The following is a 238,701-nucleotide window of genomic DNA, read 5'->3' as shown; positions in this document are numbered from 1 at the left end:
TCTGTTCTTGGCTGGAAGGTGGCCAAACTGAGTCAACACAAAAGTGCATCTTGAGATGGAAGCAGAGACAACGCTGCAGAGAGGCTTTGTGAGTGCTTCCCAGGCAGGGGGTGGTGCAGCCTGTCACTCTCTAGGGAGGGCTGACCCTTTTCAAAGGGAGCAGGCGGCACAAAAGAAGTCACTTGGCCTTATAGAGAAGGGTCTTAAAATACGTGAGAAGCCTGGGACAGTCCAGCCCCTGTAACTACTTCATAGTTGTCCCAGCCTAGGATGGACAGAGTCGGGGGGAGGGGCCTGGTTTGGAAGGACCTGAAATATTCTTCCCTGCTGGAACTGTCCAGAGCTTTTTTTTTTTTTTTTTTGGACAGGCAGAGTGGACAGTGAGAGAGCGAGAGAAAGGTCTTCCTTTTACCGTTGGTTCACCCCCCAGTGGCTGCTGCGGCTGGCGCGCTGCGGCCGGCATACCGCGCTGATCCGAAGCCAGGAGCCAGGTGCTTCTCCTGGTCTCCCATGCGGGTGCAGGGCCCAAGGACTTGCGCCATCCTCCACTGCACTCCCTGGCCACAGCAGAGAGCTGGACTGGAAGAGGCAACCAGGACTAGAACCCGGTGTGCCAGTGCCGCAGGCGGAGGATTAGCCTATTGAGCCACGGCGCCAGCCCAGAGCCTTTTTGCAAGTTATATCTGGGACATACCCCAGACTGAAATATTTTTTTTAAAAATATTTATTTGAAAGAATTAGAGAGGTAGAGATAGAGAGATGTCTTTCATCTAGTGGGTCACTCCCCAAATGGCCACAGCGACTGGAGCTGGGCTGATCTGAAGCCAGGAGCCAGGAGCTTCCTCTGGATCTCCCAAGTAGGTTACAGGGGCCCTGGCATTTGGGCCATCTTCCACTGCTTTCCCAGGCACAGTAGCTGGGAGCTGGATCAGAAGTGGAGCGGCCAGGACTTGAATCAGTATACATACAGGATGCTGGCACTGCAGGCTTTAACCCACTGTGCCACAGAGCCAGCCCCTGCAATACCTTTTTGTCCTAGAACCTGGCCTTTTAATCTCTCTTTTATTTGAAAGAACAACAGAGAACTTCTGTCTACTGTTTAACTAATAGCCAGTGCTGGGATAGACCAAAGCCAGGATCCTAGAACTCCAACCAGTCTCCCATGTGTGTGGCAGGAGCCCACTCACTTTTTTTTTTAAACTTTTTTTTTTTTTTTTTTTGACAGAGTGGACAGTGAGAGAGAGAGACAGAGAGAAAGGTCTTCCTTTGCCGTTGGTTCACCCACCAATGGCCACCGCGGCTGGCACACCGCGCTGATCCGATGGCAGGAGCCAGGTGCTTATCCTGGTCTCCCATGGGGTGCAGGGCCCAAGGACTTGGGCCATCTTCCACTGCACTCCCTGGCCACAGCAGAGAGCTGGCCTGGAAGAGGGGCAACCGGGACAGAATCCGGCGCCCCGACTGGGACTAGAACCCGGTGTGCCAGCACCGCCAAGGCGGAGGATTAGCCTAGTGAGCCGTGGCGCCGGCCAGGAGCCCACTCACTTTAACCATCATCTGCTGCCTCTTAGGATGTGCATTAGCAGGAATCCAGATCAGACGTAGAGTATCCAAGACGCCACCCAAGGCCTCCCATATGGTAGGCAGGTGTCCCAAGGAATGCATTAAGCACTGCACCACATATCCGCGCCCACCTGACTTAAGGGTTGCCCTCCAGTTCTCTAGTTCTCTCCCTTATTTTCTTCCCAGCTTCCCCTTTCCTAATTATTTTTTCACCAAATCCAAAAGACCCTTCTTATCTTAAGGTTGCTCTTGCTGGTCAGCAAAGCCTTATCCATGGGACCGGGACGGCCCAGAGCTGCCAGACTCCCATAGGAAAGCTATCTGTGTCTATTTTGCCCCAAGTCCGTCCTCTCCATGGGTCTTTCACTCTCATGAGAACAGGCACTAGACATCTATTTTGGGTCGAGACTTGAGCTAATCATGACTTCATGTGTAGTGTCCTATTTAATTATGACCAGCTGCCCTGGGTACATGTTGCCTTCATTCTCACCATGAAATGACTTGTCCGTGCTCACACGTCCCGCACTGCCCTCCCTGGGCTCGAGTCCAGTGCAGGGCTGGGGGCCTCCAAGGCTTTCCTTTTCACAGTAGCCTCAGGCTCAGCGGAGATGCCAGCTGGTGGTCTTACTGGGACATTCACTCACTTCAGGAGCACGAAGCAGCCAGAGTGGCACAGTAGTCAGGAAGTTGCTCTTGGTGTCTGACAGATCCGTCTGGGCCCTCATCCCATCCTGACAGCTCCATGAGCACCAACCCAGGGCTTGACTCACACCAAGACTCAGGGGTCCTCACCTACAACTGGGAATAACAATGGAACCCACGGACAGGCATTGTGGCACAGCCAGTAAAGCTACCGCCTGCAATGCTGGCCTCCCATCTGGCTGCTGGTTCCAGTCCTGGTTGCTCCTCTTCTGATCTGGTTCCCTGTTCATGCACCTGGGAAAGCAGCAGCAGATGCTTGGATTCCTGCTACTTAATGTGGGAGACCTGGATGGAGTTCTGGGCTCCTGGTTCAGCCTGGCTTGGACCTATCCCCAGCCCTGGCTGTTGTGGTCATCCGAGGAGTGAACCAGTGGATAGGAAGTCTCTCCTCTTTCTCTCTCTCTCTCAGCACTTCCTTTAAAATAAAATCTAAAAAAAAAAGAAAAAGAAAAAGAAAAAAACAACACTAGAACCCTCCTCACAGGGAACTAACCTCACATAATACACATTATCTGTGAACTTTCTGAAGACCCCTCATCTGTATACCCAAATAAGCTTATCTTGTAATTCCATTTTCCATTTATTTATATGAAAGAGATCCTCCATCTACTGGTTCACTCCTCAAATGCCTGCAACAGCCAGGAGCTGAACCAAGCCAAACCCAGGAGCCCAGAACTCGGTCTGCGTCTCCCACGTGGGTGGCAGGAACCCAAGGACTTGAGCCATCATTGGCATCCCAGGTGCATTGGTAGGAAGCTTGATCTGAAGCAGAGCAGCCGGGACTTGAGCCAGCACTCCTAAGGAATGCGGGCGTCTCGAGCAGTGGCTTACCCCACTGCACAACACCCACCCTCCGTGAACTCTTTGAAGTACTCTCGTATTAGTGCCCAGAATCTAGTACTACTCAGTAATGGGAAGAGATGCCTCCTTCTGACCCCCAGGTCAGAAGGAGCCATTTGCATGAGGAAGGGCTTCCCTGCCTGAGCCGTTTCCCTGCTGGAGGGCTCCAGGGCCTAGAAGCCCGGCTTGCGCTGGCCTGGTCCCTTCTTGCCATCACATGGCCTATATTAGGTTCCTATATACCTAAGACTTGATGAATTAAAACTATATATATATGTATACCACACTTGATGAATTAACACAAATTCGGGGAAGGTGTTTGGTGCAGCAGTTAAGATGGCTGGTTGGGACCTGAGCATCCCATATTGGAGTTTCTGAGTTCGTCCTAGCTCCTCTCCCAATTCTAGCTTCCTGCTGGCAGGCATAAATGAATTCAGAAGCACTGCACAAGATCCACACACAAAGAACAACTATATGTCTGCTCACCAGCAGTGAACGATTGAAAAGGAAATTAACGCACACCCTGGGCGACAACTCATTTATGTGCACCTGGTAGATGAAGATTCGAGTACTTGGGCTTCTGCCACCTACGTGGGAGATTTCAATTGAGTCCTGGCTCCTGGTTTTGGCCTGCCTGGCTCACTCTCTCTCTCTGCTCTCTGTCAGTCTGTCTTTCAAGTAAATAAATAAAACTTAAAATATGTTGTGCCTTTTTTTGGATTTTCTAGATCTTGTTATCTACAAATACGTATAGTTTTGCTTTTTCTTTCCAGTTTTTTTTTTTTTTTTTTTTTTTTTGACAGGCAGAGTGGAAAGTGAGAGAGAGACAGAGAGAAAGGTCTTCCTTTTTCTGTTGGTTCACCCCCCAATGGCTGCTGTGGCTGGCGCGCTGCGGCTGGCGCGCTGCAGCCGGCGCACCGCACTGATCCGATGGCAGGAGCCAGGTGCTTCTCTGGTCTCCCACGGGTGCAGGGCCCAAGGACCTGGGCCATCCTCCACTGCACTCCCGGGCCACAGCAAAGAGAGGGACTAGAAGAGGAGCAACCGGGACAGAATCTGGCGCCCCGACCGGGACTAGAACCCGGTGTGCCAGCGCCACAGGTGGAGGATTAGCCTATTGAGCCATGGCACTGGCCTCCTTTCCAGTTTTGATCCCGTTTATTTCCTTTTCATGTCTGATTGCTTTGGCGATGAAATTTATTTTGAGAGACAGAGAGCTCCCACCTGTTGATTCACTCCCAAATGCCTACCTTGGCCAGAAGTTGGAAACTCATTCTAGGTCCCCCTACCTGGGTGGCAGGGACCTGAGTAATTGAGCCATTACCTGTTGTCTCCCAGGTGGCAGGAAGCAGGCAGTCTGATAGGGGATGCAGGCGTCCCAACCTATGGCTGAAGCACTAGGCTGAACACTTTCCCTTGTTGAGAATTTTGGCATCTATATTCACAAGAAATATTAGTGTGTAGTCATCTTGGAAATATTTTTTTCTGATATTTCTTTGGCATTAGGGTAACAGACAGGCCTCATAGAAGAGGCCTTCCTCTCCTATTTTTTGGAAGAGTTTGAAAAGGACTGATATAAATCTCCTCTAAATACTTAGGGGAATTTACCAGCGAAGCCATCTGGGCCTGAGCTTTTCTTTGTGGGTGGTTTTGAATTACTAATGTGGGGCAGGCATTGTGGCACGAGGGTTGAGCCACTCTTGCGATGCCATCATGATATCCGAGTGCTGCTGTGCCCCACCTGCCAGGCCGCTGCACTTCCTGTCCAGCTTCCTGCTGACGCGCCTGGACGGCAGCAGGTGAAGGCTCAAGTAGCTGGGACACTGACACCCATGTTCCTGGCTCCTGGCTCCAGCCTGGTCCAGACCTGGCTGTTTGGGGGAGTAAACCAGCAGAGGAATGATGTATCTCGCTCTGCCTCTCCCTCACTCTCTGTCTTCAAGTAAATAAGTCTAAAAATAAATTACTGGTGTACTCTCTTCACGTTAGATCTGTTCAGATTTTCTTTTTCTTCTTGAGTCAGTTTTAGTAGTTTGTATCTTTTGGGGAATTTGCCCATTTAATCTGAATTACCTAATCTGTAGCCATAAAATTGTTCCCAATATTCTCCTATAATCCTTTTAATTTCTGTAAAGTTGCTGTTAATGCCTTCTCTCTCTCTCTCTTTTTTTTTTTTTTTTTTTTTTGGACAGGCAGAGTGGACAGTGAGAGAGAGAGACAGAGAGAAAGGTCTTCCTTTGCCGTTGGTTCACCCTCCAATGGCCGCCGCGGCTGGTGCGCTGCAGCCGGCGCACCGCGCTGATCCGATGGCAGGAGCCAGGTACTTCTCCTGGTCTCCCATGGGGTGCAGGGCCCAAGCACCTGGGCCATCCTCCACTGCACTCCCTGGCCACAGCAGAGAGCTGGCCTGGAAGAGGGGCAACCGGGACAGAATCCGGCGCCCCGACCGGGACTAGAACCCGGTGTGCCGGCGCCGCTAGGCGGAGGATTAGCCTAGTGAGCCGCGGCGCCGGCCCTTCTCTCTTTTTTTTAAGATTTATTTTTATCTATTTGAAAGAGTCAATGAGAGAGATAGAGACAGACAGAGAGAGAGAGGTCTTCCATCCTCTGGTTCACTCCCCAGATGGCTGCAGCAGCTGAGCTGAGCCGATCCAAAGTCAGGATCCAGGAGCCTCTTCCAGGTCTCCCACATGGGTGCAAGGGCCCAAGGACTTGGGCATCTTCTACTGCTTTCCCAGGCCGTAGCAAACAGCTGGATCAGAAGAGGAGCAGCCAGGACTCAAACTGGTGCCCATATGGGATGTCGGTGCTTCAGACCAGGGCTTTAACCTGCTACACCACAGCGCCGGCCCCATTCTCTTTCATTTTTGATTTTAGTAATTTGAGTCTTCTTGCCTTAGTTTTTAGTTAGCTGAAAGTTTGCTGGTTTTGTTGATCTTCCAAACAAACAACTCTTTGCTTCATTGATTTTCTCTATCATTTTTCTATTCTCTATTTTATTAACATGCTTAGGTTTAATTTTGCACTTCTTTTTTTAATATTTATTTATTTATTTGAAAGAGTTACACAGAGAGAGGAGGAGCAGAGAGAGAGGTAGAGACAGAGAGGTCTTCCATCCCATGGTTCACTTCCCAGTTGGCCACAACATCTGGGGCTGTGCTGATCTGAAGTCAGGAGCTTCTTCCCGGTCTCCCACACAGCTGTATGGAATGCTGGTGCTTCAGACCAGGGCATTAACCCACTGTGCCACAATGCCGGCCCCTGCACTTCTTTTTCCATTATCTTTTCAAAATGTATTTATTCATTTATTTAAAAGGCTGAGTGACAAAGAGAAGGAGATAGAGAGAGACATCTTCCATCCATTGGTTCACTCGCCAGATGCCTGCAGTGGCTAGGGCTGGGCAGGTCAAAGCCAGGAGGTAGAAACTCCAACTGATCTTCCCACGTGAGTGGCAGGAACAGAAGTACTTGTCCCATCATCTGCTGCCTCCCAGGTGCATTATCAGGAAGCAGAGGCAGAGCGGGGATGTGATTCCAGCCACTTTGATTAGGATGTGGGCATCTCAAGTGGCAGATTCACCTGCTGAGCCTCAATGCCCACTCCACAAGTGGGGTTTCTGTTTCTTGCTTTAAAAATGTAGGCATTTGCAGCTATAGATTTCCCTCTAAGCAATGCTTTATCTTCATAGCATAAGTTTTCATATGTTACAACTTCATTTTCACTTAAGAGATTTTCTTTTGGCCGGCACCGTGGCTCAATAGGCTAATCCTCCGCCTTGCGGCGCCGGCACACCGGGTTCTAGTCCCAGTCAGGGCGCCGGATTCTGTCCCGGTTGCCCCTCTTCCAGGCCAGCTCTCTGCTGTGGCCAGGGAGTGCAGTGGAGGATGGCCCAAGTGCTTGGGCCCTGCACCCCATGGGAGACCAGGAGAAGTACCTGGCTCCTGCCATCGGATCAGCGCAGTGCGTCGGCCGCAGCGGCCATTGGAGGGTGAACCAACGGCAAAGGAAGACCTTTCTTTCTGTCTCTCTCACTGTCCACTCTGCCTGTCAAAAAAAAAAAAAAAAGATATTTTCTTTTTTTTTAAGGATTTTTTTTTGAAAGAGTTACACAGAGAGATGAAGAGAGAGAGAGAGAGAGAGAGATACCATCCATCCACTGGTTTATGAAGCCAGGAGTCAGGAGCTTCCTCCTTGCACATGGGTGCAAGGGCCCAAGCAGTTGGGCCATCTTGCACTGCCTTTGCAGGTGCACTAGCAGGGATCTGGATCGGAAGCAGAGCAGCCGGGATTGAACCAGCACCCACATGGGATGCTGGCACTGCCGACAGCGGCTTAACCCTCTGCGCCACAGCGCTGGCCCCCAGGTGAGAATTTTCTGGAACATGGCTGTGGAGTTGTCAGTGCGCAGTTCCCGGGACTTTGCCCGCTCTGGGCATTTGGAGGAGGACGACTGCTCAGCCCACCCCCTCAGCTGTTAGTGTGACTGTGGATGACTTTGGCCAGATGTTGCCAGGAGAGACCTTCCTCGCCAGTCAGATGTTGCCAGGAGAGACCTTCCTCGCTTCCAGGTAGAAGTTTTAGGAACCCACACGTGGTTTGTCACATTCCCTCTGCCCTGCCTTAGTGAGTTTGCGATGGTCTGGATGGTCCTGATGAGTCTGGTTCTTGCGTGACCATGATGAGCAGGGAAAGATTGCTCACTTGGTGTGGGGCCGCTGGGATTGAGTTGTTTATTACTGCAGACCCATCTTCCCTCTTCTGAAACAGTTCCACTGGGGGTGGGGGGGTGAAGGATGTTTTTCATCAACTCAGCACTATCTGTGGAGCCAACAGCTGGCCAGCAGGAGGGGCACATTCCTAAAATAGCTGCTTTCCACAGTTGTCCGTGTCCCCCGGGCCTCTGGTGTCTGACAGACAAGTCCTTAGCAACCTGACTCTGGGTTTTTCCGAAAGTGTGTTCCCCCAGAGAGAGGACGGTTTTGTCTGAAGGTGGCTAAAGCCCCTCCTGGTCAGTAGCAGCCAGCTCTTTGGGAACACGCTCACTTAGGGCAAAAACGCAGAGGCAGCTGGGTCAGACCCTCCTGCCCTGCCTGTGCCACTTGGGACCACCGTGAGAATGAGAATGATCCCGTCGAGGGGGGCTGGGGCTCCTGGCACACGAACGCCGTCGGCGTCAGGTTTGGGGTGACCGTGTACTGTGTTCTCTTGGAGAACAGAAGCAGGAGGGCAGAGTAAGGACGAGCTGGGCTCTGGTCAGACAGGCCCAACTTCCTTTCTTTTTTCTCTTTTCTCCTCCAATTTATTTCAAAGAGTTACAGAGAGGGAGAGAGAGAGGGAGAGGTCTTCCATATGCCAGCTCATGCCCCCAAATGGCCACAACAGCCAGAGATGGGCTAGTCTGAAGCCAGGAACCAGGAGCTTCTCCCATGTGAGTGCAGGGGCCCAAGCACTTGGGTCATTGGCTGCTTTTGCCAAGGTGCATTAGCAGGGAGCTGGATCACAAGTGGAGCAGCAACCAGGACTAGAACCAATGCCCATATGTGATGCTGGTGTCGCAGGCAGCAGCTTTACCTACTACGTCAGCACTGGCCCCCTAGACAGCCCCAACTTTTAATCCAGGCTGTGGTGTGGGGCCTTGTCCGAGGTCCTCTATTCTGAGACATGCGGGTTCCAGAGTGCTCACGTTACTGAGCTACATGCTTAGCCAGGGTTGGGGTGATAGGAGTTCAGCATAGTGGTTAAGACAATGCCTGGGACACCTCACTTCCATATCAGATGTCTGGATTTGAGTCCCGGCTCTGCTCCTGAGTCCAGCTTCTTGATAATGCACACCTGGGAGGCAGCAGTGATGGTTCAAGTGCTTGGGTTCCTGCCACCCACATGGGAGACCCAGATGAAGCTCCTGGCTGCTGGCTTCAGCCAGGCCCAGCGCCAGCCATGGTGGGCATTTGAGGAGTGAACCAGTAGATGGAAGATCTCTTAACTCTCCTTTTAGAATATTTATGTATTTTTTCTAAATGCTTAAAATGCTTAGCCAAAGTGTAGTTTATTATTTTTTTTTACATAAGTCAGAAAGAGTTACAGATGAGAGAGGGAGAGACAGAATCATCAGAATACCTACCCTGGAAAACACTCATGTGGATGGAAGAGAATTCATATAAAAACGTGGTTATCTTAGAAAGGTACTTATTTATAATAAGTAAGGTGGTATAACCATCAGCTGTAACTTTTTTCAGATAAGATACATGGGGATTTCCTGAGTCCCAGATCCCAGCTTGATACTCAGATACTGTAGCTGGGACCTGTGTGTGTATTCGGTGTGGGGAAGGTCTGTCCAATTTCTCAGGGCAGAGTTCATTTCTCCAGGCAGAGATGCTCGGAAAATTACTGCTTATATTTCCCTGGAGTCCTTATGTGTGTTTGGTAATTTGGACGAAGAGCCAATGGCATTTAAAGATGTGTTTGTTTAAATGTGACCATCCTAACCCTCTTGGCACTCTTTTAAAAATTCAGACTGGGGTGGGCATTTGGGCTGGTGGTTAAGCCAGTGCTCGGGATGCTTGCATTCCACATTTTTTTTTTTAAGATTTATTTATTCAAAAGTCAGAGTTACACAGAGAGAGAGAGGTCTTCCATCTGCTGGTTCACTCCCCAGTTGGCCACAACAGCCGGAGCTGCACCAATCCCAAGCCAGGAGCCAGGAGCTTCTTCCAGGTCTCCCACACCGGTGCAGAGGCCCAAGGACTTGGGCCATCTTCTACTGTTTTCTCAGGCCATAGCAGAGAGCTGGATCGGAAGTGGAACAGCCGGGTCTTGAACCAGTGCCCATATGGGATGCTGGCTCTTCAGGCCAGGGCATTAACCCGCTGCGCCACAGCACCAGCCCCTCTATCCCACATTTGAGTGCCCCGGCTTGACTCCCAGATCCACTTCCTGATTCCAGCTCCCTGCTGAAGTGCACCCTGTGAGACACTGAGCGATGGCTCTCCACATGGGAGATCTGGATTGACTTCCCAGCTTCCAGCCTTGACCTGGCGCTGGCCATTGCAGGCATTTGGGGAGCTCTGTCTCTGTCTCTCTGAGTCTCCAAATAAACTAATTTAAAACATATGCAGAGGCAGATGTGGTAGTGCAGCAGGTTAAGCCACTGATTGGGACGCCCACATCCCATGTTGGAGTGCCTAGGTTAGTCCACCGTGGCTGCTGATCCAGCTTCCTGTTCGTGTGCACCCTGGGGGCCAGCAGATGATGGCTCCAGTTCTCGGGCCCCTGCCACCAACCCAGGAGACTTGGATTGAGTTCACGGTTCTTGGCATTGGCCCAGCCTCAGCTGTTCTGGCCATCTGGGGAGTGAACCAGTAGGTTCAAGATCCCACTCTTTTTGTATCTGTCTGCCTGTCACTTTGCCTTTCAAATAAATACAAATAAAAGTTTAAAAAATTCAGACCTTGTGACAAAGGGGAAACATTTGCCGAAGGCGAGATGTGGACCAGTTACAGAACAAGGTAGCCCCACTGCTCGGTGCTCACCATTGGAGTCTGCAGTGTCCGTCTCCGATAGGAGGCCGGCTGTTATTGCCGGTCAAGGGCAGAAGTGACCCCAGCCTGCCTCCTGACCGCCTGTCTTGGCGGGAGCTTTATGAATTAGGTAGGAGGGAGTTGGTGGGCAGAAACACTGGCAAGTTCTGATTGGAGGGGCTGGGAATGAGGCCAGCAGAGAGCTACACATGTATACATACAGTAACTGCTGAGACAGCAGGACCCTGAAGGGGCAGTCTGATACCCGATCCTATCCTGAGGAGTTGACCATGGCAGAACTTTGGGGAGGCACTTGCCCACTCCCCAGGACAGCACCACTTGGCCTGTAGCATGGTCACCAGCCCTTTCACCTTTTTTTTTTTTTTTAAGATTTATTTATTCAAAATTCAGAGTTACACAGAGAAGGAGAGGTCTTCCATCTGCTAGTTCACTCCCCAGATGGCTGCAATGGCCGGAGCTGCACTGATCCGAAGCCAGGAGCCAAGAGCTTCTTCCGGGTCTCCCACACAGGTGCAGGGGCCCAAGGACCTGGACCACCTTCTACTGCTTTCCCAGGCCATAGCAGAGAGCTGGATTGGAAGTGGAGCAGCCAGGTCTCAAACCAGCACCCATGTGGGATGCCGGCACCACAGGTGGCGGCTTTACCTGCTACGCCACAGCACCAGCCCCTCAGTTGCTTTTCTATTCAGAACTCTGGTTGCGATGGACAGCACCGTCACCCCCAAGGAGCTTTGGCAAAGAGGGGGATTGACTGCCGCAGGAATGGGCAACAAAGGATGAAGATACCTGAAATCTCCCATGGCTCTTGAGGTGTCCCACCTCTGGTCATACACCAAACCCAGGGTCAGGCTGGCTTCTCCACAAGGCTGAAGACGTGGCTGCCCACATCCTGCCTTCCACAGCCAGAGGATGGCCAGCTACTCTGGTCCCAAGTTGAAAATCCCAAGAGAGGGCTCTCATTGGTTCAGCTGGTGTCAAGTGGCTGTTCTTGGACCAATCACCACTGAACCAGAGGTACAGGGAAATTAGGGCTCCTTGAGAACCACCTCCTGGGGAGTTCCCCTGAGAGGTGCTAAGCAAACAGAACAAGGTATTGTGACAGTCCTCAGGTTGGAATCTGCACAGGGTCTCACAGCAAAGACCCCATGGAAACCTACATGACGACCCCAGCTTTCACAGTAGACTTCAGTGACGCACACTGCGGGTCAGCCCAGCAACCAGACTGTTCCCAGTCAAGTCTTCAGCACAGGTGAGTTAGCGGACGACGGCCCCTCACCCAGCAGGCCCCTCCCTCCTTACAGAAGTGGACATGCAGGATCCCATCAACAGACTGCAGAATCTCGGACCACACCTCTTCCCATACCTCAGTGTGTGCCACCATCTGCACAGAGCTGGGCAAGCCAACCTCAGATTGTGATTCAGTGGCCCAGGGTGGGGCCAAGCAGTGTGCAGGTTTCTAAGGCCGCCAGGTGATTGGTGATGATGAAGGCAGTCCATGGACCCCCACACGACTGGCCACCTGTCCGCAGATCCTAACATTAAAGCACCTGCCATTTTGTCTGGCACACGGTTTGGGTCCAGGAAACAGCACCAGAGAGGCCATGCATCTGGTCCCAGACCCACAAGCACACTCTGAAGGTCACTTAGTCCCTCGCCATCTTAGGTGCGACGTCTAGAGCCCTCTCCATCCCAGCCCCCAGTGCCCCCAAGGGAAGAGAATGAAAGATGGCAGCAGCACTTCCATGTTATAAGCACTTGGTTTTATTGCACAGAAGCAATTGAAAGTGAACTCCAGTGGAAAGTGCGCCCTGGCTTGGTTCGGTGGCCACAGCCCAGCCCCACCTGCTCCAGCTCTTCCAGGACAGAGAGCTCGGGGTGAGGGCTTGACCACTGTTTTGGAAAACAGAAGGCATTCGGGAGTAGGTTAAGACATCTCAAGCGTAATGCATGTCTAACTGCTCGTTCGTTACTGCGGTCATCAGTCAGTTGTACATACAGGAAATAAATGCACTTATTTGGAAAGGAGGTGGGGCAGTTTGTGTCAAGTGTTTACGTGTGGCATTCGGCGTACATCACATTCGGCTACATAAGCTATCATAACATAATTGTCCATCGCCTAGGGAGGGTTGGGATGTGGGTGTCGGCGCCCTCTCGCTAACATGTCGCTAACAGAAATTCCTGTTTGGCAAAGGAGGGCCCGTCGTCTAAGCAGAGTTTCTTCTTACATAAAGAAAAGGGAGGAGGGAAGGGAAATTCCTTACACCGGCCCTTGAGTTCCAGGACCACCCTCCCCCCGAGTCTTTGGCTGCTCTGGGACGTCCCTTCTTCCCGCTCTATTTCTCCCCCTTGGCGGCCTTGTCTTCTGTGGCTTTCTCCGGAGGCCTGCTATCTTTCTGGTCCGTGCTGGAGGATTTCTCTGCCTTCTCCGTCTTGGGTTTGCTGGGCTCTTTTGAGAGGGCCTTGTCATCCTCCTTGGCCTTGGCCTCCGTCTTGGGTTTCTCCTCGGGCTTCCTGGCCTCCTCCTTGGCTTCCTTCTTCACCGGGGCTGCGGGGGTCTCCTCCTTCTTTGGCTTCTCGGGCTCCTTCTCTGTGGGTTTGCTGGGTTCTTTGGCCTTGGCATCCTCCGGCTCCTTCTTGGCCACCTCCGTCTTCTCTTTGGGTTTAGCCTCCTCCTTCCCCTCCATCTTGGCAGGAGCTGCTTTTTTCTTATCTTCAGCCTCGTCCTTCTTGGCTTCAGCTGTAGATTCTTTGGGCTTTTCTACAGCAGGCTTTGGGGCCTCCTTCTTGGGTGCCTCGTCTTTCTTGCTGTCCTTCTCCACTTTCGGTGGGGCGGGGGCTGTCTCCTCCACCTTCTTTGGGGGCTCTTTGACTTTCACCTCCTCCTTCTTGGGGGTCTCCTTCTCTGGGGACTTGGCCTCCTCCTTCACTGGGGACTTGGCCTTCTCGGGGGACTTGGCCTCCTCCTTCACTGGGGACTTGGCCTTCTCGGGGGACTTGGCCTCCTCCTTCACTGGGGACTTGGCCTTCTCAGGGGACTTGGCCTTCTCGGGGGACTTGGCCTCCTCCTTCACTGGGGACTTGGCCTTCTCAGGGGACTTGGCCTCCTCCTTCACTGGGGACTTGGCCTTCTCGGGGGACTTGGCCTCCTCCTTCACTGGGGACTTGGCCTTCTCAGGGGACTTGGCCTCTTCCTTCACTGGAGACTTGGCCTTCTCGGGGGACTTGGCCTCCTCCTTCACTGGAGACTTGGCCTTCTCGGGGGACTTGGCCTCTTCTTTCACTGGGGACTTGGCCTTCTCGGGGGATTTGGCCTCGGCTGGAGATTTGACTTCAACTGGGGACTTGGCCTTCTCGGGGGACTTGGCCTTCTCAGGGGACTTGGCCTCGGCTGGAGACTTGGCCTCTTCCTTCTCTGGGGACTTGGCCTTCTCGGGGGACTTGGCCTCTTCTTTCACTGGGGACTTGGCCTCGGCTGGAGACTTGGCCTTCTCAGGGGACTTGGCCTCTTCTTTCACGGGGGACTTGGCCTTCTCGGGGGACTTGGCCTCGGCTGGAGACTTGGCCTCTTCCTTCACTGGGGACTTGGCCTTCTCGGGGGACTTGGCCTCCTCCTTCACTGGGGACTTGGCCTTCTCGGGGGATTTGGCTTCGGCTGGTGACTTGGCCTTCTCGGGGGACTTGGCCTCAGCTGGGGATTTGGCCTCGGCTGGAGATTTGACTTCAACTGGGGACTTGGCCTTCTCAGGGGACTTGGCCTCCTCCTTCACTGGGGACTTGGCCTTCTCGGGGGACTTGGCCTCGGCTGGGGACTTGGCTTTCTCGGGGGACTTGGCCTCGGCTGGAGATTTGGCCTCTTCTTTCACTGGGGACTTGGCCTTCTCGGGGGACTTGGCCTCTTCTTTCACTGGGGACTTGGCCTTCTCGGGGGACTTGGCCTCGGCTGGGGACTTGGCCTCGGCTGGGGATTTGGCCTCGGCTGGAGACTTGGCCTCTTCTTTCACTGGGGACTTGGCCTCGGCTGGGGACTTGGCCTCCTCTTCCGGGGATGCAGCCCCTCCTTCTGTGGGAGACTTGGCTTCTTCCTCCTCTCCCCCTTCTTCCTCTTTGGCCTCTTTCTCTTCCTCCTCAGTCACTTCCTCGGTGACCTGGATCTCCTCTGTCTGCTCCTCCACTATCACCGTCTCCTTCTCTGACTTTTCTACCATCTTGACTTTCTCTTCGCTCTTGACCTTTATGTGAGTGGACGTGGAAGGGATTTTGGGGAGTCCTTCTGGAAGGGAGAAAGGAATGGGGCCAAAGCCAATGCGACACTCTTCGCCTTCCAGGAGTTTTCTGCGGAATGAATAATGGGACACATCATTGTTAACTCAGGCAGATTCCCTGGCTTGGGGTCTGGATGACCCTGAAGCTCAGTGACAGAAGCAATGTGACTGAACAGTGGGCACTCTGAGAATGGAGAATGTCACTTAGCAAATCATCCCAGGGACCGCCCAGAACCATACCCCAGTGAGGCTGCTCCTGTTTAATACAGCAAGCCTGCAACTTATTAAATAAAACACTCCTCCTTCCCCAAGAAAAACAGCCCACAGGGGCCAGTTCTGTGGCATAGTAGGCTAAGCCTCCTCCTGGGGCTTCAGCATCCCATATAGGTGCCGGTTGGTGTCCCGGCTGCTCCACTTCTGATCCAGCTCTCTACCTATGGCCTAGGAAGGCCCAAGTGCTTGGGCCCTTGTACTCACATGGGAGACCCAGAAGAAGCTCCAGGTTCCTGGCTTCAGTTGGCCCTGCTCTGACCATTGCAGCCATTTGGGGAGTGAACCAGTGGATGGAAGGCTGTTCTCTCTCTCTCACTGTAACTCTGCCTCTCAGGTAAATAAATAAATAAATCTTAAAAACAAAAGGCCCACAGAAGTTACATTTATTGTCCTTCAACTAAATGTTATTCAGGAGATAGCTGGATCCTAAGCAAATAATTCTGCATTTATAAATTTGGGTTTAAGAGATCCTAGAGGGGGCCAACTAGCATTGTAGCACAGCAGGTTAATCCACTGCCTGCAACACTGGCATCCCATATGGGCATCAGTTCAAGTCCTGGCTGCTCCACTTCCAATCCAGCTCCCTGCTGTGAGCTGGGAAAGCAGAAGATGGCCCCAGTGCTTGGGCCCCTGCACCCATGTGGAAGACCCAGATGGAGTTCCAGTCTCCTGGCCTCAGCCTGGCCCAGCCATGGCCGTTTGAGGAATGAACTAGCAGATGGATGGTCTCTTCCTCTCTCTGTAACTCTGCCTTACCAAATACATAAATCTTTTTTTTAAGAGATCCTAGAATTTTTGCACTTGAATTTCAAGATCCTCCTTTGACCTTCTGTTGTCATTCTTTGTGTTTTAGGAATAGGATGATGGCAGCAGTTTCTTCTCCTGGCTTTGCTACTTGTTACATGAGTGACCTTGGCCAAGCCCCTCAAACTCTTTCAGCCTCAGTTTGCTCGCAGAGGCCCTGCCTCAGGGATTATTTCAGTGACCTAATGAATAGGAAGGACTGAAGCCCGTAGGTCAGCCCACGGACCAGCGCTTCCCGAGCTGAGTGGTGTACGAATCACCTGTGGCTCTCAACGCACAGGCCTGGGGGAGGGCCCTCATCCGCCTTTCTCCCAAGCTCCTACCTGACACCAGCGACTGGGGTGGCCAGATTACAGACCAGAGCCAAGGGGGGAAAGCCGACAGCCGGCAGTCAGCAAGAGGGACAGATCCTCGTGGGGTCAGCCCTGCTCAGCTGGGTCGACTCGGTCTTGGGGACTGGCTTCCGCAGAGCTCTCACGAACCGAGGGCTCTGGGACAGCCCCGGAGTCCCTGCATCGCCTGGGTCGGCTTGCAGACAGGTAGCTCGGCATCCCCAGCAGCCCGCGGCGGGGGCCTGTGGTCCCCACGTCTCTTGCTTCCCCAGAGCACAAATGTCCGGGGAGTGAGGAGACCTCCAAAAGCAGCCTTCTGGCTCGCTGGAGAGGGGAGGGGGGAGCTTGAACCTGCTAAGTCCCTGTCAGCGTGCCGCTGAGTCACTCCAGACTTTTTGTCTGCAGGAAGGCCACCAGGGCTGAGGGGAAGGGAGAAGGGAGAGGTACCGTTAACGGAGGTGGCGTCTGGGATCACGGAAACAGTTCTGGGGATGGATGGCAGAGCCGGCTGCACGACATCGTGAATGCCACTGAGTCATTAAAACGGTAATGTGGGCAATTTTATGTTATTTGTATCTGACCACAATTTTTTTTAAAAAGTGACTTCTCTCTAAGATAGACAGGCTGCCTGAATGGGGGCCTGAAAAACCCCAGCTTAGACCCTCTGTAGAACGCAAGGGCTCTCTCCCTCTGGGTGCCCTGGGAGCCCCTGGCCCCGCTCACCTGTAAGCAGCGATCTCGATGTCCAGGGCCATCTTGACGTTGAGCAGGTCTTGGTATTCCCGGAGCTGGGCTGCCATCTCCCACTTGGTGTTCCTCAGCTCATTGTCCAGCTGCTGAATGGCTTCCTGGGGGTGGGGGGAACAAGAAGTCACAACGTCACAGGCCAGCCGGCGCCTGGCCCTCAGCACTAGGGAAGCCAGGGCCAGCGATGCAAACCACAAGTGGCTCACTGGGGCCAACCTCTCCCCTGCTCAAAGCCATGGGGTCCCTCACTGGTGGGCCTGGAGAATCTGCAGCAAAAGCCCCTCTGTGTGTTACCATCCCAGCCTGGAGAAAGGTCTGGAATGAAACACACCAGACGTCCACCACGGTTAGGGCCAGTCTGGTCAGTGGGAAAATGAGTGAACTTTTAACAGATCTTGTAAGCTTAGCAAATGCTCAGTGAGAGCACGGCCTGTCTGCTGTGGCTCCCCCACCCACCACCACCACCACCAACACACAGGACTTCCCTGGTGCCCACCAGTCAGAGCTTGGTAATAACACACAGGTGCACGTTACACAGGACCTGAACTCCTCCCCTCACACCAGGCTCCCTGGGGCCAGTCTGGTTTGTATTTTTTCCTCCTCTTTTTTCTTTCCCCCTCTATTTCCTAGTTTTCTCTAATCGCCATGTATTATTTGCACCATTTGTCTTTCACAGGAGCAACCTGCCAAGGTCTCCCCCAGGTGCCCCACAGGTCGTGTTCACCCAGTGCCCCACTGAGACCACAGCGTGTTCACGCTCATCTCCCTTAAACTTTGCTGGCTCCTGGCCCTGCACAGCCCTGGAAAGCAGGCGCTGCAGAGAAGGAATTCAGCGTCAGAGAGGCAGGTGACCTTCCTGGGGTCACACAGCCAGGAAGTATGTCTGCCTGCACAGTCTTAACAGCTCCGCTCAGAGAGAGGCAGTGACTTGTTCAGGGTCACCCAACCAGCGGAGGGAGCGGCCTGCTCACCTGGTAGGAGGCAATGTCGGCCTGGTGACGGTCCTCCAGCTCCGAGCGCTGCCTCTCCAGCGACTCCTTGGTGCTTTTCAGAGCCTCCAGCTCTGTGGTCCTGGCCTGCAGCTGACGCCGGTACTCCGTTATCTCCTCCTGCGCGGTGCGCATGGCGTCTGTGTTGACCTTGGCTGCCTCCGACAGTCGGTCCAGCCTCACTGGGGCAGAAGGGGGCACAGCACAGAGTCAGACAGGCCTGGATTGGAGTTCCAGTGCCCAGACTGAGACGGTGACACACAAGGGTTGAAGACTTACTGGGTGCCAGATAGCATACTCGGTACTTAATTCAACCTATCCTTCGAGACAAGCAAATGACTGCTGCCCGAGGCTGGGGAGAAGCAGAGCAGGGTTGCAAACCTAGTGTCTCTCTGGTTTCAAGGGTCAGACTCTTCCTCCTCCTCCCAGCATGGGATTCATAATCCCCCAGGGACAGAGGAACCCCCAGCTCTGGTCCTTAGGCTTGGTCCAGCTCCCCAGCAAGAGGCTGGCGGTGCTAGGTGTTCCCAGGCGAGACCTGGCCCAGGGGCCTGAAATCTGAGCTCAAGGTTGGACGCTGTGGCTGAAGCCCGTGGCCTTTAGAAGTGGGAGGACTGGAGCTGGTGTTGTCGTGAGCAGGGGACAGCCACTGCCTGCAATACCAGCATCCCCTATAGGTGCTGGTTCAAGTCTCGACTGCTCTACTTACTATCCAGCTCCCTGCTAACGGCCTGGGAAGGGAGCAGAGGACAGTCTGGGTGCTTGGGCCCCTGCCACTCACATGGGAGACGCAGATGAAGCTTCTGGCTCTTGGCTTTGGCTCAGCCCAGCCCTGGCTGTTACAGCCATTTGGGGAGTGCGCCAGCAGATGGGAGCTCGCCCTCTCTAAGTCTGACTTCCAAATAAATAATAAATAAATAAATAAAAACCCTGAGCAGCGAGGTCAGCACGTAGCCAGGGTCCCTTCTGCAGAGCCCAAGGTCACTGCAGAGGCCGAGGCTCCTGGGCCAGCCTGCCATCCCGTCCTCCACCAGACGGCACAGCGGCCCCCTGAGCCCATGGTGGCCACACCCTGGCTCCTGCTTCCCAGACGACCCTGGGGTGGGTGGGGGTGGGCAGGAGGAGTCTGGAGACTGGTCTACACCTCCTGAATGCCCAGACAGGGGCGTTCAGGGCCCGAGTCTTGCTGGTGATGAGGAAGGAGGGAAGGCAGCTGGGTGGGCCAGGAGTCCTGGGACGGCCTGCCTGTGTGAAGGGCAAACCCAAGAGGGCAAAGAGGTTTGCTCGGGGAGTGGCCTTGCCGCAGAGACCGGGAGGGCACAGTTCTGCTGCTGCAGAGATACAAAGGGCACAGGAAGAGGCGTTCATCCCAATCCGGGCGCGCTGGGGCTCCCTGCTACGGACGGCCAAGCCCTCGGCACCGTCCGGGGGGCGAGGAGTCTCATCTACCATGGGCCACAGGTGCATCTGAGAACTGCCTAGCCTGTGCCCTCTCTCCACAGGACAATGCGGTTTTTCAGGACCCCACTCCATCCCCAAGGTGAAAGAAGCCCAGATGGGTTCCTTCAACCCAAAAAGAAATGGAAAGCAGGGAGGGCGAGTGTCGCTCAAGGTCACCCTGCAGCTGCTGGGCACAGCTTCAGTGCTGACTCAGGGCTGCGCTGAACTTGGGGGAGGAGGACGCGCTGGAGGGGCTCCCAGCGTCCCTGGAGGAGACAGGGGAGACCCACTAGCCCACAGGCCACCAGCCCAGCCCAGGGCAGCAAGTGCTGTGGCAACGGTCCCCCCCCCCCCCCCCCCCCCGGGAAGAAAGCCTGTAAAAACTGCCCCACCCCTTTCATCCCGCCCTGCAGATTAAGGAGAGGGTGTCAAGCGGTGAGTGGGTAGGGGTAGCCCAGGGGACCCGGCAGGCTGCAGGACAGAGGCGAGGGCAGCGCCGCTTCCCAGGGCAAAGGGCCCCCACTGCTCGCGGACCAGAAGCCCGCGCGGCTTTGGGGTTGCAGAGACGGACCTCGGAGAGAGGGGCTGCCTAAGCTCAGGTGCAGAGCAGAGGGCTCCGAAATTGACCGAGAATCTGGAGGACAAGCGAAAGGGAGCCCGGAGTCGGGGGTGTTCCACAAGAAACCCCGCGTGAACCCGCTATTCAGCTAGGGCGCATGCACTTTGCACAGGGAAGCAAGGAGCTGACCAACTCCACAGGGGCGCAGCTGCGCCCCGTGGTCCCTCCGCCCTGCCGCTCGCTGCTGAGTCAGCAGGGGGCGCCCCCGCCACCGCCCCCCCAACCCCACCGCGCGCATGCGCACCTCGGAACCACTCCTCGGACTGCAGCGTGCTCTGCACCGCGTGGCCTTCGAGTTGCGCGCGGATCTCGCGCAGAGCCGACGTCACGTCGCACTTGAGGGCGTCGCGCGCCTCGGCCTGCGCCTGCGCCTGCGCGGCGCCGCAGCCCTGGATCTGGCCGAGCAGCTCGCCCACCTCCTCCTGGTGGTGGCGCCGCAGGTAGCCGCACTCCTCCTGCAGCGCCTGCGCCTTCTTCTGCAGCTCCGCCCGCGCCGCCTCGGCCTCCTGCGCAAAGCGGGAGAGCGCGCGGGCCGCCGCCTCTGCCTCCTCGCGCTGCCGGGCCTCGTCGTCGAGGCGCTGGCGCACGTGCGCGATGTCCTCCAGCAGGTGCTCCTGCTCCAGGCGCAGCTGGCCGCGCGCCGCGCCCAGGCGCAGCACGGCGCCGCGCATCTCGCGCACCTCGCGCTCGTACAGCTCGCCCATGGCGGCGCGGCCGGCCTGCTGCTGCCGCAGCGCCGCCGCCTCGCCCTCCAGGCTGCGGTTGTGCGCCTCGAGCTGCCGCACCTTGTCGATGTAGCCGGCGAAGCGGTCGTTCAGCGCCTGCAGCTGCTCCTTCTCGCTGCGCGCAGCAGCCGCCGCCACCACGCAGCCCTCCGGCCCGTTGCTCAGCGTGTCGAGCGAGTCAGTGCTCGAGGCGGCGCCGGCGCCGCGGAAGCGGCTGGGTGAGGCGGACACGGAGCTCACGGAGGTCCGAGCCCATGAGTGGAAGCCGCTGGAGGAGCCGGTCGCCGAGCGCGTGCTGCCCTTGCGGGACAGCGCATAGTGCAGGCTGCCGCCCCCGTGCAGCGACGCGAACGGGGCGCCCAGCAGCGCGTCCGCGCCGCCGAAGCTCATCGTGGCCGGAGCAGGTGCGGGGCCGGGACGGGGCGGGAGGCACTGCGGCAGCACCGGGACGCCGGCCCTTTTATAGCGGCCGCGGCCCCGGTCCAGCCCCTAGGCAGTGGGGGTGGGGAGGCGGGCCCCGCCCTCTGCACCTCCTCCCCCGCGGCCCCGGGCCGACCGGCAGCGCCGCATTGAGAGGGGCGGGGCGGGGGCACCGCGGAGAGTAGGGGAGCCGACGCAGCGTCAGAGGGGCGCCCCACTGCGAGCCGGGGACTTCCGGAGTGGGGACCGGTGTGGACCTTTTTGAGTACGGGTCGGGCGACCCTGCAAGTGTGTTCGGAGTAAGAGAGGACCCGGTAGGGGGTCGGGGCAGGCTGTCCTTGGGATAGAGCGATGGAAGACTGGCGTGGTCAGGAAGGGGAGGGGACGCCGCCGGGCAGGGGACACAAGGTTTCCTGATAGTTAGAGACCCTCGGTGTACGGTGTGCAGAGACACTATAGCCGGCCTGGAACATGAGAGAGAGGCCATCCTGAATGGGAGCGTGGTGGCTACTATGGAGGATGGATAGCCCTCACTCTGCCCCCCATCAGAGGTACAGTGTTCCCCTAACAGCTAGTGTGGCCACCAGGAGAGCGCAAGAAACTCCCGCCAAAGGGGCACCTGGAGTTGGGAAGGAAGGTAAGACTACCTCGAAGGGAGTATGGGAGACACTGCAGAGGATGGTGGGGGGGTCCCAGTTGTGGGGGGGCACAGAGATCTGCACAGTCTGCAGTGGCCCCCAAGGTGGAAAATGGGGCACTTTGCAACCAGCCTCAGTGAAGGGCAGAGCAGGGGAACCAAGGCCCAGAACCTGGAGTGGGGGTGCTGTGGGGGACTGGGCCTGCAAGGTGGAGAGCTGGCCTCTGTGCCCTGTGGGGGCAGGTGCGGGTTCTGCACCCCTGAGGCCTCTCTGCAGTTTGTTAGCAGGGTGACCTTGGACAAGCTGTGCCCTACAGTGATGGGGTCTTGCCCCAGGGACAGGCTGCAGCCCTAGACCCCCAACTGTCCCACTTTAGGGAGGGGAGCCCACAAGTTGCCTGGAGACCTGGCAGCGGCTCCCCCACAACTAGTAAGACCGACTTCCTCTCTCCCCTCTCCACCTCAGCTTCTACTTGTCACCCTCTTCCCCCGCCCCCACCGACAGGGCACAAGCCAGCTCCCCAAAAGACATCCCCTCTAGTCCCTGGGGAAGCGGTGAGATGCTTCCGGGTGCCAGAGTCCCTCATCCCCCATGAGCCCTAATGGGAGATTGGGCAGCAAACGGGTCCCTGATAACTGGGGGTCCAGGTAACTGCTGTGTTACTTGGCTCTCTCTCTCTAGGTGCTGGCTCATGTCGGATGCCTGGGGTGTGGGGGCGGCGCTGCGGCTGGTGCTTCAGCACCGCGGACAGAGACTCCTCTTCTTGGCAAGAAAGGGGTTAACTTCTGCCTTTAGCTTGGGGGGAGGGGAGGGAAGCCTGCTGACTCTTCCTTGCAGGACCCCAGAGTTCTGCAGATGCGGAACTGCGGTGGGGGTGGGGTGGGGCTGAGTGACCCAGAAGGATCGCCCAGTGAGCCACCGACCCACCCAGGTCTTGCTGGTAGGGCTCCTCATTCTCTGTGAAGTTTTCCCCCGACTTGGGATGTCCGGTTCCTTTGAAAAGAACCCCATAAATACCAGAAGCCCTAAGACCCCAGGGAAGTCAGTGTAGACTCCCCTCCCAGATTTGAACCTCTCCCAGGCCATTATCATGACCTCTACTATGCCTCCCCCTCCACTTTACTCTGGTTTTCCTTCTGTGGGAGCCCCAGGAAAGCCCCCTGCCAGTTCCTCTCTGTTTGCCCTCTGCCCTGTTCCCAGCCCCTTGGTTCTGTGCAGACCCTCCTGGCTGGGGACTGAATGGTGCTGTCCCTTTAACCACGTTTTACTGGAAGGGGAGTGTGCTGGAGGGAGGGGGCAGGGGAAGGGAGTTTCTGGTTTTGCTTGAGGAAGCAGAGCATGATGAAGCATTTTCCTCGGCTTAAAGACCCAGTCATGCTCCAGGCGGCAGGGGCCCAGGGGCTGCTTTGCAGTAGTGCTGGGAGGGTGAGCTGAGTAGCTGATCGGAGGGCCCTGGGAGAGGCATTCAGGGGGCCTGGGCAGGACTTTCATTTATTTTTGAGAATAAATATCATCTTGAGAACAAACAGCTCCCATTTATTTTTCATGCTACTTGGAATTTTGCCACGAGAGCCTATTCCTTTGGGCACTTTCAGTCTGCAGAATGCAGATACTGTTCTCTGGGTGTGGGAAGGCTGACAGACAGCTGACAGCAGGGAGGGACAGTGGGAGGGGCAGCGGTAAAAGATGGGGACAAGGTGGATTCTGTTGGGGCCAGGGGGTCATAGCCATCCAACTGTAGCCTGTGGACTCCAAGAAGCCTGGCTCATGGGAGTAGAAAAATGGCAGGAGGGCTTGAGCCTTGAGGTCAGCCCCCAGAGCACCCTTCATTCTCACCTCCAGGAGCGATTCTTGGCCTCTTTCACCCCCCGCCCTCCATTTAGTTAATTATCCCCTCTTGGGTGTCTTCATGGTCCCCGGTGCTAATCTATGGCATTGCACTTTCAGTTGTGGTGTTTGTGATGAGTGAATGAATCCCATCGAGCTAAACTTGTGGTCCTAAGGGGACTAAGAATGGTTCTGCCCTGAGTCCTTGGACCGAGTCACTCTCTCCTTGTTCCCTGTGAGGAGAGCCACGTTGTCACTCACTCACTACCCACCAAATGCTTATGGAGCAGCTGTTAGTTGACAGGCATGCACTACACACTGAGGTTGTAGAACCTCGTACACCCCCAGAATTGTCTCCTCGCCGGGACAAGGATTCTCAAGTTCCTTCCGGATCCCGCCCAGCAGTTCCCAGAACACCTTCAGGGTGATAGTAAGTGTCCTCCAAAAGAGAGAAGAGCGAGTTTCAAGACCAGAGGGCTTAAACAGGGTTCTTGGAGCTGATCTTCCTGGAGCCGGTGCTGAGCACTGAGTATGCTGAGCTGCCCAAACCTACTTGTCCTCGGGGGCTTCTTGCTTCCAGTGTCTCCAGAATAAGGGTCCCGTGGCCTGAAGCGGAGGACCCACTTAGAATCTGGTCTCAGCTTCTGCTGTCCTGGAGCTGCCATCTGGGCTCCTCTGAACAAAAAAAGCTGGTGCTTTTGCAGGGAAAAAGATAAATCAGTGAAACTGTGAACATCTCCCAGGCGGTGCTGTCACTCCATTCATACGGCACCTGTGCTGAGTGCTGGGAACTCAAACGAGTGGGGCTCCTGTGAGAGCATCCCTCCCTCAGGTACAGCAGGGGGAATCCAGCCACCACCATCTCCTTGGGACCTCCACAAACCTTACTCACTAGGCAAGGGTCATTGTCCCTATTTTATAAACAAGTAAGAAGGCCAGAGTGAAGACATGGTCTGCCTGGTGTCTCAGGTCATCCAGTCCTAAGTTGGTTCTGGATGTAGACGATGGAAACTTGTTTATCTTGCTCAGTAGGGGCTCAGGTAATCTGAGGCTGGAGAGATGATAGGGAACCACAGAGGGGACCAGCAGCTCCCTGGGGCTGATAGTTTTGGGGTCTGGTCTCTGACAGGTTGCCCAGCCGAGAGTTCCCATGACCTATGAGCCAGCACTTCTTGGCTGGACACCCTACACCACAATGTCACCTCCGTGGGGACATCGTTTGGGGTGTGTCTTGGCTGAACTCATTCTTTTCCCACTTTCTTTTTTTCTCTGTAGAATTTTGCCTTCTCTAACACGCCACTGTGTGTCTTACTTATCCTGCCTTCTCCCATGCAGACGCAGGCTTCCTAAGGGCGTAGTGTTGTGTCTGAAGTGTTCTCTGATTTCCCTGGCACTTGCAATGCTGACTGGCCTGCAGTAGGTGCTTAACAAGGAGTTGTAGGAGGACTGAGAGGCTCTGCCTGAGAGGCTGTTGGTCGCCCGCACATTTCAGCACCGGGCATTTGGACAGCTCCCAGCCGGCTCTGCCTTGGAGGGAGGCGTGCTGGAGAAAGTGGGCTTGCAGATGTGGCCCCCACTCCCAGGCCTGGAGCCCCACAGCTCAGCTGTGTGGTCGGCCACCTTCACTGGGGCTCAACGCCTGCCCCCTCCATTGCCTGCAAACTCACGATGCTCCTAGTATGGCCTTTCCTTTTCGAGTTCAGCAAATTCTGTCTCCCAATTCTTGCCTCCCTTCCGCTCTGCATTCTTGTCTCTCCTCCCTCCACTTCAGGCCCCTTCCCCTCTCCCCTCCTCCTTCTGTCCTGTCCCTCCTTTCTCCAGTTTCTCTGTCCTTGTCCCCTCCACCTCCTCCTCCTCCCCCTCCGTAGAGACGCCCTCTTTCTGCCAAGCTTGGACCTGACTTAGAGTAAAGGGAAGGCGGCCTCCTCGCCCCATTGCCTGAACTACGTGCCGTTTTGCATAAGCCTCCCCCTCCCGGGTTCCACCCACAGTCTCAGCCTCCATGGGACTGCAGCAGCTGATGAAAGACTGCAGCAGGCCTGCCGCCCACCCATCTGCTGCCCTGGGACTGCATTCCGTGGGAGGCTGAATTCTGCCCTGAAGGCCTTGCGTGGGGAAGATGCACAGCCCTATCTCCCTGACTCCAGCTCCTGCTGTGGGCAGTTATGGATGAATGATTCTTGTGCTGTGCTTCCCAAGACTGAGAGGGATGATATTGTTACTGGTTAATGGCAGGGTTCTTGTCTTCATGCGAGAAATTCAGGTGTGAGACAGAGCAGTGGAAAGTAAAGTAGCAAAGTTTATTAGGGCAGGGACATCTGTAAGAACGGATGGGCACCTCTCCAGACAGGACCTGAGAGGGAGTGCCCAGTGGCTCAGACTGGGGGAGAGCGAGGTTACATGGTTGAGTGGAGAGAGTACACCTGGGCAGGCAGGCAGGCAGGTGGGCAACTCAGCATAGAGGCAGCGGGCTGAGCGCGCAGTCCCAGTCCGGTTGAGGCCGGGGGGGGGGGGGAGTTAAGAAGATGGGTCTTTGTCTTCACACATCTCCTGAAACAAAGGATTTTATGGATTTAAATATTAAGAAGCTCCTATCTGAGTTTTCCCCTGAAGGTATCAGACAGGAGGAGTCAGGATCCGGAGCAGGGTATTTGAAATGCAGACACTGGGCTGCATCTGGAAGATTTGTCAGGCAGAAGGGGTGGGGACCTCCACCTGGCAGCTTACCGGGTAGAAGGGGGCAGGGCAGGATGCGAATACTGGGCTGCCCCTGAAACGTTATCGGGATGACTTTGAGATGTCACGTACACATAAGCTCATATCTGACTTCCTACCTGACCATATCACTGGTCTTTCCAAGGGGGACCTTCTATCCAGATTGAGTGGGACTTGTAGATTCCAGGCACCCTTGTGCCCAGAGCGAGCCCTAAGTGACAATGGGAGTAAAGGCTCTGGGGCTAAGGAAGGGGAGAAACGCCTCTACTTTTGACCCTGACCCCTCTCATGCCTGTGACCCTATGAAGTAGATATGGTTACTATCCCCAGTTCATACTTTGAGAAATGAAAGCTCAGAGAGGTGGGGTAACTTTCTCCAGGTTGCACAGCTAGTAAGTGCTGGAGCTGGGATTCAAAGCCAGGTCTGATGGGCTCTGCAGAGGGTACACTCTAGCCGGACCCAGCACTTTCCCGACTCCATCCTGGTTGGCCAGGGGTTCCTTCTGGCACCTTGGTGAATGCAAGAGGGGTTGAGAATAATTGGCTCTAGGTTGTTTTTTCCAGGTTCTGGTGTTTTCTCTGGGTTGTCTTGGAAGGGGAAGGCTTCCCAAGCAGTATAGTCAGGAAGTTAAATTGATTGTGGGGTCAGCTTTCTGGATGACCCAGGCCAGCAGGGACAATAAGTAGAAGGGAATTGTGGGATGATGGTTGATACTCATGGTGAAAATTTTGAGTCATCAAGAAAACAGTTGTGGTGGGGCAGTTGTATGGTACAGTGGGTTAAGCCATCACTTGGGACACTCAGGTCCCATATCAGAGTGCCTGGTTTGAGATGTGGCTCCTCCGCTTCTGATCCAGTTCCCTGCTCATGTGCCTCAGAAGCAGTAAATGGTGAGCCAGTACTTGAATTCCTGCCACCCATGTAGGGGACCTGGATGGAGCTCCTGGCTCCTGGCTCCAGCCTGGCCCAGCCCTGGCTGTTGTGGTGATTTAGGGAGTGAACCAGCGAGTGGAAAAATCTCTGCCACTCTGCTTTTCAAATAAATTAAAAAAAAAATTGTGACAGCTTCCATGTGGTGAGCGCCCGCCTACTGTGTTCTGAGCACTTTCACAAGCGCTTTCCAGGTGTGCAGGGTCAGAGGAAGAAAGTGACCTGCCAAGGTCACAGGGCAAGCAGGTGCAAGGACAACAGGGAGGCAGATTGTCTGCCAGAGTGTAAATTGAGATGTGGGGAGAATTTGAAAGGCAGAGTGACAGAGAGGGAGAGAGAAACCTCTGTCCACTGGTTCACTCCCCAAGTGGCCACCATGGCTAGGGCTGGGCTAGGCCTAGAACTGCATCCGGGTCTCCCACATGGGGGGCAGGGGCCCAAGTGCCTGGACCACCCTCCACTGCTTTCCCACACGCATTAGCAGGGAGTTGGATGGAAACAGAGCAGCCAGGACTCCAGCTGGCATTGCAGCATGGGCTGCCAGCATGCTAGCAGCGTCTTAACCTGTCGTACACAGTGCCGGCCCCCCAACGCTTGGATTCTTGATGGTCAGTGTTGGAAGGTGATCGAGGTGTTACTGGGCCCCTGCAAGTGGGCACAGCCCACCCTGCTCAGGGGCAGCCGTTCGCTGGCCTGTCCTCTGCATTCTGTCCCAAGGCAGCAGATGCCAGCATGGAGGAGACCGGCCAAGAAGGTTTCTGAAAGCTCAGCTGCGGCCCTGAGCCAGGAGCTCAGTGCAGACAGAAGCCTGCAGGTGCCCAGAGTGGGCCTGGACTGGGACGCGGTCACCCGTACAGCGCGGGTTCTGCTGGGTGCCTCTGGTGACTTCTGATCTGGGGAGGTTAGTCAGGGAGGAAGGAGGAGGCAGAGCTGACGGAGATCTTGGCTGCGGTGAGGGGAGCTAGTGGAGATAATGTGCTATTACATGATTTACTTTTCTTTGAAGGTGAGAAAGAGGGGCCAGCGCTGTGGTGTAGTAGGTTAAGCCTCCGCCTGTGGCACCGGCATGCCACATGGATGCTGGTTTGAGTCCCAGCTGCTCCTCTTCTGATCCAGCTCTCTGCTGGTGGCCTGGGGAAGCAGTAGAAGATGGCCCAAGCGCTTGGACCCCTGCACTCACTTCGGGGAACCGGAAGAAGCTCCTGGCTTTTGGCTGTGGGTCAGCGCAGTTCCAGCCATTGTGGCCATGTGGGGGAGGGAACCAGCAGATGGAAGACCTCTCTCTGTCTGCAACTCTGCCTCAAATAAATAAAATTCTTTTAAAAAAGGTAGGAAAGGCACAGAGATCTCCCATCTACTGACTCACTTCCCAAACACCTGTAACACCCAGTGCTGGACCAGGCCAAAGCCAGGGGCTGGGAACTCATTGTAGGTCTCCCACCTGGGTAGCAGGGACCCAACTACCTGAGCCGTCACCTGCTGCCATGGGGGGCAAACATCATTTAGCAGGAAGCTGGAATCAGGAACGAGCCAGAACTTGAACTCGGCACTCTAAGAGGGGCTGCGGGCATCCCACGTGGCATCTTAACTGCTACACCAAATGCCCACCCTGTTAGTATGCTTTCTATTAGTTTTTCAAGATGCCATTTAGCCCAGTTAAGCTGCCAGTTAGGATGTCCCCATCCCATATCTGAGTGCCTGGGCTTAATATCTGGCTCTGGCTCCTTGCTAATGCAGACGCTGGGAGGCTGCCCTGGTGGCTCAAGTAGTTGGGTTTCCGTCACCCACGTGGGAGACCTGGGTGGAGCTCTGGGCTCCTGGTGTCAGCCTGGCCCAGCCCTGGCTGTTGCAGGCATTTGGGGAGTGAACTGGCAGACGGATACGCTCTCTCTCTACCTCTCAAATACATTTTTTAAAATATTTACAAATTCTGTTCGGCACTTCTCACCCAAATTTCTGGGCGCACTCAGATGATCGGAGCCGAGTCCCAGGGGGAGCGCCTGAGCTGGTGTCCCTGGAGCAGAAGAGCTGTCTCCGGATGTGGTTCAGGGACCCGCAGGCTCAATGAGTGCCTGCTGTCGAGTCTTCCATGTGCATTATCTCATTTAGATTCCACAACACTGCGAAGCTTTGGTGAGCAACCCGAGGCCTGAAGAGGTTAAGTCACTGGCCAGGCTCTGGTCTGGGATTCTGACGCTGATGGCTGGCGGAGAACCGCCACCTCTCTCCCAGAGCCGCCGTCTTCCTCCACGTTGTCTCGGGCGATGACGGGTGCTGCAGTCCCTGGTGCTTGTGTCTTCTGTCCCCTCCTAGACCGTAGGCCTGCGGGGACAGGGAGTGGTTCTTACACACGGGTGCTCAGGATTTATGTGATGGGTGAACAGACGCGCGAGGCACCCCCTGGACATAAGAATGTTCCCGGGTGGCATCCGAGGAGGGGGCGGGGTGGATGAAGAGCCATGCCTGCTTCTGCCCACCCTCATGAAATTCTTTTAAAATATTCCATTTCCATTTTAATTTGAAAGGCAGAGAGAGGCTGGCATCGTGGCACAGTGGGTTAAGCCTCTGCCTACAACAACAGCAATCCATGTGGGCGCCAGTTCAAGTCCCGGCTGCCCCACTTCTGATCCAGCTCCCTGCTAATGCGCCTGGGAAAGCAGCAGAAGATGGCCCAGGTGCTGGGCCCCTGCACCCACGTGGGAGGCCCGGATGGAGATCCAGTCTCCTGACTTCAGCCTGGCCCCAGCCCTGGCTGTTGCAGCCATTTGGGGAGTGAACCAGTGGATGGAGGATCTCTTTCTGTCTCTCTCTCTCCATCACTCTGCCTCTCAAGTAAGTAAATCTTTTTTAAAAAAAATTGCAGAGACACACAGAGCAATTTTCCATCCATTGGTTTGCTGCCAAATGCTTGCAACCGCCAGGGCTGGGCCAGGCTGAAGCCAGGAGACTGGACCTCCATCCGGGCCTCCCCACACACGTTGCAGGGCCCCAAGTACTGGAGGCAACTGCTGCCTCCCAGGGCACGTATGAGCAGAAAATGGGACTCGGAAGCAGAGCTGGGACTCGAACCACGGCACTCCAATGTGGGATGCGGGCTTCCCAGGCAACAGCTCACAAACCCGCCCCACGAAGTTCGGATTCTGCCTTCTCTTGCAGCCTGAGAGTCCTGTCTGAAATGCTTTCCTGCACCCCTCACCCTGCTAACCCTGCTGCAGGTATTCCAGGTTACGCCTCCCTGAGGGACCTCTCAGCGACCCCCCCAGGATTTGAAGGCTGCTTCCTCTGAGGTCCTAGCGCCCCCTACCTTTCCCTCACCTGAGTCCTGACACTTTAAAGGGTCATCTGTCCCCTGACTGGACTCTGAGCTCCACCAGAGTGGGCATCCGTACCAATGCTGTATCTCCAGGGCCTGGCGGCAAAAGTATTAGTAAAGTCTGTTCGTTGAGTGAATAAATGCCCAAGAACCGTGATGTCCCATAGACAGCATGTTCCGTCTTTGGGGCCAGCGCTGTGGCATAGCAGTTAAAGCTGCTGCCTGAGATGCTGGCATCCCATGTGGGCGCCGGTTCGAGTCCCGGCCACTCCACTTCTGATCCAGCTCTCTGGTAACGCACCTGGGAAAGCAGGAGAAGATGGCCCAAGATGGCTTGGTCCTCCGTACCCATGAAGGAGACCCAGAGGAAGCGCCTGACTCCTGGCCCAGCTGTGGCTGTTGCGGCTATTTGGGGAGCGAGCCCACGGATGGAAGATTTCTCTCTCCTCCCAATCTCTCTGTAACTCTTTCAAGTACATAAATAAATCTATCACAAGCCAGAGGTGGAGGGCGCCAGGCTCAGGGGGCTCAGCGATGAGGGAGCAGTGGCCCCCGGCTCAGCAGCAGGGCTGAATGGCAGGCTGCGCTTTTACGGCCCCTTGCAGCTGCCTCCCTTTCAGTTCAAAATGGAGCTCACTGGAGGCAGAAACCCAAGACTTGGACGTTGTTTCCTGGCTCGGCAGGGCCTTTTGCGCATTATCACAATCATTGCTGTTCACTGGGAGCCAGCCCTTTGTAAATTCTCCGCAGGTCTGCATAGCCGCAGGAAACTGTCCCCCTTTGCAGATGACTAAAGTGAGGTCTAGATGGGTTAAGTAACTTCTTTATTACTGCCCTCTGGCGCCTTCCACACAGCCTCGTCATCAAACGCACAAAGGGGGCTCCTGGACCAAGCCCACCTCTCTGCTCCCGAACGCTAGCCCTGCCCTCCGCGGAACATCGCATCGGCAACGGCGCCCCCTGCAGGCGGCGGCGCAGCAAGCCCCGCCCCTTCATGGCGGAAACGCCCGAACGCCCCCTCCGCTGTCCGAAAAGAGCCGAGTGATTCTCCAACAAAAGGCCCGGACTCCGACAAGCGGCCCGTGCCGTCCTCGGCCTGGACCCGACCTCCGAGGCGGCCTCGGTCGCCGGGGTGTCTAGTCAGGGGAGGCCCTGGCACCCCGGAAACTGCGCCCCGGGCCTTGACGACCGTGGGCCCCTGCGTCGTGAGGGACCCCGGACGGCGGCGGCGACACTCCGGAGGCGCGGGGGCGTGCGGTGGAAGGGCGGGGCCTGTTGGGGGCGTGACCGGCTGCCGTACGGGGCGTGGCCGGCTGGCGTAGTGGGGGCGTGGCTGGGCGCTGGGCCGTTCCCTAAGCAAGACCTCGGTGCTTCCGGCCTTGGGTCAGTGTCCTGAACTGATGTGTCGGGTGACCAGCGTCGTCCTCCTCGGCAGACGCCAGTTTGTGCACCTGTAAAATGGGGGCCCTTCCAGGACATTACTACGCCTGCCGTTAGAGCCGGGACGGGCGAGCTAGTGCTGACGCCCTGGGAGCGCCTTCGCTGGCGGCCTTAGCGCGGGAGACTGCAGAGCCCTGGGAGGAGGAGGAGGACCGGTGTCCGGCACGCTGAGGCGGTGACTGACAGGCGGTGTGGCCAATGGAAGTGGACGGCAGCGCCCGTGTACCTGGCTTTGCGGGAAGCCGCCGCAGGCGTTATTCCAGCCGCACCACAGCCGGTTTGGGGGACTGGGTTGGCCCTGTCCCGTCTGAGGCCCAGGGTCGCGGCTCAGTAGCCTGTCCGAGCCACCCTGCCAACGGGGGGCTGAGACAGTGACCCCAGGCTTCCTCTCCACACCGGACTGTCTGACCTGGAAGGCAGCGTCCGAGGAGAATGACAAGGCCTCACAGTGTGCCCGAAGCATCCCGTGAGTTGCGCACCTACTAAGTGCGGGGTACTGGAATGCATCACTTATTCTGGAAGGTGGTGTGGTTTTCTGTCCCACCAGTCAGGCGCAGGGAGCTCACCTCTTGTGCCTCGGGACGAGCCATGCGTCAACCCGGGAGCCCCCGAGGAGAGGCTGGGCCCCGAGGGCCCCGGGGGCCGGTTTCCTGAGCTGACCTTCGCATCTGGGCACCACAGTTTGAAGACCACGTTAGCTTCTCACTATCTGAGACTTGGCCGGACTCAGTTTCCCCAGTTAGTGAGATTGAGAGACTTGATGATACCCACGGCCACGGTGCCTTCTGGCTCGAATATTGCATGGCTGCAGATGGAGCTGTGACGCCAGGATCCGCGAACTGTGCTTCCTGGGAGGATTCCTGATGAGTGCAGATCTGCCGCCCTACTCACAACATCCCTGGCACCACACGGGAGAGGCGGCAGCCACCCGCAGCAGTCGGCAGGAAGGGGTGGGGTGGAGTGGGGGTGGGGAGGGTGCCCCCTCCTGATGCTCAGAGCCCCCAAGGCTTCCTAGCTGAGAAAGCATTTACCAAAACCCGACCCCTAACGGGCCTGGAAAGGAGGGTTTTCTACCTCGTTAAACACTAGTGTTATGAATGATGCCTACAGCCCTGTTCTAGGCCCTGGGGGGGACTCTGCAGTTTGGACCGTGCCCGCCCTCTGCTCCCTGGGAACAAGCTGGCATTGGGGCGGGGGAGGGAGGAGAAGCAGGGGCCTGCGGAGTCAGGAGAGAATCTGGAGGAGGGGCCTGGGCAGCCCCCATCCCCGAGGCTGCCGGCACTGGCTGCTGGGCATCCGGTGGCACAAACGGGGGTTCCAGCACCTTCCTGGGAGAGGCAGCGGCCGGGCGAGTGGGGTCAGGACTGCAGCTGGCGGGCCCTTGTGGCTTGAGAATGAGATCATTGGTGTGCGTGCTGGGCTTCAGGCTGTACGCAGTACTTTCGCCTCACTGTGTCCCCAGGGCACCAGTGACATGGTACAGCGGTCTCAGTCTGCGGCACAGACATGCGACTCCCGGGGGGGCCCAGAGCCCCCAAAACGGCGCAGGCGATTTGCAAGAGGCGCAAGACCCTGAAATGCCAAAGAGTTCTGGATTTAGGAGTCTGAAGAACTGCCCCCCCAACCCCCAGACCCCATTTTTCCCCCTCTTTTCCCTGCAGCCTCTTTCAGGCCCGGCCCTGCCCTGGGAGTACAGCCACAAACAAGACCAAAAAATACGGGACCCGTTCCCTATGAGCTGATAGAGGGGCCGTGTCAGGGCCACACGAGCTTCAGGCCAGGCTCCTGACTCCGATGGGCTGGGAGCGAGTTGGAAGTTGGCAGGTGAGTCCCGGCAGCCTCACCAAGCCTCAGTTTCCCCCTTTCCCATGGGCCTGGGTCCCCCTACTTCTCAGCATAGAGTGAAGGTGGAAGTGATGAGGGCCCCTTTCAGCTTGGCCCAGGGAGGGGCTGACCCAGGCATTGAGATTCGCAGCCCAGTGCTCCTTCTTGGAGCCAGACAGGCCCCTGTTGGAAGAGCACCGGCGTGGGAGATGGGCATCTGGCACCAGTCTCCACTCAGCCTGGCCTTACTGAGTGACCCCAGACTCCCTGGGGCCTTAGTTTCCTACCCACCCACAGAGGGAGCCAGGCTGCCTGATGCTCTGTGGACAAACGCAGTTATGGGCAGTGGGCGTGTCAAGAGAGTGGTCAGTCCAGGAGAGCTTCCCAAAGGAGGTGGCGTAGATTGAGAACAGGGGTCCCGAGAGAATGCGGTGGGCTTTTTGGGCCTGGGGTTGTCCTGCTAGAACCTCTGGGCGTGATGAAGGAAGTGGGCTCAGATAGGAGCCAGGGAAGAGCAGGGTGAGGGAGAGCTGTGCCCTTTGCTGTGGGCCTCACTGCCAGGCCCCTGGGGCAGGCAGGCCTGGCTTTCAGTCTCTCCCATCATTGCTTCATTGAGAGCCCTGGATGTCACCTGTCCAAGCCTCATTTCGCCCCTCTGGGAATGGGAGCGGGAATCAACGCCTTATTCAACAGATTGTTGGAGGTGATTTGCCTAAACTTCTGTGAGGTACCCAGGTCCGCCAGATCTCTCTAGTGTCAGAAAATGGAGTCGTGGATGCCCAGAGCCGGGGGCAGGAGGTGAGGGGACTGGAAGATGACAGCGAAAGAGTTTGTTCCTTTTTGGGGTGATGAGAATGTTCCAGAGTTGATCGTAGTGATGGTTGTGTACCTGCCAACATACTCACAACCACGGATTTGTATACAGGTAATTGGCTGAATTGTTTGGTGTGTGCATTATCTCAACAAAGCTGTTACCATAATATTTCTGGGAGAATCATTAAGGTGCTACGTGCTGGGTACGTCAGGTGTTAGCGACAAGGGGGCGTCAAGGTGTTTGTGGAGGGTGAGCAGCTGGCCTAGCGGTTAAGACGCCAGAGACCACGTTGGAAAACTTGGATTCAACACCCGGCTGCGTGCCTGACTCCCGCAGCCTGCTGATGCCTCCTCTGGGAGACACCTGATGGCCCAAGTATGTGGGTTCCTGCTATCCAGAGGGGAGCCCTGAATTGAGTTCTCTGCTGTAGCCAGTGGGAGCTTGCTCACTCCCTCTCTCTGTCTGCCTCTTAAATAAATAATTTTTTTAAAGTTCATGGAAAATTAGAATTTGAAAATCAGTTTATTTTGGAACAAAATTCTTTTGAAATTTATGCGTAGTTTTTTCATGATACAAATTGTCCTTTTTTTTTTTTTTAAGATTTATTTATTTGAAAGCCAGAGTCATAGAGAGGCAAAAGCAGAGAGAGAGAGAGAGAGAGAGAGAGAGAGAGAGGGAGGTCTTCCATCCGATGGTTCACTCCCCAAATGACTGCAACAGCTGGAGCTGAGCTGATCCGAATCCAGGAGCCTGGAGCTTCTTCTGAGTCTCCCAGGCTGGTGCAGGGGCCCAAGTGCTTGGGCCGTCTTTTACTGCTTTCCCAGGCCATAGCAGAGAGCTGGATTGGAAGTAGAGCAGCTGGAACTCGAACCAGTGCCCTGTAGGATGCCGGCACTGCAGAAGGTGGCTTTATCTGCTATGCCACAGCACAATGAACTTTTAAAAGACCCTGGGGCTGGTGTTGTGGTACTGCAGGTTAAGCTGCCACCTGCCACGCCCATATGAGGGCCAGGTCAAGATCCGGCTGCTCCACTTCCCATCCAGCTCCCTGCTAATGCGCCTGGGAAAGCAGCAGGTAATGGCCCAAGTGCTTGGGGACCTGCCACCCACGTGGGAGACTAGGCTGGAGTTCTAGGCTCCTTGCTTCAGCCTGGCCTAGCCCCAGCCACTTGAGGAGTGAACCAACGGTGGCCAATCTCTCTGTCTCTCTGTAACTCTGCCTTTCAAATAAATTAGTCAATAAATTAGTCAACTTGACATATGCGTGGATTTCCATTTTTTTGGACCAAAATAAACTTACCTTTAATTCCACAAGTCCCCTTGTGTTACTGACGTTGCTTATCCCTAGCAGCCAGCCATGCCTGTCATCAGAGAGGGCTGACCAGCTGCTCAAGGAGAGGAAGGCACCCGGCTGCCCCGGCCTGGCTGAGGACCCCAAGCGAGGCACAGAACCTTCCTGAACCTCAGTTTTCTCATCTGAGAAATGGGAGTGATTTTCTGGGCCTTGGCCACCTCTTGGGACACTGTGAAGCTCAGAAGAGACCATAGGCTTAGCCAGATACAGATATGAGCCTGGGGGTGAAGAGTCGGGGGCAGCTGTGGTGTCCCCTCTGTCCCCAGACCAGGCTGACTCCACACATCGACTCACTGGTACTGAGTGCTGATTGCGTTCAAGGCGCAGTGTGGCAGGCACCCAGGGATCACAGCGGAGAGTGCTCCCGCCCGCCGGGAACCCAGAGTCCAGGAGAAGGGGCGCAACCAGGTCCCCCAGGTGCTGGGAGGGAGGCCCCCGCCCCTTCCAGCTGTGCAGCCCGACCTGTCGTCGTCCTGGGCTCGTCCGTTACCTCGTCTGTAAGATGGGGCGTACACGGCGCCTCCCTCACAGGGCTGTGCCGAGGTCCAGGGGGGCTTGCAGGGCGTGTGCACTTCGTCCATCCAGACCAGTGTTCTCCATAGTGTCAGTTCCACGAGTCTCCTCAGCCCCCTGTCCCACAGTGAATGAGGTCAGAGCCCAGACTCCCCGTCCCCTCCTGGATCAGTCTATCAGCTCCCCCAAGGCAGGGCCGGGGTGCCTCTCCCAGCCCCCGCCTCTGACTCAGAGACTCTTGGCTCCTCGGGACAGGCAGGAGGCCCCGGGGCTGCAGGCCTGAGCAGGAAGGGACCGCAGGCTCCCCCCTGCCGCAGCCTCTTCCCCCTCATCGGCAGCGTGAGGGCGCCAGGCCACCCCCAGCGGGCCTGTCTGGGCCTTTTGCTCTCACTGCGGCGGCGGCAGCCGGCCGAGCCCGACTCAGCAACTCCTCTGCAGAGCTGCGGCGGGGCTGGGGACCCAGCCAGGACCACCGCAGCCTCTGCAGCATCCCGTGGCCTCGCGGGAAGAGGCTGGGGGTCTGCTTCCCCCGCTAGGCACCAGTCCCTGCTCCCAAGCCGCAGCCCAGCAGCCGCAGAGCCTGATTTATGGCTCCCCTGGGCTCCGTCCAGCAGGCCCATTCTTCCCCGGATCCCTGTTTGCAGACAGATTGTCTCGGGCTGCAGCCTGGAAGCCCCACCCCACCGTCCAGGCACCTGGGACCTCAGGGCAGGCAGTGCACTGAGCGAGAGGATGGAGTTCCAGCCCAGCACTGCCATGAATAGCTGGGCAGCCAGGCGTGGCTCGTGGAGCCCGTTTCGTGGGCAGGACTCTCTCCTCACCTCCCGGAGCCTCAGTCTTCTCATCCATAAAATGGGGAGAGAACGGCTCAGACCCGGGTCACTGGAGGCAGACCCTCGCGCTGGACACGGCCCCAGCAGGTGACAGTAGATACGGGTCTCCTTCCCCGTCAAGGCCCAGCCCAGTAGCCTCTTCTCTGGTTCCCAGGGTCTGCCTGGGCCCCCGTCACAGACAGAGGAAAGATGGGGGATGGGCTGAGGGTAGGAGTTTGGGGGCCAGTGTAGGGGTTGGGGTGGCAAGCGTCACTATGCCTCGAGGTGGTCCCAGCCCAGTGGTGAGCAGGAAGGAGGAGGGGGCAAAGCGGGCCTCAGTGCTGGTCGTCTACGAGGAGGGCATGGGACTGTCCAGAACACGGTGGCCTGTTGCCCACTTGTCCCCGTCTCAGCAGGTATTTGGTCACCGTCTTCTCCTTTCCTGCCTTTATACGTCTGGCCCTGGAACAGAGTTCCTTTTTATTAATTGTTCTACTTGAGGAGCGGGCACTGTGGCGCAGTGGGTTAAAGCCTCAGCCTGCAGCGCCAGCATCCCATAGGGGCGCTGGGTCAAGTCCAACTGTTGCACTTCCGATCTATCTCCTTGCTAATGCACCTGGGAAAGCAGCGGAAGGTGGCCCAAGTCCTTGGACCCCTGCAGTCATGTGGGAGATCCGGAAGAAGCTCCTGGCTCCTGGCTTCAGATTGGCCCAGCTCCGGCCATTGCAGCCATTTGTGGAGTGAACCAGAGGATGGGAGACCTCTCTCTCTCTCTCTCTCTCTCTCTCTCTTTCAAATAAACAAATAAAATCTTTTTAAAAATGCATGGATTGAAAAATTTTTTGCATCAAAACTTCGGTTTCAACTTCCCCTTGTATTAGTGCGTGACTGCCAGCATGCTACACTCTTCACTCTCAGGTTTCATTTGTGCCTCACCCTTCTGCTATGAAGTAGTAAGGGCTATAATTGACCCTGTTCAACAGCTGTGAAGACAGAGGCTCAGAGAGGTTACATGCCTTGCTCAACGTCACATAGCAATGAATTCCCAAAACAGGCTTTAATTTTTTTAAAAAAGATTTATTTATTATTTGAAAGTCAGAGTTACACAGAGAGAGGAGAGGCAGAGAGAGAGAGAGGTCTTCCATCTGATGGGTCACTCCCCAGTTGGCCGCAACAGCTGGAGCTGCGCCGATCCGAAGCCCGGAGCCAGGAGCCTCCTCCGGGTCTCCCATGTGGGTGCAGGGGCCCAAGCACTTGGGCCATCTCCTACTGCTTTCCCAGGCCATAGCAGAGAGCTGGATCAGAAGTGGAGCAGCCGGGTCTCAAACCAGCACCCAAATGGGATGCTGGCGCTTCAGGCCAGGGCATTAACCCACTGCACCACAGCACCGGCCCCATCCAGGCTTTAATTTTTAAAAAGTATTTATTCATGGGTCGGCGCCGCAGCTCACTAGGCTAATCCTCCGCCTTGCGGCGCCGGCACACCGGGTTCTAGTCCCGGTCGGGGCACCGGATTCTGTCCTGGTTGCCCCTCTTCCAGGCCAGCTCTCTGCTGTGGCCAGGGAGTGCAGTGGAGGATGGCCCAAGTGCTTGGGCCCTGCACCCCATGGGAGACCAGGAGAAGCACCTGGCTCCTGCCATCGGATCAGCGCGGTGCATCAGCCGCGGCGGCCATTGGAGGGTGAACCAACAGCAAAGGAAGACCTTTCTCTCTGTCTCTCTCTCTCTCACTGTCCACTCTGCCTGTCAAAAAAAAAAAAAAAAAAGTATTTATTCATGGCACAAAAGGCCAAAGTCCCAAAAAGCAGACAGGGAAGTCTCCCTGCTCCTCGTCAGCCCCCCTCTACCCAGGTCCTCCCCAAGAGGCAGTCTGGAGATCATCCCAGCAGGTTGATGTTTTCCCAGAGAAGTGCCGGGTGTGCATTTTTAGAGCCAACTTCAAACGCAGGCCTGTGAGACGCCCCGGCCACCAGAGCTGCTCGGGACTCGGGACAGAGTGCCCACCAGGGCCTGGCCGGGGTGTGCGGCCACCAGAGACCTCCACGCCCTTGCCCTGAGGCCCCCTCCTTGTCCTGGGTTCCCATCCCCGCTGCCCTTGTGCCTGCCTCGCAGCTGGGCCAGCTGCCTGCCCGGCTCTGCTCTGGAGGCTGCCGCAGAGGCTGGGCGCTGGGCCACGGTCTCGCCCGCCACTGCCATAGTAAAGGGCTGCGTCAGGCTGTGGGGTCTCCCTTCGGCCCAGTGCGATCCCTGTTTTCTTATCCCTCGCAGAGGCAGCTCAGCGTGGGGAAACAACCTGTGCAAGGGCAGGGGGCTGCAGGGCGGGGGTGATGGCAGGTGGGGAGTAGGGGGGCGTACCCCTGTGGGGCACTAGGCAGGCCTCTGATTCCCGGCTCCACTGCTTGCTGATGGGAACCCAGTGGGTGTGCCTCCCCGAGGACTCCCTATTGTCTCTGAGGATTAAGAGAGTACCCCAAATTGCCTTGGAAGCTGACACACGACCTGGACTGTCCCAGCCCTGCAGGCTTCCGTTGGAAGGGGCAGCTCGCAAGCCCCTGGGAGCTCTCACTTCGCTTCCCACCTGCAGAGGGGATGGACTGTTTGGTTCTTGGGCTTGCAGAGACCCAGGACCCCTGCCTCCCTGCTGCTCCCCAGGGCGGTCCTCTGGTCCAGAGGAGCCCATTGACAGGATTTGCCCTTGGCAGGGGGCAGGGCAGCAGGACAGGCACCCAGGCTGGGCGGGGGAGCCTGGGGGTACAGACGGAGCGCAGGGGTGGGAATCCCGAGCCTGGGAGCCCCTCTTACTCAGGAGCTCTGGGTCTTCCTGCGCCTCAGTTTCTCCCTCTGGGAAATGGGGCTGTCTTCTCTCTCCCACTCCATGCAGCCTCGTGGGATTTGAGATATGTGGGGAAGGAACTGCCTGAGAGGGTGTTTACCGCCTGCAAAGCAGCCCAGTTTGGTTCAGCCCCCAAAAGGGTGTTGTAAGGATTTCATTTGGAAATAGATATTAGAGATAGTAGCACAACATTTTTTTTAAAAAGATTTATTTATTTATTATTCAAAAGCCAGAGTTACAGAGAGGCAAAGGCAGAAAGAGAGAGGGAGAGGGGGAGAGAGAGAGAATCTTCTATGTGTCGGTTCACTCTCCAAATGGCCACAGAGCCAGGGCGGGGCCAGGCTGCAATGGGGAACCTGGAGCCAGGTCTCCCACGTGTGTGCAGGGCCCAAGCACTTGGCCATCCTCTGCTGCCTTCCCAAGCACGTTAGCAGGGAGTTAGATCAGAAGTTTGATCAGCAGCTGGGATTTGAAAGGATACCCATATGGGATGCTGGCATTGCAGGCTGTGGCTTAACACGCTGCGCCACACGTTAGCCACAACGTTAGTAATGAATACCACTGAACTGTACACTGAACAGTAAAAATGGAGCCAGCACTGTAGCTCAGTGGGTTAAACCACCACTTGCAACGCTGACATCCTGTATCAGAATGCCATATTCGAGTCCTGGGTTCTGATCCAGCTCCCTGCTAATGCACCTGGGAAGGCAGCAGATGATGGCCCAAGTGCTTGGGGCCCTGCCACCCATGTGGGAGATCCAGATGGAGTTCTGGGCCCCTGACTTCCATCTGACTCAGCCCTGGCTGTTGTGGCCATTTGGGGAGTGAACCAGCAGATGGAAGATCTATCTTTTTGACTCTCCCCCCTCCCTGTTACTCTGCCTTATGAATACATAAGTAAATCGTTTTTAATGGCAGATTTCATGTTCAATAAATTTTACACAATTTTTTAAAGTGTGCAGTGAAAAAAGATTTGAGGTAGTTGAAAGCCAAATAGGAGGCAGGAGGGCATGGGTACCTATACCTGCGGCCTGGAACCACAGAGCCCTGGGCTGCTCTGGGCAGGGGAATACCCAGACTTGTCCCACCCTCCAGTTTCCCTTCCCTGCCTCCCATGTGCTGGACCAGAGCCAGTTGGCAAAGAAGCTTGGGAAATGTAGTTCACAGGGGCCCGCTCCTGGGGTGCTGCGCAGAGCACAGAAAGGTTGGTAACTGTGTCTGAGATCACACCGCAAAGGACCTGTATAGTGATCAATGGTAAATGACTGTCAACTTAGCATAAAAGTCTGGGTTCAAAGCCAGACCTGAATGCTAAGGGTTCTGGCTCTCCTGGTGCGCCATCTTGGCACTCAATTGCAAAGACTAGGCAAGGAAAGCAGAAAAGGCAGGGGTGTTTACAAGGCCCCTTTCTGCCTTGTGCTGTGGATGTTGGTCCTGGGGGCCAGCAGGGTCCCAGTGTCCTGAACAGCACTCTGCCCGCAGAGCCCCCATGCCCTCCAGGGCAGGAGTCGGACAAGGAGAAGCCGTGGGGACCCTGAGCTCAGTAGGCCAAGCCGGCATGGCCAGAGGAGCCAGGGGGGCAGAACTGGCCCCGAGAAGACACACTGGGTACCTAGGGCTGTGGGGATCTTCCCACTGTATCCTGGGGAGACTGCCCGGCCTCGTGGGGTTGTGTTCCTTTGTGTCAGTTTTCTCTCTGCAGCTGACAGGCCCTGTGTTCAGACCAAATCGTCCAGAAAGGCCTGCGTCTGAACTCCAGAGGAAGTGGGGTGGCAGCCTGGAGTTTTCCTGTGAACACCCCTGGCATGGATGCTGAAGCCGTCAGCGGGGCACTCAGCGGGCCTGCCCATGGTCACATCCGGGGCTTCACCCCCAGGAAGCTGAACCACTGCATCTGGAGTGAGTCAGACTGGGGCAGATCCTGACTGTGGCTCAGGGACCCCCAGCCAAGCCTCTCACCTCCAGGAGCAGGTAAGCGGGGGCGGGGGGGGGCAGTACCTCTCTTGCAGGGTTGTGGGAAGGAGTGGAGGGTGCCCACATAGTGCCCAGGAGCTAGGGTTGCCATGGTTACCAAGAGGCCAGTCCCAGGACGGCTGTGATGACTGGGGCTGCCCCCTGACCCCCAGGAGGGGGAGAACCCCGTAGATTCCCTACTCGGCTCTCCCTGACCCCTCCCAGGTGACACAGTGGCAGGAATTTGTCCTCTGCAGGGGTGTGCAGGCAGAAAGTCTCCTTTTTTGATGAGACAGCGATGAGGTGATGTCTGGGTTTTTTATATCCCCATTGCTGAACTAATGCCAGACGCCAGCGTCCAGGCTGGCTCCCATGAGCCACGGTTGTCCTCTGGGCTCCTGGCCCCGTGGGGGACCTTCTGGGGTTCACCTCGAGACCCACCAGCAGCGAAGGAGTTGGTCAAGACACACGAGTGCATTTCTAAGACCCACCACCTCCCCTGGGCACCCGGACAGGGCCTTGAGAGCCTGCCCCACTGTCGTCTTTTCCTTAGAAACAAAACAGAACTTACTGTGGTTTTCTTCTTACCAAAGTAAGAAGCCCTGGAGGTGTGGGAACTACCATAAGCCTATTTTGGAGGGTAAACGGAGGCCGGACCAGATAAGCTGATTACCTGGTGTGTAAGACCCCAGCACTAAGTGTTGAGTCATAGCCCTCATCCTATAGATCGACTGTGGGTCAGAAGCCTGCATCCACTTTGCTATTCTGGGTCTCTGGTCGACCCAGTTTGCTGAACAGAAGGATCAATGGCCTGGAATTTGAGATTGTTGGTGATACTACTATAGGGTCATATCAGAAATGGGGGAAAAAAATCCCTAAAAATACCACACACATGTTAAAAAAAAACAACACTGAGTGACAACAGTGTCTGGGGTAGGCAGTGCTTGTTCCTGAGACCTCCGTGTCCCGCAGGAAAGCCCAGGAACCGTTTATTATACAGACGCAACCCTGGAGATGGATGGTGCGAGAGACGTCTCAGCCAGAGGGCCCTCCCATCCGATGCTGCATAGATCCCGCCAGATTTTACTAGCCACTCACGAGTATATGTTCACATTTTTGTTTTTAAATCCTGCTATCCATCCTGATTTGCAACTTGCTTTTTGCAAATAACAGTAGCTTGAAATGCAACAATTATTAGCCCGGCAGGTTCATGATGGGTCTGGTGGCAGAAGCAGCTGGTGAGGCTTGTGTGCAAAATTGTGTGTGTGTGTGTGTGTGTGTGTGTGTGTGGGAGAGAGAGAGAGAGAGAGAGAGAGAGAGAGAGAGAGAGCCTTTTTCAGTGGTAGTTCAGACAGCCCCCTTGTTTTTCAGTTGGGGAATCAGGCCGAGTGGAGAAGGGACTCGGGCGTGGCGATGGGGAGCCCATCCCTTGGCAATGGCCTTGAAGGATGAGGACAAGACTGCTGCAGTCGCCTGGCCCTGGGCGTGCTGCCCTGGCTTCTGAGAGGAGCTGCAGCCTGCAGAGCCAAAGGAGGACAAGGAAGGCAGCCTGCCCGGCTCCCGGGCTGAGCCTCTGCAGTCCCTGCCAGGAGAGATTTACAGCCTCCCGGAGCTCGCGAAGGTTACAGAGAAAAAGCTGGTGCAGCCGAGGGGAGCCTGCAGCGCCTGCTGGGGGCCTGGCTCCTCCAGGCTCAAGGAAGCCCTCCCAGGAGCGGGCTTAGAACGTGAGGGTGGGTGAGAGGCAGGGCACAGAGGGCACTCGGGGACCCGGATGCCTGCACACCTGGAGCTCGGAGCAGCACTGAGCACAGGGCCTGGCTCAGCTCTTGCTGCTGAGGCTGAGTGCTGTCAGTCAATGCAGTCGTGCAGGCTTTATGGAGCTCAGACTGCCCAGGACCTTCCCAGCTGCAGTGGGAGGGTCTCATGTCACCAATGGTGACAGCCACTATCCATGGAGCAAGGCCCCTGCGTGTGCACTGTGCTGAGCACTGTACCTGCACAGTTCAGCCTTTCTTTAAAAAATGTTTGCGGCCAGCATTGTGGCGTAGCAGGTAAAGCTGCCGCCCGTGACGCCGGCATCCATATGGGTGCCGATTTGAGCCCCAGCTGCTCCACTTCTGATCCAGCCCCCTGCTAATGCGCCTGGAAAAACAGCAGAAGATGGCCCAAGTGCTTGGGCCCTTCCTCCAACGTGGGAGACCTGGAAGAAGCTCCTGGCTTCTGGGTTTGGGCTGGCCCAGCTCCGGCCATTTTGGCCACTTGGAGAGTGAATCAATGGATGGAAGATCTCTCCCTCTCTCTTCTTCTCTTTGTGTAACTCTGCCTTTCAAATAAATAAATCTTTAAAAAGCAAATAATAATGTTTTATTTCTTTTTATTTACTTGAAAGGTGGAGAGAAAGAGATAGAGGCTTTACATCTGTTGCTTCACTCCACAAATGCCTACAACAGCCATGATGGGGCCAGACCAAAGCCAGGAGGCTGGAATTCCATCAGGGGCTCCCAAGTGGGTGCCAGTGAACCAAGTGTGTGAGCCATCACCTGCTTCTCTCAGGGTGCATGTTAACAGGAAGCTGGAATCCAGAGTGGAGCTAGGACTCGAACCCAGGCACCCCCAAATTGGAGTCCCAAGTTGCAGCTTAACCACTGCCCCAAATGCCCTCTCCCGTGAGCTCGTTCTGCTAACGTCTGGATACTTTCTCTGTGTACAAGAGGAATTCTAAAAGTGCACGGAAAATGGAGTGAAAAGATAAGCTTATTTTAGTGCAAAAATTTTCGATAGCCATGCATAATTTTCATGATATGCATTTTTTTTCTTTTTTGGAAGATTTATTTAGTTTTTCTGAAAGGTAGAGTCACAGAAATACAGAGGTCTTCCATCCACTGGTTCACACCCTAAATGACCACGATGGCTGGGGCTGGGCCAGTCTGAAGCCAGGAACTCCATCCGGGTGTCCCATATGGATGGCAGGGGCCTAAGCACTTGGGTCATCTGCTACTTTCCCAGGCACATTTGCAGGGATCAGAAGCGGAGCAGTCAGGACTTGAACCAGCACTCTGATATGGGATGCCGGCATCGCAGGCTGGCCCGTGTAGCTTGATGTTTTTCATTTTCCAATTCAACAACATGGGACAAGCCTCTCTCCATGGCAGTAAATCCTGATTACGTTCTCACCTATCAGACATGGACCAGTCTGCTGTGGGGCTGGGCCACGTGGATAAACTCTCCAGGGGGCCTGTGTGAGCTGAGGTGGGTGTCCCATCCCAGGCCCAGCAGGTCATACCTCCTTGGAGGACCTCTGTGGGCCCAGCTAGCCTTTGTGGCCCTGCACCTGCTCCTCCACCTGCAGACCCACGGATCATTCCCCTCCAAGCCATGATGCACAGCTTCCCGCTGTCTGCCTGAGGGGTGGCTGCGCGGCCAGTCTCAAAGGCGGCGCCCCACTGCCCACGCTGCAGGCATTTCCACCTGGATCCCCTCCTCTAGCCAGACACCCATCAAACATGTGCACAAGAAGCTGGATTCAGGTAGGAGCCCCCCACCCCACCCCGTCTGCCTGTGCCCTGAGGCCAGCCCGTGCTACCTCCCTGCTTGAGCCCAGCCTCTTCACGCCCTGCGTGTGTGCAGACAGCTGATACTGCGCCAGCTCGAAGCCAGGAGCCCAAAGTCAACCCAGGTCTCCTGCAGGAAGTGGCAGGGACCCAATTACTAGAGCCAGCACTGCTGCCTCCCAGAGTCTATGTCAGCAAGCAGCTGCAGTTGGGAGCTGGAGCTGGGAGTGGACCCCAGACGTTCTGACGTGAGACACAGGCGTCTTAACCACCAGGCTAAGTGCCTGCCCCAAAGACAGCTTTTGAAGGGGCAGCCCTGGGCAGCCCCGTGTGCCTCAGTACAGCCCTTTGGGGTTGAAATGCATCAGACAGAGCCTGGCACATAGTGGCAAGCGGTCAGGAAGAGCAGCCCAGCACAAGCAGGTACCGGGCAAATACTCACTGTGTGCTTAGCAGGCGTGGCGGGGGAGGGCGCATCTGAAAGGTGTACATTATTCCAGGAGAACACCTGCAGCTCCCCTCACCTCTGGGCCCCTGCTGGGGCTTGGGGGGCAGAGGCGGGTGGTCTCACCCCTTCCCGGACCCTCTGCCTCCAGGAGCCAGTCAAACCTGGGCCGTGTCTCTGCTGTGTGTCCTGGGAAGCTGCTTCGCCTCTCTGTGACTCGGTCTCCTGGTCTTTAGCATGGTGTGTTTTTTTTTTTCTTAAAGATTTTATTGATTCATTTGAGAGGTAGAGTTATAGACAGAGAAATGGAGAGAGAGAGAGAGAGAGAGAGAGAGAGAGAGAGAAAGTCTTCCATCTGCTGATTCACTCCCCAAATGGCTGCAATGGCCAGAGCTGGGACCATCTGAAGCTAGTAGGAGCCAGGAGCTTCTTCTGGGTCTCCCATGCAGGTGCAGGGCTCCAAGCACCACCTTCCACTGCTTTCCCGGGCCACGAGCAGAGAGCTGGATCAGAACGGGGGTCACCAGGACATGAACCGGTGCCCACCTGTGCTGGCACCGCAGGTGGAGACTTAACCTAGTATGCCACAGCGCCGGCCCCTGGCATGGGGGTTTATGCATTCGTTCAATGCACGCTTATTGAGTACCCCTGTGAGGCAGGGCCTTTGCTAGGAGCCGGGGATACCGTGGTGAGCTGAACAGACCCAGGCCAATTTGGATGGGGCGACAGAGACAGAAAAGGAACAAGTGCTTGAGACAATTTCCTAAGTGCTAGGGAGACGGCGAAAGCAGATAGCGTGTGGCTGTAGAGTATGGGGCAGGGGCTGCTCTAGAGAGCGGCCAGGGGAATCCTCCACAAAGCAGCTCCTTCTGCAGATAAGGAAGCTGTTGTGTACTGACGTCAGGAGCCAGCCCTGCAAAGGTCCTGGGAGAAGGCCCGTCAGGCAAGTGCACCTGGCAGGAAGTGCACCTGCTGCCAGAACGAGCCTGGCGTGTGGAAGGAGCAAGGCCCCTGTTGTTGGAGGGGAGTGAGCAGCGGGCAGCCAAGATGTGGGCGCCGGAGGGCTGAGGTCAGGTCAAACAGAGTAAAGATTTCTGGGCCAGTGTTGTAGCACAGTGGGTTAACCCACCGCTTGCAACGCTGGTATCCCATACTGGAGTGGCACTCAAGTCCTGGTTGCTCAACTTCTTCTTTTTCTTTTGACAGGCAGAGTGGACAGTGAGAGAGAGAGACAGAGAGAAAGGTCTTCCTTTGCCGTTGGTTCACCCTCCAATGGCCGCCGCGGCCAGCACGCTACGGCCGGCGCACCGCACTGATCCGATGGCAGGAGCCAGGTGCTTCTCCTGGTCTCCCATGGGGTGCAGGGCCCAAGCACCTGGGCCATCCTCCACTGCACTCCCTGGCCACAGCAGAGAGCTGGCCTGGAAGAGGGGCAACTGGGACAGAATCCGGCGCCCCGACTGGGACTAGAACCTGGTGTGCCGGCGCCGCAAGGCGGAGGATTAGCCTAGTGAGCCGCGGCACCGGCCCTCAACTTCTGATCTAGCTTCTTGCTAATGTGCCTGGGAAGGCAGCAGAGCATGGCCCAAGTTTTTGGGTCCCTGGCATCCATGTGGGAGACCCGGATGGAGTTCCTGGCTGCTGGCTTCAGCCTGGCCCAGCCGTGGCTGTTGCGTTATTTGGTGAGTGTCCCAGCAGATGGAAGCTCTCCCTCTCTCCTCTCTCTCCTCTCTCTCTCTCTGTCTGTCTCTCTCTCTCTGCCACTCTGTCTTTCAAATAAATCCCAGAGGCATCTGGCCTGGTCTATGTGAATAATGAGCATGACATGGTGACCCCAATGGAGAGCATTTGTTAAATTCACCTTGTGGGGTTCGCACAGTGGCGCAGCCGGTTAAAGCCCTGGCCTGTGGTGTCGGCTTCCATATGGGCGCTGATTTGAGTCTCAGCTGCTCCACTTCCAATCCAGCTCCCTGCTGATGTGCCTGGGGAAGCAGCTCAAGATGGCCCAAGTGCTTGGGCCCCTGCACCCCGGCTCCTGGCTTCGGATCAGCTCAGCTCCGGCCGTTGCAGCCATTTGGGGAGTGAACCAGCGGATGGAAGACCTCACTCCCTCTCTCTCTCTGTCTCTACCTCTTTCTGTGACTCTGTCTGTCAAATAAATAAAATAAATCTTTAAAAAAAAAAAAAAAAACCTCACCTCATATTGGGCACTGTTCTAAGCACTGAGATCCGTCATTTAAGCCTTCCAACCTCCCTTGTCAGGTGGGCCCTTGTATTGTTCTCATTTTCCAAATGATGATGGGAACACAGAGAGAAGCAGCTCCTCCAAGGCCACACACACACACAGTGGGTCAGCTGTGGATCCAAACAGGAATCCGAGACCAGAGCTGTGTTCCTACCTCCATCCTGTCTGCCTCGCTTGCTGAGTGGTAGCCATTTATTTCCAGGGTAAGAGCAGCACCAGCAAGCCGAGTCTGCAGAAGATGAGCTAGAAATTAAAAGGAGAAACATGGTAAGTGAGGCAGAACGATTCTGCAGAAGCAACACAGATCGTGGGGCTGCAGACGGCTGGCGGACTCTGCCCGGGGCCGATGGCTGGCCCTGGCTGGACGCTGGCAGCCCCAGGAACAGAGCAGCACAGTCTGGCTGCTCAGGGCATCCCTTCCGCACGGCGGCAGTGGCACCCCAGCCAGGAATGCTGTCATCTGTGCCCTCTGAGGGGCCCAGAGCAGGCTGGGCTGTACTGAACGGCAGCTTTAGAGAAGGGCAGCCCGGTTCTGCCTCTGCCAGCTGTGTGACCGGGGGTGGGGGTGGGTCTCTTTCCCTCTCTGAGCCTCAATTTCCCTTTATAATATGGGAAAATAGCAGTATTAAAGGAGAATCTTTTTTAAGTTTTATTGTATTTTATTTCTTTGAAAGGCAGAGTGACAGAGATCCTCCACCCACTGGTTCATTCTCCAAATGCCCACAACAACCGAGGCTGGGCCAGGCCAAAGCCAAGAACCAGGACCCAAGCACTTGAGCCCTCACCTGCTGCCTCCCAGGGTGCACAGCTGCAGGAAGTTGAATCAGAAGCAGAGCAGCTGGGATTCAAACCAGCTCCCAGCAGGAGATGGGGGCGTCCCAAAAAGTGGTCTCTCCCACGGTGCCACAATACCTGCCCCTGGAGGAAATCCCTGTAGAGAGCACAGCCCGGGGCGTGGCACACACAAAGCCTTGGGAAACGGTGGCTGTGACTCAGAGCCAGAGGGTGGGAAGGGCGTGTTGGTGTCGGGGCACCAGGCAGAGGCGGCAGACGGCAGCAGGGGCATGGTGCCAGGTGGGAGATCATATGGGTCATGGTTCCTAGGAGGGTCGGGCAGGGGCCAACTGTGTTCTGATGGATTTGAAGGCTCCCTCTGGCCGTTAGGTGGGTCAGAGTGGGAAGCAGGGGGCGGGAGGGTGGTGAAGAGGCAGCTGCTGGTGGCTGTGCCCCATGGCAGGTGCGGTGCACACAGAGCCAAATCCCGAACTGACCAGGAGGGGCGCTGCACCTCCGGCTCCTTGACCCAGGGCCTGAACCAGCTGGGCCAAGAGGTGCCTCGTCCCCAGGCTTCACACCGGCAGACTCAAGTGCAGCTCAGGACTACACCTGCACCTGCAACCTTCTCACCGCCACCACCTCTGGCACCCAGGTGGCGATGCCCAGCTGGCCCAGGAAGGTGGGGTTGACTGGCGATGGGTAACATAGCTGTACCAAGCTGTGCCTGATTCTGTCTCCGGTGTCTCCACACTGGCTCCAGGAAGTAGGTTCTGTTACTCTCCCTGGTTTGCAGAAGAGGGAAACTGAGGCTCGGGAGAGCACATGGAACTTGTGGCCCACAGAACCGTGAAGGCACTGATGGACGTGGTCTGAAGCCACTAAGTGTGTGGTGATCGTCTCTACGGAAAGAGAAATCAAACAGAGATTTGCCAGGAGGTTGCGATGTGTTGACTGTTTTAGTGGTACAGTCTGGCTTTCTGGGTGCAGTGGCTCAGAGAGGGACCACCCCCTTCTCGAGATCAGAGAGCCACTGAAGTACAGGACAGCCCCAAAGGCAGGTGTGAGGATGCCCAGGTAGGGCCCCTCGCTGCCCCCACTGGGATTTTCCTAAGAGTTGAGAAATAGCCGGGGTACCTGTTCCACAAAGCGACTGGGATGGGGCTTGCCCCTTCCTCTGTGACTCCCGGGAGGGCATGGCCCAGCCAGCCCCCTGTTCTCATCATCCGGGCATGGAAGGTGTCAGGGGCAGTCCCAGGGTGGCCCGGGGACACACCAGGGAGATGCTCTAAATGGAAATGGACAGCTTGATGTGTTAAGTGCTTTTTTTGTTTTATTTTGTTTTGTTTCGTTTCGTTTTCTTAGATAATGAGGTCAGCTGGTTAAACGCTTTACAGACTCACTTCTGTCCACTGAGAAGGCCCGGACAATGAAACCCCGCACGCCTGAGCACCCCCAGCACTCAGATTATGGTTTCCAAATACCATTCTCCAGTGAGACGGAGCAGGGCAGCCGTACGTGGACCGTGATTTGGCTTCCCGACTCATGCAGGTGTTCCAAGCACAAAGTCTTGTGTGAATGGTGCTGAGAGGGCGGAAACTTAATCCAATGAGGACGCCTGAAGGTGAGGCATTTGGGAAGTGACTGAAGAGGATCAGGTGGCTGGAGGGAGCCTGTGACCCAGTTGTGTGACCCACATAGACTTCCACGCTGCCCGGCTCGCCACAGGACCCTTCCTCTGCACGTGTCCCGCCACCTGCCATGCCCACTGGACACCACACCAGCGCGGGAGCCAGTCATGCATTGTGAGCGGGGAAGAGTGAGCTGAAACCTACCTCCTACCTCCATAAGTCGTTTCTCTCGAGTATTTTAGTTATAGCGGCGATTAATACAAGGGCTATTTGGAAAACCTGTTGATTCCAGTGCTGGGGCAGAGAAAATATGTGTTGAATATACGTTGAAGTACCAGGAAGTAAGGAGATAAAAGAAAATGGTTACAGGCATTTGGTTCAGTGGTTAAGGGCTGCCTTCCTCAGGGCCAGCGCTGTGGCATAGTAGGTTCAGCATCTGCGTGTGACACCGGCATCCCACTTGGGCACTGGTTCGTGTCCTGGCTGCTCCCCTTCTGATCCAGCCTGGGAAAGCAATGGAAGATGGCCCACGTGCTCGGGCCCCTGCACCCACGTGGGAGACCTGGAAGAATTGCAGCCATTTAGGGAGTGAACCAGAGGATCAAAGACCTCCCTCTCTGTCTCTCCTTCTCAGTATCTGTAATTCCACCTCTCGAGTAAATAAATCAATCTTTTGAAAAAATGTATAACTATTTATTTTTATTTTTCATAAATACAATTTTAGGAATATAGTGATTCTTCCCACCGTACCCACACTCCCACCCTTCTTCCTCCTCCCTCTCCTATTTCCATTCTTATTTTTTACTAAGATCTATTTTCAGTTAACTTTATACACATACAAATAACTCTATATTAAGTAAAGAGTTCCACAAATTGTATGAAAAATAATTGTTCCTCAACAGTCGAGCAGTCGAGACAAGGGCTGTTCAAAGTCATTGCGTCTCGAAGCGTTAATTTCAGTTCTGTAGATTATTTTTAGGTGCTCTCTTAGTTAGCACGGATCAGGGAGAACACATGGTATTTGTCCCTTGGGGACTGGCTTATTTCACTAAGTATGGTGTTGGCCGGTTTCATCCATTTTGTTGCAAATGACAGGATTTCTTTCTTTCTTTCTTTCTTTCTTTTTTTTTTTTTTTTTTTTTGACAGGCAGAGTGGACAGTGAGAGAGAGAGAGAGAGAGAGAGAAAGGTCTTCCTTTTGCCGTTGGTTCACCCTCCAATGGCCGCTGCGGACGGTGCACTGTGCTGATCCAAAGCCAGGAGCCAGGTGCTTCCTCCTGGTCTCCCATGGGGTGCAGGGCCCAAGCACTTGGGCCATCCTCCACTGCACTCCCTGGCCACAGCAGAGAGCTGGCCTGGAAAAGGGGCAACCGGGACTGAATCCGGCACCCTGACCGGGACTAGAACCTGGTGTGCCGGCGCTGCAAGGCGGAGGATTAGCCTAGTGAGCTGCAGCGCCGGCCAGCTATTCCAATTCTGAAGGTGTTATTTATGAGAAGTGGAATAAGCCAGATGGAAAAGAACAGATATTCTAGGATTCCGTGCATCTGCGGCACCTAGAAGAGAAATCTGCAGGACGAAAGGTAACGGACTGAAGGGAGGAGCAGTGCAGAGTCGGTGTCCCACGGGCCTAGGGTTTCAGGCTGGGAAGATGACCTGTGTTATGGCACAGCAGGTTAAGCCACCACCCACGACACTGGCATCCTGTATGAACACTGGGAGTCCTGGCTGCTGCGTTTCTGCTCCAGCTCCCTGCTAATGCACCTGGGAAGGCAGCAGATGGCCCAAGTGCTTCGGCCCCTGTCACCCGTGTGGGAGTCCCAGATGGAACTCCTGGCTTTGGACAGGCCCAGGATGGCTGTTAGGGCCATATGGGGAGTGAACCAGCGGATAGAAGATATCTGTCTTTCTGTCTCTGTCTCTCTCTCTTTCTTCTCTGTAATTCTGCCTTTCAAACAAATGAATACATCTTAAAAAAAAAAAAAGGCAAAGAAGTTGGGCCAACACTGTGATGTGGCGGGTAAAGCCACCACTTGCAGTGCCAGCATCCCATATGGTTGCCAGTTCAAGTCCTGGCTGCCCCAGTTCTGATCCAGCTCTCTGCTGTGGCCTGGGAAAGCAGTAGACGATGGCCCAAGTCTTTGGGCCCCTGCACTATGTGGGAAGACCAGGAGGAAGCTCTTGGCTCCTGGCTTTGGATGGGTGCAGCTCAGGCCATTTGGGCCATTTGGGGAGTGAACCATCAGATGAAAGACCTCTCTCTCTTTCTCTTTCTCTGTAACTCTGACTTTCAAATAAATAAATCTTAAAAAAAAAAAAAAAAGCAAAGAAGTTCTGGTGATGGGTAGTGGTGATGATTGCACAACACATAAAGGGAATTTATTTAATGCAACTGAACTGTGCTTAAAGGTGGTTAAAATTTTGAATTTTGTTTTATGCGTATTTTACCGTAAAAAAATCCCTCTCCTGTTCTGTTAGTAGAATTTCAGAAGGAAGAGGAAGTACAGGCCTTCGTTGCATTCACCACTTGCCCAGAAGTCTCAGAAGCTGTTTAAAGGAGAACCTTTTACTCGCCAAGGTTAGGGGTGGTCTTTGTTTTATTTTATTTTTTATTTATTTATTTATTTTTTTGACAGGCAGAGTGGACAGTGAGATAGAGAGACAGAGAGAAAAGTCTTCCTTTGCCGTTGGTTCACCCTCCAATGGCCGCCGCAGCCGGAGCCGGCGCGCTGTGGCCAGCGCACCGCGCTGATCCGATGGCAGGAGCCAGGAGCCAGGTGCTTCTCCTGGTCTCCCATGGGGTGCAGGGCCCAAGCACCTGGGCCATCCTCCACTGCACTCCCGGGCCACAGCAGAGAGCTGGCCTGGAAGAGGGGCAACCGGGACAGAATCTGGCGCCCCGACCGGGACTAGAACCTGGTGTGCCGGCGCCGCTAGGCGGAGGATTAGCCTAGTGAGCCGCGGCGCCGGCCAGGGGCGGTCTTTGATCACGTAACCGAGAAAGGGGCGAGAGAGGGCACAGGGGCGGGGGCAGGGAATCTGACGCAGTCTACCCATGGAGCTGGCTTTTCGGAGATGTTCCAGCCAGGCTTGCTTTGCAACGCTGTCCTCACAGGGGTCCCCACCATGTCCCCTAGCACGGCACTGGCGACAGCTGTGGCACCAGCAAGGAGAGCTGCAGGAGAGCAGCCTGGGTCAGAGCGGAGTGAAGGTGAGTGTGGCTCAGTGGGGAGCGCCCGCCCCCTTCTCTGTGTCGCGGGAGCTCCCGACCCCTGCTACAAAGCCCTGGTGAAGTGGGCATTTGATGCAGTGGTCAAGACACCGCGTGGGACACCTGCATCGCACGTTGGGATTTCTGATTCCACTCCCTGGCTCCCCGGCTTCCCAGCCAGCTTCCTGCTAAAAGGCACCACAGCAGGCTGCCGCCAATAACTCAAATACCTGGGTCCCTGCCACCCACGTGGGAGACCTGGATGGAGTTCCAGGCTCCTGGCTTCACCCTGGCCCAGCCCTGGCTGTTGTGGGCAACTAGGGAGTGAACTGGTGAATGGATGATCTCTCTCTGTCTCTGTGTGTGTCTCTCTTTCTGCTGTCCAAACAAAGTGAAAATAAAGACTTTTTTTTTTAAACAGATGCATGGATAAAAGTGCTGGAGAACTGTGTATCAAGGAGGCACTATCTGTAGGGAACTCAGTTTTGCCATTGGCTTCTAATTGCCATTGACAAGTAAAGAATTACTTGTCACAGGTAAATAAAGCTCTCCCCTGGGCAGCTCCAGCTTTTTTTTTTTTTTTTTTTTTGACAGGCAGAGTGGACAGTGAGAGAGAGAGACAGAGAGAAAGGTCTTCCTTTGCCGTTGGTTCACCCTCCAATGGCCGCTGCGGCCGGCGAGCTGCGGCCGGCGCACCGTGCTGATCCGATGGCAGGAGCCAGGTGCTTCTCCTGGTCTCCCATGGTGTGCAGGGCCCAAGTACTTGGGCCATCCTCCACTGCACTCCTGGGCCACAGCAGAGAGCTGGCCTGGAAGAGGGGCAACCAGGGCAGAATCCGGCGCCCCGACCAGGGCTAGAACCTGGTGTGCCGGCGCCGCAAGGCAGAGGATTAGCCTAGTGAGCCGCGGCGCCGGCCAGCTTGGGCTTATTATTTTGGCTTATTACCCTGAGCCCCTTGTGTCCACTAAGTTTTAGCATTGATTTCTAGGTTTCGAGATTATAATCAAAGAAGGCTGTGTGAGTGACTCCTCGCGTATTGGAGCCAATTGAGGTTTCCTTTGTGCCCTGGTTTATGGCCTGGGATGTCACAATCACTCCCGCGTAGTTAGGGCTTGCTGGGTGTCGCTCTAAGAACATTACTTACCCAGAAAACATCCAGCCTCCTTTGACAGCCATGTAAAGTAGGGTATGAATCCCATTTTCCAGATGGGGAAACTGAGGCTCAAAGAGGCTGAGTGATGTGCTTGCTGAGCTGACATTAATGCAGGCGGTAGCTCCCTTTTAAGGAGGGTGTGGGGGTGCAATGGCTTTTCTACCTTAACCTCTGTTAATAACTTTGCGAGGTGGCATAATCAGCCCATTTTCCAGATTGGAAGCTGAGGCCTCACAGTTGCTCCAGCCAAGTAGCACTTGAGAAAGCAGTCATTCCAGAAGCAGACTTTGGTAGTCGAGCCCGGGGCGGAATTCTGCCCCTGGGAAGACCAGGGACGCTGCCTGGGAACCTGTGTGGCAGCGAGGGCTGAGGGCACGGGAAGGGGTCCCCAGCACCCTCCAGTCCCCACGACCCTGGCCCGGCCTGGGTGCGGAGGATATGGGGCTCCCTGCTCACAACAGGCGGGAGGCTGCTGGGTCAGGTTGGCCAGATCTACAGAAAGGATCCGTGGCAGTGTTTAGAGACTGGCCGGATTAAAAAGCAACAGTAGCATTTGGGAGTGAACCAGTGGGTGGAAGAGCCCTCTCTCTCTCTGTGTCACCTACTTTTCAAATAAATAAATATTTAAAAAATACAGCAAGCAAATAGAACCCTGAGTAGGGGAAGGGTAATTACAAAGGAAGAAGCATCTAGAAATGTTGGGGGGCAGAACGGCACCCTACAGGCCTGTGCTCTGGTTACATGCAAAGGGACGGTGGTATTTAATGGCACTTGAGTGCCCTCTAGTGTCCACAGAAGGAAAGGCTTTAATTTGTCCCACATCTGCACAGTTGTGCCTTGGTATTGGGGGCCTGGTAAGGCACCCCAATCTGCAGATATTCAAGTTCCTTTATAATGTGACATAGTATTTGCACATTATCCATACACATCCTCCCATGCACTTTAAGGCATCTATAGACTAATACATAGTATGGGGTACATGCTACATAAATAATTATTGTATTGTTTGGGAATAATAAGAAAAAAGTCTATACATGGTCCATACAGATAGTATTATTTTTCTAACATTTTTGATCCACAGAATTGGAACCAGCACCAGGTCCTGGGCCATTCCAGGACACCACAGGTACCCCCAACCTTCCTCTGATCAGATAACCCCCACAAAGCAGGAGAGGGGGGAGCACGGGCCCCACCACGTCGGCCTTGGCCACGACTCCCAGCTCCATCCACTGGAGCCATGTGGAGGTGGGCAAGGTGGGTAATTCCCTCAGCTTCTCAGAACCTCAATGGGCATGTGTGTAAAGTGGGATTCCCCATGGCACCACCTCCTGAGAACTGTGAGGGTTGGGGAAGCAGTGGATGTCAAGGGCGTACGTTGGTGCTCAGCCTGTGGTGGGGACCCAGTTCTCAGGGAGGAGAAACCGAGGCCCAGAGAAGGTGCACGGCATCAGCCAGGGCAACAGGCCAGGGCAGGAAACCAGCAACGTTGGAGAAAGTTTTAAAAACCCTCATGAGCCCAACAGAACGGCGCAGCGGGTTAAGCCACCTCAGGCCTCCCATATCCAAGCAATGGTTCAAGTCCCTGCTGCTCCATCTCCGACCCGGCTCCCTGCTCAGGCATTTGAGAAAGCAGCGGAAGATGGGCCAGGCTCTTAGGTTCCTGCCACTCATGCGGGAGACCCAGAGGCAGTTCCTGGTTCCTGGCTTGAGCCCTTTGGGAAGTGAGTCTCCTGTGTATCCCTGCTCCCGCCAGTCACCCAGAGTTCCAACTGGCCTTTCTGTGACTTTCTCCAGCACTCAACCGTGAACCCCAAGGAGGGGCTGTGCCTCAGCTTCACTGCTGTAGCCCCGGGACGGCTGGCTCAGGTAGGGGTGACGAACATGCTCCAGGTGATTGAATGGGAGTAGTGAGGGCAGGGAGCAGCAGACCCCCTGGTGCACTCAGTAACAAGGAGCCCAAAGCCCCTCCCTCGCAGGGCTGGTGTCAGGTGCCCTGTGACTCCTGCACACCCCAGGTGCTCCACAAGCATTCCTGGGGGTTCTGCACTTCCAGATGAAATACTGCCCGCTCGCCCAGGGCCCTCGTGGGCTGCGTCTCCCCCGGGGCGCTTCAGTTCTCACTCTGGACTCCCAGAGCCCCCACTACCTCCTCTACCCGAGCACCGGGGGATCTTGTGCCTGCTGCTCTAGAACCCTCCCTGGACTGTTTGCCTAAGCCACCCGGCCACACAGCAGGGGCTGGCCAACGCGTTGGGAAGGGGTCAGGGGCCTGGCTGCCTCGCGGGGAGCTCCCTTGTTGAAGGCCCTCCCGCCTCTCCCTGGGGTCCATCCTGCCAGCCCAGCCCAAGCAACTCTGTTCTGGTTGGGCAGGACCTAGCGGGAATGCCGCTTTCCCAGGAAGCCCTTTCTGTGCAAGCGCGGACCTCTGTCTCCTTGGAAACCAGAAAGCTCTGACCGCTCCTACCAGCCTGCCACCTTCCCATCACTCTCCAGTTTAGCATCTGCAGATTGACGGGTTTACTTTGTTGGAGAATTCTCTTTCCATGTTACGTCACCAATGAAACTGCGTTAAAAAAAATCTTAGTCTTATTTTAATTGCATTTCTTTCTTAACTTTTCAAAAATGTATATAAAGGGAACAAATTTCATGCACTTCGTATATACAGTTTTAAGAGCATAATGAGGCCGGCGCCACGGCTCACTAGGCTAATCCTCCGCCTGCGGCGCCGGCACCCCGGGTTCTAGTCCCGGTCAGGGCGCCAGATTCAGTCCCGGTTGCCCCTCTTCCAGGCCAGCTCTCTGCTATGGCCTGGGAGTGCAGTGGAGGATGGCCCAAGTGCTTGGGCCCTTCACCCCATGGGAGACCAGGATAAGCACCTGGCTCCTGCCATCGGATCAGTGTGAAGCGCCGGCCACAGCAGGTAAAGCTGCATGTAGTGCTGGCTTCCCATATGGGTGCCGGTTCGAGTCCTGGCTGCTCCGCTTCTGATCCAGCTCTCTGCTATGGCCTGGGAAAGCAGTGGAAGATGGCCCAAGTCCTTGGGCCCCTGCACCCATGTGGGAGACCTGGAAGAAGCTCCTGGCTCCTGGTTCCGATCAGCGCAGCTCCGACCATTGCGGCCATCTGGAGAGTGAACCAGTGGATGGAAGACCTCTCTCTCTCTCTGCCTCTCTGTAACTTTGCCTTTCAAATAAATAGATAAATAAATAAATATTTTTTAAAAGAGCATAATGATATTTCCCACTCTGCATTTCTTTCTTCTTAAAAAATTTATGTAAGGGGACAGCGCTGTGGCTCAGCGGGTTAATGCCCTGGCTTGAAGCTCTGGCATCCCATATAGGTGCCAGTTCGAGACCCAGCCACTCCACTTTTTTTTTTTTTTTTTGACAGGCAGAGTGAACAGTGAGAGAGACAGAGAGAAAGGTCTTCCTTTGCCGTTGATTCACCCTCCAATGGCCGCCGCGGCTGGCACGCTGCAACCAGCGCACCGCACTAATCCGAAGGCAGGAGCCAGGGGCTTCTCCTGGTCTCCCATGGGGTGCAGGGCCCAAGCACTTGGGCCATCCTCCACTGCACTCCCAGGCCACAGCAGAGCTGGCCTGGAAGAGGGGCAACCGGGACAGAATCTGGTGCCCCGACAGGGACTAGAACCTGGTGTGCCAGCGCCACTAGGTGGAGGATTAGCCTAGTGAGGCGCAGCACCGGCCAGCTCCACTTCTGATCCAGCTCTGCTGTGGCCTGGGAAAGCAATGGAAGATGGCCCTAGTGCTTGGGCCCTGCACCCATGTGGGAGTCCCGGAAGAAACTCCTGGCTCCTGGCTTCGGATCGGCCCAGCTCTGGCCGTTGCGGCCAATTGGGGAGTGAACCATCAGATGGAAGACCTCTCTCTGTCTCTCTCTCTCTCTCTGTCTCTCCTCTCTCTGTGTAACTCTGACTTTTAAATAAATAAATAAATAAATCTTTTAAAAAATAAAAAATATATGTGAGGGGTCGGCGCCGCGGCTCCACCTAGCGGCACCGGGTTCTAGTCCCGGTCGGGGTGCCGGATTCTTTCCCGGTTGCCCCTCTTCCAGGCCAGCTCTCTGCTGTGGCCCGGGAAGGCAGTGGAGGATGGCCCAAGTGCTTGGGCCCTGCACCCCATGGGAGACCAGGAGAAGCCCCTGGCTCCTGCCTTCGGATCAGCGCGGTGCGCCGGCCGCAGCGCGCCAGCCGTGGCGGCCATTGGAGGGTGAACCAACGGCAAAGGAAGACCTTTCTCTCTGTCTCTCTCTCTCTCACTGTCCACTCTGCCTGTCTATATATGTGTGTGTGTGTGTGTGTGTGTGTGTGTGTGTGTGTGTGAGGGGCCAGTGTTGTGGTGCAGTGGATATGGCTGCCACCTGTGGCGCTGGCATCCCATATGGGCACTGGTTTGAATCCCAGCTGCTCCACTTCCAATCCAGCTCCCTGCTAACGGTTTGGGAAAAGCAGTGGAAGCTGCCCTGCACCCATGTGAGAGACCTGGAGGAAGCTCCTGGCTCCTGGCATCAGTCTGGCCCAGCCCTGGCCATTTTGGCCATTTGGGGAGTGAACCAGCAGATGAAAGGTCTCTGTTTCTCCTTCTCTCTGTAAGTCTGACTTAAAAAAAATTTATTTATTTATCTCAAAGTCAGACTTACACAGAGAGAGAAGGAGAAGCAGAGAGAAAGAGAGATCTTCCCTCTGCTGGTTCACTCCCCAATAGGCCAGAATGGCCGGAGCTGTGTCAATAGAAGCCAGGAGCCAGGAGCCTCTTCTGGGTCTCCTACATGGGTGCAGGGGCCCAAGGAGTTGGGCCATCTTCTGCCGCTTTCCTAGGCCATAGCAGAAAGCTGGACCAGAAGTGGAGCAGCCAGGACTTGAACTGGCGCCCATATGGGATGCCAGCACTGCAGACAGTAGCTATACCTGATATACCACAGCGCTGGCCCCAATAATATTTATTTGAAAGACAGAGTTACAGAGAGAGATAGAGACAGAGAGAGAGGTTTTCCATGCGCTGCTTGACTCCCCAGATGGCCACAACGGCCAGAGCTGTGCCGATCCGAAGCCAGGAGCCAGGAGCTTCTTTTGGGTCTCCCACGCAGGTGCAGGGGCCCAAGGACTTAAGCCATCTTCTACTGCTTTCCCAGGCCACAGCAGACAGCTAGATTGGAATAGGACCAGCCGGGACTAAAACCAGCACCCATATGGAATGCTGGCACTTCAGACCAGGGCTTTAACCCTCTGCCCCACAGCGCCGGCCCTTAAAAATTATTTTTAATTAAAATTTATTTGAGAGACAGACAACAGTAGTTCCATCCTCTGACTCACTCTCCACATGTCCGGAATAGCCAGCGCTGATCTGCGTTGACGCTTGTAGCCGGGAACTCAATCCAGGTCTCCCACATGAGCGGCAGGGACCTAATTCCTTGAACCATTGCTGGGTTCCGCACTTGCCGGAAGCTGGAATCAGGAGCTGGAGCCAGGGGTGGAACCCGGGCACTCTGATGGGGGGTGCAGCATCTTGACTGATATTTTCACCACGAGGCCAAACACCTGGCACTGAAGTTTTGCTTTTCTGGGAGGCCGATGGCATTTGCAATGCTTACCATCAGGTGTGCAGGGCACAGCAGCACATATACAATTATCATGGGCGTGTGGAGGAAGGACCACGTGAGGGCTCAGAGGCAGGCAGGCTCTATAAGCCTAGGAGAGGGGCCGCTGAGGCCATCAGCCCTGATCAGCCTTGATCCTGGTCCCCAGCCCCTAGAAATGGGAGAAAATAAACTTCCGTTGTTGAAGCCAAACAATTGTTATTTATTCCCTCCCTACTTCAAGAAAGTGATTTAGAAACAGCAAAGGTCTGTAGGTTAGAGATAATACTTTACCAATAGCAATAGTTTTTTTTTTTAATTTGACAGGTAGAGTTTTTTTTTATTATTATTATTTTTGACAGGCAGAGTTAGACAGTGAGAGAGAGAGAGAGACAGAGAGAAAGGTCTTCCTTTTTCCATTGGTTCACCCCCTAAATGGCCGCTAGGGTCGGATCCGAAGCCAGGTGCTTCCTCCTGGTCTCCCTTTGGGTGCAGGGCCCAAGCACTTGGGCCATCCTCCACTGCCTTCCCGGGCCACAGCAGAGAGCTGGACTGGAAGAGGAGCAACCGGGACTAGAACCTGGAGCCCATATGGCATGCCAGTACCGCAGGCAGAGGATTAACCAAGTGAGCCCCGGCACTGACCCTGACCAGTAGCGATAGTTTTGATATCCTACTACGGACAGGTAAAAGGTTGTCCTTGAGGGAAACTGAGTGTGGGGTACACGGGACTCTTTTTATATGGCTTCTGTAATCTCCTGTAAGTCTATAATTCTTTTTTTTTTAAAGAAAGATTTATTTATTTATTTGAAAGTCAGATTTACACACAGAGAGAAGGAGAGGCAGAGAGAGAGAGAGAGAGAGAGAGAGAGAGGTCTTCTATCCGCTGGTTCACTCCCCAGATGGCTGCAATGGCCAGAGCTGGCTGATCTGAAGCCAGGAGCCAGGAGCTTCTTCCGGGTCTCCCACGTGGGTGCAGGGGCCCAAGGACTTGGGTCATCTTCTACTGCTTTCCCAGGCCACAGCAGAGAGCTGGATCGGAAGTGGAACAGTTGGGACTCGAACCGGCACCCATACAGGATGCCAGCACCGCAGGTGGAGGCTTTACCTGCTACGCCACAGCACCAGCCCCTACAATTATTTCAAAACAAAAAATTTCAGAAACTGTTTAAGACCGTTGAAGCACAAATGTGTATTGAATATTGAATCAATTATATATGTATTAGATGGAACATACAGACTTGGCTTACAAGCTTATTTATTAAGTTTTTGTAATATTAAAAATATGGCCAGCGCTGCGGCTCACTAGACTAATCCTCCACCTTGCGGCGCCGGCACACCAGGTTCTAGTCCCGGTCGGGGCGCCGGATTCTGTCCCGGTTGCCCCTCTTCCAGTCCAGCTCTCTGCTGTGGCCCGGGAAGGCAGTGGAGGATGGCCCAAGTGCTTGGGCCCTGCACCCCATGGGAGACCAGGAGAAGCACCTGGCTCCTGGCATTGGATCAGTGCGATGCGCTGGCTGCAGCCCGCCGGCCGCGGCGGCCATTGGAGGGTGAACCAACGGCAAAAGGAAGACCTTTTTCTCTGTCTCTCTCTCTCACTGTCCATTCTGCCTGTCAAAAAAAAAAAAAAAATTAATACCAACCTGATGTACAACCTTAGGGGATCGCTTCAGAGAAGAGAGGTGCCATCCACACAAGGGCAGAAAACACCACGGAGAAAGAAATGTGCTCATTGTTTCAGGACTTTTTTTTAGCATAATCTTGGTGAGTGAGGGGCAGGCACCCGGGGCTGCGGGAAGACCACGTGATTGGCCTGCATCCACTGCTGGAGGGTCTGGGTTCAAGTCCTGCTCAGCTCCAGCCCCGGCTTCCTGCTGGCCGGCAGCCGTGATGGTGCCAAGAACCTGGTCCCTGCCACCCACCTGGGAGACCTGGATGGCGCTCCAGGCCCCCGGCCTCAGCCTGGAACAACCCTGGCTTTTGAGGGCATTGAGGGAGTGAACCAGCCAGTCTGTCCCTCTCTCTCTTGCTCTCTCTCACACTACCTTTCAAATAAATTTAAAAATTCAATTAAAAAAACTTTTTAAAGAAAATCAAACCATATCATCAAGCCTAAAAGAACCTTCCCCAAAATATTGGAAGTGATTATCTCAGGGAAGTGAGATTGAAGGTGAACTTTTATCTTCGCTTTGGTTACCAGTGGGTTTTCCCTGCTCTGCAATGCAATTTTTATTTTTTTTATTTGAAAGGCAGAGAGGCCTCCCATCTCCCTGGTTCTCTCCTGGGCTGCAGCCGGACCAGGCAGAAGCCAGGAGCCGGGCATCCAGGTGGGCGGCGGGGACCCGGTGCAGGACCACCCCCTGCGGCCTCCTGGGCGAGCGGCGTTTGAAAGCGGGATGAGCAGACAGTATCTAGCAGGAGCAGATGCACGGTGTGCCGCAGTCAGGAACGGGGTGGCCGCCGCCACTAGTACGCAGCTGCGTGGCTTTTCCAAGACCTCGGCGGAGACAGCGCCGCGGCCTCGCAGAAGTGCCTGCCCGCAGGCTCCGCCCCCTTCCCTGCACTCGCACCCGCCCCTCCCCGGGCCCCTCCCCTGCCCGCGTCGTACCCTTGATCCCGCCCCCCGGCCGTGCGTCCACCGGAAGTGCCCGCGCGCGGGCAGCTCACTTCCGCCCGGCAGGTGACAGCCGCGGGGCTCGGAGCAGCCGGCGGCACGGACGCACCGGCAGGGTGGGAGGAGGAGCAGGAGGCCGCGGACATTTTGCTGCCGAGCCGAACCGAGCCGTGGCTCCAGGAGCCGTTCGGACTTGCCGGTGAGGAAGCAGGGGGCGCCGCGAGGTAGCAGAAGGAGCGGCGTGGGGGCGTCGGGGGGTCTGAGGTGAGGGGTTTGTGGGGGTCAGAGGTCACGGGGAGGACGCGGCGCCGTGGGCGCGCGGCGGCGTCCCGGGGCCGGACGGGGCGGAAGGACTCGGGTTCATTCATTCGCGCCCGCTTGGCCGCCGGCCCGGACCGCGGGCGCCCCGTGTCCGTAGGCGCTCTCGGGGCGCCCGCCCGGAGACTCCCGGACCTTAGGCCCCGAGACTCCCGTCTCTGGCCGGGTGGGGGAAGCTCCTCTGCGGGCTCTGGTTTCCCTTTTCACCGTTACCCCCGTGGTCATCCCGAGGCCTCGTCGGCGTCCAGGGCCGAGGTTCAGAAAGGAAAAATTAAAGTTAGAAAAGAAAAAACCAGCCTTGTGCCGCCCGGGTGGACTTGGGCTTGGTCTGTCCGTTGGCGCTCCGGGGACGAGTGGACGGCATGGGGACGTCTGAAAACAATGCTAAGAGATACTGAGGACCCCCTGCTGAGTCTTGAGCTCCTACTGTGTGTGCGCAGCTGTGCCGAGCGCTTTACGTACAGTGCACATCGAGTCCTTTGCCAGGGCGCTGGTGTTTCGTCCCCCTTTTATCCAGGGAGGTCAGATCACGCATGGAAGGCCAGTTGGGCAGGAGGGGCAGAGCCAGGGTTCCTGCTTAGGCGTTCGGGGCCTCAAAGTACAGAGACCATGGAGAGAGGGGCGCCGTGATCGGGCGTGAGGGGCTGGTTCATATTTTTAGGGGCGTGGGTCAGGGTCAAGACGTGCCCTTATTGCCTGATCTTTCCTAAGGGGCATTTGGTTTGCTTTCTTCACCGTGAGGCAGCCGGGCAGGCTGTTGTAAGTGATCTTGCAGGGGCACGCGTTGAAGGTTTTCCTGACTGTTGGGAACTGTGAGACCCCGAACGGGTTATCCGTGAAGCCGATGGTTCGGATCTCTTGAGAAGTAGCTCAAGAACTGCTTTCCTTTTGGAATAAAGAGGGCACCCAGATGACCATCAGGGGGTCTTGGGTGTGGAAGCGTGTACCCAGAGGGAAGTCTTCGCCCCTCTGAGAAGTGTGCAGAGCCCACGTGGTCCTGCCTGGGAGAGGAGACGCTTGGTGGCCGAGGGTCAGGCTCTGTGTCTGAGCTTTCTTCCAGATAGTGACCACTGCACTTCCGCCTCAGTTTCCCAGACAGCAGCGTGAGAAAGACCTGCTGCCTTCCTACCCTCTCCTGGTGTCTTTTTTTTTTTTTTTTTAAGATTTATTTTAGGAGCTGACACTGTGGCGTACTGGGTAAAGCCGCTTCCTGTACTACCGGCATTCCATGTGAGTGCTAGTTTGAGTTTTGGCCGCACCATTTCTGATCCAGCTCTCTGCTATGGCCTGAGAAAGAAGTGGAAGATGGCCCAAGTCCTTGGACCCTTGCAACCTGTGTGGGAGACCCGGAAGAAGCTCCTGGCTGTTGTGGCCATTTGGGGAGAGAACCAGCGGATGGAAGACTTCTCACTTGCACTCTTTCTCTGCCTCTGCCTTTCAAATAAATAATTTGAAAGGCACAGTTACAGAGAGAGGGAGAAAGAGAGATCTTCCATCTACTAGCTCACTCCCCAGATGGCCACAGTGGTCAGGGTTGGGCCAGGCCGAAGCTAGGAGCCAGAGTCCTCTTCCGGGTTTCCCACGTGGGTGCAGAGGCCCAAGGACTTGGGCCATCCTCCGATGCTTTCCTAGGCACAAGAGCCGGGAGCTGGATCAGAAGTGGAGCAGCAGGGACTCGAACCAGCACTCATATGGAATACCAGCTTGCGGGCTGCAGCTTCACCCGCTACGCCACAGTGCTGGCCCCTCTTAGGTGTCTTAACCGTTAATCTCCCTGTGCGGTGTCCACCTGCTTTTGAAGAAAGCTCTGATAGAGGGCTGGCGCCGTGGTTCACTTGGTTAATCCTCCACCTGTGGCGCCGGCATCCCATATGGCGCTGGGTTCTAGTCCCGGTTGCTCCTCTTTCAGTCCAGCTCTCTGCTGTGGCCTGGGACGGCAGTGGAGGACGGCCCAAGTGCTTGGGCCCTGCACCCGCATGGGAGACTGGGAGGAAGCTACTGGCTTCGGATCGGCATAGCTCCGGCCGTAGTGGCCATTTTGGGGGTGAACCAACGGAAGGAAGACCTTTCTCTCTGTCTAACTCTGTCAAAAAAAAAAAAAAAAGCTCTGATAGAAATGTTAGGGTAGTACTGGTATTCTCTTTAACTCTATGATCTGTTCTCCTAGTGCCACTGACTTCACAGAAACTTAATATTGTCACCTTATCCTCCTCCTTCCAAGGGAAGAATCGGGATAAAGTGACTTGTCACAGAAGGCGGGAACATGAGAGAGCACAGGTCATCTGTGCCCTGAGTTGAGCTCTCACCGCTCAGATGGCGTGAGGACCGGCTCCACTGGGTCTCAGGGTTGCCGAGTGTGAGAGTTGGGCAGGGGCTCCTCCCTGAGCGGCTTGAAGGTCTCCCTCAGGTCTGATGGAAAGTGCCGTCCAACCCAGTGGGTCCTGGCTTCCAGCTCCTGTGACCTGGGTGATTTACCTGGGCTGGGGCTCCTTTAACTCCGCTCTGAACTAATACTGCCCCTCTCCCTCCACCCCTGCCTTGTGTTCGGGTTCAATGAGGAAATTTGTGCAGAGCCTGTGGGTACCTTGGTCGCAGCCAGTTAACTCGCACTGGGGCCTGTGACTGCGGACGTCTGGGCGTTACTTCCCTCTGCAGACAGAGGCCTCTCTGTCTTCAGAACGTCTCCCACCCTTTTTGTTTCATTTCCTAAAAGTGTTTCAGAACTGCTTGGTCTGTTGGTCCTGCTGGCCCTGGCCTTGGACTTTGATCGTTCTCCAGCTGTCCTCTGAAACTAGCGCTTGTCTTAACTGCTGGCTTCCCAGAAAACCCCCAGCTCAGCAGGCCTTCAGGGAGCTGGGGTGTGTTTCTCAAAGTTGAGCTGTCATCTGTTCCTTGAAGAATTTGCTTTTTCCGGGCGGGCCTAAGATAGGTCAGTGATGTTATCACAGTCCAGAAATGATTTTCCTGTTCTTTATCTCTTCACATAGAGAGGAACAAATACCCCAGAAAGAAAAATGTCACCCAAGCAATTGGAATCCTTTATAGAAAAAATTCTCTGGCCGGCGCTGTGGTTCACTAGGCTAATCCTCTGCCTGCAGCGCCGGCACTCCAGGTTCTAGTCCCGGTTGCTCCTCTTCCAGTCCAGCTCTGCTGTGGCCCGAAAAGGCAGTGGAGGATGGTCCAAGTCCTTGGGCCCTGCACCTGCATGGGAGACCAGGAGGAAGCTCCTGGCTCCTGGCTTTGGATCAGTGCAGTACGCCGGCCATAGCAGCCATCTGGGGGTGAACCAATGGAAAAGGAAGACCTTTCTCTCTCTCTCTCACTCTCTCACTGTCTAACTCTGCCTGTCAAATAAAAAAAAAAAAAAAATCTCACTTTGGAATCCATCATTGTTCTGAGACTAAAACTCGGGTTCCTCAGCACAGCATTCAAGGCGTTTTGGGCTCTGACCCTGCCTTCCCCGTCTCCCCCCACGCCTCCACCACTTCCCAAGCTCCGGTCCAGCTCAGCTTTGTGCCCCTTCTGTGAGCCCCAACTCTACACTTCGCTGTCTTCAGTTTGAGCTCTTCTTTTTTTTTTTTTTTTTCCTTAAAGATTTATTTATTTATTTGAAAGAGTTACACAGAAAGAGAAGGAGAGGCAGAGAAAGAGGGAGGTCTTCTATCCAATGCTTCACTCCCCAGATGGCCACAGTAGCCGGAACTGTGCTGATCCGGAGCCAGGAGCTTCTTCTGGGTCTCCCATGCGGTTCAGGGGCCCAAGGACTTGGGCCATCTTCTACTGCTTTCCCAGGCCGTAGCAGAGAGCTGGATTGGAAGTGGAGCAGCCGGGACTTGAACCGGCACCCATATAGGATGCTGGCGCTTCAGGCCAGGGCGTTAACCCGCTGCGCCACATAGCGGCCCCAGTTTGAGCTCTTCGTGATGCCTGACCGCCACGTCCTGCTCCTCCTGCTCCACTTGCTTCGCTGGGTCACTCTTGATGCTTCCTGCTTGACCATCACCCTCAGTTTGCAGGCCTGAACCAGGTGCCTCTCCTGAAATCACTGTTCATGGTAAGCCGTGATTGTCTGCTGGACTGCCTCCTAAGTGAGCAGCTTCTAATCCTTGGCAGGGATTGAGGTTAACTGTGTCTCCAGCATCCAGTTTGATGTCTGGCTTCAGGGGAGTACTTGGTGACTGTTTGCTGAATGAGCAAATGAATGAATAACATATTAGGTGGTTAGGTTACTCTGAAACTGGCAGAATTGAGAACACTGTCCAGGTGATCTCCTGTCCACCCTCATGTCATCCCAGAGGGAGAGTGAGAAATCTGACCCGTGGTGAAATTAACTACTCTCCAGCTACTGCTGCTACCGCAACCAGCAAGTGTTTTTAGGGTGTCCAGGGATCTGGGGGTTTGAAGGAGCCAGGAGGTGGTAAACACTGTGTAGTAGTGGCCAGCGTTTATCAAGTGACCTCATGGGCTGGGCACTGCTTGTTCTTGAATTGTCTCCTGTTAATGGAGCTCGGGGTGGGAGGCTTGGCTGCAGCTCTAGACCACCACGTGTCACACTCTGTATGTTTTTAGCCCTGAGGTTGGCCTCTGACACCCCCCTCCCCCCAAGGAGGACTCCCTGAAATCAGGAGGCCTCTCCTAATTAAGGTAGGAGTGTGGCTGTTTGACACCAGAATGCTCAAGATTCATCATCAGCCAGGCAGCCTTAGTCACTGACCCCCTCCACTGCTGTCACCCCGCCTCCTCCCGGGGACTGTGAGCTGGAAGATGCGGAAGATGGTAGATTTGGAAACCAGATCTCAAAAGGTTTAAAACCCAAACATTCAGTGTTCATTGCGTCACTTCAACAGCTGAGCTGTGTAGAGGAGTAGACTTGAGTGGCAGATACACCCTAAGTGCCCTGGGGGTCTTGAGCATTTTGAGAGTGGAATGACAGCCTTCTGCTTTCGCCAGTGGCGTGGTCTGCTTCGTGTTCTTCATCCTCTGGTCTTGAAGGTTGAGTGACTGGGTGTCAAGACCCTGGACAGAGACTTCAGAAGTCCAGCATTCATTCATTTATTTATTTTTTTTATTTTTTTTTTATTTTTGACAGGCAGAGTGGACAGTGAGAGAGAGAGACAGAGAGAGAAAGGTCTTCCTTTGCCGTTGGTTCACCCTCCAATGGCCGCCGCTGCAGCCGGCGCACCGCGCTGATCCGATGGCAGGAGCCAGGATCCAGGTGCTTTTCCTGGTCTCCCATGGGGTGCAGGGCCCAAGCACCTGGGCCATCCTCCACTGCACTCCCTGGCCATAGCAGAGAGCTGGCCTGGAAGAGGGGCAACCGGGACAGAATCCAGCGCCCCGACCGGGACTAGAACCCGGTGTGCCGGCGCCGCAAGGTGGAGGATTAGCCTATTGAGCCACGGCGCCGGCCCATTTAGTCATTCATTCATTCCTCATTGAGCCCTTGCTTGTGCCTGGCACTGGGCTATGCTGATTGGTAAACAGGCCAGGGCACTGGGCTGCTTACTGCATTCTGCTGGGGGAGAGAGATAAAGCAGAAATAGATATGTGAAACCTATGCAATGATTAGGAAACTGATAAGCCTGAGGAAAACAAAAAGGCATGGCAGCCAGCACCTGTCGGAATTAAGTCAGCTCTCGAGATGCAGCTCCCACCTCACTTAGAGCAGACCCAGAGCCCCCACCTGTCCTTAAGGCCCCTTCTCTGATCTCAGCCAATTGCCCCCCCACCCCCCCAGTTGCTTACTCAGTCACATTTACTCCCTGCTGGTCCTCAGATGCCCGGCACACTCCCACCTCTCCACTGGCTCTGCCATGTGCCTGGCAGGCTTTTTCCCGAACCATGCCACCTGTTACCTTCTCCGGGAGGCCTCCCTTGGCCACAGTGATTAAGTTTCAGTATCCCTCCCACCCCCCCAACGCTCCCTGACATCCTTCCTCACGCTTTTTCTCCCTAGTGGTTATTACGCTATATGTAAGATACAGTGTGTTTTAGTTATCTAACTCGCTTATGGTCTCTGTCCCTGTTAGGATGTAAGCTCCGTGAAGAGAAGTTTGTTTCACTCCCTGCTGTATCTCGGCACAGAGAAGGGCTTATGTACATGGAAGGTGACCAGTAAATGGATGAAAAGTGAGGGGACCGGTGTTGTGGCGTACCAGCATCCCATATGGGTGCTGGTTCAAGTCCAGGCTGCTCCACTTCCAATCAAGCTCCCTGCTGATGCACCTGGGAAAGCAGCAGAGGATTACCCAAGTAACTGGGCCCCTGCACCCACGTGGGAGACCTGAAAAAGCTTCTGGCTTCTGGCTTTGGATTGGCCCAGCTCTGACCAATTTGGGGAGTGAACCGGCAGATGGAAGATCTCTGTCTTTCTTTCTGTCTCTGTCTCTGCCTTTCAAATTAGAAAAAAAGAAAGAAAGAAATGAAAAATGAATAAGAATAGTGCAGGGCAGAGACAGAAATACCTACTTTTAAAAAAATACTGTTTTAAGCCGGCGCCGTGGCTCAATAGGCTAATCCTCCACCTTGCGGCGCCGGCACACCGGGTTCTAGCCCCGGTTGGGGCGCCGGATTCTGTCCCGGTTGCCCCTCTTCCAGGCCAGCTCTCTGCTATGGCCAGGGAGTGCAGTGGAGGATGGCCCAGGTGCTTGGGCCCTGCACCCCATGGGAGACCAGGAAAAAGCACCTGGCTCCTGGCTCCTGCCAGGATCAGCGCGGTGCGCCGGCTGCAGCGGCGGCCATTGGAGGGTGAACCAGCGGCAAAGGAAGACCTTTCTCTCTCTGTCTCTCTCTCTCACTATCCACTCTGCCTGTCAAAAAAAAAAAAAAAAAAAAAAAAAAAAAAAATACTGTTTTTTTTTTCTTAAGATTTATTTATTTACTTGAGAGGCAGAGTTAAAGACAGAGAGAGGGAGGGAGGACGGGAGAGAGAGAGGGAGAGGGAGGTCTTCATCTGCTGGTTCACTCTGCAAATGGCTACAACAGCTGGAGCTGAGCCGATTTAAAGCCAGGAACTAGGATGTTCTTCCGGGTCTCCCATGTGGGTCTGGGGGCCCAAACACTTTGGCCATCTTCTATTGCTTTCCCAGGCCATCAGCAGAGAGCTGGATCAGAAGTGGAGCAGCCAGGACTCAAACTGGCATCCATATGGATGCCGGTGCCAGCGCCAGCCCCAGAAATACCTACTTAAGAGAGTATATGCAAGGAAGGTATCTTTTTCTTTTTTTTAAAGATTTATTTATTGGGGCTGTTGCTGTGGCTCAGTAGGTTAATACTCTGCCTACGGCACCAGCATCCCTTATGAGCACTGGTTCTAGTCCTGGCTGCTCCTCTTCCGATCCAGCTCTCTGCTATGGCCTGGGAAAGCAGTAGAAGATGGCCCAAGTCCTTGGGCTCCTGTACCTGTGTGGGAGACCCGGAAGAAGCTCTTGGCTCCTGGCTTCGGATCGGTGCTGCTCTGGGTTGCAGCCACATGGGAGAGCCGGAAGAAACTCCCAGCTCCTGGCTTTGGATCAGCACAGCTCCTGCCATTGCGGCCATGTGGGGAGTGAACCAACGGAAGGAAGATCTTTCTCTTTGTCTCTCCCTATTACTGTCTGTAACTCTACCTCTCAAATAATTAAATCTTTTTTTAAAAAAGATTTTATTTATTTATTTGAAAGTCAGAGTTACACAGAGAAAGCCTGGTACTTAGCTGAACGCAGAAGGAAGGCCTGCAGGTGCTGGGCAGAGAAAAGGGCCTGGCCGCGCTCACACCGCAGCCTGCTCACACCACAGCCTGCGTCAGCACCCTACGCCTCCTGCCGAGCTCTGGCGCTTTGTGAGCTGAAGCCTGCGGCAGCCTGTGACACGCACCTGGCCTCGCAGCAGGGAGTGGCCTGGACATTTCTCCTGCTGGATATGTCGCCTCCTGGCTTCTGCCTTTTCCCTTCCTGCTGTGTCTTATATTTTCATTTCTTAGCTAAGGGATCTGGCATTTTCTTTCTTTTTTTCTTTTTAAAGATTTATCTTATTTATTTGAAAGAGAGAGAGGCAGAGGCTGAGGCAGAGAGAGAGAGAGAGAAGTCTTCCATCTACTGATTCACTCCCTAAAGGGCCACAATGGCTGGAGCTGGGCTGATCTGAAGCCAGGAGCCTCTTCTGGATCTCCCACATGGGTGTGGGGTTCCAAGGACTTGGGCCATCTTACGCTGCTTTCCTAGGCATATTAGCAGGGAGCTGGATTAGAATTGGAGCAGCTGGGACTCGAACCGGCGCCTGTGTGGGATGCCAGTGCTGCAGGCAGGGGCTTTAACCTGCTGCACCATAGCAGGGTTGTGGCATTTTCAATTTCAGTGTAGTCAAAATAATTTGACAACCAGAGCAGAACCCAGAGAGTGAAACATTGGAAAGTTTCTATGTAGCTGAGGTTCGTTGCCAAAACTTGAAATTTTCCCGAGACAAGTTGAGCACAAGTCCTTAAAATGTATTGAGCACATACTAGTGGCCTGATACCAGGCAAACAGGAGGTAGGAATATGATAGTGGACAAATGAGCAAAATCCTTGCCCTAATGGAATTTACATTACGGAGAGAAAAAATAGTATAATACATTGTGTAGTTATGTAGATGACAGGTACTTTGAATAAGAAAGGAGGAAGGAGAGTTTGGAGGTGGAAGGCGTTGCTTGCAGGAGCTACATGATTTAGATAGAGTGGTCAGAGAAGGCACAGTGGGTTAAGCCACTGCTTGTAATGCCATCATCCCTTACCAGGGCTGCTTCTGATCCTGGTTCCTGCTGATGCTCATGGGAGGGCAGCAGATGATGGCCTGAGCACTTGGGCCCCAGCCACCCATCCGGGAGACCTGGATGATGGAGTTCCTGCCCCAGGCTTGGCTGTTGTGGCCGTCCGGGGAGGGAGCCAGCAGATAGAAAATGTCTTTCTTGGTCTCTCTCCCCCTCTCTCTTCTCTGTTGCTCTGCCTTTCAAATAAGTAAGTGAATAAATCTTTTAAAAAGTGAACAGAGAAGGCCTCATGAGAAGGTGACATTTGAGCCAAGACTTAAAGGAGGTGAGGAACTGAGCCACAAGGCTGTCTGGAGAAAGTCTTCCAACAAAAGGAATGGTACATGCAAAGGCCCTGAGGTGGAGACATGCCTGTGGTGTTCAGGAATCAGCAAAAAGGCCTGCATGACTGGAGCTGGGGTGGGGTGGGTAGAAGAGTTCAAAATCTAATAGGGATTGAGGGTGTGTGTGAGGAGCATAGCAGTTAAGATGCCCGCATCCCACATCCGAGTGCCGGTTCAAGTCTTGGCTACTCTGCTTCCAATCCAGCTCCCTGCTAATGTACCCGGGCAGGCAACAGAAGATGGCCCAAGTGATTGGGCCCTTGCCATCCACATGGGAGACCCTGAGTGAGTTCCTGTCTCCTGGCTTCAATCTGGCCCACACCTGGTTGTTGTGGCCATTTGGGAAGTGAACCAGTGGATAGAAGATTGTGTGTGTGTGTGTCTCCCTTTGTCTTTTCCTGTCTGTTTCTCTGCCTTTCAAATTATTTAAAAAAAAAAAAAAAAGATAGGGAGAGTGCCTGTGTGTACCTCTAGGGGCCTTGGAAGCCGTGAGGCCGGGGCAGCAGTTTTGGCTTTTACTCTGAGTGGGCCAGGGACCCGTTAGGGGTTGTGGACCGGAGGGCTGCCACGGTCTGCCTTCAGTTCTAGAACGAGCGTTCTGGCCGTCGCCGAGAGGGGTTCTTGGGAGCCGCATGCGTGGAAGGAAGCAGCTTGGGTAGCAGCCTCAGTGGGAGGAGATGGTGGCCCAGGGCCAGGCGATAGTGACAGCTGGCGAGAAACAGTTTCCTAGATTCTGGGTTCTGAAGGTAGACAGATAGGATTTGCTGACGGGTTACATGCGGGGTCTGCCGCTGAGGTTTTTAGCCTGAGAACCTGTTAGAGGTGGTGTTGGCAGTAAGCAGACGATGAGCACTGCGGGGTGGGCGGCTGGGAGAGGGAAGGAAGCAGGGGGTCGGGTTCTCCGTTCAGACACACCAGTGGGGACGTCAGGAGGCTGGGATGTGGGAGCTGGAGTTGAGGGGAGAGGGTGGGCTGGGATAGGGCATTGTGCATTGTCAGCATCTGGACAACTCTTGAAGCTCTGACACTGGTGTGGTCACTAAAGAGGCCACGTCGCGTAGCTGGAGCAAAGGAGAGGGACGAGGCCTGAGCCTGGGGCGCTCCAGAGAGGAGCAGGACTGAGCAGAGCAAACTGAGACGGCGTGGACAGTGGGGCACAGGGAAACGGAGTGTGGCTTCTTGGAGTCCGAGGGAAGACAGTGTTCCGGGGAGTGACCAGCAGTGTCAAGTGCTTGTCCTTTGAGGAGACTGGCAGGGCCTGGCGCACCCTGGCCTGCAAGGCCATCTGAATCTCAGCCTCCTTCCCTGACCTCGTCTGCTCCTCTCCCTTCCAGATCCTTGCCCCAGGTCAAGCAGGGTGTCCCCCAGACTTCACAACACACATGCTTGTTTTGGCTTTGGCTATGGCATGCCTGTCTCTGCATCTCTAACTCCTCACCAGGAAAAACAAAATACTTATGTACTTGAGAGGCAGGGAGACAAAGAGATTGTTCCAGTTTGCTGGTTCATTCTCCAAATGCCTGCAGTGACTTGGATTTGGCTGGACTGACGTTGGGAGCCAGGAAGCCATTCCAGGTCTCCTGCGTGAGAGACAAGGGCCCAACCACTTGAGCCATCACTGCCGTCTCCCGGGGTCTCCGTTAGCAGGAACCTGAAATAGGAGCTGAGACCAGCACTTTGAACCCAGGCGCCCCGATGACTGCTAGGCCAGATGCCTACCCCTCACTCCTCATTTTTAAATGGATAGGGGGCCGGTGCTGTGGCATAGCAGGTAAAGCCACCACTGCAGTGCCGGCATCCCATATGGGCGCCGGTTCAAGTCCCAGCTGTTCCACTTCTGATCCAGCTCTCTGCTATGGCCTGGGATAGCAGTAGAAGATGGCCCAAGTCCTTGGGCCCCTGCACATGCGTGGGAGACCGGAGGAAGCTCCTGGTTCCTGGCTCCTGATTGGCGCAGCCCCAGATGTTGTGGCCAGTTAGGGAGTGAACCAGCAGAAGGACCACTCTCTCTCTCTGCCCCTCCTTCTCTCTCTGTGTAGCTCTCACTTTCAAATAGATAAATAAATCTTAAATAGTAATGATAATAAATGGATAACAGAAGTAAGTGATTGAATGACCAAGCACAGAACCTGCTCCCCAGCCGGTGCTGGCAGTGCCTTAGTTGTTCTGCGAGCCCTCCTTTGTTTCACTGGTGTCTTAGGGTCTTCTCCATGCCACCCCTGCCCCTCCCTCTCCAAATCTGTTGTGTCTTTTCACGTCCAGCCAAGCCTCTTTTCATCTAAGAGAGCTTCCCTGGATGTTCCCCTGGCTCAGGGCCCTCCTCCTCCGAGCTTTGGGTGCAGTTACCTGGAGGGCGTCACCACCCTGCTGTTCCCCTGCAGCCTTTACGTGGCCTGAGTCTGTAAGCAAGGGGGAGGACCATCCCTCCTCTCCTGGGTGCACAGTCCCAGGCGTGGAGTGGACAGTGCTGCACGTGGCTGTGTGTGCCGAAAGGACGGCGATGAGACCTGACAGATCTCCACAGTGTTCCCACTGTCTGGGCGGGAAACAGATTGCAGGGAGCCTTGTTCTGTAGTCTTCATTCAGCCCTTTCCCCTCATCTTGGTCAATAGTGTTCAGAAGAAGTCCTTATTAATTTTCTTTCCAGTCCAGAGGAGCTCTCCTTCGGCACTAGATCTTTCCACACCTGCTGTCCGTAGATCAGTTAAGAACTGGCGTCTGATCTAGAATGCGTTTTTAGAGACTTTGTGCTGATACAAGAACATTTGCCTACCTTTGGTTCCTTTCATTTTGCGACTTCTAATTGCTAGGGGCCCTGGGAGGCTGGTTTTTATTAATCAGTTTTCACCCACATCCTGGGAGGCCCATAACTTGCCAGGCTCATCCAGGCGAGCGTTCTCTGCACACGCTACTAAACTCGATGTTCCTGTTGTCCAAGCTGCATGGGCCGGCCCGACAATAACCTGTAATTCAACATCTGAGGGACTGCGGAGCTGTGTGGCAACCCATTTGACGCGCCCTTTAGCCTAGGGCGTACGTGTGTGCCAGGGCTTCATTTAGTGAGGAGCCCCTCGCTGGACACAGAGGAACATGTGGCCTCATTGCGGGGCAGTGGTGGAGAGTGCTGGCACTACTGCTTTCTGGCTGTGCGACTCAAACAAATGCCTTGACCTCTCTGGGCTGCACTTCCCTCATGTGATTGTGAAGACCAAATTAAGGGTGCTTTTTTTTTTTTTTTAAAGATAGATATATTTATTTGAAAGTCAGAGTTACATGGAGAGAGAAAGAGAGGCAGAGAGAGAGAGAGAGAGAGAGAGGTCTTCCAGCTGCTGGTTCACTCCCCAGTTGGCCACAATGGCTGGAGCTATGTCTATCCGAAGCCAGGAGCTTCTTCCTGGTCTCCCATGTGGGTATGGGGCCCAAGGACTTGGGCCATCTGCTTTCCCAGGCCACAGCAGGGAGCTGGATTGGAAGTGGAGCAGCTGGGACTCAAACTGGCGCCCATGTGGGATGCTGGCACTGCAGGCAGTGGGTTAACCTACTATGCCACAGCGCCGGCCCCTTGTTCTGAATTTTATGCTGAAATTGCCGAGCTCAGTGACCACATCATCTCAGGGAAAGTCCGAGCGGAGGTCTGATTTCCTTGCTGCTGACTCACCGTCCTCCCCTGGCCTCACCTGTATTCCTGTTTAGAAGGGGAACCGAGGCCTCTCGCTGTTTGTAAGGAGACTGTCAGATGAGGAGTGCCGAGTAGAGTCCTCTTCTCTTCTAAATTCTAAGCTTTGTGGGGGCAGGCGCGCCATCCAGGGCATTGCCAACAGGGGAGTCCTTGGAAAATGGGTCAGCCTCTGTCTGCCCTTGAGACAGAACTGGAAGAACAACACACAAAGAACGATCAAAGTTCTCCTGTCCCAAGTGACGGGAATTGGTGACACTGGCTTAGCCCCTTTTTTTCTCTTTCCCTAACCTGGTCTTGACTGTCCCTCAGGTAGCATGTGCCTTGGAGTGGTGCTTTCTCAGGGAAGGATTTCACAGTTGAAGCCACCAACACGGACCTTCAGACAGTTCTCTCACCCAGATAGCTTTTTAAAAAACATTTATTTTTATTTACTAGAAAGGCACAGTGGCATACAGAGAGAGAGGGAGAGAGAGAGATACTTGCCATCTGCTGGGTCACTCCCCAAATGGCTGTAACAGTCAGCAGTCAGGTCTGGACCAGGCCAAAGCCAGGAGCCAGGAACTCCATCCTGGTCCCACATGAGTGACAAGGCCCAAGTATTTGAGCCATCTCCACTCCCTTAGCAGGGAGCTGGGTCAGAAGCCAAGTAACCAGGACTCCCACTCCAATATGGGATGCCAGCATCACAGTTGGCAGCTTAACTCCTTGTGCCACAACACTGGCCTCTGTCCAGATACCCTTGAATTCCAGGAGGGGTCATGGCACATTGGATCGCACCCTGTCAGATGTCTCTCCCTTTTCCCCTTCCTGAAGCTGCTCCTCCAGTTGGTCTGAGCACCAGTCATCTCCCTCAGGAGTTTGCCGAGGGCTGGAGGTGTACAGTATGCTGTGCTAATGCTGCCAGCTACACACTTCCCATCTAATGGCAGAGCTGGGCTGCTTGGACAAGAAACTCCACTGAGCTACCAGGTCCTTGCCCTGGCCATTTGGGGAGTTAGGATACTTTTCCTGCCTCGCTTGTTACTGTTTGCCTTCTTACTAAGGTTAGCTGGCCCTGGCTGCCTTCATTCTCTTTGTCCTCTTGGTGGGAAGATGGGTCTCTCCTGGAGAAGAGGATGTGAAATGTGGGGGTTTTATCTGGCCTTTAGTAGATTGTAGACCATGGGTTGTCTGAAGGGCCTTTGGTGGAGGCAGAGAAACAGACACAGTCGAGTGAGCTGGACTCCAGGTCCTTTCCTTTTTTTTTTTTTTTTTTTTTTTTTTAAGATTTGTTGATTTATTTTGAAAGAATCACCAAAGAGAGGGAGGAAAGGGGGTGGGGAGTAGAACCAGGAGCTTCATCCAGGTCTCCCATGTTGGTGCAGGGGTCCAAACACTTTGGCCATCTTCCACTGCTTTTCCTGGGCCATTTGAAGGGAGCTGGATGGGAAGTGGAACAGTCAGGACATGAACCAGCACCCCTATGGAATGCCAACATTGCATACAGCAACTTTACCTGTTACACCACAATGCCGGCCCTGGACTGTAGATCCTATACCTTAACCTTAGCCAGAACAGCTCCACTTTTTTCTGTTTTTACCAATTTAAGAATGGGGGTGGGGGCTGGCACTGTGGCAAGGAAGGTTAAGCCTCTGCTTGCAGTGCCAGCATCCCATATGGGTGCTGGTTCGAGTCCCAGCTGCTCCATTTCCCATCCAGCTCTCTGCTGATGTACCTGGGAAAGCAGTGGAAAATGGCCCACGTCCTTGGCCCCTGCACCCACATGGGAGACACGGAAGAAGCTCCTGGCTCCTGGCTTTGAATCAGCCCAGCCCCTGCCATTGAGGCCATTTGGGGAGTGGACCAGTAGATGAATGATCTTTCTCTCTCTCTCTCTCTCTCTCTCTCTCTCTCTCCTTTTCTTTCTATATTTCTGCCTTTTAAACAAACAAAAAAAATTATTTAAAAAAAAAATGGGAATGGGCTTGAAAGTAATTGATTGAATTCTCTTTGTTTGACAGTTGGAGAAATAAGACCCAGAGATAGGGTGATTGACCTATGGTCACACAGCTGTTGACAACAAAGCCAAGTTTCCTGGCAGCCATCTTGGCACTGGATCAGCCTTGTCATGTTTGTTGAACATTAAAACTTAAGTCTTATATTCCCGGTCTGCCCAGTCCTCACTGTCTGGCATTTGTGACAGTGCTCTCGTGTCTTGATCTGTTACGTGCCCTTGGTTTTGTAGCTACTCTGGGAACCTGATGTCCCTTTTTTTTCTTTTTTTAAGTATTTTATTTGAGAGAGAGAATTATAGACAGAGAGAGGGGGAGACAGAAAGAAAAGTCTTCCATCCAGTAGTTCAGTCTCCAGATGGCCACAACAGCCGGAGCTGAGCCAATCAGGAGCTTCTTCTGGGTCTCCCACATGGGTGCAGGGGCCCAAGGACTTGGGCCATCTTCTATTGCTTTCCCAGGCCATAGCAGAGAGCTGGGTCAGAAGAGAAGCAGCCAGGACTCGAACCAGTGCCCATATGGGATTCTGGCACAGCAGGTGGAGGCTTAGCCTACTACGCCACAGCCCCCCTGTTCACTTTACTAGCCAACATCTGTTATCTAACAAGATGTGCCACACACAGTGCCAGTTACTGGGCTGGCTTCATTAGGAAAGGTCCCAAATGAGAGTTATGAGGACAGCTGTGGAAAACCTGGGACTATGCCGGCGCCGCGGCTCACTAGGCTAATCTTCCGCCTGCGGCGCCGGCACACCGGGTGCTAGTCCCTGTCGGGGCGCCGGATTCTGTCCCGGTTGCCCCTCTTCCAGGCCAGCTCTCTGCTGTGGCCCGGGAGTGCAGTGGAGGATGGCCCAGGTGCTTGGGCCCTGCACCCCATGGGAGACCAGGAGAAGCACCTGGCTCCTGCCATCGGATCAGCGCGGTGCGCCGGCTGCAACACGCCGGCCGTAGCGGCCACTTGTGGGGTAAACCAATGGAAAAAGGAAGACCTTTCTCTCTGTCTCTCTCTCTCTCACTGTCTAACTCTGCCTGTCAAAAAAAAATTTTTAAAAATCTGGGACTTGACTGAGTCTGATGCTGCTGGGATGTCTGTCCCTTGGGTCGGGAGGAGGCACCTCCTGGGCAGCCATGTCTGAGTCAGACTGAAGAGTGTTGGGGTACATCCTTCTTTCTAAACTGGTTTACGTTTGAATACATGCACAGGGGACAAAATTTCCAAGCTATAAAGAGGTAAATAATGAAAAGTCAATCTCTCACCCTATTCCGTAATCACCTAGCTGTATTTTTTAAAGAAATTTAAAAAAATTTTCTTTCATTCACTTCAAAGGCCGGGGTGGGATGGAGGGAATCAGGAGAACTCTTCCCTCCACGGGTTTATTCCACAAATGCCCTGCAACAGCCAGGGCAGGACCAGGTGCTGCAGCTCGGGGCTGGGTGGCAGGGGCCCAGGCACTTTGGCTGTCATCTGCTGCCTCCCATAATGTGTTAGTAGGAAGCTGTATTGGAAGTCAGGGGCCAGGACTCCAGTAGGGAAAGCACACGTTCCAGGCCATGTGCCACAGCGCTGGGCCCACCTGGCTTTTTCCCCAGAGGAAACCACTGCTGCCTTTTCGTATTATTTTTTCAGGGTCAACTGGTGCACTTGCAAATACTCAGATGTTCATGCTTTTGTTAATGTATCTGTAACAGAAATCGTACCACACTACATATTCTGTTGCATCTTGCTTTTTTCATTTAATACCTTGGAAAGTTTTGCTGAAAGCATATATAGAATTGCTTCATTCTTTTTCATGGTTGCTTGCTGTTCCATCTGTCTGTATACCATGCTGTCTTTTTTATAAATCAGTCCTGTTGATGGACATTCAAGGCAATCACAGTATTTTACCATTAGGAAGGATGCTGTATAAATAACCTTGTCTCTACACAACTTTGTACATACAAAGTCCTGGGAGCAGAGTTGCTGGGCCAAAGGGTAAATACATTTGCGACTTTAAATGCTTGGTTGCCAGACGGCACCGCGGCTCAATAGGCTAATCCTCTGCCTTGTGGCGCCGGCACACCGGGTTCTAGTCCCGGTCAGGGCGCTGGATTCTGTCCCAGTTGCCCCTCTTCCAGGCCAGCTCTCTGCTGTGGCCAGGGAGTGCAGTGGAGGATGGCCCAGGTACTTGGGCCCTGCACCCCATGGGAGACCAGGAGAAGCACCTGGCTCCTGCCATCGGATCAGCGCAGTGCGCTGGCTGCAGCGCGCCGGCCGCGGCGGCCATTGGAGGGTGAACCAACAGCAAAGGAAGACCTTTCTCTCTGTCTGTCTCTCTCACTGTCCACTCTGCCTGTCAAAAAAAAAAAAAAAAGCTTGGCTGCCAAATTGTTGCCCATGTTGTAGCAATTTAGATTTTATTAGCATCACATGAGGGTGCCTGTTTCCCCACATCAGTGCCAACATGGGGTCTTTATCAGTTTAGCAGCCAACAGGTGGTATTTCATTGTTGTTTCAATGTGTGCTTCTCTTATTGGGAGTAAGCTTGAACCATTATATTTCATTTTCTGTGAACTGTCTATATCCTCTGCCAGTCTCCTGTTTGTGGTCATTTTTTATACATTAAGGAAAATGGGCTTTGTCTACAATGTGATGCAGATTTTTATGTGTTGTGTTTATCATTTGTCTTTTTGGCTTTTTATTATGTTTGGGCCATACAAGAAAACTTGATCTGTATATAATTGAGTTCACAGATCCTTGTTGAGACTTGTTGATTTTATGTCACACTCAGAAGGGCTTTCTTTCCTCTGGATGATATAACGTTCCTGTCTCCCTTTTTTCTTTTCCAGCACTGGGCTGTATTTCATTATTATTATTATTTATTTGAAAGGCAGAATTACAGAGAGACAGAGATCTTCCAACCAATGGTTCATTCCTCAGATGGTCACAATGGCCAAGACTGGGCCAGGCAGAAGCCAGGAGCCTGGAACTCCATCTGGGTTTCCCACGTAGGTTAGGTAGCAGGGGCCCAAACACTTGGGACATCTTCCACTGCTTTCCCAGGTGCATTAGCAGGGGCTTGGTCAGAGTAGCCTGGAATTGAACCGGCATTTAAATGAGATCCAGCGTTGCACGTGGCAGCTTAACCTGAATGATTTTTTTTCAAGTGATTTGCACGTTCGCACAGTTGGTGCCAGCTGAAATGCTGAGCTCCTCAGTGAGCAGCGTGACCAGTCTGTGCCTCGGGATGAAGTTCATTTTCATCCCCAGAGCCCTCTTCCAGGCCCCCCTCTGGCTGTACCTACTGACTTTGTGTCACCCTCAATAGGGTTCTCTCCTCTGGATGATGCAACATTCCAGTCTCCCTTTTGTCTTTTCTAACACTGGGCTGTATTTCATAATTTTTTTTTTAAGATTTATTTATTTGAAAGGCAGAGTTAGAGAAAGGGAAGAGACAGAGGAAGATCTTCCATCAGCTGGTTATCACCATCACCATGGGTTGGTTTTGTCTTGTACTTCTTTTGACAACATGTAAATGAAACCCCATTATATTTATGGCATTTGCATTTATTCTGGTCAGTTATCCGCTGCCAGAAGAAGTATGAAATACACAGAGGAGCAAGGGAAAATTGAGTTACAGAGAGCATGACCTCAGTGCTCTTTCCTTTAGAAAGTGACTATTACTAGCAATTTTGAGCCTTTGGAGAAAAAATTGAAATCTACTCAATACTCATTTTCTTCATTTTTTAATATATCTTTAAATTAATATTATGAGCTTAAAACATAGAAAGATTAAGCATTTCTTGTACATAAAATTGTATTTAGATATTTGAAGGCAAAAAATTGAAAAGTGTTGAGGACATTTTTTCTTGAAACTAAACCTAACTTCTATGACTAAAATACAGTGGTTAGATGGGAATATTTCTATGCATGTTCCCCCCACACACCCTTTGTCCCCTAAGACCTGTTTCCTACTCCTAGACTACATTGCTGCTTTTTAAAAAAAAATATATATATATATATATATTTATTATTTATTTTACTTGAAAGGCAGAGTTACAGAGAGGCAGAGAGAGAGAGGTCTTCCATCTGCTGGTTCATTCCCCAGATGGCTGCAACAGCCAGAAGTGGGCTGATCCGAAGTCAGGAGCCAGGAGCTTCTTCTGGGTCTCCCACGCAGGTACAGGGGCCCAAAGACTCGGGCCATCTTCTACTGCTTTCCTAGGCCATAGTAGAGAGGTGGATAGGAAGTGGAGCAGCTGGGACTCGAACTGACATCCATATGGAATGCCAGTACTGCAGGTGGTAGGTTTACCTGCTATGCCGTGGTGCTGGCTCCTACATTGCTTGTTTGTCTCTGGCCTGTGATTCTCATGAGGGGCTTTCTTTTTTAAAAAAAGATTTTATTTATTTTATTTGAGAGTTAGAATTACAGACAGTGAAAGGGAGAGACAGAGAGAAAGGTCTTCCTTCCATTTGTTCACTCCCCAAATGGCTGCAACAGCTAGAGCTGCACCAATCTGAAGCCAGGAGCCAAGAGCTTCTTCCTGGTCTCCCACGTGGGTGCGGGGGCCCAAGGACTTGGGCCATCTTCTGCTTTCCCAGGCCATAGCAGAGAGCTGGACTGGAAGTGGAGCAGCTGGGACTAGAACCAGCCCATATGGGATACCGGTGCCGCAGGCTGAGGATTAACCTACTGCGCCACAGATCTGGCCCCGAGGGGCTTCTTTATAGTTCTAGAAAACAAAAGAAAGTTACTGTATTTCAGGCTGTGTTGCTTTTAGTTCCTCTTTGTTAAGTCTAAAAGTGTGGTTAGCAGGAACTAGTTCTTGGCTGTGACATCAAGGAAATGGTCTTCCACTTGTGGGTGTGGGAAGATTGACCTGAGCTGGCAACGGTGGCTCCTCATGGGCAAACCAGTTGTTCCAGCTGTGCCCCTTTTAATTTAGGCCAGACATCCCTGGAGGCATTCCTCACCCTGTAAAAGCCAGAACTGAGGACTGAGGGGGATCCCAGCCCAGAATGCTGCCTCCTTGGCAAAAGTGACTCATCACAGTGGCCAGAGCACTTAAATGATGGCCTTTTTAAAATTTATTTTTTATTTTTTAGTGTTCCCTGCCACATCCAAAGCTGGTTTCTGTCTTCCTGGCTGCCTGCTTTCACATGTGGCTCATGTACCCGATCAGATTCATCAGAGAGCAAGGTCTCAGTCCCTGTGGCCTCTGTGGGTAGGGATACGGTGTTAGTGTCCGCTCAGCAGTGCCAGGAAGAGCGTGTCTGTCTCTCTTGTGACACTGGAGGTCTGAGCTCCTCGAGGACTGAACCAGAGGGGTTTTCCATCCCAGCAGAAAGAACGAAAAATATCTCTTGTCCTGACTTCCAAGAGGCAACTGCAAGACCTGGTACTGGTGTGAGGACACTCATGAGAGAAAGGACACGGGGAGCCAGCCACCCGGAGTGGCTCCATAAGCTGTTAGCTGATTGCTCTCCGTGAAGTGAGGTGTTTTGTTTTGTTTTGTTTCTAATCTGTTTTGGGGTGGCTTTCCAGGAGCATTTTCACTTCTCTCTCCATCCCCTTCCTCCTCTGCTTTAGTTTCCTGTGTGTGAAACAACTTCAGAGCCAGCGATTTCTGCCTCGGAGTCCCCCAGGGCCCTCTGCGGAGGCTCAGAGAGATGCCGTGGGAGAAAGCAGCAGCCGCCACCAGCAGCGTGTGTGGGAGCAGTTAGCACCGTAAAAGAGAGTGTCCTCAAAAGCTCAGGTGGAGCAGCGTCAGGGCCGGTAGCCGTGGCCGTTCCGCGCTCTGCCCCTGCGTCTCTGTCCTGCCTGTAATCCCAAAAGGAGAGGCTGTCGCCCTCTTCCTCCTCCCGGCCAGTTTCATAGGACACAGATCTGTCGCCCGCGTGTTATGTCCTAGGAATTTCGGGCCCCCAGCTGTCGTGTGCCTGCATAGGAGGGGAACACCCCTGCCGGCCTCTTCTGCTGGAGAAGAAATTCTGCGCCGCTCTGACGTTCGATTGTCTACGGCAGGTTGATGTGTGTGTGTTTGTGGTTTATTTAATAATCTAGAAAGTTTTCAGCTCTCAGCAGTTCTGGTGTAGTTTGTTGTAGCAGGGAGTTCAGGAATGTTGGTGGAGCTGGTTGTAGGTAAATCAAATGCATGCTTTTGATAGTATGGTTGGAAGAGTCTATAAAACTGACCTTGTTGGTTTTGTTCTCAGCAAACCCACCCAGGCCACAAAAACTGGCTTTAATAGTGCCTGATATTAGCTCATGCTCTGTTTCTACAGTAAATTCAAGGCCATCTGATGATACCAGTTTGACGTAGCTGGCATCAGGCCCTTCACAGCCACCGTAGCTCTTCTCCTCCCCTTCTGTTAAATGTTTATGGAAGTCTGCTTTGCCACCCCAGGAGCTTGAGCAGTTTCTCGTCAGTCCAGCAGTCATGGCCAGGTCCCCGGGCACCACCACAGCCCCTGTTCCATGACTGCTCCGTTTGCTCACTTCTGTTTCCTTCTGTATTTAAGTGGGGAAGAGAGGTTTGTGTTTCCTTCCATGGTTCTTTGTGGGCTGTGAGCTGAGCCCCCTTTGCCTTCAGTTATCCCTCTCAGATGTAACTCCAGGAGACGGGGTGCTTTCCCATTCTGGACACTTTTCCCCTTGTCTGACTTTGAAGCCACGCAGCCCTTTGCTATTTTGTACAAACCCTCTCCTCCTACCTGTTCATTCTCAGAATGCTGGAGAGAACCTCCAAGATGGTGAGGTTTCTCTGAGAAAATAGATCTGTGCGTGTGCCAAAAAAACAAAACAAAACAAAACAACTTTTTAAAATCAGCTATATTTCTGCTGGGAACAAGTGCTCCCTCATTATATAACAGAGCTGTGAAAGAGCTGGCTGAGCCCAGTGGGATTTCAGTGGCCCCTTTTCATTTCTTTCAACAACTGCCAAATGAACACTTGCTCGATGCAGAGCCCGGGCCAGGCGTGAAGCGGGAGGGAGGCCAGGGCTGTGTCCACCGCCCTGACTCGGACTGGAGGGTGGCGAGTAAGAGGCCCTGCTGCAGAACCTCGCTCATCAGCCACGGGGGGCTCCTCTGCTCTTGCCTGCGGCTTCCATAGAACAGGACTGCCATCTCTTTTCAACTTTGTGAAGCGAAAGGAAAGTAGAAATTTTTTTTTTTTTTTTTTTTTTTGTAGACTAGTTTTTACAGTGTTTGTCAGTGAAGCTTTTATCCCTTTATTCTAATAGGATCCACCAAGGATGTAAGGCCACCCAAGATAGTGCATACTTGTTTATCACTGATGGCTGAAACAAATCTCAGTTAGGGGCTGTTCCCACTGCTGTCCTGCCATAAAAAGATGGTGCAAGTCCTTGGGCCCCTGCACCCACGTGGGAGACCCAGAAGAAGCTCCTGGCTTCAGATCGGCCCAGCCTGACTGTTGTGTCCATTTGAGGAGTGAACCAGCAGATGGAAGATTTTCTTTCTCTGTCTCTCCCTCTCTCTCTCTCTGTAACTCTGCCTTTCAAATAAGAAAATAAATAAATCTAAAAAAATAAATAAATAAAACAAGAAGAAGTGTAGAGTAAGCAGGACTTGAACCAGGCACTTTGATATGGGATGTTGGTGTCCCAGACAGCAACTTAGCCCTCTGAATCGCCATGCCCACGTCAAGCCCCTGGCTTTAACAGGAACAGTGCCAGAAACCGTTGCCACGTGTGCCCAGAGTGACTGGGCTCCTTGTAGCTACTTTTTCATCTGTTGACCAAGAGGGGCTATTGAGGACATAGTAGATGCTCAGTAGATACTTGGTGAGTGAATAAGAGGGCCTTGGTACTTTCTTTGTCCTGTTTACCTTAGTACTTAACACTGCATTTTGCACTGGGAGATGCTCTGAGAACAGCTGGCCACGTAAGTTTGGAGGGTGCTGTAGAGTGCAGCGTGTAGGTGCCGGAGACAAGCAGTGCACACCACTGTGTTAGAAGCGATGCTCAGGAACAGTTGTGGAGAATGAAAGCCTCCTTTGCTTTTTATTTATTTGAAAGACAGTTACTGGGAGCGGGGGGTCTTCCATCTACTGGTTCACTCCCTAAATGGCCACAATGGCCAGAACTGAGCCCATCTGAAGCCAGGAGCTAAGAGCTGCTTTTGGGTCTCCCACATGAGTGCAGGGGCCCAAGGACTTGGACCATCCTCCACTGCTTTCTGAGGCACGTTAGCAAGGAGTTGGATCAAAAGTGAGCAACTGGGACTCAAACCGGAGCCCATATGGGATACTGGCGCTGCACGCCAGGACTTTAACCCCTTGTACTGGCCCCTCCTTTGCGCCTTTTTTTTTTTTTTTTTTTAACAGGCAGAGTGGACAGAGAGAGACAGAGAGAAAGGTCTTCCTTTGCCCTTGGTTCACCCTCCAATGGCTGCCGCGGCCGGCGCGCTGCAACTGGCGCACCACGCTGATCCGATGGGAGGAGCCAGGTGCTTCTCCTGGTCTCCCATGGGGTGCAGGGCCCAAGCACCTGGGCCATCCTCCACTGCACTCCCTGGCCACAGCAGAGAGCTGGCCTGGAAGAGGGGCAACCGGGACAGAATCCGGCGCCCCAACCGCAAGGCGGAGGATTAGCCTAGTGAGCCGCGGCGCCGGCCCCCTCCTTTGCTTTTTGAAGTTGGCATTTTCCAGTCTCATTTGACTGTATAGTTGGCCTTCTGTATCCATGGTGGGGGCATTGGTGGATGCATCCAGCTGCTGATTAAAAATGTTCAGAAAAAAATTCATCAGTACTGAATATAACCAGACTTTATTTTCTTTTTCTGTAAGCAGTACAGTATAACAACTGTTTACATTGTATTGGGTCTTATAAATTTATCTAGTTAGCATGTGTGAAACATTTAAAACCGTGCAAGACGGAATGAACGCCATGATGGGGCTGTTGTAACTGTGATTGCTATGGGTTTTAATTTATTGATCTGAGTTGATGAACTTTTTTTTTTTTTAATATTTATTTATTTGAAAGTCAAAGTTACACAGAGAAGGAGAGGCAGAGGCAAAGGCACAGAGAGAGAGGTCTTCCATCTGCTGGTTCACTCCCTAATTGGCTACAACAGCCAGAGCTACGCCAATGTGAAGCCGGGAGCCAGGAGCTTCCTCCAGGTCTCCCACGTGGGTGCAGGGGCACAAGGACTTGGGCCATCTTCTACTGCTTTCCCAGGCCGCAGCAGAGAGCTGGATCGGAAATGGAGCAGCCGGGACTCGAATTGGCGCCTATATGGGATGCCGGCTCTGCAGGCGGCTGCTTTACCTGCTACGCCACAGCGCCGGATCCAATGAACATTTTTTTTTTTTTAAGACGTATTTATTTATTTGAAAGGCAGATTTAGAGAGGAGACAGAGAGAAAGAAAGATCTTTCTCTGCAGTAGTCAGGACTGGGTCAGGCTAAAGCCAGGAATCAGCAGCTTCATCTGGTTCTTCCACTTGGATACAGGGGCCCAAGCACTTGGGCCAGCTTCTCTGCTTTCCCAGGTGCATTAGCAGGGAGCTGGATCGGAAGTGGAGCAGCCAGGACTAGAACCGGTGCTCATAAGGGATGCCAGCTTTGCAGGTGGCAGCTTAACCTCCTCCGCCACAGTGCTGGCCCCTGGACTTTTTTTTTTTTTTTTTTTAATTTGAGAGGCAGAGACAAAGAGAGCTCTCATCTGCTGGTTCACCCCAAAAATGCCCCAGAACAATTGACGATGGGCCAGGGCCAAAATTAGGAGCTCAATCCAGATCTCCCATGTGGGTAGCAGGAACTTAATTACTTGAGCCATTACCAGTCCTAGGGTGTGCATTAGCAGGAAGCTGAAGTCAGGAGCAAGAGCCAGGAATCAAGGCCAGGTACTCCTGTGGGATGCATGTGTTTTCAACTCTAGGTTAAACAGCTGCCCATGTTAGGGGCTTTCTGACTCATGGACTCCTCCAGAGTGTTTATTATTCCCTATTGATAGACATTTAAGTTCTTCCCAGTGGGGTGTAATTAAGGGTAGTATCTCAATAAACCTTTTTGTATTTGTGCATGTATTTCTGTGGGAGAGATTCCTAGAAGCATGAGGAGAATTGCTGAGTCAAAAGATATGCACGTGGGGGCCGGCACTGTGGCATAGCGGGTAAGGCTGCCATCTGCAGTGCTGGCATCCCATATGGGCATTGGTTCAAGTCCTGGCTGTTCCACTTTTGATCCAGCTCTCTGCTATGGCCTGGGAAAGCAGAAGAAGATGGCCCAAGCACTTGGGCCCCTGCACCCACATGGAAGACCTCTCTCTCTAACTCTGCCTTTCAAAAAAGAAAGAAAAAAGATGTGCACACTCACAAATGACCAAATGTCATGAATCCCTCAGAATCACCTTTCCAGACTCATTAACCAAGATCTGACATCCGCTGGCTTGGTAAAGACTTCAGCAGTGCCTTCCATCCACATGTGTGCTGGATCCCCTCCTCCTCCTGCTCTCCCTCCCAGCTGGAAATGGAATGGAACCCAGCTGAAAGCTTCCCTTTCTTTGTCTTGCAGAGTCTGGCCGCAGATAAGGGACCAACATGACTGACTCAAAGTATTTCACCACGACCAAGAAAGGTACTCTTTCTGTTTCCTTATGATGCTTGATTTGCTCTTTCCTTGCCTGACCCTCTGCTTGCTTTCAGTGGGGTGGGCAGCAGGACCATTGTGGTCTGACGCCCACGATGGGAAACAACCAAGAGCTTCTTTGACTCGTAGATCTGGCAAGCTCAACCATGGCCGGCGCCGCAGCTCACTAGGCTAATCCTCTGCCTGCGGCGCCGGCACACTGGGTTCTAGTCTCGGTCGAGGCACCGGATTCTGTCCCGCTTGCCCCTCTTCCAGGCCAGCTCTCTGCTGTGGCCAGGAAGTGCAGTGGAGGATGGCCCAAGTGCTTGGGCCCTGCACCCCATGGGAGACCAGGAGAAGCACCTGGATCCTGGCTTCAAATCAGCACATTGCGCCGGCCGCAGCGACCATTGAAGGGTGAACCAATGGCCAAGGAAGACCTTTCTCTCTCTCTCTCTCTCTCTCTCACTGTACACCCTGCCTGTCAAAAAAAAAGAAAAAAAAAAAAAAAAAAAAAACGAAATCAACCATGGCTTTCAGGACCCAGCCAGAGCAATAGCTCCAAGTATGGGGAAAAGCCCTCTTTTTTTTTTTTTTTTTTTTTTTTTGGTTCCCCATGGCTTGTTTTATTAGTGAACCTAGTTCAAACTACTTTAATAGTGAAATAGGATGTGTATCTCCTGGGAGAAAATCCTATCAGTAACCCCACTGTGGAAGGTGTGTCTGGCCTTACTTATCATGTGGTGCACGCAGTTCTCATCCTGTTTTTCACTTGACGCTGTCAACATTTCCCGGCAGTTTCAGTGACTTGGTGCTCGGTCTGTTGAGTCCTGCACTGAAATTTGCTAAGTAAGCTTCTGTCGCTGGATATTCTGGTCCTTCCTATTTCTAAGGAAATGGAGGCTGTTGTCCTTGTCCGCAAATGCGCTTTAACCCTGTAAGCAGCTTTCTGACCGGCCCTGCCGGGTGAGAGTGACACACGCCAGCTGTCCAGATGACAAGTCTGCCCCCATCAGGCATTTACCGGGTGTAGGAGAGGAGGAGGGTAGTTATTGGACCTGGCTTGCCTGGAAATTGAACAGGAAAGACAGTCTATTAAGTCGTAGCCACACCAGAGGGCAGGGGTCCAGGGGCTATGGGAGCGCGGTGCTGGAGGGAACAGGCGCTCTACCCAGGATACGTGTTCAGGGAAGCAAGGCTGCTGGGCGTGGGTTACTGAGGAGCAGGGTGAAAGAAGAGGTTTGCACGCTCAGTGGTGAGGGCCTGGTGAGTCAGGCTGCCGTGTGAACTCAGCACTGCGTGTTGAAGTGTCAGTAGTGGGAGCTGCTGTTTTTGTTTTTTTCTTTTTAAGGTTTATTTATTTATTTTGAGAGTTACAGAGGGAGAGGGAGAGACAGATCTTCTACCTTCTGGTTCATTCCCCAGAGGGCCGTAACAGCCAGTGCCGGGCCAGGCCAAAGCCAGGAGCCAGGAGCTCCATCTGGGTGGCAGGGGCTGAAGCACTTGGGCCATCTTCTGCTGCTTCTCCCAGGCCATTAACAGGGAGCTGGTTAGGAAGTGGGGCAGCCGGGACAGGAACCGGTGCTCATGTAGGATGCCGGTGTTGCATGCAGCGGCTTTACCTGAGACTTCACAGTGCCTGCCACCAGGAGTGGGAGATTTTTGTGAATTTTCTTTTTTTAAAAGATTTATTTATTTATTTGAAAGAGTTACAGAGAGTCACAGGCAGAGAGAGGGGTCTTCCAACCGCTGGTTTACTTCCCAAATGGCCGCAGTAGCCGGAGCTGCGCTGATCAGGAGCCAGGAGCTTCCGGGTCTCCCATGCAGGTGCAGGTGCCCAAGGACTTGGGCCATCTTCTGCTGCTTTCCCAGGCCATAGCAGAGAGCTGGATGGAAAGAGGAGCAGCTGGGACTCACAATGGAGACCATATGGGATGCAGGCACTGCAAGCAGCACTAGGCCATAGTGCCAGCCCTTGTGGATTTTCTCTTAGGAAGATTATCTGGATAGAGGTGCCTGGGTGCCAGTCTTTTTTTTTTTTTTTTTTTTTTTTTTTTTGGACAGGCAGAGTGGACAGTGAGAGAGAGACAGAGAGAAAGGTCTTCCTTTACCATTGGTTCACCCTCCAATGGCCGCTGCGGCCGGCACACCGTGCTGATCCGAAGCCAGGAGCCAGGGGCTTCTCCTGGTCTCCCATGGGGTGCAGGCCCCAAGCACTTGGGCCATCCTCCACTGCCTTCCCGGGCCACAGCAGAGAGCTGGCCTGGAAGAGAGGCAACCGGGATAGAACCCGGTGTGCCCGCGCCGCAAGGCAGAGGATTAGCCTATTGAGCCGCGGCGCCAGCATGGGTTCCAGTCTTGAGTCGAATCAGTGATGGTTTTTACAAGGGAACGTTCGAGGCAGATTCTAATAAAGGATTTCAGGGAAGGGAGGTGAGGAGACCATGAGAGGTGATAGTGCTTGAGCCTGGAGCCAGAGATCGAGAGAAATTGGCTGTCTCATGTATAATTGATGGGGTGGGCTTGAGAACTGACTGGATCTGGGGGTCTTTCGGGAGCAGTCAGATTCCAGGTTCAGCCTCCCAGCTGCCTTGGGGCTGAGGGGACTCGGGCCTTGAGCCATTAGTTGACAGTGACAGTTACACTGGGCCTGACCAGGCGCTTGAGCAAAGCAGGGGCAGCCCTGCAGAGGGGTCCAGGGTCAAGGTCTTTATGGGCTGTTGGATCCCAGAGCGAGCAGACACAAGCCCCTCACCCTCTTGGCAGCAGAAGGGCTTGTGTTCTCTGAGTGAGCTTGAACTGCAAGATCTGCAGATTCTTCCTGGCTCCCTTGAGCAATGCCCTTGGTGTGGCCTGGCCCCAGACTGTGCTGGGTGACTGTTCTTCCTTGGCCGTGGGTGCTGTCTGTCTGCTGGAGTTCTTTGCTAAAAGAAAGAACGCTGTGAAAAGAAACCAGAGTTTGCCTTTTTCTCACTGTAGATCCATGTAGAACTTGCTCAGCACTTTCCTCACATCCTCCACTCCGAAGTAACTTGAGAGGGAAACCCAGGACTCCCATTCTACAAGAGGGATCCAAAGGCAGGGTCACGTGGCTGATTAGTAATAGCAGTGGTCACCCTTAATGCAGACCGCTGAGTGCCAGGCAGAGGTGAGCATTTCTCCATCCAGATGTAAAAAGAGGATTCATCACCCCAGCCAAGGGAGAGAGAGAGCGGGCAAGGCAGGAGGCAGAGAGGCCAAGTGAGGGTCCTGGGTATGCCCAGCCCAGGGGTGAAAGGCGTGGGCTCTGGGTCCGCAGACATATGTGTGTAAGCTGTCGGACGTCCTATAGCCTCCGTTTGCTCGCCTGTACAGTGTGGAGGCTGGGGGGATGCAGAGCTGTGAGGATGACATGAGAAAAAGTGTGGGAGAAGGTAGTGTGGTGCCAGCCTCGGAGAAAGGCTTGGAAGTCAGGTCTGCCCTCCTCACCTGTTATCAGACGCTGGCCAGCTCTGCGGCAAGGCCCTGAACAAACCCAACTTCCTCATTTGCTTTTCCCAGGTCATCAAGTTCTGAAGAGCAATTTATTATACACTGGGACCCTTGGGAGGCAGCTAATTCCTATTTTTGTGAGCAGAGCAACCACTTGCGGCTCAGGAAGTGAAACCCTGAGCAAGCGGTTTTGACCAGAGGTTCTAGAAAGGCAGGAAAAGCTTACGTGTGGGGTCCATCAAATTCCGCCCCCTCCCTGCAAACCCTGAGTGCCCGGATCTGTCGCTCTCAGCCCTGTAGGCCCCTTGCTGAACGAGGGCAGCTGTGAGAGCATGGCCTTCTGCCTGAGCAGCACTGGCCTCCCTGCTTTTTGTCTCCTCCCGAGCCTTTGTCGCCCCCTCAGTGCCTGCCTCTTCAGCGCGAGCTCCAAACCTGCTCTGTGACAATTCTCCTTCCAGTGTCCCTCACTGCCACCTGCCACACCTGAGGCCAGGGCCTGTAGCTTCCCTCAGAGGCAGCGCTCAGAGTGCCACACTCGTTTCCTTGCAGGGCCTTAGGAAGCTGGGGAGGGGAGTCAGCCCTGGCAGGGTGTGCAGGGGTGGCTCATGGCTGCCTCCTTTTCCTAGGGGAGATCTTCGAGCTGAAGGCGGAGCTCAACAGTGACAAGAAGGAGAAGAAGAAGGAGGCGGTGAAGAAAGTGATCGCGTCCATGACCGTGGGCAAGGACGTCAGGTGTGCAGGAGTCCACCGGGGAGCTAGAAGCTGGCGACAGGGGAGGGCTCTAACCTGGTCTGGTTCAGCACTCTCTTTAGGACATGTGGCGGCCTGAGACTCCCTCACACAGCTTCCTCCATGGCCCTTCTTTCCAAACAGAAGTCCACGCAGAAGTCAGGAGCTCCAACGGTCATGGTCAGGTGCAATGGGGTGAATGGTGTGAAGTAGATGGAACAGGTGTCAGAGGCTCCCGGAGAAAACTGCTGTCAGCTCCGGGAAAATGGCCCCTGTGTGGCCAGGTCATCTGTTCTGTCTTTGGTTTTCCTAAAAGAAAGGAACATCAGATTTTTTGTTTTAAATCTCCCTGCTTTAAGTTGCCAGGTGCTATCAGACCAATTTCTGTGTGGCCCAAGTCAGTCACACCTGCAGGTTGGAGCTCTCTGATCTGCCACCAGTTGCAGCCTGGGGTTCAGGCACGTGGAACACAGCTGCCACACCTTAACTGTTCCCTCCCCCCGGGAATGCCCGTGTGCCCAGCTTGTTTTCCCATCCTGTAAAACCCACCCAAGGTCGGCCTCCTCCCTGTTGCCTTCCTTCCTCACCCCAGCCCACTGCCCTGAACCCACAGAACTTGCTGTCTGCTGCCGTCACTCAGCACAAAATCTGGTCACGTCTCCTGTGTGTGTGCTTGTGCTGACCTGCCTATCAGATTGTCAAGTCCGCAGAGGCAGGGGCGGGTTTACAACAGCTTGATGTTTGCACAGCATCTGAGAGTTTGCAGACCGTGCTCAGCCATGTCCTCCCAGTAGTTCCTTACAGTGCCCATTGCAGCTAATGCCAGAGAAACAGGATGCCGGAGCACGGTGGCTCGGGGACAGTCACGTAGTTAATGGCAGAACTAGGACTCAACCCCAGCCCTTCTGAAATCAAACCCAGACTCCTTTTGCCCATGGCCTCTCCTCGGTGCCCTCACGGTGCCCAGCTCTGAGTGGAGGCCTGTGAGCTGATGTGGAGCAGCTTCCCCATCCAGGTCCTGTAACAGGACAGCACTGCCCCAGACTTACCCCCGTTGCCTTAGCCCATTGCCACCCTCAGGAAAGCCTCCTGCCAGTGACCTGGAGGAACAGAGTGGCAAAGGGGCCAAGTGTCTGCCAGAAAACTAGGCCTCCTTCCGAGTCCGGTTCCTTCCAGGGCAGAGCTGCTTTCCTTCAGTGAGCACACGGCTGTCTCCCCTCCCAGAGGAAGCCTCGCTGTGCATCCCTCTCAGAGGCAGCTTGTCCTGCTGATGGGACGGGCTCATCAGCAGTTCTTCCTCCTCCCCGCCCCCTTGCTCTCCCGTGTGTCATCTTCAAGGGGGTGCATGCACCTCCGCTCTGGCAGAACTTCGCATCTTGACCTCTTCAGTCTCGTGTTGCCGTGCCCTTGCTGGTAAAAGCGTGAGAGTTGAAAGGGAAGGCGACGCATGGTTCCCACATTACAGGGACCTGTGACTCTGGACCCCCTGGGTGCCTAGTTGGGAACCAGTAAAGCAGGACCATGAGCGCAGACTTGGGAGTCAGAGCTGGTTCCTCAGGCCGGTTATTTGACATGTGAACCTCAGAGCTGTCTTCCGTGAGTCGGGGTAATCCCTGAGCTTCTCGGGGCTGCTGAGTGAGATCAGACACAGAAAGCTCTTAGCACCAAGTCTGGTGTATAGCAGACGCTGTATGCCTCAGGTGCTGGCTCTTAGTGGGTTTCAGAACAAGCCCTGTGGTGAGAGCAGCCTGGCCCGCCCCTGCTTCCCTAGACCCCTGGAACCAGAAGCCTTGTATGAGGGCCACATTAGTATCAGGAAGGGGAAAGGGATCATTGTCATTGACTCAGCACATCCCAGACATCAAGGACCAGGCCCTGCAGTGTCGTCTCATTGGCCCACACAGGGCCCTGGGAACTGAGTTCCCACCGCAGCTTCTTGCAAATGAGAAAGCTGAGGTTTCCGGGATAGAGTAGTTTCCCAGTGACCCACAGCTACCAAGAGGCAGAGTTTGACGGGCTCCAGAGCGCATGTTTGAGCCCTGGTAAAGGAACACAGAAAATGTTTTTGCCTTTAATATCACCCTTTGGGATTCTGTGTCTCATAGCAGGTGTTTGTCTGTCTCCTTGCCCCTCCCCGCTGTCCCTGCTCCCCATTAACTGCCTAGACATCTTCCATGTCCTTTCTTCAGCCATCCCCCTGCTGACACCCTCTCCACCTTCCAGTGCTCTCTTCCCCGACGTGGTGAACTGCATGCAGACGGACAACCTGGAGTTGAAGAAGCTGGTGTACCTGTACTTGATGAACTACGCCAAGAGTCAGCCAGACATGGCCATCATGGCCGTCAACACCTTTGTGAAGGTGAGCCGGAGCGCTTTCCGCTCCATCTCCCCGCATTGCTTTGGGTTGGCTCCTTCCCAGCCCCCAGGCTACCCCCACCCACCTGGGCTGAGGGCCTCTTCCTCCAGCAGAGGGCTCCCCTCCCCATAGCACGAGATGCCAAAGGCTTTGCCTCACTCATTGCATGTCTGGTGGTTCCAGGCCTCAGGTTCCTTTGCCAGGGCAGGATGCAGCAATGTCTGAGAGCATCTGTGCTCCCTTTATTTATTTTTTTTTTTTAAGATTTATTTATTTGAAAGAGTTACCAAAGAGAGAAGGAGAGACAGAGAAATCTTCCATCTGCTGGCTCACTCCCCAACCGGCTGCAACAGCCAGAGCTGTGCTGATCTGAAGCCAGGAGCCAGGAGCTTCTTCCGGGTCTCCCACGCGGGTGCAGGGCCCAAGGACTTGGGCCATCTTCTACTGTTTTACCAGGCCTTAGCAGAGAGCCGGATCAGAAGTGGAGCAGCTGGGACTAGAACCCGCGCCCATATGGGATGCCGACAGTGCAGGTGGCAGCTTTACCCGCTGTGCCACAGTGCCGGCCGCTGGGTTCCCTTTCTAGACTGGTCCTTTCTGCTCTCCAGATTGAGGAGCAAGTGGGGACTTGAATTGTCAGTTCCATACACCTTAAGAAGCCAGACTCCCTCCGAGCACTCAGAAGGAATTAGGAAATGGAGGGGCTGTATGTACGTATGTGAAATTTGTACAGTACGTGAAAATGTACAATATTACATGTTAACTACAGATTTTTAAAAATAAATTTTTAAAGCTCTTAATTAAAAGAACCCAACTTTCCTAGCTCTGTTGAGCCTCAGAATCAGGGAAACGAGAGTTTCTGTGATGCAGTGGCAAGGTTGGGGTGCCCATGGACATGGGTGTGACTCTGGATCGCAGCTCTGCCCTGTGACGTTGGGTGAGCTCCCAGCCTTCCCAGGAGCCTCAGCCCCCACACCCGTAAAGCCAGGCCAGTGCTGTACATCCATGGTGAGGGTCAGAGGGGACCGTGTGCAGAGCCCCTCACACAGCTCTGACGAATGCTCGGTGCCGGCCACCTAGCATTGACTTCTGGTGCTGTTGGCTGCAGTCAGCGGTGACCCCATAGCAGCCATCTGAAGCCGCTCAGCCCAGCAGGGTCCAGAGCTGCAGGCCAGGGAGATCATGAAGGCACATGCGGCTCATCCCACCCTGGCCACTGGCTGGTTCCCCCTCAGGACTGTGAGGACCCCAACCCCCTCATCCGTGCCCTGGCCGTGCGGACCATGGGCTGCATCCGCGTCGACAAGATCACGGAGTATCTGTGTGAGCCTCTCCGCAAGTGCCTGAAGGACGAAGATCCCTACGTGCGCAAAACAGCGGCCGTGTGCGTGGCCAAGCTCCACGACATCAACGCCCAGCTGGTGGAGGACCAGGGCTTCTTGGACACCCTTAAAGACCTCATCTCTGACTCTAACCCCATGGTAAGTCCTGGCCACTCAATGCCCCACCTCCTCTACCTCCTGTTGCCTGCCACACCCTCGGCTTGACCCCTGCAAGGCCCCCATTCCTAGAAGTCCAGAGCCTTGCTGGGTCGGCTGGTCATCTTTGTGCCTTGTGGTTCAGGCACTGACCTGGCTTCTCTTCCCTGTACTCTCTAACCAAGCTGTGCCACTTTCCTCTTCACCAGTGAAGTGGGCCCATTCCCTGAGGCTGGCGTGAGTGCTGGGAAGGTAACGTGCCTGGCTGGGTCCACACTGGGTCCACACCAGTGCCGGTGCCCTCCCTTCCCTTCCAGTCGCTGTCCCGGTCACCATCTTCTAGTCAGGACCAGCTGATGCTCTGAATATGAGGTGCTTCTCCCTTGCTCTGCGTGCTTGCAGGCCTGGAGAGTCACCCTTGAGTAGCGCAGTCTGGAGGCCAGGACTGGCTGAGTGGGCGCCTGCGACCTCTCCCCGGTGGCAGCCGTCTGGAGAGCAGTTTAGGATCGTCCGCTTAAGACGAAATGCACAGGCCCCTGGACCCCGACATCCCCGCCGTGTGCCCCACAGGAACACTGGTCACCCACTGGCACTGGGCAGCCTGTTCAGGGACAGGCCATGGAGTGTTGTGTGGCCTAGGGAAGCATTGCAGCCAGTGCAGAACGCACCAAGCAGCCGCGCTCCTGGGAGGGAGCTGAGGGTGCAGAGCTGCACCTGGCAAGGCCCTGCGTGCCTCAGCCCCCATCCACTGCCTGCGGCGTGGAGGGGCTGTGCAGGGCTCCTCTGGCCCTGCAGCTGCTGCAGTTGGTAGAGAGGGGCTGTTAGGTCAGGTAGCTGGGAATGTGCTGTGTTGCCAGGCACTTACGGCTAGAGCACTTTTCCTGAATGATTTTAGTCCACCTGCAGAGCAGTCAGTGGGGCCACTGCTGGGAGTGGGTTTTCTTGAGGCTCCAGATCCTGCCCATCAGGTCATAGTCCTTTTAGAATGTCACTGGCCCAGCTGTCCCCTGGCCTGGCAGCAGTGCCCCTAGCCTCTGCCCCTTCCACACTCTCGACCAGGTGGTGGCCAATGCCGTGGCTGCCCTCTCAGAGATCGCTGAGTCCCACCCCAGCAGCGACCTGCTCGACCTGAACCCGCAGTCCATTAACAAGCTGCTGACAGCCCTGAACGAGTGCACCGAGTGGGGCCAGATCTTCATCCTGGACTGCCTGGCCAACTATACGCCCAAGGACGACCGCGAGGCCCAGAGGTGAGCCGGCCGCCCCTTGCTGGCCAGCCCAGCAGCCCCTGGTCCTCAGGGAGCTCCAACCAGGAGCTGCGCCGCAGGCTTGAGTGGGGTCCCTCTCAGGGCCTTGCCCCACAAACCATCCTCAGAGAGCCCTCAGCGGAGGACAGTCCTTCTCCCATCTGTCCAGAGTCACCAGTGTGGCTTCAGGCAGTCAGCCCACTGCTGACCTGGGATCTAATGGGGACCCCGGCCACATCGGCCAAGTCAGGGAGTTGACAGCACCAGACCCTTGCCTGTTGCATTCTGACCAGTGCCCGGGCTCAGCTGGTGCCTTCCCTATGTTAGATCATCTTTAATGCAGCTCTCCAAAGGAGGTCCCATTATTGCCCCCATTTTGCAGATGAGCAAATTCCAGTTTAGAGAGGTGGTGGGAATTGTGTCCCAGGTGGGACACACCTGTTCTTGATTTTTTTTTTAAGATTTATTTATTTATTATCTTTTATTTAATTGGCAAAGTTAGAGAGAGAGAGACAGAGAGAAAGGTCTTCCTGTACCGTTGGTTCACCCTCCAATGGCCGCTGTGGCTGGCGCACTGCGCTGATCCGAAACCGGGAGCCAGGTGCTTCTCCTGGTCTCCCATGCGGGTGCAGGGCCCAAGCACTTGGGCCATCCTCCACTGCCTTCCCAGGCCATAGCAGAGAGCTGGGCTGGAAGAGGGGCAACCGGGACTAGAACCCAGTGTGCCGGCGCCGCAGGCGGAGGATTAGCCTATTGAGCCGCGGCGCCGGCCATATTTATTTATTTTAAAGGCAAGGTTACAGATAAGCAAAGGCAGAGAGAGAGAGAGAGATCTTCCATCCCCCTGGTTCACTCCCCAGATGGCCGCAATGGCTGGAGCTGGGCTGATCCGAAGCCAAGGAGTTTCTTTTGGGTCTCCCACATGGGTGCAGGAGCCCAAGCACTTGGGTCATCTTCTGCTGTTTTCCCAGGCGCATTATCAGGGAGCTGGATCAGAAGTGGAGCAGCTGGGACTTGAACGAATACCCATATGGGCTGCCAGCACTGCAGGTGGCGGCTTTATCTGCTATGCCACAGTGCCGGCCCCCGACTCTTGATCTTAATCAGTTTGCTATCCTGACCCTTATATATGTATGTATGTATGTATGTATGTATGTATTTGAGAGACAGAGATGCAGAGTGCTTCTTTCCACTGGTCCACTCTCCAGATGCCTACGATGTCTGAGCCTCGTCCAGGCAGAAGCTGGGAACCAGGAACTAAATCCAGATCTCCTGTGTGGGTGGCAGGGACCCAGTCACTTCAGCCATCACCTAGTGCCAGGGTGGACATTAACAAGAAGTTGGAATTGAGAGTGGAATTCCTGGAATCCAGGAATTCTGATAGGGGATTTGGGTGTCCCCACCAACCGTTTAAGTAACTGCAAGGCCAAGTCCCCATCCCTCCTGTCCCTTCTGAATGCCCTGGCAGCCAGGGAAGGGAGGGAGCCGACAGGTGTGAGTGTTTACTTTCTGGCCACCAGCACTGTGCTCTTCCTTCTGTGCCCCCAGAACTTGTGCAGAGGCATGCTCCTCTCAGGTTTAGAGATCAGGAAACCGAGGCTCAGTGCTTTGAACCTGCCCGGGGTCAGAGAGCAGGCAGCAGAACCACGGTCGAGAGCTTCCTCCCACTGAAGACCTGCGGTATTGATGACTAAAAGCAGATTGTTTCCCCTTGTCTGTCTCTCTGCTTTGCCCTGTTGGATTGGATGGACCCCAGCATCTGTGAGCGGGTCACACCCAGGCTCTCCCACGCCAACTCTGCTGTGGTGCTGTCCGCTGTGAAGGTGTTGATGAAATTCATGGAGATGCTGTCCAAGGACCTGGACTACTACGGCACACTGCTCAAGAAGCTGGCCCCGCCCCTGGTCACGCTGCTCTCAGCCGAGCCCGAGCTGCAGTACGTGGCCCTGCGCAACATCAACCTTATTGTGCAGAAAAGGTATTGAGATGCACCCCAGGGCCCCCCGCCATGCAGCGCACACTCTGGGGGTGCCTCTTCTCCTGGGAACTGTCAAGGGAAGCTGACCTTTTACCATACAGGGAGTCTCCAAGAGTAGCTTCACCCTAGAGCGCTCCACCAGGGCACCTTTGGCAACGTCTGGGGATATGTTTGGTTGTTAGAACTACTGGCAGGCTGCTGGCATCCAGTGGGTAGAGGCAGAGCACAGTGCACAGGACAGCTGCCCAGAACAGGGAATTGTGCAGCTCAAAATGTCAGTGGGCCTGGGCTTGAGAAGGCCTGGCTGAACTTCACCAGGGAGCAGGCTAGGGAAAGGCTAACGTGAGGCTTCTTACCCGACACTGCATGGCTCCAAGTCCGTGGGGTCCTCCTGAAGTGGGATATCAGATATGTGTGCCTGTACGCATGTGTGTGCGCGTGCCTTGTATGTCCTGGGGACAGAGCCCGTGGCACTAGTCTAAGCCCCTGAGGTTGCAGGAGGACTCCGAGATCATGAGAACTTTGTGTCAGCTCAGAGCCTGGGAGAGGGTATAGCAGGGCCACTCAGAGTGCCCTGCAGCCCACGTCCCTCCTTGCCATGAGAACAACTCCCAAAAAAAGACCTGGGTTGGGCAGGGGCTGGCTTACATGGAACAGCATCCCCCAGGCTTCTCTGGGACAGGCCCCCCCTTCCTTTGAGGCAGCTCCTGCTGAGGGGGCCCTCCCGCTCTGGGGAGTGGGATTGGCCTCCCGAGTTCTCCCAGCCCTCTGGTTGAAAGGCTCAGCATTCAGGACTTGGCATCTGCATTTGTCTGTCAAGCAGCCCCATGGTTGGGAGTGGCGTACACGGAGAATAAGGGCCGTGTCTCGTCACTGTCCCTTGGCAGCTGGCAGCTGGTTCTTAGCACTCTCGGGGGGCCCAGAGATGGCTGTTGACCTGGGACATCCTTGAAGATTTGGGAGATAAGCATGGGAGAACTTTCTGACCGCCCCAATGCAGGGGTGACCACTGTTCACAGTTGCAGTGGGGCCTTTACACACCAGTGCCCTTGGGCCACTAGACTTAAGGTGTAATGACTGGTAGATCCAGATCAGCCCGAAAGGCTCCTGTGCTATATTTAACACAGCAAATCTCTTTAAGAGGTTGTCTTTGTTGCCAAGGCATTACCTTGGGCCTGATGTTGAGTCGGGCAGCTCTTGCCAAGTCCTCGTTGCTATCCACCCTGGGGTCTTGCCTCTCCCAGGGGCACAACAGAGACTCCTTGTTTGGCCAGGACCTCCCCACGGTGTGTACACAGCAGCAGTGAGTGCCAGCTTCCTTCTGTGTCTCTCTCCACCCCGTCTCCTGCCTTCTTAACTGTCTCCATTCCTGTTCCTTTTTCTGGAGAAAGGGGCAGAGGAGTAGGAATCGCATAGCGACTCTTGTCTTAAACTGCACTTAATAACATCAGACATGTGACCCAGGCCAAGCCTCTCAACCTCTCTGTTAAGAACATAGAGCTTGGTGGTGCCAGTGGAGGGCAGAGGGCGCTGCGTCCGAGGCAGGAGCGGTGATAACACGTGGAAGTGCCTGCTGGTGACAGTGCCTGCCCAGCAAGAGCCTTCTCAGAGGCAGGCGTCGGTCACGCTGGATGCTCCCTTTCCCTCCAACTCCCACAGTCAGCCTGTTGTGAAGGGGTCTGTGCAGGTCCCAAAAGACCACCCCCAAGTTCAGAGATCACCAGCAGGACTCAGGATAGCCTGTGGTTGTACTCCTGGCTGAGATTTGTTAGACTTCACAGGTAGCGTCTGGAGGGACTTCCTCCGCTCCCTCCCTTCTGTGGCGGGTCACACAGAGCACAGCCTCCCCCAGCCACGGAGTGTACAGGGTCTGCCCAGGGGCGCCCATTTAAGACCTAGCACCCAAGGTTTTCACTGGGCACTCACCACATTCCAGACTCCCAGAAGGCAAGTAGGTGTTCAGTGTAAACCGTAATGTTTGTGCGGAGTCTAGGCACAGTCGATCACTGTTATCATTCTGGCAACAGTAAGAACACTCCCAAAACCCGGGTTCTTATATGTAGGTATGTAGGACTGCCCTTTTTTTTTTTCCTGAACTTAGTATTATTTTAAGATTTATTTTAGTTATTTGAAAGGCAGAGTTACAGAGAGAATCTTCTATCCACAGGTTCACTCCTCAAATGGTCACAAAGGCCAGAGTTTGGCCAGGCCAAAGACAGGAGCCTGGAACTCCATCCAGGTCTCCCACATGGGTGGCAGGAGCCCAAGCAGTTGGGCCATCTTCCGCTGATTTCCCAGGCACATCAGAGGGAGCTGGGTCAGAACTGCAGCAGCCAGGACTTGAACTGGGGCTCATTTGGGATACCAGCATTGCAGGCAGTAGCCCACTATACCACCACGCCAGCCCTATGCCAGGCTTTGCTTTTCTTCTTTATTTATTTATTTATTTATTTATTTATTTATTTATTTTTTGACAGGCAGAGTGGACAGTGAGAGAGAGAGAGACAGAGAGAAAGGTCTTCCTTTGCCATTGGTTCACCCTCCATTGGCCGCCGCGGCCGGCGCACCGCGCTGATCCGATGGCAGGAGCCAGGAGCCAGGTGCTTATCTTGGTCTCCCATGGGGTGCAGGGCCCAAGCACCTGGGCCATCCTCCACTGCACTCCCTGGCCACAGCAGAGAGCTGGCCTGGAAGAGGGGCAACCGGGACAGAATCCAGCGCCCCAACCGGGACTAGAACCCGGTGTGCCGGCACCGCTAGGTGGAGGATTAGCCTAGTGAGCCGCGGCGCCGGCCCTTCTTTTTTTTTTAATAAAAAATTTATTTATTTATTTGAAAGAGCTACAGAGATGGGGAGAGAGAGGTTGATCTTCTGTCTGCTGGTCTACTCCCAAATGGCCCTGATGGCTGGGGTGGGGCCAGGCCAAATCCAGGAGCCTGGAACTCCATGCGTGTCATCCCCAGGCCATCTTCTGCTGCCTTCCCAGGTGTGTTAGAACAGCTGGGATTTCAGCTGACACTCATACGGGGTGCTGGTGTGGCAGGAGGTGGCTTAACCCACTGCGCCACAGTGACGGCCCTGTAGGTCTTTCTAAGGCGAGCAGACTCAAGCCTGTGATGGTGACGCTTTCTTGCACAGTGCCATTCCCATTTTATGGGCAAGGAAACAGGCCCGAGGTCACAGCTGGGATAGGAACTGAGATCTGGCTGATTCCCAAGCTTATCGCCTGGTGCTTGCCTCCCTTGACTGTGAACTTTCTCTTCCTCTCCCACAGGGTGAGGAGGTCAGGATTGCAGTCGCCAGGCAGAGTCTTTTTTTTTTTTTTTTTTTTTTTTTTTTTGACAGGCAGAGTGGACAGTGAGAGAGAGAGACAGAGAGAAAGGTCTTCCTTTGCCGTTGGTTCACCCTCCAATGGCCGCCGCGGCCGGCGCGCTGCGGCCGGCGCACCGCGCTGATCTGATGGCAGGAACCAGGAGCCAGGTGCTTTTCCTGGTCTCCCATGGGGTGCAGGGCCCAAGCACCTGGGCCATCCTCCACTGCACTCCCTGGCCACAGTAGAGGGCTGGCCTGGAAGAGGGGCAACCGGGACAGAATCAGGCGCCCCAACCGGGACTAGAACCCGGTGTGCCGGCGCCGCTAGGCGGAGGATTAGCCTAGTGAGCCGCGGCGCCGGCCCAGGCAGAGTCTTTATTTTTTTTTTCTATGATAACAACTTATTAAGATTTATTTGGAAGGGAGAGTTACACTCCCCAAATGGCTGCAATGGCCGGAGCTGGGCCAGGCTGAAGCCAGGAGCTTATTCCAGGTCTCCCACCTGGGCGCAGGAGTCCAAGCTCTTGGGTCATCCTCCAGTGCTTTCCCAGGTACATTAGCAGGGAGCTAGATCAGAAGTGGAGCAGCCAGGGCTCGAACCAACACCCAGGCAGGGTTTGCTGCAGCCGATCACTGGGCCCTTGCCAGTAGTCCTGACAGTGACGCTGCCTTCACGGACATCAGGCTCCATCTTGACCCTAGAAGTGCCCAGCAAACATGGAGGGGTTTCCCGGGGAGCTTATGGTGTGCTGTTTGCTCTCGGGGCATCCTGCCCCACCACCAGGCCTGAGATCCTGAAGCACGAGATGAAGGTCTTCTTCGTCAAGTACAACGACCCCATCTACGTGAAGCTGGAGAAGCTGGACATCATGATCCGCTTGGCCTCCCAGGCCAACATAGCCCAGGTCAGCGGTATGGGGGTTGGGCGGCTCTACTGCCACCAAGCTGTGGTCTCGGCCAGCTGATCAGTGTAGCTCCCAGGCACAGGCCCTATGAGCCAGGAAAAAAAAAAAAAACTGGAATTTTTGTTATAAAAGAACGTTCTTGTTACCCACCATCCATCCACCAAGAAGCTGTAGTTTATGTTAGCTGAGGCTGACCTAAAGCAGATTGTCCAGCTCTGCCAGGTAGTCCCTTCTCTGCTTCCCTACACCTGATCGCTCGCTCCCTCCCTGGGCCTTCCTGGAGCAGGAGGCAGAATCCCATCCTTGTAGGGGGCTGTGCATTCCCACTGCCCAGGAGCGTTGCCAGAACCTGGGCCCCAGTTCCCCAACCCCGACTTCTCTGGGCTGCAGGTGTTGGCAGAGCTGAAAGAATATGCGACAGAAGTGGATGTGGACTTTGTACGGAAGGCTGTGCGTGCCATCGGCCGCTGCGCCATCAAGGTGGAGGTGAGGCTCTGGGGCTCTGTGCTCATCCTGGGGAGAGGCAATGAGCTGAAAGCAGGAGACGACTCTTATTCCAGTAGAATCCGCCAGCTTGTACCCTAGGAAGGCCATGGTGCAGGTCTGGTTGGGCTCCTTCTCATCTGTCTTCTTGGGGCTTTTGAGTTGCTGCAGTTTAAATTTACTCATAATCATGGTTCTCCTGTAGTCTTAGCTAAAACAGTGGGATGGGTACAGGCTAGTGGAGGCCATGGTGGACTTAGCTTCTGCTCCATGGAGCTCTGGGGCAGGGTTCTGCCTGCTGAAGGCTCTGGCAAGAATCCTGACTCTGCTGCCCTTGGGCCTCTTTCTCCAAGCTCCCCAGGCCGTTACAAGCCTCTGTGTGCCGTCCTTCCTTTCCTTCTTGTTTGTTAACCTATGGAGATGTTTCTTGACTACTGAATCAGAGTCAGTGGGTCCCCCGGTGGCCAGAGGTGCCTGGGACATCCGATCACTCCCAGCCCAGACCCTGAGATGCTTACTCTTATAGTCCATTCTGAGACATCTCCCCTACAAGGCTTTTATTATTTCTTTTAAAAGATTTATTTATTTATTTTGAACATCAGAGAGGGAGAGGCCGAGAGAGACAGAATCTTCCATTTGCTGGCTCACTCCCCAGATGGCCTCAATGGCCAGAGCTGGGCCAGTCAGAAGCCAGGAGCTTCTTCTGGGTCTCCCATTTGGGTGGTAGGGGCCTGAACAGTTCCACTGCTTTTCCCAGGTCATTAACAGGGAGCTGATAGGAAGTGGAACAGCCAGACTCAAACCAGCACTCTGATATGGAATGCTGGCGTTGTAGGTGGTGACTTAACCCACTAGCTACAGCACCCGCCTCCCCACCAGGCCTTCAGTGCAGTGTGGGGGAACAAGGACTGAAAGGCTGGTCCACTAGGACTTTGTGAATGCCTTCGGTCATATGAGCATGCCCTCCCCACTGCCCTTTTTCATTTCTTTCTTTTGTTTTTTTTTTTTTATTTTTTTTTTTATTTTTTTTGTTTATTTGAAAGGCAGAATTACGGCGGTAGGGGAGGGGAGGCAGAGAGAGAAAGAGATCTTTATTTGCTGGTTCACTCCCTAAATGGCCACAACAGGTGGGTCTAGGACAGACTGAAGCCAGGAGCTAGGAATTCCATCCAGTCTCCCACATGAGGGCAGGGACATGAGCCCATTTTTAGGAAATGAGAGGTGGAGGTGCTGGCGTTACGGTGCTGTGGGTCAAGCCACTGCCTGTGATGCCAGCATCCCCTGTCGGAGCCCTTATTTGAGTCCCAGCTGCTACACTCCCAGTCCAGCTCCCTGTGACCGTGCCTGGAAAGGTATTGGGGGATGGCTCAAATCCTTGGGTTCCTGCCACCCCCAAGGAAGACCTGAATGGAGTTCCAGGCTCCTGGCTTCGACCTACCCCAGCCTAGACTGTTTTGGCCATTTGGGGAGTGAACCAGCAGTTGGAAGATTCTCTCTCTCTGTTTCTCCCTCTCTCTGTCACTCTTTCAAATATACAAAAATCTGAAGAGAGGTGGGATCAGACTGGGCCCTCCCCACTCTCAGCATCTCTGCCTCTGGCTTCCTAGTCTCATTCTGTCTCCCCATGTCCCTGCCATTGCAAGACCATCATCTGGCACTGGTTCTCCCCTCCCCTGTTATCTGGGAAGAGCGTTCTCCTGTTCTCACCATGAGGAGGAGGGTGGGCAAAGAGTGGCTTGGAGCCCTTGGCCCAGGCTCTGTGGAGGTGGGGCACTGGGACCTGCCCACACTCCACTCGTCTCCTGCACAGCAATCCGCGGAACGTTGTGTGAGCACACTGCTCGACCTCATCCAGACCAAGGTCAACTACGTGGTCCAGGAAGCCATCGTGGTCATTAAGGACATCTTCCGCAAGTACCCTAACAAGTACGTGCCCACCCCTCTCAGGGAGGGCGTAGCCTGGCTGTGCCTGGTGATGGGATGTTGGGGTGGAGGGGGAAGGAGCAGCCTCTCCCCTCTTCTTACTTTGCCGTAGCAGCATCCCCAAAGGAAGCCCTGGGTTCTCCTTACTTCCCCCGAGCGGCTCTTCTGCTCCCTAGGCCAAACTAAGAGCTAACATGGAACAGATACGTCTCAAACCTCGTTTACTCACCACCTCTCAGGGTCCTGTAGGGCTACCACCTGTCTTTCCTGGCTCCTGTGGGGCCCCCTTGGGTGCTCACATGCTGGCTGTGCCCTCGTCTCCCAGATACGAGAGCGTGATCGCCACGCTGTGCGAGAACCTGGACTCCCTGGATGAGCCTGAGGCCCGTGCTGCCATGATCTGGATCGTGGGCGAGTACGCCGAGCGGATTGACAACGCGGATGAGCTGCTGGAGAGCTTCCTCGAGGGCTTCCATGACGAGAGCACCCAGGTGGGCTGCCGGGCCAGGCCAGCTCGCCCCGCAGTGGCCTGGCCTGCCCTCACAGCCGCCCCACTCACACAGCGTTGCCCGTGTGGACAGACAGGGATGTGTGGGTGCCAAATGTGGCCCCTTTCCCCACACTGCAGTAGCTCTGGGGACATGTGAGACGGTCTTGGTACGTGGGAAGGGCAGGCGGAAGTTGCTGCTTGTTTGACTTTCATGTCTGCCTGTGGACAGACAGTACATCAACCTGGTTCAGGATTGATTTCTAGAGAAGTCGCCCGCTGCTTTCCTGGCTACACCAGCTCTTCTCCCAGAGGTCACCAGTGCTCCCAATTTCTTGAAGATGTTTCCATATATCATTTCAGAATACAAAGCAGCTGATGCACAGACACGTGCAGCCTGTTGTGATTAGTCACAGCACTTGTACAATCACCGCAGACACTGAGTTGGCAAGTACTGAACCTTCTCTCATGGGAGAACTGTGGAGTCAGGTTCTCAGTCTCTGGACACGTTTTTGCCAACTAGTACATGACCTTGTTTTATGTGTGTTGGTCTTTAAAGACAGCTTATTTAGTATATATCATCGATTCACTAATACTGGACTCAGGGCTAACCGCACTGCAGCTCCCGCCTGAATGAAGCATATTGGATGCACCTGTTGCTCCACAGGGCACTCAGTGTATGTAGGCTTCTCGTGTTAGGAACTTCCCACAGCACTCGGCCCTGGATTTGGGGGCTGTTGCCAACAAGAAGCTCAGAATGGCACCAAACAGGCTGGGCCGAGGACACCTGTTTGCAGCAAGAGAGCTGAAGCAGGAAGGTGGCGTGTGGCCTGGCTCGGCCTCCGCCTAGGACCTTCCACTGCGGCAGGTGTCTTCAGACCACCACAGAAGTGCCGGCAGGATGGATCTGGGGGCTACAAAGTGCATGTTGCCAGTTAGGCAGTCGCAGCTACAGACTCTGTTCCGAGGAGTGACTGTGTGTGTGTACGTGCACACACACACACACATATATATATTTCCTAATCATTTATTTTTAAACACTACTGGCAGCATAACTAGCATATTTAAATTATTCAGGACCTTGCTTTGTTCCCTTAAAAAATATACCAGGGCCCTGCCATGATGAATTTATACTTAACTGGCCTTTGACAGATATTAGCCCTTTAAGCAGAATGGCTGTGAGCAGTAGCCCGCGTGATGCACGTCTGGGCGCCTAGAAGCAGAACGCTTGGAGCGGCGGCTGTGTGTGCTGGAGGCCCTGCAGCTGTCGCCTGGGTTCCCTGGGTGTTGAGATGGTACTGCTTTCTCCTCCCATCTCGGGCTGAAGTTGCGTGTCCTTACTTCCTCTCCTGGCGGCGTCTTCACCACTTGTTGAGCGAGGAGTAGCTCGGTGTAATTTGCCTGCATTTCTGTTACATGTGGGGTTGAGGATCTCATTTGTGTCCTCTCTTCTGTGAACTGGGCAGTCTCTTCAGGCACGGAGGCTTTTAGAAAGTCTGTCACAGGCCGGCGCCACGGCTCAATAGGCTAATCCTCCGCCTGCGGCGCTGGCACACCAGGTTCTTGTCCCAGTCGGGGCGCCGGATTCTGTCCCGGTTGCCCCTCTTCCAGGCCAGCTCTCTGCTGTGGCCCGGGAAGGCAGTGGAGGATGGCCCAAGTGCTTGGGCCCTGCACCCGCATGGGAGACCAGGAGAAGCACCTGGCTCCTGGCTTCGGATCAGCGCGGTGCACCGGCCGCAGCGGCCATTGGGGGGTGAACCAATGGAAAAAAGGAAGACCTTTCTCTCTCTGTCTCTGTCTCTCTCACTGTCCACTCTGCCTGTCAAAAAAAAAAAAGAAAAAAAAGTCTGTCCCGAGCAGAGAAATCTTAGCTGCCCCATGGGGGCCGTCATCAGTGGGTCTGAGCAGAGGCCTTGGAGTCTGAATCCACATCTCTGGGCTGCCCCTCTGGCCCAGTGACTCTGTGCTTAGCCCTTTCCCTCGCAGCCTCACTTTGCTCATGTGTAAAATGAGGATCCTAACTGGAATGCTCCACATAACGTCCTTAATACATTTCTAGCCATTGTAATCGCTGGTGAATGTTACTATCGGTGTGGGTCAAAACTGGTTTCAGACGCAAACTAGTCCAGGCCAAAACCAGGACCACATGGTTCCTGTAGCTGGCACATCCAGTGTCCCTTTCCACTGTCCTGGCTGAGGGCCTCTGACAGTGGCCTGAGGTGGCTTCTGCCTTCGATACACTCCCTTTAATGGAGACTACAGCAGGTCAGTATTTCCAGGCCTTTGAGCTTAATAACTCCTGTCATAAGAGCATTATCTCTGGGCAGTGGCAGCACGAGTCCCAGGGCCTGTGGGTGCTACCCTAGCCGGTCGCTGACTGAGGAGCCAGGTCAGAGGCCCAGATCCCAGACCTCAGTCTCTGAAAGGAACAGATAAACACAATTCGCGGAAGGAAAGCCAGCATTTCTATTACCTCAAGATAGAATAGGAGTGGGGTCAGCAGAAGCAGACGTTCACCCCCAGATCGCAGTCGTAATTCCCGCTGCCCCTCCGCCGCTGCCGCGCGCCTCCAGGTTGCCTTCGCCCGCGGCTGTAGCCTCTTCTCCCAGTGTCTGAGGAGCAGAGCTGGGCCTGCGGTGGTCTCAGGGACTCCGGGGTTCCTGCCCCGCAGGGCCGTGTTAGAGTAGATCCCGAGCATCCTCCCCCGCTCAGCTGAGCGCTGAAGAGCCAGGGTCCGAGAAGTCAGAGAGGAAACAGCCAGGGGCCTGGTGCAGTTGAGAAGGAGCAGAGCTCTGAAGTTTGAACCCAGGCTCCTCCCCTCTTGCTTGCCACCCTGTCTCTGTGCCTGGTACAGGATTCCTGCAAAGGTGACTGGCTGCCGTGAGTGACGTGCCCACCCCAGTGCTTGGCAGATGGTCCGTTACTAACTGCCTGCCTGCTCCCTGTGCCAGCTGGGTCTACAGCAGTGTGACGGTCTTCTAAAGAGCCCTTGTCTGTGCTTTGCAGTTAGGGAGCTCGTGCTGGGTTGCCTCTTTGAACCTCATCCTTGGCTCCTACGCCTCTTTGGCCATGGCAGGGAGGTCCATCAGCCCCCTGCGACTCCCTGGTCCTGCTGTCCCATCCTGTGTGAGTCCAGGGGCCGTGGCGCCCTTATTGCAGGAGGGCTGCCTGGAATAGGCAGGCTCATGGGGCATCACGTATTGGGGGAAGCTGAGCCAGGGCCCTGGGCTCTTGGCCAGAGCGCCCTGTGGCAGCAGAGACTAAGGCAGGCCTGAGTGGAAAGCCCAGAGCCTGGCTGTGATGAGGGCTTCCAGCCAGCTGGTGGAGCTCCTGCATTGGGTAGTAGGATAAGGACAGCTGCTGTGTGGGGAGCAGAGTACCCAAGAGCTGCTCTCTGTTGACTCAGGACTCTTCCTGTCAACCCTGTAAGGTTCGACACCTGTTTCGTAGATGAGGAAACCAGCTCAGAGAAGTTAAGTGACTTGTCCAGGGTCACCTGGTGGTGCGACCAGAGTGTAGAGGAGATGTGAGCCGACTCTAGTCCCAAGCAAGCTGCCCCAAGTCACCGTTTGCAAAGCTCACAAGACCCCTGTGCGCTGCTCCCACCCATGCGCCCCGCCTCTCCTTCATAGGCAGAGGGTAAATGGCTTGCTGCGGACTGCCTGGCTGGCGGCTGGTGCTAGATCCTGCCTTGGAAACAGCCAGCCTGGGACTTCTCTGTCATTGGCCCGCATGCCTCCAAGTCGTGGGGACTCTGGACCCTTTAGTCCCAGACACCGCCTGTGCCCCTCCGATCTGACTTCCGCTGTGCGGCGGGGTATGGAGCCATTGTCTCACTGCGCTCCCTGGGCGGGCACTGCTGCTGCTGAGCTTCCCGCCGCCCCTCCAGACCTGTCCTCGGCGCAGCCGCGGGCTCCTGGCGCTGCCCTGGTTCCCCAGCCTCAGATGTCCTCTTCCACGGATGAGGCTGCGGTTGGGCAGGGACTAGGTGCAGAGAATCGTTCTTGCATAGATGTTTTCTCCATCAGCAGACACGAGTGTACTGTGAGAATGTGGGCAAACGCAGTGAAAATAGAAGTTTATTTTGGGGCGAAGTAATCTTGATTTCCATGTACAATTTTTTAAATATGCATTTTCCCATAAATCTTCTAAAACCACCCCCATATTTTTGTTCTAAGATTTATTTATTGAGGCCGGCACTGTGGTGTAGCAGGTGAAGCCACAGCCTGCAGTGCCAGCATCCTATATGGGCACTGGTTCTAGTCCTGGCTGCTCTACTTCCAATCCAGCTCTCTGCTGTGGCCTGGGAAAGTAGCAGAAGATGGCACAAGTCCTTGGGCCCCTGCACCTACATAGGAGGCCCAGAAGAAGCTCCTCACTTAAGATCAGTGCAGCTCTGGCCATTGTAGCCATCCGGGGAGTGGACCAGCAGATGGAGGACCTCTCTCTCTCTCTCTCTCTTTGTCTCTGTCTCTGTCTCTCCCTGTGCCTCTCTGTAACTATTTCAAATAAATAAATAAATCTTAAAAAAAAAAAAAAGATTTATTTATTTGTTTGAAAGAGTGTTGGGGACAGAGAAAGAGATGTTCTGTGTTCTGTCTACTGGTTCATCTCCCAAGTGTCCACCACGGCCAGGGCTAAGCCAGGCTGAAGCCAGGAGCCTGGAACTCCAGCTGGGTCTCCCATACGAGTGTCAGGGGCCCAAGAACCTGAGCCATTTTCCACTGCCTTCCCAGGTGCATTCGCAGGGAGCTGAATCAGAAGTGGAACGGCTGGAACTTGAACTAGCACTCTGATGTGGGATTGCCAGCATCACAAATGGTGCTTAACCCACTATACCACAATGCTTGCCCCAGCCCTGCTATTTCTTAATTCCCTACTATGCAGCAGGCACTAAACTGGAAAGTAACTAGGGACACAGTGGTGAGTGAGACAGACAGTAGCCCTGCCCACAAGGGCATTCACCGCCATAGGACTGCCTAGAAGCTGGTAGTCGTGGGGAGGGGTGTGGGTGCTGAGGGTGGCCTCAAAAGAGCCAGGGCATGAGGTGTTAGCCAGGCTGAGGAGGCAGAGAGAGGCACATCCAGGTGAAAGACTGGGGCGGCAGCAGAAGCTCCACCCTGTGGTGCCAGCACAGCTCCCCATGGTGGCCTGGCCCCGCGGGCCTGTCGGCAGAAGGAAACCAGCCCACAGCCTGTGAGGTTGCAAGCTTCTCCTGGTGTTCTGTGGCCTGGGCGACACACCACCTCGCAGCCTTTCTGGGTCTGCCAGGTGCAGTGCTCAGCTTCTTCCCGAGCAGAGGGTGTCAAGGCTGAGCTGCTTGGTCGCAGCCACACCCTGCAGGCATCCGCAGTGCTCCAGGGCCAACCCCAAACCTAGAAAAGCTCTTCTGACTCGCAGCATCTGTGAAGCTCCTCTCTCCCCTGGCCACTCTGCACGTGAAGCCGCGCGTCTGCCTCCTGCTCACCTCTGTCCTCCCCCGACACACAGGTGCAGCTGCAGCTGCTGACAGCCATCGTGAAGCTGTTTCTGAAGAAGCCAACAGAGACGCAGGAGCTCGTGCAGCAGGTCCTCAGCTTGGCCACCCAGGTGGGTGCTGTGCAGCTCTCGCTGCAGCAGAGTCCGCAGTTCCAGGAGCCAGATCTGTGAGCCGTTCCCTGCCCTGGCGTCTTTGGAGGGTTTGTTGCCAGCGTAATCCAGGACCCCGGCCCTGAGAGCTCAGAGTCACAGATGAGAATGGAGCAGGGTCAGTGGTGAGGCTGAGGTAGACTGCAGGAGGGGCGGGCGTCCCACTGTCACACCTAGACAGGGGGCTGCAGGAGGTCTTCTCGCCTCCCCTCACCCCGTTGCCCTGCTCCACGTTCATGGGCTTCTCTTCCCCCCAACCCCCAAGGATTCGGACAACCCAGATCTGCGGGACCGGGGCTACATCTACTGGCGCCTGCTTTCCACGGACCCCGTGGCCGCCAAGGAGGTTGTGTTGGCCGAGAAGCCGCTCATCTCGGAAGAGACAGACCTCATCGAGCCCACGCTGCTGGACGAACTCATCTGCTACATCGGCACGCTGGCCTCCGTCTACCACAAGCCGCCCAGTGCCTTCGTGGAGGGGGGCCGGGGCGTGGTGCACAAGAGCCTGCCGCCCCGCACCGCCTCGTGAGTGAGATCGGCAGCAGTGGGCAGCAGTCGAGGGAGACTGACTTGCAACCTTGTACCTAGTGCTCCCTACACACAGGATGTCACAGGTGGCCTCCTAGGACCCTTACAGTGGCTCTGGGAGAGAAGAGCGGTTGTAGGAAGCTTGCGTGGGTGGCCCAGGGCCCTGTTCTCACTGTTGCCCTGGGTGGCCCAGTCCTATGGGCATTGGGGACTGACATCTAGTTTTCTGCATTGCACAGGCCCAGGGCAGGAACACAGGGAACCTCCCCCTTCACTCATCCCCAGGGGGCCCTGAAAGATGCAGGAAGAAACCAGAGGCAGAAGGGCTGTAAAGACAGGGATGGGCTTGTGGGAGTTGGGGAGCCCCATGCCTGTTCTGGCGGGGATGCCTGAGGCAGGGTCTCTGACTTAGCTGAGACAGCTGACCCTCACCCTTCCGTGTCTGGCAGGAGTGAGAGTACTGAAAGCCCCGAGACAGCCCCTGCCGGAGCACCCCCTGGTGAGCAGCCAGATGTCATCCCCACGCAGGGCGACCTGCTAGGTGACCTCCTCAACCTGGACCTCGGCCCCCCGGTGAGCGGCCCACCCCTGGCCACCTCCTCAGTGCAGATGGGAGCCGTGGATCTTCTTGGCGGTGGCCTCGACAGCCTGGTATGTCCTGGGCCCCCTCTGGGAGATGTTTGATCCTGACCTGCAGAGGAGCAGTCCTTGAGCACCACCCCCTCTGGCCAGGCACCCACAAAATGCCTTGGGTGTTACAGGGTCCTTACCACCTGCCCTCCGTGGAGATCATTAGCTTCCTGCTTACGGATGAGAAAGCTGAGGCCTCGGAGATCAGGCAACCTTCCTCCCAGATAGCTGCACAGTGTAGACAGGATTCAACCCTCCCATTGGACCTGGGTCAGCGGTGGGGACGGGGCCTTCCTAGCCCCTTCCTTCAATTCTGGCTGCTCAGTTGCCTTTGCCCTGTAAGGCTGGGATGTTTCTGTCTTTGAGGATCCAGACCTGTGTCCACTCACCATTGGGCTGTACCAGCTGGTGACAGCAGCCCAGCCAGGCCCATCTGAGAGAAGCCCAGGAGAAGCAGAGACAGGGAGTGGTGAGACGGGGGCTTTTCTGAGCCCAAGGAGGGGGCAGCCAGTTTGTTCTGTTGGCCACAATAAGCTCAGGTCCCCAAAGCTGCAGCCCATGGGCAGCAGACCAGCAACCAGTGCTGTTAGGGAAGGGGTATGATGGAGGATGGGGGGGGTGAAGCCCCGGGGGCAGCGGCCTTCAGAGAGTCTGGCTTTGTACCAGACCCATCCCAGGTGGAGCTGCGGTTAACTAACTCTTTCCCTCTCTCTCATCTCTATGTCGTCTTCCCTGGCTTCTCTCTGCATGTCGCTGCCTGTTCTCTTCACCCTGCCTGCTTCTGCTTGGAGATGGGGGATGAGCCTGAAGGGGTATGGTTCAACCCCGTGTCGCCAAGTCTTCTCCCTGCTCCTCCTGAGAGTGCTGGCCCAGGGGCAGATGATGTCGGAGCAGCCACTCGCCTGGCCTTTGGTCTGGCGTCTGGGCAGCCTCTGCTTTGACCATCTGGCACCCAGCTGCCATGGAGCCCCCATACCCGTAGATTCGGTGCCCTCTCATAACAAGTTGCCACCGGCCCTCCCAGTCCCTGCAGCCCTGCTCTGACCTCCTGGAGTCAGAGCCCCATCTGCCCAGCACAGTGCCACCCAGTGGTGTGTCACACATCCCTCAGTTTCCTCCTTTGACCCTTGAGCTGTTAGCGGGGAGCATCCCCAGCCCTTCCACAGAGATCACCCTCAAGGCTCCAGGCTTGCAAGGGATGGGGTGCTCAGCCTGTCTCCTCCGCCTCCCTTACCCTATCTTGTTTCTTTGCCACTCGGAGTTGATGTCAGGGCTGTCCTGTCCCCAGCCCCACTCCCACTGTTCTCTCAAGAGCCGAGTGGCTCTGCTTCTCCTGGGACTTTGATGCCACTCCTCTGGTATCTGCCTCTGACCCTTCACCCCTCCTTTCCAGATTGGGGGCACCAACTTTGCAGCACCCCCCACCGCAGCAGCACCAGCCAGTCTCGGAGCTCCCATTGGCAGTGGCCTGAGTGATCTCTTTGACCTGACCAGTGGCGTGGGCAGCCTCTCAGGATCCTACGTGGCCCCCAAAGCAGTAAGAACCTCAGCTCCTCATCCTGGGAGCACAGAGACGTTCTGGACACAGACACGGGGCTCCCTAAGCGATCTGTGTGTGGATTTGGCTCAGACCAGTGCTCACGCGGGAAGTGGGTGATGGGAGTCCAGGGGAAGAGGAACTAAGTCAGGTGTTGGGGAGGCAGGGCTCCAGGCCCAGGGCACAGCTTAGCGGGGAGACCCGGAGGTGAGGGAGAGCCCGCCTTGAGAGAGGGACCGAGTTGCCAGTGCCATCAGCCCCCATCCTGGCTGCATGGTCCATTCACACACAGAATCCAGAGTAATGCTGTGCTGTTCTCCATCAAGACAGCATGAAAGGAAGAGAACCCAGCTCGGATTTCTGTGTTAGCACTGGGGCTGCAGCAGCTGGGTGCGGTGCAGAGCGCAGTGCCAGTAGTTTGACGTGGTGACTGACCTGTCAGTGAAGTTCTGAGCAAGACCAAGAGCAGGCTGCCCAGGACTTACGCTCTGCAAGATTTCAGGGCGCCTTGAAACCTCACGGAAGGTGCTCCAAGAGTGCAGGACAGTGCTTGTTGTGAGGGCCATTGTGCCCATGACAAAACCCAGCCTCCCTGACTCTCTGTCCCACAACCTGGTGCCCCTCCCATCACACCTCCTGAAAATGCCCCACACATGCCCACTGTACTACAGAGGCAGCACCACACCTGGGAGTCCTGGCCAGACGGCAGGTTAGCGAGGTGAATGCCGGGACAGTGGCCGGGGCGAGGCTAGCGCATTTGCTCTTGACCCTGCGTTGCTGGGAGACTGTAAGCAGAGCACTGGAACAGTGCAGTTTGTACTTGGACCTGGCTGTGGCTCTGGGCGAGTGTGGAGCTGGCAGGAGACCGTGGAGGAATGGATGGGTGCTGCTGGTGGCCGGGACCAAGGAGGGTCTCTGGGGGTGGAGTGGAGGCTGGGCTTGAACTCCTGGGAGAGAGGAGCAGCAGGACGGGGGTGGGGGGCCGGTGCGTGGGGGCTTCTGGTTTTCTGGTTTGAGCGGTAGGTGAGAAAAGGTGCTGAGATGGGACACAGGGTGTTCCGGGGCTGAGGAAGGGCAGTTGAGTTTGGAGTGCGAGACCCTGTGGGCCTGGCATCAGTGTGGATCACATGAGCATCAGGGAATCTGCCAGAGAGGCGGGTTTGGCCAGATTCCCTCTCTCTTCTGAGGGCCCCTCCCCGGGAAGAACACTGCGTAGCTTCAGGGACACAAGGAGATACGTCACGACTGGAGAGCCGTGAGCCAGCACCTGGCCTGCTCTGCCCTGACCTCAGCCATGATGTGCTGGTGCCACCTGCAGTGGCGCCCTGCCGGGACCTGGGTCCTGAGAAGCCACGGCAGACAGCAGCTCGAATGCTAGCCGCCGGCTGCTGTGCCAGCCCTACGCTCCGTCCCACTGACTGCTCCCAGCAGCTTTAAGTGCTGCTACTCCGTCTCGTGGTTGAGAAACCGGAGTGCTTTTTGCCTGGGGTAACTGCTGGTGACAGCCTGGAACTGTGTGCAGGGTGGTGGCACAGTGTCTGCTCCGAACCCTGTGTGTCTGTGCCCGAAGTGTTTGAGAGCCACCCATGCACTCACCCGAATGCCAGCGTTGTCGGGCAGCAGGATCTGAGAGCACTGATGTTGAGCAGGGGTGGGGAGTGTACGGCCCGCGGGCTGTATGAGGCCTGGGAAACCACTTGGTCTGGCTTTGCCTAGGCAACCACAGGTGGGACTCGAAATTCAATAAATCTACAGCAGACTAATTTTTAGGTTGATCATCGTCTGTGGCCCCAAGTGATGCTGCAGGTATCCAGATGGCCCTTGGCAGAAAACATGTCCCCCACCCTGATTTAGAAGGTGTGCGTCTGTCTTTCTACACGGGATTGGTGCTACCAAGTCATGAGGCTGACCCAGGACTGTTAAAAACCCAGGATGAGTGACAGAACAGCAGAGACTCCTGCAGCCCTGTGGGTGCTGGCCATCAGCTTGTGTGTTGGTTTGAAGAGATGTCATCTCCAGTTTTTCTTAGTAGAGAGCCATGTGGGTGAAGCAGCAGTGAGCACTGGGAGTGAGGCGGGGGGTTGTGAGTCAGGAGTGATGAGTGCGGGCTGCCTGGAAGAGGAGCCCTCGCAACAACGGAAGAACCTTTCTGACCACCGCAGTCAGAGGTTCTAGCACGTGGGTGCGCTCACCCTCAGGAGCCGCAGGTGTCAGCCGTTTGTCCCTCTCCTCGGGTAAACTCATTCTCCACTCGCCCCAGGCAAGAGGGGTGCAGCTCTGTGTGACCAAGAACATTGAGTTCCTCGGGCATTTAGGTCAACACCGAGGCTGTGCGGTGAGAGTTCATTGGTTCATCCAACAAACAGAACCTGTCCTAGACTCTAGGAGCTTCCAGGTTCCCACCCACAGCCAACAGAATCAGGCACTTGTGGCTGAGGCAGGAGCAAGTCTGCCGCAGGAAAAAGGAGGCCTGGTGGGGGCAGGGCTGGGGGAGCGGGGCGGGGCAGCCAAGGTTGTAGCCTGCAGCTGGGAACTGACAGTGGGGACCCCCACCCCCACTGGTTTTTCAGGATTAGCCAAGTAAGGAGGGGTGGGAGGCATTTTCCCAGCAGAGGAGACAGTGGGTCTCAGGGGAGATGGAGGGACCAAGCCTGTGGCAGCCATTGCAGTGCTGGGAGGGGTTTCCAGGCACCGTGGTCACATTCACATTTTATGAGCTGACTGTGGCTGCTGTGGGCAGGGGAGAGAGGCTACAGATGGAGGAGGGCAGAATTGAGGCCCTCAGGGCAGGTACAGGAGCCACAGTTGACAGGACTTGGGCTGTGACTGCTGTATGTGGGTTGTTGGCGCCAGGTGCACTTTGGGAAGCTGTCAGGAGAGACCAAAGCCCTTTGACATTGCGGGGCGGGGAGTCATTGAAGGGAGAGCAAGGCCTGCAAGGCATCTGCATGTTCAGAGTGACCCAGTGCTGCCCTTTGTGGGCAGGGCTGTAATTTCTGCTGTTTGCCCTGCAAACACTCCTCAAACACTGGCTCCCACCAGGCTCCAGGCCATGGATGTCAGGACAGTGGCAGAGCCTACCCTCTGGGCCATCTGGGTGCAGGGTGCTGACCCAGAGGATCGTGACTGGGGCATGAACACGGGGAAGTGCCCGGAGACAGGCTTCCCAGAGGAGGAGGCCCTTGAGACTCGAGTGACAAGGGCAGCCAAGCAGCAGAGGGCCTGCCACACGAGGGCTCCTCCTAGGTACTGTCCTTGCTCTGACCAGTTTCTGCGATTCTGGGCCAGCCCTGCCCCCTGCACAGTACAGGCTGTGACAGCTGGGGTGCCGCCGGGCACTTCGCTCTGTCCTTGGCTTGTGCGGAGACTGGCAGGGCACACTGTCTGGTCGTCTCCTCAGCCCACTTCCCCCATATCCTTTTCTGACCATTTTCCTCTCTGACCTCGACTCTCAGAGCAGCCCTTGAGCACGCCCAGCACCTTTGCAGCGCGAGCTGCTCAGTGCGAGGCCACGGGCTCATTCTCCTCCCCTGAGGTCAGTGGTCAACCCCTAGGAAGCAAAGCAGGGTGCTCAGTCTGGGAGGCCCCTCCAGGAGAGAAAGAAAAGGGACCCTGGGGTGGGCCCTTGTGTCTGGGCCAGGACCTGGCACATGCCAGCCACCCCCCTCCCCCTTCTTGCAGGTCTGGCTCCCGGCCATGAAGGCTAAGGGGCTGGAGATCTCGGGCACCTTCACACGCCAGGTGGGCGCCATCTCCATGGACCTGCAGCTCACCAACAAGGCCCTACAGGTCATGACCGACTTTGCAATCCAGTTCAACCGCAACAGGTAAGCTCCCGAGGCCAGCCACCTGCAGGCAGGGGCTGAGGGCCCCGGGGAGCTGGAGCGGGTGGCATTGCTCACCACCCTACAGGCCGGAACTCTCTTCCCTCCATGGCCACTTTCGTGGACTCTGCAGTCCCAGAAAGAGTGGGGAGAGTGTTTCCCCAGTGGCAGCCCAGGAGCTGGCCCTTGGCAAACACCCCACCTGTCAGGAGGGTCTGTCCCCCAGTGAGCCTGCCCCTGCAGGCAGGGCCTCAGGGGTGAGCCCTGCTCCAGGCCGTCAGCCCTGCCAGGTCCCCGCACAGCGAGTGACAGGAAGGCTACCTGTCTGTACCACCGTGGGTCAGGCCAGGGCTCTGGAGACCAAGCAGCCCCTCCTGATGATCCCTCTTCCTGAGCGGCTCCAGTGATGAGCAAACTGAGCCTCTAAGAAGTTGACTGAAGGGGCTGCTTCCTCGGGGAGCCGTGGCCAGGGACACCCCCACCCTCCGGCAGACAGGGAGGCTGGGGCAGCTCCTCCCCTTCCGCTCAACAGACCCTGTCGGCCACAGACATGCTCCAGGCTGGTCACTCAGAAAAACCTGCTGGCTGGAACACTGTGCCCAGGGCTCTGGGGGTATTGTCTCACTTGAAGCAGGTGACAGCCCGTCAAGTCAGGGCCATTACCTCTGGGCTCAGGGCAGGTAGGTTGCCCCAGGTCACGCAGCAGGCAGTGGCGGAGCTCCCAGGAAAGCCTGTAGTGCGGGGCCACTGCGCGGGCCTGGGTCGCCCGCTGCTTCTCCCGCTGTGTCCCAGGCAGGCAGCTCGAGCTCTGACTCAGCACTGTCACTCACCTGTAGAGCAGACGTGGACCTGGCCCTCCTTGAGGTACACCATCTTCACCTGGAAGATGAGGCGATGTGTGCCTGTCTCTGTTTCCTGAGCTTGGGAATTGGTATCAAGTCAAATGCCAGCCTGGGCGGATGGAGCCCCCAGTCCATGCTGTGTCTGACAAGGATCTGAGTCTCCCCATTTGCTTATGTGCTGCCGTAGAGAAGCAGGGCTTTCCTGAAACTGGCCATCATGTGACCTGGCCAGTGCTGCCCTAGACAGTAAATCCCAGTGCCCGATGGGGTTCACATCCTTCCTAGGGAGTGGGTGTGGGCAGCAGAGACTTGGGCAGCCACAGAGCTTTGCCACAGGCTGTTGGTAGGAGGAAGAGCTTGTGGAGGGAGGACAGGCAGGGCCTTGCTTGTCTGAGGCTGCCCAGTGCCCCCCAGGCCAGCGTCGGCCAGCGCTGGGCTGGGCTGGGCAGAGCCTGCAGCCTGGGGCCCTTTCCTCCTGTGCCACAGCCACTGAGGGGCCTGGGAGCTCGTGAGCCTGTCCTGCCCCAGGACTGCAGCTCGGCTGAGGCAGCTTGGGGAGGAGCCCACCTGTGCCCGGTCAGCACCTGCTGCCCAGCTGTGCCTGCGGGGGCTTCTCTCTCCCTAGCTTTGGCCTGGCCCCCGCCGCCCCCCTCCAGGTCCACGCACCACTGAGCCCCAACCAGACTGTGGAGATCTCGCTGCCTCTTAACACGGTGGGCTCGGTCATGAAGATGGAGCCCCTGAACAACCTCCAGGTGGGTCCCCCCCCCGCCGTGGCAAAGGGGCATGGGTGCCGGGAGGGACGTCCTGCCTGGGGCTGACGGGCGCCTCTGCCTAGGTGGCCGTGAAGAACAACATAGACGTCTTCTACTTCAGCACCTTGTACCCTCTGCACATCCTCTTTGTGGAGGACGGGAAAATGGGTGAGTCGTGAAGGCCCCAAGCAGGGGCCAGGGCTTAGGAACCTGGCCCAGCTGGCGCTTGCCCAAGGCCTGGATGGTTTCGCCTGCCCCTTGACTGGGTCCTTGCGAAGCCTGTCCCAAGGGGCATGCCTGGCCAGCAGGTGGGCTGTGCCACACAGGGTCATCTCACTTGCAGGCTCTCCTGCCTGCTCTCAGCCTTGTCCCAGGGGTGGCAGGGACCCCAGGTCATGTCCCGTGACTGGCACTCACTGCTTTTGTACCCAGAGGCCTTAGCCATGCCCTGGGCTGCCGGGATTGTCTCTCACTTGACCCAGGAGGAAGCCCCATGAGGCAGGTGTGACTGACAGGCTGCCCTGCCCGGGCAGGAGGCCGGCATGTGGTGGGGTGGAGGTGGGCGGCAGGAAGCCCAGGGTCCCTCGGGAGCAGCTCTCGGGCCTCCTCACAGAACTGAGGGTGTGCTCGGCTTGGGGCTGTGCGGGCGCTGGTGCCCGTCCTGAATTTCAGGCGGCACACTGGACACAGGCCCATGGCCTGTTCCAGGTGGTTGAGGGGCCACGGGTTTATGAGGGTCCCCCTCACCTTCCAGACCGGCAGATGTTCCTGGCCACATGGAAAGATATCCCCAATGAGAACGAAGCCCAGTTCCAGATCAGAGACTGCCCCCTCAATGCGGGTGAGAACCCCCCAGCCCGACCTTGAGCCCTGGCTGGGCCTTGGCTGGCCCTGGGCCACTGCCCTCTGACTGGGTCCTCTCGGGTCCTCCCGACCTCACAGAGGCCGTGAGCAGCAGGCTGCAGAGCAGCAACGTCTTCACCATCGCCAAGCGGAACGTGGAGGCCCAGGACATGCTCTACCAGTCCCTGAGGCTGACCAATGGCATCTGGGTGCTGGCCGAGCTGCGCATACAGCCCGGCAACCCCAACCTCACGGTGAGCGCCCCGTGCCTACCAGGCGCCCCAGCCGGGGGCGGCTCTGATGGGGATGCTGCGCCAGGGGTCCCCCTGAGCCTGCCGCGAGCAGGAAGGCACCTTTCTAGGGAGCTTCCAGCTCAGCCCTGCCAGGTCACCCACAAAAGCCTCCAAGTGGGTCTCGGGACAGACGGTTCTGCAGGGCTGGGCCCTGTCGGGTTGCGCAGTTGGCCGCCCCGGCCCTGCTCTGGGTGCCTGAGAGCCCAGCCAGGACAGTGCTTCCTTCCCAGCAACCCCTGCTTCCAGCCTTTGACCGGGCCGGAGATGGCTTCCGCAGGCACGGATTGTCCTGGGGGCCCCGCGGCAGCGCAGGCACGGTGGGCGGCTGGGGGCTGCGGCGGTGGCTTCCGTGGTGGTAATTTGCGTTTCCCTCTGTCTGGATGCTGCATGTCCACCTTCCCTGCTGGCGCCGTGGTGCAGGACTTGGAGGTTAGCAGACTGCTTTTCTCTCTTTCTCCTCTGTCCTCCCCAGCCGTGTCTCACATGCCCCATGTCCTGGCCTGGCCCCTGTGCACCCAGCTCTTCTGTCCACACCGTCTCTTGGCCTCTCCTCACCCTGCTGCTCCCAAGCTGGCTGACCCATGGACAGGCCGTCTCTGCCCCCACGCTGTCCAGCCATGTCACCCCCTCCTTCCACGCATTCCCAGAGTCCTCCCTTCCCAGGAGACGGGGAGCCCCACTCCCAGTCACTGCCTTCAGGCCAGTGACTTTGAGTGGAAGCAGTAGGCGGCTTCTCCCTCTTTCCTGCAGTCTTAGGACTCGGTCCTCAGGCGGAGCCTACTTCCTGAGCAGGAATTTTGGGACCTGCCCCCGGGACCCTCCCCGTCTGCCTGGGAGGGAGCTGCTCACTCCTGGCCCTCTGCCCCTTCGGATTTCCTGGTGGGCTTCTGTCCTGAGGACCCCAGACCTGCAGGGGCTATGGGGGGCCAGGCACTCCCTGGCAACTCCAGCCTGTGAGTCATGCTGCCTGCCAGTAGGCTGACAGCAGGTGTGTGGGCTGCAAGTATATTTGGTCCCTGCCTGGCTGGCAACACTGGCCGCCCCCTCTGCTTTACCTCACATCTGCCTCAGCCGCCACCAGGCCTCGTGTGCACACCCCTCACTGCCATCTGGTGCCCACAGTCGGCCTGCCTCGCGGTCCCCCCCAGAGAAGAGGCCCGACGATGAGCACACACCCCCTGCCCTCTCTCCTGCAGCTGTCCCTGAAGTGTCGAGCGCCAGAGGTGTCCCAGCACGTGTACCAGGCCTATGAGACCATCCTCAAGAACTGAGGCCCGGGCAGCGCCCGCCCAACCTCCTCCCAGCTCCACGGAGGAGTCCCTGGGGGTGGCAGCTCCTCCTCGTCCTCCTCCCGAAGGAGGGGCCAGGCGGAGCTCTTGGCCACCCAGGGGGCTCCTTGGCCTTGCCTGCAGTGCTCACCAAGGGTCCTTGGAACAGGGTAGTGCCCCCCCCCCAAGGTGAAATGTCAGTGCACTCCTGTGCGCCCGACGCCCCTCGTGTGGCTGCTGACCTTTGGGGTCAGGTGAGGCAGGGACCAAAGGACACAGAGCTGGAGCCGAAGGGTGAGCACAGGGTCCTATCCTTGGGCTCCTGGCCCACAGCCCTGTCCAGTCTCCCCAGGGGTGATGTGAGAGGCCCCTCCACTGCCGCCTGGTGGGAGTGAGCCCTGCCGGCCTTTCCTGGGAGTTGGGATGGTCCCATGGGTCCCAGGAGAGCCGCACTGTCAGGTTCCGGGGGCCAGAGGTGCTGACAGGCAGAGCTGAGCCAGGGAGCCTGGGGCCCACAACACTCCCCCACACGCCCTCCCTGCTGGTGCCTGGCAGGTGTGTCAGACCCCAGCCCCTACCCGTCAAGACCAGGCAGGAGGCCCCAGAGCCCCACCCCAGGCTTCTGACCCCCTGCGCCCGATGCCCCACTCCAGCCTGCCCGGGTCACTGCCTATCATATGTCCCTTAGTGTCCCCTCAGCAGGCCCAGGACACCTGGAACAGAGAGGACCGGGGTGGAGGCAAGCCGGTGGCAGTGTCTCCCGGTTGGGGCTTGGGGTCCTCTTCAGTGGCCGCTGCCCCCTTCCCGCCTCCACTGTGTGTGACAGCATCGGTTCTCCTTCTGCGGTTCAATAATAAAGAGCCATTCAGCCTTTGACAACCACGGACACTTTTTTCCCCTCCACCAGCGTCACAGTTGGAAGCTGCCTCTGAGTAGGTGGGAATGGTTCTTGGCCCTGCAGTAACTGTCTAATATATCTACATAGAAAAATATATATTATATGTTTACTCTTATTTTCAAAAGGAGAAAGTGAATAAAAATGATGACATCAAGTGTGTCCCTGGCCGCTGTGTCAGGCTCTTCTGGGAGGGGTCAAAGGCTGCAGGGACTCCAGGGTCATGAGCTTGAGCTGTGCCAGCCGCCACCCTGCCTCCGGCTCTCCCTGGGCCAGCGCTTCCCTCTCTGCTGGCCTTGGGACTGACCTTGATGCTGGCCAGGAGGACTGGAGTCCCCTTCGGGTTTTCCCAAGTCCTGGCCATCTGGGAGGCACACGGGAATGGCAGGACGTGCTCTGATCAGAGGGCAGCTGCAGGAGACCTGGGCCAGTGGCCACTGAGATCGGCTGGGGTGGCCCCAGCCTGGTGCTGGTCTGGCCCAGGGCAGGGCAGCCAGAGCCCTGGCAGCACTCTGCTGGCCCAGCTACCTCCTGCCTCGGGGGGCTTCAGCCTGCTTCTGTGGGTGGTCCTGATGCCCCTCAGCCCGTTCCAGCCCCAGCTGCTCCCCCGAGTTGTGTCTGTGCTCAGCCCCTGGCCCTTCTCACCGGAGACACTGCTGTCTTCCACCGGCGGCTGGGAGAAGACAACTGGCCTCTCCTGCCAGGCCATGTGCAGGGGCACCTGCGCCACCTCTTAACCCTGGGCTGTTGCTGTGCCGCCCTGGGGACCCCAGCGTCTCACACCCACCAAGGCTCTGGTCTTGACTCGGCTGAACATCCATTCTCAGAAGGTCCTGTGATCACAGCTGGAGTCCCCTGCCCTGCCAGGGCATGTGACGGGCAGGGTGAGCATTGTCACCCTGGCCTGTGCCACCTGCCTGCCCTCACCCACACACCCGGGGAGCAGCTGCCAGCTCAGTCACTGGGGGCCTGGCTCTTCTTGTCCCCACCCTCCACCACTGCAGCCAGAAGAGGAAATACGGGCAAGCCGGATGCCCAGGATAAGCTGTCTGAGGGAAGGGTAGGCGGCAGCGCTGGGGGTGTGGGAGAGCAGTGGAAGGTGGCCCAACTGTTGAGGCCTCTGCACCTGTGTGGAGAAGCTCCTGGCTCCAGCCTGGCTCAATCCCAGCCATTGTGGCCATCTGGGGAGTGGACCAGCAGATGGAAAACCTGTCTCCTTTCTCTGTAAGTCTGCCTTTCAGATAAATGTACTTAGGGGGAGGGGAATGAGGAAGTAGGCACCATACCCGGATCTTGCCATGTCCAAGGGTCAGGGAAGTGAGCACACGGCCTCCCTTGGGGGCCCAGCTCTGGTCCTCCAGCTTTCCTGTCGTGGGGCACTCCCTGGCCCTCCTGTCAGCTCAGGAGCTGCCCTGGCTTTGTTGGGCAGCTTCTCCAGCGTCCAGGCCTGAGGGTTGCCCCAGTGCAGGACGGCCGAGGCCTGTGGCCTGACCGCATTCACTTTTGTTGGTCTCCTGCGACCAACTTGTATTTGTGGAATGATGGGATCGCGGTGAGGTCCGCTGTGCACGAGACAGGGTCCTCACCCCTCCCTCCCTCCATTTCCCCCCCAAGAGGCCACGATTATTGCTAGATTTTGGGATCCTCCCAAGAATATTCTGTGCCTGTGTATAAGTGGATCCCTGTAGGTCCTTGGTGAACCACTATCACCAAAACAGAAACTTCAGAAAGGCAGAGTTGGAGGGAGGGACAGAGAGCTCTCTGCTGGTTCACTCCCCAAATGGCTGTAACAGCCAGGCCTGGGCCAGGCAGAAGCCAGAGGCCTGGAGCTGTATCCTGGTCTCCCACATGGCTGCCGGGCCCAAGCGCTTGGGCCATCTGCTGCTGCTTTCCCAGGTGCATTAGCAGGGAGATAATCAGAAATGGAGCAGCCAGGACATGAACCAGATTTATTTGAAAGAGGTCTTCCATCTGCTGGTTCACTCCCCCAAATGCTCGAAAGAGCTGAGGTTGGACAGGCTGGAGCCAGGAGGCGGGGACTCCATCCCCACCTCCCGTGTGGCAGGACGCAAATACCTAAGCTATCATCTGCCTCCCAGGCACCTTAACAGGAAACTGGTTCAAAAGTGGAGGAGCAGGGCCAGCGCTGTGGTGTAGTGGGTAAAGCCACCGCCTGCAGTACTGGCATCTCATATGGGCGCCGGTTCAAGTCCCCATGGCTCCACTTCTGATCTGGCTCTCTGTTATGGCCTGGGGAAGCAGAAGAAAATGGCCAAGTGCTTGGGCCCCTGCACCTGCGTGGGAGATCTGGAAGAAGCTCCGGGCTCCTGGCTTCAGACCGGCACAGCTCTGGCCGTTGCAGCCAGTTGGGGAGTGAACCAGCAGATGGAAGACCTCTCTGTCTCTCTGCCTCTCCTCTCTGTGTACCTCTGACTTTCAAATAAATAAATAAATAAATCTTAAAAAGAAAGTGGAGGAGCAAGAACTCAAAACGGGCACTGCGATCAGGGAAGCAGATGTCCCAAGCGTTGGCTTAGCCAGGTGTGGCACGGCACCTGCCCCAGCTGGGGACTTCTGAAGTCTGCTCCTGGGCGCAGACCAGCTGAAGTGTCATGCCCGAGAGCAGAGCGGCTCCAGAGCGCTCGTTTTTTGGTGGTAGTTCTTGCTTTAAAAAATAATGCATTCGCAGGGTTCAAAGTCCAAAAGGCAATAAAGGGTGGGCATGACATCCTATCCCTTTCCCTCATTCTCTGCCCCGCATCAAGGATTCCGATGCCATTGTCCAAAGAGACTGGTGTCTAACAGAATTCTGACCCCTTACTCATAAATGGTAGCATGGAATGCACACTGTTCTCACTGCACTTAGATCTCAGAGGTCTTCCCATTATTTTTAAAGATTTATTTGTTTGAAAGAGTTACAGAGAGAAGCAGAGGCAGAGAGAGATCTTCCATTTGATTCACTTCCCAAATGCCCGCAATGGCCAGAGCTGTGCTGATCCAAAGCCAGGAGCCAGGAGCTTCTTCTGGGTCAACAACATGGGTGCGGGGGTCCCAGGACTTGGGCCATCTTCAGCTGCTTTCCCAGGCCATAGCAGAGAGCCGGATCGGAAGTGGAGCAGCCGGGACTCGAACCGGCGCCCGTATTGGATGCCAACTCTGCAGGCAGTAGCTTTATCTGCTATGCCACAGTGCCAACCCCTTGCCATTATTTTTAATCCATTACAGAAAATGACCTCATATCTTTAAAAAAAAAAATTTTTTTTTTTTAATTTGAGAGGCAGGCAGGCAGAACTCCCTGTGCACTCATTCACCCCCAGATGTCTGCAGTGGCTGGGGCTGGGCCAGGTGGAAGCCAGACTCCATGCAGGTCTCCTGGGGGGTGGTAGCAACCCTGCTGCTTGAACAGACACGCAGGTGCAGGGGCCCAAGGACTTGGGCCACATTCCACTGCTTTCCCAGGCCATAGCAGAGAGCCAGATCGGAACCTGGAGTCTGGAATGGGGCAGAGTTGGGACTTGAAAGTATACAATCGGATGTAGGACATGGGCACCTGGACCACCAGGCCAAATGCCCACCCCGTCGTGCCTTTCTGCAACTGCTGTGTGGTGTTCCATCGAATGGCAGAGCCGTGGTGGACCAGTTGCCAGTGGTGTCCACTGAATTACTTCCAAGGCATCCCCAGTACAAGTGACACTGCAGGAATAGCCTTGGTGACGAGCTCTCCGTGGAGAGAAATGTCTCGGCTGGAAGTTCTGGGTCAGAGGCAGGCATTTGTCATTTTGACAGCTGCTGCCAAAGCCTTACACTCCCGGCCAGGCATGAGGGCTTTCCTGTGCGCTCACGCCCCCAGCACACATTGACACGGACAGGTGAGAAATCATATCTTAGTGTGTTTTCTTTAAAAGATTTATCTGGGGTCTGGCGCTGTGGCATTGTGGGTTGAGCCACCACCACCTGCCACACGCATCCCATGTCGGAGCGCCAGATTGAGTACTGCCAGCTCCACTTCAGTCCAGCTCCTTGCTGGACAGCAGTGATGGCTCACGGGCTCAGCCCCTGCCACCCATGTGAGAGGCCTGGGTGGAGCTCCCGGCTCCTGGCTTTGGCCTGGCCCAGCCCTGGCTGTTGTGGGCATTTGCGTAGTGAACCAGTGAGTGCAAGTTTTTTTTTTTTTTTTTTTCTCTCTCTCTCTTGCTCTCCCACTTCTTAAAAATAAATAAATCCTTGTGTAAAAAATGTATTTGAAAGGCAGAGTGACACAGAGAGGGAGGGAGAGACAAAGATCTTCATTTTGCTGGTTCACTCCACAACAGCCAGGCCTGGGCCAGACCAAAGCCAGGAGCCAGGAACTCCAGCCAGGTCTCCCACGCCAGTGGCAGGGGCCCGAGGACTTGGGACGTGCCCCGCGGCCTCTCAGGGTGCATTACCAGGAGGCTGAGCGGGAGGCAGAGGCGGCATAGGAACCCTGGCCCTCTAACGTGGGACGTGGCGTCCCGAGCAACAGCTTCACCTGCTGTGCCCCAAACGCCGCCCCCTCACTGTGCCCCAGAGGTGCCGGAGCCTCTTGCGAGCCCGTGCGCCGCCTGCCTGTGTCTGCGGGTTCGGTGCCTGGTCCCTGCTCCTTTGCTTCCTGCCTTGGTATCTCTGCCCATTTTGTGACCCCCTCTTCCACTCTGAAATTGTTGCCTTACATGTCCTAAGTGTGATTTTCTTCTCACCCCTCCTCGCTGGCGCTCGTCGGATCTTGCTTTCAGCATTCCATCCTGCTCCATCTGGCCTTTCGGTAGGGTGGAGGTTGGGATCCAGCCTCCCCTCTCCCCAGATGGTCCCCAGTTGTCTCCGCAGCACCTACTGAATAATTCATCTCTCCACGATCTGAAATGCCGCTTGTGTCACACACGCAGTTCCCACATGTATTTGGGTGCCTTTCGGAGTCTCTTCTGTACCCGAGAATCTGTTCAGTGCCTTCTGCCTCTAAAAAAGGCTTTTGTGTTTGGTGACTTGCAGTGGCTTCCTGTTCCCCCTCTTACTCCCTCTCTCTGTCCCTTTTTTTTTTTTTTTAGATGTATTTATTTATTTGAAAGGCAGAGTTACAAGGAGAGGAGAGAGAAAGAGACAGAGCTTCCATCCACTGGTTCTCTTCCAAATGGCCGCAACTGTCAGGGCTGAGCCAGGTCGAAGCCAGGGGCCAGGAGCTTCCTCCAGGTCTCGCATGTGAGTAACAGGGACCCAATCGCTTGGCCCATCTTCCACTGCTTTCCCAGGCACATTAGCAGGGAGCTGGATCAGAAGTGGAGCAGGGGCCAGCGCTGTGGCGTAGTGGGTAAAGCCGCCGCCTGCAGTGCCAGCATCCCACATGGGCGCCAGTTCGAGTCCTGGCTGGTCCACCTCCAATCCAGCTCTCTGCTATGGCCTGGGAAAGCAGTGGAAGATGGCCCAAGTCCCTTGGCCCCTGTACCTGTGTGAGAGACCCAAAAGAAGCTCCTGGCTCCGGATAAGCGCAGCTCCAGCCATGGCGGCGGTGTTTGGGGAGTGAACCAGCAAATAAAAAATCTCTCTTACCTCTCTCTCTCTTTGCCTCAGCCTCTCTGTACCTCTGCCTTTCAGATAAATAAATTAAAAAAAAAAAAAATAGAGGCTAATGTGGGCCTACTTGGTCCTTTCTCTTTAAAAAAAAAAAAAAAAAAAAATGGAGCAGCCAAGACTCAAACTGGCACCCATATGGGATACTGGAGCTTCAGGTGGCAGCTTAACCAGCTCCGCCAAAACGCTGACCCCTCTTGTCCCATTTGAACTTTAGAATTAATCTGTCTTTTTATGTTTCTTCTTAATTTTTGCTTATTTGTTTGAAAGGCAAAGAAAGAGATCTCCCATCCACTGGTTCACTCCCCAAATGCCCACAACAGCCAGGGCTGGGCCAGGCCAAAGCCAGGAACTGGGAGCTCCACCCAGGTCTCCCAGGTGGGTGCAGGGGCCTGAGCAGGGTGTGCATTAGAGGGGGCATCGGGAGTAGAGCTGGCACTCAGACCCAGGCACTCGGATATGGGATGCCGGTGTCTGTGGTGGCATCTGACCTGCTAGGCCAAAGACCTGGCCCTAGCTCATCTTAAAAAAATTGGCATTTTTATTTGGATCACATGTTTGAATTACAGAGACTTGACATCCTTATAGTTATGTCAATAGCCGGCGCCGCGGCTCACTAGGCTAATCCTTCGCCTTGCAGCGCCGGCACACCGGGTTCTAGTCCCGGTTAGGGCACCGGATTCTGTCCCGGTTGCCCCTCTTCCAGGCCAGCTCTCTGCTGTGGCCAGGGAGTGCAGTGGAGGATGGCCCAAGTGCCTGGGCCCTGCACCCCATGGGAGACCAGGAGAAGCACCTGGCTCCTGCCTTCGGATCAGCGCAGTGCGCCGGCCGTGGCGGCCACTGGAGGATGAACCAACGGCAAAAGGAAGACCTTTCTCTCTTTCTCTCACTGTCCACTCTGCCTGTCAAAAAAAAAAAAAAAAAAAAAAAAAAAAAGAGGAGGAGTTATGTCAGTAATAATATTGGGGGTGGGTACTGATGCATCCCTTCAGGTGTCGTGTCAGAGAGCCTGGGTTTGAGTCCGGCTCCATCCCAACTCCAGCTTCCTGCTCATGTGCACCCTGGGAGGCAGCAGATGAGGGCTCAAGTGCTCGGGCCCTTTGCCGTCCCCTGTGGGAGACCTGGACAGAGCTCCTGGCTCCTGGCTTTGGCCGGGCTCAGCTCTGGCTGTTGTGAACACTTAGGGAGTAAACCAGTGGATGGGAGATCTCTCTCTCTGCCTTTCAAATACATTTTACATGCAAATTAAAAATAACAATATTGGGTCTTTATACACAAACACAAGAATCAATGCCTTTTCTTTTTTAAAAGTTAATTTATTTGAAAGGTAGAGTTAGAGAGAGAGAGAGAGAGAGAGAGGTCTTCCATCCCCTGGTTCACTCCCCAAATAGCTGCAATGGCCAGAACTGGGCCCATCTGAAGCCAGGAGCTTTTTCCTTGTCTCCCACGCGGATGCAGGGTCCCAAGGACTTGGGCCATCTTCTACTGCTTTCCCAGGCCATAGCAAGGAACTGGATCGGAAGTGGAGCAGCTGGGATTTGAACTGGCACCCATATGGGATGCTGGCACTGCAGGCACTGCTTTACCCGCTAAGCCACAATGCCAGCCCCAAGAATCAATGCCTTTTCATCAGTTTTTCTTTTGCATCTCTGTAATATCATAAGTAATTTTCTTATATGCAGCCAGCATGGTGGCACAGCGAGTTAAGCTGCTGCTTTGAGACCCCCACAGCCCACATCCGAGTGCCTGGGACTTCCACCTCCCCATCACATCCAACCTCCTGCTGATGCCTCAGGGAGGCGACAGGTGATGTCCTGGGTACTGGGCTTCCTGCCACCCACAGGAGAGACCTGGCTATTGTAGGCATCTGGGGCGTGAGCCATCAGGGGGAAATTTCCCCCACCCCCACCCCGCCTCCTCTCCTCTCCCTATCACTGTGCCTTCCAAATAAAGTTCGTCAATGAGGGCGCTTGGCACGGCAGTTACGTCTCCACTTGAGACGCCCGCATCCCACCTCACAGTCCCTGTGTTCAGGACCCAGCTCTGCTTCCAACGCAGTTCCCCACTCTGCACGCCCTGGAGGCAGCAGTGAGGACTCCAGTACTCGGGTCCCTGCCACCCACCTGCAGAGCTGGATTGAGCTCCAAACTCCTGGTTTCCGCCTAGCCCAGCTCCAGTTGTTGTAAGTATTTGAGCGGCGAGCCAGTGGATGGAAAAATCTCTCTTCCTTTCAAAATAAAAATTGTTCTTAAGATGTATTTTATTTATTTGAAAGAATTACTGAGAAAGAGATCTTACATCCTCTGGTTCACTCCCTAAATGGCCGCAACAGATGGGCCTGCAACATGCTGAAGCCAGGAGTCAGGACCTCCTTCCAGGGTCTCCCACATGTGTGGCAGGAGCCCAAACCCTTGGGCCAACTTCCACTGCTTTTCCAAACGCATCAGTAGGGAGCTGGATCAGAAGTGGAACAGGAGGGACTCAAACGGCTGCAAATATGGGATGCTGACATCACAGGTGGCGGCTTAGCCCACTGCACCACAATGCACGATCAGGGGTGCATTTGTGGTACAGTCATTAAGATGTCACTTGGGAGTCCTGCTGTGCAGCTACGGAGTTAAGAGCTGGGCAGAGCCAGACTTGACGATGTCACCAGAGCCACAGGCCTCTCTTAACCATGCGGACCTCCTGATTCTGAGGCAAAGTTCAAGAGCTTGTCCTTCGCAGTTCTCCATAGTCTTCTACAAACACAAGCATTGGCTGTTGAACATGCAAGGGGCTGAAAATCTGGCATCATCAAGGAACCAGCAAAGGAACCGGCGTTATGGTTAAGCCACCTTTGGAAAAGCAGCAAGTGCTTGGGCCCCTGCCACCCACATGGAGACCCACACGGAATTCCAGGCTCCTGGCCCAGCCCTGGCTGTTGCAGCTATTTGGAGAGTGGATGGAAGATCTTTTCCTCTGTCACTCTGCATTTGAAGCAAATAAAGTAAATCTTTAATTAAAAAAAAAAAAAAAAAAAAAAAAAAAAGATGTCACTTGGGGGCCGGTGCTGCAGCGCAGCGGGTTAATGCCCTGGCCTGAAGCGCCGGCATCCCATATGGGTGCCGGTTCCAGACCTGGCTGCTCTACTTCCGATCCAGCTCTCTGCTGTGGCCTGGGAAAGCAGTAGAAGATGGCTCAAGTGTTTGGGCCCCTGCACCTGTGTGGGAGACCCGGAAGAAGCTCCTGGCTCCTGGCTTCAGATTGGCGCAGCTCTGGCCGTTGCAGCCATCTGGGGAGTGAATCAGAGGATGGAAGACATCTCTCTCTCCTCTCTCTGTGTAACTTTTTCAAATAAATAGATAAATCTTTAAAAAAAAAAAAAAAAAGATGCCACTTGGGACACCCACATCCCAAGTGCAGTGCCTGGGTTCCAGTGCTGGCTCTGCTTCCAATTCCGGCTTCCTGGTAATGTGCACCCTGGGAGGTAGCAGTGATGGTTCAAGTTCTTGGGTCTCTGCCACCCACATGGGAGACCCAGATTGAGTTCCTGGCTGTTGCTGGCATTTTGGGAGAATACCAGTAGATGGGAAAATCTCTTTGTCAATCTCTGTGTTTCTGCTTTTCAAATAAAATAAAAAGTTTTAAAACTTAGTTCTTGGGGCTGGCGCTGTGGTGTAGTGGGTAAAGCTGCTGCCTGAAGCGCCAGCACCAGCATCCCATGTGAGCACCGGTTCTAGTCCCGGCTGCTCTACTTCCGATCCAGCTCACTGCTGTGGCCTGGGAAAGCAGTAGAAGATGGCCCAAGTGCTTGGGCCCCTGCACCTGTGTGGGAGACCCGGAAGAAGCTCCTGGCTCCTGGCTTCGGATCGGCGCAGCTCTGGCCATTGTGGCCAATTGGGGAGTGAACCAGTGGATGGAAAATCTCCCCCCGCCACCTCTCCTTCTCTCTGTGTAGCTCTTTCAAATAAATATTTAAAAAAATTAGTTCTTATATGCATATTTATTATTACATGTATTCATAAATATTTTCCAAATGGGGCTTTAAAAAAAATAGCTACTTATTTGAAAGGCAGAATTACAGAGAGAGAGAGGCAGAGAAAGAGGTCTTTCATCCCCTGGTTCACTCCCCAAATGGCCGCAATAGCTGGCCAGGGCTGGGCCAGGCTGAAAAGAGGATCCAGAAGCTAGGAGCTTCTTCCAGATCTCCCACGTGGCAAGGACTTGGGCCATCTTCCCCTGCTTTCCCAGGCACATTAGCAGGGAGCTGGATCGGAAGTGGAGCAGCTGGGACTCTAACTGGGGCCCTTATGGGATGCCAGCACTGCAGGCAGCAGCTTTACCGGCTACTCCACAGCACCGGCCCTGTGGGGTTCCTGTTGTGAACGGGCCCTCTCCCATTCTTCCAATGTAAATACGTTCACAAATACACAGGAACCTGGGACTGCTAGATGTTGATAACTTAGGACTAGTAACATGGGATATGTGATTTTTACTATGCTCCAGACTTGAGATGTCACCAGTTTTGCCATTCATGTCCCCGCCACCCAGGACACACCAATTCCACGTCCTCTTCTGTCCCCTACGTCTGTGACACGTTGTCAGGGCTTGCTTTACCCGCATCTGGCCGTCTCCAGACGTCCTGGTCAGGTGAGGTGCTCGGTCTGGGTTTGTCTGGTGCTTCCCTCACGGCTGGGGGTCTGGGATTTTCAGAAGGTAACACAGCACTGCCCTTGCGGTCTCCTCACATCGCGGTCACGTGCTGTCCGCTCCACTGCTCGCTCCACTGCCCGGCCAAGGTCGCGTCTGCAGGTTTCTCGCCTGTGGAGTGACTTTCGCCCCTCTCTGCACGCTCTCTCCTCTGGAAGCAAATTGCTGAGCGCAGCCCTCGCGGGGAGGGCCACGGGGGAGTGAGGCGCTGCAGAGGGCGTCTGGAATTCTGCCGTGGGAGAGATCTGCTTCTCCCGTGGTTGTTATTCAACCGCCGACAGCAGGTGCGCTCGTGGGCATTTATTTCAGGACTTGGGTTTAATCCAGCACAACATTATTCCATTTGTTGCTTCCACTGTTCCAGCTCTGGCTGTTGGGAGCGCTGTCCGGCAGGCTCCGCGGTCCCTGTGACGTGTCACCGTCCTTGGATTTTTGGAGCACCTTTTGGGGGCACCTCTGTGGTGTGTCCTGGCGCCGCCAGATGCTCCAGGCTCATCTTTGTTCTCCCCAAACCCTAGAAGCAGTCATTTCTCTGAGGACGGCTCTGGTTCCTTGTGCTGGAGAGCGCTATTAGAAATGAGGGTTCAAGGGCTGGCACTGCGGCGTCGTGAGTAAAAGCTGCCGCCTGAGTTGCCAGCAACCTGTATAGGCACCGGTTCTGGTCCTGGCTGCTCCATTTCCGATCCAGCTCTCTACCATGGCCTGGGATAGCAGGGGAAGATGACCCAAGTCCTTGGGCCCCTGCACCCACGTGGGAGACCCGGAAGAAGCTCCTGCTCCTGGATCCTCTTTTCAGCCTGGCCCAGCCCTGGCTGTTGGGGCATTTGGGGAGTGAACCAGCAGATGGAAGACTCACTCTCTCTCCTGCTCTCTCTCCTGCTCTCTCTCTCTCTGCCTCTCCCTCCTTGTAACTTTGCCTTTCAAAAATAAATCTTAAAAAATAAAAAATCTGACTCGGGACACCTGCATCTCAAGAATGCCTGGGTTTCAGTCCCAGCTCTACTTCCAATACCAGCTTCCTGCCAGTGCACACCCTGGGAGGCAGCAGGTGGGAGACCCAGAGGGAGTTCTTGGCTCCTAACCTCCTAACCTTTTTTTTTTTTTTTTTTTTTTTTTTTTTTAAATTTGAAAGGCAGAGTTGCAGAGAGGGAGAGAGAGAAAAAGTCTTCCATCTGCTGGTTCACTCCCCAAATAGCCGCAATGGCCAGGAGCCAGGAGCTTCACCTGGGTCTTCCACGTGGGTGCAGGGGCCCAAGCACTTGAGCCATCCTCCAGCGCTTTCCCAGGTGCATTAGCAAGGAGCTGGATCAGAAGTGGAGCAGCCAGGACTCGAACCGGCACCCATAGGGGATGCCAGCACTGCAGGTGGAGCCTTAACCTACTGCGCCACTGGGCTGGCCCTCACTCCTAGCTTTGATCCTGCCTTGACAGTTGCAGGCATTTGGGGAACAAACCAGCAGGCAGGAGGTCTCCCTCTGCCTGTCTCTGTCTGCCTTTCAAATAATAAACAACATTTTCGGTGGAATTGTTTTGTATGTACAAACTGTCCCCTCGCCAGTCTCACTCATCGCGACTGGACCAGATGGTCAGGAACATGATTTCCCCCTGGACAGAGAGGGAAACTGAGGCTCAGCTCCCAGCCTGCACAGATGACATGGTGCTGGGAGGGGCTTCCAACCCACGAGGACCCCCTGCAGGGAGCTGCAAGCCCAGTCTGTGCTGCTTCCCACGTCCCAGTGGCTGCAAGAGCCAGCCGGCCTTTAGGGGCTCAGGGGCCACCGTGGACACCACTGAGTGGGAGCAGTGACCCCCACCCAGGGCGCAAGGAGGTGACTCACGGCTGGGACAAGAAGTTGTGGAGCCGTGGTGTGGCAGGGACCGACCGCGACTCGTGGGTGGCGTGGCCCGGACAGCTTGGCCAAGGGAGCCCAGAGCAAATGGCCTTTGGAGCTGGATGCAGCCTGGGGTGCTTGACCTCAGGGGAGGTAGGGAAGCCTGGGTGGAAGCCGGGAGGGTGGAGGCCGGGAGGGTGGAGGCCGGGAGGGATCTGTGCAGCTGGCAGTGTTGTGAGGCTGTGGCAGTGAGCAGGTGGAAGCAGAGCCCCGTGCCAGGCCCCTGCCCTTGCCCAGCCCCCTCCGCCACCTCGAGTCTGGCCCACATCCGTGGTTTGGTCCCTCAGGGCTTGGCTGGGAGTGTCATTGGGCCCTTCCAGGCCCCCTTACCTCTCCAGGCCCACATGGGCCCAGGGTTCCTGTCTCCCTCTGTCCGTAGCCGGCTGCATGGCTGCCTCCCCTATGAACCACAGAGGACTGGCAGTAACTGGCTTGGCCACTGTGCCCAGAGCCAGGTCCTGGCTCTTGTGTGTTGGTCTGGTGAGCAGTCCCCACAGCACTGGGTGGGGCATGCGAGAGGGCTGGGGGGCCCCCTGGGAAGAGGTATGGGGTGGGCCAGCACATAGCAACCCCACAGCTTCTCCGTGGAAAAGAAACATTCGGAGAAAAGCCGAAATCCCCGCACCAGGCTGCTAGGGACCCCATGTTGTCCGGCTTACTGGTCTCTGGGAAGCCTGGCTCAGCCCAGCTCCTACAGTGACTCCCCAAAGCCACCCATCTGCTGCAGGGCCACAGGCCCTCGGGCCCCTGGGGGCTTCTGAAGCCGTCAGGCTCAGAGCCAGGGTCCTGGGTGCCGGTCCCCATGCTGACATACGACTATGGCCAAACAGCCGCCTGCCTCAGCCTTCGGAGCAGGCGGCTAGGAGCCAGGGCTCCGTGCAGCGCAGGTCTCGCCAAGTGGGGGGCTGCTCTGGGGGCGCTGGTGCAGTCTCCTGGGGAAGGGGTCAGCCAGTGCAGTGAGCGGGACGCTGGGCAGCCATGGGACACTCCCGGTCCACAGTCCTCCTTCCTCCCCCAGACAAGTCGCGCTGAGAAGCCCCGCGGGGCCCAGGGACGTCCTGTAGGGACTACTCGGGACACCCTATCCCATGCTGGGTGCCTGGGTTCAAGCCCCTGCTCCACTTCCTGCTATCGCACTCCCGGGAGGCAGCAGGGGATGGCTCAAGTACTTGGGGCCCTGCCTCCTACGTGGGAGACTGGGTGGAGTTCCCCGCTCCTGGCTTCACCTGGCTGTTGTGGGCATTCGGGGAGTGAGCCGGCAGATGGGAGCTACCTCTGCCTTTCAAGTAAATAAAAATGAGTTTAAATAAATGCTGTAAAAAAAGAACGTGGAGCTGGGTCCATGATGGAGGGTGGGAATCCACTGTTGTGAGAGACACCTGCCAGCGGCCATCCACCGGCCTCCCTGGCTCCACTTCCGGTAGGCTGGGGTGGGTTGTTGTCCAAGACCCCCTATGTTCTAGAACCTTCCCTCTTAAGCCAGGACATTTTACCTTAGGAAAAAAAAAAAGTTCCTCTCACGCCCTGGCAAGCCGTAAGATGGGAAATATTGGTTGAAGAGATGAGCAAATAAGGCCAAAGATAAGCCGGCAATTGGAGACGGGGAAGCCCCCACTGGGAATTCCTCACGCAGCTCTGGGAGTGCGGGTTTGGGCTCTGGGGCTCTGGGGTTCTGGTTCGCACCCCTTTGAGGGAAGCCACAGGTGCAGGCTCCCGCAGGAACAAAGCCGATTTCTGGAACATTCTGTGCTTATTCACCTTCCAGGGACGGACTGGGGGCCAAGGCGCTGGCCCCTCCGGCCCTGCCTCCCCGCACCACGGAGGCTTGAAACCTTGTCCAGTGCGGGGCAACAGGGAGAGTGGGGGCGGCCAGGGGACCCTGCTGCCCTGCCCACGGTGGAGAGTCCCCTCCCCGGCCTCAGTTTCCTTCGGTCTCGAACTACCCGGCACGTAGTGGGCCTCGGCCATCCCGGGCAGGGGCCCGGCGCAGTGCGGCGGGCCACCCAAGGTCACGCGCCTGGGCCCGACGCGACCCCGGGCGGCTGGACTCCGGGAGCCCCGGGGCGGCGCGGGACGAGCGCGGGGCGGCGAGCGCGCGGGCAGGGAACCTGCATTCCGGCCCTGGCCGAGGGGTCCCGCCCCTGCCCCGGGTCCCCCGCCGGCCCCCCGCCCCACCCCGTCACCTCCCCGGGACCCGGGAGGGGCGGCGGGGGGAAGGGCGGCGGCGGTTACCTCATCGCCGCCTGCGGGAGGCCCCGCGCGCTCGCTCGCTCGCTCGCTCGCTCGCGCCGCGGCTGAGGCGGCGACTCCCGGCGCCGGAGCGGGAGGAGGACTTAGGGGGCGGGAGGACCGCGGCGCCGCGAGGAGGTCGCACCTCGATCGCGCCGCGGGGCGGATTGGAGGCGGTGTCTGCGCGCGGCGCGCCGGGTGCGTTCGCTCCCGGTCCTCGGCGCCCGCCGGAGCCGCTCGTGCGTCCGCCGCCGGCTCGGTCCTCGGGGGGGACGCCGGGGCGCGCCGGGGCGGGCGTCGGCCCATGAGGCTTCCCGGCGCGGGCCGGCCATGGGGGGCAGCCTGCGGGTGGCCGTTCTGGGCGCCCCGGGCGTGGGCAAGACGGCCATCATCCGCCAGTTCCTGTTCGGGGACTACCCGGAGCGCCACCGGCCCACGGACGGGCCCCACCTCTACCGGCCCGCGGTGCTGCTCGACGGCGCGGTCTACGACCTGAGCATCCGCGACGGCGACGTCGCCGGCCCCGGCCCCAGCCCCGGGGGTCTCGAGGTAGCGGTCCGAGGGGCGGGCAGGGGCGTGGGGACCGGAAGAGGCGCTTGTGCTCGGTGCGCACGTGCGGGGCCGCGCGGGGATCGAGGGAGGGGGTGGGGGTTCCGGTGTCCGTGCGCCCCAGGACGAAGGCGCGGGTGCCTGCCGCTACCCTCGCCGCCTGGGGCCTTGCGCACAGCCGTAGTGGGAGAGAGGTGGGGTCAGGCCCAGGGGCGTACCCTCGCGGGGTGTGCGGGGTGTGTGTGGGGAGGGAAGCGGTCCTTCTCTGCACCCTCACTCCCGTGGCCCGGAGCAGAGACTTCTTTAGTAATCTGTGCAAAGTCCAGGACGGACCCCCCACCCCCACCCCAGTCCTTGGAGCTGGATGCTGCTGAGAGGTGAAGAGGAAGGCAGCAGGTAGGATTGAGCAGGGCTTCCCTGAGGGGGTGGCGTTTGAGCTGAGCCTGGAGGGCCGAGTGAAGTTTTGTGCGAAAGAAGGGGCCAGAGCCTGGCAGGTGGACAAGCGCCGCAGGTGCACAAGCCGGAACTGGAGCGCGCACAGCTGCCCGCGCTCCGTGGTCTCGGGGGCGTGGCGCAGCCCGGGCGTTATAGGGAGGAGAGAGAGGCCCCACCCGGGTTGAGCTTGGGGAAAGCTGGGGGGAGGAAGGGGAAGATGGGAGTGCGGAGCAGAGAGGAGAGCCCCTCCCAAGGGGGCGGAGGCGAAGTCTGGGGGCCTCCAGGCTCCAGGCGACCGCAGGTAGGGCTCGAGTGGGGGGCGCAGATAGGGGACGAACCCTTGGCGGAGCCGCGTGTGGCTGTAACGGGCAGCCCGGGCCGGGGGCAGGGGGCGCCCGCCAACGCCGGCCTCCCGTCCCCAGGAGTGGCCGGACCCGAAGGACTGCAGCCTGCAGGACACGGACGCCTTCGTGCTGGTCTACGACATCTGCAGTCCGGACAGCTTCGACTACGTGAAGGCGCTACGGCAGCGGATCGCCGAGACCAGGTAGGGGCGGGGGCGCAGGGCGGGGGGCGAGGACGAGCTCCCCTCGTCGTGGGCCGCTGCCCGTGCGGTCTCAGCTGTGTGTGGTCCTTAGCCCACGCGGGCCTGGTGTTTGCTGGGGCGGGAATCTGCGGCCTTGGGAGAGGCTGCGCCTGCGTGCAGAGACCCTCCGGGTGGGCGGGGGCTCGCCGGCCGCGGGGTCCCGGTCCCGCGCCTCTCACTCGTGCCTGGGTCCCAGGCCGGCAGGGGCCCCCGAGGCGCCCATCCTCGTGGTCGGCAACAAGCGGGACCGGCAGCGGCTGCGCTTCGGGCCCCGGCGCGCGCTGGCCGCCCTGGTGCGCAGGGGCTGGCGCTGCGGCTACCTCGAGTGCTCGGCCAAGTACAACTGGCACGTGCTGCGCCTCTTCCGCGAGCTGCTGCGCTGCGCGCTCGTGCGCGCCCGCCCCGCGCACCCGGCCCTGCGCCTGCAGGGGGCGCTGCACCCGGCGCGCTGCAGCCTCATGTGACCGCGCGGGACACCGCCCCCCGGACCAGCCAGGGACGCGGATTGGACAAGCTTGCCCAGCTGGGCTCGGATTGGGCAGGGCGGACTCTCCTCTCTGACTGGATGAACAGAGCCCCGCCCCCCGCAGTTTCTTGGGCCGTGCGCCTTTGGGAACCTCACTGGACCTCGTCGGCCAGGCCTCCGGCCCCATTGGACAAAATCGGTCCTTTCTGGCCTCGGTCGGGTTGCGCCCCATTGGTTGGAGAGGACCGGGCGATGCCTCTGATTGGAAGCGCTCGGACTGCTCGGCGGACCTCCTCGTTAAGCCACACCTCTTGCGAGGTAATAAAAGTGCAGCCGATCCTGAGCACCTGGGGTCTGTCTGCTGGGCGGGACGCAGCCTTCAGCCTCGAGGCCAGGGCTGCCTGGTGTGGCCCCCAGTGGTGAACCCCAGCACCCCAGCTTGTATGGAAGAGCTCCCGCCCCGCCCCGGACCCCAGCCCCACCCCGCATCCCCGAGCGACAGACAGGTGGCTGGAGCAAAACTTTTACTGTCAGAGGCTCTGCCGGACCACAGGTCCTCAGAACACCGGGCAGGCCCGGCTCCTCTAAGGCATTCAATAATATTAGTAATTAAATAGCAACACTCATCCCTCAACCGGAATGTACAACAGAGGTCCCATCGTGCCGAGTGGTCCCAAGGGGTCTGGTCCCATGAGGTCTGTGCTCAAGAGGCCTAGGGGGGGGCTCCCTGATGCAGAGGGGGGTTAAGGCCACGGAGGAAGAGGACAAGGAACGGGGTCTGGGGGCGGCCGGACTGGTCCCTCGCGTTCAGGAACCGGGCTCAGCCCTGGGGGTGCCGGGGTGCAGGGCAGGCCAGGCCCCCACGTCGGGGGGTGCAGACGGGCGGCGGGGGCCCCGCGGCGTGGGGATGCGTGAAGGTTTGCGGTCTGGCTGTGTGTCCATGCGGCCCCGTGCCCAGGTCCTCGAGGGCTCTGGGGCAGCCAGGGGACTCCCCGGCGCGTCCGGAGGCCCCCCGGGGGCGGGGCAGGGGCTGCCTTCATCGGAGGAGCTGGACAGGGCCTGGCTGCGGGCCCCCGGCAGCCCGTTGGCCGTCCGCCCGGAGTCCCCAGGTTGGCCACACTTGCCGCCTAGGACGCTGAGGGAGGAGGAGGAGGAGCTGGAGGAGCAGTAGGCCGAGTCGGGAGCCGGGGCATCTGGGGCCCGAGCCGAGTCAGGGGCCGGGCCGGCGGGGGTCCGGCCCGCGGCGGCCTCCAGGGCACGGGCGTTGGCCAGGAACTCCTCTTCCAGGCGCCGGAACAGCTGCTGCTCCTGCTGCGGGTCCAGCTGCAGGGGTGTGCGGAAGACACTGGCGGGCGTGGTGCCCAGAGCTGGGCCGGGGCTGGAGGCGCGGGGCGTCTGCAGTGCCGCAGGGCTGCGGGCGCGCGGCGTCTGGGGGGTGCTCCTGCCCGAGCCCCCACTGACCCTGCCCCGGGGCACCCACGAGTGCTGCCCGTCCCGGTCCCGCTGCACCAGCAGTATAGCCTGCCCTTCCCGGCTCTGGCTCCGGGCCCGCCGGGCAGGGCCGGGGGCTGCCACCTGGGCGCCCCTGCCTCCTGGGGCCGCACGGGGCCGCCCCCGCTCCAGCCGGTCTCGGGACTGGCTGCGTGGGGCAGGGGGCCGCCGTGGGGAGGCCGGGGTGCCTGTGGTCAGCCGCCGGCTGGGCCGCTCCCTCCGGGGGCCGGCGCTTGTGTCGTCACCGCGGGCACTGCTCTGGGCCGAGGAGGCGGAGGAGTCGCTGTCCCCAGAGTAGCGGCGGGAGCGGGGGTTGGGGGGCAGCTGCTCGCGGGGCCTGGGGCAGGGGAACAAGAGAGAGAGGGGGCTGATGGGAGGGGCTGGGAGTGCGGGTGGTGGCCGTCAGGGTCGGCTGTCCTGGGGACTTCCAGGGAGAAGTGAGAGAGACTCTGAGCAGCTTCCTGCAGCTGCGCTGGGGGGGGGCCCAGGCGCGGGAGAGGGGGCCGGAGGGAAGCTGGGGTTGGACTGGCTCCTGCCCAAACCCCAGGGCCCGCCCGGCTGTGTTGTAGGTTTGGCTGGGTTGCCATGGAGACGGGAAGCCAGGCCCACCCCCACCCACGGGAACTTTTCCCAGGGAGTGAGTCACTCTGAGCCCCGCTCCGCTCGGGCGATTCCGTCATCGGGCGGATGTCCCCCCCACCTCACCCCACCCTCCTACCCTGCCCCCTCTGAGCCCCTCAGCCCTGTCCCCCCACTTCCCTAGCGGGGCCTTGCCCCACCCCCTCTGAACCCCTCAGCCCCGTCACCCAGTCCCCCTACCTTTCACCTGAGCAGGGTCTCACCTCTCCCCACTCCCTCTGAGCCCCTCAGCCCCATCCCCCTGGCCCCCCTGGCCTCACCTGAGTGGAGTCTCGCCCTGCTCCGCCCCCTCTGAACCCCTCAGCCCGTCCCCCTGACCCCCTGCGTCTCCCCTGAGCGGGGTCTCACCCCACCCCCTCTGAACCCTTCAGCCCCGTACCCCAGTCCCCCTGCATCTCACCTGAGCGGGGTCTTGCCCCACCCTGTCCCCTGGTTCCCCTGTCTCCCCTGAGCGGGGTCTCCCCCTGCCCCCTCAGCCTCGTCCCCCTGACCCCCCTGCACCTCACCTGAGCGGGGTCTCCCCCCCACCCCCTCTGACCCCTCAGCCCCGTCCCCCCGACACCCCTGCACCTCACCTGAGCGGGGTCTCTCCCCCACCCCCTCTGACCCCCCACCCCCGTCCCCCTGACCCCCTGCACCACACCTGAGCGGGGTCTCCCCTGCCCCCTCTGACCCCTCAGCCCCGTCCCCCTGACCCCCCTGCGCCTCACCTGAGCGGGGTCTCCCCCCCACCCCCGTCCCCCTGACGCCCCTGCGCCTCACCTGAGCGGGGTCTCCCCCCCACCCCCGTCCCCCTGACCCCCCTGCGCCTCACCTGAGTGGGGTGTCGGGCCCCTCCTTTGTGCTTCGCAGGTTAAGAGGCGTCACCTCGGGCCGGGAGCCCCGGCGTTCAGCCCCGAGGACTGGGCTTCCAGGGCGGGGGCTGGGGATGGGTGACACCCTCTGGGGGGAGAAGGTGCGGGCCCTCGGCTGCACGGGGCGGTGGGCTGCAGGGAGAGGGCGCGGGATGTGAGGGGCGGAGCCACAGCCGCTCGCCCCGCCCGCCCGCCCGCCGCTGGCCCAGGTACGCACCGGCGGAGGCGCAGCGGCAAGGGTCGTGCTTGTCCAGGTAGTGCTCCAGCGTGTCCCAGCCGCCCCCCACGCGCACCATCACGTGGCTCCTCAGCACCTGCGGGAGCCGGCGTGCGCGGGTCAGGGCTGTCCCCGGGGGCGGGCAGCCCACCCGCCCGGCCGCACCGTGCAGGGCAGCCCCCACTTACCCGCACGAAGATGAGCAAGCTGGAGTCGCCCACGCGGTACTTGCCCTCGGAGACCTTGATCATGGGGAACTGGTCTGGACAGGTGCATTGGCCCAGGATCTCCCTCACCTGAGGCCACAGGGGCAGGCGAGGTCAGGGGTCAGGAGGAAGTAATTCCTTCCGGGGACAGGGGGCGGAGACTGTGGCTTGTCCCAGGCGTGGGTGTGGCTTCCACAGGGCACCTTTCACTGGCCCCTCCCCCTGGCACGCAGGGTGGGGAGCTGAGCAAGACCCGATGATGGGGCTGTGGTCAGGCCCAAGGCCCAGGACCGGGATGAAGAGCCCCCGAGCCTGCAGGGACCCTGGAGCAGACAACGACACAGAGCTGCAGGCCCCAGGACACAGCTGCAGGCTGGGCATCTGTGTGTGTGTGTGGGGGGGGTGTGCCACAGACACGTGGGATACACACCCCAACAAGCACAAACAGGCCACCCGCCTGGGTTGCCCACAAGCGCACACGCGCTCCCGGCCCGGTGCTGCCAGGCTGGCTGTGTGGGCGGCCCTGCCCGCCTCCCTGCCCACAGAGGCGCCGGAGGAAATGAGCAGGTGGGGCCTTGGGTGACCCTGGCCCAGGCCGGGGGTGGGGCGGCCGCCTCTGCCCGCAGCCATCCGGCTCCCGCCTCCTGGGCAGGCACAGGGCAGCCCTGAGCGCAGATAAGAAAGAAACACTGCGCCCCGGCCGGGCCGCGGGGGCTGCAGGGACGCCTTGGTCCGGGGAGAGGAGGGAGCTGGTGGGCCCAACCCTGGGCAGGGGCAGCCCCTCCTGGCCGGGCCTCTCTGGGCAGGGGCGCAGGCCAGGCACTCTGCCCACGGCCCCCCACGGCTCCCCGCAGCCCGCAGATGAAGGCGGGCAGGCAGGCAGGCAAGCGCTTAGCAGGTGCACAGCTGGCACAGCCAGGGAGCCAGGACTCTGACCCCGAGGCCGGGTGCGCACTCACCAGCTCATCCAGGTTGCGCAGGTCGCTGGGCGTCATGCGGGGCGCGCGGGGCGGAGCCCCCGGCGGGGCGGCGGCCTCGACCCCGGCCCCGGCCCCGACCTCGGCGGCGGCGTCCGTCCCGGGCGCGGGCGCGGCGCGCAGCTCCCGCTCGATCTCCTGCTCGAACTGCACGAGGCGCGGGGCGAGCAGGCCGAGGCGGGCCCCGCGCCGCGCCACCTCCAGCAGGCACAGCACCACGCTCTTGCCGTTCTTGCGCAGCACCAGGTCCTCCGTCTCGAACATGAGCACCTCGGGCACGCCCAGCTCGCGGCGGCACCAGCCGATGAAGCTGGCCACGTTGTCGCGGGCCACGAAGGAGCCGGGCGCCACGCCGTGCGCCTGGAAGGCCACGCCGTGGGCCGGCCGGGCGGCGGCCAGGGCGCGCGCGGCCTCCGTGACGGCGTTGGCGTGGCGGCACAGGGTCGTGCCCGTGGCCAGGCCCATCAGGAAGCCGTCGCCCCCGCCGGGCAGGCCCAGGCCGTACAAGGCGTTCAGCCACTCGGCCAGGTCCTCCTTCATGGCCTCCACGTAGGCCTCGCTCGAGCTGAAGGGCCGCACGCTCTTGGCCGCAGAGCCGGCGATGCTCGCCACCGGGTCCGCCATGCCCAGGCCAGCCAAGTCGCTGCGGGCAGGGACACAAGGTCAGGAGTGCTGCGAGGCCGGGCCCAGCGCGGCCCAAGCCACCCACCCGCTGTCCGCACCAACCGGTCCCAGGAGGGGGGCCGGATGCCTGAGAAACCTCTTGTACCTCAGTTTCCTGGCCTGTGAAATGGGTACGGTAACATTACCTGCCTCACCGGCCTCGGCGGGATCGTTTCGATAATCGACTTAGTGTCCTAAGTGTCTTTTTTGGAGGGAGTTGGGGGTTGGGAACTGGCCGAGGCCTTCCCTCCAAGCAGGTGCACAGCTCAGACCTGGAGAGGTGAAGACAGGGGCCTGGGCCTGCGGCCCCCAGGGAGGGGGCGGGGGTCGGTGTCCGCCGCTCTTGCAGGAAGGCAGGCCCGGGTCCCTAAGGACGGGGCGTCGGGATGCGAACAGCGACGACCGACCGTGCCCAGCGCTGGGCCCGCGGCGCGGTCTCCATTTCACAGACGCGGAAACTGAGGCTCAGAGAGGCCAAGAGCCGGCCGAAGGGCGCAGAGCAGCGGCGGTGCCGGGGCGGGTGCGGGGGGCCCGGCGTCCCGCAGCCTGGCCGGTGGCGCACCAGGCACCAGGCACCAGGCCGCGCCGCCTCCGGGAAGCCGGTGCGCAGCGGCCCAGAGAGGGTGCGGGGCCGCCCAAGGTCACACAGCCCCCGGGGCACAGAGGCGGCTGGGCGGGGGCGCCGAGGGTCCCGCGCTCACCTGGCTCATCCCGCGGCCCCGGCGAGCATCGCCCCGGCGCGGGCCGGAGCCGGGCCGGGCCCGCCGCAGGGAGCCGCCGCCGCGTTCCGGATCCCGGTGCAGCTCCGGCGGCCGCGGCGCCCGCGTCTCCGCCCCGCCTCCCAGGAATTCGGATCCGGCCCGGAGGGGTGGGCGGGGCCGCGCGCTCTTAAAGGGGCCGCGCCTCGCCTGCGACGCGGGGAGGAGCCGGGGCCTCCCGCTCCCCGCAGGGGTCGGGCCAGGACGCTGCGGGCGCTTCGCAGTCGGTGCTCTGTATCCTGGGACGCCCCCTGCCCAGGCGTCGGTGCCCACCCCCACCGTAGCGGGTCCGGGGCCCCCCCTCCCCCGACGGCGGCCTCCCCGGACACAGCCAGGAAGCGATAGGGGCTGGGGGCTGCGCAGTCACCTCCGGCGCGGGCGGGCGTCCCCGCCAAGATAGCCGAGGCCGGCCGGGGTGGGGGCCGGCGGCCCAGGCACTGACGCCCACTGGGCGTCCGGCTCCCCCCCGCCCCGGGGAGGACACAGAGGCCCTGCCCGGACCGGCCGGCCGGCCGGGCGCGGGAGGGTTAACGCAGCCTGCAGAGGAGGGAGCTGGCCGGGAGCGGTGGGAAAGCCTGCCCTGCCGCCAGCGCGCCGGGCCGGGCCGCCGGGCCTGTCTGGGCGGCAGCCATGCTGCCGGGGTGGGGCCAGTGGGGCCAGCAGCTGGCCCGGAGCTCTAATAAAGCCCCTACTGTGTGCCAGGCCTGCCCTCGGCCCACGGGCGCCGTGAGGCTCCCCTGGCACGGACGCGCCCCTGGTTGGGGCTGGGACTTGGCTCCTGGCGGGGGTGCTCCTGCTCCTGGATCAGGGCCACTTTATTGAGCACCTGCGAGCCACGCCCCCGGCCCCTTCCCTCTGCCTCCGTCCTGCAGCCAGGAGGCCCAAACTGTTGCCGGTTCTTTTTTTTTTTTTTTTTTTTTTTTTTTTTTAATTATTTGAAAGGCAGAGGGGGGTGTCTTCCATCCGCTGGTTCACTCCCCAATTGGCTGTTAGGACCGGAGCTGCACCGATCCGAAGCCAGGAGCCAGGAGCTTCTCCTGGGTCTCCCATGCAGGTGCAGGGGCCCAAGGACCTGGGCCATCTTCTGCTGCTTTCCCAGGCCACAGCAGAGAGCTGGATGGGAAGAGGAGCAGCCGGGACTCCCCCTATGGGATTCCTGCCCTAGGCGGAGTCTTAGATGGCGCCTACTGAGGACCCACACAGAGCCAGCTCAGGGCTTGCGGTGGGGCAGGGGCAGTCCTGGGCTGGGCGCTGGGGCCCGGGTAAGAGGAGGCAGTGGTCAGCTGGAGGGAACTGGCTCGAGTGGAAGGAGCCCAGAGCATTCCAGGCTCCCGGGGCTGGAGCCGAGGCAGGAGGGGACGGCTGGGACAGATCAAATAGGGCCTCATGGCCCTGCCATTTACTTGAAAGGGACGACGGGAGGGCGGGGTCATTCCCCAGATGGCCGCAACCGCCAGGAGCCAGGGACTCCATCCGGGAATCCCACGTGGGTGGCAGGAATCCAAGCACTTGGGCCATCTTGTGCTGCCTCCCCAGGTGCATTAGCAGGGAGCTGGATCTAGCTAGCTGTGTGGACTCGCTGTGCCGCCATGCTGGCCCCGTGGGCCAGGCCTCTTCAGAGGAACCTGGGAGCCATGGAGGGGTTCAGACCAGGGGTCCACTCGGGTTGTACCGGCTCCCCTGGGGCTGCCTGTAGGAAGCCGGTTGGCGGTGGGGTGTTGGGAGGGGACTCGGGTAGAGGGGTGGGGCTCCTGGCTGCGTTTGAGGGGAGCGCCGATGGGATGTGCGGGTGATTGGGAGTGGGAGCAGAGCCGGGGATGACCCAGGGTCCGAGAGGCAAGGGCAGGGCTTGGGGTGTGATGAACTGTGACACTTCCGGGTGTCCTCATTCTAGTTTGGGGAACTTGAGACCCAGAGAAGGTGAGGGGTGTGTGCCGTCAGCAGCCGTGCAGGAGCTGCGACTTCTGCTTGGACCAACCTCACCGCGTGTCCAAGCTCTGCACACAGCAGAGATCAGACTGAACCCCGGCCCTGCCCTGCAATGGGGTGGGATTGTTACACTTCTTAGGCCTCAGTTGTACCATCTGTAAAATGGCACAGCAGACTTGTGACTAATGCCCAGTATCACTCAGCTCAGGGTGGCCCTGGCATGGGGTAGGTGGCCACTGCTGCTCTCAGGAGGAAGGGGTGACGGAGGGGCTCGTTGCTCCCTCTGTCCAGTCCCACGAGCTCTGGCCTGTGATCAGAGGCCCATTCCAGATGCTAAGCGTCCACCAGGATTCCAAGACCCATGGCGGCAGCTGTAGTGCTGACCTCACTGGCGTGGACAGACCCCCCTGGCCCAGGGCACGGAGGACCTCAGCTTTGACCTTGTCCGTTGTGTGGTGGCCCAGGGCCTGTGGGACCGCCTCTGGGAAAGCTTCATGAGAGGCCACAGAAAACTGCTGCGGGAGCAGGAGGTTCCAGCTTGGGAAGCCCTAGCTCATCTGCACAGACCCCGGGGGCCGCTGGGTGCAGAGCGTGACTTGAATGCTGGCTCCTGGCCCTTGGCCGTGGGCACAGCAGGCTCTTTGTGCCTACTGCTGAGTGCCAGCAAGCAGCCAGCTTGGCCTCACCCCAGCTAGAAGTCCGCTGATGGCCTTACGGGCAGGCTGGCCCTGAAGTGCCAGGAACCCAGGGTGAAGCCCGAGCCCGCTCTGCCCAGTCCGGTGCAGTGTGGCCCAGTGGGACCACGAGGCGGTCTTGGAGATCAGTATTCGGAGTGACCCACCAGGAGCTCTGGGGCGTGGAGCAAGGTGTGGAACTTAGGCGAGCCTTTCTCTCTGCCCTGGCTGCCCTGCTGATGGGCACGCCCTCAGCTTTGTGCAGAATTCACAGTCCCCGAGGCCCTCGGAGCCCGGGGCAGTCCCGACCTTTCTTTGGCTGGAATAGATCTGCCAGGTAAGCCCACGTCAGGGCTTCGAGCTAGTGAGTGTTCTCAGGGCAGGGACCTGCCTCCAGAGAAACCCTTGGTGCAGCCAGGGAGGTGGGCTGCTCAGGGACCTAACACAGTGCCTGGGCTGGGCCCTTAGCTTGGCCGCTAAGTCAGGCAAGCCTGGGCCCCTTGTCGATGCCTGGGTCCAGGATTGGGCTCTGCTCCTGACTTGTCTGCGGCTAATGGAGACCCTGAGAGGCGACGATGGCCTGATGAAAGTTCTGCTACCCCCGTGAGAGGCCTGGATTGACTTGAGCTCTTGACATTGGCCCTGGACTACTGTACCCAGGAGGGAACCAGTGGATGGAGCAGTCTCATGGCCATGACAGCCAGGACCCAAGTACTTGCACTGCCTTCCCAGGTGCACTAGCAGGGAGCTGGATTGGAAGTGGAGCAGCTGGGACTCGAACCAGGGTCCACACGGGATGCTGGCATTGCCACAGTGCTGGTGCCTGTTCTTAGTTCTTGAGAAGTGCTTGGGTCTGCGGAGCTCTGAGGGCAAGACCAAGGTGGGCTTCACCCCCATCAGACCCCCAAGGTGGGGTGGTGCCTGGGAGAGGGCAGTGAGGGGTCAGGAGTGGGAGAACTGAGGGATGAGCTGATAATGCAGAGGGGGCTGGGGGCTCACCATGGCTCAGGGGTGGGAGCACTGCTGGAGATGCCGCAGAGATGAGTGTGTGACACCCAGGGCGGGGGAGGGGGAGCATGGAGCCGCCCACCTGAGCAGGGAGGGGGGGCTTCCTCGGCCCTCACTGCAGGCCGGAAGTTTCAGTTCCTCCTGTGCTGCCTGCCCCCCGCCCTTGGATGCCCAGGTCCTTCTGCTCCCAGGGTGTGGGGAGCAGCCTCCCCTGAACAAGCTGCGCACCTGCTGGTCGGGCATCCTCCGAGGACACAGAGGCCGAGAAGGATGACTGTTTATAAACATTCGGAATTTTATTTAAAAAAAAAATCACAACCATGAACACTGTTACAGCTCGAGGCCCTCTTGGTTCTCCACAACGATACTGAGCATGCTCACAAGGGGTTCCCACTGTTAAGTCTTAAACAACCATCTTTAAAAGAAGGAAAAAGAAAACTCAGCACACTACCATTTAACTTGTTTAATGTTTCTTCACAAATGGTGAAAAATACTAAAGTACAGACAAGGAATAATCATAATGTTGTGGCCAACATTATAAATATGGAATTATAAATTTAAAACATTTTCTGGTTTAAAAAATAAATCTGGTAGTCAATGCGGCTCTGCGGGCGTCAGCGTCTAGTAGGGCCGGTCTCTGCGCTCCTGGCGGTGCTCCCCTCTGCAAGACAGGGGTGCTGGGGTCAGGGTGGGCAAGGGGCGCAGAGCCCCAGGCTACCCCCACCCCCTGCCAAAGGCCTGGTCTGCACTCACTCCTGCCAAGCCTGGGAAAGGCCTGTGCTCAGGCCGGGCCCCATCACATACTTATCCATTTTTCCAGGTCCTCCACGGCCACCTCTTCTTCCTCCCATCTGTTCCATCAAAGGTCCAGGTGGACCCCCTGGGCCACCTCGTCTTCCTCCTCCAAAGCCACCTCGGTCCATGCCCCGGCCACCACGGAAGCCACCTCTGTCTCCACCACGGCCCCCTCTGAACATTCCACCGGGCCCACCGCGGTCCATGAGGCCACCTCTTCCACCCCTCATGCCACCAGGGCCGCCTCTGCCACGATCGCCACCTAAGATGGGGGGGGGGGGAGAGGAGGTCAGGGGCCGGCAGAGGCTCCGGGAAGGCACACGGAAGGCGCGGAGGGCTGCCTCCCCTCGCAGAGCGGCCACTTCACTCCACCTCAACACCCAGGCGCCGAGGACACCACGGGCAGCTGTCCTCCACCCAGCCACGAAGTCAGAGGCTTTGCAGCAAGACAGTGGAGAAGGGTCCCAGAACTGGCACTCACCCGGGGGCGGGAAGGGTGGTGGCAGGAAGCCCTCGGGCTTCGGGGCCTTACACTGGTTGCATTCTGTTCTCCAGGCAAAGTTCTGGTTTCCACAGCCCCTGTGAATCACAGTGCAGCAATCAGCGAGTGGACTCGGGAGGCTGCCAACAGCAGGTCTGCGCCTCACTCCACCCCACTGCTAAGGAGCTGCCCGAGGACCACGGCCTTAGCGCCTCAGGAGGTGGAGGGTTCCCACCCAGTTCCCGGCAGGCAGCAGGTTCTCCACAGGGCGGGGTGAGGCCGGGGTGAGGAGTGAGGAGGGGCAGAATACCCACTTCCAGGAGAGGTACGTACGGGTTGGGACATTGCCAGTCTCCAGCTCGGTGCTGGACGTTCCCTCCTCCAGAAGGGTTCCCTCGGGAACCCCGGGGCCCTCTCGGGGGGAAGCCGCCTCGGTCTCCTCCACGGCCTCCCATGCGACCCATGGGCCCACCAGGACCTCCGGGGCCACCTGGACCTGGAACAAAAGCAAATCACCTCTTTCGCATCTCCAGATTTAAAAATCAAGTACAATCACAGATACCTGCCCACACTTTGCCTTGGGCCCAAAGGCCTAGCTCAGGGGTCAGCTCCTTCCAAACAACTCCTAGGACCCTTGCAGCCTCCGAGCTAATCAACCCACAGTCTCCTCCATCTCCTCCTCCTCCTCCACCACACTGACAGGGAGCCCTGGTGGCGCGGCAGTCTCTACACCCCTGCTTCTAACGGGGGCATCTCCACACTCTCACAGGGGCCCAGAGAAAGCAGCCAGCAGGTACCTCCGCGGAGGGGCGGCGGCATCCCTCGGCCCTCCCGGGGCGGCATGCCACCCCGCATGCTGTTCATTGGAGGCTTCTTCCGGGCCAGAGACACTTTCAGTTTGCTCCCTTGAAAATCTTTCCCTGGAACAAGCAAGAGAACATCAATTACCCCCAAACTCCAACTCTTCCTGCCTCAGGACGACATGGCAGGCATTCTGGTCGCTCATTCCACACTATCAAATGTAACCATCACTGGATGGGTGTGTCCAGCCTGCCCCTCACAGGTCCTCAGACCAGGTGCCTAGACCAGGAAAGGCCTTATTTAAACCTGTGTGCCTGCCCTAAGAGCAGCAGTGATGAGCCGCTGGCTTTCATGGAAGATGTGTCAAGGCCTTGTTTCTTTTTTTTTTTGACAGGCAGGAGTGGACAGTGAGAGAGAAAGACAGAGAGAAAGGTCTTCCTTTTGCCGTTGGTTCACCTTCCAATGGCCGCCGTGGCTGGTGCGCTGCTGCCGGCGCACCGCGCTGATCCGATGGCAGGAGCCAGGTACTTATCCTGGTCTCCCATGGGGTGCAGGGCCCAAGCACTTGGGCCATCCTCCACTGCACTCCCAGGCCACAGCAGAGAGCTGGCCTGGAAGAGGGGCAACCAGGACAGAATCCGGTGTCCCAACCAGGACTAGAACCTGGTGTGCCGGCGCCGCAAGGTGGAGGATTAGCTTAGTGAGCCGCGGCGCCGGCCAAAGGCCTTGTTTCAATACACACACAGTCAAGCGTGCACTGGCTGTCTCGAGGGTTTCCCACCTTCCGATAACGTGCTAAGGAGCATTAGCAAGACCACGGCCGAAATGGCTCCCCCAAGGAGCGGACAAGGTCCTTTCCTGCCCATGGCTCTCAAGTTCTCCCCTGTGGCCACACCTAAGTCACAGAGCAGTACCCCTGCCCCCTGTCCCTACAACCCCTTTGGAGGAACTGTGTTCTAACAGCGTCCAGCATTACCAAAACTCCGTCCTTACCTGCTAGTTAATGCATGCAACGTTTGCTCTGAGATTCTACGTGTGCTGGAATAAGGCTGGAGTTGGGGCACAATGGGACCAAGCCACCGGCTTCATTCTACTTTGGAGAACTGGTTCTCAGCCTGGCTACCCTACTTCCAATTCAGCTCCCTGCTAATGCAGCCGGGGAAAGCAGTGACGATGGCCCAAGGATTTGGACCCCCGCCACCCAACATGAAGACCAGAATGGCGTTCCTGGCATTGGCCTGGCGCAGCCCCAGCTGTCTGGCCATTTTGGGAGCGAACTAGTAGATGGCAGATCTGTCTTTCCCTCTTTTGTTTCCAAGTAAATAAATCTTAAAGATAAATAAATGCATGCCTGTGAGCACAGCCTACCATCAAACCATTCCACAGCAGCCTTGGCGGTTGGTGGGTCTTCATAGGACACTGTGGCATCACCTTTGGGCTTTCCTGTCTCCTTGTCCAGGTATACATGGATCATGGGTTGCCCAGTTCTCTTGTTCATCTAGACATAAAACAATACAGTTCAGCTATGTTTAGGATATACTAATTTGGAAAGAAATTCCATGTGAAACTGAGAAAAGCCCCTCATGCTCTCAAATACAGCCATTTTTCACAGGAGACACACAATCCTTAGCATGTTTATCTCTGGGAAGAATTATAGGCAACTTCCTAAATTTCTATGACAAACTATGAACAGGATCTTTCCCCTCTTAAATATGTTATCCTACAAACCAAAACGCATCTTAATTCCAAGTGTACAAGATGGACCCACTCCCTCCCTAGCTTCTTCCCGGTGCCTGTGTCCACACCTTGGCATATTCTACGGCCAGACTGGCACCCAGCAAGTACCATCACAGTAAGGCAGGATGACGAGAAAATGATGCTTGGGGCTGGTACTGTGGCACAGAGGACCAAGCTACTGCCCATGATGCCAGCATCCCGTACCAGGGATGGCTGGCGTCCCAGCTGCTTCACTGCCAATCCAGCTCTCTGCTAAAGTGCCTCAGAAAGCAGATGCCTGGGCCCCCAGATCCATGTGGGAGACCCAGATGAAGTTCCTGGCTTTGGCCTGGCCCAGCTATGGCTGTTGTGGCCATTTGGGGAGTGAACCAGGGGAAGGAAGAGCTCTGTCTCTGCTCTTTCAAACATGTACATACATCATGATGGGGGGCCTGGCTCATTTCACCTGTGTTGGAGGCTATGTTTTCTGTTTACTTCTTTTCAAGCTACCTTGGATTAACTAGAGTCCAGCACTCATTTTAACTGAGAACCAAACACCTAAGTCCTATAAACAAGAGGTACAGTGTAGACTGCTGTGAACCCACCACAAAAGCATAACCCAACCCTGACCCAGAGTCTCTCTGGATATCCATGGGAGAAAATTCTGAGGATTCAGAAATGCTAACAAAGGACCTTACTAAGTTGACGCTCAGCCCTACTCCCAAGTCCCTTCTCCTGGGCCAGAAGATCTGCTGTAACAGTCCGACAGAGGTGTCAAGGTGGTATTCCAGAGGCCCAGAAGGACACTGTCATCTAGGGGAGACAAAGACTGGCCAAGCTGAGACATCTCTTAATGTACAGACATTCTCAGCTTAAAAGAGAATGCAGAGACAGTGATTTTAAGAGTTCAGAGTGAATCAGGAAGTGAGCCATTCAGATGTTGCTGCAGGTGCTGCCCTGATCCTGGATGGGATCCGGTGGAGAATGCTAGGATAGAATGGATTATGACAGGGTCAATTCAGGCGTACTCCTTATTCTGGCTACTAATTTTATGTAGACAAAACTATTCTATGCTAAGATAGATTTATATACCAATAACTTTGATAACCTATATTAGCTGAGATCTTTCTCTTCCTACCTTGATACCAGCAATTTACATGGCACATGTAGTCTGAACATATTTCAATGACTTCCAACATACTTCAGTTCTTTTTGTTTGATTTCACCCAGAAGCACAAGTTCCAAGTATTCCCATGTGTTTAGGAAGACTAGAGTCAGTGAGATGAAACCCAGCACCAACACCTGTGCAAACTTGTGGGAAAGGAATGTGAGGAAAATATTGGATGTCGAGAGTATAATATAGGGCAGAATATTAGATATTCTGGTTTCCAAATGTCTGAATTGCAATAAAAGGAAATTTTAATGTGCTATTTCAATTTTCAGTAGATTAAATGCCTGGAAAAGCAACAGGAAATGCCCTAAGTGCTTGGGGCCCTGCACCCATGTGGGAGACCCAAATGAAGTTGCTGGCTTCGGACTGGCCCAGCTCTGGCCATTGTGGCCATTTAGGTGAATTAACCAGTGGGTGGAAGATTTTGCTTTTTTAAAAAAATTTATTTTTATTTATTTGAAAGAGTTTCAGAGAGAGGTATAGATAGAGGTCTTCCATCTCCTAGTTCACTACCCAAACGGCCATAATGGCCAGAGTTGAGCCAATCGGAAGCCAGGAGCTTCTTTTGAGTTTCCCACGTGGGTGCAGGGGCCCATGGACTTAAGCCAACCTCTACTGCTTTCCCAGGTGCATTAGCAGAGAGCTGGATCGAAGTGGAGCAACTGGGACTTGAACCGGCCCATATGGGATGCCGGTGCTGCAGGCCAGGGCTTTAACCTGCTGCACCAGAGTGCCGGCCCCGGAAGCTGTCTCTCCTTCTCTTTCTCTGTTGCTCTGCTTCTCAGATTAAAAAAAATACAAAAAAAAACAAATGCTATAAAGGCTCAGTCCAAGGCACCAGGCTGTGAGCGCACAGCTCCACCTGTGCCTCCTTCAGAGCAAGAGCAGATAGCTGGTTTGTCAGCTCAGCACCAGGTGTGGCTGGCTGGAATTCAGGAGTCACACTGTGAAATACTACTAAGAATGTAAAAATCTGACATTCTAGAGCGGACGCTGTAGTACGGTGAGTTGAGTCACTGCTCGGGCCATCCACATCCGTATTACAGGCTGCACTGACTCCTGGCACCTGTGCTCCTGGTACAGCTTTCTGTTAACGAATGACCAACCTGGGAGGCAGCTTATGTGCTAAGGACTCCGCGGCCCAAGTAGGAGAACCAGACAGGAATCCAGGTGCCACGGGGCTGGCGCTGTGGCACAGCAGGTTAAAGCCCCAGTCAGCAGGTGCCAGCATCCCATATGGGCGCCAATTTGAGTCCCGGCTGCTCCACTTCTGATCCAGCTCTCCGCTGATGGCCTGGGAAGCAGTAGAAGATGGCCCAAGTGCTTGGGCTCCTGAACCCACGTGGGAGACCCAGAAGCAGCTCCTGGCTTCGGATTAGCGCATCTCCAGCCATCGCAGCCATCTGGGGAGTGAACCAATGGATGGAAGACCTTTCTCTGCCTCTGCCTCTCTGTAACTCTGCCTTTCAAATAAATACACCTTTAAAAAAAAAAAAGGCAAAAGAAAAATAAAGAAATCTGGGTGCCTGGCTTTTGGTCTGGCCCAGCTCTGCCTGTTGCTGGCATTTGGAGAGTGAACCGGAAGGCAGAATCTCACTGCCTAGGTCACTCTGACTTTCAAATATTAAAAAATAAGTTTTTGAAACGTTTTTCACAATACATTTTCCACAAACTTTCTGAAGTACCCCAATATATGATGTGTGTTTTTTGCACTAAATATACACATGATCCTTTAATATCTAATCCAGATGTTTACATATCCAGCAATACTCACACCTATGCTTTTTAAAAAAGACATGCTATAGAAAACATGGCGGCATAGTAGTATGACTAATGGAGGGATGCATTTGTAAATCCATTCCCCAAAATTCTGAAGGTAAACACAGCTTCCTTAATCATGATAAACCCTATATAACTAAATAAACATAAATACACATTAAAAAGCAACATTTCATAAACATTGGTATCTTATAAACAACGTGCAAACAGGCATTCTTGGCTTTCATCTTTGCCAATAGGGAGAGCACGACCATCATTTATCTTTGGGGCTGTGGATGCCTGCATGCATACAAACAGAAGTGGAGAGAACTGTCTACAGTTTAAGATTTACCAAAATAAACTTTTTATACAGCTATAATCAGAAGATATTGGTTAGAAAGGACCATTAATCACAGCAGCTTGAAAATAAAGGAATAAAAAAATTTGTAAGAGCTTTAAAGACAGGGTCTTCAGAGGCGATATTATGGTACAGCAGGCTGAGCCACTGCTTGCAATGCCCTTCTCATTTAAGAGTGCCAATGAGTCCCTGCTGTTCCACTCCTGATCCAGCTCCCTGCTAATGTGCCTGGAAAAGCACTGGAAGTGTGAAGGCCCTGCCACCCATGTGGGAGAGCTGCATGGAATTCCTGGCTCCTGGCTTTGGCCTGGCCCAGCCCTGGCCATTGTAGTCATTTGGGGAGTGAACCAGTAGATGGAAGTTATTTTTCCTCTCGCTGCCACTCTTTCAAATAAATACATCTTTAAAAAGCCAAACATCTTGTAAACAGAAAAAAAGTAAAGACACATCAATAATGTAACGTTCATGACATTAAAACCAAGAACTTCTGTTCATCTGAACAAAAGAAATAAGACAAATTGGGAGAAGACACTTGGAATACAGTTAAGAATTATTATTCACAGGATATAAAGAACTTGTAAATCAACAAAAAGATAAACAATCCACAGGCATTTCTAAGAGGATATACAACAGAACCACCATTAGTAACACTCAAGGTAAATGGATTAAAACCATACTGCCATTCTCTTGAACCAGATCAGTCAAAGTGGGGGCAATCTCCAGTGGTGTTGAGGATGAGGTGCTGGGAGGAGTCTAAACTGGTCAGCCACACTGCAGTCTTTACAGAGATAGCCAGAGGGATCAGCATAGGACAGGCCAAGAAGCTCCAGCAATCGGGCCAACGGAACAGCATGAAAACTTACTGTACAAAGCTGCATCACAGGGGGAATTAAATACATCTTAATTTTTCATAATGTGACATAGCAGGTACAACCCACTGCCTGAAATGCTGGCATCCTATATGGATACTGGTTTGAGTCTTGGCTGCTCTAATTTTTTAAGATTTATTTATTTATTTGAAAGGAGGGTGGGGAGAGGGAGAGGGGTCTTCCATCCACTGGTTCACTAGCCAGATGGCCTCAAGGGCCGGAGCTGGTCCGATCTGAAGTCAGGAGCCAGAGGCTTCTTCTGGGTCTCCCACGCGAGTGCAGAGGCCCAAGGAGTTGGGCCATCTTTCACTCCTTCCCAGGCTATGCTGCTCCACTTCTGATCCAGCTCACTGCTAATGTGCCCAGGAAAGCAGTGGATGGCGGCCCAAGTGCATGGGGCCCCTTACCCACATGGGAAAAACTGGATGAAGCTCCTGGCTTCGGCCTGGCCCAATCCTGGTCATTTCCTTCTAACTCTGCCTTTCAAATAATCTTAAGAAGAATAACCTGTTATGTATGTAGGAGCCCAATGTGTCATTCTCTGTGCCGGTAATATTGTGATGTTTATGGGTAAGATACAAGATCCCCCAACCGTGAGCTATCGATCTAGCCCTCTCTAAAAAAATTCCTCTTCAGTCTTCCCCGACCCCCCACTTGTGTTCTAGAGGCTCAGAGCGTGTCTCCAGTCATGCCAGCTCCTGCAATCAAACTGCCCACGTTCCTGCTCCAGGGGCTCTGCCCTTCTGTTCCCTCCACTAGAAGGAATACTGCCCCACTCACAAGTGTATTATGGTTCCAGTCCTCATTTTATTCCTGTTCTTTATTTTCCCACATATATTTTATATGTAAATTCCAACTGTTACATTCAAGAAAAAGAAAAAAAAGTGGAATATTAAAAGATATGAGATCGCCAGAGTTCATGGAAATGTGCAACTACACATGGATTTCAAAATCTTTCTGCAATAAAATAAATTTGTCTTCACTTTCCCCGCAAACCTTCTGAGGCCCCTTCCCCTTGTACATCTTTATATAGAGATGGGAGAAGGGATCAGACTGGAAAGAAGCGTGCCAGGTGCTCTACTTCTTACAATGGTGGGTGGACGTGGAAACATTGTTTTTACACTGTTTGGCAGGTTACTTTATGCTTCAGAGAAAGCAGGCGTCCATAAGCCTTCACACAACTGACTGACAACTGTCAAGTGATCCTGAGTTATCAAGCGTGCTCAAACTATGCTGGGCATTTTGTTCCTATTGAAAAATGGCTGACATTTTTTCTATTTTAAGGAATAAATGGCAAGGTGTCCAGAAATAAGTCAGCTGACTTTCAGAAACAACTCTTAGCACCAATGCAGTCTCGTGCAGTCTCCGTGGCTGTGCTTACACTTACCTTAACAACCCCACACTGCTTAAAGAAGTCTGCCAGATCATCCACAGTCACATTATCATTTAATCCTTGCACATAAATCGCACTGTTGTCAGAGTCTTCATCCAGATCTACAGGTGGGCCTTCCAGAGGAAGAGGGACAGACAGGAGTTACCATCTTGTATCTCCAGGGGCTTCTTACAAGCTCCTCACTACTGCCCAATGATGCTCATCACGAACTTAAAGAGAACTAATCCATACTAGCAAGAATGATACCAAACTTTGGGTTTCCTTTTTTCAGCAATTATAAACAAATGATCATGAAAAAAGCAGCCTCTCACTGTCCTCACCAGCAAGGATATTACATCGGTCTACCAGGCTGCTACACTACAGCAGGCATTCAACATGAAACTGAAGAATTCAGAATTACCTAGATCAAGATCTGGTCCTTCATCCATGGGTCCTGCCAACCAGGAAAGATCACAGAAAATCTTGTTAGTGCACGCCTTGCAAGCTGCAAACCTTACAAACACACATAGCTATCTACTATACCACCATACGATGGGCATTCATTAAATTCCAAATGACCCGCACTGCTAAAATGGAGCAGTGCCTCTTTTACATTTGTGAAAGGTTTGCTAGGGTTTGCTTTTTTTCTTTGCTGGTTTGCTTCTAAACCATTAACCAAAACCACTTTCAATTTATGTGCCAAATTAGTGTTAAATTTAAATCAAAGTTTTTCCTCCAAATAAACCAAATTTAAAAAATGTATTCTCCCCCATATTACAGAAGCAGTTGCTCAATCCTTCAAGTTACCCTTTGTTTTGTAACCATAGGTTAACCTTATTACCCCTAAGACAATGCCGGCAGTACCCATTAGTCTCTTTTGTATAGATCATTTTTAAACCGCTTATGAAACTAAAAAAAAAATTATAGTTTTCTAAAAACTGACTGTATTTTTTTTTAAACACTATCCATGGTAATACTCAAAAACTTACCACCAGGCTTATTGAAGCCACCTCGCTCTCCAGCGCTGCTGGGGGGATAAACGAAGAAATGAAGGCCTTTCCCTTTAAAAGCCAGTACCGCTCTGAGCCTTGGGGGGGGCTCGTGGGGAAGAAGGGCACTGGCTAAACACATCTCCAAACAATGCATCTCTCTCATCTTGTCACTATGCCTTTCTTCAGGGCAGCTTGCTCAAATTTCCTTAACATACAACCTTGCTTGTCTGTACACACCAGTGTGGTTGGTTCCTTCCATTACGGGGGCTGGTATTAATAGTGCAATACTTGGCAAATTAGGGGGGAAAAACAGATCCCAAATACCCATCCCATCAGCTGAAAAACCAGGAGAACTGAGTGTAGAAGAGCAAGCAGGGGCAACTGCTGCGATGAACCTTTCCATGTTCATAAAGGTGCACCCTCATCCTCTCCCAGGGAAGGAGTCAACTGAGTCCCTGGGCTCCCTAACAAGTCACAGTATAATAAAGCAGAAGACAACCACATTAAATGCCTACAACACACATCGGAGAACGCATCCCGCCAATCTTCAGCATAAAGCCATACAGTTCAGGGCACTAATGGATTTAACAATTGCTGTGAAAGGAGAATTTACAACAGATATCAAGGCTCAACGGATTGGGGGTGCAACTTTATAGACATATCAGTTAAGAGTAATGACTATGGCAGTGTAGAATTATAATATTTTAAAGAGGGGAGGGGGAAACACAATTTTTTTTTTTTTTTTTGGTTTTAAAATTAAGGGCAGCTCCACAGTAGGAGGCCCTGAGTTTTTTCTAACCAGTATTGCACCTTTAATACCTGAATATACAATGTCAAGCTGTTGCATGCAGCTTTGTTGCCTTTTTAAAAGTACACACCATAAAATGTTCTCTCTCTTTAAACACAAAAGTTTACACTTTAATGTTACACAATTCTAGAGTATTATACCTCCTCTGGTTCATTACCAAACAACAAGTATGCAGTTACCAAAGTTACAGAAGGATTCCATTTATACAATGATTACATTTTGTTAAAAATATTCTATGTATATTTTTCCTCTCCATATGGACACCGTGTCTAGTCCCACTTTTCATTATGCTGCCGGCTGAGTACTGAGTACGGGTACTTTTTAAGTATTGAAGTGTATACAAGGCTCTCACTTTGTAACCTGTAGCATATAAATGCGACAAAGCATGTTAAAAAGTTTCCACGTTTAACAGCCAATGAAAATATCAAAATACTGAGGCAATGAAAAAGGGCATGTTAACAACATTGAGTGCCTTACCTGCAGAAGACACTGAAAACCATCACCACACCACAATACAAAAAGGGGGAGGGGCAATCGCCCCTGTCCTGTCCCCGCAGGATCCAGCAGACTGCTTCACAGTCTGTTGTACAACCTGTGGGGAAGGCCCTGGTCTCTTCTATGGCTCCAGGAGAGACTTCGCATCCACAAAGAGGGGCCCCCTCTAATAGCAAAGTTTAGCGAAATCGGTAGAATTATTACTTCTGGAGTATTAAGTGAATAAACAAACTTTCTTTTTTTAATTGAAAAAAAAATACTAAGAATTCTAGGTGATTTGAGACGTGATGATAGTAATTTCAAGTGTCTACGTCTATTTTAAAACATCCATAAAGAAGTGAAACCTTTATAGTGGAATATTTTCCAAATCAGAAGATTGATTTTACTTTCTGCCAAATAATTCAGATTTTTGTTTAATGTAAATGACTGTTTCTTCCAATAAAGATTTCACTGAAGACTTTGTTTTTAAAGTTAGGCAGAATCTGCAAGCGGTATTTTTAATAGTTCAGACACTTATTATATGAAAGTTTAAAGACCAATTTTTTATCTATTTAGAGACCAATTTCTATTAAAAAAGAACTGCAATTTAAATTTCTCTTTAACAGTAGTACCAAATCCAATCCATACTTAATATAGCATTCTGCATAACTTTTTTTTTTTTTACTAGTTTATATAGGGACAGAACACACACAGAACTATGCCTTCTGGATTATGTTAACACCAACATTATACCTCACCTTTATCAAAGTATAGACACCAGAAAGGGAAGAGGGGATGGGAGGTGGGTGGGGAAGGGCAGGCAGAGGTAGCAGGGTTATGTTATTGATCTAAACAAAGGTTTCTAAACCGGATTGTGCCATCAATCAAAACGGTCAAACCGATTTAGAGTTTCAAAAATCTCCAATGCGGGGGGGCGGGGGGAATCCTGTAATTCATATACATTATTCTACAAAAAAAGTTCTTGGATTTTTCTGTGCTCCAACTCTTATGTATCAGGTGCACCTCAGGCCATAGTTTAAGGACTATGGGACCAAGATTTTCACCATTATGTTTGACAATTCTGAATACAAACAGAGACTGGGGATAAACAATGAGGGAAACAGCTGCATTCCTTCTCTGCAGTTTACATACACCAGGTATTTCAAGATAACCACTCAGAAGCAATTAGTTAAAACCCTAGGGTTGTTAGAAGGGTTGTGTGTGTTCCATCCCAACTATATTACCCACAGAGGCTTTTCACCTCTGGAAACCACGAAGGGAACTGAAAGCTCTAGTTTCAAAACCATTCTTTGTTCTCCCCAACCCAACAAAGTATACTGGCAGGGAAAAAAAGCAAACTGCCACTCTATATATGCCACAAAGATTACATTTCCATGTTTAGAAGATGGCTTGAACAACAGATTGTCCATGGAAATGCAGAAATAAATTTCTTATGTCTTTCAGTCCCTTCTTTCCATTGAAAATCCTACGGATGAAACAAAATTAGGTAAAAGGAGAAAAGGTTTGCTCTTACCCCATTCCACCGCGTCCTCCTCCCCGCCCACCTCTGCTCATGCCTCCACGATCAAATCCCCCTCTTCCCCTGCCCCGGTTATCAGGGCCACTCATGCTCCGGTTCTCTCCTGGTCCGGAAAATCCTCCAGACTCCTGCCCATAAACACCCATGCTACTGGGGTGGTCCTGTCGGAATGAACCTGAGGAAAGAGTCACATCTGTAAGCCATGGATCAGCACTTACACTACTGCCTGATGTACTTTCTCCTGGAATCACAGAATTCCCAATGGCAAGGCACTAAGTACTTCTTATCATTAAGCTCTTTTAAGTTCAATAAAAAATAATGGTCCAGCGAGGGTGACACAATATTATACAGTTAATCTAGAATAAACCAATTCCAAAGAAAAGCCACTTGGCCAACATCTCTTTACAGAGTTCTGTACCCTAAGGGTCTCCAAAAGCAGCTTTAAAGATTGGGGGGGAAAAAAAAAAAGCCAGGTTCCTCAGGATTTCGCGTACTGTCAGGGGTCATGCTCCATCAAGTAGCACTACTTATTTCACACTCAAGGCAATATGCCCTTGAGTAGAGCTGCATTTAAAAAGAGCAAAAATTCAGGCAGAAATTAAACCATGAAGACAGTTTTGGGTTTTCAGTTTTTCCTCCACACACAAGGAGAGAATCCTGAGGAAACTTTTCCCTCCTTTAAGCATGTAAACAGGAGCTTTTACTTGACTCCGAAAATCACAGTAGCTTCAGATGGCGGCCCGGGCACTCTCTCAGGACTGTGGCAGGCAGGCCATAAAAATGCCAGCTTCACTCACTGCATAGTCTCCACAGCGAAAGCAGCATGTCTGGCCAAGTATAGTATGTATTTTCTCTTTTTTGTAAGGTAAATTAGCACTTTAACTAGAGAAAAGCACAGAAGCCTTTACTGGGACATCTAGCCTGCTCGTCAAGATGTTATGCCCAACAAATATATCCTGTATTCCAAAAGCCACAAAATAATAGAGCATCCCCGTGTTTAGATACTCCTAACACAATCACTCTGATTTGATTTTCTCTCAGCGACTCACTCTGCTGCCCGTAGCTGCTGCTCTGTTGGCTATATTGACTTGGAGCCTGGCTGTAGGATCCAGTTTGGGGGGGGTAACTAGTGGGAGGCTGCTGCCCATAGCTGCTTTGTTGACCATAGCTACTCTGCTGTCCATAGCTGCTCGGCTGCCCGTAGGTGTTCTGCTGAGAGTAACTGCTCTGATCGTAACTAGTCGGCTGGGAAGAGGAGTAGCTGAAAGAAAAAAAAAATGAATAAATAAAGCATTTTAGGAAAGAGAGAAGGCTTGTTACTTCTTTAAGACACATTCATAGCACGTGACATGGACAGCTTTAAAAATGTAATTTTTTCTACATTTAAGCAGTCTCAACTTAAAATAAATACAGGCTTTAAATGAACAAAAAAAAGGTGGGGCCGGCGCTGTGGTGTAACGGGTAAAGCTGTTGCCTTCAGCGCCGGCATCCCACATGGGCACAGGTTCAAATCCCGGCTGCTCCACTTCTGGTCCAGCTCTGCTCTGGCCTGGGAAAGCAGTGGAAGATGGCCCAAGTCCTTGAGCCCCTGCACCCATGTGGGAGACCCAGAAGAAGCTCCTGACTCCGGATTGGCGCAGCTCTGGCCATTGCATTCAATTGGGGAGCGAACCAGTGGATGGAAGACCTCTCTCTGCCTCTCCTTCTCTCTCTGTGTACCTCTTTCAAGTACATAAATAAATTTTAAAAAATGAAAAAAGGGATAATTACTCCCATCTGAATAACCTTTAGTCTCCTCTTATGTCCCCACTCTGATCTACAAGTTATCTGCAAGTATATCTGAGAAAATCTGGGAGTATTAACCCAACACGTCCTATCATCCTATATATAGAACACCTTTTAGACTTAAGTTGAGCAATAAATATACCACTTAGAGTAGCTTTGAAACAAGTTATTATATGTATATTCATTTGGGGAAGGCAGACCCCATGAAAAAGGCAGAGAAAAGGTGGAGAGAGTAAAGTGAATTCAAGTCTAAGCTTATCTCAAGTAATTCTCATGGGTGAAAACAATGACTTCAAGAGAGATAAAGCTGCCCGCAGAGAGTGAATGTGTATTTGTATTTGTGTGGGGGGTGGGGAGGTTGTGGTAAGCCATATAAAAATGGTAGTTTTCCCTCTAAGATTTAACTGCTACAACTTTCAAGCAGACATGCCTCATTATCTATACTCTAGACATTGATCAGACAGTGAATAAATGACATGCACTAAAGCCAACAAAATCCTCTTGCTGAACCATAATAACCAAAAACAAAAAGGACAACACATTTTAAACACAGTGTCTATCACACCAAGATCTTCACCACAACTATGAATAGCATCTCTTCCTGCACAATGATCTGATTTGCCAAATTAACTGTGCACAACACAGTATCTAGGGGTCTGTTCTGTGGAACAGCTATAAACTCTTGTTTCTAGTTGTACAGAAACTTGACTTGGTCAGCCCTAGTTGTTCCTAAATCTGCTTACAACTGCCGTACTTTAAAAAAATTATTTGAGGGGCCGGCGCTGTGGTGTAGCGGGTAAACCACCACCTGCGGTGCCAGCATCCCATACGGGTGCCGGTTCAAGTCCCTGCTGCTCTACTTCCAATCCAGCTCTCTGCAATGGCCTGGAAAAGCAGTTGAGTATGGCCCAGGTCTTTGGGCCCCTGATCAGCACAGCTCCAGCTGTTGAGACTGGCTGGGGAGTGAACCAGGGGATGGAAGACCTCTCTCTCTGCCTCTCCCTCTCTTTTAAATTAAAAACAAACAAACAAACAAAAAACAACTTGAGACACAGAGAAAGCTCCGTCTGTTCCTTTACTTCCCAAATGTTCCCAGTGGCATGTCTGACCCAGAAGTGAAGACAGAAGACAGGAATGCAACATATGTCTCCCACTGGGTTGCAGGAACCCAATTACTTGAGCCATTATCACTGCCACCCAGGATCTACATCAGCAAAAAGCTGGAGTCAGGAGCCAGGTGCTCCAAAATGGGAAATGGGCATCTTAACCTCTTAACCATTAGGACAAATGCCCTCCCCTGCTGTACTTTGAACTGATGTGTTGGGTGGGGGGAAAAAAACCAAAAAAACTGCTGCTACTTCTATTAACACTTCAGGACAAAAATCAAGATAATTCATTTGAAAATCTATTTCAAATTAAGTGTGGATAAGAAAATTTGCATTTTTTTTGTACTTTAAACAAATGAAAACTGGACGGTGATGATAGCTGCCATTGTGGTTTGAGAAAGTCTTGGCCCAAACATTGAGACTGGTACACAACAGACCTTCTATGGATGTTGTCTTCAATTACAAAATGATTCAGGCACAGTATTTTTCCCCTGTAGTGTCCTGCACTCTGCCCATCATGACTGCAATGGAGAAGGTCGCTTCTATGGTTCTGCTTACATGTTTTCATCTACTACTCCTCATTTTCTAAGTTAACTAAATGGAGAAAATTAAAAGGAAGCATCTAGATTTTACGGTTTTATCTGTACAGTTAATAGAGGCCAGGCACTGCCATAGAAACCCTAGGTCTGAGGTTTCTGGGTTTTGTTTTGTTTAAGATTTATTTGAAAGGCATTACAGAGAGGGATATCTTCCAACTGCTCGTTCAGTTCCCAAAATGGCTGCAACAGCTGGAGCCGGGCCAGACCAAAGCCAGGAACTTCGAACTCCATTCAAGTCTCCCATGTGAGTGGCAGCAGACCTAGTACTTGGGCCATCTTCCACTGCTTTCCCAGGCACTTTAACAGGGAGCTGGATCAGAAATGGGGCAGCTTGGCCGGCGCCGTGGCTCACTAGGCTAATCCTCCACCTTGCGGCGCCGGCACACCAGGTTCTAGTCCCGCCGGGGCGCCGGATTCTGTTCCGGTTGCCCCTCTTCCAGGCCAGTTCTCTGCTGTGGCCCGGGAGTGCAGTGGAGGATGGCCCAAGTGCTTGGGCCCTGCACCCCATGGGAGACAGGAGAAGCACCTGGCTCCTGCCTTCGGATCAGCGCGGTGCGCCGGCCGCAGCGTGCTGGCCACGGCGGCCATTGGAGGGTGAACCAACGGCAAAAGGAAGACCTTTCTCTCTGTCTCTCTCTCTCACTGTCCACTCTGCCTGTCAAAAAAAAAAAAAAAAAAAAAAGAGAGAGAGAGATGGGGCAGCTGGGACTCTAACTCATATGGATGCCAGAGTTGCAGGCAGCAGCTTAACCAGCTGCACCACAACACCAGTCTTAGGATCGAGACTTTCATGTAATTGTCTGTGGTCACTGGGAGGCTCAGGTAATGTATCCTACCTAAGGAAGTCAAAGCAAGTTGTCGATAACTTGAAAATAACGGTGTCATTCTAATAGCTCAAGAGGCAGATACACAAGAGACTGACCTGGTAGGAGGATAGGATGGTGGTGCGGTGACTGGCTGCATGGGGTAGCTCCCAGGTACCTGGGGATAACTGTAGTTACTCTGTCCATATCCTAGGCTGGGCTGGTTGTAACCCCCAGTGCTAGACTGGGGTTGACTAGTCTCTGCTGGCTTGTTACCATCCTGTGGTCTAAAAGGAGAAATAAAAAGTAAGACTTTGTTTCTCAACCACAAAAATCTTGGCTAAGAGCTCTACAATAATCAATGAGCAACATACAACAATAGGTCTGAAGAGAACACCAAGGAAAGGATAGATATCAGTCATATCCACAGGAGAAACATCAACAGGCTCCATCTGGTCCACAAGAAATCAAGAGTGGTAAGAGACGGTTACAACACTGTATTGCCAACTTAAGTGATCTGGGAAGGGAAGTGCTTTGTTAAGAAGAAAATGCTTTTTCTCAAAGATAACTGTTGTACTGCAAGATTTAGTCAGAGAAACATTTACATAAGCCCCTGGTTTTATAAACTGTGAGTTTCTATGAGTTTATGCTCCTCATTTATTAAGAACTGGGGAAAAAAAACTCCTAAATTGGTCTGCCATAGATTAATAGAATCTTGCCCCAAAGTCTCCGTAATGGAAGTATCACAGTAAGTCAGGGACACATAAAAACACACCTACCACTCCCCACCCACAGATGAAGTGGAATATACTGCTGTTAAAATCAATCTCAATCCCAAAGGAAAAAAATCCAAGGGTTTCTTTCTACAACTTCTTAGCCCTAACAGCTTACACCATGGCTGTGCCAGAGTGAGCTGGAGCTATTTTAAGCCAAGACCCAATAAACAACAGGCAGACCACAGAGGATGTAGGAGTACTGCTTTCTCCACTGAGCTGAAAAGGGAGCACAAGCCCCCTCTATCCAGAGGAAAAGGGAGCAAATGCCATGAGAGACAGACAGCTGCTGCTGAAGTGGTAAGGACTGAAAATTAACAAAGAACCAAAAAGGATGACTTAACAAAAAATCAGTTCATACATAAAATCCTCCAGTTATGGCCCGGATATACTGTTCCATCTCAGCATCAAATGGGACTCTGTTTACCTGGTAACGCTGAAGAACCTAGGTCAACTGAAATGGGGCCCATCTGGGAATTAACCAGGCAGTTTAACCTAACTGCTGCACAGGCTATCTATCAGGTGCAAACCACCAGGCGGCTCTGATTACTCACTGTGCATTTTAGAAGTGCTTTCGAGCGTTTGACACAGCTAATTTCTTACCTCTACAGCAGACAAAAAGTCTAGGTTACAAGTTGATCGTGCTTAGTCCCTAAAAGTCTTCATTCAAATCAGAATTCAGTGTTCCTTCAAGACTGTATGCAGAAGCGACCTAAGTGCACTGTCTAAAGCAAAGACCTGAAATCTTCTGTTAAGTAGTGATTAATACTATTTACCTGCTACCCAGTCATGAGGCATGAGTTCTGTTGGACTTAATATTAATCCCACAGTCGGGTACCAGATGAGAATTGATACTTGGCTATGATATTTAGGTTACAGAGCCTTTACATATGAAGAGACAATCACATCAACTGCTGAAACTCAGGCAGTAGTGCTAGGTTTTCTGTACCACAGATACGTCCTTCATGGACAGCTGGATCACACAACTCTTTCTAGACTCACATCATGTTACTCAACATCCTGAATTGTGAACTACCATGCTGATCCCAGGGAGAAAGCTATTATCCACTGCAGGCCAATAAAAGTATCAGAAATATAATCCCATCAATTAGTATGTTGTCAGGGACAACACTCAAATCTCTTGGGTTTAGAAGAGTAAAAACAGCAGCCTCCCGAAGGTCGCCATTCTGAAACCTGACAACACATTCAGTGACACTGCTTATTTTGGCCATTGCACGTCACCATTTTATCGGTAAACTGGTTATTCTTTTGAGGTGTGTTTCAGCACATTAATCACTGTAATGGCTAAGAACACAGTCAACACTAACAGCATGAGAGTAGCAACTCTAAAGAACTAAGCTACAGGTTCTCCAACCCTGCACAGCTGCTTTCTTTCCCGCAAATCCGAGGCTGATGTACTGTAGTTAGGAGGAGCACGTGAGTGAGGTCTTACCTTGCAGGTGCAGTGGCTGTGGGCTGCTGCCCATAGGCTGGGTAAGCAGGCTGAGTGCCATATGCAGACTGAGCTGCATAGGAGGCCTGGGTGGTGGTGACTGTAGCAGTGGTGGTATCATAAGCACCAGTGCCATACCCCTGGACAGGCTGGCTGTATGCCTGGGGGGCAGTTGGAGTAGTATAACCTAGAACAAAGGAGAGTTTTGTCACATTTTGGGATCTCTCAGAGATCTGCCAGACATTTACAGTCTGAAAACCATCTCCTTCAAGGCATCATGAAATTTTCTCTTAAAACATTTTCCATTAAGAGCAACAACAAACCACTATTTAAAGCCGAAGATCTCCCAAAGTAACGTTTTTTTTTTTTAGCAAAATAACATCTCACTTGCTCTGATTTCGTATATAATAGGAGAATGAGTAGCTAGAGGAAAGTGCTGCTAAAGAAAAAGGGTTCCTTCTGCACTGTCTTGAAGATATTCAGTAACAGCCAAGTCTGCTGTTAATGATCCTGTGATCCTGCCAGCAGGCCTTCCTGTTAAGTTTCTCAATTAGCAAACTTAAGTACTCCCTAAAATCCTCAAGCAACAACAATGTTCCCCAAAAGGAGGCAAATGTCAAATTTTGTGGCAATTAAAAATTGCCAAAAAATAATGATCCAGGTACTAGGTTTAATATTGTAGCCTGGGTAAGTAATTAAATTTTTTTCAGTCCCAAACACTGCACCATGAATAGCTCATGTTTAAGGAAACAAAAATCTAGAGAACATGCATTTAATTTCCTGTGGGAGCAGTTAACAATTGATTGAACACTCTCACGAACTGATTTTGTTTCAGAAAACAACCAGAACAAATGCTGTTATTAACACTAAGGTTTTAAATGGCATATAAATAATAGAAATGCTATAATTACATTTGCTTAACACACACAGGTTACCCTATTTAAGTTTTGTGGCAAATTATTTTTAATTAAACTTAATACTGCCCTAAACAAACCTTTAAAAGGTAACATCCTTGACATAAAACTCTTGAGATCTTAGATCTTGGCTGATTACCAAGTTACCCAGCTCCATTCCTCTCTTAACTTACCTACCACAGGCAGAGGGGCCCTGTTCCTGCTCAGCAATATCAAAGGCAGACTCTACAGACCCACCTCCCCTTTAGGATCTCTTTAAGAATCACAAAGACCTGTTCTCACAGGTGTGCTGCACACCAAGACGGAGCCCCTCCCCAGCTCCTGCCTCTGCCAGATCAGGCAGGAGCCATGTGTTTTCCTGTGGGACTTGGGCTTGGAGCATGAGCAAAACTCAAAGCCAGCAGTTTCTGAGTCCCTTTCTTATAAAAGGTGCCATAACTTTTCCTGGTACTGAGAGTTTTGTCTTCCTCTTGGTTAACAGCACAAATAGAAGCCATGCAATACAAAGTTTGGTCTAGATGTCAGCATTTATATCCATCAAAGAAAAATTCAAATCTCATTAAAAAAGATTTTTTTAAATGATGTATTTATTTATTTGAAATCAAAGTTATAAAGAGAGGGGTCAGCGCTATGGCATAGCAGGTAAACCCACTGCTTGTGGCACTGGCATCCCATATGAATGCTGGTTCAAGTCCTGGCTGCTCCACTTCCCATCCAGCACCCTGTTAAGGCACCTAGAAAAACAGTGGAAGATGGCCAAGCACATGGGAAACCCAAAAAAGACCCTGGCCCTGGCTTCTGCCTGGCCAAGCCCTAGCTGTTGTGGCCATTTGGGGAGTGAATAAATGAATCTTAAAAAAAGAAAGGAAGTTTAGGGCCTTAAACTTTTGTTAGAATAAACATGTCCTTACTAACTGTATTAAGCCAAAACAAATAAACTTTAATTTTTTGTATAATCAAAATTGTTGGCTGGCACTGTGGCATAGTGGGTTAAGTATCCCATGTAAGCACAAGTTCAAATCCTAGCTATTCCACCTTTTTTGTTTTATTATTATTATTTTTTATTTTTTTGACAGGCAGAGTGGACAGTGAGAGAGACAGAGAGAAAGGTCTTCCTTTGCCGTTGGTTCACCCTCCAATGGCCGCTGCGGCCGGCACACCGCGCTGATCCGAAGGCAGGAGCCAGGTGCTTCTCCTGGTCTCCCATGGGGTGCAGGGCCCAAGCACTTGGGCCATCCTCCACTGCACTCCCGGGCCACAGCAGAGAGCTGGCCTGGAAGAGGGGCAACCGGGACAGAATCTGGCGCCCTGACCGGGACTAGAACCCGGTATGCAGGCGCCGCAAGGCAGAGGATTAGCCTAGTGAGCCGCAGCGCTGGCCCTAGCTATTCCACTTTTAATTCAGTTCTCTAACACGCCTGGAAAGGCATCAAAAGATGGCCCAAGTGCTTGGGTTCTTGCTACCCATGTGGGAGACATAGACAACAGTCCTGGCTTTGGCAAGGCCCAGCCCCAGCCACTGCAGGCATTGCAGGGGAGTGAACCACCAGATGAAATATCTGTTTCTCCCTCTCTGTAACTCTGCCTCAAATAATCAATCTTCAAAATAAGTGGCATCTTTTCTAACTATAATATTTTCTTTTCCACCCCAAACATTTGAAAATTCTTAAATTAATTATACAGAGGCCATAATTTTCCTTTTTGAAACTGTCAGGTTGGGGGCTGGTACGACGCAGAGTTGGGCTGCTGCCTGTGACGCCAGCAATCCCTGTGAGTTTGAGTCCTAGCCAGCAATCCCTGAGTTTGAGTCCTAGCTGCTCCACTTCCAATCCAGCTTCTTGCTAATGTGCCTGAAAGGGCAACAAAGAACGCCCACACAGAAGTTCCAGGATCCTGCCTCTGGCCTGATACACCTTAGCTGTGAAGCCATTTGGGGAGTGTACTAAGAGATAGAGGATCTCTATCTCCCGTCCTCTCTGTGCAGCTCTGCCTTTCAAATAAATAAAAAGATCTTAAAAAAAAAAAAAAAATCCCAAAAAACAAAACACAACAAACCCCAAAAACCCTTAGAGGTTGGAATGTACACAAGCAAAATATATTTCACAAAGCAGGGAGCTCCAAGCAATGCAAGTTTTTTAGAAGTGGCATTCTGTTCATCTGAATTGCTTATGTAATTTAAAAGTTCCCTGCAGAGTCCAAAGGTCAACCACATACAGCACAGATGTATTTAAATTTAACTAGGATTTAATTATATCTACCCCACTACTCTTCTACATACTTCTTTCCCCTACATGAGGACAAGCGAAGATTCACAAGAGCAACTGAAAAAACAAAACCTGAAACTTATCGAGGCAGTAACTCATGTCATAAAATTATGTGGCAAGTTAATGCCTTGTAGTACTAAAGATTACAGTAATAGATACTGGATTAATAAATAATATTTTAATTAATCCATAGTACCGACAAGCAATCAAGCAAAACAAAGAAGAAAATCAACAGAATGAAATGATTTGATGACAAAAAAGACCAACAACAAAAAAGACAACGTATCTAACCTGTGCTAAGGACCTGAAGGGAAAAGGCACTAAGAAACATTATATATTGGGTCGGTGCTGTGGCGTAGCAGGTAAAGCTGCTGCCTGCAGTTCTGACATCACACATGGGCACCGGTTTAAGTCTGGCTGCTCCACTTCCAATCCAGCTATTTGCTACGTCCTGGGAAAGCAGTAGAAGATGGCCCAAGTGCTTGGACTCCTGAACCCGCAAGGGAAGACGTGGAGGAATGGCTCTTGATAAGTGCAGTTCCAGCCACTGCAACCAATTGGGGAGTGAACCAGCGGATGGAAGACCTCTCTTTCTGCCTCTCCTCCTCTGTGTAACTCTTTCAAGTAAATAAATGAATCTTAAACAAACAAACAAAAAATTATATAGAGGCCAGTACTGAGATGCATCAGGTTAAGATGTCTCCAGCAATGCCAGCATTCCATATGAGCATTGGTTCAAGTCCCAGCTGCTCCACTTTCAATCCAGTTCTGATTGAAATACATCTGGGAAGACAACAGCAGATGGCCCAAGTGCTTGGGTCCCTACCACCCATGGTAGAGACGCGAATGAGGCTCTAGGCCTCAACTTAGTCCAGCTCTGGCCATTGTGGCCATTTGGAGTGAATCAACCGATGGAAGATTTCTGTCTCTCCCTCTTAAGGCTGCCTTTTAAATAAATAAATCTTTAAAAAAATTATATGGACTACCAAAACTATGTTCAACTTAGACAGTAAAAATCAAAACTTAAGAACACTATTTGAAGGATTGGGGTAGCACATTGGGGCAAGCCACTGTTCGCAATGCTGCATCCATTACTGGAGTGCAGATGGGAGTCCTCATTATTCTGCTTCTGATCCAGCTTGCTGCTAGTGCACCTGGGAAGGAAGGGGAGGATGGCCCAGCAATGATTTTTGCAATCATTTGGGGACTGAACAGATAGAAGATCTGTTTTTCCCTATTGCTCTGCTTTTCAAATAAATAAATCAACAACAAAATACTATTTGAATTGAGAGTCAAAAAGCCTTAGATTCCATTTATCCAGTGGCTTTTATGTATAAAGGTAGCATACAGTGAGGAAAAAGTATATGTCGTAAGACTCCTACTTGGTTTGTTGAGTTTTCTCATCAGGTTTTATTTTGGTTCCAATACTTGCGAAGTTGTTGGGAGAATTAAGCAAAACATGAAGGGCACTCCATAAACTGTGAAGTCTATACAAGTATTCCTTGCTGGCTCATTAAACCTACTGGCTTCCCTATTCAAAGCTCTTACACTTCTCAGGCCTACAGTCAAGATGGGACTTTCCCAAAATCAATGACATCATGAATTGATGGCATCTAAAGAAACCAAAGACCACTATTTTGCCTATATATAATCTTACTTCATTCCTATAAAATGATCTAGGGACCCAAAAGGCCCAATCTAAGCCTTAGTATCTATTTTCAAACCATTCTTCTAATGAGTTAAGCCAATCTCACATTCTTAAAATTCTGGGCTAAAAATTCAGACTGCATAATCTCAGATCTAGCTCTTCCCCCAACTACAATTAACATCACAAAGTTTTATTTATTTATTTATTTTTGACAGGCAGAGAGAGAGAGAGAGAGGAAGGGAGGGAGGGAGGGAGGGAAGTCTTCCTTCTGTTGGTTCACCCCCCAAATGGCTGCTATGGCCGGCGTGCTGCGCTGATCCAAAGCCAGGAGCCAGGTGCTTCCTCCTGGTCTCCCATGCGGGTGCAGGGCCCAAGCACTTGGGCCATCCTCCACTGCCCTCCCAGGCCACAGCAGAGAGCTGGCCTGGAAGAGGGGCAACTGGGACAGAATCTGGCGCTCCAAGCGGAGGATTAGCCTAGTGAGCCAGCATCAACATTTAGACAAACACTTCCACTCTGGGGGCTGGCCACAGTGGGTTAAGCTACAAACAAAAAACAAAGACAGAAGGTAGGGTTGCAGTGCTGGCATCCCATAAAGGCACCGGTTCTGGGTTCTCATTCCGCTGTTCCACTTCCAATCCTGCTCTATGCTACTGCTTGGGAAAGCAAAAGATGGCCTGATGGAAGTCCTTGGGCCCCTGTACCCCCGTGGGAGACCTAGATGAAGCTCCAGGTTCCTGGCTTTGGATCAGCTCAGCTCCACCTGTTTTAGCTATCTGGGGAGTGAACCAGCAGATGGAAGACATTTCTCTCTCTGCCACTGCCTATCTAATAAAAATAAATCTTTAAAACAAACAAAACCACCCACCCGGAAACAAAAATGTAAGGGGAGAGCCCAGTTCTGTGCCATAGTGGGTTAAAGCCAGGGCCTGCAGCACCAGTATCCCGTATGGGTGCCAGGTCAAGTTTCAGCTGCTTCGCTTTCCATCCAGCTCCCTGCCAATGCACCTGGGAAAGCAGAAGATGGCCTAAGTGCTTGGGGCCCTGCAACCATGTGGAGACCTGAAGAAAGCTCCTGGCTCCAGCCTGGCCTGGCCCTGGTCCTTGTGGCCATTTGGGGAGTGAACCAGTGGAGAGAAGATCTGTCTCTTCTCCTTCTCTCTCTGTTAACTCTTCCTTGCCTTTCAAATAAATAAATAATTTTTTTAAAAAAATTTCCCATCCTATTGAAGATACAAATTAGATAGATCAGAAAAATACTTCTCAAATTCAAAATAGGGGTCTTCAATGAGATAAATGTTATTTTCCACCTATTACACCACATATAATTTAGAGAATTGCAGTTTGAAAGCAAAGACTTTCTTGTATCAAAGCATTTTTATAATAAAGATGGGAAAGAGGTAGAGCCTGAAACATTACACAATACTTAAAAAAACACAGATTTTTCACATACTCCATTCAACCTCAGTATCAGGATATACAACTACTTCTAATTCTTTGAATGTCTTTTTTAAGCTTCCTGAAATGTTATGCACTTTTATGTATATGTATTCAAGACATCTTATGAATTAAAGTAATTCATAACACTTAAAGCAGAAAATAAAATGTGTCTGAACTGGACACCAACCAACAGACAAACATGATACATGCAGGGTGGCAGTCTGCCCCTCAAAATCAATCTAATCATGCATTCCATCCTTCCAGGAGAAGGAGACATCAGCTGGGAGCTAACCATCTGAAATACCTTTGGGAAGGTAAATATCAAAGCTCGAGATCTTGTAATGTTAATAAAATACTTCCCAAAACCATATAGAAAAGGAGATGGAGCTGCAAATGGCACCTGAAGCAGTTTTTCATTAGCACCTTATTGTGTGTGATGTTAGAAACTGCAGGGGTTAACAAATGGAAACACCTAAAGGATAAACATTACACGGTTAGACAAGATGAAAAGCATTTCCCATGCAAGAATGAGGATAGTCAAACCTGTACTGGTCCCCTCTACTGTGGAAAGCACAAAACAGAAAGTAGAGGGTACACTATCAGATGAAGCAGACAGATGTGAAAACCAGTTTGATTTTTTAAGCGGCTCAGTTTAAGGCGGCTCACTCTTACTCAGCACTACTAGACTTTTATACAGCATCCATTTTGTTCTGAATTAGCCAATACACCGACTGTACAAACAGGCAAAAAAAAAAAAAAAAAATCTCTTCTCTCCTGGATTTATCCCACCCACATTCTACTAGAGACTCCTCAAAGAGAATGTAAGGGAGGGAACGGAAAAAAGAAAAACACCTTCTCCTAAGCATGGAGGATCCGCAGAGGCCGAAGTGTGGATGAGAAGAGACACCCGAGAGCATCCTCTTAGCAAATACCCTAGCCAATATGACCCTAAAACTCTAAGCAGGCCTTACCAGTGGGAGGCTGTCCGTAGGAAGTTGCATAGGCTGTCTGCCCATAGGTCGCAGTGGTCTGAGCCTGGCTATAGCTGACATCAGTGGGCTGTCCATAGGTTCCATAGCTTTGTTGCCCATATGCCTGCTCCAGAGAAAGTGGATACAAGAACGTCATTTATGAACCTCATGTGTTAACAATAAAATGGAGTGACTTACTTTTAAGTTTCTAAGAAAAAGCGGAGCTGAAAATACTGCTTTCTGAAGAATTTTTACAAGCAGACCAATGATCACAGTATTATGAATGCAACCACTTATCTAACTTATTCACATTTAATTTAACTAAAAAAAAGTTACTGAAGTATTTGGTCAAAAACCTCAGTTAAGGGCCGGCGCCGCGGCTCACTAGGCTAATCCTCCGCCTTGCGGCGCTGGCACACCGGGTTCTAGTCCCGGTCGGGGCGCCGGATTCTGTCCCGGTTGCCCCTCTTCCAGGCCAGCTCTCTGCTGTGGCCCGGGAGTGCAGTGGAGGATGGCCCAAGTCCTTGGGCCCTGCACCCCATGGGAGACCAGGAGAAGTACCTGGCTCCTGCCATCGGATCAGCGCAGTGCGCCGGCCAGAGCGCGCCGGCCGTGGCGGCCATTGGAGGGTGAACCAATGGCAAAGGAAGACCTTTCTCTCTGTCTCTCTCTCTCACTGTCCACTCTGCCTGTCAAAAAACAAAAAACAAACAAAAAAAACAAACAAACAAAAAAAACCTCAGTTAACTGCACAGATTAACGAGACACTCTCAAGGGAAGAACAATTAAGGGCACAGGTGTGTTAACTGCCAGCACCTAGGAGAGCACAGTTTTAGTGACTGGAAACAAGGAAGACAAAATGAACAAAGAGACAACAAAGATGGGGCTAAAATTTGTGAGACAATTTTGAAAAATCAGGATTTCAGCATGATACAGATACTTTAAAATCAACCAAAACACTACATGTCCTCTTATGGTTACCACATCAAGAGCACTGGTTCTTGAACTTTTGAATTTTTTAAAAACCAGGCAAAGAATGAGCTGTTGTTTCAGATATTAGCATGATCGTATTCCAGGTTGTTTGAATGACCAGTTACGTAAGATCTGCCAAAGACACCACACTCTCCCTGGCCCCATATGCTTCCATGGCAGTTATTCAGAATTCCAGAGCTTGAGAATACTAGGAAACCAATTTCTAGAATTTGTGGGCTTAGGCATTTATACAGACTGATATAATGGAAAGAGGTCAGGAGATCCTCAGCTAGGCAGCCATGGGTTTTAGAGCTGATCCCACCACTTTACTGTACAATCTCTGGCAAGTCATATAATAAATATCCGTATAATTTTGTCATCTGCAAAATAGTCATATTACCACTTGTAGAACTACTGGGATGATTAAGTTAAATATACTTAAGTATGCGAGTATAAATGTGTAGACAGACTCTCAAGCTTGAGCAGGACCCCTGAGAAATGATATACTAGAAAGCTATTAGGAGCCAACCCCCAATCAATTAGGACGGCAGAATAGAGTGCCTTCCTAAACCACTCTCAAAGTTTTAAATGCCTGGGTATTTTTTGATTACAAGTGCATCATTATTTCCTATTTCTATTACCTAACTTTTTGAAAAGATCTGTGCTAGCTATTGTTTTGGTGGCTGGCAGAAGCATTTTACTTGGAGATGCAGCTCATTAAATTATCGTAAAGATTACCTGGCTGGTCTGTGCATATCCTTGAGTCGGCTGGGCGGTGTAAGCACTGTAGCTGCAAAAGAATTAAATGCAAGAACTGAATGGAGACCATGTGGATTTCACCACTGCATCTGCTACAACTACAGGCGGCTCTCTGCTCTAAAACATGCACCACAATACTGCTGTAGATGACTTACCCCTGCTGGGCTGCAGCTTGGCTGTAGGTACTGTAATCTACAGGAAAAAAGGAGAGAAAATAGTGTCAAGGTAGTGGAAACAAAAAGAAAAGAAAAAAGAAGGGGAAAGAATTCAGGTGGTAGAATTCTTTAAATTGTTTAGATTTTAAACTGACAGCCCCGCACAGGTCCAAATGAATACCTCTCATATTTCAACACAAAACAACAAAAACTCTATGCCAGTTAAACTTATATTTGAATATGGTGCTAGCTAATGAGATTAAGATCAGCTGATTCAGCAGTGGTACTTTGCCTGTTCCATGACCACAACCTCTCCAACCCCTTAACCACAGGCTGCCATTTCAAAGGGGACCATCACCCTAAGGTTAACAGAAAACAAGACCCACTACCAAGTTCTACTTTTGTATTAAAGAGAGACATGCGACATCACAATCTTTAACATCAGACTAGTTATAGAACAGCTGCATTCCCTCAAAAACAAGTTTGCCGCCACTCTCACAAATTCCACAACACGATGGGATGGCAGAAAACTCAGTGACAGCCACCACAATCGAGTGCTTGAAAGAGTTTGCTGACTGCGTCAGGGCTACATCTGTACAGTGACTCAAGAGCTAGATATTATAAATCCCAGTGAAGCCCAGTTAAGGCAGAATCCTAAAAACCAGCAAGAAGAAAACATTTAATCTTTTTGAGACTACTTTAGTTTTAGGTAACGCCATCGTATTTCTTGAAACTCAAAATGACTTCAACTTTTACAAATGTCACAAATTTTCTTCCCTTCTCTAAGTAAATGTTCCTGTAATTTAGAAGGGACTTAAACCTGATCCACTTAGCATCTACAAGTAGTAAAAACAAACAAAATAAAGTGGTTAAGAAGTTTTTACGCAAGTATTAAAGTCCCATTAAATTTAATTTAGTTTTTCCTTTTTAAAAAAGGTAATTATTTTTAAAAATCCTACCCAATTCCTTCCTCTCCACAAGAACACTTATCTTGTTCTATGTTTGAAGACAGTTCCGCCATTAGGCCCACCTTAAAGTAGTTCGCCGAACCCGCATACTGCAGTCTTTCCACCTCTTTACAATTCACTTGACTTGCCTTCCTCGGCTGACCCTTCCCTCAGAACCCTGAATCACCAACATCATCAAATCAACTGCCCAAAGATTACTGACCTATAATGAACAAATTCATCTGCTCAAGGCACTCAAAGCATTTTCAAGAGCACTCACTAGAAGTCACTTGTGACACACACAAATTAAATGCAAATTGTTTCTTCCACGTGGTATTCACAAATACATCAACGAAACACCTAAAACCTAACACCTTTCAACCTACATTTTGCTGAGGTTCTGTATGAGACGGGTCTAAATCACTGCACGGAAGTTCACCGTTTGCAAGAAGGCTTTCACACGAGAACACTTACATAAAAACTGGCAAAGCTGCCACGGAACTACTCATGACCTCAGATCAGTGTGAAACCACAGGTTTCAGCCTACACTGGTGGGCTCACAGAAGCAGCAAACTTGCTTCCTGAGAACTTCGGTCTCCCTACAGCACAAAAGCATCATACGACCTCAAACACGTTACAGTCACTTAATGGGTAGATTATCTTCCAATCGGTTGCTGTTAATTCCCAAACGTGCGGCTTTAGAACCTCACTAAAGACAGCGACATCGAGGGTGCTCGCAAACTTCTACTGCTGCTAGGCCTCAGCGGGAGCTCGCGGCAAGTCTGCAGGCAGTTCTTCATTACACTGCAAGGACGCTTTAGGTACCTGACATGACGCGTGCACAGAAGGACATCCACGATCACGCAGGCCCGAGTGGGGACTTCAGACTACATGCAGACCCCAAGTCAGCAGCCAGCAGCCCGGTCTGGGACGAGTCGCTTAGCTCTCAGGTCTCACCTAGCCTTCCCTGTCACCAGGTCTAGCCCAAGCCTTCAGATTCCCCCAGGGTCCCCCACAGAGCCCAGGACTGCGCGTCTACACAAACCACAGCTGGAACCCAGAGCAGTACACGGCGGCGGCTGGTGAAGAGCCCAGCAGGGCCTGGCGGGAACGTCCACATCCACGGTGCCCGCTCAGGCCGAGGCTGCACGCGGGTGCGAAGGGCACCGCCGGGCACCGGGCGCCGAAAGCTCACTAACCACACGGCTGGGCAATGCCGGACTCTCCCCGACCCCTCTTCTCCCTGGAGCCTGGGAGCCCCCCCACCACCACCACCAAACGTGGCCCTCGCTCGCGGCCAGTGACCGCCGTGGGGGCCCCCCAGACCCCGCCGGGCTGGCTTTCCCAAGCCCACGGCGCCCGCCCCCGCCTCCCTGACGTCCACCCGGTAAACAAGGCCGTGGGCCTCGCGCAGGCCGGAACACGCGCGGGCCGCCTCGGCCCTTTTGTTCCCCCTGGGTCAGGGGGTCCAGAAATTTCTTTCCGGTCTCCCGATCCAAGCTGGCCTTTATTATACAACGGCTCTCCCTCGGCGTGGGCTGGAAAAGGGGCCCCCGGGAAGCCACTTAATTGCTTTTCGGGGACGGCTGGCGCGCGCGCGGGGCGGGGGGGGGGGGGTGAACCAGTAGCAAAAAAAAAAATAAATAAATAAACCAAACAAACAACAAAAAAGCAACTCGAGGGGAGCAGCCAACGGCTCGATCCCGCCCACAGCTCCATCGGGCACGAGTCGGGCGGGCGCGAGGGGCGCCGGCGCCCCCCGGCTCCCACATCCGCAAAGCCCTTTTATTTATTTATTTATTTATTTTGGGGTTGATTAGCTTTTCCCACTAAGCCTCCCCGTGATGAAGCGCACGAGGGCGGCCTCCCTGGAAATGGGGGAGGGGGCCGCAGGAGTCACGAGGGCAGCAGCCGCCGTTAGGGAGCTGCCTCCGGTTTCGGGGCGACGGAGCTCGAGGCCTGGCCGAGCCCCCCCTCCACTACCGCCTCCTTTCACGCGGGACCGCTGGCCCCGCCCACGTGGCGGGCGGCCCCGAGCGCGAGGCCCGATGACCGCCACACAATGGAGGCCGTGGCGGGCCCCGCGCGACACCGCGCGCCCCCGCCGCCACGAGCCCCCCGCGCGCCGGAAGGTTCCAGAACCGGCCCTCCCGGTGGGGGGAGGGGAGGGGAACGCGGGTCCCCGGGCTCGTCCGGCCGCGGCGGGTACCTCAACCCCCTCTCAGCAACTCCACTTAGTCTTCCCGGCCACCCCCCAGGGACGAAAGGCCCCCAGCCTGGGCGTCTCGGCTGTCGCCCGCACGACCGCAGTTCCCAACACTCACCCGTGGACGCCATTTTCTCTCCTTCCTCCTCGTTCTCTCAACGTCCGTCTCCCTCTCGCTTTCCCCCTAGGCGCCGCACTGCGCAGGCGCGAAACCCGCAACCTCGGGCGCTACCATCGGGCCAGGCCACGGGGGTGGGAGAAGGTGGGAGGTACCACCGCTTTTTCGATTTCCTCGCCCGAAACGTCGGCCCCTAACACTGTCTAAAGAGCGCCGGACGTGATACTCGGGCCAAAATAGCTCCGACAGGGCCGTGAGGCCGTGAGAAGGTCTCGGTATCAAACCGGAGCGATTCTCCTCACGAGGCGAGGTTGCTCGAAATGGTTACGTCCGCTGGCTCTAGGGACCGTCTCTGAAGAGTGTGTCCTGGAGGGAAACGGAGGCCGGCGGGAGGGCTGGGGGAAGGGATCCGGGCCCAGAACAACTGCTGACTAATCGGCGGGCGGCGGGGGAGGGGGCGGCCTGGCCGCTCGGCCGGGGTCACGCGCCCGGTGAGCGCGGAATGGGCTCGGGGGGCTCTTGGGTCTCGGCCGGGAGTTAAAGGAGTGCCGACACCCCCGGGGCCCCGCCCGGCCTTCCGGGGTCGGGGGCGCGCTCCGCAGTGAGTACCTCGGACGCGTGGCCCGGCTCGGCGAGGGAGGGGGCGAGGCCGGTCGGCTGGGTGGGAGGCCTCGAGCGTCGCGCCAGGCCCCGAGAGCCCCCCACCCCACCCCAGTAACGGTCGAGGTTGAGAAGGCCCTTTAATCACCCCCCTCATCCGATGCCCTTATTTTCACAGAAGGGGAAACTGAGGCCCGAGGAACTTGAGTGCTTTCCCTAAAGTTACAAAGCTGAGGTCGACCCAGACCCTGGGACTCCCCATTCTGCCCTCCTGGCTGCCCCGTAAGGTAGGCAGGGCCTGGTGGTGCACAGTCCCATTGCACAGATGGAAGGGCCTGAGGGCTCAGTCCCAGCTGTGTGTCCGTGGGCGAGCCCTGCACCCTTGCCCAAGGTGCCAGGGTCGGGGAGTGGCTGTGGAGGTGCAAGAGGTGGCTTGGAGCCGGTGCCTTGGCCCCAGACCCTGCTCCAGGCAAGGCTGGCGTTTGCCCACTTCCTGGACCTCAGCCCAGCCCCGGGTCGCTCTGCAGGACCGGGGGGGCCACGCTGGTGTCTCTTTGCAAGCACAGAGGCAGCACCAGCTGGGCGTCGGGTACCCTGGGGAATCTGGGCGGTAATCCAAGTCCACGCATGCGCCTAAGAAAGGAGATCCCTGATGGGAGGGGAAGGGGACATTTGAGTTGGACTTGGAAGGGTGAGTAGGAGTTTGCCTACTGGGAGACGGAAAGATGTAGGCAGGGAGCTTTCTGCATCTTTCCCACCGGAAGCTGGCAGGTGCAGAGGATGCCATTGGCACGGGAGCGCATGAGGCAGTCTGCCGTCTCCCTGGGATCCTGCTTCCTGCTAGGAGTCCTGAGACAGAAGGCCCCGGCCAGGGGAAGGGGTGGGCGAGGGTAGGGCTTGTGGGGGCAGAGGGTGGCTGTATTTGAGGGCCATGGCTTGGGCCAGCTAGACTGAAGCTGCTTCTCTATTATGGCCGTCTCTTGGGGGCCACATGTGTCTCCTGCACTTAGTAGGGATAGTTGTGGTTAATTGAGCAGGGGCTGTACGCTGAAGTCTGCCTTAGCCCATTTCAGCTCTTTTCTTCCTTTCTTTTTAAAATATATTTATTTGAGAGCGCTGAATCCTAACCACTAGACCACCAGGGAGCATCAAAATGTATTTATTTGAAAGAGTTACTGAGATAGAGGGAAAGACAGAGAGATTGATCTTCCAGCTGCTGGTTCATTCTCCAGGGCCAGGCTGAAGCCAGGAGCCTCATCTGGGTGTCCCACTTAGGTGACAGGGGCCCAAGTACCTGAGCCATCTTCCACTGCTTTCTCAGGTCATTAGCAGGGAGCTGGATCGGATGCAGAGCAGCTGGGACTTGAACAGGTGCCCTTATGGGCTGCCGGCACTGCAGGCAGCAACTTAACCTTCTGTGCCACAGCGCTGGCCCATTTAGTTTTTAAGTGGACAAATTCCTTAAAGTTCTTGTTGTTGCGCCAGTGTTGTAGGACGGCCGGCCAACATGTTGCCTGGAACGCCAGCATCCCGTATCAGATTCGAATCCCAGCTGCTCCACTTCCGATCCAGCTCCTTGCGAATGTGCCTGGGAAAGCAGCGGAAGATGGCCCAAGTGGGAGACCCGGATAGCGCTCCAGGCTCCTGATAGGAAGCTGGATTAAGCTGGGCCAAACTGGCACCCTGATATGGGATGCTGGTATTACTGGCCAATCCTGTAATAGCTTTTGAGAAGGCTTATTTACTATATTTACTTATTTGAGAGGCCAAGTGACAGAGAGAAGGGCAGAGATCTTCCGTTCCCTGGTTCACTCCTCAAATGCCAACAGCTGGGGCTGGGCCAGGCTGCAGCCAAGAGCCAGGAACTCCATGTGGGTTTGCCATGTGGGTTATTCGAGCCAGGTGATCTGCCGCCTTCCCAGGCACAGCAACAGGCAGCCGGATAGGGAGTAGAGTAGCCAGGGCTGGAACCAGGCGCTTGCATGTGGGATGCAGATGCCGGAAACCTGGCGAAACCTGTTGTGCCTCAAATCGGAAGGGATTTCTTTAATCCCCATCTTAACAGATGAGGATGGAGGGGCCAGATGTTGAGCGGCGTGCCTGAGGACATGCTACAGAAAGAGGTGGAACAGAGTGGGACTTTTCCTGTGGAACGGGGAGCCAGGGCCAGAGGGGCTGTGGGTAGGGCCGGGGAGATGATGTGGGCTGGCTCGGGGTGTGGGACTCCTGCTCCCTGCCCCTCTCCTCCAGCCCTCCATCCACCTGCTTGGCCATCAGCTGGGCCCTGGGTGATGCTGAGGCCACCTGGAACGCTAAGGCTGGGCCCAGAGGCAGGTGGAAGGTGGCAGCCCCAAGAAAGAGGGAGGCCGAAAAGGGCTGGAGATGGCCCTGACTTTGCCGTGGGCAGTCCAGGCCCGCAGGCCAACCTGACTGGCTCTGTGCCTCCCACCTGAGACCCCTCTTGAGGGCCTATCAGGACTTGGGCATCTTTGTGCCTGTCCCCTGCCCATCCTTGCACACAGACAGGTGCAAGATGGCTAAGTGAGCCCTTGGTTTAGGGTCTGAGCTCCTCTGTGGCCAACCAGCTGGGCCTGTCTCTCCTGCCTCAGTTTCCCCCCTCTGTACAAGGGAGCTGCCGGTAAGGTAGGAGAGTGAGGCAGGGAGAGAAAAACTGCAATAACTCGTGTTACTGTTTCTTTCATCCCCAGCACACAGCCCCAGGACCACCTTGGCTGCCTGCCATAAAGACATGTACACCAGGGACCCTGCGGGCCAACCGGCTCGGGCGCTTCCTCTCGCCTCCTCAGCCCTGGTGCTGCTGCTGGGCAGCCTGTGGCTGATAGGGGCCGGCCCCAGCCTCGCCCTGGCCCCGGAGCTGCTGCTGGACCCCTGGCAGGGTGAGGGAGGCCCCCGGGAGGAGGCCTGAGTGGTTAGCGGGAGCAGCGTGCTTCCCACAGGGGTGGAACCCAGTGCCTTGGGGATTGGGGAAGGTTGGGCTCGGACAGGCGTGTGCCCAGCTCACCCACATCCACAATAGGGAGAGGGGGCAGAGGGCCTGGCAGAGGGTCGCACGGGAATCCAGAGTCAGGAGTTCTTTTCTTGACCTAAGTATCGTTTCCAGCTAAGCAGGACGGGAGGAGGTGCTGAGGGCTCAAGGGGTGGCCTCGGCCCAGTGCCTGTTTCTCGGTCACAGTTGCTCCAGTTTACACTGGAGGCGCCCAGATGGTGCTCAGAGAGGTTAAGCTGTTTGTCCAAGGCCACGCGTCCTGGATCAAGGCAGGCAGTGTCGTCAGGATGCATTCTGTCAGTGGGGTGTGAAGGACCTCCCTGTGCACGTGTGCCTGGGACAGGAGTCCCCGGTACCTGGCTGCTGGCGCAAAAGCAAGATCTGAGTAGTGGGTGTAGCCTGTTCCGCTTAGCGCAGCCAGGGAGAGCTGCAGGGTTTGGAAGCCCTGGGTCCCCTCCATCCGTGGTGCAGTGCAGGCTGGGAGCACTCTGGCTCCTGCGAGGGGAAGGCTGGCTCAGCGGGTGGCCCTAGCACACTGGGGACAACCTGAGAGGTCGGGGCCCCTTACCTGGCACATAAGCCCCTTCTCTCTCCCAGCGCATCGGCTCCTGACCCATGCCCTGGGCCACACGGCCCTGCCGGGCCTACTTCTGAGCCTGCTGCTGCTGCCCACTCTGGGCTGGCGGCAGGAGTGCCACCTGGGCACGCTGCGGTTCCTGCACGCCTCTGTCCTGCTCACCCTGGCCGCCGGACTGCTGGCTGTGCTGCTGGCGGGCCTGGGGGTGTCGAACGCTGCTGGCGGCTGCGGGTACATGCCCGTCCACCTGGCCATGCTGGCCGGCCAGGGGCACTGCCCTAGGCAGCCCCAGGGGGCCCTGCCACCGTGGCTGCTGCCGTGGCTGCTCCTCGCCCTGACCCCGCTGCTCAGCTCCGAGCCACCCTTCCTGCAGCTCCTCTGCGGCCTCCTTGCTGGCCTGGCCTGTATCCTTTGCCTGAGTTCGGGGCCTGTGTGGACAGGTGGGTTCTGTGGCTGGGCTGCTGGGAAGCAAGTGGCATGGGGGGTCAGGCCTGAGAAATGCAGAAGCTGTGTGCACACATTTCCAGGGACAGCTCTCTGGGCCATGCTCTGAGCTGGGGACTGTGGGCTCAAGGTGAGGTGGAGGCGCCAGGTGCAATGGGGAACCCGGGAGAGCCGAGGTAGCCCGAGGAGCCACTAACCAGGACCCTCCTGTGGAGGTGGCATCTAAGCTGAGATGTGCAGGCCAGGCAGGGGGCACAGAAGGCCAAGGCCAGAGCAAGCTTGGGGTCTCTGGGAAGAGTAGCCTGTAGCCAGTGGGGCAGGGGCATAGGCGGTCAGTGTTCATCAGGAAGGCCACTGCCATGGCCGCTGGAGAGAACAGGCTGAGCCCCTGCATGGTTCTGAGGGAGGAGCCTGTTCTGGACGGGGGACACAGCTGCCCCGGATGTGTGAGGACAGCGCTGGCCTGGCTGGGGGCAGGTCTCACAGACCTGAGCGGGCACACGGAGCGGGCCAGGGTGGCTACCGTGCAGGCTGAGTTTGGGTTTTAGGGCTCACATGGTGACACGCTCCTTACGGGACCACAGTGAGGAGAGCGGAGGGGAGTCCCGGCACCTGGGGGAGGGGGGCACACCCCCAGCCAGTTCTGGTTTTCCTTGACCAGTTGCCCTGCCCCGGGCAGCCAGATGCCGCCGGGGCCTTCCAGTGGCTAGAGCTGTCGGAGCAGCGGCTGCAGGCCCTGCAGGAGGGCGCCCTGTGCAAGACGCTGGCCGGGTGCTGGCCTCTGAGGCTCCTCCCCACGCCGGGCAGCCTGGCTGAGCTGCCCGTCACCCAGCCAGCCGGAGTGAGGTGAGGAAGTCGCCGCGGCCCCTGGCGCTGGCGGCCGTGGCCGTGGCCCGTGGTGACCCCTCCTGCTTCTGCCCCCCAACAGGACTGCCATCCCTGGGCCTCCTTACGTGGTCTCCCCTAGTCCCTGGTCCCGCAGCGACAACCCAGCCTTCCCGCCAGGCCTGAGCTGGGAGAGCGTGGACTGGGCCAGGCCCGGCTTCTCCACAGAGCCCTCCGTGTGGGCGACGCTGGATGAGCAGCTGTTGCAGGAGGGGATCCAGGCCTCGCTCCGGGACGCCCCGGCGCAGGAGCCGCAGAGTGCGTTCTGGCTGCCCAAGTCCTCTGTGTCCTCTCTGCGGTAAGACGGGCTGGGCAGGGGTGGGCCCGGGCCAGGGGGCTGGTTCAGCCCTGACCCCGCTCTCTGTCCCCCGCCCACCCCCGGGCCCTCACAGGCTGCAGCAGCTGGAGCGCATGGGCTTCCCCACAGAACAGGCCGTGGTGGCACTGGCAGCCACAGGCCGCGTGGAGGGCGCCGTGTCACTGCTGGTCGGAGGGCAGGTGGACGCCGAGGTCCTGGTGACCGAGGGGAGGGCAGGCTCTGCCCACCCCAAGGGCCCTGGGCCCCCCCTAGCTGCAGCAGAGAGTGGGGCCACAGAGAATCGCCTGGGTAACGAAGCCGGGCCCTGCTGTCCATGGAGCGCCGCAGCACGCCGCCCTGGTTGTGGCTCTCATTTAGAATAAAAACCAGTCTGGTTCGGTCTGGACCTCCCGGGAGGCAGCACTCGGGTTTGACTCGTGTGTGGGCATGGGGTGAGTGAGTGAGTGAATGACCGACCGCAGCTCCTTGGTGTCTGGAACCCCAGGACTCTTGCCCCTGTGCTGGTGCAGCCTCTTCCTCCAGGAAGCCCGCCCAGGCCCTCTGCCAAGCAGCACCCTTCCCTACTCTGCTGGTGCCCACGTCAGGGTCCCCCGCGGCCGGCCCCGCCCGGCTGCCTCCATCTAAGCACACGCTGAGCCCGGGCTGGGTCGGAGGCCTTTATTGGCCAGCACACAGCCAGCAGGTGGCCCCTTTCTCTGCACGTCCCCACCCTCTGCCCAGGGCACTGGTGGGGGCGGGGCCGAGGGGCTCAGGGGCAGACCTGAGGCAGGGAGCCCCCGACTGTCCAGAGATGAAGCAGCCTGACCTCAGGGCAAGCCAGCACCAGACAAGGAGGGCAGGGGTGCAGAGCGGCACCCCGAGATCTGGGGAGGAGCGGGCAAGGCAGAGCTCCGGCTTCCCACTGCCTCGGGGCCTCAGGCCTGGGTCCCCAGACAGTGGACGCACCCTCCCTGAAGACCAGCACCGCGCCGTCCCAGAGGGAAACTGAGGCCCAGGGCCCTGAGCACTGCCTTACCCCTGGCCTGGGCTGCCACTTCCCTCCCAGGCCCTACTCTCCCCTGGTCTCAGACTGGGACGGGGGCGCCAGCACTGACACCTGCCCACCCCCCTAAGGCGCTGACGGCAGAAGGGTCCCTGAGGACATCATAAATAGGGACAGCGGTCCCTGGCGGCAGCCGGCCAAGGCCAGGCTCGGAAGGGAAGCTGGCCTGGTCCACCCCGAGGGGCCTCCGCTGCCCTCAGCCTCTCTCGTTCCGGCTTCTAGGGGCCACGATCCGGTAGCTGGCTGCGTGTCCTCCCCTCTTGCCCCGAAGGAGGCTGGGGGTGCCCGCCCCGGCAGGGCCTGCGCCGGAGCCCAGCTCTGGTTCTGCGGGAGGGAGGGAGAGAAGGCAGGTCAGCAGGGCCCTGCAGGGTGCCCGTCTCCCCGCGTGCGACCCCCTGGGGGCGGCAGGTGTGTGTAGGGGGGAGGGGCCTACAGCGGTAAGGGCGCCTCCGGGGGGCTTCCCAGCCCCCAGCCCAGCGAGAGCACTCGGCCTCGGGCCTCCACGTGGCTCCTGCTGTGGGGATAACCAGACTCCCCCCCCCCCCCCAACACACACACCTAGCACACAGCGAGGACCCAGCATGGTTTTCCTGTTCCTCAGTTGGGGGTGGAGGTGTGCCTGGGGCCACCCTGGTCTCACAGGTAAACAGGCTGGGGAACACACCCACAGTCCCTCTGTCCTTGGGCTGAGCCAGCAGCTGGGGGAAAGGGCTTAGGAGGGCCAGGCTCTGCCACTGACCGCCAGTGCAGCCTCTGTAGGGCCTCCCTTGTTCCATCTGTCAAATCAGACTTCCACGTCCTGGGCAGCTCCAACACTTACCGCACTCAGTCCCAATAGGGCTGTGCTGAGACAAGCCTCACCCTGGACACAGCCATACCCGAGAGTCTGACTTCAAAACTGGCATACTTGCCACTTGGAAAACTCCTGCTCATCTTCAAAACCCAGAGCAGGAGCCACCTCCTGCAGGAAGCCTTCTGGGACGATCACCTCAGTCCCTCCTGAAGTTAAGTGACCTGCTCAGGCAGGCGTGTAGGCTCCCAGGGGAAAAGGGACATCTGGGGAGGCCAGCCCAGGATGGAGGAGGTGCTTGTGCCTCCACGGCTCCGTTCACAGCACAGATGCTTCGGACTCTAGTGAGCACACCCGCTGTCCCCGGAGGGCCCTGCGGGAACCGGGCCTCAGCCTAGCTTCCAGTGCCCAGCCCTGTGTGCCCCAGCCTCGCTCCTGGAGCAGACTGGCACATGTGGTCACTGTCCAGGGTCAGTCCTGCACCAGGGAGCTCGGGACGTGGTGGCATAGAGCCCTGGCTCCAGCACAGGCCACAGTCGGGTCCTGGCCCCATCCCATCCCGGTTCCGGGGCCTGGGCGACGTGGAGACGAGACTCCCGTCGGCACCCCCGCGCCCCGAGGCTGCTGAAGTGACCAGGGGTGGAAGGAGGTGCTGACAGTGCCTGCTGGGTTATCACGGTTAGCAGGCCGTGTGGCCCCGGCCCAGGTCTCCTGCAGATCTGTCCCTGAGCTGGTCACAGGCCGCCGTCGTGACTCTCAAAACTGGGGTCCTGGCTTCCCCGGGTTCAGCAGAGGTGTCAGTGCACCTCTACTTCCTCATCTGAGAAATGGCCACGGTGCTGCCCACTAGTGAGCTGAGTGTGGGAATGGGAGACGATCGGGGCGAGCCCCCAGCCCAGCTGGGCCCCCCGTGCGGCAGCCGTTCCTATCAGCACCAGCAGCAATGAGGACCTACACACAAGGCCACCTGGGTCTTTAGTTAGCACCTGATGTATACGCCGAGCCTGTGGGGCGGCTCCCATCTCCTTCCCTCCCCCCTTCCCATGCAGGTCCCTCACCCACGGTGGTCAAGGGCCACCCTCCCGGGCGTGTGGGCCCCAGAGTTCCCCCCGCCCCGGGCTGTCAGAAGGAAGGGAGGCTCAGCTCCAAGGCCACCGTGGCCCGGTTCCCCCGTGTAAGGCGCGAGGCCGGGAGACGGTCACCGACGTTTCTCGGGGGTACCTGTGGCGGGGTGGGAGGGCTCTGGCCACAGGCCACACCCACTTGAAAGCCCCCGGGGCTCTGCCCATACAGCATTCTCCACAGGGCAGCCCCTCCTCCGCCCCACCTGGCACACTCAGGCTCTCCGGGACCCGACGCCACTGTCCCTTCTCCCAGGAAATCCTCTGCACCCCCACGCCCCCAGCACCTTGCTCCCCACATCCACGGAGGAGTCCCAGCCCGTGCCTGGCCCCAGTGCCCACCGGGTGTGTTCCCTATGGTTTTGCTGAAGGCGGGAGGCTGGGCCCTAACCTTGACCTCCTTCCCGCCCGGGGCCCCCATTCCTTCCTCCGTAGGAGAGGCGCGAGTTGATGCCGAGGGCCCTGCACCGATGTGCTGGCTGAGCTGCGAGCAGCCCAGGCCCTGGGGAGGCCACTTCCTTCCTCCCACAGGGCCAGCCCCAGCTCCAGTTCAAGGGGTGGGGAGGGGGTGGGAGGAGTCTCCTTAGCTTTGCCCTCAGGAAGCAGGTGCAGGGAGAAGGTACTGCCCACCTGGCGTCTGAGCCAGCGCCACCCAGCCTGCCTTGCGGGCCCTGTCAGGTTCCTGAGCCCTGGCCCTCACCGTTGCTTATGCTTTTCCTGTGCCTGTTTGCCCTCTCCGGATCCCTGTCCCTCTAGGTCTCCACTTAGACCCCATCTCCTCCAGGAAGCCCTCCCCCGCCTTGGGGCCTGGGCCACCTGTCTTCACTCCGCTGTGGTCCGGCTCCCCTCCGGTTGCCCAGTCCCCAGCCCGCAGCCCCGGAGCTCGGGGAGGGCAGGGCAGGGCAGGGTCTGTCTCCTGTGTCATAGCCTGTGTCTGCAGGGTGCCCGGCACGCAACGAGTGCTCACTCACTGCGCGCCAGTTCCCGGAGGGGAGGGTGCAGCTGAGCGTCCGCGGGCCTGGGCCCAGCGTGAAGAGGAGCCTTCTGCACACACAGGCTTTCCCCCAGCCCTGCTGGAAGGGGCTGCCCCTGCCTGCCCGCCCTGAGTTACCTGGCCAGATGATGGCTTCCAGCAGGGTGACCCGTCTGGCCAGGAGCTCCAGCTGAGCCTGCTGCTGCAGGAAGCTCTGTAAGCTAGGAGCCTGATGGGAGATCGAGAAGAGCAGAGGTGCGAGTCTGGCCTCTCAGGGCTGGGCTGGGGGGCTGAGCGGGGAGCATGGCCGTGCCAGCTGGCTTCGGGGCGGGAGGTGGGGACAGGGCTTCTCTGTGGGGAACGGCTGGCTCTCCGGGGGCTCCGGCAGGGCAGGTTGGGAGGACCACAGGTGAGACGGCAGGAGGGACACTTGGGGCCAGGAGGGCCTGCCCTGCAGGAGCCTCTGGGGGCTAATGGGAGAGGATGGTCAGAAATGGTAGGTGATGCATTACCCAGAGTGCCCTGGGGACTTGCACTTCTGGAGTCCACGATTTCTCTAGAGCTGGAACATGGCTCCATTACCCACAATCCTCCTGGGGGGTCTGGGTTCTGATGTCACCACCCACAATCCTCCTGGGGTCTGGGTTGTGAGGTCATTACCCACAATCCTACTGGGGGGCCTGGGTTCTGATGTCACTACCCACAACCCTTCTGGGATCTGGGTTCTGACGTCATTACCCAAAATCCTGGGGGTCTGGGTTCTGACATCACCCACAATCCTCCTGGGGGTCTGGGTTCTGACGTCATTACCCACAATCCTCCTGGGGGTCTGCGTTCTGATGTCATTACCCACAATCCTCCTGGGGGTCTGGGTTTTGACGTCATTACCCACAATTCTCCTGGGGTCTGGGTTCTGATGCCACCACCCACAATCCTCCTGGGGTCTGGGTTCTAACATCATTACCTACACTCCTCCTGGGGGTCTGGGTTCTAATATCATTACCCACAATCTTCCTGGGGTCTGGGTTCTAATGTCATTACCCAAATCCTCCTGAGGCCTGGGTTCTGACATCATTACAATACTCCTGGGGTCTGGGTTCTGACATCATTACCCACAGTCTTCCTGGGGTCTGGGTTCTGATGTCATTACCTACAATCCTCCTGGGGGTCTGGGTTCTGACATCATTACCCACAATCCTCCTGGGGGTCTGGGTTCTGACTTCATCGCCCACATTCTTCTGTGCTAGGTTTGGCTCTGTTACCCACAACCCCCTATTGGTCTGGAGTCTGGTTCTATTGTCCATAATTTCTTCCAAACTCAGGATCTGTCGTCTCGGGCTCCCCACAGGCCTGAGAACACACGAGCCGCCACAGCTGGAGCCCCAGTTCCTAGGGCCGCTGCCAGCTGTGGAGGAGGGGGGACAGTCGCAGAGGGAGAGGTGGTTCTGGCCTTGCGGGCCCACCCTGGCCCAGGCAACACCTTCTCGCCCCGTGACTGGGCTCAGGCCAGTTCCACCCCAGAAGGGCTTGGGGGAAGGCTGGCAGGCAGGGGCTGGGCTGTCTGTCCGTCTGTCTCTACTCACCATAGAGCCCAATCATTGTTTCCAAGATTAAAACCCTCTCAGCTAAAATCTTCAAAGCCTCGCGCAGTTGGTGCAACCCCTCCCCCTGCGGAGGAAAGAGACAGATGCAGCCGTGAAGGGGCAGGGAGGCGCCCTGCGAAGCCTGTGGGTGGCCCACGCCCACCCAGGGGCACATGCACCTGCAGCCCAGGGCCCACGGACAGCCAAACAAGGCCGGGAGGACAGGACGGGGGCAAGGCAGGCGGAAGCCCCCCGGAGGACCCCCTCAGGAAGGGCCGGTGGCCTCTAGCTGTCTCTCTGCACTGGGGGCTGGGGGGCTGGGGAGCCCGAGAGCCACCCCTGCACAGCCCCTGTCACATCCTTGGGCCGCCTCTACTCCTGGCCGCTTCAAGTGGCCTCTCCCTACTTAACCCCATCAGGGACATCAGCCCCCTGCTGGTGTTTCCATCCAAGTCAGAACGCACGCAGCTGGGTAGCCACAGAGACCGTGGGTGCAGGGGCCCGCGAGCCCTTCCCAGCCCCTCCCATCCTGGGCCCCTCCCGGGGAAGCAGCGCTCGGCCTGGCCAGGGCTCGCACCACTCCAGGCCCGTGTCCTCGTGCCTGCCGGGGCGCCACCCCCAGCCCGGCTCCCTCCTGCAGGCATGCGGCGGGAGGCTTCCCCACATGCCAGGTGGTCCCGGCATGCCCACATAGCTGGCACTCACCTTCACTTCCTCTCTGACTTGCCTCCCCTTGCCCCCACTCCGTCCCCCTCCTGGCTCCTTCTGCTTCCTGGTAAATGCAGATACAGAGCCCAAGGACGGCAGAGAATTATCCCAGCCCCGATGCCATCGGCAAGTCCCTCCGGGCACCCTTTACCGTCACTGTATGTAACTGCACAATTACACTCCGACCCTCTAAGGCGGCTGCTGCCATGAGAAACGTGCCGACGGCGCAGGCACTTGGCTCAGCTGTTGACGCCGCTCGGCACGCACCCGAGAGTGTGCGTTAGAGTCCCAGCTTTGCTCCGGATTCCAGCTTCTGCCGGGCAGCAGCAGGCGACGCTTCAAGTACCTGGTCCCTGCCGCCTTTGCGGGGACCCTGACCGAGTTCCCGGCTCTGAATTCACAGTCTGAATTCTGACTCTGGCCTGGCCCAGCTGTGGCTGTTGCAGCCATCAGGGGAGTGAATCAGTGGATGGAAGATCTCTCTCCATCTCTCTCTCTCTCTCTCTCTCTCTCTCGGCCTTTCATACAAAATGAAAATAACTCATCTTTTAAACAATCCAAACCACCGCCACGTCCACTGCGAGCGAGCCTGCTCCCCAGGGCTGATGGCCACATCCCGTGGACCAGGCAGGCCAGGTGTTCCAGGGCCACCACGGGCCGCACACTCGAGGGATCCGTCCTCGGGCATTATGGCAGCAGCATGTGAACAGGGAGGGCCTCTGAGGTTACCTGGTCATTCCCAGCATGAATCTCTCGAGGAGAGGCAACCAGAGGGTGCCCGCTCCTGCCGACAGTACCTAGCCGGCCTCTCACCACCAACAAACCGAGACGGTGCAACACTCACAAAAGGCCCAAGTCAGAGAAGCAAGGGGCAGGAGACGTCACCCACGTTCAGAGAGACTTAGGGGCGGGCGTTCTGGTGCGACGTGGGACGCCCACTTCCTGCCCACTTCCCTGGTTCAAGTACTAGCTACTCCACTTCCGGCCGAGCTCCCCACTAAGCTTGGGAAAGCAGCGGAAGAAGGCCCAAGTACTTGGACCTCTGCCAGCCACGTAGGAGACCAGGATGGAACTCCTGGCTCCTGGCTTCAGCCTGGTCCAGCCCCAGCCATTTTGGCCTCTTGGGGAATGAACCAGCAGCTGAAAGATCTCTTTTTCTCTCCCTCTTTGCTTTGGAATTAATTAATGATAAAGGAGACTTAGAAATGTGACAACCAAATGCAATTTGTTAACCTTGATTAGATCTTGAAGGTTTTTAAGAGCTTTAGAAGCAAGTTTGGGGCAAGTGGTAGGATTGCCTTCTAAGTTACATACTAAAGGGCTTCACTTTCCTGAATTAATGTTATCTTCCCTAGATGTGACAGTAGCATTGAGGTGACCTGGGAGAATGGCCGTATTTTCTAAAAAATTAATTATTTGAAAGGTAGAGCATGAGCAAGAGGAGAGAGAGAGATTCCCCAGCCACTGATCCACTACCTACAGCTGGGGATTGGCCAGGCTGAAGCCATCTGGGTCTCCCACATGGCTATCAGGGGCCCAAGCACTTGGGCCATGTTCTGCTGCCTTCCCAGGCACATTAGCAGGGAGCTGGATCGGAAGAGGAGCAGCCGGGACTTGAACCAGTGCTCTGATGTGGGGTGCTGGTGCTGCAGGCGGCAGCTTAACCCGCTGCACCACAACTCTGGCCCTGCCACGTGAGATGCACACTCAACCGTCATGGGAGAACACAGACGACATTTGCAGCTTGCTTTTGGATGAATTAGAAAAAAAGTTTATGAAGAGAACTTTATATAGAGATAGTAATTGTGGCAAAATACTACCAATTGTAGTAACAAATGTCAAAGAAGACCAGAAAGGCATTGAACTAATTTTCTGTATATGTGATAATTTTCAAAAATAAAAATCTGGGGGGAGGTATAAAAAAAGCCACGGTGGGGCCAACGCTGTGGTGTAGTGGGCTAGGCCTCGCCTGCAGCTCTGGCATCCCATATGGGCGCAGGTTTGAGTCCCGGCTGCTCCTCTTCTGGTCCAGCTCTCTGCTATGGCCTGAGAAAGCAGCAGATGATGGCCCAAGAGCTTGGAAGCCCCTGCAACCTACATGGGAGGCCTGGAAGAAGCTCCTGGCTTCTGATCAGCCCAACTCTGGCTGTTGCGGCCATCTGGGGAGTGAACAGCAGATGGAAGACCTCTCTATCTATCTCTCCCTCTCTTTCTTTGTAACCCTACCTCTTAAATAAATACGTAAAAATTTTTTTAAAAAGCCACTGTTTGGTCCCCTGCCTGCAGGCCCACCCCACGCTCTTGGATCTGGGCCTGCTGGATGCCCCCACGTGGCTGTAATACAGACGTCGCCCAGCTCTCTGTGGACAAAACTCAGGATGCTCGCTTCTCCTGGTTCTCTTTAAAGAAATTATGAGGCAGGCAGACACACACACACACACACAGCTCTCACTGCTGGTTCACCTCTCCTCTCTTCCCCCAAATGCCTACAACAACCAAGGCTGGGCCAGACTGAAGTCAGGAGCCAGGAACTCAAGCCAGGTCTCCCATGCGGGTGGCAGGGACCCAAGCACTTGAGCCGTCACTGCTGCCTCCCCGGGTGTGCATCAGCAGGAAGCTGGAGTCAGGAGTGGAGCTGGGACTCAGACCCAGGCCCTCTGATGCAGGACGTGGGTGTCCTAACCTGCGTCTCGGCCACCGGGCCAAACGCCCGACCCGTCCCCGTCCTCCCTTACTCTTTCAAGAATTCCCCGACTCTCTGCTGCCCCTCCTGGCCAAAGGGGCATTGCAGGGTCTCCCAGCTCTGCTGCCAGCTCTCTGCCCTCACTGTGCCCAGCTCCAGCTCCCACGGTCACTGCCAGGATGACCACAGCAGCCTCCTGTCCAGTCTCTCTCCTGCTCCTTTCATGTTCCCCTGTCCCCATCCAAGTCCCCGCAAGGCAACCAGGAGGATATTTCACAAACATCTGGCCACGTCACTCCCCGGCCTGGAAGTATTTCAATGACCCCCATTTCTCTAAGGTCAGCTTTGTGATGCGGCCTCTTTGGCCTGTCTCACTCCTATCACACTGTCCACTCTAAGTATTCCAAGCTCCACAAACAGCCCAGGGCCTTTGCACATGCAGCTGCCCCTCCTTTGTCTGAATGCCCTGGGCCTCGTTTATGGGCCTTTTGGGCCCAGCCAGGCCCACCTCGTGGAGGAAGCTAAGTCTCCCACTGGAGTAGAACTCCCTCTACCCTACTGTGGCTGACCCCAAGGCAGGGGGCAGGTGGGTCTGGACGGCATCTACACACACAGGGCCCGCCTCGGATCTGGCACCCACAGAGGAGATTCTTAGAGAATGCCGGGCGCCGGTTCTGGTTCTGCCAAGGATTCACTCTGCCGAGTTACGGCTCAGCTCCCCCAAGGGTGGAAGCTTTCATGTAACTACATCCACTAGCTCAGCCTAGTCTTGTTCCTGCAGTGCCTGCCGAAGTCCACCAGGTGTCAGTGCTGAGTCAGGCCGGTGGAGAATTAGATGGGGTATGGGGAGGGGAGCTTCTGGGGACCCTGTCGACACTGGGCTCAGTCCGCACCTATCCCCAGCCCCCAAGCCTCATGCAACCCCAAGCCCAGCGGGCGCCCTCCCAGGCAGGCAGCAAGCAGGGGCGGAAGTGCAGGTAGATGAGGGGGAAGAAGGTGAATGGGCAGGGGCCCTGCTACCTCCCACAGGTGGATGTAGGTTCAAGGCCTGGTCTGGGGTCGCCCAGGCACATCCTGTTCCCCTGGCCAGGGGTCCCCATGCAGGGCCAGGACTGCCCAGCCTCATTCTGCCTTGACCTTGTCTGTCTCACCAGCCCTGGGTGTGTGCGTATGCGTGCAAGTGTGTCTAAAACCTGTTCCCAGCTGAGAGTCTCTGAGAGCAGAGAGAGGCCCCAGGGAGGCAAGGGCCTGGACTCACAAGGGCCTCCCTGGCCCCAGCCCGGCTCATGTCCATCCTGAGCCCTGGAGCCACAGAAGAGGGGTTCTGAGGGACTGCAGGGGTGGAGAGGTAGCAGGGCCCCAGAGGTCCTGGGGAGACAGGGGGAGGACTCGTGCAGGGTTGGGAGGGGGCTCCCACGGCTGTATCCGTCACTAACCCCACAATCAGGAAGTGAGGGGGCCGGGCGGGCGCTGGGTGCTGCCCACACCCTACCCACCGGCGGCTGCCAGGAAGCAGTGTCCCAGGCAGGTGGGGAGAGAGGCAGGACTCCCGCCGCTAGAGGGCGTGCGGCGTCTCTCCGATGCCTCCTGGGGCTAGGATTTCCAGGTCCCCGCGCCCCGACTTGGCGCTGCGGGGGTGCTCGGGGTTCCTAGCCCTGCCCCCACGCGTCTCTAGGGTCAGCAGTTTCCTAGGCCTTGAAATGCATTCACTCCAATGTCCTCCGATGGCTTTAAAGGTTTTCAGGGGCCCCGCACTCATCGTGGAGTCTCAGGACGTGGGGTGTGGGGGGCTCGCTCCTCACGGACTCTGCCCCCTGCATAGGTGACAGCTTCTAGGCGTCTCTTGCCACGCCCCACGGGTCTCCTGTGTACGTGACAGTGTCAGGGCTGTGGCAATTACGGGGTTTGTGGGTGCTCCTGGCCCCAGCCTGCCACGCCACGCCTCGTGGATTTCCTGGGTGCACAGAGATGTCCGGGTTCCCTGCCCCTCTGTGGCTGGCTCCCGTCCCCCGCCTTGTGCCTATACTCCTTGCTATGATGCTATGATCTCGGCTGTCCTGAGGCCACCCCGCCCCATCCAGTTCCTCCATGTGGACCCCATCTCTGTTTCTCTTCCTTCCACAGATGCAGGGAGCAGAGACTGGAGGTCCCTTCTGGGAGGGGCTCCTGGGGCAGGGGACGTAGTCTGGCTGGGGGGCAGCCCATAGTGCTCAGGGGGCGCGGGCAGAACCACCCTGGCCTGGGAAGGTGGAACTGAGACAGAGACAGAGACAGAGAGGGCGGGCCCTGCCTGGCGGGGAGTGACAGGGCTGGGGAGGGGCCCGGGGCTGAGGACTGCAGGCCTGGGAGCCCGGGCTGCAGTGGGACACGAACAGGGCACCAGAAGGCAGCGGGAGGCTGGGGCTGGGCCAGAGCTTACCCAGTGGCTTTTCTCGCCGGGGTCTCCCTTGGGGCCAGGTTCACCCTGCAAAGAGAAGTGGAGAAACAATAAGGGGGGGAAAGGAGGAGCACTATATATATCTACGGCTTGGATGTGGTTTGAGGGCATCCCCTACCCCCAAAGGGTCCCCAGCATGGTGGCGTTGAGACAGTGGGGTCTTTAAGAGGTGGGGCCCAGGGGCCGGGGCTGTGGCGTAGCAGGTAAAACCGCCACCTGCAGTGCCAGGCATCCCATATGGGCACTGGGTCGAGTCCCAGCTGCTCCATGTCCAATCCAGCTCTCTGCTAATGGCCTGGGAAGGCAGTGGAAGATGGCCCCCAGCGCCAGCCTTATCTCTTTTCTTTATAAAGTACCTGGCCTCAGGTACTCTGTGACAGCAAAAAGAAAATGGAGACAGGGATGGAGAGCAATGGGGGGAGGGAGGGAGAGAGACTTAGAGACACAGGGACAGGGCAGCACGTACGGCACCGACACTGGATTAAAAAAAAAAAAAGAAAAAGAAAAAGAAAAAAAGCAACTCTTTGGGTGCAGTGGGAAGTGACCAAGAGCAGCCAGAAACTGGAGGGTATCCAACCCCTGAACACAGAGAACCACTCTGAGTAAAGTCAATGTATCCCTAGGTACCCATTAATATTAACTTATTTGTTTAAAAGCCAGAGAGAGGGAGGGAGAGAGGCAGAGAGGAAGAGAGGGGGAGGGAGAGCGAGAAGTTTTCTCCCATCTGCTGCTTTATTTCCCAAATGTCTTCCATGTCCAGGGCTGCCCAGGCCGGAGCCAGGAGCCAGGAATTCCATCCAGGTCTCCCAAGCAGGTGGCAAGGACCCAACTACTGGTGCCGCCACCTGCTGCCTCCCAGGGTGCACAGTAGCAGGAAGCTGGAACTGGGAGTGGCAGCAGGGCCTGAGCCCAGCCACTCGGACGCTGGATGCGGGGGTTGAACTTCACCGCCAGGCCCAAGGCCCGCCCTAAACATCTGTGTATTTATGGCTTTGCCCCCAGCCTGGCAAACAGAACGCATGGAAACTTCCGCTTCATTGGCCTGAGGACTCAGAGGTAGTAGTTGAGGCTGCCAGAGGAGGGGAGATGCTGGGAACGAGGGGCCCACAGGCAGGGGATAGAATCCACGTAAATTCCCCCCTCCAGGGGCAGGCGCTGGGTGCAGTGGTTAAGGTACTGCTTTGAGAAGTCTCTGTCCAGGGGCCGGCACTGCGGCGTTGAAGGTTAAGCCTCTGCCTGTGGCGCTGGCATCCCATATGGACGCTGGTTCAAGTCCCAGCTGCTCCTCTTCCAATCCAGCTCTCTGCTGCGGCCTGGGAAAGCAGTAGAGGATGGCACAAGTGCTTGGGCCCCTGCACCCATGTGGGAGACCCAGAAGAAGCTCCTGGCTCATGGCTTCAGCCTGGCCCAGCTCTGTCCGTTGCAGCCTATTGGGGAGTGAACCAGCGGATGAAAAATATCTCTCTCTCTGTCTCTCTCTCTGTAACTCTGCCTCTCAAATAAATAAATCTTTAAAAAAAAATAATCTGTATCTTCCAAAAGTGAACTGCAAAGAGAAAAAAGATGGGAAACGCAGAATATTCAAGAACTGCTGGATAACTACGAAGTCATAAATACGCATGACGTGAACAGGAGGAGAGAGAGGCACGGGGGGCAGCCTTCGAAGCCATGACGACGACCGGAAGTTTCCTCCAAGCTTAAATCAGACGCCAACCCACACTCCTAGGGTGCTGAGGGAGCACCCACACTCCTAGGGCGCCGAGGGAGCACCCACACTCCTAGGGCGCTGAGGGAGCACCCACACACTCCTAGGGCGCTGAGGGAGCACCCACACACTCCTAGGGCGCTGAGGGAGCACCCACACTCCTAGGGCGCTGAGGGAGCACCCACACACTCCTAGGGCGCTGAGGGAGCACCCACACACTCCTAGGGCGCTGAGGGAGCACCCACACACTCCTAGGGCGCTGAGGGAGCACCCGCACTCCTAGGGCGCTGAGGGAGCACCCGCACTCCTAGGGCGCTGAGGGAGCACCCGCACTCCTAGGGCGCCGAGGGAGCACCCGCACTCCTAGGGCGCCGAGGGAGCACCCGCACTCCTAGGGCGCCGAGGGAGCACCCGCACTCCTAGGGCGCCGAGGGAGCACCCGCACTCCTAGGGCGCCGAGGGAGCACCCGCACTCCTAGGGCGCCGAGGGAGCACCCGCACTCCTAGGGCGCCGAGGGAGCACCCGCACTCCTAGGGCGCCGAGGGAGCACCCGCACTCCTAGGGCGCCGAGGGAGCACCCGCACTCCTAGGGCGCCGAGGGAGCACCCGCACTCCTAGGGCGCTGAGGGAGCACCCACACTCCTAGGGCACTGAGGGAGCACCCGGCAGGGTAAATGCAGAACAGTGATCACAGGCATAACGCAGCCACTCTCATATTCACAGCAGGTTCAAACTTCCGAAAACCAGAGATAAAGGCACAAAAACAGAAAGAAGACGGAGAAAACGCCTTCCTGATAGGGAACCAGTAATACCACATCCAACTTCTCTGTCCACACCACACCAGCAAGACGACAGTGGAGCATAATATGCATAAAGCGTTGAAAGATAAACAACTTTGCATTCTTTTTTTTTTTTTTTTAAAGATTTATTTATTTGAAGGTCAGAGTTACACACAGAGAGAGGTCTTCCATCCACTGATTTACTTCCCAAATGGCTGCAACAGGTTGGGCTGGGCGAGGCCGAAGCCAGGAGCCAGGGAGCTGGGTCAGAGTGGAGCAGCTGGGACGTGAATCCAGTGCCCATATGGGATGCTGGCGCCGCAGGCTGGGCTTTCACCCGCTGCGCCACAGCGCTGCCCTCTAACTCTTTCAAATAAATCAATACAGCTCTGAAAAAATATAAAAGGAAATTCTTCACATGAAAGAAAAATTGCATGTCAGACCCTGCATCCACATAAAGAAAGAACACCAGAGAACGAACCAGCGAAAGTAAAATAAAAACTTTGGGTTTTGTTTTCACTTATTTTTTTTTAATTTGAGAGGCAGACAGAGAGGCAGACGGGTGGAGACCCATCCCCCCATCCCGCCCACTCGCTCACCCCACAGTGCCTGTAACATCTGAGGCTGGGCCGCAGAGCCAGGAGCTGGGGTCTCAACCCGGGCCTCCCACGTGACGGCAGGGATCTAAACAGTGGGTCCATCACCTGCTACCTCCTAGGGTCTACACTAGCAGGAAGCAGAGCCTGGATTCAAACCCAGGTACTCTGATATGACACTCGGGGGTCTTAACTGGGGTCTTACCCACTAGGCTAAACACCTGCCCCTATTTTTCTTATTCTTAATTTATCTAACAGATAACACTGTACCCAAATGATAGCAATAATGTACACAATTATGCATGCTTACGTACACACCCTAGGCATGCGTGTGTGCATGCGTATGTGCACGCTCCTACATAACGGGAATGAGTGACAGCACACACGAAAGACGAGAGGAGGAATTACAAGCATTGTCTTATTCAGAGGCACCTGTACCACCTGTGAGGCAGCACCGTGTTATCGGAATACACTGCAATTAGTTGCAAATTTACATTTGCTACCTCTAAGGAAACCACTAAAAAGAGCTAAAAAAAAGTATCATTTATATATTAAGAAAGGACAGAAAGTAGAAGAATATAAAATGCTCAGCTAGAACCACAAGGACTGGTGTTGTGGTGTAGCGGGTAAAGACGCTTCCTGCAACACTGGCAACACTTTGTGTGCCGGTTCGTGTCCCAGCTGCTCCACTTCTGACCCAGCTCCCTCTAATGGCCTAGGAAAAGCAGAGGAGATGGCCCCAGCGTTTGGACCCCTGCACCTATGTGGGAGACCCGGATGAAGCACCTGGCCCAGCCCTAGCTGTTGGGGCCATCTCGGGAGTAAACCAGCAGATGGAAAATTTCTCTGTCTCTCCCCCCCTCTTTCTGTATAACTCTTTCAAATACAGATATAAATCTTTATTAAAAAAAAAAAAACCTCAAAAGGCAGAAAAAAAAGAAGACAAAAATAGGAACGAAGAACAAGAACAACCAACAGTAAGCTAATAGATGTGGTAGACACTGACCCAACATATCAATAATCACTTTAAATATCAATGGTCTAAATACAGCAGTGGAGAGGTGGTAGGACAGGTGTTGGTACAGCAGTTAAGATGTCTCGGGGGACACCCAATCTCAAATTGGGGTGCAGGAGTTTGACTTTGAGTCCCACCAGCTCCTAATTCTAGCTTCCTGCTAACATGCACCCTGGGAGAAGCAGGTGATGTCTCAAGTAGTTGGGTCCCTGTCACCCACATGGATCTTGGCTTTGGCGTAGCCCAGTCCTGGCTGTTGTTGGTATCTGGGCATTGACTCAGCAGATGGAAGATTTCTCTGTCTCTTTCAAATACAGTTTTTAAAAAATATTATTTATTTGAGAGGCAGAGTCACAGACACAGAGAGGGAGAGACAGAGAGAGATCTTCCATCAACTGGTTCACTCCCCACATGGCTGCAAGGGTCAGAGCTGGGCTGATTTGAAGCCAGGAGCTTCTTCCGGGGTCTCCAATGTGGGTGCAGGGGCCCAAAGGGCCAGCTTCCACTGTTTTTCCAGGCCATAGCAGAGAGCTGGGTTGGAAGAGGAGCAGCTAGGACATAAACCAGTGCCCACATGGGATGCCAGTGCCACAGGCGGACGTTCAGCATCCTATGCCATAGCACTGGCCCCTCAAATACATTTTTTAAAAGATTTATTTATTTCTTTGAAAGTCAGAGTTACACAGAGAGGTAGAGAGAGAGGTAGAGAGAGAGAGAGAGAGAGAGAGAGAGAGGTCTTCCATCTGCTGGTTCACTCCCCAATTGGTTGCAACGGCCAGAGCTGCGCCAATCCGAAGCCAGGAGCTTCCTCAGGGTTTCCCACACGGATGCAGGGGCCCTAGCACTTGGGCCATCTTATACTGCTTTCCCAAGCCATAGCAGAGAGCTGGATTAGCATTGGAGCAGCTGGGACTCGAACTGGTGCCCATATGGGATGCTGGCACCGCAGGCAGTGGCTTCACCGACTACGCCACAGCGCTGGCCCCCCTCAAATACATTTAAAAAAAAAATTAAAAGATGAGGATTGTCAGAGTGGACTAAAGAGTAAGATAAAACTATATGTTGTCTATAAGAAACTGACTTTAAACATAAAGACAAATATAGATTGAAAGTAAACAGAGGGGCCGGCGGCGTGGCTCAATAGGCTAATCCTCCACCTGCGGCGCTGGCACACCGGGTTCTAATCCCGGTTGGGGCGCTGGATTCTGTCCCCGTTGCCCCTCTTCCAGTCCAGCTCTCTGCTGTGGCCAGGGAGTGCAGTGGAGGATGGCCCAAGTGCTTGGGCCCTGCACCTGCATGGGAGACCAGGAGAAGCACCTGGCTCCTGGCTTCGGATCAGCGCGATGGCCACGGCGGCCATTGGAGGGTGAACCAATGGTAAAGGAAGACCTTTCTCTCTCTCTCTCTCTCTCTCTCTCTCTGTCCGCTCTGCCTGTCAAAACAAACAAACAAACAAAAGAAAGTAAACAGAGACAGACAGAGAGCATGCTAACACTAATCAAAAGGAAGCAGGAGGGGCTGGCGCTGTGGTGCAGTGAGCTAAGCCTCTACCTGTGGTGCTGGCATCGCCTGTGGGCACCGGTTCAAGTCCCAGCTGCTCCACTTCCAATCCAGCTCCCTGCTGTGGCCTGGGAAAGCAGTGGAAGATGGCCCAAGTCCTTGGGCCCCTGTATCCACATGGCAGACCCGGAAGAAGCTCCTGGCTCCTCGCTTTGGATTGGCCCAGTTCTGGCCATTGAGACCATTTGGGGAGCAAACCAGCAGATGGAAAGCTGTTCTCTCTGTGTCTCTCCCTCCCTCTGTCTGAAACTCTACCTTACAAATAAATAAATCTCTAAAAAAAAGAGAAGGATGTATCAATAGCCATATTAATTGCAGACAGAGCAGACTTCAGAGCAAGTAAAGTTATCGATGATAAAGAGGTGAATTACATGACAACAAAGAAGTCAGCTAAGACAATGTGATAACCCTCAACCTGTACACACCTAACAACAGACTGAAAACCCAGAAGGCAGGACTGGCAGAACCACAAGTTCACCAGAAGAATCCACTGTTCCACGTCAGCAGTTTTCAATATCATAAGCTGAGAGTGCACTTACTACACCCACCATTCTGAACATCACAGCCAGGCAACACAGCGCACCGTGACGTATCTGCCGTCTGCCCCCATGGGCGGGACAGGGCGTGGGGCTCCCTGGGAGCCGTGAGAGGACTGTACCACACATTGTCAGCCTGGGAAAAGATCCTCATTCAAAACTTGAAATACACTTTCTATGCAACGTGTATTCTTTTTAAAGATTTATTTATTTATTTGAGAGGCAGAGGAGGGGTGGCGGGGGAGGTCTTCCACCCGCTGGTTCACTCCCCAAATCACAACAGCCAGGGCTGGGCCAAGTCATGTAGGATGCTGGTGTCACAAGCGTTGGCTTAACTGGCCTTGCCAGAACATTGGCCCCTGAAGTTGGAAACTTTAATACCTGTCTGTCAGAAACGGGCAGATCCAGCACACAGAGAAATCAGTAAGGACGGAGTTGAACTCAATCAAGTAGAGATAACTGACATCTGTAGAGGATCTCATCCAACAGCATTCCACACGTTCTTCTCAAGTTAGAATGGAACACTCACCAAGAGAGGCCACAGTGTGGGCCATAAACCACAACAAATTAAAAATAATAGAAATCGCACACATGTACTTTCAAACCATAATGGAATTGAACTCAAAATCAACTGCAGAAAGATTGCTGGAAAATTCTAAAATACTTGGAGATTAATCAACACACTTCTAAGTAACACACACATGAAATACTGAGTCTTAAGAGAAATTCTGAAATAGAGTTAACTAAATGAAAATACAACTTCATCAGAATTTGTGGGATGTAGCCAGAAAAGAAAAAAGCAGCAATCAGAAGGAAATTATAGCACTGAATGCATACATTAGGAAAGAGGAGACTTAAACCCTTAATTTTTTGACAGGCAGAGTAGACAGTGAGAGAGAGAGGGAGAGAGGGAGAGAGGGAGAGAGGGAGAGAGGGAGAGAGAGAAAGGTCTTCCTTTTTCTGTTGGTTCACCCCCCAATGGCCACTGTGGCTGGTGCGCTGCGGCTGGCGCACTGTGCTGATCCAAAGCCAGGAGCCAGGTGCTTCTCCTGGCTGCCCATGGGGTGCAGGGCCCAAGTACTTGGGCCACCCTCCACTGCACTCCTGGGCCACAGCAGAGAGCTGGACTGGAAGAGGAGCAACTGGGACAGAATCCGGTGCCCCAACCGGGACTAGAACCCAGGATGCCGGCGCCACAAGGCAGAGGATTAGCCTAGTGAGCCACAGCGCTGGCCCTAAACCCATAATTTAAGCTTCCTGGAACTGACACTGCAGTGCAATGAGCTAGGCTGCTGCCTGCAACGCCAGCATCTCACACTGGATCGCCAGTTCAAGCCCCAGCTGCTCTGCTTCCAATCCAGCACTCTGCTAATGCACCTGGGAAGGCAATCAAAGATGAGCCAGATACCTGGGCCCTTGCCACCCATGTGGAAGACCTGGATGGAGCTCTGAGCTCCTGGCTCTGGCCTGGCCCAGCCCTGGCCACTGAGGCCATTTGGAGAGTGAACAAGCAGATGAAAGATCTCTCTCTGTCCCTCTCTCTATATATTGATTTTTCAAAATAAATAATAAATCTGCAAAATAAAAAAACCTACAAAACAACAAGAACCTCCCCAAGCCATGGGATATCACTACACAGCTATTAGAATGGTCAAAATACAGAACAGTGCCAACACCAAAAGGATGTGGAGTGACGGTCCCTACCTCTTCTTCAATCCTGGTGAGAATGGGATCACCACTTGGGAAGACGGCTTAGGAGTTCCTTACAAAACTGAACAAATCCTTACCATACGATCCAGCAATTGCATTCACTGGTATTTACCCAAATAAACTGAAACTCCATGTGCAAACAAAAATCTGCCTGCAGACGTTATAGCAACTTTACTCTTAACTGTCAAAAACGGAAGCGACCAGACATCCTATGGTAGGTGACTTGATAAACTGTGGTCCACCCAGATCATGGAATATTATCAGTGCTAAAAAACAAACAAACAAACAAAACTATCAAGTCATGGAAAAACATGGAGTTTAGGGGCCGGCATTGTGGCATAGCAGGTAAAGCTGCCACCTGCAACACTGGCATCCCATGTGGGCACCGGTTCATGCCCTGGTTTCTCCACTTCTGATCCAGCCTCCTGCTAATGCACCTGGGAAGGCAACAGACGGCTCAGGTACGTGGGGCCCTGCCACTCATGTGGGAGACCGGTTGGGGTTCCAGGCTTTGGTGTTGGCTTCCCTGGCTATTGTGGCCTTTTGGGGAGTGAACCAACAGATCAAAGTTCTCCCTTTCTCTCTCTCTCTCTCTGAAACTCTGTTTTTCAAATAAATAAATCATAAAAAGGACATGTGTGGTGGAATGAGAAGGCCTTGCCAAGAGGGCCGCTGGCAAGCGAGTGTCAGTTACTCAGGAATGGCTTCAAAACCCACCTGGCAACGGAGCCTGCTTGGCAACAGGCTGTGACTGGATGGCTTCAGAAACCACATGGCAACAGGCTGTGATTGGTTAGGGCATAGACCGCCCCTTGACCAGATTGGCTGCCTTGGCTATATAAGCTGCTGTACCAACTGAGTCTGCAGGCTGCCCATCTCTGGCCCACTTTCACCTGACTCCTGGGGTCTGTGTGGTAACTCTGTGCCTCTTGCCCCCACCACGCTCCTCCTCTCAGAACAAATCCACCTCAACAGACATGGAGTCTACATTCATATTACTAAGTGACAGAAGCTGATCTGAGAAGCCTACGTGTTGTGGGATTCCAACCTCAGGACATTATGGAAAAGGTGAAATGAGGACAGAGTGAGATCAGTGGCTGCCGGGGGTTGGGTCAGAGGCAGGGAGACACCAGCAGAGCACAGAAAACTTCTCGGGTTGTGGCCGGTGCCGCGGCTCACTAGACTAATCCTCCGCCTTGCGGCGCCAGCACACCGGGTTCTAGTCCCAGTCGGGGTGCTGGATTCTGTCCCGGTTGCCCCTCTTCCAGGCCAGCTCTCTGCTGTGGCCAGGGAGTGCAGTGGAGGATGGCCCAAGTCCTTGGGCCCTGCACCCCATGGGAGACCAGGATAAGTACCTGGCTCCTGCCATCGGATCAGCACGGTGCACCGGCCATTGGAGGGTGAACCAACGGCAAAGGAAGACCTTTCTCTCTGTCTCTCTCTCTCACTGTCCACTCTGCATGTCAAAAAATTAAAAAAAAAAAAAAAAAAAAAAAAAAAAGAAGACTTCTTGGGCAGCCAAGTGTTCCGAGATACAGTGGTGGGTGCAGGTCATCGTGTGGATTTCAAAACCCACAGAATGGGCTGGCGCCACGGCTCACTAGGCTAATCTTCTACTTGTGGCGCCGGCACACCGGGTTCTAGTCCCAATTAGGGCGCCAGATTCTGTCCTGGTTGCTCCTCTTCCAGGCCAGCTCTCTGTTGTGGCCCAGGAATGCAGTGGAGGATGGCCCAAGTGCTTGGGCCCTGCACCTGCATGGGAGACCAGGAGGAAGCACCTGGCTCCTGGCTTCAGATTGGCCCAGTGCGCCGGCAGTAACAGCCATTTGAGGGGTGAACCAATGGAAGGAAGACCTTTCTTTCTGTCTCTCTCTCTCTCACTGTCTAACTCTGTCTGTCAAAAAAAAAAAAAAAAAATAACCCACAGAATGTGCAATACCAAGAATGAGCCCCAAGGTGGACGGTGGCATGTAGGCGATACTGATGTGTCAACACAGGTCCACCGATGGTTGCAAATACACCAGTCTGTGGGCATGTCAGCCATGAGAGAGAACGGGCTTGCGTGGAGACAGGAAACTCTACTTTCCACTGAATTTTTCTATGACCCTAAAACTGCTCCAAAAAGGTCTACTGGGGCTAACACTGTGGTGCAGTGGGTTAAAGCCACAGCCTGTAGTGCTGGCATCCCATACAAGCACCACTTTTTTTTTTTTTAAAGATTATTTATTTGACAGGTAGAGTTACAGACAGTGAGAGGGAGAGACAGAGAGAAAGGTCTTCCTTCCGTTGGTTCACCCCACAAATGGCCACCACGGCCGGAGTTACGCAGATCCGAAGCCAGGAGCCAGGTGCCTCCTCCTGGTCTCCCATGCGGGTGCAGGGCCCAAGCACTTGGGCCATCCTCCACTGTACTCCCGGGCCACAGCAGAGAACTGGACTGGAACAGGAGCAGCCAGGACTAGAACCCAGTGCCCATGTGGGATTCTGGCCCCGCAGGCGGAGGATTAGCCAAGTGAGCCACAGCGCTGGCCCCAGGAGCACCACTTCTAGTCCTGGCTGCTCCACTTCCGATCCAGCTCTCTGCTATGGCCTGGGAAAGCAGTGGAAGATGGCCCAAGTCCTTGGGCCCCTGAACCCAAGTGGGAGACTCAGAAGAAGCTCCTGGCTCCTGGCTTTGGATTGGCACAGCTCCAGGCGTTGCAGCCAACTGGGGAGTGAACCATCGGATAGAAGACCTCTCTCTCTCTCTGCCTCTCTTCTCTCTAACTCTGACTTTCAAATAAGTAAATAAATCTATTAAAAAGTATTAAAGGGAGAAAACGTCTAGCCTATAATTTTTTTTGAAAAATGTTTATCTTCACTTAATTGAAAGGCAGACTGAGAAAATCAATCTTCCATCCACTTGTTCACTCCCCAAATGCCCATAACAGCCAGGACTTGGTCAGGCCAAGGTCAAGAACCCAGTACTCCATCTGGGCTTCAACGTGGGTGACAGAGTCCCAGGCACTTATCACCCGCCGCCACCAGGATGCATCAGCAAGAAGCTGGATGGGAAGTGGAGCAGCAGGAACGCCGATCATGGGATGCGGCTGCCCCAAGTGGCAGCTTAACCTGCTGTGCCTCGACACAGGACTCTAACCTCCAACTTAGGAAACTTGGCAGGACCAGAGCTGTGGCACAGGGGGCCGAGCTGCTGCCTGCAAAGCTGGCATCCCATGTGGGTGCGGGTTCATGTCACAGCTGCTCCACTTCTGATCCAGATCCCTAATGTGCCTGGGAAAGCGATAGAAGATGGCCCAAGTCCTTGGGCCCCTGCACCCACGTGGGAGACCTGGATGAAGCTCCTGGCTCCTGGCTTCAGGCTGGCCCAGCGCCAGCTGTTGCAGCTATTTGGGCAGTGAACCAGCGGATGGAAGATATCTCGATCTCTCTCTCTCTCTCTCTCTCTGATTCTGCATTTCAAATACATAAACCTTAAAAAAAATTCATTGTTTAATGCTGTAATAACTTTTTTGGGGGCCAGGGGGACAACATTGTGGTACAGGGGTCAGGCCACTGCTTGGGATGCTGGCTTCCCCTGCCAGATGCCATTTCAAGTCCCAGCTGCTCCACTTTTGATCCAGCTCCCTGCTAATGCACCTGGGAAGATGGCCCAAGTGCTTGCGCTCCTGCCACCCATGGAGTAGACCAGGATGGAATTCCTGGCTCCTGGATTTGGCCTGGCCAAGCCCTGGCTGTTATGACCATTTGGGGAGTGAACCACTGGATGGAAGATCTCGCTGTCTCTTCCTCTCCCTCTGTTTTTTTTTTATTTTTTTTTTTATTTTTTTTTTTTATTTTTTTGATAGGCAGAGTGGACAGTGAGAGAGAGACAGAGAGAGAAAGGTCTTCCTTTGCCGTTGGTTCACCCTCCAATGGCCGCCGCTGCAGCCGGCGCACCGCACTGATCCAATGGCAGGAGCCAGGATCCAGGTGCTTTTCCTGGTCTCCCATGGGGTGCAGGGCCCAAGCACCTGGGCCATCCTCCACTGCACTCCCTGGCCATAGCAGAGAGCTGGCCTGGAAGAGGGGCAACCGGGACAGAATCCGGTGCCCCGACCGGGACTAGAACCCGGTGTGCCGGCGCCGCAAGGTGGAGGATTAGCCTATTGAGCCACGGCGCCGGCTCTCTTCCTCTCCCTCTGTAACTATGCCTTTCAAATAAATAAATAGGGGCCCAGCACTGTGGTGTAGTGGGTAAAGCCGCTGCCTGCAGTGCCAGTATCCCATATGGGCACCGGTTCGAGTCTCGGCTGCTCCACTTCTGATCCAGCTCTCTGCTATGACCTGGGAAAGTAGTGGAAGACGGCCTAAGTCCTTAGGCTCCTGCACCTGCGTGGGAGAGCTGGAAGAAGCTCCTGGCTTTGGAACAGCACAGCTCTGGCCAATGCAGCCATCTAGGGAGTAAACCAGTGGGTGGAAGACCTCTCTCTCTCTCTACCTCTGCCTTTCTGTAACTCTGCCTTTCAAATACATAAATAAGTCTTTAAAAAATCAAATAAATAAACTTAAAAGAACATTTTGTGGGGTTTACAAGTGATGTAGAAGTGCAATATAAGACACCAATGGCACAAGTAAATGTTAGTAAAAATAAGAACTATACATGTGTAACATTCTTACTTACACAGGAAGTGGTATAATATTAATACAAGTAAATCCTGATAAATCAAGAATGCATATTGTTATCTTACAGCAACCATGAAAAAAATAACAGGAAGAAGCAAAGCTACAACGATATTAGTTGGGGGTGGGTCGCAGCGTTGTGCTGCAGAGTTAAGCTGCCGCCTGCAACACTGGCATCCTATGGTTTGAGTCCTGGCTGCTTCACTCGGGATCCAGCTTCCTGCTACTGTGCCGGGGAAAGCAGAGGAGGATAACTGAAGTACTTGGGCCCCTGCAACCCATGTGGGAGACCCGGATGAAGCTCCTGGCTCCTGGCTTTGGCCTTGCCCTAGTCTTTGTAGCCATTTTGGGGAAAATGAGCAGATGAAAGATGGCTCTCTCTTAATAAACACATTTTTTAAAGAAAGTTATTAGTGGAGATAAAATGGAATCATAAAAAATACTCATGCAAAAGCAGGCAGGAAAAGGGGCAAAACCCAGAACAGATGGGGTAGACTGAACAGAAACAGCAAAGTGGTTGAGTTAAATGGAACCACATTAGTAATTATACGCATCACTGAATGTAAATTAACTGAACAGACTGTTTAAAAGAGGCAAGACATGGGCCCAGTAGCTTAATCCCCGCCTGCAGTGCCAGCATCCCATATGGGTGCCGGTTCTAGTCCCGGCTGCTCCTCTTCTGATCCAGCTCTCTGCTATGGCCTGGGAAAGCAGTGGAAGATGGCCCAAGTGCTTGGGCCCCTGCACCCATGTGGGAGACCTAGAAGAGCTCCTGGCTTTGGATCGGTGCAGCTCTGACCATTTGGAGAGTGAACCAACGGAAGGAAGACCTTTCTCTCCGTCTCTCCCTCTCACTGTCTGTAACTCTACCTCTCAAATAAATAAATAAAATCTTAAAAAAAAAGGCAAGACACAGATTACACATTATTTACAAGAGATGTCCTTTAAACACAAAGATGCAAATAGCTTGAAAGAAAAGGGATAAAAAAAATACACCATGATAACATCAAGCATAAGAAAGCACCTTAACAGCAAACAAAACAGAACTGAAGACAGCAGTATTACCAGAAGTACAGATAGAAATTTCATATAAAGGTTAAAAAAAGGAGGGGCCGGCACTGTGGTGTAGAGGGTTAAAGCCCTGGCCTGAAGTGCCAGCATCCCATATGGGCGCCAGTTCTAGTCCTGGCAGGTCCTCTTCCAATGCAGCTCTCTGCAATGGCTTGAGATAGCAGTAAGAGATGGCCCAGGTCCTTGGGCCCCTGCACCCACATGGGAGACCTGGAAGAAGCTCCTGGCTCCTGGCTTTGGATCGGCGCAGCTCCAGCAGTTGCAGCCATCTAGGGAGTGAACCAGCAGATGGAAGACCTCTCACTCTATCTCTACCTCTCTCTGTAACTCTTTCAAATAAATAATAAATCTTTAAAAAAAAAAAAGGTTAAAAAAGCAGATATTAACATCCTAAATGTGTATGCAACTAAGAACAAAGATTCAAAATACATAAAGCAAAAATTGGCCCAACTAAAGAGAGAAATGTATAAATCTATCATCAGAGTTGTAGACACAGAGAGTTGAAAAAGTAGTACAGGGCCAAAGAGACTGAGACAGAGGAAAAGAGAGAGGGAGAGAGGGATATATATAGAGAGATATAGAGGGAGAAAGGGAGAGAGAGGGAGAGAGAGGGAGAGAGAGGGAGAGGGAGAGAGAGAGAGAGAGAGAGAGAGAGGGAGGGACAGAGGGAGGGAGAGAGGGAGGGAGAGGGAGGGGGAGAGAGGGAGGGGGAGAGAGAGGGAGAGAGAGGGAGAGGGAGGGAGGGGGAGGGAGAGGGAGGGGGAGAGGGAGAGAGGGAGGGAGAGAGGGAGGGAGAGAGGGAGGGAGAGAGAGGGAGAGGGAGGGAGGGGGAGGGAGAGGGAGGGGGAGAGGGAGAGAGGGAGGGAGAGAGGGAGGGAGAGAGGGAGGGAGAGGGAGGGAGAGAGGGAGGGGGAGGGGGGAGAGGGAGGGAGAGAGGGAGGGAGGGAGGGGGGAGGGGAAGGGAGAGAGGGAGGGAGGGGGGAGAGGGAGAGAGGGAGATAGGGAGGGAGAGAGGGAGGGAGAGAGGGAGGGAGGGGGGAGAGGGAGAGAGGGAGGGAGAGAGGGAGGGGGAGAGGGAGGGAGAGGGAGGGGGAGAGAGGGAGGGGGAGAGAGAGGGAGAGGGAGGGGGAGAGAGGGAGGGGGAGAGGGAGGGAGAGAGGGAGGGGGAGAGGGAGGGGGGAGAGGGAGAGAGGGAGGGAGAGAGGGAGGGAGAGAGGGAGGGAGAGAGGGAGGGAGAGAGGGAGGGAGAGAGGGAGGGAGAGAGGGAGAGGGAGGGGGGGAGAGGGAGGGGGGGAGAGGGAGATTCGGAGACCCACAGCAGCCTGACCGTAAAGGGATAATGGGTCCGAGTTGGGTAGCAACTGGGAGAACCTGGGGTTCCCTGGACTAGGCAGAGAGTCCCAGGGGTTTTGAGCACAGGGAACAGAGCCAGAGCAGGGGTCTGGGCCTATAGGGTCTTAGGGGGAGGCTGCAGGGCTGACAGCATCACTTACCCGCTGCCCCTCGGAGCCCTGGGGGCCGGGCTCCCCACGAAGTCCCTGTAACAGGAGAGAGGAAAGGAATGGTGTTAGCTGTTGGGGGCGGGGGCTCTGACTGGGGTTCCCCAGCACCCCCTAGAATCCTCCGTCTGGGTCCACCTGGGTACTCACTCTCTCGCCCTTTTCGCCTGGACGGCCAGAGATTCCTTTGGGTCCAGCGGGGCCTGGGGGTCCCTGAACAACAAGATAGAGCCTTAGCCTGGGGCTGGAGTGGGAAGAAGGGAGGAAGCAGGGCTGAGGAAGGAAGGGGGCTGGGGAGGGGACCCCAGCTTGGTCCGGGCCTCTGGCCTCTTCACTGTCCATCCACTGGCGCACAGCATGCAGTTCACACAGCTCGGTGCTAAGAGACCCAGACCTGGAGTTAGGCAGCCTCATCCCGATCCGGACGTGGCCATGAGCTGGCCACACAGCCCTAAGGCGAAGATCGCCACCTTTCTTTGGCGTTAGGCAATAACAATCCTTGCTTCCTGTTGTGTGGTTGAATGAGAGGATTTATGGAAAGCAGCTTGCTACTAAATGCTCAATAAATCCTTGTTGAGTGCATGAAAGAAAGAAGGGGTGGACGGGTGGACGGACAGACACGTAAGTGGAAAACTACTCACCATGTGTCCAGGACTTCCAGGGACACCTGTGGGGCCAGGAGGTCCAGGGGGACCTGAAATAACATAGGACGTCCTCAAGCTGAACACAATACAAGGCCAGGAAGGCCCCCATCATTGCCATAGCCAAGGCCCTGGTCCCTCTGCCACCTGCCAACACCCTTCTCTTGCTACAGGCCTAGACTCAACTTACCCATGGGTCCTGGGGGGCCCGGGGGCCCAGTGGGTCCCTGGGGCCAGCGGCTGCTGGTCTCAGTGAAGGTGTTGGATAGTAATGGGTCCCCTGGGAGAGGAAAGATAGTTGAGTTGGCAGCATGGGGGGGGGTCAGTTTTCACCTGCCACCTCTGCTCAGAGCTTCGAATGAGCTACGGGGCGGCCACAGGTCCACCTCGGGCCCGAGTTCCCGTGCTGCCAGGATCTAGTCGGCAAGACTTCCCACCGTGCCGGGCCTGCACCTTCACCTGTGTAACGCGGCTAACAACACAAGCCACCACCTGCAGAACACCTGCACAGGGTGTGGGTGTCAGAGTTCTGGGGGGCTGGCACCAGCACTCCCCACTGTGCAGACGAGCAATGGCAGACCCGAGAGGGAGAGTGACCAGTGAGAGAGCATGAGTGGTGGAGTGGGAGGGCGAATGAGTGAATGGGGCCTCGTCGTGCACCCAGACACGAGGCAGGCTGGGCTGCAGCTGGCTTTCCACGCTCCGGCCCCGGCAGCACGCACGTGGGGGTCAGACCAGGGGCTCACATTCAGGCTCTTCCTGGCAGAGGTGCTGGGGCCTTGCTGAGCACACGACGAGGGCTTGGCCTGCTTCTGGCTGCCAGGACTCGGACTCCCAGGCACTGGCTCAAGACTTGCAGAGGGCCTGACACCAGGCGGTTCCGAGCACCTGGGCTTGAAGCCACTCCCCCACTCTAACCTCTGTGCCTCCCTCCCCCCAGCCACAACCTGCCGGGGCCTGAAGGAGACTTACCGTGCTGGGAGATCCGGGCATGTGGGGGCCCAACAGGGGCTGGGGGCCCAGGAGGGCCAGGAGGTCCTGGTGGGCCTGGAGCCCCCCTCTCTCCAGGGGTACCTGCCGCTCCAGTCTGGCCAGGGCTCCCTGGGGGGCCCTGTGGACCTACAATGAGATCATAGGGGTTTGCAGCTGCACAGGAGGCACGGAGGCCCCGGGTGGCCTCTAGGGGGCAGCACAAGGCAGCCTGGGGCTCTGAAGTCCACAGGCCTGTCCTCCCCACCGCCTACAGCAATGAACTTCAGCACCCTTGTCCTCTGTCAGGCCAGGCTGGTCTGGCTCCTTCCTTGGGTATCCCAGACCCCAGCACCCCCTGAGAAGGCCTAGTCCCATGAAGGGTGGGCCGGGCTGTTTCTCCTCTGCTTGGCTCCAGTCTGGGGGCCCTAGGAGGGCAGGCATGGGTGACCCCGCCCCAGCCCAGATCTGAGCCGGGGTTTCATTTCAGGGAGTGAGCAGAGAGCTTAGCGGGTGGAATGGGCCAGGTCACCCTGGCTGTGTCAGGGTTGGGGAAGGGAGACCTCACCTGGGTTCCCCAGGTGAACAGGGCTGGGGGGCAGTGTGGAAACTCACCTGGTGGGCCTCTCATCCCTGTTGGACCCCGGCTACCGGTGTCTCCCTTGGGACCGGTGGGGCCAGGCAGCCCCCGAGCACCAACTCGGTCTAGGGGGCAAAGAACAGGAGGTCGGTAGCTCCGGAACTGAATCTGACCCCGACCTGGCCTGGTCCCACCCCTCCCCCGCCCCCCTGCCAGCACCTACCATCTCGAGGGAGCAACGGGGCCCTGGCGTTCTCGCTGGCTCCTGGGAGCCCTGGGGTTTGGGGATACACAGGGGTCAGAGTCATGCAGAGTCCCCCGCTCCCCGCTCCAGCCTGGGCAGGCTCTGTGCAGAACTTCCCCGCAGGCCCACTGGAGGGACGGGAAGACCGAGGCCCGGCAGGGGCTGAGCTGTGAGCCAGCGGCAGGGTAGGGCCCAGAGTCCCGCTTCTCTGATCCTCCATCCAGCTACAAGGGAGTGGGCTGCGAGCCCAACCCACTCACCTGGGCGGCCTCCTTGCCCGGGGCTCCCCTGGGCAGCTGGGGAGCCCCAGAGTGGGGCAGGGTCTTCAGGGATGGCCGGGGTCGGGGGCACTGCCCGCTCTGAGACAGTCAGCACGGCCACCTACGGAGGAGGAAGACAGGCACGGGTGGGTGCCGGGGTCTCAGCAGGCAGGAGGTCCCCGGGCCTGCGGCGTGGGGGGTGGAGACCTGGGCCCGCAGGTGCGCGCCACGGAGTGAGTGAGCGAGTTCTGCTGCGGTGCAGAGAACTTGTTCTGCCCATCACCGCCACCCGAGTCACGCTCTGCGGTCCTCTGGGCAGTGCGGGTTTGTGAAGGTCACCTGAAGCTCCCCTTGGCCCCGTTAAAGCACCTAGGGTTCGGGGTTCAAGGATTTTTCACTCCGCTGGGAGGGAAACTGGGGGAGACCCTGACATGAAAGACAGGCCTGGAGGGGCCGCCCAAGGGTCAGGTCGGGGGTGTCCCTGGGGGCCTCCCCCAGAGCACAGCCCTCTGCTGTCTGCTTTGCCAGTTTCCCTGCTAACAGTTAGCACCTGTGCACCTGCTAATCTCCTGACGATGCGATCCCAGCGGAGGGGCAGCGGGGCGGAGGATCTGCAGGCCAGGGCATGTCGTCCCTGCAGGCTTAGAGAATCAGGGCAGGCACCGGGCGCAGCGCTCAGGGCGCCCGAGCTCCATGTCCGCCCTGCTCCACTTCCCTGTCCAGCTTCCTGCTAACGCGCCTGGGAGACCACAGGTGATGGCTCAAGGCCTTGGGTCCCTGCCGCCCACATGGGAGGCCCAGATGGAGTTCTGGCTCCTGGCTTCAGCCTGGCCCAGCGCTGACATGTGTGGGTATCTGGGGAGTGGACCAGCAGATGGGAGTTCTCGCGTTTCTCTTTCTCTCTCTCTCTGCCTTTCAGATGCATAAAAATAAGTATTAAAAAAATTAAAATCTGGGAAAAAAGGAATAAACTCTCTAGGGGGCATGAGTGATTTCTGCAAATCAGAAAACAAAGGGTTTTCCGTATTTCTACATTTACGATCCTTCTTTAATGCTTTACTTGTTAATTTTTGAAACCTTTTATTTAAAAAAAAAAGGTTATTTATTATCTACTTCTTCAGTTGAAAGGCAGAGTGACAGAGAGAGAGAGAGAGAGAGAGAGAGAGAATGAGAATCTTTCATCTGTTGATTCACTCCCCAAATCCAGAGCCGGGCCAGGCTGAAGCCAGGAGTCGGGAACTCCACGCCGGGTCTCCCACATAGGTGGCAGTGGCCCAGGCACCTGGGCCGTCCTCTGCTGCCTGCCCGGGGAGCTGGAACGGAAGCAGAGTAGCCGGCAACTGAATCCATGCGGACATCCCACGTGGCAGCTCGACCCAGGGTGCCATAGTGCCTGCCCCTCATTTCTGAAAACTTTATTTTGCAATACAAGGGGGCACTTCAAAAAGTTATCATTGAAAATGGAATTACACATGTTTCTCGTGGTGCCAAGAATTTCTGAAATCTATGCACATGAGGAGTCTACACAGTCATGAAAAATACCATACATGGCTTTTAGAAGTTTCTTGTACCCAAATAAACGTCTCCTGATTTCATTTGCCACTAACTGTTTGAAGTGCCCTTGACATCGGCACTGTGCCATGGGAATTTTGCTGTGAACTTGGGAAGCCAGGATTATGGGGGGTGGGGGGCAGATAAAGGAAGAAGGTGACAGGCAAGCGGGGGAACCCAGCCCTGAGCCCTGGGGGTGGCTCTGCTTATCTGGCTGAGAAGGGGTCGGGTCAGGGGCAGATGGGAGGCAGCTTCCTGGGCTTCCAGGAGACAGGGCAGGCCCGGCTGTTTGGCTGGGAGCAGGGTCCCGGGTGCTGGCGGTGGGGACACGGGAGGGGAGCCAGCTGCAGTCGCGAGGACAGTAACGGTAGTAGCTCACTGCTGCGTGGTGGGATGGCTGACGGGGCGGGCGTCGGGGTGCAGGGAAGGGCCCAGGGCTGAGGGCAGGGGAGACGGGGTGGGGGTGGGGCTCTGTCACTCACCTTGGCTTCTAGCAACTTCAGCCGCTCCGTCAACTCCGACACTTGGCTGCAGTTGAGACAACCTGGAGGGAGTCGGGAGACTGGGGCTGGCTTCAGGGGTCCCGGGTTCCCCCTCAGTGCCCTTCCGCCCCTGGGGGAGAGGGATGGAGGGGACAGACATCTGAGGTCTCCAAGCCAGGAGGGAGCCTGGAGTGGGCGAGATACCTGAGTGACGCCTACAGCAGCTGCGGCTGTCAGAACCCGGGAGAGCCTCACCCTGGCTGGCTCCTGAGCTCACAGCAAGCGGGGGTGGGGTGGGGTGGGGGGGTGCCTAACAAGCGCCAGGTGCTGCCCCCTCCACTATGACCCTGGTTTCCACCTCTTTAAGATGGGGGTGGGGAGGGGCAGACGGTCAGGCCCCATGGGACACGGGCAGCTGAAAGGTTTGAAGGGGCTGTGATGAGAAGCACCTGGCACCAAGCCTCACCCACTGCAGACGTCCAGAGACACGAGGCTCAAATAGAAGGAGCGGTGGGCGTGGGGAGCGTGGACCTAGGGGTCATCAGTCTTAGCGGGGGCCTGGCCCAGATCCGACTCCCCTTGGAGGGGCGGAGCGAGCTTGGCTGGGGTGCTGTCCTTGGCCCTCCATTGCTGGGACAGTTCCCACGCTGCCCTGCGGGCCCCCAGGACCCACCTGCGAAGGCCGAGGGCCGGAGCGCCATCCGTCGCATGGTGTTGCCTGCCCACCCAGGCTCCACGACGCCAGAGGAGCCTGCAACTGAGGACGCCGGGGTGAGAGCCTGGCAGCCCTGAGCCCTCCCTGCCTCTCCAGAGCCCCAAGGGGGATTCCTCCTCCCCTCTGATCGGAGGGAGACCAAGCCCCAGAGAGGTGCGGCAATTTACCTGGGTCACACAGCATGAAGGGGGCTGAACTGGAACAAGCTGACCGCCTGATGGGGTTGGTGAGAGCACAGGGCAGTGGGAAGGGGGCTGTGGATGAGGCTGGGGTCGGGGAGGGGGGAGCCTAGACCTGAAAGCACCTCCACGTCCTGCCCTGCCTTTTCTCTCAATCTCTACAAGGGGATTCTAAAGCCCCCACGTTTCCCAGGCTTGTGCGGGGCCAGATGATGGTGACGTGTGCAAAGGGCTGGGTAAACAGTAGGTACTTAATAAATGGCGGCCCTGGCCATCGCCGTCCCTGCCCTACTTGGTAAGAAGAGAGCCAAGTGGCTCCAGTTCTGGTTTTAAATGAAGACCAGAGGGAAGCCGGCTGCTGCTTCCAGGAGCCCCCGCCCCCGCACAAGCCTGGGCTGCTCCAGCTTTGGGGGCCTGGTTTTCCACACAGCTGGAGGGGCTCCTGCCCCCCTTGGCCCCCCGGGCCTGCCTTTTAAGGCCATGAAGTGTCTTCTTTAGGAGGGGGGAGACAGGACCCAAATAAGGCACGGGCCTGGCAGCTCGGGGCCAGGCTGTGGGTTGATGCAGGGAGCAAGAGGCGCCGAGAACTCAAACCAGACGGGGCCCTCTGGCCAGCCCCCAGCCGGGAGGCTGCCAGGCCCTGCTCCGGTCCCACCACGGGGCCTTCGCTCAGGCCGGGCCTGCACCCCTCGCACGCGCTCCCTGGGGGCCAGGAGGTCTGTGTGGCCCCGGGATGGAAGAGGGTGCACTCGGGACTGGGGGCTCTGGGCCTGTGTTGCTCCTGCAAACCACGCCCCTTGCTGAGTCCCTGACACAGCCCAGCTCCAACCTAGCATGGCAGGTGCTTCGCTCGGTACTCCTTGGGTGCTGGTGTCACCTCCGCTTTAGAGCAACTCAGCTCTAATTCTCCTCCATCCCCCATTTGGCTAAACGGACGAGTGACTGGGATGCAACCCCGCTTCTCAGGTCTGGCTGTGAACCCAGGCCCACCTGACTCCAGGACCTGGCCTCTCCTTTTCCTGGGGCTGGGGGTGGGGAAGGGCCCAGCAGGAAGGCGCAGTAACCAGCAGGTGTGCGGCCCCTGGGAAGAAAGCTCCCCACCGTCCACCCCAAACCCCCAAAACCATTGTCAGTCCTGCCTGCTGCCAGGCAAACGTTGTTTCTCTCCGCAGGAAGCTGACCCAAAGCAGCAGCCATGGCGCCCGCTCTACAGTCGGGTTCTCCCTGTGGTGAAGCGCGAGCCTCTTCCCGCCCACCCCGCCACCCTGCGATCATTTTCCACGGCGCTCTGTGCCCTCCGCCACGGGACTGGCTGCACTGGCTCCCCAGTCTCCCCTGCACCACCTCACCCCCCACCCCGCCCTGCACAGGGACCTTGTCTGTCAGGCCCCCAGCCTGAAAAGGTGTCCGGCACCCTCTAAGACCTCAAGGGCCTCAGAACTTGGGTGGAGGAAGGTAGGGGTCATGGGAAGAAAACACATTTCAAGCAAGCAAATGAAATAAAAGGCAAAATCCCACGGGGGCAGGTGTCACGGGGCAGCAGCTTAAGCTTTGCTTAGGATGCCAGCAGTCAAGCCCCCACCGGCTCCTCCGCTTCCAGGTTAGCTCCTGCTCGTGCACCCGGGGAGACAGCAGGCAACGGCTCACGTACTTGCGTCTCTGTCACCCACATGAGACCCGGATGCAGCTCCTGCCTCCTGGCTTCGGCCTGGCCCAGCCCTGGCTATTGTGGGCACGTGGGGAATGAACCAGTGGATGCAAGAGCTCTCCTTGTCACTCCTCTTTTCAAGTACATGAAAAATAAACATTAAATTAAAATAAGACTATCTCTGTTTTTCTTTTTTTGACAGGCAGAGTGGATAGTGAGAGAGAGAGACAGACAGAAAGGTCTTCCTTTGCTGTTGGTTCACCCTCCAATGGCTGCCACGGCTGGCGCACTGCGCTGATCCGAAGGCAGGAGCCAGGTGCTTCTCCTGGTCTCCCATGCGGGTGCAGGGCCCAAGCACCTGGGCCATCCTCCACTGCACTCCCGGGCCACAGCAGAGGGCTGGCCTGGAAGAGGGGCAACCGGGACAGAATCCGGCGCCCTGACCGGGACTAGAACCCGGTGTGCCAGCGCCACTAGGTGGAGGATTAGCCTAGTGAGCCGCGGCGCCGGCCTCTTTTTTTTTTTTTTTTTTTTTAAAGGAGAATTTTAGGAGCTGGTGCTGTAGCAAAACAGGTAAAGCTGCCGCCTGCGATGCCTGGATCCAGCAGCTAGTTCGAGTCCTGGCTGCTCCACTTCTGATCAGAAGACAGCCCAACTGCTTGGGTCCCTGCCACCCAAGTGGGAGGCCCAGAAGTTCCTGGCTCCTGGCCATTGCAGCCATTTGGGGAGTGAACCAGCAGATGGAAGACCTCTGTTTGTCTCCCTCTGTGTAACTCTTTCAAATAAATAAATACATGTTTAGGAAAAATTTTAATATTAACAATTAAAAGTGAATCTGTTAGGCCGGCGCCATGGCTCACTAGGCTAATCCTCCACCTAGCGGCGCCGGCACACCGGGTTCTAGTCCCGGTCAGGGTGCCGGATTCTGTCCCGGTTGCCCCTCTTCCAGGCCAGCTCTCTGCTGTGGCCAGGGAGTGCAGTGGAGGATGGCCCAGGTGCTTGGGCCCTGCACCCCATGGGAGACCAGGAGAAGCACCTGGCTCCTGCCATCGGATCATCGCAGTGCGCTGGCCGCAGCGTGCCGGCCGCGGCGGCCATTGGAGGGTGAACCAACAGCAAAGGAAGACCTTTCTCTCTGTCTCTCTCTCTCACTGTCCACTCTGCCTGTCAAAAAAAAAAAAGATTAAAAAAAAAAAAAGTGAACCTGTGGGGCTAGTGCTGTGGCATGGCAGGTAAAGCCAGGTAAAGCCACCACCTGCAGTGCCGGCATCCGTATGGGCCCCGGTTCGAGTCTCGGCTGCTCCTCTTCCGATCCAGCTCTCTGCTATGGCCTGGGAAAGCAGTAGAAGATGGCCCAGGTCCTTGGGCCCCTGCACCCATGTGGGAGACCCGGAAGAAGCTCCTGGCATTGACCTGGCCCAGCCCCGGCTATTGTAGCCATTTTGGGAGTGAACCAGCAGATGGTAGATTGATCAATCTCTGTCTTTCAGGTAGATGAACATAAATACACATTTTTAAAAAAATCCAAAATAATGTGGACAGCAGACACACATTGTCTTTTACATGAGTGTAACTGTTCCAACCTCCCACTAGGCTGGCCCCGAGTTATTAATCAGTGATCTTGTAGTTAGAAATTCTTCAATGTCTTTACCAGGAGCTACAGAGAACTTGAGAAGCCCATGAGACCTAGCCTGACCAGCAGTGCAGACCTCAGGGCTTAAAGTAATGTTTTTCAATAAAAAACAAAAGATAGGTCCAGAAATAACGCAGCTGTCCAAAAGGACCAGAAAACATTGGTTCTGGAATCAGGATCCATAAACGTTATCTCGAAACTCCCTAACGTCCTGATGAGGAGGTGGAAGTGCCACAGGACACACCGAGTCACAAGATGGCCCTTTAGCCAGTGCTGTGGCGCGGCGGGCTAAGCTGCCAGCATCCTGTATGGGCGCCAGTTCCGATCCAGCTCCCTGCTAATGTGCCTGGGAAAGTAGCGGAAGATGGCCCCAGTGCTAGGAGAAGCTCCTGGCCCAGTCGTGGCTGCTGCAACAATTTGGGGAGTGAACCAGCGGATGGAAGACCTCTCTGTCTCTTCCTCTCTATAACTTGGCCTTTCAAATAAGTAAAATAAATCTTAAAAAAAAAAAAAGGCCCTTTAGCAGAGAAGTCGTCAGTAAGCAAGACATCAGGACTTGGGGGATGGAGTCTAGTCTGAGAAAGCTGAAGCAGACCCCAGGGAGCCCCCTTGCCAGCCTGGTGGCCCCTCCCAGAGGGCTCCTCCCCACGCCACCCCCACCCACCCAGGACACCCTTGAAGGCTGGGGGCTGCCAGCTGGTCCCAGGACCACAAACCCCAGCTTCATTCCCGGAGCAGCTGGGGGGGCTCCCCGCACCCCCACACTCACATTCACAACCCACTCCTAAGCCCTCCCCCAGTTCCCACAGCTGCCGCTCACATGTCTCCTCCTCCAGGAAGCCTTCCCAGACAGCCCAGAACACTTACTGGCACCAAAGCCCCCCCACCCCAGCTCTCATCACTCCTGTCTCGACCTCCATGCAATACTATGTGCAGTTTCTAGTCCTGTCCCCCCGCCAAAAAAAAAAAAAAAAAAAAAAAAAAAAAAAAAAAAAACAAGAGAGAGAGAGAGAAAACAACTCCTCTTCCCTCTGGCCAGGCCCTCGTGACACCCATGGCACAGATGACAACTCTGAGGCCTGCAGAGGGGAGGCTCTGTCTACACAGCAGGACTGCTCTGTCTACACAGCAGGACTGGGGGTGGGGCAGCTGGGATTTGGAGCCTGCTCTAAACAGGGATGGGGGTGCTGAGGGGGAGGGGCGTGTCTGGGCTCACTGCCATTACTTCTCTTCCGGGGCTGGCTGGGGGGGGGGGATCGCGGCGGGGGGCTACCTCCTGCACAGTCGACCCCTCCAGGCCCGCAAGGCTCAGCGACCGACTGCAGGCCGCAGGGCTGCAGTCACCCATGCCCCAGTGCAGGTCTCCTGTGGGAATCTGCTTTGCAAATGTAAATATTTGGAGCCGGCCAGCCGGTGGCCTGAGCAGGGTCAGGGTCAGAGCTGGGGCTAGGAGCTCCGGCCCCCCCCGCCCCAGGACCTCCGGGAAGCCTCAGTGTGGGTCCAGCCTGCCGCTCCTCCAGGCGGGCAGAGCTCCCTGGGCACCCGCTCTGTGCTAGGCCCGTGCCAGGCACTGCAGATAGGCGAGGACGGCTGCCTGGGGCGGGCTGTGCCCTGTGGGCCAGGGAGGAGGGCGTGCCGCGAGCGCATGGGTGGTGGAGGCAGGTGACGCCAGCGCTGTTCGACCCTCGGGCCTCGCAACCCGCCAAGGAAAACAGCAGCGTGGCCCCTGGTTACAGCGCGGGATGTGTGCGGGTAGCACCCGGCCAGGAGGGGGGCGAGGCCGGGGGCCCAGGCCGGGCGCGGGCTGGCGCCTCCCTCTCGCTCGATCTCGGGGTGTCTTGCTGTGTGAGCCGAGGCACGTGGTCCTGCTCGGGTCTCCCAGGATGAACACCGGGGGCCGGGAGGGCTCTGGACAGGGAGGGCCACGTGTGCCGAGGACAACAGGAGACCTGATCCCCCGGCCCGTGGGGCTGGGGAAGCCGGGAGACTCTGGTCCCACTCTCTATGTGGGAGAGGCTGGGCTGAGACCCTCCGGCCAGCCTAAACGCGCCCCACCTGGCTGCTGCACACGGAAGCGGCCTGGCTCCAGGAGCCTCAGACACAGCACACAGGACAGCTTGCTCTTGTCACTATTCCTGTGGGAGATCTGCAGCAGGTGGGACCCCACACACCTCACATCAGAGCCCTGGGGAGAAACAGCGCCATCCCTCACTTGCTGTGTGGCCTGGTGTGAGACCCACACCCTCTCTGAGCCTGACTTCTATCACCTGCACAGTGTGGCTGACAGGTGAGAGATCTGTCCCCAGGGATGCCGCCAAGGCAGCGACACAGGTGTCAGAGGTCGCGCCCTGACCTGGGGCTCTGCCCGCCCTCATCGTGCGCTCCCTCTGCCTGCCCCTGTTGGCCTCGATCCTCCCTTGCTCACTGCTTCCGATGAGCAGGTGGCCAGGTGCGAGCCCCGCCTGGGCCCCCTCCCTGCCTTCCAGCCACCCCGCCCCAGCCGGCTCCGAGGCCCTGCACTTGGTCACACAGGTCTCCCCCTGGCTCCTGCGTGCTGGGCGACCCCAGGCTCGTCCCCGCACCTCTCTGAGCCTATGCTTTCCCACACCAGCCCCCTCCTCGTGGGTGGCTGTGCACACTGACTGAGACCATCACCGCTCACCATCACAGAGTGAACACCCCCATGCTGCAGATGAGAACATCGAGGCTGCGGGGGGTGGGGCGGTGTCAGGGAGCCCTGCCAGCCTCACTAAGAACCCACAGCCCAGGTGGCAGAGAGGAGAGCAAGCCACTTATGGAGCGCCTAGCAGGTGCCAGGCCTGGTGCCTGCATCTCGATCCCACTGGACTTCCAGATGGAGAACAAGGGGACCAGGGCTGAAGTCGGCACCGCGGGTGTCCCGTCTCCCCCTCTGGGTCGCCCCAGCCTGCTCTGTGGCCCGATGACGCAGCTCTGTGGCCACAGGGTCAGTCCACAGTGCTGGAAAGGCCGCCGGGGCAGTGACCAGCAGGGGAAGCAGCTGGGGACGCCCGGCCAGAGCCCAACCGTGGGAGGAAGGGCAGAGCCCGTGAGGGACCCGCAGCACCTCCCCCTGCCAACCCCGGGCCCCAGCAGAGACGTTTTCTAGAACATTCGGGCCTGGGCACCAGCTCACCCGCTCCCCTTGCCTCAGCTCTGAGCCCGTCCCGTCGGCCATCGCGGAGTGCCCGCCTCGGGCTGCCACGCCACCTGCGGGCCTTACCGCTCATTTCACCAGGGAAGCACCCCAGGACCCTGCCCATCTCACAGGTGAGGACACTGAGGCTCCGTGGGGAGGGGGAGGCTGCAGCAGGTGCACGTGCACGAGCACGCGCGCATACACGCACACACACTGGGAGAGGCGCCCCCTGAGTGAGCCGTGCCCTTGCACAAGGACTTGCACAATGCACAAGGAGTCCCCGGCCCGAGGCCACACAGCTGGCCTGGCGCAGGGAGCCCTGGAGAGCCCCTGACCTGAAGGCCCTGCAGGGGCCCTGGCCTGGCCCCAGCACCGCCCCTTCGTCACGAAGAGCAGAGCCCCAGCGCTGGGCCTGGTTCCCGGATGTGAGGTTGGCTGCAAGAGCACAGGTGCTGCCCACACCTACACCTGCCCCCTACTCTCACCCACTGCGCCAAACGCCCTCAGGAGGGGAGCCAGGGACACAGTGGCCTCTGTCTGGGAGCAGCCCTCGCACCCCAGGGCCCCGCCCCTCCTGGCCACGGGCTGCTCTGTGGCCTCCTTGGCAGGTGTCCCTCCTGGCTGGGTCTCCATCTGCCCCGGGGCCCTTCCGCCCTCCCCTTTCTCCCACCAGGGAGGGGAGGGCACTGTTCTGCCTCCCAGCCTTGATCCAGCCGCACGGCTGCCCCTCCCCCTCCTTCCCACGGAGCTCTGCGCCCCAGCCTGCCCCCGTGTGACACTGGGCCCTCCACGCCACCTCTCTAGGTCGTCCCATCTGTGAAAGGGGCCCAGAGAGGGAGGTGTGTGAATCTCCCGGGGAGTGGCGGCTCCTGCTGGCACCCACAGCACCCACGTGCGTTCCACCGTCTGGGCTCTGGAAACCTCCTGGGGTTCAGGCTCTGGGGCTGCCTGGGGGCCTGGCAGGTCCCCTCCTGGGAGGTGCCTCTGGGCCGGGTGCTTGGGGGCCCCTCAGTGCCTGCGAGCCTGCCCCTGTCCAGGATGCCTCCTAGGTGCCGCTGCTGGCTGCTCAGCCTGATCCACCCCGGAGGCTGGTGGAGTGAGAGGGGCCCGCTGAGGCCCTGGGGCGGAGCCAGGCAGACAGGGCTCCGATCCTGACTCGCCGTCACCTTCCTGAGCCTCCCCCAATGCCACAGACTGGCCGGCACGGCTCTCCGCTCTAACCACAAACTGCCCAACCTCCCGGCGGGCTTTCCCTAAGCTGGGAGCAAACAGCTGGGTTGATGTGACCTAAAACACGGCTGGTGCTATGGTGCAGTGGGTCAAGCCGCCACCTGCAACGCCAGCATCCCTTATGGGCGCGGGTTCGAGTCTCAGCTCTTCCACGCTTCTGATCAGCGTTCCTGCTAATGCGCCTGGGAGACAGTGGGCGACGGCTCAAGTACCTGGGTCCCTGCCACCCACGTGGGAGACCAGGATGGAGCTCCTGGCTCCTGGCTGCAGCCTGGTCCAGCCCTGGCTGGGGCAGGCACTTGGGGAATGGGCCAGTAGATGGAAGATTGATCTCCCTCTCTCTCGATCTCTCTCTGTCTGTCTCTCCCTTTTCCCTCTGCCATTCTTTCAAATAAATCAATCTTAAAAAAAGTCAGGTGACGCTGCAAGTGTGAAGTCCCCCCAGGGGCCTGGAGAAGCCGGGGGGGACCTTGTCCGAGCCACGTCACACACGCAGCCCTGTAGCAGGTGTCTGTGTGAGTGCACTGTATACGTGGCTTCCACAGACTAGGACACGTGTACCACTGCTGTGCCCCGGCGGGAGGCAGGCAGGCAGCCCCCGGCTCAGGCCTCCGCGGGCCAGCTGGGCCATCCTACCTTCCTCGCAGCTGGGCCCCGAGTGTCCAGGGCAGCACCTCCACTCGCGGGCGGTCACCGTCTTGTACATCACCTTGTACGTGGGTCTCACCACGGTCCTGTAGCTGAAAGAGTGCCAGGTGGCCCCGCTCAGCCTGGGTCTCCCACATCCCATCCCATGCCCTGGACGCCCTAGGCAGGGTGTGTGTGTGTGTGGGTGGGGGATGCTAACCCAGGGTCTCTGGGATCCTGGGCACCTGTGGAGTCTGTCTCCTGCTTCATGCCAGGAGTCAGGTCTCAGGAATTGGGTCTCACGAGGCCTCTGCAGGTTGGACTGACCCGGCCCCAGCAGTGACTACTCACTGAGTGCAGAAGTGAGGGAAAGGTGGCTTCCTCCCCCGGGAAACCCTCCAAGGTTTCCTCCAGAGGGGCTGCGAGTGGCAGGGGGCCAATGCCGCTGCCCGCGTGGTGTCCCCGCCCAAGTGCCATCAGCGCCTTCTTCTCCCCGGCCTCACTCACCTGCTCCCCGGGCAGCTCATGGGCCACGGGCAGCTCTGCAGCACTCGCTGGAGGTAGGTGCCATTTTGCACGTGGCACGAGACGGTGCGGGTCACCACGTATGAGCACCAGTTCCTGAAACAGGCCCAAAGACAGGACGCTGGGAGGACGGCTCCGTGTGCTCCAGCCAGGGAGCCCTGAACTCCGGGAGGTCCCTGGGGCGTGGTGGGGGGTCTCTGAGCTGTCCGTGGCTGGGGGCGGATGCCGTGGCACACCGGTGCTTCTCGGGAGGTATCGGGAATGAGCTGCAGGGGCCGAGGGGCCGGGGCACCTCAGCTCTCTACCCGAGACCCCTGGGGGCCGCCATGGCCTCCTGCCTCCCAGCCTGACCTGGCCATGCCTCGCCCTTGCTTCGCCGCTCCCCAGCGGTCGGGATGTCCCGAGCCCGCACCTGGCCTGGAGCCCTCGCCGCCAGGCCTTTCTCGAACCCAGCCTGCTGCCTGGAGCCCGCTCCCTCCACTTCCCCACTTGGAAGCCAGCTGGGCTGCTGCCCCCGTCTTCTGTCTTTGACTACTCTCGCCCCCATCTCGGCAGACCCGGAGGGTCCCCTCCTGGGATCCCACGGCACCTCACACCTGCCAGGCTGGAGCAAGCCGGGGGTCCCTGCGTGCCCTCTGAGAGAAGCCAGGTCTCACGCATCCCCGTGCGCCCTCGCTGTGACAGCTGGGACGTGCAATGTCCCAGGCACGGAGGACCGACTTTTCCAAATGCCAACTAACACACTGCACGGCACGTCTTGGGTGCTTACTGTATGCTAAGGGTATGCACACCATCCCCCAGTGGTGAGCCAGCGAGGCGCCTCCCTCCACCCATTTTCTGCAGGGAAAACTGAGGCCCCAGAAGATGCAGACAAAGCGCCGTGTGGCACGGAGGTGGCTCTGAACCCAGCAGTGTGGACGGCCCAGCCTGGCCTCCGACGCCTCCCATCTCCTCCCCACGGTCTGTGGCTCTGCTAAGGCCCCGGCCTGGGAACCTACTGACCTGGGGCTTGAGGCCACCTGGGGATGTCTGGTGGGTTGAGAAGGGTCACCTGAAACCACTCCTCCTCCCCCAGCCCCAGCAAAGACACAGGGCCCGTGACCCCGCGCAGGGCCGTGGGCCACTGAGCGCCTGGAATGTCCCGGCTGTCACGGAGGGGCCAGCGCCCAGCAGCTGCTCAGAGCGGGACGGGGCCCTGGGGGAGTCCTTTCCCTTTTGGGGTCGCAGCAGAATCAGTCCAGGAAGAGGAGGTAGCCTGGGCAAAGGCCCGCGGGGGCACAGGCAGGGAGAGGGGACCGTGCCGTCGCGCCCACGGAGCAGCAGGAGCTCGGCTGAGTTGTGGGCGGCCTGGGCCACGGCGGAGGGGACGGTGGGTACTGCAGCACCACCGGGAACAGCACAAAACGGGGAACAGCCCAAACGGCTACGGGGCTGCTCAGACACGGAAAACAAGCGCTGCGACACGACCCAAGGTGTCCGTGTGCTGATCTGAGGACCACACGGGGCGAACAGGCGGAAAGCAGGCACAAGCCAACAGATGCAGTTACTGCACTTCCAGTAAAATAAGAAAGGGGGCGGGTCTCAGCGCCGCGGGCAGGCCACACCCTAAGCGGGGTGCCCAGGTGCGAGTTTTGGGTCTGCATTCTATCCCCAGCTTCCTGCTGATGCGGCAGGCGACAGCTCAAGTCCTTGGGTCCCTGTCCCCAAGTGGGGGAGGCCCGAACTGAGCCCCGGGCTCCCAGCTGTGGCCTGGCCTAGCCCTGTCTGGTGTGGGGAGTGAACCGACGGGTGGAAGAATCAACTCTCTTCTCCCGTCTCTCTCTGTGTGTGCCTCTGCCGAGGGTCTCCTGGACCTCAGAGCTGTGGCTCTGAGCCTCTGGGGGTCTGTTTGGAGGGGGAATGGATGGGAATTGGGGCTCCTCCCTGCTGAACAAGCTCCAGGGCTCAGAGGCTCCCTGCAGCCTGGGGGTGTTCTCTGGGGAGTGATGGCCTTGGGCAGAGCGGAGCTGCAGGCACGTGGACACGCAGGGAACGCTCCATGCTGGTGCACGCATGCGTAAAGACACACGCAATTCCCACGCACGCGGATGCATGTGCATATCACACACAGACGCGCACACATGGTGTACCTACAACACACACACACACACACACACACGTGTGCCCATGCGCAGACCCACAGAAGCGCAGAGCCCAGACAAACTGAGCAGGACACGCGGCCATGGAAATGACCATTCTCCCGGCACCCAAGTCCACGCCCGCAGACACACGGCTGTCCAGGTACACGCATGTGCATGCCATGTGTTCACCCGGATACACACTCACGGGACCCAGACTGGCCAAAGCAGGGCTGTGAGGGACTCTCCTCCCTGCCAGTGTGTCTGCGCGTACAAGCACACACACGCACACACACATACACACGCACACACACACACATGCTCTCACGGGGCCACAGGCAGGCTGAGGTTGTGATCTCTGCCCACGTGGGCACACGCAGGGCCACGGGCATACACAGACCCCTCCCCCATACAGGCCCGTCACCACCATTTCCGGCCTGTGCTCACACAGGTACACGCAGGGCCGCGGGCACACACAGACCCCTCCCCCACACAGGCCCGTCACCACCATTTCCAGCCCGTGCTCACGCAGGTACACGCAGGGCCATGTGCTCTCACACACTGTGCCCGCTGCGGCCCGGGCCAGGGGAGGCGGCCCTGCCACTCTCCACGACCCTGCAAGCTTCCACCAGCAGGGCCCAGAGAAAACAAGTTTCTCCTCTTCTTCCTTAATTAAAGTCTCCGCGCCCTGGCCGCTGTCCGGTTCTCCCGCCTACCGCTCGCGGGCGAGATTCTGAGTTCCCGGCTGAGGAGACATGCACATGGCAGCTGGCAAGCAGACAGGAGGGGACACTCGGGCCAGGGGGCTCCAGTCAGCCCCCCCACCCCCTCCACCACCCCTAATCCCCCTGCCTGGAGGACCCAGCCCCGCTGCCTCCAGCATAAGCCAGGGTCATGGCCAAGGTCGACCGCCCTCCTGCCCCTCTGTCTGCTCTCCCGGGACAGCAGGAGACTTCTAAAACACAGAAGGGGCCAGCCCTGTGGCTTAGTGGGTTGAGCCTCTGCCTGTGGCACTGGCATCCTATATGAGCCGCCGGTTCCTGTCCCAGCTGCTCCTCTTCCGATCCAGCTCTCGGCTATGGCCTGGGAAAGCAGTAGAAGATGGCCCAAGTGCTTGGGCCCCTGCACCTGTATGGGAGACCCAGATGAAGCTCCTGGCTCCTGGCTTTGACCTAGCCCAACCCTGGCTATTGTGGCCATTTAAGGAGTGAACCAGCAGATGGAAGACCTCTCTCTGTCTCTCCCTCTCTCTGTCTATAGCTCTACCTCTCACATAAATAAATAAAATCTTAACATAAATTAGTAAGACATAATGCCGCTATCGCCCAGGTGGAACCCGCAGCCCGCCGTGGCTCCCCACCGCCCCCCCGCAAGCCCTGCCGGCCGCATCCTTCGTCACCTCCCCCATCCCGACCTCTGCTGGGAAAACCCCTTCCCTACCGCCCTTCCTCCTCAGTCCCACCTGTTCCTCCTTGGTCCTGGGCCCAGGCGGGGTGGAACATCCCCAGGGGGCGCCCTCAGCCACTCACAAGAGCCCTGAGCTCTTCTGTCTGCCCGGTGCTGGGGCAGGGACCAAGTCAGTACAGGGCGCTCAGGGATGTCTGTTGAATGACTGAATGACTGCGAACCAACTGTGGCCCTAGACAAAGGAGCCAGCAGCGAGGCTCCCGGAGGTGAGCGCAGTGCCTGGATCCCTGCCGGCCCCAGGACTACTGTGTCCTTAGAGAGGAGCTGCCCCGGCCAGCCATGGCAGGGGCTGTGGCGGGGCCACACCTGTCTCCCTGGCCTGCTCTCCTGCCCACTCAGCACCTCCTGGGACCTGAGAGGCCCCTGGGAGGGGAGAAAACAGGCCAGACCAGCTCAGCCTAGCACCAGCCACCCCCCGCCCAGGGTCCCCCTCCAACACCCACCCTCCGGCCCCTGCCACGAGGGGCCCAGGGGACTTTGTCTGCACAGTCCCTGGGCTGCGATCCGGAACAGCGATAGGGGCTAATTGCGGGAGGCAGCCAGGCGGGCCTGGGGCCAAGGGCCGTTAGGAAAACCAGAGGAAAGAACGGGGCCGGGCGGGTGGGGGCAGGGTGACGAGAGCCAGAACCCTGCGCTGGGGGCCAAGTTCCAGTCCCCGGCTCCGCTGCCTCTTAAATCAGTGACCCTGGACGAGGCCCTGACCCTCTCCGCACCTCACTTTGTCCGTCTGCAAATGGGGCTGTGAGGACGTCTGCGGGCGGGGGCAGGCTTCACCGAAACCGCTCAGCACAGCGTGTGCTGGGAATTCTGGTTCCTGCACTGTGGGGGCCATAGCCCAGACAGCGTCCCCACTCACCCCCCAACCCCGCATCTGGCGGCTGCGGTTCCGGGGCGTCCCTGGGACTTATTTGGGGGTCCCCAGCACGATACCCGCTTCACAAGGTTCTCCCCTCGACTTCGGGACTGTCAGACTTTGCATCTTACAGAAGGGGAAACTGAGGCCGGGGCGGGAAGGCCTGCCCAAGTTACATGTGCAGGCGGAGAGCAGGGATGGGCTAGAGGCCATTCCTTTCAGAGCTCTCCACTCTCCCTGACCCCAGGACTTGCCCCCCCTACAGGGGTTAGGGGCCTGGGGTGACAGAGCCAGGTGCTGAGATAAGCAAGGAGAACTGGGGATGCAGGCTGGGAGGGGCCTCGCCAGGGCAGGAAGCGGCCGGCAGCCGGACTGGGGGCTGGCAGGGCCCGGGGCGAGCCGAGGCCGCCCTGCATGGCCCCTGGGCACCCAGGTTCCGGGGGTCTCAGAGTCTCACCACATTCCTGGGGCTGGGGGCGGCCCCTTGGATGCCTGCCCGGGGCCTCCCCCTCCCCAGACACAAAGCTCCTTTTCTGCCTCTCCCTCGGCTGCCAAGGGGTGCCGGGGGCACCGGGCTGGGGGCTGACGTCCCCATGCTGTCTCCAGTGACGCTGGGACGGGGCCACAAGGGGAGGTCCCGGCAGCCTGCGACTTCAGACCTCCCCTGCCTCCGGGTCCTGCCCGCACTCAGCACTGGAGACGGCAGGAGCCACCGAACCCAAGCCCTGCGCTGGTGCTGGCCACAGGCGACCGTCCACTCTCACAGCAGCCCTCGGGCAGGGGACAAGGGATGCTGGGGCCCGCGGCTATGAAACAACCCACTGAGCTCACACAGCAAGGGGGTGACAGAGCCAGGCTTTAAACCCCTTTCTAAGGACTCTGCTAACCAGAGACCGATACCCGTGACCTGCAAACTGTCCCCAGCCCCCAAGGCTGACTCCCTCGGTCCCCTCCTTCCCTCCGGATCTGGGACTCTGCGGGCCTGGACAGGGAGGCCACCTTGCCCCAGGAGGCCTCGGTCCCCTTTATCCCCAGGCCTTTGTGCCAGACAGGGTGGCAGGCCCCAGTGAGCACCAGATACCTGCCGACAGCCACCGTTCCGCTCCCTCCTGGGAAACCGTGGAGAAGGGAGTCCAGCCTCAAGCTCAACTCCCATTCCCAGTTCCCAGTCTGTGTCAGGGCGGCATCTGGACCCAGGAGGCGGGGGCGGGGGGCAGGACACAGCCCCTCTCTGGGCCCTGGCATCCGCCTCTGCATAGAGACCAGGCCTCCAAGGGCAGTTACAAAGATTCCGGAAGCGAGGGGTAAGGTGCAGGGCAGCGGTGGTCAGCACGCCGTAGGTGGCGGCTGTGACACCTGCCACACGTCCACCCCTGTCTCAGACAACCGCTCTTGCGGCCTCTGATAACGTTGGCCACCTCCATCCTCCAGTCCTGCACATGTCACCTGCTCCCACAGACCAGCAGGGGCGTGCTGGCCTCTGACCACGGAGAAAGGGCATTTCTGAAAAGAATTAAAGAATTGAGGCCATAGTGGGCGGGGGCCGGGCAGGCCTTTGAATGGGATGAAAAGGCCTGCAGAGGCCTGGCGAGTCCACATTGTCTGCCTTGGACAACGCGCTGGCCCTTGGAGGGGACCCCAGCAGGGGCAGGGGCTGCAGCTGGGGCCAGGGGCCAGGACAGGTCCATACGCGGTCATCGGGGCCAGAACGACAAATCTGAATCTCAGCTTTTCCGCCAGCGGCCGTGAGCCTAGGAGATTGACATCAGTTCTCACCGGAGCCTCAGTTTGCTCCTCTGTTGAATGGGGGCACTCAGGATGTGATGAGCTCATGGTGGACAGGGAGGGGAGCGCATGGACACAGGCTCCATCTGTCTCCGTCCCAAACGTCAGATCCCAGGGGAGCCTGGACGCTGACCACCACCCCACCCCGGGCTGCGGGACTCCACCCCGGTCATTCCAAGGGAAAGAAATAACTGGGGGTACAAAATAGGCCAGGAGCAGGGGCGGGGTGTCCCCGAAAGAGGGGCTGGGGGAGGAGGAAGGAGTCGGGGCCTTTCCCATGTGCAGGGGGAGGGGCCGTGGGCCAGGGCGACACAGGTCCGGGGGGGCTTCGCCCTCCCTGGGCCCCCTCCTCGAGTGCCCGGGCTGAAGAGGGGGCTGCGGGCTCCAGCCCCCGCTGGGGAGGGGGGTGGCCAGGGTCCCTGCCCTCACCCGGGCTGCGCGTGAGGGCGACCCCGGGCTCGGCCCCAGGTGGGTGTGTGTGTGCCCGGCACCCCTCCGCGGTGCCCCCAGCCCGGGCTGGCCGGGCACAGAGGCGGGGGAGGGGGCGCCCTTACCTGCGTCCGGAGAACGGAGCTCCCCCGACGCTCCACGCGGCGCCACCTCCCGGGAGCAGGAGCCCCAGGCAGAGCAGCGCCCAGGCCCGCGGGCCGCCCATGCTGCGCCCGGCGCCCTCCGCGCGCGGCCCCCAGCCTGGCGTCCCCGCCCGCGCCGCCCGCAGCCGCCCGCCGCCCGCCGCCCCGGACGCGCCGAGCCTGGTGCGCAGCGCGGCGGCAGGAGGCGGGCGGGGGGCGGGGGCGCGCGTTCCCGGCCGCGCCCGGCCCCTCGGCGCGGCCCCCCGCCCCCTGCGCCGCCGCGGCCGCCAACCCGGAAGGAGCCCCGGGGGTCCAGGGCGCCCCCGCCAGGAGGCCCGCCAGGTGCTCACCTGAGCCCGCGTGGCCTCTCTGAGGGTAGGGTGCGGGCTGTGAGGTGGCCTCCCACGCGTTACACGGGGGTCGCGGTCCCAGGCGCAGTCAGGACTGGAATCTGCTAGGCCTGTACGAGTGTTGTGGGGGACCTTCGTTTCTCCACGTCTGTGCAGGTTCCGTACCCCAAACCCCGCAGGATCCGCCCCGCCAGCCCGCCAGCGCCTGCAGTACCCCACCCTCTCATCCCCCTTTTAGAGGAGAAAAACTGAAGTCCTCTTGTGTCCCCATTTTGCAGATGGAGAAACTGAGGCACGGAGCGGGGATATCATCTCCCAACATCAGGTTGGCAGAATCAGGACCCGAACCCGCATCTCCTGGCTTGGGAGGGTGTCAGTTCTGAACCACGATTAGGGGGGAGTGTGGACCTCGGCCTCACCTCTGCCGCAGGGTAGGGGCTGGCTCTGAGTGGAGTTTCTTCATCTGCGGGTACTTGGATGGACTTCTGGGTGTGGGGGAGGGCTGTGCGTGTGTGGGCGCACCTGTGGCGAGTGGGCATGGGGTGCGTGTGGGACGGACGTCTGTACGCGGGAGGTGTGTTTGGGTGCATGTGGGTGACGTGTGTGCCTGTGACGGAGATGGGTGCTTATGGAAAGGGAGCTGGCCGCTCATCGGAGGGCACCCAGGACTCCCAGCCCCTGGGGACAAAGCCCCCCAACCCCCTCTGCCCGGGGTGTTGTGCAGAAGGCTCGTCCCCACCTCACACTGCGGGGGACAGCCTGAGTCCCAGAGGGGCCGTCCCTGGTGCCCCCTAGAGAGGACGTGAGTAGAGAGAGCTGGGTTTGAATTCCGCCTCAGTGTCCAAGGGACCTGGGGGAGTCCCGCCCCCGAGCGCCGGGCTTCATTTGTTAGGAGGTCAGTTGTGGGCAGGGCTGAGCTATCGGCCACGCCCCGGCCCAGACACCTGCTGCTCCCTGTATCACGCTGCGCCTGAGAGAGGTGCCATCTCTAACCAGCCTCATGCCTCCTGGCTAGCTTAACCATCCCGGTGACTCCTGGGTCATGTCCCCGAGGAGCCCAGGTCTGCCTGAGGCCCTGGCCGAGTGGCTGAGATTCAAAACCATCTCCCAAGGTGAGTTTGGAGCAAGGAGTGCCGAGCAGTGTGAGTGTGTGTGTGTACCCCTTGGCGGGACCGTGGGGTGTCCGGGACCCCTGACGGGTGCTGCAGGGGGAGGGGCCCCTGTGGGGTCTGTTTACAATGTTCCTGAGATGCCCCTGGGACCCACGGCAGGCACCCACATCCTTCCACTGACGCCACTGGACTTGTGGGAGGGAGCTTCGGGTCACACGGTGGTCAAAGCTGTGATCGACATTTGCACACCAGAGAGGGGCCTGCCCGGGCTGGGAGTCCTGCTGGGTGGGGTGGGGTGGGGTGGGGTGGGTGTCTCCTGTGTGACCACAGCCAGACCTCGAGGCGATGCCGATGCCTTGTGCTTTCTGCCTCGCCGAGGCCAGCCCACAGGCCCTAACCCCGGTCCCTCTGCACGGAAGCCGCTCTCCCGGTGGGTGTCAGCCTGCCTTTTGGAAAGACAGGAAATGCCGCGGGGCCTGGGGGTTTTGGTCATTTGAGGTTTCAGTGTTTGCTGAGACAGGGAGGAGAGGGAGCGCTGGTTTGAGGTCTGGGGCCTGTCCCTGTGGGCAGGGCTTCCTCCTCTTCCCCCGCCCCCCAGGTCCTCTGGGCGGCCAAGGCCAGACCACAACCGCGTGTAGAGAGCGCCGGCAGCTTCCGTTCCCCAGGCGCTGACCGCGGGCCAGGAGCTGTGCTAAGCATTTTGCTTGCATTGTCTGCTGCCTTCCTCCCTGCCCCCGCCCTGTGCCCGCCCCCGGGACTTAGTCTTATGGTCCCCAGGTGCGGGGCTCAGGGACTCAGTGGGTTCACCCGAGGCCCGGGGCTAGCGAGGTGCGCGCTACCCACTGGGTTGCACTACCTCCTCTGGCTGAGGCCTGCAAGGGTGTAGGGTGGGGTAAGACAGAAGGCGCACGCACGCACACGCACGCGCGCGCACACACACACACACACACACCCAGACCTGCAGCCGCACACGTGTGGACCACCCGGGGCCAGGCCGCTGGGCCTGGGAGAGGCCGGCTGGTGCAGACTCCCCGACTGCCTGGCCTAGTCCAAACAGGAAATGCTTTTCTCCTCCTCACAAACAAACCTGGGCCACAGCCTCCTGCCCTCTGCACTCCCTCTGGGCCGCAGCTCAGGGCCCCCGGGGGGCGGGGGGCGGGGGGCGGTGCAGGGACGGCCCCCTCACCCCGCTCCCAGCTTCAGGAGCCCAGGCACCTGATCTGATGGCGACTCTCTAGGTGAGGAGGCAGCTGCCCCGCAGCCCGCAGCGACAGCTCCCGGGGCCCAG

General features: G+C 55.9%; 7 protein-coding genes, 1 long non-coding RNA gene and 1 other non-coding gene across 30 annotated transcripts; 5 read left to right on the top strand and 4 right to left on the bottom strand.

The window, feature by feature from the left end:
• Nucleotides 1-12,382: 12,382 nt before the first annotated feature.
• NEFH (neurofilament heavy chain) lies at nt 12,383-21,285 on the bottom strand. The gene is made up of 4 exons (XM_051826477.2): nt 20,355-21,285; nt 18,034-18,233; nt 17,039-17,163; nt 12,383-14,976 (listed from the first exon to the last, which is right to left on the bottom strand). Exons 1-4 carry the CDS (start codon nt 21,223-21,225, stop codon nt 12,978-12,980), a joined length of 3,195 nt encoding a protein of 1,064 aa, XP_051682437.2. The 5' UTR covers nt 21,226-21,285; the 3' UTR covers nt 12,383-12,977.
• A 10,647-nt stretch (nt 21,286-31,932) lies between these two features.
• LOC127484700 (uncharacterized) lies at nt 31,933-51,550 on the top strand. The gene is made up of 2 exons (XR_011385140.1): nt 31,933-42,240; nt 43,594-51,550. It is a non-coding gene; the product is annotated as an uncharacterized lncRNA (long non-coding RNA).
• Nucleotides 51,551-63,463: 11,913 nt separating this feature from the next.
• On the top strand, nt 63,464-124,679 carry AP1B1 (adaptor related protein complex 1 subunit beta 1). Of its 2 annotated transcripts, XM_051826498.2 has the most exons (22): nt 63,464-63,640; nt 89,052-89,114; nt 93,203-93,308; nt 95,529-95,664; nt 96,897-97,142; nt 98,199-98,389; nt 100,143-100,364; nt 104,461-104,581; nt 104,972-105,067; nt 106,875-106,990; nt 107,313-107,478; nt 112,965-113,063; nt 113,368-113,627; nt 114,080-114,281; nt 115,052-115,072; nt 115,654-115,797; nt 119,479-119,624; nt 121,089-121,218; nt 121,302-121,386; nt 121,973-122,059; nt 122,161-122,315; nt 123,551-124,679. In XM_051826498.2, the coding sequence occupies exons 2-22, from the start codon at nt 89,078-89,080 to the stop codon at nt 123,623-123,625; spliced, it is 2,841 nt and encodes a 946-aa protein (XP_051682458.1). In that variant the 5' UTR covers nt 63,464-63,640; nt 89,052-89,077; the 3' UTR covers nt 123,626-124,679. The 2 variants fall into 2 exon arrangements, with proteins under 2 accessions (XP_051682458.1, XP_051682459.1); XM_051826499.2 differs by lacking the exon at nt 115,052-115,072.
• Nucleotides 119,979-120,075, top strand: LOC127484777 (small nucleolar RNA SNORD125). Its single transcript, XR_007911987.1, has one exon. It is a non-coding gene; the product is annotated as a small nucleolar RNA SNORD125 (small nucleolar RNA).
• Nucleotides 124,680-138,990: 14,311 nt separating the features above from the next.
• RASL10A (RAS like family 10 member A) lies at nt 138,991-141,292 on the top strand. The gene is made up of 3 exons (XM_070065780.1): nt 138,991-139,462; nt 140,320-140,444; nt 140,680-141,292. The coding sequence occupies exons 1-3, from the start codon at nt 139,244-139,246 to the stop codon at nt 140,945-140,947; spliced, it is 612 nt and encodes a 203-aa protein (XP_069921881.1). The 5' UTR covers nt 138,991-139,243; the 3' UTR covers nt 140,948-141,292.
• A 166-nt stretch (nt 141,293-141,458) lies between these two features.
• On the bottom strand, nt 141,459-146,857 carry GAS2L1 (growth arrest specific 2 like 1). 2 transcript variants are annotated; one of them, XM_070065759.1, is made up of 6 exons: nt 146,698-146,857; nt 145,316-145,976; nt 144,339-144,446; nt 144,151-144,247; nt 143,894-144,065; nt 141,459-142,777 (listed from the first exon to the last, which is right to left on the bottom strand). In XM_070065759.1, the coding sequence occupies exons 2-6, from the start codon at nt 145,955-145,957 to the stop codon at nt 141,757-141,759; spliced, it is 2,040 nt and encodes a 679-aa protein (XP_069921860.1). In that variant the 5' UTR covers nt 145,958-145,976; nt 146,698-146,857; the 3' UTR covers nt 141,459-141,756. The 2 variants fall into 2 exon arrangements, with proteins under 2 accessions (XP_069921860.1, XP_069921861.1); XM_070065760.1 differs by lacking the exon at nt 146,698-146,857 and adding an exon at nt 146,143-146,676.
• A 3,779-nt stretch (nt 146,858-150,636) lies between these two features.
• On the bottom strand, nt 150,637-182,745 carry EWSR1 (EWS RNA binding protein 1). Of its 8 annotated transcripts, none has more exons than XM_008274631.4 (17): nt 182,414-182,745; nt 179,143-179,179; nt 178,967-179,018; nt 177,257-177,380; nt 170,020-170,206; nt 167,913-168,080; nt 164,550-164,761; nt 163,495-163,675; nt 160,676-160,713; nt 160,108-160,140; nt 159,702-159,820; nt 153,811-153,940; nt 152,439-152,561; nt 151,975-152,137; nt 151,642-151,739; nt 151,170-151,422; nt 150,637-151,026 (listed from the first exon to the last, which is right to left on the bottom strand). In XM_008274631.4, the coding sequence occupies exons 1-17, from the start codon at nt 182,424-182,426 to the stop codon at nt 150,987-150,989; spliced, it is 1,971 nt and encodes a 656-aa protein (XP_008272853.3). In that variant the 5' UTR covers nt 182,427-182,745; the 3' UTR covers nt 150,637-150,986. The 8 variants fall into 8 exon arrangements, with proteins under 8 accessions (XP_008272853.3, XP_069921864.1, XP_069921862.1 ...); XM_070065763.1 differs by having other exon boundaries at nt 160,676-160,710; XM_070065761.1 differs by having other exon boundaries at nt 177,257-177,383; nt 182,414-182,553.
• Nucleotides 182,746-182,775: 30 nt separating this feature from the next.
• Nucleotides 182,776-188,644, top strand: RHBDD3 (rhomboid domain containing 3). 6 transcript variants are annotated; one of them, XM_051826506.2, is made up of 7 exons: nt 182,776-182,904; nt 183,192-183,300; nt 185,722-185,910; nt 186,618-187,001; nt 187,725-187,887; nt 187,970-188,224; nt 188,319-188,644. In XM_051826506.2, the coding sequence occupies exons 3-7, from the start codon at nt 185,763-185,765 to the stop codon at nt 188,605-188,607; spliced, it is 1,239 nt and encodes a 412-aa protein (XP_051682466.2). In that variant the 5' UTR covers nt 182,776-182,904; nt 183,192-183,300; nt 185,722-185,762; the 3' UTR covers nt 188,608-188,644. The 6 variants fall into 6 exon arrangements, with proteins under 6 accessions (XP_051682466.2, XP_002721205.3, XP_017206150.3 ...); XM_017350661.3 differs by having other exon boundaries at nt 182,787-183,014; XM_070065776.1 differs by lacking the exon at nt 182,776-182,904 and adding an exon at nt 185,079-185,136 and having other exon boundaries at nt 183,051-183,300.
• Nucleotides 188,645-188,887: 243 nt separating this feature from the next.
• On the bottom strand, nt 188,888-236,127 carry EMID1 (EMI domain containing 1). Of its 8 annotated transcripts, XR_011385132.1 has the most exons (18): nt 235,934-236,126; nt 229,140-229,253; nt 228,642-228,745; nt 220,326-220,412; nt 220,117-220,200; nt 219,444-219,505; nt 217,411-217,531; nt 217,130-217,180; nt 216,942-217,031; nt 216,330-216,476; nt 215,548-215,637; nt 215,358-215,410; nt 214,867-214,929; nt 214,711-214,755; nt 199,565-199,609; nt 193,755-193,839; nt 192,310-192,400; nt 189,554-189,611 (listed from the first exon to the last, which is right to left on the bottom strand). XR_011385132.1 is itself a non-coding variant. In XM_070065768.1 (17 exons), the coding sequence occupies exons 1-17, from the start codon at nt 236,032-236,034 to the stop codon at nt 189,484-189,486; spliced, it is 1,476 nt and encodes a 491-aa protein (XP_069921869.1). In that variant the 5' UTR covers nt 236,035-236,094; the 3' UTR covers nt 188,888-189,483. The 8 variants fall into 8 exon arrangements, 7 of the variants coding, with proteins under 7 accessions (XP_069921869.1, XP_069921870.1, XP_069921872.1 ...); XM_070065768.1 differs by lacking the exon at nt 193,755-193,839 and having other exon boundaries at nt 188,888-189,611; nt 235,934-236,094; XM_070065769.1 differs by lacking the exon at nt 192,310-192,400 and having other exon boundaries at nt 188,888-189,611; nt 235,934-236,093.
• Nucleotides 236,128-238,701: the final 2,574 nt, after the last annotated feature.

This window comes from Oryctolagus cuniculus, chromosome 21 (genome assembly GCF_964237555.1).
Source record: "Oryctolagus cuniculus chromosome 21, mOryCun1.1, whole genome shotgun sequence".
In the NCBI taxonomy this organism is placed as follows: Eukaryota; Metazoa; Chordata; class Mammalia; order Lagomorpha; family Leporidae; genus Oryctolagus; species Oryctolagus cuniculus.
Note: the sequence above shows the minus strand (reverse complement) of the source record. Positions and strands in the feature narration are given on the sequence as shown.

Excerpts from the sequence above, each read along its gene's own strand:
- RHBDD3 (XM_051826506.2), top strand. The coding sequence starts at position 185,763 with ATGTACACCAGGGACCCTGCGGGCCAACCGGCTCGGGCGCTTCCTCTC. Across the intron at positions 185,911-186,617 it reads GCTGCTGGACCCCTGGCAGG|CGCATCGGCTCCTGACCCAT; the intron begins GTGAGGGAGGCC and ends TCTCTCTCCCAG. Across the intron at positions 187,002-187,724 it reads CCTCCTTGCTGGCCTGGCCT|ATGCCGCCGGGGCCTTCCAG; the intron begins GTATCCTTTGCC and ends CCGGGCAGCCAG.
- NEFH (XM_051826477.2), bottom strand. The coding sequence starts at position 21,225 with ATGAGCTTCGGCGGCGCGGACGCGCTGCTGGGCGCCCCGTTCGCGTCG. Across the intron at positions 17,164-18,033 it reads CCGACATTGCCTCCTACCAG|GAAGCCATTCAGCAGCTGGA; the intron begins GTGAGCAGGCCG and ends CCCCACCCCCAG. Across the intron at positions 14,977-17,038 it reads ATCGAGATCGCTGCTTACAG|AAAACTCCTGGAAGGCGAAG; the intron begins GTGAGCGGGGCC and ends TTCATTCCGCAG.
- RASL10A (XM_070065780.1), top strand. The coding sequence starts at position 139,244 with ATGGGGGGCAGCCTGCGGGTGGCCGTTCTGGGCGCCCCGGGCGTGGGC. Across the intron at positions 139,463-140,319 it reads CCAGCCCCGGGGGTCTCGAG|GAGTGGCCGGACCCGAAGGA; the intron begins GTAGCGGTCCGA and ends TCCCGTCCCCAG. Across the intron at positions 140,445-140,679 it reads CAGCGGATCGCCGAGACCAG|GCCGGCAGGGGCCCCCGAGG; the intron begins GTAGGGGCGGGG and ends CCTGGGTCCCAG.
- GAS2L1 (XM_070065759.1), bottom strand. The coding sequence starts at position 145,957 with ATGGCGGACCCGGTGGCGAGCATCGCCGGCTCTGCGGCCAAGAGCGTG. Across the intron at positions 144,447-145,315 it reads TGCGCAACCTGGATGAGCTG|GTGAGGGAGATCCTGGGCCA; the intron begins GTGAGTGCGCAC and ends CTGTGGCCTCAG. Across the intron at positions 142,778-143,893 it reads GGGCCCGACACCCCACTCAG|GCCCCGCGAGCAGCTGCCCC; the intron begins GTGAGGCGCAGG and ends CCCCTGCCCCAG.
- EMID1 (XM_070065768.1), bottom strand. The coding sequence starts at position 236,034 with ATGGGCGGCCCGCGGGCCTGGGCGCTGCTCTGCCTGGGGCTCCTGCTC. Across the intron at positions 217,181-217,410 it reads CGGGCAAGGAGGCCGCCCAG|GGCTCCCAGGAGCCAGCGAG; the intron begins GTGAGTGGGTTG and ends CCCAAACCCCAG. Across the intron at positions 215,638-216,329 it reads TGCCCGGATCTCCCAGCACG|GGGACCCATTACTATCCAAC; the intron begins GTAAGTCTCCTT and ends TTCCTCTCCCAG.
- AP1B1 (XM_051826498.2), top strand. The coding sequence starts at position 89,078 with ATGACTGACTCAAAGTATTTCACCACGACCAAGAAAG. Across the intron at positions 107,479-112,964 it reads TCCATGACGAGAGCACCCAG|GTGCAGCTGCAGCTGCTGAC; the intron begins GTGGGCTGCCGG and ends CCCGACACACAG. Across the intron at positions 113,064-113,367 it reads TCCTCAGCTTGGCCACCCAG|GATTCGGACAACCCAGATCT; the intron begins GTGGGTGCTGTG and ends CCAACCCCCAAG.
- EWSR1 (XM_070065761.1), bottom strand. Across the intron at positions 168,081-170,019 it reads ACAGCCACTGCACCTGCAAG|ACCACAGGATGGTAACAAGC; the intron begins GTAAGACCTCAC and ends TTCTCCTTTTAG. Across the intron at positions 160,714-163,494 it reads GGAGGACGCGGTGGAATGGG|CAGCGCTGGAGAGCGAGGTG; the intron begins GTAAGAGCAAAC and ends TTATCCCCCCAG.